Genomic DNA, 219,431 nt, shown 5'->3' on the forward strand with positions numbered 1-219,431 from the left:
GGATTGATGTCAGTCTGACAGGCCTATAATTACTCAGGTCATTCCATTTACCGCTTTTTAAAATTTGGCACAACATTAGCTTTCTTTCAGTTTTATGAAACTTCCCCAGTGCTCCAAGACCTATTGAAAATCAACATTAACAGAACACCAAGCACCTCAGCCAGCTGTCTTGAAACTCTTGTATGCAAGTTATCTGGATCCGCTGATTTAAAAATGTCTAAGTTTTAGTAGCTTCTGTTTAACATGCTCCAGAGATATCTGGGATCTAGATTTCAAAAACTTGGCATCTAGCTTTTGCGCTATTCCTCTTTGCTCTTCCCTGCTACTCGCTCTGCTTTGGAGTGTATTGTACTTGAATGTCAATTAAAGACTGGTCTTCTCACATTCTGGTCACACAATTATGGGAGTCCACTGATGAGCTCATTAGTCCAAATAGATTAATTTAAATATTTGCTAGGTATGCACATATAGCCTAAAAGGACAAGCATTTATGAAAACAAAGGACTGTACATGCATGTTCCACAAAATATTTGAGATTAAATATTATATTTTTATTTTCCAATTAGCTTTCAATATCTAAAATTGAGTAGTGTCCTACTTCCTTTCTTGCCAGGAAGAACATGAGAAGAGTTCAGTTTTAATATTCTGAACTCTCTTGGTGGTGGTGTAAGACCCTTGCTAGTTATTTTATTGTCATTAAAATTAGCTGATTAATTTATCAGCCTAATTCTGTCATAGAATCATAGAAAATTAGGGTTGGATGAGACCTCTGGATGTCATCTAGTCTAACCCCCTGCTCAAAGCAGGACCAACGCCAACTAAATCATCCCAGCCAGGGCTTTGTCAAGCCAAGCCTTAAAAACCTCTACGGATGGAGATTCCACCACCTCCATTCAGTGCTTCATCACCCTCCTAGTGAAATAGTGTTTCCTAATATCCAACGTAGACTTCCCCCACTACAACTTGAGACCATTGCTCCTTGTTCTGTCATCTGCCACTACTGAAAACAGCTGAGCTCCATCCTCTTTGGAACTCCCCTTCAGTTAGTTGAAGGCTGCTTTCAAATCCCTCCTCACTCTTCTCTTCCACAGACTAAACAAGCCCAGTTCCCTCAGCCTCTCCTCATAAGTCATGTGCCCCAGTCCCCTGATCATTTTCGTTGCGCTCCGCTGGACTCTCTCCAATTTGTCCACATCCTTTCTACAGTGGGGGCCTCAAACTGTATACATTACTCCAGATGGGTTCTCACCAGTGCCGAATAGAGGGGAATAATCACTTCCCTCAATCTGCTGGCAATGCTCCTTCTAATTCAGCCCAATATGCCATGAGCCTTCTTGGGAACAAGGGCACACTGTTGACTCAGATCCAGCTTCTTGTTCACTGTAATCCCCACGTCCTTTTCTGCAGAACTGCTGCTTAGCCAGTCGGTCCCTAGTCTGTAGCGGTGCATGGGATTCTTCCATCCTAAGTGCAGGACTCTGCACTTGTCCATGTTGAACCTCATCAGATTTCTTTTGGCCCAATCCTCCAATTTGTCTAGGTCACTCTGGACCCTATCCCTACCCTCCAGCGTATCTACCTCTCCCCCCAGTTTAGTGTCATCTGCGAACTTGCTGAGGGTGCAATCCATCCCATCATCCAGGTCATTAATAAAGATGTTGAACAAAACTGATCCCAGGACCTACCCCTGGGGCACTCCGCTTGATACTGGCTGCCAACTCGACATCAAGCCATTGATCACTACCTGTTGAGCCCAATGATCTAGCCAGCTTTCTATCCACCTTATAGTCATTATAGTTGGATAATGTCACCTCTCATTTTAAATGCAAGTATTCTAATGTATTTGTTCTAACACTTCAGGGATTTTGAAAGAAATTATTTAAGTATTTAATTGTTTGATGGATTACAATCTATGTAGATGAAAATGTCAGTGTCTGGAGTTGCGGGGAAGGAGGGGTGGCCTGTCTGTTTTCTAGAGGCCATGCATTTTAAGTATTGCTTTTCTCAGGTAGCATTATGACAAAGTGGAGTGACTTTTACTAGCTGAGGAACCTGCCCTGAAATTATGTGGTGAATCCTAGGAAACAAAATATATAAATTAGCTGTTAGACTTGGGCATTAGACACTGACAAGAATATTTGGGTCAAGATTCCAAAAGTCATGTCCTAAGCAATAATGCTCATAAAATACGTGTCTGTGGTGTAGTAACATGCAGCTGAGTGCTTCCATCACCTCCGAATGTTATGTTAGACTAATATACATCCTGTAGTAACCGTTTCTTTATGAAACGCATTGTTCATCTTTATATTTAGTTATGCTGTAGCACTCATTTCCTTCCTGCTGTTAGAAATGTGTTTCTTGCTCCTTTATGACACTGTCTTAATTCTGCCCCACCCTACACACACACATACTACTTTACATTTAAGATGATTTGCACTTGACTTCTGTTTTTGCTGGAGGTGGACAGTGACATCACAATAGTCTGAACATTGAGCTGCAGCTTTCTCAGCCCTGAACTCAGGATGGGTGTTGACTTAGATAATTTGTGTTGTAATTATTCTAATGGTCACACAGTGGTAGCTGCTTAGACTGCCTGAGACTTGGAAAGATGTAGCTCAGGTTTCTGGTACTGTGACTATCCTTCTCCAGCAAAATTGAAAGTTCAAACGTAAGATGGGCTCAGTTTTAAAAAATGTCGTACATCACAAAGAAGCCATGAAGAGAACACACATTTTGTGTGTAGTTCAACAGTAAAACTTAGCTGCATGATTTCCACCTCTGGGTACATGTACACAGCAAAAAAACTCCCATAATAGCAAATCTTATAGCCTGAGCTAGCTGACTCTGGCTTGACCTATGGGGCTAAAAATAGCAGTGTAGACGTTCGGGCTCAGGCTGGAACCTAGGCTCTGAGTTCTGGCAAGGAGGAAGGGTCTCAGGGTCCAGCCCAAGCATATACACCGCTATTTTTAGCCCTGTAGCACAAGCCCCATGAGCCCAAGTCAGCTGACCTGGGCTCTGAGCCTTGTTGCAGTGTTTGGGTTGGTTTTTTTTGTTGTTTTTTTTCCTGCATAGATGTACCCCAGTCTCAACACAACCAAGCTGATGGTCATGATGTGACAAGATGTGCAGCCATTTGGATGATTTGATTTCCTCCAGTCTATTATGACGGTATTTGGGAATGAGGGGGCTCCAGTCTGAGATGATCTCAGAAGGTAAAATGTTTTCATAATGTAACTATTAGCTTATTTTCAGCAACTCTAAAACCAACAGTGTTTTCTAACTGGAAAATTATTGCTTTCCCTTGGACTTGAGTGCAGTGATTATTAAAAGGGTTGCCTGATAGCAGTTAAATTTATGGGAATATAATCATAAATCCCTATTTTCATATGCTCATTCTAACTTTGAACTGAGGTTTCTCATGTTTTTAACCCCAAAATGATAATTTTTGGACATTGAGAAAAATATGTATGACCACTTGAGATATGAGTGTAAAAATAGTTGCACTAAAATATTAAGGTATTTATTCCATACATTTTAAAAAAACAAAACCACTCCATTTGAAAATTCTGGGGCTCGTTTCTTTCCATTTTCCAAACAGGTTCAGAGTTACATTTAGAAAACAATTCTGTAGATGAAAGTTTAAGCCACATAATCTTTTTGAGCCTTAGTTGGCAGTAAGGCAATGCATGCAATTCCCTTAAATACTACTTTCTACAGATTGACTTCTGTTCTCCCTTCTCTCTCTTTCCACCAGTTTGAGCTGTCACAGAACTAACCTCTCCTCTTCTGTGATAATCAGATATACTTGTAAATAATTGTAAAAGTGGTTTACATTGTTAGCATATTATTATTATTTGTATTAACATGGTGCTTAGGAACCCTAGCCATGGGGTACCTCATTGTGCTAGGTACGGTAGAGACAAAGAACAAAAATCTAAGTGTCAAACAAGAGGCAATGGATGGATACAGACAGATGGGGGAATGCAAGTAATCAGATAATATTGGCAAGCATGGTGTAGGCTGTGGTCTCTGCACACCAGCAGCCTAACCATTGTGAAGTTTTATGTAGGCATCATGGCAGAGGAGAGTTTTGAGAAGGGATCTGAAAGTGGATGAGATAGCTTTATGGATGTTTATGGGGAGCACCTCCCAAGCATGTGGGGCAGCATGGGAGAAAGCATGAAGGTGTTTGAAAATTTAGTAAGTGGACAGGGAAGACTGATCAGAAACAAGCACCAGGGTCTTGATAGAGAATAAGATGATAGGTAGGGTAGGGACTGACTGTGCAGAGCCTTGAAAACTAAAGCCGCTTATGTTTGATCAGATAGAGAATGGGAAGCCAGTGAAGGGATTCAAAGAGAGGAGAGTGACATAGTCAAAGTCATGGGCTAGGAAAATGATCTCTGCAATCTGAATGGATATGTGCAAGGCCAGAGAGAAGGATATTAGACTAATCGAAGTGAGATGAGATCTTGGATGAGAGTTTTAGCTGTGTGGATGGACAGGAGAGGTCATATCTTAGAGATGTTACACAGAAATAATCTGCAAAACTCCAGACAAAGTTTGGATTTGAGACTCTAGAGAGAAGTCTGAAGATGACACCCAGTTTATGGGTCTAAGTGACAGGCAGTATGGGGGGGGGGAGGCGGGGTGTCCATAGTGATTGAGAGGAGGTAGTGGGGAGGATTGAGGGTCAAATTAAGAGCTCTATGTTAGTTATGTTGATCTTGAGCTAATGATTCGACATCCAAAAAGATATCTCTGAGACAGAGTAAGATTGTAGTCAGGACAGAAGGAGACAGGTCTGGAATAGAGGGGGTAGATCTGACAGTCATCAGCAGAGAGACTGTGATTGAATTTGCATTTGCAGATGAGATTACCCAGATATCAGGTGCAGAAGGAAGAAGAGAAGGGCACCAGGGACAGAGGCCTATGAAACCCTGACAAAAAGTTGGAGGGTGGATGAGGATGATCCTCCAAAGGGCACACTAAAGAACCGATTGCAGAGGTAGGAGGAGAACCAGGAGATGACAGTCACAGAAAGCATGGGAGGACAAGATTTCAAGAAGAGGAGCATGCTTGACTGTCAAAGCCAGGTGGGTGAGGATGGACTACTAGTTCTGAGCTTTCTATAGGAAGAGGTCATCAGAGACTTTGGTGAGAGCAGGTTCAGTGGAGTGCAAGGGATGGAAGCCAGATCGGAGAGGGTCTAGGATGGAATTGAAGGACAGGAACTCTAGAGAGCAATTCTAAACAGTGTGTTCAATGAAATTAGTGAGAAAAAGGAGATGGGGTGGTAGCTGGAGAAGCAAGTGGATCAAGTGTGTTTGTTTTTTTTTTAAATGGGAGAGACTAAAGCATGTTTATATTGTGAGGGGAAAGAATCAGAGGGGAGAGAGAGATTAAGGAGAAGAGTAAGGGATGGAATAGAAGTGGGTGCAAGGGAGATCAGGAGATGGGATGGAATGGGGTCACTGGGGCAATGCAAGGCATAAGGAGACGAGCAGATGAGAAACTTCTCTGGGAAATTGGGGAGAAAGGAGAGAGAGTTGTTGGGGAAAGAAGGAAGGGAAGGTGAGTCGATGAGAGGGTGAAGACAGGTCATGTCATATTCATCAGATCTGCACGTTGTAAGCTCATGAAATTCGCCCCCTTCCTCAAGTGAAGAGAGAATATACAGCAGCTTTTTGCCCCAAAGTATAACTCCCACACACTGGTTTGTGATAAAGCAAAAACAAATGTATTAACTACAAAAGATAGATTTTAAGTGATTATAAGGGATAGTAAACAGATCCAAGCAGATTACCTAGCAAATAAACAAAAACAAAATCTAAGCTTAATATACTAAAAAGATCAGATATGAGTAGCAAATTCTCACCCTAATTGTTGATTCAAGCAGGCTGCAGGCTTTTAAGGGGCAAGATGCACTTGGTTGCAGCTTAAAACCCCCAGGTGTTCCTTTCACAGGCTAAAAATCCCTTTGGCCTGGGTCTAGCACTTCCCCCCCAGTTCAGTCCTTGTTCCTTAGGTGTTTCCAAGAGTCTCTTTGGGTGAGGAGTCAGTGACGAACCACGATGATGTCACTCCCCTGCCTTAAATAGCTTTTTCATATGGCAGGAACCCTTTGTGTCCAAGCTTGGTTCCCACGCCCTTCAGTGGAAAAATAATGGTATTCCAAGATGGAGTCCAGTACCAGGTGATCTGGTCACATGCCCTGTAGTGTCATAGCAGCCATGACTCAGAGGCTGTTTGTAGCATCCTCAGGAAGGCTCCCTGGTGGGAGATTAGCTTCTTTTAACACTTATTCTCCCTAATGGTCCATTGACTTGAATGGGCCAGCCATCTAGACTGACAGTCTTTTGCCCAGTGGGCATTTTCCAGGCATAAACATATTTATAATAAATACATAGAACTTCAGATACCAAAATAATTCATGCATACAAAAAGGATAATCATATTCAGTAAATCATAACCTTTTCAATGATATCTTGCATGACCTATCTTGCATAAAATAAATCATAATTATGCCATACTCGTATAATAATAATATTACTATAACGGATATGGGGTGTAGTGTCACAGTGAGAGCAAGGAAACATACAGTTAAGGGGCTGGATAGGTCATCAACATTCAAGTTGAAGGCACAGAGGATGAGTAGGAGATTGTGAGTGTGACAGGATCCCTAGGGTGCAGCCTGGGACTGTGGGACCACTGTGCCCCCTTAACTCACTCCAGCCTGGTCTGTCTCTCACACTGCCTTGCTAGTGACAAGCAGCAAACCCCTCCAGGTGCTGTTATCACTCAGCACAACCACATGTGGAGCCCCACACCCAGCTAGATTGCATGAATGCTCCTACAGCCACTCATGAATCACACAGAGAAAAGCACCAGCCAAATCCCCCCAGTTCCCAGCCTTGCACCTCAGAAATATACCACCTTGCACTGCTCAAGATGCGCAGTGAAAATTTATTAATTGGGTCACCACTTCATCAATGGAAAGTGGATATACACTAGCCTTTGCAAACCTGAGCAGATTTACCAAACACTTCAGGCAAAGTCACTGGTAAAGATAAACAGTAAAACAAATCTATTGACTACAAAAGATAGATTTTAAGTCATTATAAGTGATAGGCAAAAAGTCAGAGTTAGTTACCAAAATAAAATATAACCACGCAGTCTAAACTCTCAACCCTATTAGACTGGGCAACATCTAGATTAAGCAGTTTTTCTCACCCCACTGAATATTGCAGTCCTTAATATACAGGTTTGTTCCTTAAACCTGGGCCAGTCTCCTCTGTTGGGAGTCTTCAGTCCTCTCAGTGTCTTTGTTGCTTGCAGCATAGAGAGAAAGGCCCAACTTGTGGCCCCTGTGTTCTGTTTTATACCCTCAGTTCCAAGTGCTTGGAGAACACAAGTCCAGGCACATCTGGTGGGCACTGCTGAGTCCCCAGGCAAGGTTGAGCAATTCCCCTGGTGTGGCCTTATGCAGGTGAGTCATTGAATTGTAACTCCTCTGCTGGACAATGACTGGTGATGTCTGCTGTTCAGCATCCACCCAGGCATGGTTACCTCCCTTGTCATTGTCTCTGGAGAGCTAGTATCTGGGCGCTTCCTAAACCCACAGCATATTTTAGTGACAACCATACAACACAATCTCATAACTCCATATGCACTAATGATGTACATATTTAGATAGAACAGTGACTTTCACCAGACCATAACCTTTCCCCTGATACCTTACATGGCATGCTTTATATGCAAGATCACAATTATATATAAATGAGGAGTATGGGAGTTACAGGGTGCTCCCCCAAGGTACAGAACGTCACAGTGAGGAGAGGAACAGAAGAAGTCAGGAGTCAAAATCAGAGAGAAAAGCTGATAGAGAGGAGTTGGGCAGATGGTAGATGACAGCAGCATAGAGGAGAAGAAAGAAGAGTTGGAATTTAGAGTTTAAGCTGAAAGGTCTTGGTTTTATTTTAGTTTTTTACTTTAATTAAATATGTGGTAGTTTCATGTCTCTCAAGATTATGGATTCATCTAAAAATGGTTTGAGATATTTCCCTTTCCCTGCAATGTTCTGTCCTTCAAATAGACATTAAAAGTGTTTTTATGTCTTGTGCCATAAATATAAAGGGAAGGGTAACAACCTTCCTGTATACAGTACTGTAAAATCCCTCCTGGCCAGAGGCACAAAATCCTTTTACCTGTAAAGGGTTAAGAAGCTCAGGTAACCTGGCTGGCACCTGACCAAAAGGACCAATAAGGGGACATGGATTGCTTGCTTCCTTGATCTAATTCCATTAAAATCAGTAAGTACTAGCAAGGGAATGCGTTAGCTTATTTTTGTTTTGGCTTGTGACTTTCTCTATGCTGAGAGGAAGGTGTATTCCTGGTTTTCTTTTTGTAACACTTTTGTAACACTTTACAAGTAGCGTGACTGCTAAGGCTCCCTCAGTGCTTAAGCCTGATACGAAATACCAGGCTGAAAGGGGTCATCCTCTTGTTAAAATATCCCCTGAGGAACCACAAGGACCAGGAATCCATAAAGTTTTGCAGATGAAAACAAGGAAAGTACCTCTTAAGTGCTAGTGATTCCAAGAGACTGCATGGTAGACCTCTGACAAGGGTCTCACCAAATGTACCTAGTTTCCTTGGATCCCAGAAAGAGCTTCCTCAGATCTGGGATGGTTACACTGGCTATCTGCACAGAGGTGCCCACATAGTCCATCTTGCCTAACACACCAGGAGCCTTCAAAGGCTCTTGTGGAAGAGATGTTGGAGGACAAAGAACTGTCATCTGTCATACTGAACTTAATCCTGGGGGAATTCTGCACCCAAAATTAAAAATTCTGCACACAATATATTAAAATTCTACAAATTTTATTTGTCAAAATAACACTACATAATCAAGCCGGTTTTAATTATTTTGGGAATTTATTTCAAAATACCTGTCACAAGTCTGTCTGTAACAATACAGATACAAAAATAATTCCCCCAGGAGTAGAGAGTTAAAGAAACCCCTATGACAACCCAGTTTCTGTTTCTCTGCCTCCTCCTCCCCCCAGAGCCTAGCCGCAGGGCCCCCAGCCCAGATACCTGCACACCCCCTCTCCACAGAGCCTAGCTGTGGAGGCCCCCTGGCCAGATATTCACACATATGCCCCCCAGAGCCCAGCCATGAACCCCCTTGCCCAGATACCCACACCCCCTCCCCACCAAAGCTCAGTCATGGGCTCCCCCAGCCCACCCCCCTGCTCCCCAGAGCCCAGCTGTGCCCCCCAACCCAGACAACCCCCCCCCCACCCAAGGATCCAGAGGAAGAAACAGCCTGATGCTGGGTCCCAGACTCATGTGGAGTTTCCTGCACACCTCTGTCTCCTTCCCTCAGGGCATGCAGGGAATTGCAGCTGCCAGGAACCCTCTAACTCCTTCCCCCTCCCCCAGACAGTATCTTCTATATGCGAGCTGGGCTCTGCTGGGTCCAGCTGACCCCAGGAGCATTGCAGCCAATTTCTGTGGAGGAAGGAAATTCTGCATGCACATTACTTTCTGCAAAATTCTGGATTGCGCAGTGGCACAGAATTCCCTCAGGAATATGAACCCTAACTACAACCTGTTGGAATCCATCAGACTGCTTCATATAAGATTTTTCTCCTGACCAGTCTTTCTCTCCTTGGCACCAGATGGATGAGACCTCTTCCTGGTGAGAATCTGTTGTGAGTCATTCATCCAGATCTGGCTACACCTGTAGATTTGGGTGATGCCAATGAGTCAGAGAACATTTGAGCACTTAATGAATCTTATGAGGTTTGCAAGGGTGTTTGTCTACTATGAACTGGAGAAACTTTGTCTTGTCCTTACAACACTATGGAAGTAGCCCTCCCAAGAATCTGTGGCAAACCAGTCCTAAAGGCTGAAAGAAGATATTGTGCATGGTTTCTCCAATGAGCAGAATTTTTGCATAGGCATTTTTTCAATTTGCAGAGATGCAGTAGAATGTGTAAGACCGTTTCTATTAGAAATAAGACGTGGCTATAAAGGAGGAATAAAACCATTCTCCTTTCTCCCCTCCAAAGTCTTGTACTACTTCTGTCTCCAGATTTCAATTTTCAGTAAGGTCAAGACCACTTTTCGCATCATTTTTTCATGAAAAGATTCCTGCGGGTGAGGAAGGACCGGATGTTGGTATGATCTTGAAGTCTGTTCTGTTTGATTTCTAGTACAGAGCAGTTTCACTAAATAGCTTGTCATACCTGAAACAATTGCGGACAAATTGTCTCCAAAAAGGAGGAAAAGAAAGAGAGGATTTAAATCTTACAATTGGTTTGGGATCCTCTGAGGCAGCAGAGGCTAGGGAAAAACAAACTTTGCCTTTTTTGATATGGCAAAAAATTTTACTAGACTGTCTGGGTCTCTGTACGTAGACAGATACAGAAGATTTCTACTGAAATCACACCTGCTGACTTCTGAAAGAGAATTTTGTGAGGCACTGATTGACTCAATCTGAAATCTGGTGGCCTTTCGTTTCTCCAAGACCTCATCCATTTTAAAACTAAAGATCACCTACCTTTGTAAGTTCATCTGTTGACTTGATATTTTATAGAAATACCTGAATTCTGGAGCCATGTACATCAATTAAGAGAGAAAGTTGAAGACAAAGAACCTGTCAGATCTAGGTTCAAAATCCTAAAGTACCCATACAGAGGAAAAACTTGGTAAGATTTAACCTCTGGAACTGCCAAAGATATGTGAGATTCTAAAGATGTTCTTGTACCTGAACCAGAATCACTTTAAAGGTGAGATTGCAGCAGAATGGCAAGAGATCTGCTTTTCCCAGTTCTGAGAATATCTTGGCACCAAGCCTGAAATTAGTAGCAGTTGTGGACTCTACAGATCTGAATATTGCACCAGCTAATTCTGGAAGAGCTCCCATATTGGGTCACTTGCTCTCTGTTCAGATCTCTGTAAAAGAGTATACTAAAGGTTTCAAAACCTTTATAAGGTTCCCCATATATTCTATAAGAGTTCTAACTTGCCTACCACAGGACATATTCTGAGAACATATCCAGGTAGTGGAACTAGCCAGTGTGTTTTTAATCTTGGGTCTGATAAAGGGACCTGCTCCTGCGACTCCTTTTGCAAGGCTAGCTGCATTTGGTATACAAATCAACATACACCTGTGGATTTTCCAACTCCAATATAATTTCCCACAGACTGGAAGCAATCCGGTGTTGCAGGCTTCCAGAGTGCATTTCCCACTCACTTCTCCACTGTCAATGCTGCTCTCATTTTGGTATCTCTGTGCTGGAGCGAGCTTGGCACACAGCTCTAGGAATGTGGCCTTTTGCATCAAAAAAATTCTGCAGCCACTGCTCATCGTCCTAAACCTGCATTATGATCCCACCAGTCAGTGCTTGTTTCCGGACCCAGAAGCAGCACTCCACTGTCTGCAGTTGCTCCATGAATACCACCAAACAACCTTGAAATATTTTCCGTTATGTCCCTCAGCAAACTGCCCTCAAAGAAATTGTCATATCCCTGATTGTTGTGGTACTTCCTAGAGTCTGCAGATACAGTAGAATCATGGCATATATTTACAACATTCATGAGATTGGTGCAAAGCTCTGGGCGCTCCATGCTTCTTTCAGAGTGGCAGAAATGAAAAAGTTGTGAGTTTGAGAGATTTTTAAAACAAGCTGAAAAAAGTATGGAATGGAAACAGTTGCATGCTGGGAACCTGAACCCTAGCTCCTGGAGATACCTGGGTGAGTCATTACTATCCCATAAACATTGCAAAAATAACTCAAAAGGTATTCACTGGACAGCGATGCATGGCACACTGGAATACCTCCCCATGGTGCACCACCCTTTACATCAACATAAGTGCCCCCGGTAAGCACAAAGCTGATACAAGCAGCCAAATATGCCCAAATTATATAAACTTCACTGGCTATATGTCCATGTAACCTGCCTTAACCAAAGTCTGTAGCATAGAAAGTATGCTACAGGTATCATCTGCCCTTTGAAGAGGTAAACAAGAAAGCTCACACCTTCAGGTGGAGTTCTGTCAAGGGGAGTTTGGGGCCTTAGCCCTGTTTCCTGGGAGGGTGCAGCAGGCTGTGTGGTTGCACCTCTCTGGATAGATCAGAAACCTGAGTGTGTTGAGTGATCCTAAGACAGGGCTGTGCCTGAAGTCACTGGTTCAGATGCCAGAGGCTTAAAACACATGAAACTAGTGGCTTTATCTTCTCAACTAGACCTGACACACATGCAAAAAAGTGCTGAAATAAGGTTTCACAGGCAATCTTAATTCCAGCCCTTCCTACTTTTTGTGTGCTTGACTTTGTACCTTTGCATGTTTTAAATGTATTTTGTATGTAATTTTCTAAATAGTTAAAAAAGTAAACTGAGAAAACAAATCCCATCATGAGACATAATGGTGAAAACTACATGGCTCAGCATCAGGGACTGAGATCTTTACATCCATCATACAAACCTCTGCTACTAGAGCTAAGTAACTGATAGTAGTAGTAAGAAATCATTCTTTAGGTCAACCATCTCTAAAAGAGGATGGACATTTACCAGGGGTGGTCTCAAATGTTTGCTGACAAAGAATGGTGCAATTTAGATCTTGGGATCCATTCCAGGAACTGGAGCAGCGTGTTATCCACTAGGCATAAAATATACTACCCATCTCCCCCAAGCTTGATTTCTTTTGCCTGTGTCTACCACACCACTGGCCTTTTGTCCCAGTTTTCTAACCTAGTCACTCTCCCCCACTCCCTGATCTTTTTCTTTCCTCCCATAGCCTTTGGCTACACACTCCCTTAACCACTGGACACACGTTCCCATCCCCACTGGCTCCCGGTCAGTCTCCCTCCCTGAGTGTCTCATCTAATTTCAACATCCTCATCTCCCCTAGCTTGTCTGATGTCTCTCCTTCTCCCAGGCCCACTAGGTGCCTGCTAGGTTACAGACCTAAGTCTCCTTATCTGGACAGGCCCAGTTCCCACCCCCAGGCTCTTTCTACTAATCTACTCCACAATTTCCTAAGTCTGGGTCTTGTCCTCTCTCCATTTGCATCACACAGCTTACTCTATGCTGCTTTGGTGCCAGGAGGGAGGTCACTGTCAGCACAGAAGAGATAAGCTCCCAGGTCTTATTTCTAGTCACTAACCCCAGAGCAGCTATTACTGGGAGAGTCTGACTTCACCTTTGTTGCCCTGGGCTTTGTGGGGATGGTGCATGAACACTCTGGTCAGCACTAGGAGCTGAGAGAGGTCTGAGTGGGAACTGAATCTTTTGAGATTTTTTGCTCAAGCCTGTACTGAACATGTGCAAACATTTTTTGCCCAAAGGCTTATAACTTGCCCAAATTTGTGCAGATGGTCACGGAGAATGGCAAAAGGCACCTCTCTGACACAAAGTGACTTCCTCCCTCATTTCAAATTCCTTGCTCCAAAATCCAGGAGTGCTAGAGTTTTTGAAAGAGCACCTGTCTCAGAAATGGCTGAACCCTATTAGCCAAAATTAATTAACTAAAAAAAAAAATTATTCTGAGGCAGAAACTCCCTGGAAAATTTCAACCTGAACTGTTAGTCTGGCATAGTTGTAAATTACAGAAAAACAGCATCTTATGTGACATGTCAGGCAATGGTAATAGGCAGGGGTATTAGCCCCACTGTAAATACTTTCAGCTGTTATCAATGCTCCACAGAAAATTTAGTGCATTACAGAAAACTGTATTAGAACTATTCTATCAGTTCCAAGGAGCTACTTATTTCAATATGTAGTGGAAAACTAAATCCTCCTCCCAGAATTTAAACAGGCTGCACTCTTTAGAATGGAAGGTCTAGTAGTTTTATGAGGCGGTGAAGATGTGTGTCACAAAAATGCATGAATTCTGTTTTAACAAATTACATCATGTTTAGAAACACAGCTGAAGTCAAACATACTTTATTTACATGAAGATATTTGTGACAGTTCTAAAATAAAAACTGAACAAGTCTACTTTAAATACCAGCCTGTCTTAAATAAAATTTTCAGATTGACATTTATTATTTGTAGTTGCTGTGTGAAGTTTAAGCTTGTACCAAGATAGGATGATCCAGTAATCTGATATTGGTCAACTTGAAAAAGTTTTGTTACAACTTAGTCTCTTCGTACATAGAAGATGTTATATCCAAGCTCAATCATTCCCCCCATGAGCAAGGCCCATAAGGGGATAAAGACATACACCAGTTTCATTTCAGTAAATTGTTCCAGTTTAGCGCAGAGGGCAAGGCAGAAAGCTAATTTAAGCAGCATTGCGATGAGGTACCAGGCCTTTTTCTTTACGTTTTGAGAACCGTTGCGAGGGTCATAGCCAGACTTACATCGCCCAGCCATTTTTACAATTAGCATAACGAGAAGGATAGTATCAAATATCCAGACTGGAATAAAGATAAGAAACCAGTTCCATGGTGCTTTCTCGTCCAATTTTAACACCAACATAATCAGGAAGAGTAATGTGAAAAGCCATGTGAGCAGCACTCTCTGTGCCAGGGACATTCTCATTTAAACAGCTTTGATAGGGAGTTTTCCCCCCCCAACTGTCAGCAACAACCTAAGACCAGGAAAAAAAAACAACCAGTCAAAAATGGCATATCAAGAACATATGGAATATATCTTGAAGATTCACAAGCAAAAGTTTCATTCCTTGTTATTGCTTTCAGAACCCATCACAATTCCACCTCACCTAGATAGCAGACCATATTTCACATTTCCCTTTTATGACTCTGTTCTTCCAATGATACAAGTCTTAACACTGAGCATTTTAATTCTGGTCCTCTTCCCAAATGAATTCACCACTCAAACCTGAATGCTTTTTGTAAGCCAATTAGCCAAGCCCTCATCCTCTCATGTCCCTAAGAAAACACATTCTGCAGAGCAAATACAGCAATTTACAGTTAAACTATAGAGGCCTTAATCCTAAATCATCCTTAACTTTGGACTTCTCTGTGCAGGCTGTCATCTTTGTGAATCTCTCTAGATTGTGGTCAACAAATACAGTTTCTGCTTTGGAGGTTTGTACAAGGCTGAACGCTTTTTCCGGGACTATGACATACACAGAAGTGTTAGGTTACTTAGTTCCTGTCAAAGCACAAATAGTGTGTAAACTTCTCTAAAATGGATGCTGCTCTTGTAGAGATGCTTTTCTCATCAAAGGAGTAAAATGCAGAGGAAGTACAAGGTAGTAAAGACACTAACTGAAATGTCCTGGAAACTGCTGCTCAGACTGAATGATCTAAGGGAAACTAATAAGGATTAAGGACAATTTTTGTGTTAACTTAGCCAATAGCCACCCAGCCCTTTGCACAGTTAGTGTTGGCTCTGACATCAGTTGTATTACAGTCGTGCTTAGAGGGCGGTCAGGGATCAATGCCCCACTGAACTGGTTATGGTGTATATGAACAAACAGGCCCCAATTACAATCTAAGTTTATTTTGTTCCCTATTCACAGTTCCAGTTGTTCATGATTTTAGCTTGGTGTCACAAGAGCTGGAGTTCTGAGGGCTCCTGCATACAGCCCTATATATGACCTGCTACTACAATATTAGAGACCAAATTTCAAAGCAGGAAAGAAAGACAAGTGATTTCAGGAATACCAAACCCCTCCTACCCACACCTTCAGAAATGTATTTTAGATCCATGGTCTCACAGCTTTTTCTGCTTCCACTATTTCTCTCCCACTCTCTGTCAGGCGGTGTTTTCAGAAAGTCAAACCCTATAGACATTTTTCCAAAGAGGATTTCAGCTGCCTAACAGCACATATTCAGATTTGTACAACTTTCTTCCTATTTAATCTTTAAGAGGCAAAGAGCTTTGCCCAGGAGACAAAAAAAGCTATTCCTATCCACTTGAGTGCAGAGACCCACTGTTTACTGAAAGTACTTCTCCCACATGCTCCGATTCCAAATTCCCATAGAAAGGGATAAACAACACAAGCTGCTGGCAAGGGATAAAACAAGAATGCTGCCTGGCTGGTAGGGGTACTATCAAGGAGATGTAGTCTGGAAATGCTAGTTTCATAAATGTACTTCATCCAAGAAGGTGACTACTTCTTGGATAACCAGGTTCAGCAATTGTTGCCACAGACACCACAAGGGGAAGGACTGGAAATAAGGGAACTAGAAAGAGCAGAAAGCCAACAAACAAACTGACCACTTGTGACACAGAGCTAGGAGGCATTCAGCCTGGCTAAAATTATCAAATAGTTATCAGATAACCAGTAAGTCAGCTATCGAGAAACGGAACAGAAAGCTATTGGGGTCAGAGCTGATGGGCATCCTTGCAGTTTGGTAGCTGTTTGCCTTGTGACAGATTATTCAGTCATCCTGAAAATGCAAACAATTATCATTAGTGATTCCATATAAAGAAGAGTGGAGAGAGAACTCAGCAAGGGACTGAAGAATAACAGGATGGTGTGTTGTCTCCCTGGAGCAAAAATTTGACATGTAATTGCATGATTGGACAGAATTACGAAGTAATCTGGCAAGTCTCCACTGCTGTTGAAACATTAGAATCAATGACTTAGCATCACATGGAACTACACAGACTACAAAAGACTTAGATCTTGAAAAGGAGATGAAGATAAAAGACCAAGTGATATTCTCATAGATCCTTCTGGTCCCATCAATAGAAGGCTGAAGGAGAGGAATTGCTGGCTGCACTACTAGTGTGACACTGGAATTTTTGTGGCCACGTTCCAGTGGGAGAGGGGGCACAATGAACGAGATGGCCTGCACCTTGCAGGCTCAGAGTTACGGGGGCTGAATTTCTCAGCTGGAGACTAGCAGAAGCCGCCTGGAGAGCATTAACCTAACAAAGAAAGGTGAGAGTGGAGGAGCCAAATGTCGTACCAACTCATATTCAACATGTTCCAAACACATTGAAGAGATGTGGGAAAACATGTGAAGAGAAAAAATTAATTAACAATGCTAGGAGTATGGGTAACAAGCAAGAGGAACTGAAAATTCTCAATTAATAGAAAATAGACATTGACCTTAATGAAACGGGTGGGACAAGTCACAGGTCTGGAATGTCAAATATCATTGGTTATAACCCGTTTAGGAAGGATAGTGACACCATTACCTGTTTTAGAGTTATGCTTAATGCAAAACTATAGGATCTTGACTGCATATAGATCACTGTGCTAACTACTGGGGAGATCTGTTACAGACCACCAAATCAAACCAGGGCGTTCTTAAATTGCCCTCTAAGTTACTCCTTTTGTAACTGTTTAGTGTATGGGGGGGGAGGGGGGGGGACGGTTGTTAGGGAGAACTTCCATTGGAGAGGCATGAAATGGAGGTTTTGTGCAGCTGGTAGTAAAACACTGGAGTTTAGAAAATAAAAGTTTATAACACAAAAAAATACTGCACCCAACACAAGAACTATTCTGGACCACATTCTGATGGATAAAGAGGAGTTAATCACTGGATGGGAAATTGCCCATTGACCAATGATCTCGATCTGATTATATTCAATGTAGACAATGAGGACAGTCCCAACTAATAATTTATGTATTTGGTACTAAAAGGGCTAAATTTCTCACAGTTGAGAAAAATTATGCGAGAAACTTATTGGAAAGAAAAATTAGATGGAAAAATATGACTAAAACCCAGCAGTTTAAATATGTTCTTCAGAGAAAGAATACTTAACAAGAGATGTATAGCCAAAACACTTACATATACCAAACGGCCAGCTTCCTTCCATAAAAATGGTGATCTAACAACAAGTGATTAGATCATCCATCTCCCCCCCGCCCCAAACATGTTAAATTATGGAACAGAGGCTTTTTGTATGGAAATCTCTACTACAATTCCTTAGAGGTTTCCTCATTGTAATCCTGTAAAAGGGGGATTGGGGGTCAATCCTTTACCTCAGTGAGACAAATCTGTCAGATCCCAGGAGATTTTGTAGAAGACTTTATCCCTGCACCACAACTGGCCCCCAGCACTCAGGCAGGATGGCTCCAATGGAACTGTGCTATGAGGAAATGCCCTCTTGCAGGGAATGCACCACAGAAACAGGCAACACAGGCTGACTGGGGAGTTGAAAACCCAGGATGGAGGCACCTCTTCACATAGGGATGTAGGGAGCATGATATGGTCCAAGCAATGCAGAAAATCTTGTCTGCTCTTTTAGATTTCTTGAAGTCAAAATTTTGCTCTTGGAGGATGTGTGCGCACAACTCACATTTATTTTAGTGGAAATACTGATGCATGGAACAAGGGTAGAACCTGAACATAGAGCTCGGCAGGTAAGAGAAGGTTAATGTATTGGTCATCCTTAAACTGTGTAGTATATTAATGATTTGGACTTTTAAACTTTTTTTTTTAAACTGTTTTTCTCACCTTTAAAAGATAAGGTATCCTAAAACAATGTTCCAGTTCAAGGAACAACCTCATCCCTGTAACACTGAATGTTAAGAATGATTGTCTGGATCAATTTTCTTCAACTAATCCATGGGCATTTTACCTTATGAACGGCTTTAGCCACATATCTATTTTACTATGCTAAGGCATTTTATTTCTTGAGTTAAAAATTTTTTAGGGAAAGAAAACTACTGACATTCACTAACTCCAACTAATTATCCAAATGGAAAAAAATGCCATCTTCTGTTGTGTTTTTGGCACATAGTATATTCACTGCTTCTGGGTAACAAGTTATTGTCAGTTGCCTCATTATTTGGGACACTTCATATTCACAGCCTCCTTTTGCTGGCCTGAAGGCACTGATAGCAAGAATCCTGGACACTCCTTTTATTTTGGGATATTAGGGCTTGTCTGTCCCTGGACACTGATCTGGAATAAAGTAGGGTGTAATTTAAAGCAGATTAACTGTTTTAGTGGATGCTCTCACTCCCCCATAAATGCCATATTCCAAATTTGTTTAATCTAGTTTAATAACTCCCTAGGTCAATAAACCCTTACTCTATGTCTATATACTGGAGACTGGAGCGTAGACATAGCGTACACCAGTGGTTTTCAAACCATGGGTCGCAACCCAGAACTGGGTCGCAGTGGCTTTGGTCAGCACTGCTGACTGTGCAGTTAAAAGTCCCATCAGTGGTGCTGCCCAGCTAAGGCAGGCTAGTCCCTACCTGTTCTGACATCGCGCTGCGCCCCACAAGTGACCATCAGCAGGACTGGCTCCTGGGGGGTGGGGGGGAGCGGCACAGGGCTCCACGCACTGCCCCTGCCCCGAGCACCAGCTCTGCACTCCCACTGGCCTACTGCCTCTGCATCCCGGCTGTGCTGCTGACTGGGAGCTGCCGGAGGTAAGCCCACCCCCCAAACCCGTGCCCCAATCCCATGCCCCAGTCCTGAGCCCCCCCAAACCCAGAGTCCCTTCCTGCACCCCCAAACCCCTCATCCCTGCCCCCCAAGAGCCTGCCCCCCCAGCCCAGAGCCCTGACCCCCTCCCACACTCCAACCTCTTGCCCCAGCCCTGAGCCCCCTCCTGCACCCCAAACCCCTCATTCCCAGGTCACAGACCCCCTCCATCCCAACCCTCAGCCCAGCACCCCCCTCCCACTCCCATAACCCCTCATTCCCAGCCACAGCCCTCACCCCCCGAACCCCTGCTCCAGCCCAGAGCCCCCTCCCACCCCTGAACTCCTCATTCCTGGTCCCACCCCGCAGCCCTCACCCCCCTACTCTAACCCTCTGCCCCAGATCTAAGCCCCTCCTACACACTAAACACCTCATCCCCAGCTCCATTGGATCACAGGCATCAACAATTTTCTTCAACTGGATCCTCAGAAAAATAGTCTGAAAGCCACTGCCCTACACTGATAGGAGTAATTTTTCTGTCAAGGTAGGAATACCACCTCCCTGAATGATGTTAGCTATGATGATGGACAAATACTTCTGCTGAGGAATATATCAACAATAAGGGTTACGTCAGTGTTTTCCCCCACACCCCTGTGACACAGCTATGTAGCTATAAGTATCATGTGTAGGCCATCCAAGCCTGAGTCTAGAGGAGCATTTCCTGCGATTATGCCTGGCCAATTAGGATTAGCAAGGTTCTGGAATTCATAGTTGACTTCTGATATCATGAACTCCTCAGGGCCCTGCACTACTGTGGTCTGTTCCCCACCCAGATTACTTGGAGCAGGCAGCAGCTGTATTCCTGTCCTCTGTGTCAGCAGGATTCTGCCATGGTGGAAGGTGCTTGTGAGTCAGCGATGTTCCCCGAAGCGCACGAGTCTTCACCCCTGGCCCAGGGGTGACATTTGGGTGCGTGGGGGGGGGAGGACTCTAGACCCTCTCCCCGAGTTCCCTAGGGGAGGTCTTCTCACTCTAGCCCCAGACAGAGCTCTTAACTGCAACAGCTTGAGTGTGATATGTAATAACTTCTGAAGCTGGGAGCAGCACAGCCTTTGGTGCAGGGAGTTTGTTTATAACCAGAGACAGGGTGATTAAGATAACAAAAGGCTTATCATTAAAGTAAAAAGAAAAGGAGTACTTGTGGCACCTTAGAGACTAACCAATTTATTTGAGCATAAGCTTTTGTGAGCTACAAGTGCCACAAGTACTCCTTTTCTTTTTGCGAATACAGACTAACAGGGCTGTTACTCTGAAACCCACCATTAAAGTAAAGTAAGTGATCCTGAAAGCACTGCCAGGCACTTCAGTTAAAAGGTAGGAAACAAAGGGTAGGAATAAAAGGTAAGAATGGAGAGAGGTAAATAGTGGTTTCCCTCAGGGGTCTGTACTGGGACAAGTCCTATTCAACATATTCATAAATGATCTGGAAAAAGGGGTACGCAGTGAGGTGGTAAAATTTGTAGCTAGCACAAAATTATTCAAGATAGTTCAGTCCAAAGCAGACTGCGAAGAGTCACAAAGGGATCTCACAAAACTGGGTGACTGAGCAACACAATGGCAGAAGAAATTCAAAAGTTGATAAATGCAAAGTAATGCAGTTGGCAAAATATAATCCCAACTATACATACAAAATGATGGGGTCTAAATTAGCTGAACCCATCAATAAAGAAGTCTTGGAGTCATTGTGAATAGTTCTCTGAAAACATCTGCTCAATGTCCAGTGGCAATTAAAAATGCTAACAGAATATTGGGAATCATTAAGAAAGGAATAGATAATATGAGAGAAATATCACATTGCCTCTACATAAATCCATGGTATGCCAACATATTGAATAGTGTGTGCAGATTTGGTCACCCTATCTCAAAAAAGATATATTGGATTTGGACAAGGTACAGAGGAGGACAACAGAAATTATTAGAGGTATGGAATGGGTTCTGTATGAGGAGAGATTAATAGGACTGGGACTTTTCAGCTTGGAAAAGAGATGACTAACGAAGCATATGACAGAGGGCTATAAAATCATGAATGGTGTGGAAAAATTTAATAAGGAATTATTTACTACTCATAACACAAGAGCCAGGAGTCACCAAATGAAATTAACAGGCAGCAGATTTAAAACAAACGAACAAGTATTTCTTTACAGTCAACGGGTGGAACTCTTTGCTAGGGGACGTTGTGAAGCCAAAACTGTAACAGGGTTCCAGTAAGAACTAGATAAATTCACGGAGGATATTAGCCAGGGTGGGCAGGGATCCAACACCATGGTCTGCATGGTCCTCGCTGTTTGCCAGAAGCTGGGAGCGGGCAACTCGAGGATTGCCTGGAGCCTGTCCTGTTCATTCCCCCGGGGCACCTGGCAGGGGCCACTGCTGGAAGAATCAACCTCCACCAAAATCTGAACTGGCGCCCCTGCCCCGCCGCGACAGGACTCGCGGCTCCGCCGGGTCGAAGGGGAGGCTTCCCTCTGCGCCTCACTCGCCCCGCCCAGCGGGACGCCTCAGCCAACCGGCAGCTCTGAAAGGCTCGCGGGCGGGGTCCCCTACGTGCCCCCGGGAGGGGCACCCGCGCCCGCCCGCAGGGCCGAGTCCGGCTCGCGCCGGGCACGGACAGAGGGTCCCCCCCACCCCGTTGGGAACCCGTCTCCGGGAGCAGGAGACGAGAGGCCCCCACCTCTCCCTGTACCTACCAGGCAGGCCCGGGCCACCCTGCGCAGCCGCCGCCGCCGCCGCCGCCTCACCCCGAGGCCAGAGCTTTCCCCCGCCCTTCGCAGGGTCTCGGCTCATCACGTTACAGCCCCCGGCTCCGACGCGCGTTGCAAGGGCCCCAGCCAACAGGCGGCTTGCAGGGGGAGAGGAGGGGCCCCCTCGTTAGAGAAAAGAGAGCGCGAGGGACGCTCACACCACCTCTGCGGCGCGCCCATTGGCTAGCCCATCACGCCATGATTGGACTCTGACCCACTCCCATTGGACGGCAGAGGAGCCGATCAAATTGATGCCGCCTTTGCGCCACGTCTTTAGGTGGGCCAGATGCCCATCAAACGAGCCCTGCCTGCGCACCATAGCCATTGGGTATAAGGGAACCTGAATGCACGCTCAGCCCGCCCACTTTTTCCCTTCTGCCAATTCAGGGACAGGGACGTCAATCAAACAAAGGACTACATAAAGTCAGCGACTCTTATTGTGGTAGAGACTTGCCCATCTGACGGAATCCCGCCTCACCTCCTTTCCCATTGGATAAAGTAGCTATCCATCACATATAGCGCCCGCCCCTCTTCATGTAGTCGAATGGGAGGGAGCTCCCTTAAATTCTTACGGAAGGTGGTAACTGGCGTGATGACGTATCTCCGCAAGTCTTTCCTCGGGCTAGGGCGGAGCTTCGTTTAAAGCCCGGCCCCTTTCCCCACCTCTGTCTCCTGGCAGCGCACTGTTCCCTCCCCCTCCCCTGTATCCCGGCCGCGCGCTGTTGCTGCCGCCGCGACGGCTCTGCCTCCTCTCGAGCTCGCGCGTCTTCACAGCTGTTGCCTTTCGTTACCGCCGCACAGCTGCTGTTGTCTGCGGCGCGCGCTCTCCCCGCTGCCGCCTCATCGCGGCGCCGGGTAACCGGTAAGGTTTGAACCCCAACGGTTACCGGGGTCGGGGGCAGAGGAAAAACCTCCTTACACACGGGAGGAGAGGGCGCAGAGGAGCCTACGCACCCCGCGTGGGTGGGGGGAGCCAGGCTGGCTCTGGCTCCTCCGTATACTGGGGAAGGGATAAGGCGATAGTGTGTGGGGAGGGGGTTTAAGCTTTATGGGGCAGGCAGGGGAAGAGGATTGGGGGGGGTAAAGTAGCTTCCACTCACCAGGAAGGCGTGGCAGTCGGGGGGGAGACTGAGGGGCTGGAGCTGTTGTCACTGGAGCTCACTGGTCTTTTTTATTGGGCTATAGGTGGTGGGTTTAGTCTTCAGGCAAATAGGTGTACTCTTACATTGTTCAATCCCTGAACTAATGGTTCCTTATTCATGGGTGCTGTGTGAAAAGGCTAATTTTGGGGCTGTTGTGAACAACCCTTATTTTCTTGGGAGAGGGTGAATTTGGTTCAGTAGGTTGAGCAGATGATGGGAATCACATGGACTTTTTTTCCCCCTTGCCTTAAAGGCCCTGTATCACACAGTCCATGCTTTCAGCTCTGACCTGGTCACCTTTCATATTCTCTCCTTCATACATTGCATCCGTTGCACTCATTTGCCTTTTTTTTTTTTCATCCCCACTTCTGCATCTTCCTCACCCCAATGCTGACAGCCTCTCTATTCCAAGCTGCTCTTATGCTTGGATCTCCCTCTCAGAAACTGTTTGTTTGCCAGGCCATCTCCTTCCTCAAATTAGAAGTTCTCTCTAAAACTCCTCCTGACCTTTCTTCCATGAGAAGTAGAGGGGAAAGAGCGAACAGCTAATATGAGCAAAATAATAAAACTGTCAAGTTGTGTAGCTGCCTTACTTTTGTTGTCCGTCTTCCCCCTTTGTCTATGACCCTCACTTACAACATTTTGTACATTTTAGTCTCTATGCTCTTTAGACTAAAGTTTATGGGTTTTTTTCATGTTTTATCAGGTGTCTACTATACTTTTGGGTGCTTGAAAAATAATGGGGAGTTGAGAATGCTGGTTTTTATTCCAAGCTCTGCCAGCATCTTGCTATGTGACCTTGAGTAAGTTGCTTAACCTCTCTCATCGTTAGATACCCACCTGAAATATGATTAACCTCCGAAGAGTGTTGTGAGGTTTAATTAATGTTTGTAAAGTGTTTTGAGGTCCTTTTGATAAAAAATGGTTGAAGATAATGTTAAGTATTCGTATTATTATTTTGACATGGCATAGCTTTTTTTTTTTTGGGTCTCCACTCTCCAAAGAGTGATACAATTTGGCAGTTTGGAATGTGTCCTCAGTAATCTTCCCAATTTACTTCTTTATGCTGATTCTAGAAACCAGATGGCTGCATCTTTTGTTTCAACTAAGGCATCTCCTACGGATATAATCTGTTAATCCCAGTATGTGAAAGGCCACCATTTTTAACTACATTTAGTGCAATTACTAAATGGCAGGTTATAGTCTCATTATGTGTTACAATTCATTAATGCTCTGTATTTGCTATTTTTGGTTTCCAGTATATATCTCTCTTTGTGAGGAGCTGTATGCATTTGACTTTTTCTGCTGCTTTGGTGGGCTCTAGTGAACTACCGTGTTTTGCTGCTTAATTTGTAGCTCCCTGGAAAGGATTATCCTTTTCTCAACAAGTTTATTTTTGTTTCTGTAAAGTGTTCAGGAACTGATGTGTGTAAGATTTATTTTGTTTCTATGGCTCCTATACAGTCTTTGCAAACTACTTCAGTGCTAAAAGGGAAAACAAAGGATACTGTTTGGAAATGATACATTTTTAGATCCTGATTCATATTTGAAATGGAATTTCCATGTAAGTAGGGTTTTTGTTGCAGTGTGGTTTTGGTACCAACATATTTATTACTCTAAATATAAACGTTACTACTAATAAAATGTGAGTTTGAGTCATCTGAGCAGCAACTTTGAATTCATGAAAAGACTTACTCAATATGGATTTGTAGGAAAAAAATGAATTCTACTGTACATAACTTTTAAAGAAAATTATTCCAGTAACGTAACATTATAAGCTATTTCTACTCCAGAAAAAGGCCCAGTGCTAGAATAGTTGAAGTGTTTCAATAAGTTCACAAATGCATGGGGAAACAAGGAAATACTAATGATATTGGGCATGGACATATAGTGTAGTTGAATTAAGAGACCTCGTTCACTTTGATGGAGCAAGAGAGCTTATTCCTACACACCCAGCAGGGTGGGGCAGCTCTTGGAGCCAAACAATGCTGTTCCTGTACTGACTGGAAGGGGTCACTGGAAAGTCCTCATTCCTGAGAGTAGAATGTATTCTAAATAGGTTTAGAAGAATTAGATTATCAGTAAATGTTCGTAAACTATGATTTCACCACACACAAACCAACTAAAAATGTATACATCTATAATAATTAAAATTTGCAGGTAGGCAGAGTAAGAAAAATGCTCCTTGAGAACTTATTAGAGTTTGATTTAAGGATATTTACTTAGTATATTTTGACATGTGATGTTGATAATTTGTGTTTTAATGGTTCTCCTTCAAGTGATTGTGCACATTAGTGCACTAGACTTGCACAGACCTAAAGTGGGAGATTCTTGCCAGCAGTATGTCTAGGTGGTACATGATCCCAGCCAAGGCTGTAAAGTGGGTGTGTCCACCGCTATCCTCTCATTTCCTTCTCACGGCCGGTGGCAAGAGTATGAGCTCCCCATAGCTTTGCAGTTCAGCCAGCTTTCTAAAAATCTTTTTGCAAATAGTTTATACTTGGGTTAGTTTAATTAGTGTTAGGTTAGCTAGTTTAGTTTTAAAGTAAATCCTGGAGGTTAATTATGAAGAAATCCCTGGGTTTCAAACAATGTGTTACATGCAGGGCTGTGTTCCCTGTCCTGAATAGATAAGAAAGATGTTTGTTCTGCTTAGGGGAAGGGCATATGAGGGACAGATGCCCAATTTGTACCTCCTTGCCCACTACAATGAAAAAGCAGACAGACTGTTGTTCAGTGGTCCATCTAATGGACATGATCAGACTTGTGCGTCCAGTATCAGAACTGGACCCTAACTTTGAACCGATAGATTCTGTATCAGGAGTGCCCCTCCTCTAGCACAAGACTTTAAGCACAAGTTGGATGAGAAACATTGTTCTTCATATGCTTCTGCTGTCTCATGTAAGTGCTCTAAGTGTTCTTATCCTGAGAAGCATTCAAAAGTCTACATCCTCACCAAAGAAATTGTACAGTAAGTCTTCTGGAACTGGTTCAGCACATCAAAAGCACAAGAGCACGTTGGCTCTCTCTGAGGCAGTGCTGTTGACTCTGGTACCGTGAAGTCTGGTGTCTTCACCTGTCTCAATCTGAAGTGATGAAAAAGGCCCTATTTTGGCATTATTGAAGTACCAAGCTCTTTCACTACAGTCCCCACCTCTCATGTCTGTCTTGGAAGAGATTTGATGTCTCCCTCTACTGGACTCTTCAAGACTATTGGCTATGTCAGTACATCCAAAGCTAACAGCGTTATTGTTTGTTCTGTGCAATCAGAACACTTAGCACCTCCGTGCAGTCATGTTGCTCAGCACTGCTGTAACAACCAGCAACATCAATATGGTCTGCACCATCAGTGCAAGAGAGGGTTACTTACCTTGTGCATTAACTGAGGTTCTTCAAAATGTGTGTCCTGGTGGGTGCTCCACTTCAGGTGATGGTGCGTCCCGGCGCTGTTAATTGGAGATTTTTGGTAGCAGTGCCTGGTGAGGCCATGCATGTGCAATAGGTGTCTTGCGGTGTCGTTGGAGTCTCGTTCAGTGTGCACACTGCTTGACCCCCTACCGTTCCTTCTCAACCGTCCTCGACTGAAGACTGAGCTCGGGATAGTGCGTCAGCTTCTACCCCTAGAGATGGCAAAATAGTTAATTGTTCGCTTCAATTTAACTTTCCTTAGATAAGTAGTTAGTGTTATATAAAAAAAAATTTACTTAGTTTTTTCTGTGTTCCCCTGTTCCCTGCTTCCTGTGGAGCACAAAACTCAAAGTTCTTGGTCCACCTGGGACTTTACTTTGATCATGCCAGGCTCCCCTGGTGTAAAAAAATGCAGCTCTTGCGAAGAAGCTATGCTGTGCTCTGATGGGCACTCTCTCTGTGTGAGATGCCTCACAGAGACGCACATACCATTCGAGTGTGTCTGCTGTAGCAACCTGAAGGTGAGAGCGACTGGGATCTCCACCTCAAAAAATGATCCTAATGGAAAAATCACTTCAACCTGAATCGGAGAGGGACACCCCGAAACCTTCTCCTTTGTGCTCTCCAACTAGGTCTAAACCAACCACAAAGGAGATATCCGAGGAACCAGAGGAAGAACCCGTTCCTAAGAAAGTATCCCTTGAACATAATTCTTTTTCTTCCCTTGATGAAGCCATCGTGCCATCTCCACCCATCCTGGCTGATGACTTTAAACAATTCCAGGAGTTATTCAAACGCATAGTGATTAGCCAGGACCTCCCACTTGAAGTCCAAGAAAATCAACATAAACTGTTAATCTTGCAACCATCTTCTTCCTCAAAAATAGCCCTATTCATAAATGATGCTATTCTAAACCCAGCAGAAACGGTGTGGCAGACCCCAGCCATCGCCCCTTCCCCCCAACATGCAAAAGGGTGGACCAAAAATATTATGTGCCAGCCAAAGGAATGTTTGTCCATCCACAACCAAGTTCTTTAGTGGTTGAAGCTGCTAACCACAGGACCAAACAAATTCAACACTGATCTACATCACAGGACAAAGACCATAAGCAACTGGACCTTTTGGGCCGCAAGGTCTACACCTCCCCGACATTACCAACTACAGTGCCCTTGTGGCTAAATATGATTTAGACAATTATGGAAAACTCTTCGAGTTTACTGCGGAGATCCCTGAAGACAGAGCACAATTCAAATCCGTGCTTATTGAGGTACAACTGGTCACAAGCATGGCCCTACAGGCCTCCCTGGATGTCGCCAGTAATGTGGTCTGTACCACGGCCACAGCTACAGTGATGCGCAGAGCCTCCTGGCTACTGTCATCTGGCATACTGAAAGAGCTACAAGTAAAGGTAGAGGACTTGCCTTTCAATAAGGAAAAACTTTTTTCAGAAAAAACTGAAGTTCTTCACACCATGAAAGACTTTCTCGTGACTCTTCGTATGCTCGGCATCTATACACTGCCCCCTAAAAAGAAGCGGTACTAACTCTACCAGCGAACCAGGGATACTCAATATACCTGCTCTCAATCCAGACCATCTGAGGAGGGCAGGTACAGAAATAGACCACCTTGACGCTGGCAGACACAACCACAACCAGCGGTGTCTCAACCTTCAGGGAACAAACCACAGTTTTGAAGGTCTGATCAAGGGTCTGAATGACCTCCCCTTGACACCAGCCCTTACCTTCCCATTTGGTCACCACTGCCAGGCATGGGAGCGCATAACCCAAGACCGCTGGGTCTCAGAAATAATACAGTCAGGCTATTCTATCCCTTTTACTTCTTGTCCCCCTACCTTACCCTCCTCCCCAACCCTCTTCAGGCACCCTTCTCATGAGCACCTCTTAAGATTGGAAGTAGATAGTCTATGACAGCTAGTTGCCGTGGAACCAGTATCAACACAATACAGAAGGAAGGGTGTTTGTACTATTTTCTGACCCAGAAGAAAAGTGGTGGATGGTGCCCAACACTAGACCTACGAAAACTCAACAAATTTGTATGATTCCAAAAATTCAAGATGGTCATTTTAGGCATAATAATCCCAGCGCTGGAACAGGAGGACTAGTTTTTAGCCCTCGACCTACAAGATGCATATTTCCACATTACAATACATCCATCTCACAGACTATTCCTCCAATTCACAATGAGACACAAGTGTGTCTACTTCATGCCAGATTCCTGGCCATCAAACATCTCAGAGACACTGTCTCCATCTGCCCGCGAACTGAGGCAAGGACCTGTCTACAACTACTGGGACACGTGGCCACCACCACATTTGTGGTAAAACATGCCAGGTTACACATGCAGTGTCTCCAGGGCTGGCTGAGTTCAGTATACAAACACAGCCTGAGTATGATGGTAACACTACCTTTTGATGTTCTAACATCTCTACAGTAGTGGACAAGCCCTGGAAACCTCTGTGTAGGCATCCCTTTTCACCACAGAGCATCTTCAATCATGATCACAGCAGATGCTTCCCTGCGTGGCAGGGGGGCACACCTGGACCACCTCACAGTACAAGGCAGGTGGTCTCCATCAGGGAGATGCCTTCACATAAACCTGCTAAAACTCAAAGCAGTAAGGAACACATGTCTCCACTTTGTACCACTCATAAGGAACTAATCAATTCGTGTGATAACTGACAATGTCGCATGCACGTTCTACGTCAACAGACAAGGGGAGCCTGATCTCACTCTCTATGCACTGAAGTTATGAGACTGGTGTATCCAACACAACATCGATATTTCAGCTTCCCACCATCCAGGATTCCAAAACACCACCGTTGACACACTAAGCAGAAGGCTCTCACAGGAGTACGAATGGGAGTTGAATCCTACAGTCTTACAACAGATATTCCATCAATGGGGGTTTCCATCCATCAATTTATTTGCCACAGCACAGAACCACAAATGACCTCTGTTATGTTCCAGGGCAGGACTCAGTCCCTGATTGCTAGGAGATGCTTTCCTAATTCAGTGGGACAAGACACTTGTGTGCATTCTTGCCAATCCCTCTGATACACAGTCCTACGCAAGATACAGGATGACAAGGCCAAGATCATTATGATTGCCCCATCGTGGGGCCAGACAGAGCTGGTACCCTTACCTGCTGCGTATGTCAGTTTGTTCTCTGCAGACTCTTCCGATGAGACCAGACCTCCTGTCATAAGCCATGACCAGATACTCCATCTGAAAGCATTTTTTTCCCATGGTTCCATTTGCATAAGTTAACCTGTTCAACATGTGTTTGATTAGTGTCAAACAGCAGATGTGAATCCACACACAGTACTTACCCACAACAATGGAAATGTTTTTCTATATGGAGTCTTACCAAACAGCTCACTCGCTGCACCATGCCACTACCAGTGATGCTAGAGTACCTTTTTAGAGCTGAAGAACAAGAACTCAGGACTGCCCTTAAGCTCTATCAAGGTACACCTCATGGCGATTAACACCTTCCACGACAAGATTGATGGATTCTTGACATTTACACATCTGACTACAAAATGCTTTCTGGCTGGCCTCCAGAATCTTTACCCTGAAGTACACTCACCCACATAGGATCTGAACTTAGTGCTCAAGGGACTAATGAGACCCCTCTTCAAGTCACTGGCTACCTGCTCATTACTACACATGTCTATGAAGGTAACATTCCAGGTGGTTATCACATCTGCTAGAAGGGTTGGAGAGATTAGCGCACTAATGGCCAATCCACCCTACACAACCTTTTTCAAGGACAAGGTCATGCTGCGACCTTATCCGAAATTCCTCCCCAAAGTGATGTCAACCTTCCACATCACCAACCTATTAATCTCCCTACATTTTACCCTAAACTGCACAAAATCTCACAGGAAGCAGCACTGCACACCTTGGATGTCCGAAGGGCTATAGCCTTCTACCTAGCCAGAATGAAACCTTTCCGTAAATCCATAAGGCTGTTTGTCTTGACTACTGAATGATCCAGATAGCCAAACAGCTGCTTTCTAAGTGAATATCTAACTGCATTAGCTTATGCTACCACACACATAAGATAGAACCCCCCCCCCCCCAGCAGGGATCAGATCCCATTCTGCTCAGGCTATGGCAACATCTGTGGCATTTCTGCACAATGTACCCATTTTGGAAATTTGTAGCGCCACCACAGGGCATCAGAACATACTTTTGTCAATCACTATGCCATTACACAGGACTCCAGGGCAGATGCCATACTAGGCCTTATGGTCCTTTCCACTTCTACTATGCACATAACTCCAAAGTCCCCTCAACCATAAGGGGTACTGCTCTACATTCACCTGAAGTGGAGCGCTGCCCCCGCCCTGGGACAGCACACAAAGAAGAAGAGAGGGCCACTTACCTTGTGCAGTGGCTGAGGTTCTTCGAGATATGTCCCCCTGTGGGTGCTCCACTACTCACTCTCCTCCCCTCTGCTTTGGTGTTCGAAACTAGGACTCTACAGTAGGGAAGGAACTGAGGGGATCTGGTTGTGTGTGCGCCGAACGAGATTCCAACAGCGCCTCAAGGCAGTTACTGCACGTGCGTGGCCCAACCAGGCACTGCAACCGAAAATTTCCATACAATCAACATGGTCTGTACCGTCAATGCAATTAGTACTAATCCGTGAGGCTAACGCTGCTGAAGCAGTCTACTGTGCTAACATGGCTGGCACTGTCAGAACCTTTGATGCTGTCTCTCCATTCTCTTAAGCTGATTGTCAGCACCAGGAGCTCCTCTGGTACAGTTGGCACTGATTGTATCCTTGGCATTTTGACCACCTTATCCAGTACAATCTATTGATTATAGGGGGTCTCCTTTACTGATACCTCCTTCAACCTCAATGGGCCAAGTGTGCCCTCCACACACATCTGCATCAGCAGTCTGGCATCACGACAGTGACTTGGTACCTAGGAAATAGTGGTCTTATAAGGAAGCCACTGTATGGTGCCCTTTTCTATGGGTGACCCAGGCTTTACTGGTCATGGCTGGTCAAAGAGAATTTGGATGTTTGTCAGTGTCCCATGCTGAAAAGAGAGTTCCTTCTCAACTTTGAGAAGCCCCTGAACGAGTTGCTTAACCAGTCCTTCCGCTATCCAGGTTGGACCTTTATTGAGAGAGGAGAAATAATGGAGGAACACACAGATGTCCCTCCATATCTTGTCACTGTCTGTGGACGATATATTCATGCCTGAGTGTCTCTGTCCTCCCCCAGAGAATTACAAGCTGTTTCAGGATTTGATGAGACAAGTGGCCAATTCTCTGGGAATTCAGATAACTCAACTCAACAGAGAATCGGCAAACCATCCTTTACATTTTACAGAACCCAGCTCTGAGAAGGGGTGCCCTTCCAATTAATGAGGCTTTTGTGGAGCTAACAAACTCTGGAAGACCCTAATCCATTCCACTGACTGCCAAGGGAGTGGATAGACATCAAGTCCCCCAGAAGGACTTTGATTACTTCTTCACTCATCCCAATCCCAGTTCAGTGATCACAGCCGCAATTGAACGCTTGTGCCCGTCACACCCTAAATTCGTCCTAAAGAGAAGGAGTATGAGAGACTCAGCCTCTGTGGCAGAAAGGCTTATTCCACATCAAAAGAAGGTGGCAAATTATCAAGCTGTCTTGCCCAAGTATAATTTTAATTTCTCTGCAATTGCTAAATTTGTGGACAAACTGCCAGACGACTAGAGAGAGCAGTGTATGTCTGAAGTCTCTGAAGGACACTTTGTGCAAGGATTTTGCTCCAGGCAGCAACTGATTCAGTGGATATGGCTGCATGATTCATGGCCTTTGGAATTGATGTAAGGTGTTCCTCCTCGCTCCAGGCATCAGGAATTCCAAAAGAGCTGCAAAACTCAATTGAAAATCTGCCATTTGAGGGCTCTAGGCTGTTCTCTGAATTTTTTTACCTTCTCCTTTTTGCTATTAGTTTAATGTCCTCCTGACTACTCAGGCAGGCCTGTCCCTGAGGAGCTTGTTTCCCCTTCTACTGAGGTGGAGGCCATCCAAATTATACAGCTCTTTCCCTACAGAAGGAGGACCAATGTTCCATCAAACCAAAATCCTCCTCCACTTATTTAGCCAGCAGTTCATTTCCAGAATCTCCTGCCTTCTGTCTTCCTATGATACAAGCACCAGAATTGTCTGGTCTCTGGGGTTTTACATAGACCCTAATGGGATGCGACCTAGTTACAGTGCCATTCTCCCGAGCAGACACAAACTTAGGGCCATTCCCTTTCTGGGCTTTAGCTGAATCCAGAACCAGCTCTGAGACAACTGCACTACCCTCAACCATCACAGGCTGAAAGGCCCCTTCTTTCTGCTCCACAGACAAAGAAGAGCTGGACACATTTTCTCCTTTACCAGACACACAGCTTGGGATCTCATTCCCCTTGTCCCAGCACACAAGGCTGGTCACAGGCAACTGCTTGGAGATCAGGATAGCTCCCTCCATAGGCAAGTCAATACCCCTGACAGACAGGCACATTTCCTTCACTGTCACAATTCTCCACCCAGGTAATAGGTAAGGTACAGGGACACTCATCTTCCACTTTCCTCGCCTTCCCACACTGCTGACTAGACACAGCCATCAGTTCACAAGGCTGCCTAGGCTCATCCAGACTTTCCTTACCAAGCACCTTGCCACTCCCAGCAGATCACCTGCCCTGCCTGTGTCTCCCCCCACTCAGCTGGGGTCTCAGCTCCCACTGGGCTCAGCGCTGCCCTTGCTGTCCTAGTGGGGGTAGGCAGCGAGCTCCCTGCTTTCCTCACTGCATCAGAGCCAGCCTGAGCCCCCTTTCCAATGCGCAAGGGGGGCGGGGAGCCCCAGGGGTCTTGTGGCAGGCAGGTAGCATAAGCCGAGCAGTTCCTCCCCCCTTCCAGCCAGGTCATCTGCCTTTTCACTGACCATTTCTCTCTCCACCGATTGGTTCCCTGGATTCAAATTCAAACCCTTGGCAGTTACTGGAGCAGGGCCTGGATCTTGTCCCGAAGAGACACAGTCACACCGCAACAGGGTCTCGCAGCTGGTATCCTGGAGCACCCCAACGGCCAGCCAGCCCAACCCCTCCTGGGTCTGAACGGGAGACATAGGCAGGGTGAGGGCTTCATCCCTGGGACCCTCACCCAGCTCACACAGCCCCTCAGCATCTGAGGCTGCACCACCCAGGGCCTGACAACAGTTCTCTCTGTCCCAGGATCTCGCCACCCCAGGAATGTCTCCCCATTGACCATCACCTTCTGCTCCCACTGGAGGTCCGAGGGGCCTGGCCCCAGGAAACTCCATACAGACATATAGGTTGGGGTCAGGAGTGGGAGCCTGTCCACCTCCCCACCCATCTGGCTGACAGTCTTGTGGGAAAGGAAGAATATCAGAGAAGATGATTGGACATTCCTCTTTCATATGTTTCCAAGTTCCCTGAAGTCATCTATTATCTGTAAGATACCCCGCAATGAAATATATCTGTAGTGCTGATATGAACCATCACCAATGGATCCTTGCCTGTCAACTTTAGAAGCTCTTCCAATCTTAGAGTGAGGTCTTGTATCTTGGGTCCAGGAAGGCAGCACACTGTCCTTTTGTCTGCCTGTCCCTTGAAGAATGTTCTTTTGCGTACATTCACAAGTGCTTAGATCCCAAGACCTGGTGGTTATGCTATTTCAGTGGGGGTTCCTTTTCTAGACCCAGAACTGACAGACATTTTTAACACATGTCCAGGACAGATTGGGGTGTCCATTTTAGTGCACTGAAGGCATAAGTTCATTGGTAATGCTAAGAAGTCTCGCTTTACACAAGCATGTTGGAGCTGCAGGTGATTCGCTGACCAAGTGAGATGTTTATGCCCACTCTCAGGAATTGGGTAGTGCCACGTGTGTGAGATCCAATTGGTTATGTCAGGAAGCTCTCCATCGTTGGAACATATGGATTAGGAATTGCGTGTCTGTTTAAAAGCCTTCCATCTCCTGGGAGAGAAAAACACCATTGTTAAAACCTGCTGAGGGAGTCATGTGGACCATCATGAGTGGTCCATCGGAAAAGGACATACTCCTTCTGATCTTTCAGTAGTGGGGAACCCCATTAATTGACCATGATAGATCTCAACAACAAATGCAAGAAGTTTTGCTCATGGGCAAGTCCACAGGCTGGTTCAGTCACAGTCCCCATTTTCTCCCATGGTCTGGTTGGCTACTTATATACATTCTCTCAACCCCAGGGTAATCAGGAAGCTAAGACAAGATAAAGCAACATTGATTTTAATAGCTTCATCTTGGCCAAGACTATGCTGCATCGAGTCTCCATCAGCCCTCCGTTAATGTTACCTCTCATCAAGGATCTCCTATTTCAGAACCAGTGTCAGTCACTGCACCCAAACCTTCGGTCTCTCCTTCAGGTTCTTACTGCCTGGATGATGTTTGGCTAAATGATCATGAGAAACTTTGCTCTACAGATCTTCAGGAAAGATTCCACTAGGGCCACCTATGCTGCAAAGTGGAAAAGATTTTTCTCCTTGGGAGCCATCTCATCTAGTCTAATATAAGACTAATGTGCTACTGCATGGACATTAGCCATATACTAGATTTACTTATTGCATGTGGAATCATTTGGCCTTTTGATTAGCTCTCTAAGGGTTCATCTAGGGTCCGTATCTGTGGCTTTCCCACTGATAGAGGGTGTTTCTGTTTTTTTTTCCTCACCCTCTGGTGTTCAGTTTTCTGAAAGACTTAGTCTCTCTCATCTAGTACTAGTGTGGGATCTTGTCCTGTCCTGTCCAGATTAATGGTGTCTCTTTTAGAACCCCTGGAGACTACGCCTTTGTCTCAGCTATCTATGAAAACTGAGTTTCTGGTAGCAGTTGCTTCTGCCAGAAGAGTTTCAGAGCTCCAGGCTCTACTAATTGACCCTTCCTATATGACCTTTTATAAGGACAACCTTTCTCTCAGTCCACATCCTAAATTCATACCAAAGGTGGTGTGAGCTTTCCACATGAACTCCTCTTTTTCAGCTTCCAGCCTTCTTTCCAAAACCATACTCCTCTAAAGCAGAGGGAAAACTTAACACCTTACGTGTGTATTGTGCTTTGGCATTCTGTATCAACTGTACTAAGTTGTTCAAAGCCTCTACCGGGCTAGTTGCATGTTATGCTTGATAAATTAAAGGCGAATCAGTAGCAGCTCAGCATATCTCAACTCTCTCTTACTTTATCAAACTTTTGTTTTGAACTTGTGAAAGTCACTCCTCCACCGAGAATAATGGCTCAGTCTGCTTCTTCAACCTTTCTGAGTAACCACCCTTTTATGGACATTTGTAAAGCAGCAATGTGGTCTTCTGTGCATACGTTTTCAAGATGTTTTGTTATCACTCAGACCTCTTGAGACAATGCCAGTTTCAGCAAATTGGTGCTTCAGATCTGAAGTTCTACCACCTGTTTGGGAACTGCTACAGAGTCATCTAAAGTGGAATGTAAGATTTACAATCCACTCAGAGAAAGTTTCTCTCTTGCAGTAACTGTTCTTTGAGATATGTTGTGTACATATACATTCCACAACCCTCCCACCTTCCACACTATTTCAGACAATATTTCAGAAGTGGCGAGATGGGACACAGAGGGAGGCAGCAGATATGTTCTCCACTTATGCCCTCATCTGGGCACACAAAGAGAGATGAAGTGTGTGCCCTGCCTAGTGGTACGGCTGGCAAGAGTCTCCTACGTGAGTTCCCTGGGTGTGCACACTCCACTTTAGATGTGTATCTGTGCACAGCACATCTCAAATAACATTATTGCAGGTGAATAATCAAAAGTTTTAATGTCTTTAATCTCAACGTCTAGTGTCATGAAACAGTTGTTTGACCCCTTTAATAATTTCCTGCAATTGTAAATCTTCAAAAAATCTGAGAAAAATAAGTTTTGTCAAAATTATAGAAAATAAAAATCATTGTGCCAAACCTAATTTTAAGCACCAACATGTTTTTAGCATCATCCTCTGTTCTTCTGTAAATTTCTGAAATTTAAAAGAACATGGATTCTTGTGCTTATCTCTGGTGTTCCCATCTGAGTGAGAATACTGCAATTCACAAGTACTTGAATTGCGATGGGGAAGCTCAGGGCACATGTGCATGGCGTACAGATTCACTCCTGAGATTGAGAACATAACTGATTTCATTTTAACCTTGTAGCAGTTAAAAGAAAACAGTCCTTTGAGATTCTTTTATCATTCACCAAGACCTCCTCTTATTGTGAACATCTGCCCCATAGAGGACAGCTGAACATAACTTCAAAGGATGAAACCTTCCTGAAGCATTGTTAAGAGGAGATCGTCTAAGTTTAACAGAGGGTGCTTTCTCTCATAGGTACACTGTGCTGCTCCAGTATTCTTCTGGTCTGTAGGGGTCCAGAATGAAGTTTATGGATAGAGAACAGAGATGACTTTGACAGTATATATCTTTGACTTAAAAGAATAAAACCTCAATAATAAATGTTTATTGGATTGAATGATCTGTGGGGAAACAAAGTTCAAAGTAGTACGTGTTGGGATGTTGCATATGCCTTATTGCTGTGTAACATTTGGATGACAAATGTTTTTTAAATATAATAATTAGACTTTGTTATGTATATGTAGATATCCATTAAATTGTCAGTGGATCTACAACAATAGGTTTTGCTTGAATGTTAAGGGGGGATGTCAGTCAGCATTAATACAGGTTTTTTTTCCTCCCCCTCGCCCCATCACATGTAGATACTTGTAAGGGGATTTTTGGCAATTACCTTCAAAGATGATATGCAGTACCCAACCTTTCTTTGTAATTGGGGTCATTTGAGACACCGACAATGGAAATGTGCCCAAAAGGGTAGATAACAACACGTTTGTGGAATGATTGATTGAACTATGAATTCTGTGCAGCCTCATTATGTCAGATAGAAAGAAAGATTTTGAACAAGAAAGTAGTTGTAAGGAACTAGAAATTCCATTACTGAAACGGATCTGAAGTCCATCTAGTCCAGTATAGGATTTTGAATAGTGGCCAGCACCAGTTGCTTCACAGATAGAGTAAAAAAAAACCCCTAACAGGCAGATGTGGGATAATCTGGCCCTTCACATTAGGTTTCATCCTGATTTCTAATAGAGATTGTCTTTAAACTTTGAAGAATAAGGTTTAATATTCCTTCCAAAATTTAATTTGTTATCCATATAAATATCCAATCTCTTTTTGAATCTTTAGTTTTTGATCTCAAAGACTGGTGGTGGTGGTGATAGAAATGTAGGGCTGGAGGGGACCTCAGGAGGTCTAGTGTGGCCCTCTGCACTGAGGCAGGATCAAGTATACTTAGATTATCCCTGACAGATATTTCAATAACCTGTTCTTGAAAACCTCTAATGATGGTGATTCCACAACCTCCCTTGGAAGCCTTTTTTAGCGCTGAATTATCCTTATGGTTAGAAAGTTTTTCTTACTATCTAACCTAAATCTCCCTTCCCGTAGATTAAGCTGATTACTTCTTGTTCAACTCTCCCTGATCATTGAGAACAATTGATCATTGTCCTTTCTTATAGCAGCCCTTAACATAAGTCTTCAAATACCAGATTTCTCCTCAGTCTTTTTCTCAAGACTAAACAGGCCCATTTTTTTTAACCTTTCCTCACAGGTCAGGTTTTCTAACCCTGCCCCTCCCCACAACCCAAGCCTTTTCAGCAGTCCTACTGCCTAGCCAGTTATTTTCCATTTTGTATTTGTGTGTTCCATGGTCTAATTATCCATTGTGTGAAAGGATTTCCTTTTAATCAGTTTTGAATTTGCTACTGTTTTGAATTTCACTCACTGACCACTCATTCTGGTTTATTTTCTTTATGGCGTTCAATATTTTATATACTTTTATTTGTTGTCTTTCTAAAGTAAACAGTCCCATTTTTTCAGTTTCATGGAGAGTTTTCCATGTCCCATATCATCCTCGGAGACCTTCTCTGAATGCCTATTAATTCTGCAATATCCTTTTTGAGGTGATGTGACCAGTAATGCACACAGTATTCAAGAACAGGATGCATCATTGATTAATATAATGGCATTATAATATTTTTACGAGTTATTCTCTGTTCCATTCCTTATGCATCTAGATGTCTTGTTTTGCTTTTTAGACCGCATCTGCACATTGAACAGAAGTCTTCACTGAGTTGTCTATGAAGAAGCCAGAGTTCCTTTCCTAGGTTGATAGCAATTAAGTAAGAACCTTGTAAGGTGTATGTGTAGTTTTGTTTCCCTCTTGTGTGTATTACTTTGGATTTATCAGCATTGAACTCTATTGGCCTTCATATTGCAATTCATTTAGTTTGGTTAGTTCTCTGAAGTTGATCCCCAGTACTTTGTAGTTTTGACTAATGAACATGCATAGCTTTGTCATCTATACGTTTTGCTGCTTTGCTACTTGCTTCCTTTTCCAGATCATTAATAAATTATAGTAAACACTGGATGTAGTACAGAATCTTGAGGCACCCTGTTAACCTTTTGTCATGATGAATATCAATCATATATAATCCTACCTCTTACTTTTAGTTTTTGACCCATGGCAATACTCTGCCTCTCACTCTACCAGCTTATTTTCTCTAGTAGTCTCTTGTGAGGAACCTAATCCAAAACCTTTTGAAAGTTTTATCAGCCATTTCTTCTCTATCAGTTACTTCACTGATGTGTTCAAAGAGCGTTAATAGATTAGTGAGATACAAGTTTCCTGTGGAGAAACTGCTGGTTCATCCTATCATATACTGATCTTTCAGATACTTTACTATTCTGTTTTTTTAAATTATCATTTAAACCAGTTGTCCAATACAGATGTAAGGCTTGCTGCTCTGCAATTCCTCAGATTCTCCGCCGCCCCCCCAAGAACTTTTTTAAAATATAGGCACAGTATTTAGAGAGTGCATGTTTTTGTTAGCAGCTCAGTCACTTGATACCTAAGTTCCTTCACAAGCTCAGTTGATTGCTGTTTATAGAATGTGCTGAAAACTTTAATCTAGGAGTGGTTTTCTGCTTCCTGCATGCACTCATTAACATACCACAGCTTTGTCATACCAATTTCTTGATACAGATCCACACTTAAAAATTTGTGGTATTATGGCTCTGCAGTCAGGTGGCTAAGAAGATCATCACTGGGGGTGGGGGAAAGGGGAACAACCACTGTTTCTGGCTTTTGTTTTTGACAATTTATTAGGCGTACAGCATACCTGACTTGTATGCACAGTTTTGGTCATTTTATCAATTGTGGGGAAATACTCAACTAGTACATCTAGAAAGGCATATATTAAAAGTATGTTAACGTATTTGCCCTGCAGTAGATGTACTTGATATTTTAGGGATTTTTAAAAAAATCACACTGATAGAATGTATTTTGGGAAAAGAATAAGTGTAAAATTATTTTTTTTCATAGTTTTTATCTGAGCAACTTTCTATTCTGCAGTATCATAGTAGCAGTAGCAAACATACAGGGCTGAACATTGATGAGAAGGCAGAATTGGAGGTCAGCCATATGTGGTGTATGTTTAAAATGGAATATGATATTAATGATGGCTTGGTTTATTGTAGACTACCTAGCAATGGAAACCAGGGTAGTTGGACTAACAGGAATGATTTAATACAAAGAGTAAAAAGCACAGTTAAATAGAAATATAAATCTATAGAAATCTGTACTCTTTGCTTTAAGAAACTGATCTTGCGCTACTGAGTTCAGTGGGAATATTGCCATTGTTTGTAATAGGAGTGAGATCACACCCTAACAGCATACGGCTAAATAATATATGTTGTAGCATGTCAAAGACCTAAAGACTCTATAGAGATGTAGAAAACTCTCAACTTTTAAGTGCAGAATTGACTGAGAAGATGACAAACTGCCACCCTAAATTAGGTGCGAAATAATGCAGGTTATTTCCATGGGTGTTTTCACTGGGGCAATGCATGCAATACCGCCATATTTTAAAATATCTAAGAATGTTCAGTGATTTAATTGATTTGGATTAGCTAAATTTCCTAATACATTTCAAGTCCTATATAATGTATAGTGATAACTTTCACAGTATTAAAAAATTATGGTTAAGGTTGCATACAACCTTTCATTAAACCTGTTTCCACTCACAATTTTTTAAAGAAAGTCATTTGTTTACGTTAATGTTCCTACTTAATCTCAAACCAGAGAGAATGTTTTTGTGACCTCTTGCCAAAGTCTCTGATGACAACTTTTTAGCCAGCTCTTAGAACCAGTACTGTCCTCATCCTCCTTTACCTGTCAGCTGCCTTTGACACAAGTCAATCATACTTTCCTTCTTAAAATCTTGACCTTCCTTAGATTCTGGTTCTTTTCCTGTTTCTCTAACTTCTCTTTCAGTTGTCCTTTACAGGATCCTCCTCCTGCTCCTCCTCCTCCTCTTCTTGTCCCCCCCTTCAGCTTTCTGTGGGGGTTTCCCAGGACTCTGTCCCTGGTCCTTCTCTTCTCCCTCTACCCCTTATCTCTGGGTAATCTCACCTGCAAACACAAATTCAACCACCATCTGTATGTGGATGATTCACAGATCTAACTTTACTCCAGTTCTGTCTAAATTACAATCTTGGTCTGTGTCTGACACCCCCACATGGATGTATTTCCATCAGCTCCAGCTCAACATGGCCAAGACAGAGCTCTTAATCTTACCTCCAACCCTCCCCTCCTTTCTTGATCATTGTGAACAACACCACCATTCTTTCTGTCACTCAAGCCCATAACCTGGGTGTCATCTTTGACTCATACTGGATGTGAAGAACTAGAGAGACAGTCTGTCAGGGCCTTTGTTTAAAATGCTGCAACCAAACAGTTACCTTTTGTGTTTGCTAGTTTAAAGATGCAGACAGCTTTACTGTTTAACTATTTAAAGACAGATGGTGAACCCACAGCATAGGCTGTTCTGCTCCAGGTGGGCTGCCCCAACCCCATGTGTGTAATATCATATTATTTGAGCTAGCACAGCCCATTGGAGCTGCACCTGTTCCCTAGATGTCCTTGCAACTCACCCACCCAAGGACAAAGGGTGAAGTGGGCTAGTACAGAATCTCACTACAGGACTCCCACATGGACAGCCTTTCAAAGAACCACAGTTAATGTAAGATAGGAAACTAGTTTTCTCTTCAAGTGACTGTCTACACAGATTCCTCTCTTGGTGACTAACAAGCAGTTACCTGTTTGGAGGTGTTTCAGAGCTTTCCCCTTGCACTTCTGCAGTGCCCTAGGGTTAATAGGTGCTGGCTTCTTACTCCTGTGAACCGTGTGCTTCATGACTTGTGTGGCTATTTATGGGCTACAGCTGCCATATCCCTAATGATCTAGGACAGTTTAAGAAATCCCTAGAGAAGCTTGCACCTCATTTTTCCTTGCCAAAATAACGATGTAGAAAGACTGTATCAATCTCTTTGACCTGACCTGGTCTGTCCTATCTCCACCTTTTTCCTCAGTGTCTCTACTTCAGGGGCAGTTTGTCAGGGCATGTCTTGAGGGGGAAAATGTATACATCTGGATTATGGTCGCTTAGTTGCTTTCTGTCACAATGTCTTCTACACTGTTTACAAATTATAAATAAATTTGTAGGAAGTATTGAGCCATCTGTCATAGGCTTGGTAACTGTAAGCATATACTGTGCAGGTGAACTTGAACAAATTACTTCAGGTCCTGCTAGAAGATCTTTTCAAACCAGCTCAGCATTTGTATCTCAACCTAGCCTCAATCTTTGTATCTTGCCTTGTGACTAAAACAACTGATCAATTGTACCAAATGGGGTTTGAACATTTTCAGCCACCTTGTATCCTGTAGCTGTTAAGGGTATAGCTATTATAGGGGAAAAATGCACATATTTGTAGAAAGAATGGCAAATCTGCTTGCTCAGTGCCCCAGGAGGGGTCCAAAAGATTGACTCTTCCACGTGACCCCACTGTTCTTGGGTGGTCACATATCCGTTCTCTCCTCTTCAAAGTATAAAACTGTTTACATAGGTTGAAAAAAAAAATCACTTCTCCCCACAAAAAGCTAGAATAACATGTTTGTGGATGATTGAATTAATCTTTCAACCTGGGAGCAAATTGTGGGGTTACAGTGTAGCACCTAAGCAACTGCTATTTCAACCCTTTTGCAACTTTTTTGATCCTAGTGAATGGGGTACCTGCCCACTAGATTCATCTAAGTACAGTTCCAATTATCTTAACTGGCCAGACTCCAGTGGCCAGCTAAACATCAGCCTACCTGGGCCTGTGTGGAGGCCCCAAAGTGTGGCTTCTCTGTCTGCCATAAAAGCCTAGAGGCCCTAGACAAATAGATGGCTTACAAATATCGCAAGTTTGTCTGGAAGAGTCTCAAACAGCTAAAAATAACTAAATTGAAATAGTTAAGTGCTTAATTTTAAGAATGCAGCTATCCAAAATTTCTTGATTTCTAAACCTTAACTATCTAACATTTATGAAATGCCCTTGTAACAATTTGTCTTAATGGACAATTTGTCTTAATCATTCCTTTGATTTTCATAGTTAATTAAATAACTTGGATATTATCTCAAAACACTTTGTTAAAAACAGGTTCCCTTAATTCTCAGTTCATCTGTCCTTTGTTACACTGCATTTTATGGACACTGAATAGGTAAGAGGACAGTTAATATAACCATGTAATTTATTTTGTTCTTTTAATTATATACACAAAAATCCAGATGAAAGTGTTTTTTGTAGGACTATAGATGCATTACATAACTTATGCAAATTCCACCAACCCTTGAATGATTCTTGAGCCGGTGCTTAAACTTTTGGGACTCTCTATACAATAAAATAGAAAAAAATCTCTCTTCTAAAAATAGGGTTCTTTATTTTGTGCTGAATTTTCATTTTTAAAATTAGATTTACAATGTAATTAGTTAAGTGGAGCAAAGACTTCTTTAACTTATTTTTCAGGGGAAACCTCTTATGCACTCTAGAATTCCTGAGATCAACATTTAATATTTAATAAATTTCAGTTTTAATGTTAAAATTAGCTATACATTAGCAAAAGGGCATCCTTTAAAAAATGGAAGTTAAATCCTAGTGAAGAAAATAGGAGCATAAACTCTGGCAAATGAAGTGTAAAAATATAATTAGGAAGGCCAAAAAATTTGAAGAACAGCTAGCCAGAGACTCAAAAAATAGTAGCAAATTTTTTTTTAAGTATGTCCGAAGCCAGAAGCCTGCTAAACAACCAGTGGGGCTACTGAATGATAGAGATGCTAAAGGAGCACTCAAGGATGAGAAGGCCATTGCAGAGAAACTAAATCAATTCTTTGCATTGGTCTTCACAGTTCAGAATGTGAGGGAGATTCCCAAACCCGAGTCATTCCTTTTAGGTGACAAATCTGAGGAACTGTCCCAGATTGAGGTGTCATTAGAGGAGTTTTGGAACAAATTGATACACTAAACAGTTATTCACCAAGGCCAGATGGAATTCACCTAAGAGTTCTGAAGGAACTCAAATGTGAAATTGCAGAACTGCTAACTGTAGTCTGTAACCTATCTTTTTAAAAAGGGCTCCAGAGGTGATCCTGGCAATTACAAGCCCATTTGCCTGGTACTGAAGTAAGGCTAACTGATTGAAACTATAATAAAGAACAAAATTATCCGACATGTAGATGAACATAATTTGTTGGGGAGTAGTCAACATGTTTTTTGTAAAGGGAAATCATGCCTCACCAGTTGACCAGAATTCTTTGAGGGGGTCAACAAGCATATGGACAAAGGGGATCCAGTGGATATAGTGTATTTAGATTTTCAGAAAGCCTTCGACAAGCTCCCACCAAAGGCTCTAAAGCAAAGTAAGCTATTACGGGATAAGAGGGGAAAGTCCTCTTATGGATTGGTAATTTTCTTAAAAGATAAGAACCAAAAGATGGTCAGTGTCAGAATGAAGAGCAGTAAATAGTGGTGTGCCCCAGGGGTCTGTACTGGGGCCACTTCTATTCAACATATTCATAAATGATCTGGAAAAAGGAGTGAACACTGAGGTCGCAAAATTTTTGTAGATGATACAAAACTACTCAAGATAGTTATGTCCCATGCAGACTGCAAAGAGCTACAAAAGGATCTTTCAAAACTAGGTGACTGGGCAACAAAATAGCCGATGAAATTCAGTGCTGATAAATGCAAAGTAATGCACATTGGAAAACATAATCCCAACTATACATATAAAATGATGGGGTCTAAATTAGTTGTTAACATTCAAGAAGGAGATCTTGGAGTCATTGTGGATAGTTCTCTGAAAACATCCACTCAAAGTGCAGCGGCAGTCAAAAAAATGAACAGAATGTTGGGCATCATTAAGAAAGCAATAGATAATAAGAAAATATATCGCCTCTATATAAATCCATGGTACGCCCACATCTTGAATACTGCGTGCATATGTGGTCGCCCCATCTCCCCCCCCCCCCCCCCCCAAAAAAAAAAAGGAATTGGAAACGGTTCAGAAAAGGGCAACAAAAATTATTAGGGATATGGAACGGCTTCTGTATGAGGAGAGATTAATAAGGCTGGGATTTTTCAGCTTGGAAATCAGATGACTAAGGGAGGATATGATAGAGGTGTATAAAATCATGACTGGTGTGGAGAAAGTAAATAAGTGTTTACTCCTTCTCATAACACACGTACTAGAGGTCACCAAATGAAATTAATAGGCAGCAGGTTTGAAACAAACAAAAGGAGGTATTTCTTCACACAACGCACAGTCAACCTGTAGAACAATTTGCCAGAGGATGTGGCGGCCAAGACTATAACAGGGTTCAAAAAAGAACTAGATAAATTCATGGAGGATAGGTCCATCAATGGCTATTAACCAGGATGGGCAGGGATGGTGTCTCTCGCCTCTGTTTGTCAGAAGCTGGGAATGGGCGACAGGGAATGGATCACTTGATTACCTTTTCTGTTCATTCCCTCTGGGGCACCTGACATTGGCCACTGTCAGAAGACAGGATACTAGGCTAGATGGACCTTTGGTCTGACCCAGTATGGCCGTTCTTAGGCATTATGTTTACATAATTTTAAAAAAAATTCAATGGATGTAGTAAATACTACCATTTGATAGTTTAAAAAATGCCTTTGCCTATCCCCTTAATATAGTTTTAGTTTACCCTTTCAGTGAGAAAATTGGCAGACTTTAAAATCATAATTAGCGTGGTCCCAACAGTAATTTTGTTAAAATATCCGGCTGCAAGTCTGAAATGGTCCTCCTTTGCATTTATAATGTTCTGGTTCACTTTCTTGAATATACTGTTGACTTCACTAAGTGCCGCTATTTCCATGGAAAAGTACTTGTTGACAAATTCTAACAAGGCAATAATATAAAGCAGTGGGTACAACTTCTCATTGCACGTAAAATCATCTTTATTTTTTTAAACAATGTTAATCTTGGTATTTAAATTCCTAAGAAATGCTGTGATTTTCTTTGAGAAGATAACCAATTTTCTAGATAAAGGAAAAGCAGTAGACTCTAATCTATGTGGATTTCAGTAAAGCATTTGATAACTTCCCACATGGAACTGTAAGTTAAATTGGAGAAGATGGGGATTAAATTAGAACTGAAAGGTGAGTTAGAAACTAGTTTAAAGGGGAGGCTATAAGTAAGGCTATGTTTGTGTCGCGGAGGTCATGGAAGTTACAGAATCAGACTTCCAGAAACCTCCGTGACATTCTCAGGACTCTGGAGCTGACAGTAATGTGGCCCTGGGAGGGTTACAGCGACAATCGACAGGGGGGGCCCCCCCTGCAAAGTTCCAGCACAGGTGATAGACTCTTGAGGGAGCCCCTCCTCAGGGTTCCAGTTACAGGCGACAGCTTGCCCAGGGGGAGTGGGTCGCCTTGGGCAAGTGGCTGGGGTGTCCCGTTTTTCCTTTGGGAAATATGGTCATCCTGCGGCTCCCATGATTTCCCCCACAACTCCCAGCCGCCACGATGGTGGGGGAAATCATGGAGCCACAGCAGCAAAAGTCACAGACAGATCACAGCTTTTGTGAATTTTTTTTTTGTTGTGACCTGTCCATGACTTTTACTTAAAAAAAACCATGACAGAATCTTAGCCTTAACTATAACAGGTTATGCTGAAAGGTGAACTGCCAGTCCGGGGAGAGGTTATTAGTGGAGTTCCTTAAGGTTTGGTCTTGGGACCAATCTTTATTTAACATTTTCATCCATGACCTTGGCACAAAAAGGGAGCGTTAATAAAATTTGTGGATGACACCTAATTGGTAGGTATTGTTAATATAGGAGGAGAACTGGCATGTTCTACAAGAAGATTTGCATGACCTTGAACACTGGAGAAAGACATGGGATGAAATTTAATAGTGCTAAATGCAAGGGACTAACAACAAGAATTTTTGCTTTAAGCTGGGGATTTATAAGTTGGAAGCAACAGAGTAGGAGAAAGACCTGGGTGTATTAGTAGATGACAGGGTGACAGTGAGCCTGTGAAAAAGGGTAATGCAATCCTAGGATGCACCAGCCGAGATATCCTAGTAGGGAAAGGGAAGGTTATTACTGTTGTACAAAGCATTGATGAGACCTCATCTGGAATACTATGTGCAATTTTGGTCTCCCATGTTTAAGAAACAGGTGCAGAGAATGGCTACTAAGATACTCTGAGGAATGGAGAATCTACCTTATGAGAGGAGGCTTACAGAACTTGGCTTGCTGAACTTAACAGATGCTGAGGAGAGAGATGATTGCTCTCTTTGTAAATATATCCGAGGGATAAACACCCAGGGAGGGAGAGGAATTATTTACGTTCAGGGCCAATGTTGGCACAAGAACAAATGGTTATAAACTGGCCATCGACCAGTATAGGGTTGAAATTAAATCAAGGTTTCTGATCATCAGAGGAATGAACTTCAGGAACAGCCTCCCAAAGGGAGAAGAGAGGGCAAAAACCCAGACTAGTTTCAAGACCGAGCTTGATAAGTTTATGAACGGGATTGTATGATGAGGTTGTGTACAATGGCATGAGGGCCATTGTTGACCGCTATTGGCAAATATCTCCAGTGGCAGGACACGGGATGCTAGATGGGAGGGTTCCAAGTTACTACAGAGAATTCTTTCCCAGCTGTCTGGCAGTGGGCATCATTGACCTGCTCAGGGTTTAACCAATTGCCATATTTGGGATTGAGAAGGAATTTCCACCCGATCAGGTTGGCAGAGACCCTGAGGGCTTTTTGCCTTCCTCTACAGTGTGGGGCATGGACTTTAGTAACTCAGACACAGGTTATGGGTCTATTTCAGGAGTGGGTAGATGAGTTTCCGTGTCCTGCAATGTGCAGGTCAGATTAGATGATGATGATTGTCCCTTCTGGCTTTAACGGCCTATGCTTCCACACTGCAATAAAAGACCTATGGCATGGCTGCGGCTGGCCTAAGTCAGCTGGCTTTGGCTTGCAGGGCTCAGACTGCAGGGCTAAAAATTACAGTGTAGATATTCGGGCTCAGCCTGGAGCCTAGGCTCTGAAACCCCGGCTCTGAAACCCCATGACGGGGGTGGGTCTTGGAGCCTGAGCTGCAGCCTGAACCCATATGTCTGCAAATTTTAGCCCTGCAGCCAAGCCCTATGAGCCTATGAACCAGTTGATCCAGACTGAGACTTGGTACCATGGGTTTTTTTATTGCAGTATAGATGTATCCTATGAGACTTAGCTGGGCAGTAAAGCTTACTTTGTTTGCCAGGTATGCATTACTTTACAGAGTGGAGAAAGCTCTTGTAATAGAAACTTCTGTCTCTTACTATGGTAGCAGATTTTTGTTTAGATGTGGAAAACTTATTACTAAAATAATAAGACAAATGTGATGTAAGTATACCTGTAGACCACTTTCCTCTGCAGGTAACTAGAGTAGTTTACATGCCTGTTGATCAGTCTTTTCTTGGAAGGTGGAAGTAAAAATTGTCTGTCTTTCAACAGGCTAAAATGACTACTGTGCGAATGCAGTAGAATAAATGGCGTCAAAAGTAACGGATGCTATAGTCTGGTACCAGAAGAAGGTAAGCTTTTTAGTTAAAATGTGGTGTTGGTGCTGGTGGTAGTGGTAAAAGAAAGGAAGGGGGATGGTGGTGGTGGTGGTTGGGTTTTTGTTTTGTTTGTTTTTTTTCTCTTGAAGTGTTGATTTGTGTAGGCTCTAGAAATGAGTAGCTCAAACTATTTTTCCAAAAATGCTTGATTAAACATATGTTAAGAGTACTTGTGGCAGTGAAACTTCAATTAAAAAGTTTGTGTTGATTCCTTTTGGGCTGCTTGGTTTTTTTTTTTTTTTTCTTAAAAGGAAAAATGTGGTTTTGAAGGAAAGTTTTCATTTATTGGTTGTAGACTAAAACATTGGTGTATAGGAGAATTTACAGTTTATGTAGTACTTTAAAAAGTATTGAAATAACACTATTTGAAGGAAAAGCAAACTGCAAGGCTGAAAGTAAAGATTTCATTTATCTTTTAACTCCTCGGTTAATGGCTCTGCTTTCCAGAATATTCAAATTTTAAAAATTTTTTTATTTGTACTGATATGTGGTGTTTTTTTTTTTAAGTTATCCATTATATATCTACAATTGTGTTTCTAGGATTTGTTAACCAATTCCATTAATGTACATGAAAACTGCTAAATGTTGCTCCATATTTTGGTTTTAAAATCTCAAACTGTATCATTCATGACTTAGTCTGCCACAGTTTTTTAATATACTTTAGAATTCGAACTGCTTTTCAGTTATAAAGCAGCACGGAGCTAGAATTCATGATTTCAGTGCTCTGATGCTAGGATTTAAACCAGGAAGGACTGTCTTATATAACGCATATTAGTTTAAAAATGTACTATATTTAGTTAGGCTCTAATGAAAAGTTATGGGTGTTTTTGTGTGTGTGTGGTGGTTTTTTGTTTTTGTTTTTGGATTTAAAAAAAACCCTCATTTGCTTGCAAATCAGCAACTCTTAATATTTTTTGTTCACTTGGGATAACCTGTTGAGAATACACATCTCATTTTTATGAGCAGGGTGACAGCATCATGGTTCACTATCCTACATACAAGATATGCAATAATTATTGTTTTCATTGCACTATTGTGTTGAACCTTTACAATTGTGGATAACGCGACATTGAAAAGGCAAATCTAAAACCTTGATAACAAATGAGATGCTATTTATAATGTAGTTTTGGTTATATTAAAACACATTTAACTGTAAAATGTTTTCAGAGCATACTAGTGAATGAAGACTACTTCAGTGATCTTCAGTTATCCCTGTCTCCCATTATTTAGGTCTTTGCTAGAAGAAATAAAATAAAATATCTAAATTTAAAAGTGCAGGAACCTTTTGTTGTAAGGAAAACTAATGGAAGAATTACTGACAAATAGATTGAAGCTTTAGGTGTGTGTTCTTCTCTCTGGTACTAGTTGCAAGTCTTTTTACAAGTCTGGTGTAAACCTTCGAGTCTGAACATTCTAAGATAAAATTACATACCAACTACCCCCATATTTAAAATAATATTTTAGGTTGTAAAGTAATTGACTTGAAAGTTTAGATAATATTTTCATTCATTTCCCATGCAACATTAATTCAGTCCTCTTATGGTATGCTTTTTGATAGTCTTTAATTCCATGATCACCCCCTATTTTTTTTCCCACTGCACCCTGGCCATTCGGAGATCAAGACGGATGGTGTTCAGGGAATGATTCAGAATTGTGTTGTGAAACTAGGCTATTTGTAGGATTCCTGCCTCATTTGCTCTAGAAGTTGGAAGATATATAAGGAATGAGGTAAGGAACTACTGAAGGAGAGGATGGTCTTGTGGTTAAGACAGGTGAATGGCACACAGGGATACTTTATTTTCATGTTAATATTGTGTTCCTGGGCCCGCTGTGAGAAAGTGGTGAGTCCTCGTAACTGCAACTAAAGGCAATGGAAGTGGTGCATGCTCAGCTTCTCTGGTGGTAAAACAGCTGATCAAATGAGAACAGGGGTGGAAATCAGGAGGAAGCCCTGAGATGGCCAAATTGATAGGTTTGCCTGATGCTATCTGTAAAATGGGGAGAATAATACTTTTATCTCACTGGGGAGATAAATTCATTAATATGTGAATGCCCTAGAAAAGACAACAAGGAAATAATTCTGTATTCAGTCCAAAATCTGGATAACTTTCATTAAATAAAGTAGGGACTGCACACTGAATGATGAAGATAAAAACAACCATTGAATAGATGTCTCATTCCCTATGTTGAATATTTTCAAGTGCTTGACTTTGCAACATAAAATATATTAAATAACAATCTTTACTGTAGTTTATTTCCTAGCCTGTACTTAAAAAGGGAAAAATTATATTCTGTGCAACAATAACCTCCCTCCCCCCCCCCCCATGCATCATCTTCAAGCTTTAAACCCTGAAGCTTCCTTCAGCATGGAATTCTGCCAAGTGAAATACAGGACCTGCTGCAGGAAGCTGTTATCCTGGGGGGAAATGGGCCACTGGGGCCATGAGCTTTGCTTGTCCTGGGAAGTGGTGTCAGGGAGTTTCATAGAATATCAGGGTTGGAAGGGACCTCAGGAGGTCATCTAGTCCAACCCCCTGCTCAAAGCAGGACCGATCCCTGACTAAATCATCCCAGCCAGGGCTTTGTCAAGCCTGACCTTAAAAACTTCTAGGGAAGGAGATTCCACCACCTCCCTAGGTAACGCATTCCAGTGTTTCACCACCCTCGTCGTGAAAGAGTTTTTCCTAATATCCAACCTAAATCTCCCCCACTGCAACTTGAGACCATTACTCCTTGTTCTGTCATCTGTTTGCCTGCCTGTTTTTCTTCTTCCCCAGAAGATGGCGGGGTAAGGGGAAACTCCTGCTCCATGTGGTACTCTAGAGAGGAGAGGGGATCAGTAGGGCCATGCCTTGTGTCTTGTGCCTTGTTTAGGGGCACCTGGCTTACCTTCCTTTTTCCTCTATACTGAGAGGCAGGGGTAAGCTTCTTCCTCCATATGGTGGTCCTAGAAGGAGAGGTGCAGGGCTTAATTTGTGCCAAGGCTGAGCCCCGACACCTCTAGGTTTGGCAATTCATAGCACTGGTACCACTTGCCACATCGGTTATGAAAGTACAAAAATGCTTGAGCCCCAGCACCTCTTTCATTACAAATTAAGCCGCTGGAGAGATGGGCTTTTGGGTCTGGGTAGGAAAAAGAGTTGTGGGGGAGAAACATGAACCAGCTCTTTCTTCCCTACCCCTGGAAACACTGTTTGATCTTGGTGTTCCCAAAGTAGCATGTATTGTGCTGTTGTTACTTTGGTAATGGCATGGGACCATGTTTATGTTCATTTGTTTTGGCATGGTGCCAAATTTTGCTAATGTCATAAGAGATAGAAGGGAAGTGGCAATTCTAACAGTTTAAAACTTGAATGGAATTTCATGGATGAAGACAAGGCCCTTTTTTAACACCCCCCCCCCCCCCCGGATTCTTCTCCCAGCTGAAATTCAAAGGCCTTCTGTAGAGAAAAGAGGTGTTCAGAACTTTGCAAAAATGAAATATTTTGTGACTTTTTTTAAATGGAAAGAATTAGGCAACCTAAATATGAAGGGTATGGTTTATTAATTTAAACCAAAAAGCTTTCAAAGTAATACAAAATTATTCAGATGCCTAGTATAGCCTGCAGGGGCCCAGAGGCCTGTCACTCTGGATATCTCTCTCTGCTCCAGGACCAGTCACAGGAGTCAGTCTCCTTCCTACAGCTCTCCCTCCAACGTATCTCTTTCAGCCCTTTATAGCAGGGGTGGGCAAACTTTGTGGCCCGAGGGCCACATCAGGGTTGCGAAACTCTATATGGAGGGCCGGGTAGGGAAGGCTGTGCCTCCCCAAACAGCCTGGCCCTTCCCCCTCCCACTTCCCACCACCCAGCCCCCCAAACCTCCACCCCATCCAACCGCCCCCTGCTCCAGGGGAGGGGGGACAGCAGGGGAAGGGCCAGGGGCTAGCCTCCCTGGCCAGGAGCTCAAGGACTGAGCAGGATGGTCCCGTAAGCCAGATGTGGCCTGAGGGCTGTAGTTTGCCCACGTCTGCTTTATAGGCATCACTGACCCCTTCTCAGGTGGGCCTGATAATTGAACAGGGTTGCTGACTCCATGCCCCTGGCCCTTAAAGGAGTAAGCTACCCTGTTAGTGTCATTACCAATTGTCCGTATTGCCTCTGAGCCCTGCAAACACTTATGACTAACTTTACTCATATGATCAGTCCCATTGGCAGAAATTGAGTTGCTCAGATTATTAAAGTTTATTTTTGTACTTAAGTGTTTTAAAATTCATACCCTCTATATTGTTACAATAAATGTATTGTGTCTTGGGAGAATGCATGTGAGCTCTTGTCTGTAGTAGTGATCTGGAAAAGTATCATCACATGATCTGTTATGGTGACTAAGTCAGAATTTCCTTACTCTTAAGAATTTTAAGACTGACCAACACTACTTGAGGTTTATAAAATATTTATAGTGGGAGCTTACAGTTCATGTTCAAATTTAATTGATGATCTGTTTTTCATATATTCCCCTTTCTGAAATATTTATCTTTTTAATAGTGATTTCATTGCTTTGCTTCTGCTCAAAAGTGACTTTTCCAGAAAGTTTCTTCAAAATTAGTTCAGCTGGTTTTGAACTTTGAAAAAGGTGTATGCATGAGGAGACTTAATCATTTTTTCTTTTTAAGATGGAAGTTAAAGCAAAAATGCCTGAAGTTTGATCAGGAGAGTTGGCATGGATGCAACTTTGAAAACAAATGCTTTTGCTTTGGGGAGGAGGGGAAACAATTAGTTTTACTTAAGAGAACCCTTTCAAAATTGTATATGTAGCTTGTCAGAACATGTCCGTAGGTCTACATGTGTGTACTAATGCACTGAACTCACATACCACAACTTGAATAGATGAGTAGCTGCACAGAAACATTTCCTCTTGAAAAGTCCTGAGAAACTTGACAAACACTATCAATTTATTTTAAACTAGGGTGGATGAAATCAATGACATTTAAAAAAAAAAATCCGATTTTTTTTATTTAAATTGCATTTTTCCTCAAAGCATTTTATCAAAAAAATACGATCTAAAGATATCTCCTCATGGAATAGGGATTATAAATTCTAATTCTATAGTATGAGACAATATATTCATGTAATGTTTAAGAAACATTTTTTGTAAATGAGTTCATGGATTAGGGACCCAATTTTATGGGGTTCCAGGGGCTTCCGTATAGATTATTTTGGTTAATCTTTCTATCTATCCAAAGAGACTCAGTGCTCAGTCTAGAAGATACCATCAGAGATGCTTAGTTTTGCAGTTCTCAAACTGTGAATTTGTGTCTCCAAGATAATATGCTTGTTAATTGTTAACAGCAAAAATGTTTTTTCAAATATATATATAGAGGTGAGAAATAACAGACCTCAACCCTATTATTCCTCTGCAAATTTGTGTACACAGAGTCAATCCCTTACCTCTCTAAAAGTGCAAAGTTTCAAAAAGTTGAATGAATAGAAGATTGTTGGGGGCAGAATAGATCTGGACAAGGAGAAGTCTGAAGGGAAGGACAGGCAGTAGAAACAAAAGTGAAACTGTTAAGAGCAGCATATTCCAGAAGTCTTGAGGTCTTTCTGAGCGTAGCCTTCATTGATTTGAGATCTACCGTACCATCCTCTCACTAGAAAGGAAAACCTATAATGGCAGCAGGGTGTAAAAGAGACCCAGTTTGGGAATATTTTAATGAAGTTCCTCTACCCGTGGGTAAGACAGGCATGCATGTGAAATGCAAACTGTCATAAATATAAAGGGAAAGGTAAACCCCTTTAAAATCCCTCCTGGTCAGAGGAAAACTCCTCTCACCTGTAAAGGGTTAAGGAGCTAAAGGTAACCTCGCTGGCACCTGACCAAAATGACCAATGAGGAGACAAGATACTTTCAAAAGCTGGGAGGAGGGAGAGAAACAAAGGGTCTGTGTGTCTGTCTGTCTTTATGCTGCCTTTGCCGGGGATAGACCAGGAATGGCGTCTTAGAACTTTTAGTAAGTAATCTAGCTAGGTATGTGTTAGATTATGATTTCTTTAAATGGCTGAGAAAAGAATTGTGCTGAATAGAATAACTATTTCTGTCTGTGTATCTTTTCTGTAACTTAAGGTTTTGCCTAGAGGGATTCTCTATGTTTTGAATCTAATTACCCTAAGGTATCTACTATCCTGATTTTACAGAGGGGATTTCTTTACTTCTATTTACTCCCATTTCTATTAAAAGTCTTCTTGTAAGAAAACTGAATGCTTTTTCATTGTTCTCAGATCCAAGGGTCTGGGTCTGTAGTCACATAGGCAAATTGGTGAGGCTTTTTACCAAACCTTGTCCAGGAAGTGAGGTGCAAGGTTTTGGGGAAGTATTTTGGGGGGAAAGACGTTTCCAAACAGCTCTTCCCCAGTAACCAGTATTTGTTTTGTGGTGGTAGCGGCCAATCCAAGGACAAAGGGGGAATATTTTGTACCTTGGAGAACTTTTTGACCTAAGCTAGTAAAGATAAGCTTAGGAGATTTTCATGCAGGTCCCCACATCTGTACGTTCAGAGTGGGGCAGGAACCTTGACACAAACAGTGCAACAAAGAAATGCAAGGCCTGGTTTCCCAAATGAAACAACATCATGAAAAGTGTTCCTTCTCAGGAGGAAGCTGCATTGAAGATGATGAAAGGAACATGTCTGAACATGCAAGATCTTCAGGTTGATAAACTTTTTTTTATTTCATACTTCTTTCTTAAGGACTGCCTGTCTTCCTTCTGGACTATTCTTGAATTCTCGTGTTTGAGCAAAAAATACAGTTGTTACTGTATGGTACTATCATTTTAGATGCAGTTGTGATAAAAAATAAATAGCTAAAATAGGTAGGTCTTCCTTTTACAGTTTCACCTTTAACGTAGTACCCAGTGTCAGTGAATGCAATGGAGTAATACTATATGAGCAGTATGGTAATAATTAAATAACTGCATTGACTTATTTTGTTTAGGAGAATCCATCCTCAACATACAGGATTCTGAAGACTCCACCTTCAAGATCACCATCATTTTCTATAGTTTCAGAGTTATCTGCCAATGATGGCGTTTCAGTCACATCATGTATGTCACATAGCCACAGTAATCAACTGTAGCAAAGAGGGGAAAAAAAAATCTCCATCATCCAGAAACAACCATAGATATCTTTTTGATAAGAACCAGCAGATTACAAAAAGAGGTAATTGATGGAAAAAATTGCCCAGTTTGTTTATGCAACTAACTCTCCTTTCCGTATAAATAAGAACCCACACTTTATTAACATGGTTCAGTCATCAAGACCAGGATACAGTCCACCCAACAGTGCAGGTGTCACAGGCAAACTGCTGGATAAAGTGTATGGAAGAGAAATTGAGCAGTGTGCAAAAAGTCTAGAGGACGAATTATTAACCTGAGTCTTGATGGGTGGAGCAATGTCCACAATGATCCTGTTGTATTTGCTGGTGTGACAACAGAAGAAGGAAATGTTTTCCTTACAGAAACAGTTGATACATCAGGAAATGCACGCACACAGCAGAATACTTACAAGAAGTAGCCGTAAAAGCTGTAACAAACTGATAAATTCAAATGTCTAATACGCAGGTTGGTCACAGACAATGCTGCAAATGTATCCAAGATGAGAAGAATTTATTTAGAAGCGTGAAGAGAGTCCCAAGCTAATAACATATGGTTGCAGTAATTATTTAATGCACCTCCTAGTCAAAGACTTTAGTGTTCCAGAAATAAAGGCGAACGTTGTTGAAATTGCAAAATACTTCTGTAACAACCACTTTACAGCAGCTGCTCTGAAAAAAGGGGGAGGAACCAAGCTAACTCTCCCACAAGACATGCGATGGAACTCAGTGGTGGACTGTTTTGAGCACTATCTCAAGAACTGGCCTAATCTGATGACAGTTTGTGAACAAAATTGTAAAAAAATAGATGGCACTGTCACAGCCCAAGTTCTCAACATTGGGCTTAAGAGAAATGTTGAACACATGCTGAGTACCCTGAAGCCTATTTCTGTAGCCTTGAACAAAATGCAGAGAAATAGCTGTTTATTTGCTGACACAGTTGAAATTTGGAAGGAACTGAGTGAGATCTTAAAAAGAAAAATATGCAATGACAGAGTTGAATTACAAGCATTAAAAAAACAAATGGGACAAGCACGGTCTCCAGCTCGTTTTCTTGCAAATATTCTCAATACTCTGTACCAGGGTCAAACCTTAACTGCTGAAGCAGGGGAGTTGGCTGTGACATGGGCATCCAGCAATCATCCCTCCATAATGCCAACTATAATAAACTTCAGAACTAAAGGGTGAGCCATTCAAGAAATATGTTTGCTGGGGATGTTTTAAAGAAAATCACACCAGTTCACTGGTGTGAAAGTCACTTAAGCACTTGGATTCAGAGACTGAAGTGATGATCTTATTTTTAACAGCAGTAGGTTCTTCTGCTGGTGTAGAAAGATTTTCTTCCTTTGGACTAATTCATTCTAAATTGAGAAATCGTTTGGGACCTGAAAAAGCAGGAAAGCTTTTTTTCTTTTCCAGATTATGAACAAACAGGAAAATGAGGATGAAGATGACTGAGTTAGCTGCAGAAGCCAATATTTTAAGTTTTTCATGTTCGCCTGGCTGATTGTTAAATTAAATTGACTATTTTTGTTAAAAAGAATTTTAACAAACAAACCTGATTTTAAAAAACTTGAATGTTTAACTAAATTCAAAAATGCATATGATTGTTTTGTTAAAATATTGTTTGCTGTTGAAGAAAAAAATCCAGAATACATAACCTTGTTGTTAAATAAAACAATTTAAGTGTCTGTCTGGTAGTGTTCTCCTTAATACAGCATGGCAAGAAAATCCAAATATTAATGATTAACCTGTTGAATTGGAGATTGTTCACATCCCAATGACTTCATAAATATCTGCTTCAATTGCCTTTGGTAAATAAAGTAACCAAACAATTATTCATTTTTCTGATATAGCTGTAAAAGCTAATCTGAAAAGTTTTCAAAATAAATCACTTTATAAATGTATAGTGTGTACCTTCTAAAAAGGAAACCTACATCTATCTCTGAGTTGTGAAGAATATGTATTAAGGTTATAACAACCAACAAGAATGTACTTTTATGTAGCAATCCATGATTAAATAGTCTTCCTGACTATTGATTTAAATCAGATCCACCTTATTTTAAACAATTAGCATGTCTACCTGAACACCTTTTTCAGTTTTTCCTGGTTTTGTTCTCCATTGCTTTTAATAAAAAATAAATTTAAAAAAATCTGTTCCACTTTTTTTCCTTTTTAGCAAAGGAAAAACTAATGGTCTTCAAAGAGAAAACAGCATTTGACCTATTGCTAATTTTGCTGTGAAATACACAAACTTTGACAGAGTTTTTCACTAATTTTTGTTAACTAATAGGTACAAAAATTTTAGACAGGCATAATTTTCAAATTGATGGTGATCTGTTAGGTGAGCAAGTTGAATTGGCACCGTGCAAGAAATTTACAAGATGCTCAGCATCTTATCTCTGGATTTTCTTTGTTCTTAAATGCTTGGGGAATTTAAATGCAAGAATGTAACATTAATGTGTAGTGTTAAGATTGCAAGACCAGCATTCAATAATGAATTCTTAAAGTTAAGGTTTATCTTGAAATATTAACGTGCATACTATACCTAATATTTGTGTTCCTCTTTCCCTGGAAAAAGTAGATCTTAATGAATTAATGATCTTAATGAATTGGGCCTTGATTCTGCATCTGACTGCATGTCAGTTAACTTTGAGTGAGTGAAGCTTCACTTGAATACAGAGGTTCCCAAGTACTCAGTCATTTGCAAGTTTTGGAGCCTTACTTTGTTATTAGTGTGTGTGTATATATAGTAAAACATACATGATGTGCAATATGGCAGTTACAGTATTGTCAACCCAAACATTCAAAAATTGTGATTCAGACCTCAAAATCATGAGATTTAAAAAAAAAAAATTAAAGTTCTTTCTTTGCCTTCTAGTTTAAGACTTTTTAGGCTACACTTATGCTTGAAAATATGACCCTTCTTTCTGTATAACCGCAAGAACTAGAAACTTACTTTGTGAAAATGAAGACTCAGACTTAAGAAAAACACTCAGTATAACGACAGGTTTCAGAGTAGCAGCCGTGTTAGTCTGTATTCGCAAAAAGAAAAGGAGTACTTGTGGCACCTTAGAGACTAACAAATTTATTTGAGCATGAGCTTTCGTGAGCTACAGCTCACTTCATCGGTTTCATGAAACTTATGCTCAAATAAATTTGTTAGTCTCTAAGGTGCCACAAGTACGCAGTATATTGGGACTCCTGATAAAATGGTTAGAGTTTACAACATTGGAAGTATTGTGAGGGCAAACCTTCAATTTCATAGCTTCTGAGTGCTTGACCTTAACTTTTTGTATTAATTGGGTTTTTTATATAAATATCTCCTCTCTAAATAGTTTCATCATAATCCTTTCATGCCAGTGACCCCTTCTGCTCCATTCTGAAACTGGAAAAATCCAGCTCTTAATATTGACTGATTTAATATATTTGAGGATCAGGAAAACTTTTAAAACTTAATTGGTTTTAAAGCTCACCTTTTTGCTGTTTTTTTTTAAGTGAACGTGTTATGAAGAGTATCAAAAGTCTGTACGTTTCAAGAATGTACACTTGAAATACAGGGTGTTTTGAATGAAGTTTAGGGGAAGGATGGGAACACATTTTGGGCCCTTGCTATGTCACAGTGCTCTCTTTCAAGTTTTTAATAGTAGATTTATTTAACAAAAGGTAAGGTTTGCATAGATTATGGTGGAATTAGGATTGTTTACATGCATTTTTAATTTTAAATCTGTAGTATATTGTGCATCAATACCAAATTTGTCCCAAGTTTGGCAAGATAAAAGGAACGCAAATAGCAGAATTTTGTTATGCATAAGGGAATTGTATACAAAGCTCCTCCACTCCACCTTTGGCATCACTCAGTCAAGTCATGGGTGGCCCTGGCACCAAAGAAGTCTGTGCCAGATGGATTGGGTTTGTGACGACACTGTATAAAGACTTCAGTGGGTACTAAAATTACATCAGCTCAAAGAAACAGTCCTTTCGGTGCCAGACTTCATCAGTGACACGGCTGATTTTTGCCTTCTAAAGAATTTGTTGGATCTGGGAGTTTCCTGTGTACTGATGAGATTGGATACTAAGCTGGTACCAGTTGCTCTTTCAGTAACAGCTTTGTTCTGTTGGAACAAGTTGATTAAAATTTTACCACCAGGAGATTGTCTGAATCAGATTTAAGAAATACTGCTGCAGCATTCTTTTTGGCATAATCTCTGAAGCATCTCTGACTTTGGGGCTGCTATGTTACCCTCAGACATAAGGCAAAGAGAGTGTTAAGGGGACTTTAGTTTTGATATCTGGGAACATTTAGTGTATAATTTAAGGTCAAGTAATTTCAAGATAAAAATCTCAAAATATGTTCTAAATAAGGGTAGTGCTATAGTTTAATGGCAGAGCAAAGAATAAAGTATCTCTCAAATTGTGGCTTTTTTGTAGTCTTCTGATGCTGCCAGAATAGGCTTGAGATATGTGGGCAGCTGAAATACCAAAGTCTAAGGTGTGTCACTAGAAAGGGAAATAGTGCTAATGAGGCCAACTGGATGCATTCATACCGGTGTAATGAATAAGGTTGACTGATTCATATTTTTCCTCGGACAATGCTTAGATCCTAGATACTTGTGAATACGTTTATTGTAAACACTTCAATAACATGCATTATTGCACTTTGAAGGCACTTCTCCACTATTGATCATTTTAAATATTTCATTATTTTCATAATGGTAATTGTCTACTTCAGAAATGTTATAGGGATGTAAGCCTCAGTAAAATTCTAGTTCTGTGAATCCCTCAAAAAATTTAACACTGTTAATGTTCTCACCAAAAGCAAATAATTCACTAGTTAATAACTTGAGCACCACCATTAAAATGTTTTAAAAATATTTTTGTTAAGGCAAAGTTCTTCTTCAAGCGATGGCCGCTATATGGATTCCAAACGAGGGTGTGCATGAGTGCATAAAAGTTGTTTTAAATTGCCAAGATGGTGGCAAAGAAGCATGTTACCACTTCTCCGACTTGGGAATCGGCCAAGAAATGGCATTCCTCAAATGGGCAAATACCCTTGGTACCTACTGCACCAGCCTTTTCCATGGCCTTAGTAGCTGGACCATCTCAGACTGTTGGTGCCACGAGAGTGAAAGACCCTAAGCCAGTGAGCTCTGACATAGGCAATAAAAGTAAACTGAAACCCCATGCCTTGGCTGTCCACCACTGCACATGATGGCACCACCTTCTGCCAGCATCATACATTCGATGTGCACACCAGCACTGACAACCATGCTGCAACAATCAGTAGGGTATTGATGACTGTCCTCCGCAGTGCTGATGCCCCAACACCACAACAATTCCTGCGCCACAAAGACCTCATAGTTATTTTGATGCTGGAATCCCCTATTCTCTGCACCGACTCCACCACGATCCGCTCTACCATTTTTGAGCGATGGGGATGATGGAGAAATATATTCTCCTCAAAGTTCATCTCTGGTCCACGATCCACACAGACCACAGACAGTCTGCACAGGGGCTATTACACTGATACCAAAGACAAACACCGGTATGGTCACACATGGATACCACCCAGGCCATTTCCCCCCAAAGTGGGCATATTGGAACCCATGGGCATCATACCCCCCCACCACAAAAATCTTCCAGCCCACCCAGGGTGACCATACATCAGCCACCTGCACCTCCGGTACCAGGACCATTGGAATCTCTAGAAGAGGGCAGTGATCAGGAGGAAGAACTCTCTGTCCAGGAGATGGTGCCAGCAACCCACTTACCTTCATCTTCCCCCGATTACACTGTTATGCTACCACCTCCCAACAAAGGAGATCAATTCAAACAATTTCAAGATCTCCGCAAAATAGTGATGAGCTCAATAGACATCTCATTAGAAGAGGTCCAGGCGCAACAGCACAAACTCCTGGACATTTTACATACAGCGGCTTCTTCCAGAATCACTCTTCCTGTGAACGACATGATCATGGAGCCAGTTAAGTCAATTTGGCAAATCCCTGCAATGATCCCAACTACGTGCAAGAGGTTGGATAAAAAATATTATGTACCGGCGAAGGGAAGGGAGTTCCTCTTCTCGCACCCTTCACCCAGTTAATTGGTGGTGGAGGCAGTACATGAACACGGCAGACAACGATACCCTGAAAACATGCCTTATGACAAGGACTGGAAGAGGTTCAACCTCTTCGGCCACAAGGCATATTCCTCTGCATCTCTGCACTTGAGGTTAGCCAACTATGAAGCATTACTGGTCCAGTACTATCATAATAATTGCACTAAATTCTTGGAATTTATTGAATTTATTCCAGAGGAGGAGAATGTCCCTCTGATATTAAGGATCTAAATGGGTCTGTTTACAACCAGGACAGCACTTCAGGCTGCCCTGGACTCGGTGGACACAGCAACGAGGTCTGTAGCCACCACAGTGCTGATGGAGAAGGGTGTCTTGACTCGATCTATCTGGGTTCCCCAAAGAGGTGCAATTGACGGTCAAAGATTTGCTGTTTCATGGTCCCAAATTCTCCGCAGCCAAAACAGACAAGCCCCTCCATACACTCAAGGAATTGAGGGTGACATTGAGGTCCCATTTATACATATAGGACCAAGAAAAGATGAAGAAATTATGCTCCATAGAGGTTCCAGCCCATTTCTCAGACTCAACAGCACAGACAACACGAGCATCATGGGTGGAAACTGAGACCCTCGAGGAGATAACAGCCTAGTCCTCAGACTACTATGTCTCAGCCATCAACATCCAGACAGCAAATATGAAGTCTTGGTCGAGGGTCTGAGACCTCCCACATCTTTCAGCGCTGGCACCATTTCTCAACCATTTGGAGAACACCTGACTCCATTTTACCCAATCTGGCAAACTATTATAACGGACAGATGGGTTCTAGAAATCGAGACTGGGTATTCTATCCCTTTTATCTCCAACCCTCGTACCCACCCTCCTTCCCCACCCCTCTTCAGGGACCCCTCTCATGAACATCTGCTGCATCAGGAGGTAGCCCATAGGAGCAGTATAACCCATACCAACAAAACACAGAGGGAAGGGCTTTTGCTTACATTATTTCTTCACACAGGGGAAAAAAAAAACAGGAGGATGGAGAGACCCATTCTTGATCTAAGACACTTCAACAAGTTTGTGAAGACCCAACACTTTAGTCACCATAATTCCAGCGCTAGAAAAGGAGGGCTGTTTCTTGGTCCTTGAGCTCCAGGATGTGTATTTTCATATAACAATTCACCTGTTACATCAAAGGTTTCTCCGATTTGCTATTGGACTGGATCACTTCCAGTACAATGTCCTGACTTTCAGCCTATCTACTGCCCCGTGGGTATTCTCGAAGGGCCTCATAATTTTGGCTGCTTACCTCCGCAAAAAAGGAATCATGGTATTCCTCTTCTTGGACACTGCTTACTGAAAGTGTCAACACGACAAACAGCGTTAGAGGCCACCGAACAGACGGTAGCTCTCTTTACAAGATTAGGCCTCCAAATAAACGCACAAAAATCAATGCTAACACCAGTACAAGAACTAGAATTCATCGGAGCCTACCTCAGTTCTCCTGAGGTGATGGCCTCTCTACCATGGCAATGATTTCTAATCTTAACCAATCTGATCACCACGAAACAGTCCAAGTAACCTCCAGGATTTGCTTGCAACTATTGGATCCCATGGCTGTCACGACTTTTGTCATCAAGCATGCGAGACTACATGTGAGATGGCCTGCACGGGCACAATATAAACAAATGCCTCACAATGCCAAACAAGAAAAAAAAACTCCATACTCCAGACAACATCTGCATTGGGGTGGGGTGTCTTTGTACAGAATCCCCCAATGATGACCATCATGACACACCTCACTTTTGGGTTGAGGAGCATATCTGAACTCACATTCTTTCCAGGGCTGTTGGTTCCCAACTGAATCCCTTCTGTACATTAAACTTTTAGAACTACAAGCCATTTGCAATGCTTGCTCCCACTTCTTACCCATCAAAAAAGACAAGACCATACAAGACCTCACAGAGAAGGTGGCATGCATGTTTTACATAAACAGACAAGGGGGAGCATGCTCACGCTCCTTATGCATAGAGACCATGTGGCTCTGGCACTGATGCATCACGCACAATATTGACATCACAGCATCATACTTATCTGGATGCCAAAACACCACAGCAGATACATTAAGCAGGAACTTCTCTCAGGGCCATGAGTGGGAGCTGGACACACGTGTGCTCCACAATGTATTTAGGCATTGGGGCTTTGTAACTGCACAAAACGCCAAATGCCAGGGCTGAGTCTTCACTCCTTAGACGATGCCTTTCTTATCAAATGGGATGCTCCCCTCCTATACGCCTTTCGTACTCCCCCCCCCCCCCCCCTCCTAGCATGGGTTCCTTACAGGATCAGACTGGAAAAGTCCAAAGTAATACTAATATAGCCCCCACATGGCCTCTGCAAACCTGATTCCCTTACCTTCTCAAAATGGCAGTGTGTTCACCACGCACATGTCCACCTCTGCCTCTTCTCCTGTCCCAGGATGCAGATCAAATCCTTCCCCCCGGACCTGGAAATACTCTATCTCAAAGCGTGGTTGCTCCAAGGATCTGAAATTACGTGGTTGAAGGAAGTAAAAAACATTTTGTTAAACAGCTGCAGAACAACCACCCCACCCACACATACCTACACAAATGGAAGTGGTTAGATACCTGGTGCCAAGAGAGAGACTGTATCCATCTCCGTCTCCTTACCTCTAATATTAGAACTTAAAAAATCAGGCCTCTCCATGAGCTCAATCAAGGTACATCTCTGAGCTATCAACGTTCCACCACAAAGTGGATGATTTTATTGATTTTTTTTTCACCTTCCAACTCACCAAGCAGTTCTTCAAAGGCCTCAACAACATCTACCCTGAAGTGTGAAATCCTTCCCCAGCATAGGAGCTCAACTTAGTCCTTCAAGTCCTCACCAGCCCCCCATTTGAGCCGATGGCAACATGCTCTCTCCTTCACGTTTTGATGAAGGTAGCACTTATTGTAGCTATTACATCTGCCAGATAGGCGGAGATCTGGGAGCTCTCATTGCAGACCCAGCATACATAATCTTTTTTTCAAAGAGAGTTTCCCTGAGGCTGCATCCCAAGTTTTTGCCTAAGGTTGCCTCATCATTCCACCTCAACCAACCCATCAGTCTACTGACATTCTATCCAAAACCCCACAGGCATAGATGAGTCAACACTCCATACCCTGGACGTATGCAGGATGTCCACAATTTACGTAGAACAAAGTCCTTCTGCAGGTCTCTGAAATTTATTTGTCTCAATAATTGAATGATCCAAAGGGGACAACATATCTAAACAGAGGCTTTTCAAATGGATTTCAGGTTGTACAACCCCCTACAGACATTTGTATACATGCCACCAAGAATGTTCTGGACATTTGTAGAGCAGCAACTTGGGCATCAGACCACACATTTTACCCAACACTATGCACTAGAACAGCATTCAGCATCCGATGCACTATTCGGACTCACCATATTATCTGCCACAACTTCAGCACTGAAGCCTCTTTCCTCACTGAAGGGTATTGTTCTGAAGTCACCTAAAGTGGAGCACCCACAGGGACATCACTCGGAGGAGGAGAGGGTTACTCACCTTGTTCAGTAACTGAGGTTTTTTTTGAAATGTCACCCTTTGGCTGTCCCACTACCCACCCTCCCTTCCCTCTACTTCAGAGTTTCACACTAAGGGTATGTCTACACTATGAAATTTAGGTCAAATTTATAGAAGTCTATTTTTTAGAAAGCAATTTTATACAGTCGATTGTGTGTCCCCGCTAAGCACATTAAGTCGGCAGTGTGTGTCCACAGTACCGAGGCTAGCGTCGACTTTTGGAGCATTGCACTGTGGGTAGCTATCCCACAGTCTCCGCTGCCCATTGGAATTCTGGGTTGAGCTCCCAGTGCCTGATGGGGCAAAAACATTGTCACGGGTGGTTTTGGCTAAATGTCATCAGTTGCCCCTCCCTCCATGAAAGCAATGGCAGACAATCATTTCACGCCTTTTTTTCCGTCAGGACACCATATTGCTTTTAGCAGACGGTGTAGTAGGTCTGCAAACTGTCCTCATAGAACTACTGCTTCTGCTGCCACTCTGTTCTCCTGGTGGTCTCGCGGGTCCTCTATATAACCGTCGTCATCCACCGCTTCCGCTGCAACTCTACTCGGCTGCTCTTGTGTCGCCTTACCACAGCAAGCGTGCAGCCCGCTCAGCTGTTGTGTCCTGGCAGCAGATGGTGCAGTAGGTCTGCAAATCTGGTCATCCAACCACCGCTTCCCCTGCAACTCTGATCTCCTGCAGATGCCATACCACGGCAAGCATGGAGCCCGCTCAGATCACTGCGGCAGTTATGAGCATTGTAAACACCTCATGCATTATCATGCAGTATGTGCAGAACCTGCAAAAGCAGGCGAGGAGGCGACGGCAGCGCAGTGACGAGAGTGAGGACCTGGACACAGACTTTTCTTTCAAAGCCTGGGCCCCAGCAATTTGGCCATCCTGGTGGCAATGGGGCAGGCTCATGCCATGGAATGCTGATTCTGGGCCCGGGAAACAAGGACAGACTGGTGGGACCGCATAGTGTTGCAGGTCTGGGATGATTCCCAGTGGCTGTGAAACTTTTTTGAATGTGTAAGGGCACTTTCATGGAACCTTGTGACTTGCTTTCCCCTGCCCTGCAGTGCAAGAATACCAAGATGAGAGCAGCCCTCACAGTTCACAAGCAAGTGGCAATAGCCTTCTGGAAGCTTGCAACGCCAGACAGCTACTAGTCAGTGGGAATCAATTTAGAGTGGGCAAATCTACTGTGGGGGCTGCTGTGATCCAAGTAGCCAACGCAATCACTGAGCTGCTGCTATCAACGGTAGTGACTCTGGGAAATGTGCAGGTCATAGTGGATGGCTTTGCTGCAATGGGATTCCCGAACTGTGGTGGGGCGATAGATGGAATGCATATCCCTGTCTTGGGACCAGAGCACCAAGGAGCCAGTACGTAAACTGAAAAGGGTACTTTTTCAATGGTGCTGCAAGCACTGGTGGATCACAAGGGACGTTTCACCAACATCAACGTGGGATGGCCGGGAAAGGTACATGATGCTTGCATCTTCATGAACTCTGGTCTGTATGAACAGCTGCAGCAAGGGGCTTACTTACCAGACGAGAAATACTGTTGGGAATGTTGAAATGCCTATAGTTATCTTTGGGGACCCAGCCTACCCGTTAATGCCATGGCTCATGAAGCCATACACAGGCACCCTGGACAATAGTCAGGAGCTGTTCAACTGTAGGCTGAGCAAGTGCAGAACGGTGGTAGAATGTGCATTTGGATGTTTAAAAGCGCACTAGTGCAGTTTACTGACTCGGTTAGACCTCAGCGAAACCAATATTCCTGTTGTTATTACTGCTTGCTGTATGCTCCACAATCTCTGTGAGAGTAAGGGGGAGTCATTTATGGCTGGGTGGGAAATTCAGGCAAATCGCCTGGCTGCTGATTACGTGCAGCCAGACAGAAGTGTTATTAGAAGAGCACAGCAGGATGCGCTGCGCATCAGAGAAGCTTTGAAAACCAATTTCATGGCTGACTAGGCTATGGTGTGACAGTTCTGTTTGTTTTCCCTTGATGAAAACCCACCTCCTTGGTTCACTCTACTTCCCTTTAAGCCAACCGCCCTCTCCACCCACCTTCGATCACTGCTTGCAGAGGCAATAAAGTCGTTTTCAAATTCATGTATTCTTTATTAATTCGTCACACAAATAGGGGGATAACCGCCAAGGTAGCCTGGGAGGGGTGGGAGAAGAGGGAAGCACCAAGTGGGGTGGGGGAGGAGAAGGCCACACTGCACTTCAAAACTTATTGAATGCCAGCCTTCTGTTGCTTGGGCAGTCCTCTGGGGTGGAGTGGTTGGGTGCCCGGAACGCCGCGCACCCCCCCCCCCATGTTCTTGGGCTTCCAGGTGAGGAGGCTATGGAACCTGGGGAGGAGGGCGGTTGATTACACAGGGATGGCAGTGACGGTCTGTGCGTTTTCTGCACCTCAACCATACGCCAGAGCATATCAGTTTGATCCTCCAGTAGCCTCAGCATTGCATGCTGCCTCCTCTCATCACGCTGCCGCCACCTCTCCTGTTGTTCCAGCCATCTATCCTCTCGCACGTCCCTCCTATCCTCGCGTTCATTTTGTGCTTTCCTGGACTCTGACATTGTCTGCCTCCACGCATTCTGCTGGGCTCTTTCAGTGTGGGAGGACTGCATGAGCTCAGAACATTTCATCACGAGTGCTTTCTTAGAAGTGCTTTCGCCTTCTTGTCTGCGCTAGCTTCTGGGATGGAGATGCTAGTGGCAGCATTGAAACATTTGCAGCTGCGGGAGGGGGAAAAAGGGAGAGTAAAATTGAAAAACCCATTGTTCATTTAAAAGGAAGGGCTGATGTTTTCGGGTTAACATGCAGCACAAACCCAACTAATCCTTCCCCCCCCTCCACCACCAATTCTCTGGGATGATTGCTTAACCCCTCCCCCCACCACGTGGCTAACAGCGGGGATGATTTCTTTTCAGCCACAGGCAAACAGCCCAGCAGGAACGGCCACCTCTGAATGTCCCCTTAATAAAATTTCCCTATTTCAACCAGGTGACCATGAATGCTATCACTCTCCTGAGGATAACACAGAGATAAAGAACGTATGTTGTTTGAATGCCAGCAAACAGCGGGACCACACGCTGCCGTGCTTTCTTATGCAATGATTCCAGACTAAATGCTACTGGCCTGGCATGGTAAAGTGTCCTACCATGGAGGACGCAATAAGGCTGCCCTCCCCAGAAATCTTTTGCAAAGGCTTTAGGAGTACCTCCAGGAGAACTTCATTGAGATGTCTGAGGATAGAGCGGAAATCCTCCAGGGACATGTAAACAGACTTTTCCAGTAGCTGTACTAGCCGTGAATGCATCCCAAGTCTTCAGGGCAAATTAAACACTCTTGCTTTTAAACTGTGTACTATATTTACAAAGGTACACTCACCAGAGGTGCCTTCTCTGCCTTCAAGGTCCGGGAGCCCGAGTTGGGAGGGTATTGGCTCCAGGGTGATAAAAAGTTCCTGTCTGTCGGGGAGAATGATTTTCCTGCTTGCCTGGTGTGCGCTATCTTCAATCTCCCCCTCCCCAAAATCCTCATCCCTGTTGTGTGAGTCTCCCTTGCAGGAGTCCACATGCAGGTGTGGGGTAGTTCTAGGGGCATCCCCTAGAATTGCATGTCGCTCATCATAGAAGCGGCATGTCTGAGGCTCTGATCCCGAGCAGGCATTTGCCTCTTGGGTTTTTTGGTAGGCTTGCCCTGAGCTCCTTAAGTTTCACGCGGCACTGCTGCGGGTCTCTGTTATAGCCTCTATCCTTCATGTCCTTGGAGATTTTTTTCAAATATTTTGGCATTTTGTCTTTTGGAACAGAGTTCTGATAGCACGGATTCGTCTTCCCCATACAGCGATCAGATCCAGTATCTCCCGTTCGGTCCATGCTGGAGCTCTTTTGTGATTCTGGGACTCTGTGCAGATCTCATCAGCAGAGGTGACCATGCTCACCTGTGCTGATCAGCTTGCCACGGTGGCCAAACAGGAAATGAAATTCAAAAGTTTGTGGGGCTTTTCCTGTCTACCTGGCCAGTGCATCAGAGTTGAGAGTGCTGTCCAGAGCGGTCACAATGGAGTATTCTGGGATAGCTTCCGGAGGCCAGTACCATTGAATTGTGTCCACGCTACCCTAAATTTGACCCAGTAATGTCGATTTCAGCGCTAATCCCCTTGTCAGGGAGGAGTACAGAAATCTATTTTAAGAGCCTGTTAAGTCGACAAAAATGGCTTCGTTGTGTGGACGGGTGCAGGGTTAAATGGATCTAACGCTGCTAAATTTGACCTAAACTCATAGCGTGGACCAGGGTTAAGTGCTCTGCAGTAGAGAAGGAAAGGGGGGGGATGGCTGCACAGCACCAAATAACCACCTGAAGTGGCGCGAAATGGGGACCATGCATGTATGACCCAACCGGGCACTGTTATCACAAATCTCCAATTGCGAGCAGAGGGGCACATGAACACCTAAAGTGGAGCACCTTCATGGACACACATCTCAAAGAACCTCAGTTACTGCATAAGGTGAATAACCCTCTCTTCTTAGTCATTGGTGGTTAACTGTTTGTGTACTGGGAGTCAGGACTCACATCAGGAAGCTGAAAGGTTAGAAGTCCTGAACAGTGTGGTGGGCAACTTGTAGGGTCTACTTCCGTCTCTCCATCCCATTTGAATAGTGAAAAATTGAAGTCCCTATTTCACTTCCCAGTATCGGCTAATGTAGTGTTGTTACCTTTCTTATAAAGTATTTTTAATCAGTAGATCTCAGAGTGCCTCACAATTTGTAGTGTATTTATCCTCACAGTACCCATGTGAGGTAGGGAAGGTATTATACTGTACCTGTTTTATAGATGAGGAGCTGAGACACACAGGCTAAGTGACTTGCCAAGGTTACACAAAGTTTTGTTGCAAAGCAGGGAATTGAACTGAGGTTTCCCTATTCTTAGGCTAGCATCCTAACCACTGGAGCATTCTTCCCATCCTCAGTATGACCACTTTTTTCCTGCACATGTGCTCCATTTCCCTACTCCATTCTCTTGTCTCCTTTAACACAGTCCATACCTAGGAACAAGCTCTGCCCATGTCCAAACAAAGAGACTTATCCATAGTGTACAGAGGTAAACTACAGCAAAGTCTGTGGTACTGCTGTATTACTGACTTGCTGCCACTTCTGCCCTGTAGATCACTAAAGAAAGAATAAAATAACTTCTGAAGGATGTTAGTAAATGCAGTTATGCTAGGCTCTCGTAATAAAATATTGAGTTTTATTTTTTATTTCTGGAACAGAAGGTCCATAGAAACTACTGGTAATTTAAAAATGAATTTGCTCTTGGGATTGTGTTTAGTATCTTGGAATTCTGGTACTAAATATGGTGATGCATCATTCTTATTCAGAATTTCTAAGCAGAAAAATTATAGTATGGTTGTTTTTGTTTTTTTTCCCCCTTATGTATTAACTGTTTTTTGTGCTAAGTCTTTAAAACATTATATATAATGAAAGAGCAAGCATGTATTCTCAGAAATATAATCTTGGAGAATGGTAGCCTACCCTGGACATTAAATTATAAATGACTCCTGAAATATTAATTGATTCCGTTAGAATCACAAGGTGCTGTGAGTATTGGACTACATGTTGATACCATCGCTATGTTAGCTTAAAGTGAATATTTGTGTCCTTAACAAAGCTCAAATTCAGTCTTGGTGCACATAAGGCTTATTTATTCTGTCTGTTCGTGAGCAAGATGCTGGGAAGAAATAATTTATAATGCAAACACAGCTAGCATGAGGCATTACTTAAATCACAGATTAGTTGTCTTTGAAATAACTAAATTGATACATTGGTCAAAGAGAACTTATTTCATATCAATTGCTATAAAAATTAGATTTTTTTTAAACCAAATAGTAGCATTATTTGAGCTGTATTAGAGGCACCATCCATATATCAATTAAAATTAAGTAAAGCTATATAAATTATATTCTCTGAATGATTTTGTCTGGGAAGTTTATAAACAAAATCACTTACAGTTAAGGTTACATTTTAGTCACTGGTATTTTTAGTGAAAGACATGGACAGGTCACGGGCAGTAAACAAAAATTCACAGCCCATGACCTGTCCATGACTTTTACTATATATCCCTAATTAAAACTTGGGCGGGGGGTCAGAGGTGCTCTGGGAGTGCTGGTCAGGGGTGCTGGGAGTGCTGGGAGAGGTGGCCCAGGACCCCCGCTGGTTCTGGGGAGATGTGGGGGCATGGCCTGGGACCCCTGCTGGTACTGGGAGGGAGAGGGTTGGCAGGGCTGGTATAGGATCCCTACCTGGCTCTGTGCGTCTCTGCAGCTCTTAGGTTGAGTGAGTTTAGACATATTTTAAAGTTTATATTCTTGAGGGAAAATGTAGCTATCCAGTTGCTCAAGTGGATTAGTGGTTAGAAATTTTGAATAGTAGCCAAGAAATGGTGGTGGTTTTTGTTTTTTTTGTTTGGTTTTTTTTTCTTTTTTTACCCTTCAGTAGTTTGGCAGTTTTTTAGTATCTCCTGGTAAATCATATTCATTGCTTAGTAAAGTACATTGCTTTGTGAATCAGTTGTAAGGCACTGAGTGCATAAACTAGAAAAAAAAAATTTTAGAGTATCAATATATTAAGTTTACTGTCAGTTAACTGATAGCTGTTATTTGTAACTTGTTAAAGATCTACTAAGCCATATTCTGCTCAGTTAAACTAGTGCAACTCTTAACTTTTAAGTTTTGGTCCACTGTATCCTTATTCAAACAAACTATTTTTTTAGAAGTGTATACTTTTATTTGGTTTTGGCAAAATTTTGAATGCATGTGAAGTGAATGATAGGAGACAAATGAAGATTGAGCCTCTTTGACAGGGTTAAATGTGATGGTGAAGTAAAGTTGAGGAAAAAGCTTTGGAGGAAAAATTAAGTTTTTGTGTGCATTTGAGATGGCATTCAAAGATCCAGGGTGAATAATGACAGACATGAATGAAAGATTGACCAGACAGGGGTTCAAACAATTTGTATAGTGCGGGTGCTGAGAGCTATTGAACCAAACTGTAAACCCTGTATATAATGGAAACCACTTCAAGCCAGTGGGTGTGACAGCACCCCCAGGACCCTTAATTTCAGCACTTATGTGACCAGAGAAATTAAGGGACGTGAGGGATTAAAAATCATTAACATCAGTTTCAGAGCGGTAGCCGTGTTAGTCTGTATTAGCAAAAATAACGAGGAGTCCTTGTGGCACCTTAGAGACTAACAAATTTATTTGGGCATAAGCTTTCATGGGTTAGAGCCCACTTCATCAGATGCATGGAGTGAAAGTACAGGAGCAGATATAAATACATGGAAGGATGGGGGTTGCTTTACCAAGTGTGAGGTCAGTCTAACGAGACAAATCAATTAACAGCGGGATACCAAGGGAGGAAAAATAACTTTTGAGGTGGTAAGTGAGTGGCCCATTACAGACACACCTTCTTGTGAACTGTCTGTAATGGGCCACTCACTTACCACTTCAAAAGTGTTGATTGCTGAGAGCACTGGCTTCTGCATAATATTAAGACACGAATGACTGACTACCATTCTCCCCTCTGATCTGTCTGTAGAGACACATGCACACTCAGACCCTGCATCTTATACATACAAATATTAACATTGTGTTTTCAGAGCTCTTATTCCGTTGAGATGAGTGGAGCAGTTTATTCTTTGCAGGACGATTGTTTCAGGCTGCATACAAACTCAGGAAGATAATATTTAATCTATTTACAGTCATTTACAGAGAGGGAGGCTGGTGGTGGTCGGGGACTCTCTCCTCAGGGGGACTGAGTCATCTATCTGCCGCCCCGACTGGGAAAACTGAGAAGTCTGCTGCTTGCCAGGAGCTAGGATTTGACGTGACTGAGAGACTGCAGAGACTCATGAAGCCGTCTGATCGCTACCCCTTCCTGCTTCTCCACCAGTGATACTGCCGAGAATGACCTTGAGCGGATCACTGCAGGCTACGTGGCTCTGGAAAGAAGGATAAAGGAGTTTGAGGTGCAAGTGGTGTTCTCGTCCATCCTCCCTGTGGAAGGAAAAGGCCTGGGTAGAGAGCGTCTAATCGTGGAAGTCAATGAATGGCTACGCAGGTGGTGTTGGAGAGAAGGCTTTGGATTCTTTGATCATGGGATGGTGTTCCAAGAGGGAGTGCTAGGCAGAGACAGGCTCTACCTAGCGAAGAGAGGGAAGAGCATCTTCGCAAGTAGGCTGGCTAACCTAGTGAGGAGGGCTTTAAACTAAGTTTGCTGGGAAGAGGAGACCAAAGCTTTGAGGTAAGTGGGGACATGGGATACCGGGAGGAAGCATGAACAGGAGAGCGCGAGAGGGGAGGGCTCCTGCCTCATACTAAGAAAGCAGGACAAACAGCAAGTTATCTCAAGTGCGTATACACAAATGCAAGAAGTCTGGGAAACAAGCAGGGAGAACTGGAAGTCCTGGCATAGTCAAGGAATTACGATGGATTGGAATAACAGACTTGGTGGGATAACTCACATGACTGGAGTACTGTCATGGATGGATATAAACTGTTCAGGAAGGACAGGCAGGGCAGAAAAGGTGGGGAAGTTGCATTGTATGTAAGAGAGCAGTATGATTGCTCAGAGCTCAAGTATGAAACTGCAGGAAAAACCGGAGTGTCTCTGGATTAAGTTTAGAAGTGTCAGCAACAAGGGTGATGTCGTGGTGGGAGTTTGCTATAGACCACCGGACCAGAGGGATGAGATGGACGAGGCTTTCTTCCGGCAGCTAACGGAAATTACTAGATTGCAGGCCCTGGTTCTTATGAGAGACTTCAATCACCCTGATATCTGCTGGGAGAGCAATACAGCGGTGCACAGACAATCCAGGAAGTTTTTGGAAAGTGTAGGGGACAATTTCCTGGTGCAAGTGCTGGAGGAACCAACTAGGGGCAGAGCTCTTCTTCTTGACCTGCTGCCCACAAACCGGGAAGAATTAGTAGAGGAAGCTAAAGTGGATGGGAACCTGGGAGGCAGTGACCATGAGATGGTAGAGTTCAGGATCCTGACACAGGGAAGAAAGGAGAGCAGCAGAATACGGACCCTGGACTTCAGAAAAGCAGACTTTGACAACCTCAGGGAACTGATGGGCAGGATCCCCTGGGAGAAGAACATGAGGGGGAAAGGAGTCCAGGAGAGCTGGCTGTATTTTAAAGAATCCTTATTGAGGTTACAGAGACAAACCATCCCAATGTGTAGAAAGAATAGTAAATATGGCAGGCGACCAGCTTGGCTTAACAGCGAACTCCTTGCTGATCCTAAACACACAAAAGAAGCTTACAAGAAGTGGAAGATTGGACAAATGACCAGGGAAGAGTATAAAAATATTGCTCAGGCATGCAGGAGTGAAATCAGGAAGGCCAAATCACACCTGGATTTGTGAGCTAGCAGCTAGCAAGAGATGTTAAGAGTAACGAGAAGAGTTTCTTCAGGTATATTAGCAACAAGAAGAAAGTCAAGGAAAGTGTGGGCCCCTTAATGAGGGAGGCAACCTAGTGACAGAGGATGTAGAAAAAGCTAATGTACTCAGTGCTTTTTTTTGCCTCCATCTTCATGAACAAGGTTGGCTCCCAGACTGCTGCCCTGGGCAGCACAGCATGGGGAGGAGGTGACCAGCCCTCTGTGGAGAAAGAAGTGGTTTGGGACTATTTAGAAAAGCTGGACAAGCCCAAGTCCATAGGGCCGGATGCACTGCATCCGAGAATGCTAAAGGAGTTGGCGGATGTGATTGCAGAGCCATTAGCCATTATCTTTGAAAACTCATGGCAATCGGGGGAGGTCCCGGACGACTGGAAAAAGGCTAATGTAGTGCCCATCTTTAAAAAAGGGAAGGAGGAGGATCCTGGGAACTACAGGCCAGTCAGCCTCACCTCAGTCCCTGGAAAAATCATGGAGCAGGTCCTCAAGGAATCAATTCTGAAGCACTTAGAGGAGAGGAAAGTGATCAGGAACAGTTAGCATGAATTCACCAAGGGCAAGTCATGCCTGACTAATCTAATTGCTTTCTATGATGAGATAACTGGCTCTGTGGATGAGGGGAAAGCAGTGGACGTGTTGTTCCTTGACTTTAGCAAAGCTTTTGACACAGTCTCCCACAGTATTCTTGCCAGGAAGTTAAAGAAGTATGGGCTGGATGAATGGACTATATGGTGGATAGAAAGCTGGCTAGATTGTCGGGCTCAACGGGTAGTGATCAATGGCTCCATGTCTAGTTGGCAGCCGGTATCAAGCAGAGTGCCCCAAGGGTCGGTCCTGGTGCTGGTTTTGTTCAATATCTTCATAAATGATCTGGAGAATGGTTTAGATTGCACCCTCAGCAAGTTTGCAGATGACACTAAACTGGGAGGAGACGTAGATATGCTAGAGGGTAGGAATAGGATACAGAGGGCCCTAGACAAATTAGAGGATTGGGCCAAAAGAAATCTGCATTTGTCCTTGTTGAACCTCATCAGAGTCCTGCACTTAGGATGGAAGAATCCCTAGGGGGGACTAGGGACCGAGTGGCTAGGCAGCAGTTCTGCAGAAAAGGACCTAGGGGTTACAGTGGACGAGAAGCTAGTATGAGTCAACAGTGTGCCCTTGTTGCCAAGAAGGATAACAGCATTTTGGGCTGTATAAGTAGGAGCATTGCCAACAGATCGCGGAACATAATCATTCCCCTCTATTCGGCATTGGTGAGGCCTCATCTGGAGTACTGTGTCCAGTTTTGAGCCCCACACTACAAGAAGGATGTGGAAAAATTGGAAAGAGTCCACAGAGGGCAACAAAAATGATCAGGGGACTGGAGCACATGACTTATGAGGAGAGGCTGAGGGAACTGGGATTGTTTAGTCTGCGGAAGAGAAGAATGAGGGGGGATTTGATAGCTGCTTTCAACTACCTGAAAGGGGGTTTCAAAGAGGATGGATCTCGACTGTTCTCAGTGGTAGCAGATGACAGAACGAGGAGTAATGGTCTCAAGTTGCAGTGGGGGAGGTTTAGGTTGGATATTAGGAAAAACTTCTTCACTAGGAGAGTGGTGAAACATTGGAATGTGTTACCTAGGAAGATGGTGGAATCTCCTTCCTTAGAAGTTTTTAAGGTCAGGCTTGACAAAGCCCTGGCTGGGATGATTTAGTTGGGGATTGGCCCTGCTTTGAGGGAGTTGGACTAGATGACCTGCTGAGGTCCCTTCCGACCCTGATATTCTATGATTTATTTAAAAGGGTATCTTTCAAATCATGAGGGACATAGCAGTTGCCTATTATCAAGATTTTTAGTTTGTTTTCTGGTTTGTTTTTTTCCTTAAAGTCCCCAGCTGCTGGAAACAGTGTACTCGAGAATCTCCACTTTCATTTAAAAATTATAATTAAAAAAAAAAAAGTTTTAATCCTGATAGTTCTGGAGAAGAACCTGAAAATGTTGATCCCTATATGCTTCAACACTAAAAGGCAAATAAACTCTCTCCTAAAAAGTTACTTTTTGAGTCATTATTATAATATGTATTAATTATTATTATTTTTTTGGAGGGCCTGACTCATGATTTTTTGAGTGCTCAGGATTGGCAATACTAGTGCTAGAAAGATTGTTGTTAAAAACAAAGTGGAATCTTAAATTTTGGAGCACAGTTCTGCACCGGCAGTAAGTAAATGGTGGATTCCAAAGTAAAGTCGGTGGTGTAATTAGGGCTCCATTATATTCCTACACAACTTGCTGAAATGTTTCATGCTCTTAACTAGCTGCACAGTGCAAGCAAGTTTAAATATATCACTAGTTGATTCAGCCAACTTAAACCATTGATGGCAATTGTCAACAATGGTTGTAAGTTGTGAAAGCAATTAACTTATTTTTAAAGTTTGAGGGGGGGAGGGATATGGCGTTTCATATCGGTTCAGGAAGGGCATTCTATGGAAGAAAGCACATATGGTGTATTAAGGCTGGCATTTTTGTTGGCCCTGTGAATTTACTGAAAAGAGTTACCAGTGGATAAGAGATACAAGTGGATAGGCAGGGAGAGGCAGAATTATGCAGGCCTTAAGGGAAAGGACAAGAAGTTTGTATTTTAATGAAGTGGCAGGATTAAAAGAGTGTGTGTGTGAGTGAGAGAGATAGATACTGGGTAAGGAAGTTGAAGTGGTAGCATTTTTTATTGAGGAGAAGACAGTGATGTAGATATCAGGGAGGCCAAAGAGGGATGAAATTACAGTAATCGAGATGGGAGATAGAGTATGAATAGGAATTTTAGCTGTAATGACTGAAAGAAAAGGATTATGTGAGAAACGTTGGAGGAAGAAATAGTGAAATTTGAACATGGCCCAGAAGAGGGAGGAGTGTAAGATCTCCAGATTATAGGCCTGAATATGGAGGAGGAGGTTGGTGGTCAGAGAATGGGGCAAGTAGGGATGATTTGTGGGGAAAAGGTAGTTTTGGCTGCCTTTCAAGGCATTGAGCTAGCGCAAGTATAAAGGGCAGTTTTTTAGCCACAGTAGCACTGGTAGTGGCAGCACAGCTGAGCCATGCCGAGTACAAACCCGCCTGAAACTGGTGAGAATGTTCTCGGCATGGCTTTGCTGTCCCTCCGCTGCTGGAAACCATGCTACTGCAGTTGTTTATACTTACATTAGCTCTCACTGAGGTAATGCGAATACATGTACATAAACAGGAGAATCACATCCTTAACTCGTAGTGTAGACACAGCCTAAGAAAGAAGTCTGGGATACTGATAAAATCCTCACTTTCAATAAATCTATTTTAAGCAAGGGTAAATAATTCCTCTTCAAGAAGGCAATGGTACGCTGCCAAGGGAAATGTTGAGATTCTCCAGTAATGAACTCAGTGCTTCCCCACAGAACTTTACAAACCAGGAAGAATATGGACTTAACTGTCAGGTGGCAGACTAAATCTCTTTGAGGATTTCTAGAACCTCAGAGGCTAATACTGGCCTAAACTCAGAAGAATCTACATTTGTATTGCTTGGTAGCACATAGAAGCTGAAAATCATATGCATGTCCCCAAGCATGGAGATAATCAGAATCCACCAAGCTGTTAATTGCCAGAGTAAATTAAAGGAAAGATAGCCAAATAACCCTTGACAGTTGATATATGATACATGATCAGTTCCTCAGCTCAAACAATACCAATAAAATCTTCAATTCATTTTTAAAATTGATTTGTTTCTACAATTAATCATTTACTTGGGCATAGCCACACATGATTCTCTGGTATTGGGTTTATTTTGTTCCACAATAACATGTTGTGCTTATTAGATAGTATTGTATTTTCCCCGGCAATAGCTGATCTGAGAGTAGAGAGGGTTGCTTACACAATATAACAAAGCATATTCATTTCAGGACTTTGGGTGAACCTAACTGAATCAGTTCAGTCTGCATATAGAGTAATAGCATATAAACTCTGAAAAATGTTTTGCATTTAAAAGGTAGCCAAATGTTTCCTTTTCTTTTGAATAATCTCTCTTTTGTTAATCAACACTTAACAAAACAGAAGCAACCATACTTTTCAGCTACTTCAATTTGACTAGTACTCACAACTAATGTTGGTGTATATATGGTTGTGTACGGAGAAATAAATATTAACAAGCATGTAAAATATGCTAGCTTGTCACTATGTTTATAATTCTAATTCTGTGATGATTGCAGAAGCCTGGAAAAAGTTTAATGTACCTGCCTTTTCAGTGCAGGGTCCAAATCACAATTATACAATTTCTCCTAAGAAAGGTTTTATTATTATATCCACTATTTCTGGTACTTCCGTATTTATATGAACATCTAATTGAGGCGACGTCACACTTGTCAGTAATATTTGAGACATTCCTTTTGTACCTAAATTAAATGGCTGAGTGTATATTGATTAGTTTCTTTTATTTAATTATAAATCTGAATCTACTGGTGTCAGCTTGAATTTTCTTATGTACTCTTTCCCATATACGTTGTTAATCAGACCCTTTTTTGTCCAGAAATGATATGCTTCATTATTAATATTGCTGTAAATTAATAGCGCTTGATTGAAACTTAGCCTAAAGGATCTGAAACCAAGAATTTATGCTGCTTTGATTTGTACCTTTCCTTTGTATTGAGTTCATTCTTTGGGACTTGTAAGTGTGGCATCTGTTGCTAAATGAAAAAAATGGAAAAGCCTTCTCTTCTTTCTTTGATGTGTTGGTCTTCCACACCTTAAGTTAAATTTATAAGGTTTATTTATACAGTTCAGATAGGCACACTTAGTTCTTCCTGGACCCATATAAAAATACTTACAGTATTTTTCTGACCTCTGTGTCACGGCAAATAGACAGTAAATGAGCTAATGGCTAAAATGTAAATTTCCCTTTCACAATCAAGGGTTATTTTCAGTTACAGAAATAGTGATTTTTGTCTTGTATGTAATGTTTCAAGAAACTCCATTTAGGTTTGATTGCTTTAGTAATACATCTTAATTATTTTGTTTTTTAAGGAACATTACGTTATTCTGAATGCCTTTTCTCTTTAAGTTCACTGTTCATGGTCAAAGCTTCAATAGATCATAACTGGTAGGCATAAACCTCATTGGACAGAAAACAAGCTGTCACTGGGTATTGCCTAGGAACACTGCTATATGTGGAAGTAATGCAAAATCTGACTCGTCAAGTGACTGCACATGTCCATTGCACTTCAGGTGTTTTGTGTGCCAAGTGCATCAGAGTCAGATATTTTTTTCCTTAGTGGTAACAGTCGGGGAGGTGGGGACACATGCACCTTCTGCTGCCTCTTGCTATTGCATGATGGCATAAAGGGAGGAGCCGCCCCAGACCCCACTGAATTCGTTCTTACCAGCCATGATTGGTAGTCAGAATGTGTTGGCTTGCTTTTTGCAAGTTTTTTCCTTCACAGGGAATTTCTTATATTTCTATAAATAGGTGGTATGGTTCAATAGTAGTTTAGATTAGTATAGGTTTAATTTTTTTTCTTTATTTTCTTGGAACATCTGTTCCCTCTGGTTTTTGGGTGATAATGGCTAGTACTGAGGTATGCCTCGTTCTCTGGGGTTTCAGCATTGTGCCGGCTACAAAAGATGTATGTTGGCAAGGGATCCTCATTCCACCTGCCTAAAATGCCTTGGTAAGAGTTGCATAAGGTTGACTGCTGCCAAATTTGTGAAGACTTTAAGTGCTGAATGAAGAAAACCTGAGATGCGAGACTGCGCCACATCCTTATGAAGGCTGTCATGCAGGCTCCTTCTGAGCCTTCCTGCTTAAGGAGAACACAGAATGCTTGGTCATTGGTGAAGATTGTCCTCTGGACGTTTCCTCGAATCATTGGCATTGATTTGCTTCCTTGGTGCCGAGGAAGAAACACGATGGGTCGAAATCATCCAAGGAGCCAAGACTTAGCTCTGCTAGATCATCAAGGTCCCCAGTGCCATCCACTAGTAAGCACTCAGGAGGACAGGGAAATGGGTTCTCTTGCAAAAGACACTTGCTGGTACCAACCCTTTCACGTAAGGGGTGTTGACTCCAGCACTAATATTTGGGCCGTCTAGACCATCTCCTTCCACAGTACTGACCTTCTGTGCAACAAAATCAACAACAAGAAAATCTCTCTCAGTACCAACAATGCTTGAGGCATACGTAGCAGCATGAGACCTACTCTGCCTTTCGGTGCCGGAATCCTTAATGGTACAGGAAATGGCTCACCCTGTACTGATACATCCTCAGGCCCTGGCTACAGACTTACCTTAGGCTTCTGATCAGCTGTCAGTCCAGCATGGGGGACAAAGCATTGGAATATCAAGCATTTTCTCAACTAATTTAGTCTAGAGGTTGACCTACCGCGATATCCCTGGTACCAATATCCTTAGGGCTGTGACCCGGACATCAGCACCATCGTGGTGGGCTGAGAACCTACGGAGTCTGAGGTAGGTTCTTATGCTCCTCTCTCTTGACATAAATGATGGCATTCCCTTTCTCCTTCATCAAGGGAATTTTGTTACTGATACTCACCAGATGTCCAGAGGCAGTCAGAGAGAAACTTGGAGCATGGATGGTTGTGGTCCTGTGCTGTACCCATGACCCATCAGGAACCCAGAGGAATGCCCCCTCTTTCTAGATCCTACTTGGTTCCTCAGTCTTTTAGATCTCCTACCAGGCATCACTACCAATGTCAATACCGAGCAAAACCCTGAAGGCCTGCAGGCTTTGACACCTCCACCCACTACAGCACAAGAGGATCAGCCTCAGCCTCCTTTATATTTGTTGTCCTCACAACATGCTCAGACTGTAGCTCCTCAAGATACCTCACTAGTCCAAGATGACTAGAGGGCTTACCAAGATCTTTTAAGGAGAGTTGCTACCTCTCTTGAAATACCTGTTGAGGTGGTCAATAGTCTTGTGGACATTCTGGGTTCAGCAGGGCGTTCGAGAGTGGCTCTCCTTATCAACAAAGCCCTCCTGGAACCTAAAAGATCCTTGTGGCCAATGCCATCCTCTCTGTCTCTAACAGCCAAGATAACCAAGAGAAGGTACCATGTCCCTTCTCAAATCTATGAATATTTTTCCTGCCCATTCCTTGTCAGGTTCCTTTGTTGTCTGAGCATTAAATGAAAGAGCATGTCAGGCATGGCCTTCTACCCCAAAAGGACAAAGACACAGAGACTTTTGGTGATTTTTTTTGGTTGAAAGATTTATTTCACAGCTGGCCAACAATTTAACATCTAGCCAGCAAATCTTACTGGCTGGGTATGACTTCTCTCTCTGAGACAATATACTGAAGTCCTCAGACTAGTTGCCGGATGATCCCTGACGGGAATTTTTAGGCCATCATAGAAGTGGGCAAATTGGAGATTAGGATCTTGCTGCTAGTTGCCTTAGATGGGGCAGTTTTGACATCCAGAGCCATGTTATCTGCAATAACTATGCACAGATGTTCATGCCTTCAACCATCCAGTCTCCCAGAGGATGTCCAGCAGACTATCCAAGATCTCCTCTTTTGAAGGACCTACTCGCTTTTCACAGAAGATGGATGAGGAGCTCCATGCTCTGAAGGGTTCGAGGGCTATGCTGAAATCATTGGGAATTATACTTTTCTTTGGGGGCGGGGGGGGAAAAAAAAGCAGTTCTGTCCTCTGTCTCTGTGGAGATATCCCCTCTTCCCACTTTGGCAGCCTGGCCATTCCAGAAACAGGAGGAAACCACAGAAGGACCTCACCCTCCTCAGTTTTCTTCTGCAGCAGGTTCTTAGTCTGGAAATCCGAAGCAGTCTGTTTGACTGCCTTGTTGAGGACAGGATGCCAGATCACTTTGTTTGAGTTCCTCCCTCCCCTATTTATTTTCCAACAGGTTATCCCACTTCCTATTTGTGTGGTCCTAAGTGTTGTGGATCAGGGATACACCCTGCAGTTTTTCCATTCTTTCCTCCGACCCCGCTTCCCATCTGTCTTCCGGGACCACTCTTATGAGCCTGTGCTCTTCCAGAAGGTCCAGTCTCGCCTCCATTTGGGGGTTAAAGAAGAGGGTTGTTCCCATTCTCCAAGGGAAGGGTTTCTATTCATGTTACTTGATTCCAGAGGCAAAAGGAGGCCTCAGGCCCATTTTCTGACCTGCAAAATCTGAGCAAATATATAAAGAAACCTAGGTTTTGCACAGTGACTTTGGCCTCCATCCCCTCTCTGCATCCTGGAGACTGGTATGCTGCTCTTAACTTGAAGGATACATGTTTCCAAGTGGTTATCCATTAAAGCCGCAGGAGATTCCTTTAAGTTTCTGGTCACCAGCACCATTATCAGTTTAGTCTTTCCCTTTGGTCTGTCCACTGCCCCATGAGTATTTACAAAATGCATCGTGGCAGTGGCTGCATACCTAAGGAAAACTGGGGGGAAAGAATTTTATTACCTAGATGGCTGATTGGCTGGTATGAGGTTGCTCTGAGCTCCAAACAGAAGTCAGTCTCTCCAAGATCTGATCCCTCTTCAGAGTCAGTTGATAAACCATATTCTCCCTGATTCAGAGAGTAGAATTTACTTGGGGAAGTTTTGGATTCTACAGTAACAAAGGTGTTCCTATCTCAAGCCAGATTCCAGGCAACGTTAAAAATTACCATAGAGCTCAAAGCCCATCTGCTTTCAACATTGAGCAATTACCTGACTACTGGGTATGTGTATGTATGTGATTCGGTATGCCAGATTTCATCTGGGAAAGTTGCAGGGCTGGTTAAAATCAGTGTACTCCCTAGCTCGTCACCAATTAGACATGCTGGGTTGAGTGCCCACAAGAGTACTAGCCTTCTTGGACTGGTGGATGGATCTGGGCAATGTATGTATGGGTGTTTCCTTTGCCCCTCCCTTACCCACGCTGACTCTGGTTATGGACACTTTATTCAATTTGAATGAATTAATACCAGTGGGGTTGGATACTATTCATCTGAGGATACTGAAGGAATTAGCTGAAGATATCTCAGAGCCACTGGCAATAATATTTACAAACTCGTGGCTGACAGGAGAGGTCCCAGAAGACTGGAGAAGGCCTAGTACACTGCTGATCTTTAAAAAGCTGGGAAAGGAGGCCCTGGCAAGCTATAGACCTGTCAGACTGACTTTGATAGTTGGAAAGCTACTAGAGCAATGTATAAAACATTCAATTTGTGAATACCTGGAAGATGAAGGGGTAATTGCTAGCAGCCAGTGTGGATTCACCAAGAACAAATCATGCAAAACCAGCTTGGTTTACTTCGACAGGGTAACTGATTTGGTGGATAGAGGGGGAATGTGGTGGCCATAATGAACCTGGACTTCAGCAAGGCTTTTGACACAGTCCCACATAACGTTCTGATAAGTAAGCTGGAGAAATGCAGGCTTGATACAACTACCATTAAGTGGATACATAATTGGTTAAACAATTGCAAATGAAGAGTAACTATTAATGGAATGTTTCAGAGTAGTTTATTAATGGAATGATGTCCTATTGGAAGGAGGTCTCAAATGGGGTTCCACAGGGATCTGTTCCGGGTCTGGTGGTGTTTAACATCTTTATTAATTACTTGGATGTAGAAATAGATAGCATAATCAAGTTTGCAGGTAACACAAAGCTGGGGATGGGGTGGCTAATACTTTGGAGGATAGCACTAAAACTCAGAGATCTTGATAAATTGAAGAACTAGACACCCAAATGAAATTCATCAAAGACAAATATAAGGTGCTGTACTTTGAGAAGAAAAACCAAAAGGACAAATACAGAATGGGGGAAAACTGGCTTGACAACAGCACTGCTGAGAAGGATCTGGGATTTGTGGTGGATCACAGCCACAATGAGTCAACAATATGATGCTGTTGCAAAAAAAGCAAATGTAATTTTAGGTTGCATTAACAGAGGTGTATAACATGCAAGTCCTGGGAGGTGATAGTATCACTCTATTCGATACTGGTTAGGCGTCAGCTGGAGTGCTGTGTCCAGTGTTGGTTACCAATGTGTAGAAAGAATATAGAGAAACTGGAAAGAATTCAGAGGTGAGTGACAAAGATAAAAGGAATGGGATAAGCCATTCAAGCACAGCCTGAAGGAACTGGGTATGTTTAGTATGGAAAAGAAGGGATTAAGGCGGGATATGATAGCGGTTTTCAAGAACTTGAAAGGCTGCCACAAAAAAGATGGAGAAAAGTTCTCTCTTGCCACAGAGGGTAGGACAGGAGGCAATGGGTTAAAATTACAGCATAGCAGGTTTAGATTAAATCTCAGGAAAAACTTCCTAATTGTAAGAATAGTAGGACAATGGAACAGACTGCTTTGGGAGGTTGTAGAAGCTTTTTCACTGGAGGAGGTTTTCAGAAGGAGACTGGATAGCCATCTGTCTTGGATGGCTTGGACACAACAGGTCCTGCATCTTGGAGAGAGGTTGGACTGAATGGCCCTTATGGTCCCTTGTAACCCTATGATTCTCTAGGTTGGGGAGCTCATCTAGGAAATCTACGGACTCACTGTCTATGGTCTCCTCAAGATTTGGGCTCTCCAGAAAAACATGTGAGTTGTGAGCTATTCATCTGGCACTTCTCCTCATATCAAGGGAGAGACCCTACAAGTCCTCATGGACAACACTGTAACAGTTTTCTACTTGAACAGGCACGGAGTGGCCAGATCAGGTAGTCCTTGTTTAGAAGTGATACATCTTTGAGTTTTGGTGTCACCAGAACAATATATCTCAAAGCCTTCCACCTTCTTGGTGTTCAGTACAGCTTTGCGGATCGCCTGAGCAGAACAATCCGTGAGAATCATGAGGGGTCTCTCAGCCAGGATATAGTGCGATTCATTTTTCAAATTTTGGGGGGTCAATGTGTCTCCTAGACATGTTGGCTACTTGTCTCAACAGAATATGCCAGCTCTTTTTTGTTCCAGGGAGGTCTTAATCAAGGATCTTTGACCAGACTCTTTCGTACAGCCTTGGAAAGAGAAACTACTGTTTGCCTACCACTCCTGTACCTCCCCAGATGTTGCTCAAGCTCAAGCAGGATCATGCTCACATGATCCTCATAGCACCAACATGGCCTCACCAGCATTGGTTCACCAGTCTGTTTGCCGAGGCTCCTTTGATACTACCTTCAGAAGCTCATCTGAACTCCCAGGACCATGGCTGCCTGCTTCATCTGATGGCCTGAATGCTCCATGGTTAATGTCTCAGGAGGCAGTGTGTTCAGGGAATGTGCAAAACATGCTCATGAATACCAGAAAGTCACCTACTAAACATGCTTACTGGTTGAAGTGGAAATGATTATCCTTATGGTCAAAGCAAAAGGATGTTTCACCAGTCCTGGCATCTATACCATGTTTTGGACTATTTGTTCCACCTAAAACAACAAGGCCTATTAATTAGGTCCATCAGAGTTTATCTGGCAGCTGTTTCTGCTTTCCACCCTCCAACTATGGGCTGTCTGGAATTTTCTAATCCTGTGTCAATCAGATCTGGACAGAGTCTGGACACTTTAAATCGCCATGTTGTAGCACCATGGAGTCCAAGCAAGGAATGGGATCTAATTCAGGTGATGGTTCCACACTTTGAACGAATGGCTACTTGCTCTTTACTACATCTCTCTATGAAAGTAGTATTTTTGGTAGCTGTTACCTCCACGAGAAGAGTGACAGAATTACAGGTTTTGGTAGTTGACTCTCCTTAATGCAGCTTTTTTTAATAAGGAAAAGGTATACATATGTCTACATCCAAAATTCCTGACTAAAGTATCATAGAAGATTAGGGTTGGAAGAGACATCAGGAGATCATCTAGTCCAACCCCCTGCTCAAAACAGGACCAACCCCAACTAAATCATCCCAGGCAGGGCTTTGTCAAGCCGGGCCATAAAAACCTCTAAGGATGGAGATTCCACCATCTCCCTAGGTAACCCATTCCAGTGCTTCACCACCTTCCTAGTGAAATAGTGTTTCCTAATATCCAACCTAGACCTCCCCCACTCCAACGTGAGACCATCGCTCCTTGTTCTGTCATCTGCCACCACTGAAAACAGCTGAGCTCCATCCTCTTTGGAACCCCCCTTCAGGTAATTGAAGGCTCCATGATTTTTCCAGGGACTGAGGTGAGGCTGACTGGTCTGTAGTTCCCCAGATTCTCCTTCTTCCCTTTTTAAAAAAATGGGCACTATATTTACCTTTTTCCAATTGTCTGGGACCTCCCCCAATCGCCACTAGTTTTCAAAGATAATGGTAGTGACTACAATCATATCAGCCAACTCCCTCAGCACCCTTGGAGCATTGGATCCGGACCCCTGGACTTTTTTGCATGTCCAGCTTTTCTAAATAGTCCTTAACCTGCTCTTTCACCAGTGAGGGCTGCTCACCTACTCCCCTTACTGTGCTGTCCAGTGCAGCAATCTGGAAGCTGACCTTGTCTGTGAAGACCGAAGCAAAAAAAGCATTAAGTACTTCAGCTTTTTCCACATCTGTCACTAGGTTGCCTCCCCCATTCAGTAAGGGTCCCACACTTTTTTTGACTACCTTCTTGTTGCTAACATACCTGTAGAAACCCTTCTTTTTACCCTTCGCATATCTTGCTAGCTGCAACTTCAGTTATGCTTTGGCCTTCCTGATTACACCCCTGCATGCTCGAGCAATATTTTTATACTTCTCCGTAGTCATCTGTCCAAGTTTCCACTTCTTGTTAGCTTCCTTTTTGTGTTTAAGCTCACCGAAGATTTCTCTGTTAAGCCGAGCTGGTTGCCTGCCATGTTTACTATTCTTTCTACACATCGGGATGGCCTGTTCCTGCGCCCTTTAAGGCTTCTTTAAAATACAGCCACCTCTCCTCCTGGACTCCTTTCCACCTCATATAGCCTCTCAGGGGATCCTGCCCATCAGTTCCCTGAGGGAGTCAAGTCTGCTTTTCTGAAGTCCAGGGTCCGTATTCTGCTGCTCTCTTCTTCCTTTTGTCAGGATCCTGAACTCGACCATCTCATGGTCACTGCTGCCCAGGTTGCCACCTACTTCTCCTTCCCCTACCAGTTCTTCCTTGTTAATTCCTCCAGCGCTTGCACCAGGAAATTGTCTCCAACACTCTCCAAAAACTTCCTGGATTGTCTGTACACTGCTGTATCGCTCTCCCAGCAGATGTCAAGGTGATTGAAGTCCTCCATGAGAACCGGGGCCTGTGATCTGGAAACTTCTGTTAGTTGTCTGAAGAAAGCCTCATCTACCTCATCCTCCTGGTCTGGTGGTCTGTAGCAGATGCCCACCACGACATCACCCTGGTTGTTCTCACCTCTAAACTTAACCCAAAGACTCTCAACAGGCTTTTCTCCAGTTTCATACTGGAGCTCTGAGCAGTCATACTGCACTGTATGTAAGAGAGCAACTATTCTACCTTTTCTCCCTTGCTTGTCCTTCCTGAACAGTTTGTACCCAGTCATGTGAGTTAGCCCACCAAGTCTCTGTTGTTCCAGTCACATCATAGTTCCTTGACTGTGCCAGGACTTCCAATTCTTTCTGCTTGTTTCCCAGGCTTCTTGCGTTCCTGTACAGGCACTTAAAATAACTAGCTGATTGCCATACTTTCTCAGTATGGACCAGGAGGCCTCCCCATTGCACCCTCCTCTGTTTCCTCCTGGTATCCCACTTCCCCACTTACCTCTGGGCTTAGGTCACCAACCCCTGGTGAACTTAGTTTAATGCCCTTCTCACTAGGTTAGTAAGCCTGCCTGCAAAGATGCTTTTCCCTCTTTTAGTTAGGTGGATCTCATCTCTTCCTAGCAATCCTTCCTGGAACAACATCCCATGGTTGAAGAATCCAAAGCCCTCTCTCTGACACCACCTGCGCAACCACACATTTACCTCCACAATTTGATGGTCCTTTTCCTTCAACAGGAAGGATGGATGAGAACACAACTTGCACCTCAAACTCCTTTATCCTTCTTCCCAGAGCTACGTAGGCTGCAGTGACCCGCTCGAGGTCATTCTTGGCAATCTAATGGGTGCCCACATGAAGTAGGAAGGGGTAGTGGTACGAGGGTTTGATCAGTCTCGGCAAGCACTTGGTCACATCCTGAATTCTAGCTCCAGCCAAGCAGCACGCTCTGAGTCTCCCAGTCTGGACAGCAGATGGATGACTCCATCCCCCTTAGGAGGGAGTCCCCGACCACCACCCATCTCCTCCCCTTGGGAGTGGTGGTCATGGAACCCCCATCTTTAGGACAATGCATCACATACCTTCCGTTCACTGGGGTCTCCTTCTGATCCCTTCCCTCAGATGACTCTTCCAAACCATTCTCTGCCCTAGTACCTGTGCAGAGAACCTGAAAACTGTTTCTTATCCCTGTCTGCATTGGGGATACATTGGTTTTCTTCTGGAGGTCACATGCTACCAATTTTCTTCCCCGTTCTGCATCGCACACTCTGATTCTTCAGCATGCTGTGCCTGCAGTACCAAACGCTGACTTCTGTCCAGAAAGTCTTCATTTTCTTTGATGCAGTGCTGGGTTAATAGTTGGGTCTCTAGTCCTTTAACCTTGTCTTCCAATATGGAGACCAGCTTGAACTTCATACAGACGAATTCGCTTCTATCCTCCTGAGAGAAAGACAAACATGGCACATCCTGTGCAGGTCACAATATCTGATGGCTCACTGTCAGTGATATCTTCCTTTTTAAGAGCCTCTGCAGATGATGTATTTACTGCTCACAGAAGCCTGATAAGCAAAAAAAAAAAAAACCCTCTGTGTGGGAAATCTCTCTCCCCCCCCCCCCCCAGGGCAAACTCCCTCTGTTTGCCTGTCCTCTGTTCGCCGCTCACTTGCTTCAGAACTGGCTGTTTTTTTATAAGGCTGCTGTCTTGAAGCAGTTGGCCCGGCTCAAAGTCTTCACTCCAGTCAACCACTCAAGGTCCACCTAGAACAAAGTACTCCCAATTCACACTTTTCAAACAAATAACCACATGGTCATACAGTCCTGGCAACCAGCTCCAGTCAAACGAATAGTCACAGGAGACAGACACTTGTATATTCACTTCAACTGCTCACAACACAGCCCCCTCAGTGCAGCACTCACTGTAGCTCCTCCCAGACAGTTCCCAGGCAAATTCCCTCTGTTCACCTGTCCTCTGTTTGCTGCTCCAGAATTAAAGTAGCACCAGAATTCCACCTTCATCAAGCCATATACTTGTCAACTTTCTTTCCTAAGTCCCACTCTCATAAGGCTGAGGAGAGACTGCACACCTTGAATGATAAATGGATGTTGGCTTTCTACTTGGACAGAACCAGATCTTTTAGATCTTCACCACAGCTGTTTGTGACTTTTGCAGACTGGCTTAAAGGCCTTCCAGTCTTGACAGAGGATTTAATCCGCATATGTTTGTGCTATGACATTGCCAGTCATTTGCCCCTTCCAAGCAGCATAGTAGCGTAGTAGTCTCTACAAGACCTCAGACAGTTTCTATAGCTTTTTTTGGGCTTAGGTATTTATACCAGACATTTATAAAGCTGCAACTTGTACTCCTGGGAGAATTCTGCACCACTACTCAATGCAGAATTTTGCAGAAATGAAAGTGCATGCAGAATTTCCTTTCTCCCCCAGAAATGGGCTGCAGTGCTTCTGGCCCTCACTAGGGGCTACTGGACCTGGCAAAACCCAACTCACACATAGAAGACACTGTTGGGGAGAAGGAGGAAGCTGCTGTTCCCCGCACGCTCTGAGGGAAGGAGAGGGCAGCGCGCAGGAAACTCCATGCAAGCCTGGGACCCAGCATCAGGCTGTTTCTCCCTCTGGATATCCCTGGGCTCTGAGGGGTAGGAGGGCAGCTGTCTAGACTGAAGGGGGCCGTGCCTGGGCTCTGAAGGGAGAGGGAATGCAGGTATCAGGGCAAAGGGAGCCCCGTGGCTGGACTCTGGTCGGGAGGGGTTGTGGGTGTATGGCCCCCTGACTTGAGTGGAGGGGAAGGGAAAGGGGCAGAGAAACAAGAATTGGGTTGTCATAGGGGTTTCTTTAACTCTCTACTCCTGTGGGAATTTGTGTGTGTATAGTGTGGCAGAGCTCCAACCTTGCCCCCATGGGTCCCATGCTTTCACGTGGTTTATGCTAGCCTCAGAGGCTCACTGCGACCCACCATGTAGACCTTCTTTCTCTAGAGCCAGGGTACAGTCTATTGAGCCCTTTTCATCATAAGCCAGCAGGGAGGCTGGTGAGAGAACTCCCAGTCTCTGTTGTCCCTATGGGCTTATTCCAGAACAGTTTTTAGTCTCCTGTCCTGACGGGGCCTGTGTTCCCATCCCAGGAGGTGTTTCTGTAGTGGCAGGTTGGGGGAATCCCGGGCCCTCCCTCTACTCTGGGTTCTGGCCCAGGGACCCTAATGGCAGCAGCTGTTGGCAGCTGACCTTTCACTGCCAGAGTTGCTACATTTTCCTGGGTCACTTCCCCACAGCTCCCCCACTTCTCTCTCTTAACGCCGCCTTCACCCTTACCTTAGGGCTCCCTTTCCAGTGGCTTGAGGGTGTCTTCATTACTCAGTCCTTCAGCCGCACTTGCTCTCCTTGGCCTGACTAGAGTGAGCCCTTTTATAGTATCAGAGGGGCCTTAATTAGAATCAGGTGTTCTCATTAGCTTAACAGCCTCACCTGACTTGTTGCAGGCTAATTGGAGTCATGTGTCCACCCTAGCCTGTAGTAGCCCCTGCTCTGGTCAGTCAGGGAACAGAAAACTGTTTATCCAGTGGCCAGTATATCTGCCTTCTACTACTCTGCTGTACCCAACTGGTCTGGGTCTATCACAATATTTAGACATAGTGGCTGACAGGTGTTTTGAAATAAATACCTAAATAATTGAAACTGGTGTGATTATGTAGTTTTATTTTGAGAAATAAAATTTGCAGAATTTTAAAATATTGTGCACAGAATTTTTAATTTTTGGCACAGAATTGCCCCAGGAATAAACTTGGTCATTGGTACATAACTTTTTACAACTCATTGTGCTATATCTCAATATTCCAGAGATGATGCTAAATTTGGATGAGTAATCCTTCATTCATTGTTCAGTTAGTCTCCAAAATCACCTCTGGATTGAATTGCTTGAGAGTCACCTAAAGTGGAATGGACATGCAATCTCTTGAAGGAAAAAATGGTTACTAACCTGGTCTGTATCTGTGATTCTTTGAGATGTTGCACATGCCCATTGCATGACCCACTCTCCTTTCCCTGTATATTGGAGTCCCTCAAGAAGGAATGAGGAAGGTCTGGGGGGCGGGTCTGCCCTCTATGGGATTGTGCAACAGCATAAGGTGCAAGCCCAAGGAAACGATGGTCTATTGTTTTGTGTGTTCATGCTGTACCTTACCTCTGTGAAAACAGATTTTTTTTTTTGTTGCATAATGTTTCATTAAATGTAATTTAATTCAGATATTTTTGTTCTCTTTTTAGATTGGGGCATATGATCAACAAATATGGGAAAAATCTGTTGAACAAAGAGAAATCAAGGTAACATTTTAATAATTCTTTCTGTTCATAGTGTAAGTTATGGCTAACTTAATCTTAAATTTCAAATTACATAACTATGGTGATTTACACTCCTAAAATTCTTATTGCAATGAAAAAGTAATGTTCATAATGTTCTGAATTCCAGTGTATAACAATAAGTAGTTTGTATGTTTATCGTATATTATTTCCTAATTACTGAAAAAAACGCTAGCAATCCACAGTTCATGGCAAGAACTTTCAATTTTCTTTGTATGAATTCTAATGTCAGTTGTTTGAGCTGTTTTTTACTTTCAGTTAGTTACTCTGTACCACCTTATATCCTTCTTTTTGATGGTGTCATTGTTTTGTACAGTTTATTGGACTGGTAAGTACTTCGGGTTGGTGGTTTTGTGTTACTATGCATAAGCTGCTATGCTTAACTGTAATTCTGCGTTTTGGGGTGACTAACAGAATGTCATCAGTGTTTGCTGCTGCCAACTTGTTATGCAAAAATAACAGTTGGTAGGAGTCTTTTTTAATAGATTATGATTTTATGGAATTTATGCATAATTATGTTACATGATTATAGAAATGAAGCAGTTCTAATTTTTCCTTGCAAATTAATTTATTATACCAACTTTTTTTTTCCTCAAGTTCTGCATCTGGTAAATATGCTACTATTGCCTGGGCTAAAAGCTGTTGCTGATTTTAGCACAAATAATTCTGATAACATATAAATTGCTTAAGATTTCACTGGGTTTTAGTGTTTGGACAGTAAAATGCATAGGATGAAAATGAATAGGGGATTTTGATGCGCTTCAGGCATGTTTTATTAAGTGGAAATTCAGCTGCATTAACACATCTGAGACTGACCTGGACTGTGTAATTGTGACCCTGACTTCACTATAGATGGCTTTTTTTTGTTTGTTTGTTTTTCCCCTTTCATTCTGCACAATAATTGCTTTCTACTGAAATGTTCCTATCTTTATATCTGTTTAATGAGAAGAATGTTTGAATATATAAATATATTTTAGGTGGCACATTACTGTATACTAAGATAGCAATGCTTCAGTTAAATTGTTGCATCATATAGGTGTTTTTAAATTATGAACTAAATGGTTTAGCCATTGAGAGTAAGAATGAAATACTTTATAGCATTGGCTCTCAACCTTTCCAGACTACTTTACCCCATACAGGAGTCTAATTTATCTTGTGTACCCCCAAGTTTCACCTCACTTAAAAACTACTTGCTTTCAAAATCAGACATGAAAATACAGAAGTGTCACAGCACACTATTACTGAAAAATTGATTACTTTCCTATTTTTACCATATAATTATAAAATAAATCAATTGAAATATAAATATTGTACTTTGTATTTCAGGGTATAGTATATAGAGCAGTATAAACAAATCACTGTATGAAATTTTAGTTTGTACTGACTCCGCTAGTGTTTTTAAATAGCCTGTTGTAAAACTAGGCAAATATCTAAGTGAGTTGATGTACCCCCGGAAGACCTCTGCATACCCCCTGTAAACTCAAGGGTTGTACCGTATGATTGGAGAATTTCTAACATAGTTCCTATTTTTAAGAAAGGGAAAAAAGGTGATCTGGGTAACTATAAGCCTGTTAGTTTGACATCTGTAGTATGCAAGGTCTTGGAAAAAATTTTGAAGGAGAGGGTAGTTAAGGACATTGAAGTCAATGGGACAAAATACAACATGGTTTTACAAAAGGTAGATCGTGCCAAACCAACCTGATCTCCTTCTTTGAGAAAGTAACAGATTTTTTTAGACAAAGGAAACACAGTGGATCTAATTTACCTAGATTTCAGTAAGGCGTTTGATACCGTGCCACATGGGGAATTATTAGTTAAATTGGATAAGATGGGGATCAATAGGAAAATTGAAAGGTGGATAAGGAATTGGTTAAAGGGGAGACTACAATGGGTCCTACTGGAAGGTGAACTGTCAGGCTGGAGCGAGGTTACCGGTGGAGTTCCTCAAGGATAGGTTTTGGAACCAGTGGGGGGAGGGATAGCTCAGTGGCTTGAGCATTGACCTGCTAAACCCAGGGTTGTGAGTTCAATCCGTGAGGGGGCCATTTAGGGATCTGGGGCAAAAATTGGGGATTGGCCCTGCTTTGAGCAGGGGGTTGGATTAGATGACCTCCTGAGGTCCCTTCCAACCCTAACCTTCTATGATTTAATCTTCTTTTTTTATTACTGACCTCGGCACAAAAAGTGGGAGTGTGCTAATAAAGTTTGCGGATGATACAAAGCTGGGAGGTATTGCCAATTTAGAGAAGGACAGGGATATCCTACAGGAGGATCTGGATGACCTAGGTAAACTGGAGTATAGTAATAGGATGAAATTTAATAGTGAGAAGTGTAAGGTCATGCATTTAGGGATTAATAACAAGAATTTTAGTTATAAAATAGGGACGCATCAATTAGAAGTAACTGAAGAGGAGAAGGACCTTGGAGTATTGGTTGATCATAGGATGACTATGAACCGCCAGTGTGATATGGCCGTGAAAAAAGCTAATGTGGTCTTGGGATGCATCAGGAGAGGTATTTCCAGTAGGGATAAGGAGGTTTTAGTACCGTTATACAAGGCACTGGTGAGACCTCACCTGGAATACTGTGTGCAGTTCTGGTCTCCCATGTTTAAGAAGGATGAATTCAAACTGGAACAGGTACAGAGAAGGGCTACTAGGATGATCCGAGGAATGGAAAACTTGTCTTATGAAAGGAGACTCAAGGAGCTTGGCTTGTTCAGCCTAACTAAAAGAAGGTTGAGGGGAGATATGATTGCTCTCTATAAATATATCAGAGGGATAAATACCGGAGAGGGAGAGAAATTATTTAAGCTCAGTACCAGTGTGGACACAAGAACAAATGGATATAAACTGGCCACCAGGAAGTTTAGACTTGAAATTAGACGAAGGTTTCTAACCATCAGAGGAGTGAAGTTTTGGAATAGCCTTCCAAGGGAAGCAGTGGGGGCAAAAGATCTATCTGGCTTTAAGATTAAACTCGATAAGTTTATGGAGGAGATGGTATGATGGGATAACATGGTTTTGGTAATAAATATTCATGATAAATAGGCCCGATGGGGTGGGATCTGAGTTACCCAGGAAAGAATTTTCTGTAGTATCTGGCTGATGAATCTTGCCCATATGCTAAGGGTTTAGCTGATAGCCACATTTGGGGTCGGGAAAGAATTTTCCTCCAGGGCAGATTGGAAGAGGCCCTGGAGGTTTTTCGCCTTCCTCTGTAGCATGGGGCACGGGTCACTTGCTGGAGGATTCTCTGCTCCTTGAAGTCTTTAAACCACGATTTGAGGACTTCAATAGCTCAGTTTTTCGCAGGAGTGGTGAGTGAAATTCTGTGGCCTGCGTTGTGCAGGAGGTCAGACTAGATGATCATAATGGTCTCTTCTGACCTAAATATCTATGAAAGTACACGTACCTATAGTTTAGAACCACTGCTTTATAGCACCTTTCACGTGGGAACTTTTCTTGATTTGGCAACACGTATAGGGTGACCATATATTACAGATATATGGCTCTAAAAACCCTCTTTCAACCAGAGCTCTACAGTTGGTATCACTAGTTGACCTCAGAAAGGTAGCAAAATAATAACTTGTATACAAATGTCTTCTTTCAAGTTTGTCCTTCTGGGTTACAGTGGGGAGGATGTCTGGTTGTTGGGTCTTCTGATTCATCAGAAGACCTGTGTCTTATACAGACATTGTCTAATGCAGACTGGTGAGTGTTCAAATTAAAAGGGTGGGTGGAGTGGTGGGACTTCAGAAGCATTCAACACAATAACTACCTATAATCTCAAATCCAGACATTGGGCACAGTACTTATTAATTGAAGTGTCATTTCAATGAAAACCAACAATTACCTCTGCAGTAGTATAACGATCATATAAATTTAGAAATTGAAATAAACTGTTTCATATGCATCATGTTCTTTTGAAAACATGCTGCATGCGTATCAGGGATAGCTCTTGTTTGGGCAGTCCTATTTTACAATAATTAAGCAATTATACATGAGTGATTAAAATAATGCTTTTCACTCTCACATTTATATTGTGAGAGTTTAGTATAGTTACGCTTCATGTAACATGCCTTTATTACAATATGTAGCTGGGGCTTTACACAACTTCAGACCTACCCTCCTGCATTGTTGTATTGCTGTTATAAAAGAACTTGCGTAAACATACAAATTCAGTAATTTATGTAGGAAAATAAAATATCTCCATAGCTGGAAAATGTTCATTATTGATCAATTATTTCTCAGGTGTCCATGTTAAAACTAAGTTCTAGTTTACAGTAAATGTTAACTGAAAATGTGCAACTAAGTTCTTTAGTGTGCATTTGCATTCTTGCTTAATTGCTTAATTCAGTTCACATTCTCTTTTCTTTTCTGTTGCATTTTATTTCTAAAGATAAAACTATATGAAAAGAATTTAAGGCCAAGGCTTTCTAAAATAACTAGTAGTTTTGGATGCTTTGATTTTTGGGTACCAACTTGAGACATCTTAAAGGGTCCTGATTTTCTGAGGCCTAGCATGAGTGCTTTTTGAAAATTTGGCTCCATTTCAGTTTGGGCATCTATCATCACTAGTCAGTTTTTAATATATTGGGCTAAAATCCCACATAAACTTGATATGTGCATTCTTTTGGGATGTTTTACCTACTAAGTGCATATTTTATTCAAATTGACTGAAATAGAGATAATATTCTAACTGAAAAAATAACACAAAACATACCTGCTTTGAAGTTTCTAAAGAGTAAACTTACATTGTAACATCTTGCAGATAGATTCTGAAAGGAACAAGGACCAAGATTTTAAAAAATAAGTAATTTTATATGCCTCAATTTTTGTGTGATCAACCTGAAATACCCTAAAATGGTCTGATTTTCAGAAAGTGATAAGCGTTCAAGCTTTAGAAAATCTGGCTCCTTTAACGTGTCTCATAACAAGCCCCCCAAACTGAAACACCCAAAATGACCTTGTCACTTTTCTAGAAACTTGGCCAGGCTAACTGTGGTGTCATGGCTGGGCATCCACTAATGTTAGTTTCAAGGTTAATGTTGCCAAGTATTTTATTTCTCTAATATTTGAGCTGTTGCATTTTGTCATTTTCAATATAACAAGTTCTAACTTTGTGCTATTAAAAATATTAATTAAAATATATTTGCAACATTTAATGGGATTACACAGGCTTATTTGGCAGCTAGGAATCTGCTCTGCCTATCAGTGTGGAACTCCTCCTTCCTGCAACAACCTGCGTTCTCAAGATTTCCTTTAGTGCTGTCATCAGTGTTCATCCCAATGCCGGCATTGATACTGGCCTCAGTACCCTCAACTCTCATGGTGCTGCATAGACTTTCTAGATTGCCTGGCGCCCCGACCAGCACTGAATCGCCTCTACCTAAAGAATACTCCTATTCTTCTGACTCCAGAGCAGTGAGAGGCTTCTCTGGGTAGATTGCAAAGGTCAAGATCTTTGCCTTCCTCAGCTTGGGAAAGGCACTGTATTACGGTAGCTCTTAGGAGCCCACGTCACGGACCAGGACCCCATTGTGCTAGGTGTCATACAAGCATAGAACAGAAAGATAAGACCCCGGGATAGGGACCATAATCTGAGTATTATGAGACAACAGATGGATGGACAGAGGGGAAGAGTCCCAAGTAAACAATGAGACAATATTTGTTCAGTGATAGCCAGTAGTCTCTAAAAAGAAAAGGAGCACTTGTGGCACCTTAGAGACTAACAAATTGCCATTAGGAGTTGGGGCCTTAGCCGAGTCTGGCGCCACAAGTACTCCTTTTTACGGATACAGACTAACATGGCTGCTACTCTGAAACCAGTAGTCTCTGCACACTAGCAGCCTAACCATTGAAGAGGGATCTAAAGGTGGATAAATGAGGTAGCTTTACGTATATTTACAGAGAGTATACTCCAAGGGTGCAGGACAGGATGGGAGAAAGCATGAAGATATTTGTTCGAAAATTTGACAAGTGGGCAGTGGAGGGTGGCTTTGTTGGCCAATTGGATGAGAGAATTGACAGCTTGATAACTAATGAGATGATATGTAGAGTGAGGATTGACTGTGAAGGGCTTTGAAAGTGAATACATGCTACATTGTTTTTAATAGAGAAGTGAAGAGACATTGGCGGGGTTCAAAGAGAAGAGTGGCATGGGCAAAGTGACAGTCTCCGAAAATGATCTTTTTAGCAGCATTCTGAATGGATGCGAGTGGGGCAAGACTGCATTTGTCAGGGTCAGAGAAAAGGACGTTGAAGTAATCAAGTTGTGAGGTGATGAACCTAGATGAGGGTTTGAACTGTGTGGATGGATAGGAAAGTCTCTGTGTTAGAGATGTTATGCAGAAAAAATATCAGCAAGATTTAGATAAAGCCTGAATGTGAGGACCTAGAGAGGGGTCAAAGTTGGTAGTTAGAGTACCAGCTGGGATTTCGCCCGTGGGTGGGGCATACCCCACTCTCCCGGCTTCAAACCATGCTTGTCATGCATGCTGATGCCTATTAGTGACCCCCATGACAGTTGTTTAGGGGAATCTCATAGAAAGGGTAAGTGCAGAATCTGTAAGAACTTTCGCCCCAGAACCCAAAAGGAGAGGGATGGTTGCTTGAGGGCCCTCTTCATGGAGCCTAAGCTTCTTCCTGCATTGGAGCCCTCCTGCTCAGATCCCACACCGAGCACCTTGGCATCGGTGCGTAGTGCACCGCCAGCACCAGGCTTTGCCTGGCACTGTGCCCCCTCGCCTGCACTGAAAAAGTGGCAAAAGAAGAAGAGCCCCCTGGCACTGGAAGATAAAGGGGCCTTGGGCAAAGGACCTATGTCAGGACATGTGCGCGCCTCAAGGTATCATGGGGGTACCACTGAGGTTGAACCCCTGCCAGCCTGGCCAGGGATCTGCCTCAACTCCTGGGAGTGGCAGGGGACCCTGGCTTCTCCTCAGGCCCTGGTTGCCCGAAGTGGCCCCAGTGGCTAAAAAGAAAGCTGTCAGATAGGCACCACAGACACGGCACCAGGTGCCAGACTTGGCTAAGGCCCCAACTCCTAAGGGCAGGCTGATCATGGGACTGCCCCATAGGGCAGTGGAGCACCCTTCATCCCCAGACCGCAGGCATAGATCCTCCTCTCTGGGGCCTAGGATTCCGGCACCACATCTCTGGTCAGAAGGCCCAGGTCCCCTGCGCTCTCCCCCTACAAGAAATGGGACACCAGAGTAGAGGCACCAGTCCCTGTACCACTACTACTGGTGAGCTTCCTGTCAAAGATTGCCATAGCACAGGTCACCCTCGCCCAGTCGGTCTCCCAGACGTCGGTCCCCACTGGGGCGGGATCGCTCCCTGTTGCAGCACCAGTCTCCATCCCCCCTGTACTGCTCATCGGGCAGGCACCGATCATCACCCGGGTCTGTTGGCAGACTCAAGCCTTGAGAACTCTGCCCTGGTCACTGGAAGGGCAATGGTTGGACATGGACTAGGAATTTAGCCCCTCGCCAAGGAGGGGTGATTCACCGCCGACCCACGAAGCCGGCTTGGCACCTGCAGTGATGGCATGGAAGCAGGGACAGTGGCCCAGTTAATGGTCATACTGGAACCTTTGGGTCATGCCCATTATGCTGGTCCCATATTACCACCAGTTCTCCCTGGCTGCCTTGGACAAACCACTGCCGGCACTGGAGTTGGAAATGGTACCAAATCCAACATGGGGGCAGGGCATCAGACTCCAGCACCTAAGGAGCCGTCCCTGGAGACGGAAGGGGAACCCACCCCTCCCTGGTGGTACTCGTCATCTTTTCTAGACGAAGCAATGATGGGTCCCTCCCAAATGGGCAGCTTCCCCTGATGACTTCAAGGAGTATTAGGACCTCCTTAAAAGGGTGGCTACCAACTTGAACTTAAAAATTTGAGGAGGTCACAGAGGAGTCCAATGTCCTCCTTTAACATTATTCCCTCTTCCACCCCAGCCCACGTCGCACTGCCCATCCACCCGAGGGTCCTTAAGATTGCCAAATCGCTGTGGCAGACCTCCTCTTCAATTCTGCCTGCTTCTCAGAAGGTGGAAAAGTAGTAGTATGTCCCTGCGAAAGGGTTCGAATATCTGTATGCACTCCCTCCAGCAGCACCACTGATTGTGTCTGCTGTTTAATGAAAGGCACAGGCAGGGTCTAGTCAGTGGCATGCCGAAAAATAAAGACACCAAGAGACTGGATTTATTTGGCAGAAAGATTTATTCAACAGCAAGCCTGCAATTTTGGGTGTATAACCACCAGGCCCTGTTAGGCAGGTAGAATTTTAACCTGTGGGACTCCCTTAACAAATTCAAGGAGGCCCTCCTGCAGGACCGAGCCCAGGATGCTTTCGTGTACGAAGGCACAGCAGTGGCAAGGGAGGCCCTTCAAATGACCTGGGATGCTACTGACTCGGCAGCCAGGGTGGTCACCTCCGCAGTGGCCATGAGGTGCAGCTCCTGGTTGCAGTCCTCTGGGTTATCCCAGAAGATGCAGTCCACTATACAGGACCTCCTGTTTGAGGGTGCAGGGCTCTTCTCCGAGCTCACGGACTTGAGACTCCCGTGCCACTCTCCACTCCTTGGGCCTCCATACTCCTCAGCAGGCCAGGAAGCCATTCCACTCTCCATCTCCTCTGACTCCACAGTCCTAGCTCCTGGGGGGACTCCCTGGCTGGGCACCTACAGGAGAAAGGGTCTAAGTGGCGACGCCCATCATCTTCCCATTCAGCTACTCAGCCTGACCTTTCCAGGAACCAAGGAGGCCAGAAGCAGTCATTTTGAGGGTGTGCTCGAGGACGATGCCCCAGTCACCTCCCAGGATCCATCCTCCCACTCTTTTATTTTTTTCTTTTTCCCCCTCCACTGCCTCCACCCCTTTCAGTTGGCCTGGTCGTGGTTGACCTCAGATGGTTGGATGCTCAAAGTAATATCCTCAGGTTACACCCTGCAGTTCATGGCTGACCCTCACTTCCACCCCACTTCCCGGACCCTCTTCAGGGACCCTTCTTATGAGCAACTCCTCGTCCAAAAGGTTGAGAATCTCCTGCGCCTGGGGGCGGTGGAGGAGGTCCCTCGAGACGTGAAAGGAAAGGGGTTCTAATCCCGCTATTTCCTAATCCCGAAAGCAAAAGGGGACTTCAGACCCATTTTGGACCTGCGCCATCTCAACGAGTCTCACAAAAAGTTGAAGTTGTGCATGGTCTCCCTGGCCTCCATCATCCCCTCCCTAGATCTGGGAGACTGGTATGCTGCCCTCGACCTGAAGGACACGTGTTTCCATTTTCCCAAGGCACAGGCACTTCCTTCATTTTATGCTGGGCCAGCGCCATTTCCAATCACGGCATTGCCTTTCGGTCTCCTGTCAGCCCCAAGAGTGTTCTCGAAGTGCATAACCCCAGTGGCTGCTTACCTGAGATGCCAGGGTGGTCAGATTTACCCGTACCTTGATGACTGGCTAATAAAGGGTCAGTCCCGGGATCAGGTGCGACAGTATCTTGATCTGGCTTGTTCCTCTTGTCGCGACCTGGGGCTGTTAATAAACGAGAAAAAGTCGACCTTAATCCTGGTACAACGCATAGAGTTCATTGCTGCGGTCCTTGAGGCTCAGTTCCAAGCCATGGCGGACCTCATCTTGTGCATGTAAGTCACCCTATTACCACTGCTCACACATGCCTGCACTTGTTGGGTCACATGGCAGCCTGCATTTAAGTGGTCTGGCACATGTGGCTCCGCCTCAGGCCTCTACAGGTGTGGCTGGCATCGGTCTACGTCCCCAACAGACATAGCATGGGCCACGTGGTCAGGGTCCCAGACCACATACTGTCGTCATTCACCTGGTGGCAGAGTCCTGCATCTGTGTTGGAGGCAGGTCCCTTTGTGGCTCCATCCCTGCCGGTGACCCTCATCTATGATGCCTCAGATCTGGGGTAAGGAGCCCGCCTTGATGATCTTGGCACACCAGGTTGTTGTTTCAGTTATGATCACTCACTACACATCAACGTTAGGGAGCTCAGAGTGGTTCACCTGGCCTGCCAAGCCTTCCTGCCTCATTAAAAAGCAGGGTGATCCATGTCCTGATGGACAATACAGCGGCTGTGTTCTATATCAACAAGCAGGGCGGAGCCAGATAATCTGTCCTTTGCCAGGAAGCCCTCAGGCTATGGAACTATTGTGTACAACACGGTATCCATCTTGTAGCCGCATACCTCCTCGGGGTCAGGAACACTTGGACAGATCGCCTCAGCAGGACCTTCTTGTCTCGCCATGAGTGGTTCTCGCCTCCGGGAAGTGGTCAGTTCCAAACGCCACGTTTGCTGCTCGATTTGGGGGGATTGAGGCTCCCTGTTGGATGCTTTTGTGCTCCTGTGGTCGGGGGCTCTGTTATGCCTTCCCTCCAGTGCCGCTGATTCACAGAGTTCTCATGAAAATCAAGCAAGACAGAGTGAAGGTGATTCTCAGCGCCAGCTTGGCCGCTCCAGCACTGGTTCAGCCTGCTGCTGGACCTCTCGGTGGCTGCTCTGTTACAGCTGCCACTGAGGCTAGACCTGCTGTCCCAGAACCACGGAAGTCTTCTGCATCAGACCTTGGTAACGTTGCACCTGACGGCTTGGCTGCCGCATGGTTAAATGCGGAGGAGCAGGAGTGCTTGCCACTGTTCAGCAGGTCCTGTTCGGCAGCAGAAAGCTCTCCACCAGAACGACCTACCTGGCCAAATTGAAGCTGTTCGCTTGTTGGACCTCGGATAAAGGTATTTGGTCTGAGCGGGCTTCGCTTCAATTGATCCTGGGCTACCTTCTGCATCTCAAGCTCCAAGGCCTGTCCCTTTAATCTGTCACGGTCCATTTGGCCGCTATTTCGGCTTTCCATCCACTGATTGAGGGTAGATCAGTTTTTGCCTAGGATATGACTGCCAGGTTCCTCAAGGGCCTCGAATGCCTCTGCCTGCACATAAGGGACCCTGAATCTTGTGCTGTCATGGCTCATGGGATCTCCCTTTGAGTCACTGGCTTTTTCCTCTCTTTCTCCTGTCCTGGAAGGTCACATTCCGAGTTGTGATAACATCCGTCCACCGGGTCGCTAAGATTAGGGCGCTTACCTTGGAACCTCCCTTCACAGTCTTCTACAAAGACAGGGTCCACCTGTGGCCACACCCACCTTTCCTGCCCAAGGTGGTCTCACAGTTTCATACAGGCCAGGACATTTACTTGCCTGTTTTTTTTTTTTTTTCCAAAGCCACATAAGTTGGAGGAGGAGTGTAGATGGAATTCCCTAGATGCCAGGAGGGTGGTGCTAGCCTTCTACATTGAAAGGACCAAGCCATTCCACAAATCAGCGCAGTTGTTTGTCACAGTGGCCAACAGGTTGGAATTGCTTTTTGGATCACTGCCTGCATTCACTGCTGCCATAATCAGGCAGAGGTGCCACATCCAGTGATTGTAACTGCCCATTCAACCAGGATGCAAGCCTCCTCGGTAGGGTTTCCTAGCCCAAGTGCGTATCCAAGACATCTGTAGGGTGGCCACCTGGTCGTCCGTCCACACGTTCTCCTCTGGGATAATGCTGGCTAGAGCAGAGTTACAAGCCGCAATGCTGTGAACTCCAAGCTCACCTTCAAGGATACTGCTTGTGAGTCACCTAGAATGGAATCGACATGAACAAGCACTCGAAGAAGAAAAAACAGTTACCTACCAGTTTTTTGAGATATGAATAGCAACAGTTACAAAAAGGTACGTTGCCGGCACCCAGTGCCAGAGGCGAACAGCAGCAGGGGGTTCGTTACCCTGAATCATCCTCCCCAGTCATGGATGATTATGGGTGTAGATATAGATATAGATATCTACATATCTGTACCCACAATTGTCCAAGATTGGGGACCCAGCAGAGAGAGCTGAAAGCAGAAAGGGTTCCACCAGGACAATTTACCTTGTGAAAAGGAAGAGATTTTCTGTTTGGTCTCCTAGGCACCATTTGTCCCCGTTTGAAATGCAAATTAATCATATCTTGGAATACCTCCTTCATTTGAAGGAATTGGGCCTCTGAGTGAGCTCACTAAAAGTTCATTTGGCAGCCATCTTCAACAATCCACCCTCCCATTCATGGTTCCTTGTCTCACTTGGTTGGTAGGTTCATGAAGGGAGTAGTGGGAGGTTATCCTCCTATTTATTAATCCATCAGACCCTGGGACTTGGTGTTGACAATGTTCATGGGGCCATTGTTTGAACCACTAGCCGCCTGCTTTTTTTCTTATTTGGCTGCAAAGACTGTCCTTTGTGGTAATGACATCTACTTGAAGAGTGGGAGAGTTACAGGATCTGTTGATAGGACCTTCATATGTAAACTTTATTAATAGTTTCTTCAAGATCTCACATCAAATTCCTGGTTTACAGTGGTATTGAATTTGCTCCTGAATCAAATGATTCATCTACCAATATTTTTTTCAAATGCCTCAAAACCATTAAGATGAAGACAGACTTCTCATTCTAGATGTGCACAGGCTACTCTTTCTATATTGATAGGAATAAACAATTTTTATGTTCTCCAAGACTATGAAGAAAGAACGCTGTTGACATTGCCAGGATTCTAGTTTGAAGGAACTGAGGGGGTTGGAGCAACTGTACCCTTTCTGTCTTCAGCTGGAGTCGGGCACGAGGGACACACAGGACACCTGTACTGACCCAAAAGCACTCTAGAAATGCTGAGGAGGAAATGAATATTTTTTTTTATTTTATACAGAGTTTGAATGGTATGTGATAAATAAGGCCAGGGCTCCATATTGAATGAGGATAAAAATATTGAATAACTGGTTAGCCATTTCTGCGAAAATTATTTAGTAATGCTTTGTCTAATCCCCTGACTCTCCCTTTGTAGCATAGTATTTTCCTTGTCTTCTGGCCGGTATCTTATCTATCTGATCTTTGTGGTATCCAGATCTTGTCTCCCCTCCCTCTCCAAACACACTTTTTTGGGAGGGAGTGGGGGGGAAATAGCTATAGAGAAATTCACCATCTGTGATGGGAAACAAGACCACAGAGTCAAAAACTGGTGTCCATTTTTTATTAGTTTGATCATTATGTCTTGGTTGAAATGGCATGCAAACACTTATCTGAGGGAAAGCTTTGGAGGGAAATGGATGTCTTTGTCCTTAGTGGTAGGTAGGACAGGCTAACATTTCTCTAAATCATTGGAAGGTTTCACCTAGAGAATAGCAGAGCAAAGGTAGAGGGAAGAAAATGGGTAGCAGAATTTCTTCTTTGTGCTTTGTCTGCCTATATAGCCATTAAGGAGGCAAACCTAACAGTCTGATTTATATGGCATGATCAAGATGGCAGGGTATAAAAATTCATTTATTTTAAACCTGAAAATGTAACATTTCATGTTAGTATAACATAAAGTGTGGTTCCGTTCTAGAAAGTGACTCCATTAAAAATGACACGTTTAGGTTCCATATATGTTGTGTCTGAATGGTTCACATGTCAAATTTGCTCTATTTACACGTAAAATGATTTTTTTTTTAAAGAAATAAGCGCTAACCATGCAAACTCTATTTTTAAGTCATTCTGGGTTCTTATGTTGTCGTCTTTCATCATGTTGAATAAAATGTCTGCAGCCCAACTCCCCTTAAATGACACCTGTGCATACCCTTTACCTGTGAAAGCTGCTTGGAACTTAAGGCATGTCTACACTACAAAATTATTTCATTGCTTGTGCTTATGCGTGCTATGCTTCTTGTGTTGGTGGTATGCATCTCACAGGAGTGCTTGTATCGATGCACATTCCAGTGCACCATTGATAAGTCTCTTATGCAACTCTGCACCATCCAGTGCAGAGTGTTTTGGGAAGCTTTTGCAGTGCCTCATGAGGCTGAAATGAATTGTGCAGGGGTGACTGGAAGCATGGGGTCAACTTCCCATAATGCAGTGTTCTCCATCCCATAATTTAATCTGCGTTCCATAATATTTTGTGCATCTTTTCAAAATCCCCACAAACCTGTGCATGTCCCTCCTTGCTGTCCACCCTCCGACAGAAGCATGGAGCTTGCACAGTTCTGCAGCTTGTCATGAGCATTGCCAGCATGGGGTGCCTGATTCTGCAGTACAGACGCTCGCTGGGTTACGCATGACCCAACTTACACAAATTCGCACTTACGGAAAAAGTTCCATAAGCCAGAAATAGGATTTTCGAGTTGCGGAAATTTTTGCGTAACGTATGGATATACGTTTCCGACTTAGGCAAAATTCGAGTTACACAAGGCTTTCTGGAATGGAACAATTGCGTAAGCCGGGGGGCATCTGTATTGCAGAGCTGCAAGAGGAGTCGTGGGGAACATGACAATTCTTTGGAGGCTAGATTGTTTTGGGACATAAGAACAATTCAAGGTTATTGATGATGGTGTTTACAGAGCAGCTGGAGATGGTGGAATGCCGATTCTGGGCTTGAGAAACAAGCACTAGCTGGTGGGATCACACTGTCATGCAGCTTTGGGATGATGAGCAGTGACTGCAGGACTTTTGGATGCATAAAGCCACGTTTCTGGACCTGTGTGCCAAACTCGTCTCAGCTGTCCAATGCAGGGACACCAAAATGAGAGCTGCACTGACAGTTGAGAAGCAAGTGGTGATTTGTACTGTGGAAACTTGCAATGCCAGATTGATTCCTGATTGACCAGAAGCAATTTGGAGCCAGGAAATCTACCGGAGGGACTGTTACCGTGCAAGTGTGCAAGGCTATTAATCGCCTCCTGCTATGCAGGACTGCGAGTCAAGGCAACATGCAGAACATAATGGATGGTTTTGCAGCAGTGGGCTTCCCAAACTGTGGTCAGGCAATAGATGTCATGCATATCCCTATTTTAGCATCAGACCACCTTGTCACAGACTACATCAACAGAAAGGACTATTTTTCCTATAGTAATGACAGGCTCTAATGGATACCGGGGGCACTTTACCAACGTCAGTGTGGGCTTGTTAGGGAAAGTGCATGATGTGTGCATCTTTTGGATTACAGGACTGTTCAGAAAGCTGCAAGCAGGGACTTTCTTTCTCAACCATTGGGAATGTTGAAATGCCAATAGTGATCATGGGAGACCCGGCCTACCCCTTGCTCCCATGGCTCATGAAGCTGTACACCTGCCATCTTGGCAACACCAAGGAACACTTCAGCTACCCGCTCAGCAAGTACAGAATGATAGTTGAATATGCTTTTGGTCATTTGAAGGAACACCTGGTATTGTTTACTCACAAAATTGGACCTCTGTGTGAAAAATTTCCCATTGGTTATAGCAGTCTGCTGTTTCGTGCATAATTTCTGTGAAGTGAGGAGGGAAAAGTTTCTGCTGGGGTAGAGGGTGGTGGTGGAACAGCTCTCTGCTGAATCTGAGCAGCTAGATACAAGGGCTATTAGAAGAACTCAGTGTGGAGCTGTAAGTCTCAGGGAGGCTTTGAAAGACCATTTTAATAGTGAGCCAGAATAGTGTGTTGCTGTAGTGTGCTCTATCTGGCCTTGCTCTTTTGTAGCCCAGTATGAATCTTGTAGAGATTGCTGTGTCTGTAGGAATATAACATCAATGCACCTATTAATATTGTCTGTGAATATTATAGATTCTGTGACAAAATGAAGTAATAGTAAATCGGTACATGTCAGACCTGCTTGGCACCAGACAGCATATTTTTTGAACTAATAAAGATGAAACTTGATTAAAAAAATATAATTTTATTCAGTAACATGAACCAGGCAATTTAAAAAAACATCTTTAAAACTTAATAAATTAAGGGAACAAAACTTATGAAGGGGAAAGAACACTGCATTTTAAGTACAAATACACCAACTGTGGCTTTCACAGATCAGTGTATGTGCAGCTATGATTGTCTTTAATGTCCTGTGGAGTGGTAGAGAGAGTGCAGTGACCAGTCATGCCACGTGGAATGTTGAGGGGGTAGGGGGGAGAGAGAGATCCCGATATTGAGTTCTCTATGGACTGCAGTGAGTGTTGAGTACAAGATCGTTGAACCTGCAAGCCAACCGGAGTCCACAACGTCTTTGATTGCTGTCTGAGAAGCATAAGCATTTCCTGCTGCATGTCCTTTTCCTTTTTTTGCCCCTTTTTCCTCTCCAGTCAATTCTTAATGATCCTTCATGCTGTCTGCAAGGGTGATCCTAGACCCTGTGCTCATTCTCTAATGCAGCACTGGCTTGCAGGATCTCCTGGAACATGTTTTCCTTAGTCCTCCTCTTTCTTCTTATCTGGATCAAGCATTCTGTGAATGTGGAGGAGGAGACCCTGAAGGCCACAATGGCAGCAACTGCAGATACAACAGACAGAGGTACCATTGTCAGTGTATTCACCATTGAAATAAAAACTTAGGATACTGAACTCACTTCCCTTGATCCCCAAACATTGTAAGCAGTATATTCTCCCTTCTCCTTGGCATTGATACAGCACAGCACCAGCCATGGAGTGTATGGCCCCCAGGGAGGGAGTGGGGGAGAAATGAGTGGGGAATAGCACACAGGCATGAGTATATTTGTGTAGGGCAATGGAACTGAATACTGGCACCATTTTCCATGGGTGGTGCTGATTTAGCTGATATCGCATTCCTGAGAGTAACAGGCAGAGACCGCACAGCTACAGCTTGCGTCCTGTTGCCACCTGGGCCCGTACGCTGCTAGCCTGTGTACTGCAGTGATGCTTGCTGATGTCAATGCTGGGTAGCATGCAGAAGGTGTCCTATTGCAGTGGAAGAAATTAAGGCAGCCATCCCCAGAAACCTTTGGCAATGGATTGCAGAGTACCTCCATGAAAATTTCATCAAGATCCCTGGGGAGGATTCACAGGACATCCTGGTGCACATAAACAAGCAGCTGTGCATGGCTCACTCTGCCTAACTCCAGAGGAGAATGAAAAGCGGATAGCAACTCTACCTCTCTTGATTGTTTCAGTACCTCTTCTAGCACAGGTTTGTTTCTTTGTTCTTTTGATTTGCCTTTTTAAAAAAAAAAAAAAAGTGTCCTGCTACTTTGTGGGTTACCAGAGATTCCTTCCCCTGCGTCAGGCGTGCCCATGCTGGACTGTGGTGAAGTCAAAAACATGGCTGGCTGGCTTGCTGAGCAGCTGGATCCCCCAGTTGCTTGTCTTCTATACTATTCTAACTCTTCCTTGTCCATCTCCTCCTCCTTGTTGTTCATGGTAGGGGTCTGTCACTTGGGCTCCTCTGAAGTTGCTGAGGATGCCATGCAGATCTTTGTAAAAGGAAGGTATGCAGCTCCACACTGGATCGATTGTTGGGCTCCCTGGCCTTCTGGTATGCCTACCGCAGCTCCTTGGCTTTCATGTGGCATTGCTGCTGGTTCCTGTTGTAGCCCTTCTCCTGCATCCCCTGAACAATCTGTTCATAGATGTCCACATTTCTATGGCTGGACTGGAGCTGTGTCTGCACAGCCTCTTTTCCGCACAGGCACAGGAGATCCAACACTTCCTGTGTATTCCAGGCAGGAGCGTGTCTGCAGTGTGTAGCCAGCATAGTCAGCTGGACAGTTGCACTCAACAGTGGAGAGCTGCTAGATGTGCTCAGAAAGCTGGGCAATCAGGAAAAGGCATTTCAAAAATTTTCAGTGCTTTAAAGGGGAGTGGTGGGTTCCTGTCTACCTGACCCCTGGACAACTTAGTTCACAACTGTGACCAGAGCAGTTGGTGTGAGACATTGTGGGACAGCTCCTGAAGGCCAGTAATAGTAAACATAAGTCATGCACTGTCTGCACTGACATTGCGTTGATTTAACTACATTGATCCTCAGTCTACGATGCTTGGGGAGATGGAGTAATTAAGTTGGCATAGCGAGGGACTTAAGTCAGTGGGAGCAAAATTTAAGTGTAGACACATCCCACAGCTAGGTGGTCGTATACTGCCTTGCGTTGACCTAATTGTGTGGTTGTATACCAGGCTTTAGTAAACAGTTGTGATAATGCACAAGAAGAAGTAGTCAGGTTTCTCACTCCTACCTGTGGAAGCGTTGCAGGGCTAATAGGAGTTAAAAAAAACCAAAAAAAACCCCCAGAATTAACTGATTGTAAAATAGCGAATAAACCTCAAAAGATTTAGTTGAATTCATTGACTACTAGCTTACAGTTTATAGAGAAGAAAATACTTGCAACTTTACATTTTAACAAATTTAATGGCTGCTTTATGTGATAATGACAGGTTTCAGAGTAACAGCCGTGTTAGTCTGTATTCGCAAAAAGAAAAGGAGGACTTGTGGCACCTTAGAGACTAACCAATTTATTAGAGCATAAGCTTTCGTGAGCTACAGCTCACTTCTTCAGATGCATATCGTGGAAACTGCAGCAGGCTTTATATATACACAGAGAATATGAAACAATACCTATTCCCACCCCACTGTCCTGCTGGTAATAGCTTATCTAAAGTGATTTCCAGCACAAATCCAGGTTTTCTCACCCTCCACCCCCCCACACAAATTCACTCTCCTGCTGGTGATAGCCCATCCAAAGTGATAACTCTTTACACAATGTGCATGACAATTAAGCTGGGCTATTTCCTGCATAAATCCAGGTTCTCACATCCCCCCCACCCCCATACACACACAAACTCACTCTCCTGCTGGTAATAGCTCATCCAAACTGACCACTCTTCAAGTTAAAATCCAAGTTAAACCAGAACATCTGGGGGGGGGGGGGTAGGAAAAAACAAGAGGAAACAGGCTACCTTGCATAATGACTTAGCCACTCCAAGTCTCTATTTAAGCCTAAATTAATAGTATCCAATTTGCAAATGAATTCCAATTCAGCAGTTTCTCGCTGGAGTCTGGATTTGAAGTTTTTTTGTTTTAAGATAGCGACCTTCATGTCTGTGATCGCGTGACCAGAGAGATTGAAGTGTTCTCCGACTGGTTTATGAATGTTATAATTCTTGACATCTGATTTGTGTCCATTTATTCTTTTACGTAGAGACTGTCCAGTTTGACCAATGTACATGGCAGAGGGGCATTGCTGGCACATGATGGCATATATCACATTGGTGGATGTGCAGGTGAACGAGCCTCTGATAGTGTGGCTGATGTTATTAGGCCCTGTGATGGTGTCCCCTGAATAGATATGTGGGCACAGTTGGCAACGGGCTTTGTTGCAAGGATAAGTTCCTGGGTTAGTGGTTCTGTTGTGTGGTATGTGGTTGTTGGTGAGTATTTGCTTCAGGTTGCGGGGCTGTCTGTAGGCAAGGACTGGCCTGTCTCCCAAGATTTGTGAGAGTGTTGGGTCAGCATGAAAAAACTTGTACAGATACAGACAGACATCATCTTCCTTTCCAAATGCAAACAGATGGACATCGTACCAAAAGGACTGAAGGTAAAAAATCCATTACAATCTACATACCACACAGACTATGCTGACAGCTTATGCCACACGCTCTCAAAGAAACTGCGGAATCACCTGATCAACATCCTCTACAGCAAACAGGGAAAGATTAAGAATGAGCTCTCAAAAATGGATACTCTCATAAAAAACCAACCTTCCACACAAACTTCCTCGTGGCTGGATTTTACTAAAACTAGACAAGCCATTTACAACGCACACTTTGCTTCTCTACAAAAGAAAAAGGACACTAAACTTTCTAAACTACTACATGCTACAAGGGGCCACAGCAATGATTCCCTCAACCCACCTAGCAATATTGTTAACCTATCCAACTATACTCTCAGCCCAGCAGAAGGAGCTGTTCTATCTCGGGGCCTCTCCTTCTGCCCCTCCACCCCCACGAACATGATACAGTTCTGTGGTGACCTAGAATCCTATTTTCGACGTCTCCGACTCAAGGAATATTTCCAAAATACCTCTGAACAGCATACTAATCCACAGAGGTCTCCCAACCAACACTACAGAAAGAGGGATTCTAGGTGGACTCCTCCTGAAGGTCGAAACAGCAGACTGGACTTCTACATAGAGTGCTTCCGCCGACGTGCACGGGCTGAAATTGTGGAAAAGCAGCATCACTTGCCCCATAACCTCAGCCATGCGGAACGCAATGCCATCCACAGCCTCAGAAACAACTCTGACATCATAATCAAAAAGGCTGACAAAGGAGGTGCTGTTGTCGTCATGAATAGGTCGGAATATGAACAAGAGGCTGCTTGGCAGCTCTCCAACACGAGTTTCTACAAGCCATTACCCTCTGATCCCACTGAGAGTTACCAAAAGCAACTACAGCATTTGCTCAAGAAACTTCCTGAAAAAGCACAAGATCAAATCCGCACAGACACACCCCTGGAACCCCGACCTGGGATATTCTATCTACTACCCAAGATCCATAAACCTGGAAATCCTGGGCGCCCCATCATCTCAGGCATTGGCACCCTGACAGCAGGATTGTCTGGCTATGTAGACTCCCTCCTCAGGCCCTACGCTACCAGCACTCCCAGCTACCTTCGAGACACCACTGACTTCCTGAGGAAACTACAATCCATCGGTGATCTTCCTGATAACACCATCCTGGCCACTATGGATGTAGAAGCCCTCTACACCAACATTCCACACAAAGATGGACTACAAGCCGTCAAGAACACTATCCCCGATAATGTCACGGCTAACCTGGTGGCTGAACTTTGTGACTTTGTCCTTACCCATAACTACTTCACATTTGGGGACAATGTATACCTTCAGATCAGCGGCACTGCTATGGGTACCCGCATGGCCCCACAGTATGCCAACATTTTTATGGCTGATTTAGAACAACGCTTCCTCAGCTCTCGTCCCCTAAAGCCCCTACTCTACTTGCGCTATATTGATGACATCTTCATCATCTGGACCCATGGAAAAGAAGCCCTTGAGGAATTCCACCATGATTTCAACAATTTCCATCCCACCACCAACCTCAGCCTGGTCCAGTCCACACAAGAGATCCACTTCCTGGACACTACAGTGCTAATAAACAATGGTCACATAAACACCACCCTATACCGGAAACCTACTGACCGCTATTCCTACCTGCATGCCTCCAGCTTTCACCCTGACCACACCACACGATCCATCGTCTACAGCCAAGCTCTGCGATACAACCGCATTTGCTCCAACCCCTCAGACAGAGACAAACACCTACAAGATCTCTGTCAAGCTTTCTTACAACTACAATACCCACCTGCAGAAGTAAAGAAACAGATTGATAGAGCCAGAAGAGTTCCCAGAAATTACCTACTACAGGACAGGCCTAACAAAGAAAATAACAGAACGCCACTAGCCGTCACCTTCAGCCCCCAACTAAAACCCCTCCAACGCATTATTAAGGATCTACAACCTATCCTAAAGGATGACCCAACACTCTCACAAATCTTGGGAGACAGGCCAGTCCTTGCCTACAGACAGCCCCGCAACCTGAAGCAAATACTCACCAACAACCACATACCACACAACAGAACCACTAACCCAGGAACTTATCCTTGCAACAAAGCCCGTTGCCAACTGTGCCCACATATCTATTCAGGGGACACCATCACAGGGCCTAATAACATCAGCCACACTATCAGAGGCTCGTTCACCTGCACATCCACCAATGTGATATATGCCATCATGTGCCAGCAATGCCCCTCTGCCATGTACATTGGTCAAACTGGACAGTCTCTACGTAAAAGAATAAATGGACACAAATCAGATGTCAAGAATTATAACATTCATAAACCAGTCGGAGAACACTTCAATCTCTCTGGTCACGTGATCACAGACATGAAGGTCGCTATCTTAAAACAAAAAAACTTCAAATCCAGACTCCAGCGAGAAACTGCTGAATTGGAATTCATTTGCAAATTGGATACTATTAATTTAGGCTTAAATAGAGACTTGGAGTGGCTAAGTCATTATGCAAGGTAGCCTGTTTCCTCTTGTTTTTTCCTACCCCCCCCCCCCCCCCAGATGTTCTGGTTTAACTTGGATTTTAACTTGAAGAGTGGTCAGTTTGGATGAGCTATTACCAGCAGGAGAGTGAGTTTGTGTGTGTATGGGGGTGGGGGGGATGTGAGAACCTGGATTTATGCAGGAAATAGCCCAGCTTAATTGTCATGCACATTGTGTAAAGAGTTATCACTTTGGATGGGCTATCACCAGCAGGAGAGTGAATTTGTGTGGGGGGGTGGAGGGTGAGAAAACCTGGATTTGTGCTGGAAATCACTTTAGATAAGCTATTACCAGCAGGACAGTGGGGTGGGAATAGGTATTGTTTCATATTCTCTGTGTATATATAAAGCCTGCTGCAGTTTCCACGATATGCATCTGAAGAAGTGAGCTGTAGCTCACGAAAGCTTATGCTCTAATAAATTGGTTAGTCTCTAAGGTGCCACAAGTCCTCCTTTTCTTTTTATGTGATAAGATTCTTTAAGTATGATAACTTAGCCTGTGTATTGATCTCATAGCCACTTTACATAAGATAATTGAACAGCAGAGAGAGTTAAATTGTTTGAGTGTTTTCTACTGGTTCTATCAAACTCTATTCCATCTAGGGCAGAGGTGGGCAAACTATGGACCACATCTGGCCTGCGGGACTGTCCTGCCCAGCCCTTGAGCTCCCGGATGGGGAGGCTAGTCCCCGGCCCCTCCCCTGCTGTCTCCCCTTCCCCCACAGCCTCAGCTGCCCTAGCTCTGGCCTGCCTCCTGCTGGGCAGTGCGATGGCATGCCTGGCTCCAGCTGGGCGGCAGGGCTGTGAGCTCCTGCTGTTCTGAGTGGCATGGTAAGGGGACAGGGAGTGAGAGGCAGTTGGATAGGTGTAGGAGTCCCGTCGGGGGCAGGGGTGTGGATAGGGGGCGGGGCAGTCAGGGGACAGGGAGCAGGGGGGGTTGATAGGGGGTGGGGTCCTGGTGGGCAGTTAGGGACAGGGGGTCCTGGGAGGGAGGGGTCAGGGGACAAGGAGCAGAGAGGGTTCGATGGGTTGGGGGTCCTGGTGGTGGTGGTCAGGGGACGGGAATGGGGGGGGTTGGTTAGGCATGAGAGTCCTTGGGGGCCTGTCGGGAGGGGGGTGGATAGGGGTTGGGGCAGTCAGGGGAAAGGGAGCCGGGGGGGGGGGGGGGAGGGGGTTGGATGGAGGTGGGGTCCTACAGGGACGACAAGGAGCGGGGGTGGGGTTGGATGGGTCAGGAGTTCTGAGGGGGGCAGTCTTGAACATGCATGATTAGAATTGTATACAGTATATCAAATGAGGTCTTACCAGTACCTTGTACAAGAGTATTAATACTTCCCCATCTCCACTGGAAATACCTTGCTTCATACATGCTAGGAATACACTTTCCTTTTCCACAACTGCATCATTTTGGTGGCTTAGTCATCCTGTGATTGACTAATACATCCAGGTCTTTCTATCCCTCTGTCATTATACTCGCTCCCATTAGCATCCTGCCTTTGCCCCCATGGTCTGCATTATCACTCTGATTGAAAACTGAGGCAACGTATTCATTTAGTTTGTGAGCCATACCTAGATTGTTTAATCTCTACCCCACTGGTTTTCAACTTGTAGTCCACGGATCCCTTGGGGTCCGTAGATGGTCTACGATTTCCAAAAGGGTCTGCACTTCCATTTGAAATATTTTAGGGGTTCACAAATGAAAAAAGCTTTAAAACCACTGCTTTACCCCATAGCAGCCCTACTTCTTTTCTTGTTCTCCTTTTATTTATATTGGTAAAAAAAAACCTTTTACATTCATTTTAACTTATTTTGCAAGGCCTAAATAAAGCCTGCCTTAAGCTCATTAAACTACTATGAGGCTTAAACAGGATTTCCTGTTGATAAATTTCAGAGTGGTACCATGTTAGTCTGAATCAGCAAAAACAACGAGGAGTCCTTGTGGCACCTTGGAGACTAACCAATTTATTTGGGCATACGCTTTCGTGACGAAAGCGTATGCCCAAATAAATTGGTTAGTCTCTAAGGTGCCACAAGGACTCCTCGTTGTTTTTCCTGTTGATAAAGTTACATACCACGCCCTTGTAAGATATCAGTTTTGGAAGGATTCACACCATGATACGAAACTCTTCCCCACCCCCAAAATTATACATGTTTAAAATAGTGGGTTTTTTGTGATAGTTGAACTTCCTTTTACATTTGGAGATGTATTTCTTCAGATTTCACAGTGATCTACAGCTAATTTTGTATCTATTAAGATTCCCATTTCTCATTATGGAGGCTTATTTTCTTGCTCAGCATAACATATCTCAAAAATGAGACTGATGTGCAGACTGAAGGAAGACTTTTACACATCATGTTCTTTACAAGACTTTTCTGACCGTGTTTTAATTTTTACATGCAGCTAGTTTTTCCATATGTGCGGTCTTGTAATATATTTAACTTGCTATAACCATGTTTAGTTGTGCTCTATGGTATGTTGCTTTGTTTTGATTAATTTCTCCTGTTTGTGTCTCCAGCATGCTACAGATTTAGATCAGCTAAATCAAAAGTGTAGAAACAGCATTGTCTTATTCAGCATTACCAGCATCACATCTGTTTGAGCGTGTCAAACTGAAATTACCCATTTAAATTAAATGGAGAAAATTGCATGCATTCTTGCATCTACTTTTCATAAGATGAATTTGCCAGTTTTGGCATTACAGTAATATGACTAATTATCACTGACATTTGTTTGCTTCTGCCATAAGTATAGTGTGACTTTGGGTAAGTCTACACTGCAACAAAAGACCCTTGGTACTGCTGTAACTGGCCTGAGCAAGTTGACTGAGGCTCACAGGGCTAAAAATTGCAATGCAGATGTTAAGGTTTGGGTTGGAGCCTAATCTCTGAGACCCGATTAGGGAGGAGGGGTCTCAGAGCTTGGGCTCCAGCCTAAGCCCAGATGAGTGTGCTGCAATTTTTTGCCCCTCAGCCCAAGTCCTGTGAACCTGTGTCAATGGACCTGGGCGCCAAAACTGAGTGCTGCAGTGTTTTTTATTGCAGCGTAGATATACCTTTTAAATCTTACGTAAAATAGTACGGTTGTATACTTAATTTTATGAATGAAATTAACATTCTTGAAAATAAAAACTTAAATGTTTTACAAAGGCAACTGCAGTTTATTCATCAGTTTAAAAAGAACTGCAGAAGGATAAGGTTCAACCATCCCTGATGGTAATTCCACATCACTAACCTGCTCTCTTTTGAGAACAAAATATTAACTCTCAATCTGTAAAAACTGTACTCCATTGAGTCCATATCCACGTAATATGGCCAATGTAATTGACCTCAAATTTCAGAAAACAAATGAACCATAATTAAGTCTGTTTTAGTCACGGGTATTTTTTAGTAAAAGTCATGGACAGAAATTCACAGACTGACCTGTCCATGACTTTTACTCTATACCCCTGACTAAAACTTGGTGGGGAGAGTTGTGGCCTGGGAAGTGCAGAGGGGTATTGGTGGGGCTGGGGCAGGCTCCCTACCCAGCCCCAAGCTACATGTGCTGCCTTTGCTCCACCCCAAGCCCCAGTCCTGCAGCTCCCATTGATTGGGAACCGCGACAATGGGAACTGCGGGGACAGTGCCTGCGGGCGGAGGCAGCATGTGGAGCTAGGAGCTGAGGGAGGGGAGTTCCCTCCTGGTAAGCACTGCCCCGCACCCCAATCCCCAGCCCTGAGCAGGTTCCGGTCCAGCTGCACTGGGCTGCTGCAGAGGTCATGGAAAGTCACGGAATTCGTGACCTCCGTGACTAACACGGAGCCTTAACCATAATACATGCATAGTTTTCTAAGGCTTGAAAAAGCAAGTGTTGAACTGAGCAATCTCTTGTGGGACAGTCACTTAATAATGGGTATGTGTGTTCCACTGGTGGAGCAAAAAGACCACCTTCCTTTGCCTATCTCTGCCTTTTTATGGCAGATCCTTGTTACCTGTCAGGAAAACTTATTACCCCTTGCTGTCACTGGGATTTAGCAATCTTAAAAGGAGGTTGCCGTTGACCTGCAGATTGCCGAGCACAACGTTGTTTGTCATTAGTTGTTTTAGCTGGTACTCCTTTGAGAACTAAAAGCTACATAGTATATATAGATTGCAATTAAAGAGAAAAAGGGTGTAGTGTTTTATAATAAACCACAATCCAAGTATATTACTAACTCTGGCAAATGTGTGTATAGTATTTTGCATTATCGTAGTCGATAAGAATTTTTAGGCACTACTGAAAATCTCACCCTAAGGGGGCAGTAATTGATTAATTTTCATTACGTTATCCGATCAGTTGTAAAATGTTTTTATACCCCATCGTGGCTTTACTATAACACATTGTTTTTATTTAATACCTGGTACATTGTTCTTTGGAGTACTTGTTACTTTAGATTTCAAATTGTGAATTTGGCATTTTCTTCAATTTTTTCAAAAAAAGTGAAAGACAATTACTGACCCCATTCCTATTTTTAGCTAATGTATATCTTCTGTTTTGGTGTTTATGTTCTAATATTTTTTGCATATTACAGGGTCTGAGGAACAAGCCAAAGAAAACAGGACATGTGAAGCCAGACCTCATAGATGTTGATCTTGTAAGAGGTAGGGCTTGAGCTAGTAAATGCTGAATTTGTCAGTAATTTGACCTTATGGGGACAGTTATAAAAATAATTGCCTTTATCCTGATAGCCTTGCAGCAGAAGAGTGGAGTATAACTATAAAAATGAGAAGAAACCCTATGGCTAAAAGAACAGGAGTACTTGTGGCACCTTAGAGACTAACACATTTATTAGAGCATAAGCTTTCATGGGCTACAGCCCACTTCATCGGATGCATAGTACGGAACATATAGTAAGAAGATGTATATAGATAGATACAGAGAAGGTGGAAGTTGCCATACAAACTGTAAGAGGCTAATTAATTAAGATGAGCTATTATCAGCAGGAGAAAAAAAACTTTTGTAGTGATGATCAAGATGGCCCATTTAGACAGTTGACAAGAAGGTGTGAGGATACTTGACATGGGGAAATAGATTCAATATGTGTAATGACCCAGCCACTCCCAGTCTCTATTCAAACACAAGTTAATGGTATCTAGTTTGCATATTAATTCAAACACAGCAGTTTCTTGTTGGAGTCTGTTTTTGAAGCTTTTCTGTTGCAGAATTGCCACCCTTAAGTCTTTTACTGAGTGGCCAGAGAGGCTGAAGTGTTCTCCTACCAGTTTTTGAATGTTATGATTCCTGATGTCAGATTTGTGTCCATTTATTCTTTTGCATAGAGACTGTCTGGTTTGGCCAATGTACATGGCAGAGGGGCATTGATGGCACATAATAGCATATATCACCAGAAAACAGTTGTCTCCTATTTACATCGAAATTAAAATTAAATCAGTTTAGTTTCCTTAAATTGTAGCTGTAGTTGATCATGTAGATTTATTATAGCCGTAGACTTAAGAAAAGAGGAAACAATTACTAATTGTTTTCTATCTGATAGTGTCCATTTTAAGAAACTTCAGAGGAAAGTTCAAGAAATCCTGATAAGGGCACTTCAAGGAGTAAGCTTGAGCATAGTCTGAGAAGGTGTTTGGAGATGCTGTATAGTTATTTCTTGCCTGTAAAACAGGTGCATCTGATCATACTTATTGGCTAATAACAGCTCTTAGCCTCAGAGTACAAGTCCTTGTCCTGACTGGCTGCTGCCTTTGGAACTCCTAATCTAAATGCATATACAGACGTGTGCATATCACCCTGTCACTTACCAGCCTCACTCTGATTTCAGAATCTCTGTTGCTCCTTGACCCTGGGAAGGTTTACACTCCCCCCCAATAAGTAACTTTTACTATATTTTTAGCTTCCCTTCTCCCCTCTTTTCACACCAACGCCTCTTTTCATCTTCCTCTCTTTCAACTCCCTTTTAAATACTAAATGCTGAGCAATCCTGTGAGGCTCTGTGAGGGGTCAGTCAGAATCAGGAGATGGCAGCAAAATGGGGCTGGTCCCTATGTGACACAACAGGAGCTCTGAGGAGTTTTGAAAACTGAGCTGTGCCCCTGAGAAGTGCCTGTGTTCCCATTTCAGAGTAGCTCAATTGATGGAGTGTCTCAATTGATGAAGGGCTGCTCCCATTCACTTTTTAAAAGGATAAGATGGGAGTACAAAGTAAAGGAGCAACAAAAAATAAACACAAGTCAGTTTTAAAAAAGACTAATGGTTTTGGGAACAAAGAAAGGGAGAGACGGTGGAGACCATTTCAGTATAGCATGAGTATTTTCTGCTAACTCAGTAATAACCATATCCTTGGGTGAATAAACTCAGAGACCTAAGGATTGTTGTTAGCTTGTAATGCCCTGTAGTTATTTTAAGTGAAACATGAAATGCAATGTTTGTTTGGCAATATAAAGCTGAAGGACCAGATTTATTGGTATTTTGTTAAGTATTTGAAAGTGAAATCTACAGAGGAGTAGTTCTTCCCAGGAATATGAGTGGCTAGCACTGCAGAGCTGTTTATTTTATTTGTATTATTGTTCCATCTAGGAGCCCTAGTCTTGGACCAGAACCCCATTGTGTTAGGCACTGTGGAAATATCCATAGATTATGATCAGAATGAAAACAATTCAAGGTCATAGTATTGTATAAAGCCCCTCACAGTCCCTAAGTACTGACGTAATCATCTGTGACCCTTATGCCTCTGCTCCACAGTTAAAATCAGGCAGGGCATGCTCGCTCTCCAACTGGGTCAGGGACAGGAGTGTCTCAGTTGAGGCTGTGGAGCTCTCTTTGAAACAAGTCTTCCTGAGACCGTCTTTGACGCAGTGCAGATCCCATTTATTTTTGGCAGGCTATCCTTTTAGAACCATCATCCCTCTCTTCTGTTCTCTTACATGTTGTTACCTCCTTTTCATCCCTAGGGGTTGTGTTAACTGGGAATTGATCTCTCTCATTTGTTAGTGACTTGCCTGAATGGTGGTGGGTTTTACCCTGTACCAGATCCTTTGGTTGGAACAGACTATATATAGTCCTATATATGTGTCAGTGTTTTTATTTTTGTTTTATATTAGTTTTACTTTATAGCTCTTCATGCTTTTCAATAGATGTCTTAAAATACGTTTGCATTAAATTAATTATATTTGAGAATAGGAATCAATTAAATTTTCACCTTTCCGTTCTATGTTTATATAGCAACTAGTATACTAGGGTCCTGGTCTAGGACTAGGGGTCATATGTGTTTATACATAATATTATATGAACAAAAATCTATTTAAAAGCACTGTAACTATAAGACGACATGGGATTCATGGTGATAATATCTGTAAATGTCCATTGTTTCAGAAGTCTGGAGGATAGGCTATATTTAGAAACATCTAAAATGTATTACTCCGTTATGCTTGGGAAGCTTTATCATCTGTAGACCTATGAAACAAGGCAGGACTTCTCCCCAGCTTGTTACAGACTAACGGTTACGCTCTTTTGGGCAGGTTTATTGTCCAAACTTAAAACAAACGAACAAAAAATTCTTCAGCTCACTCTTTAGATATTGGGCTCTTGCTGTCTCTTCTCCCAAACTCTGGCAGTCCTGCAGCTTCCTAGCTTTCTCTCAGTCAGTTCTGCCTCACTGGGTCTTTCTCTTACTCAAATAGCCCCCTGTTTTGGGCTATTTGAGAGCTTCCGGCTGGGTCACTCTTACTCTGCCATATCATTCAGGCTGCTCATCTCCTTCAGCCACAGAGAAGGCTTCTGCCCATTTGACTGCCTCCCACACTAAGATATGCTGGCATTGTCTAAATCGGCTCACTTGAGTAGGACCTTTTAAAAATTTGTTCCAGGATGATTTGGTTCATGATTTTCTCAATTGAACTGGTCTCTGGACATAGTCACCAAGCCATGAGGTCTTGTAATCTTTGACCTCTACCTGTGATCATGGCCCCCATGGAAATGGTTCAGCCCAAAACCGTTGTTATACACTTCTGAAGTCAGTCCTAGTCTATCTAAGATGGCAGCCTTCACCTCAGGATAGGAGCCTATCTGCTTGTCACTTACTGCTTGGTATACTGCCTGTGCCTTATGTAGAACTGATCAATGAAATTGTTTTTAATTGTTCACTTTATTAATATAACTTCATAAGCAAAGTTTTATGAATGAAACAACATTCATTCATAAAACCGGTTACCCCAATAACTGGCTAATTGAGTTTCACTTTCAATCCAATTGCTGCTTAAATCACTGAAACTTACACCGTTTCAACATTGTAACTTCTGTTCACTGTTTGCCATTCCTTACACTTGTCCATATTGTAACTCAAACTCCATTTTAACTTGTCCCAAACTCCATTTTAAAATGCTCACTCCATTTTGTAAAAGCTTGCTGCAAAACCTTCATTTTTGCAAAAGCCGATGTAATCTTATTAGTGTAGTTTAGATGTGTGAATGAGGTATGTATGGATGATGGAATCAACCTCCAGCCCCAGCCTGTCCTGATGAAATAAAGTGTAAATACCAACAGCTGAAGATGTAGACAACAGCCCTGACAAAGCAAGAAAGAGTCCACCCTAAAAAGAAAAGAACAAAAGTACAGTTGAAGAAACATCAAAGCCAGGTCCTAGGCTGAAAGTCATGTCTGCAATTGAAGGGTGATCAATCACACCGAACCCAGAGGCAGCGTGACACAGCAAGACCTATAGACTCTGGATTCAAACTAAAGCCTACAAAAAGGATGGGTGAGATGGAAGACTTTGGAGGGTAACATTCTGCTGCCAACATGGAAGGGCATTGGTGCATGCCCAGTAGAGACCCAGCTCTTCCTTGTGCCTGGCTTTCCTGGCCAGTTAGCCACCACAAGCTACGAACCCAAGCCACAAACTCAAGCTACATTCAGGACTGGTAACTATCTAGCAGCTGCAGAGTATTTGGTGTGTGTGTGTGTGTGTATACATAGGTATTAGATATTAGTTATTGGTCATAAGTCAAATTGTGTTATAATAAACGTGACATCTTGTCACCTGAAACGATCCTGTGCAATTTTGTCTGTATAATACTTGCCTATCAGGAACAGTGCTGTGTAAGCTATCCAAATTGACTCCTTCCTGACCATTACACTTGCCACTGTCTCCAAGGAATGGAGGAAGGCCTGGGGGTTATCGTCTGGCCCAGCTTCACCAGGCAAGGGACTAGGTGACCTGAGCTTCCCTCTCCATCACCAAGCAGGTTCCCCTGGGTCTCTTGACCCAACTGCTTCTGTAGCCATTCCTGTTGCTGGAGGGGGGGGCCTCTAGCCAGTGCTGTTGAGCAGCAAGTTGTGCCTCTGTTGCTTCTCTAGCCTGTTTATCAACTGTAGGAGCATAGCTTGGGTCTTTGCTGTTCCTGTTGCTGCTGTGCTATCATCAATAGATGTATCATCTCCTCCATCTTCCTTAATCAGCCAAACTAGGTGGGCTCAGTCAATGCTGGGGCTTCAATTTCCCTTTTTTTTTTCTTGGCACCAGTAATCCTTTTCGCTCTCCCCTGTACCGGGGCCAATTTCAGTGCTAGCCTTCTCTTCCACGTATCAGAAGGACGGCTTCTCCCCAACTTGCTATGGACTCCATTACCACACCCACAGTATCTCTCAGGCAGGTTTATTATCCAAACTTACACAAACAGTTCTGCAGCGGACCATTTACATTTTAGGTTCTCACTTCTTCCCTTCCCAGGCAGTTCTGCTTCCTGCATCTTCCTAGCTCTCTCTCAGCCATTTCTGCATCACTGGCTCTCTGTCTGACCTTTGTAACTGCAGGTGCAGCCCTGCCCCCTTAATTTGCCCAACTGGGAGCACCTGTTCTGGCATAGGGAAGATGGACCTACTTCAGTTACGGGGGTCAGCCACCCTGAGAAATTCTAGAATTAATTCACAGGGTTAGGCATTGCAGCAAACTGCCAATAATAATACTACTAAGTTCTTATGTAGTGCTTTTCATCAATAGATCTCAGTGTTTTAAAAAAGGAAGTATAATTATCCCCCTCTTACACATACATTTATTATTATGCCCTTCAGTAAAGCGCATGTATCATGATGGAAAATTCCTTTTGTTTTAGTTAACCAAAATGTAGAGCTATATATCGAGGTACAGTGCTTTTAAGCAAGATTTTGTGGATCCTGGAAAAAAACTCTTTATTTCTGATGATTTTTTTAAAAAATGCTTTTTTTTTTTCAGGAAAAAATATTCTACATGTATACGAACAAATGCATAAAATGTACAATTAATTATGACCATGGTTGAACTAAGTACAATGAACATTCTACCTGCTAAAATAATGTAACAAATAGTTGCTTCTGAGGTCTTAAACTAGTGCTGAGACTTCCAAACCTTTCCCACTGGTGTAAGGTAGAAACAGATTTATCGTTATGGGTGCAGGGAAGGATATTTTATTGTTCCTGATTTTTCCATATAGAAGATATGGATCCTATGTATGCTCACATTTTTATCTCCTCACCAGCATATTCTTTTTTTTAATAGGATTATGTCTATTAAAGTATCTGTTTAGGCTTGAAACACTAACCAGACGTCTGCTATCCAGTTTTAAATATTAGCCAGATGTAGACATGAAAAATAAGGGTGGGGTTTCCACCAACAAGGTCCAGGGGCATCACACTGGTGGGAAACCCATCCCCTGTTGCATCAATTTTCTGGGAAAAGAGAAGGTGTTGGGATTTCCACCAGGGTGTTGTTCCTGGACCCTGCTTAGTGGCTTCAAGTATCAGCCTCTGCCTAGCTAGTAGATAACTGGTAAACTTGAACTTTCATCCTTCTCAATTTGTTGTTAAGGTGCTTTGTTTTCTCTTTCTTTGAGACCCCCACAGAACTTCTTGGGAAGAGTTAAGGGGAGGAGGAAAGAGATCTTTGATACTCTACCCTATCACAATGCATAGCGTTTCTTGACTGCTGTGATTCTGCAGAAATTGATGGCTTAGAAACCACATTCATCAGGAAAAACTTCTCTCACCACTAGCAAGTGGATTTTTCAAGCCCTGATTATTTTATTACGTTATTTGCTTTTCAGTATCTTAGTGAAAGATGCTTTGTTTTCAAAATGCTGACCGTGGGAGACACTGTGATGATCCACAGAATCTAGGAACGTTATATGGAAATATAAAGTTTTAGCACATGAGAAAATTGCATGCCTATGTTGCCCATACAGTCTACCACATTACTACCCAAAGTCTCCAAAAGTGTGTGTTTGCCAGTTGGTTGCTAGTGTATTTAACAGTTGTGTCCATAAAATGTATCTTTAGCCAAGTCTATGTAAATCTTAAATTCCTGGTCATTTGACTATTTGTAATGTGTTTTAGGTAATTCAGGTAGAAAAACTAAGTTATCCATAACACATAGGAGTAACTTTATTCTAATAGAGCAAAATAAAATCATGCAGTTGAAAACAAACTTTCACTTTTCAACAAAAATCCTTAATGATTGCTTTATTTTACAAGGTACTGGAGGTGGATTTGAAATTTTGAATCCTGAAGTAGGTTGCCTTTATACAACCTGGTTGGTGCATGTGTGTGTATATATATGTACTATATGGATGCATTTATACACAAGACAGCTTTGTGATTATATTGTACTAAAATGATAACCAAAACTTTATTAGATAAGTGTATTTAAGAATAACTTCAGTTGTCTTTTAATTTTAGGATCTGCCTTTGCTAAAGCAAAACCTGAAAGTCCTTGGACCTCTCTGACCCGAAAAGGAATTGTTCGAGTAGTTTTCTTTCCATTCTTCTGTAGGTGGTGGTTACAAGTGACATCAAACGTCATATTTTTCTGGCTGCTTGTTCTTTACCTTCTACAAGGTATAATTGGATAATAAGATAATATAACGGCAAACATTTGTTTTTAACAATATTGAAAATACTGTATCTTGTCAAGTTCACTCAGTACTGACAAGATACACTATTTTCAAAATGCTGAGCAGTCCTAATAATGCACCTTTAATTTACACAGCTTACCCCAGCTAAAGGCTGCTTTCCAAAGACCCCCTCGTAAGTCCTGAAAAATGTGGGGAAGAGAGCATTGATGGCAGCACACAGCATTGTGGCCAGTAGGCATCAGGGAGAGGCTTCAAATTACACAGGGGGGCATGGAACAACCCAGGATTGGGAGGGCATAATGGAGGCTTAAAGCCATTCTAGCTCCCCTTCCACTTGAACAGTGAAATCTGTGCTGTGCTTCCATTCTCTCTATGATGAATATGAATATTAAGAGTTTTCTGAACATCCAGGGAATGCTAGAACTCTGAGCCCTGAGGAAAATAACTTCGTCAGCACCCTTCCAGTAGCTCTTCTCCACCATTTTTCACTGCTGCCCAAATTTCTAGTTCCACTTCCCAGTACTATTTCCTTTTGCTTGCCTTTATGTATACCCTGTTTCTAAGTGTATTTAAAATTCATAATTAATGTTGCATTTAGGATCTATAATTAGCTGTGCATTCTGGGTATATTTTAAATCACTGGAGAGATTTTACTCTGGATAGATGCAGTCTGGGGATAGTTGGGTGTATTTTTTCATGTAATATGTTCACTAACCTAAAATCAGATTAAAAGTATGTTAACATGCTGCAAAACCATGCAAATATGTGTCCCAACAAATATCCACAAATGGACCTTCCTTTTTTTTAAAATATTGAATAAATGTATATACGCTTCATAGAATCATAGAATATCAGGGTTGAAAGGGACCTCAGGAGGTCATCTAGTCCAACCCCCTGCTCAAAGCAGGACCAATCCCCAACTAAATCATCCCAGCCAGGGCTTTGTCAAGCCTGACCTTAAAAACCTCTAAGGAAGGAGATTCCACCACCTCCCTAGGTAACGCATTCCAGTGTTTCAGTACCCTCCTAGTGAAAGTTTTTCCTAATATCCAACCTAAACCTCCCCCACTGCAACTTGAGACCATTACTCCTCGTTCTGTCATCTGCTACCACTGAGAACAGTCGAGATCCATCCTCTTTGGAACCCCCTTTCAGGTAGTTGAAAGCAGCTATCAAATCCCCCCTCATTCTTCTCTTCCGCAGACTAAACAATCCCAGTTCCTCAGCCTCTCCTCAGAAGTCATGTGTTCCAGTCCCCTGTTTGTTGCCCTCCGCTGGACTCTTTCCAATTTTTCCACATCCTTCTTGTAGTGTGGGGCCCAAAACTGGACACAGTACTCCAGATGAGGCCTCACCAATGTCGAATAGAGGGGAACGATCACGTCCCTCGATCTGCTGGCAATGCCCCTACTTATATATCCCAAAATGCCATTGGCCTTCTTGGCAACAAGGGCACACTGTTGACTCATATCCAACTTCTCGTCCACTGTAACCCTTAGGTCCTTTTCTGCAGAACTGCTGCCGAGCCATTCAGTCCCTAGTCTGTAGCGGTGCATGGGGTGCTTCCATCCTAAATGCAGGACTCTGCACTTGTCCTTGTTGAACCTCATGAGATTTCTTTTGGCCCAGTCCTCTAATTTGTCTAGGGCCCTCAGTATCCTATCCCTACCCTCCAGCATATCTACCTCTCCTCCCAGTTTAGTGTCATCTGCAAACTTGCTGAGGGTGCAATCCACACCATCCTCCAGATCATTTATGAAGATATTGAACAAAACCGGCCCCAGGACCAACCCTTGGGGCACTCCACTTGATACCGGCTGCCAACTAGACATGGAGCCATTGATCACTACCCGTTGAGCCCGACAATCTAGCCAACTTTCTGCCCACCTTATAGTGCATTCATCCAGCCCATACTTCTTTAACTTGCTGGCAAGAATACTGTGGGAGACCGTGTCAAAAGCTTTGCTAAGGTCAAGGAACAACACGTCCACCGTTTTCCCCTCATCCACAGAGCCAGTTATCTCATCATAGGAGGCAATTAGATTAGTCAGGCATGACTTGCCCTTGGTGAATCCATGCTGACTGTTCCTGATCACTTTCCTCTCCTCTAAGTGCTTCAGAATTGATTCCTTGAGGACCTGCTCCATGATTTTTCCAGGGACTGAGGTGAGGCTGACTGGCCTGTAGTTCCCAGGATCCTCCTCCTTCCCTTTTTTAAAGATGGGCACTACATTAGCCTTTTTCCAGTCGTCCGGGGCTTCCTTGGGTCACCATGAGTTTTCAGAGATAATGGCCATCTTCATTTAGAAGAATTTACTACAGTATCATGCATGTTACATTAAAATTAATCTTTGAAACAGGGTCAAACATTGAAGACCTTGCACTTGAAGGGGATGGACTTTAGTTCTAAAACAAATGGACTCTTAGAGAAAATGAAAGAGATAGGATCAACAGCTATACATCAGGGTTTCTTGCAACCTTTTAAGAGGGAAATTCCTATACCTGCTTTCAAATAGCAAAGGCAAATAGCAAAGGCAACATTGTCCACCTTATTCTTCATCTTTGTATTTCAACAAAGGCAGACAACACTACCGGCAGCAACAATGGCAGTCACGGCTTCTCAGTAGCAATATAAAAGATGTCCCTTTAAATCCATGATATGAGAGAGGAATTTGTCCTCCATTACTTCTGTACTGCAGTTAAAGTGCAGATGTGACATGAAGTTCAAGAGCAACAAAACAACCTTGAATTCAGTTCCCTGAACAATTGGAGACTCTTTGTCATGTTTACAGCAAGTGGCAAAAGATACTGTAGACAAATGGGTTTTGGATATTATAAAAGGACAGTTTGAAATCTTCCCTCCAGATCAGCGTCTCCTCCCTCTCTTTTCATGGATCCTTCTCTCAAACTGGTGTTAAGAAGAGAAATCCTACACTCTATTAATGGATGGAGCAGTAGAGGAGGTTCAGGAAAATCTCAAAAACTGGGGTTCCTACTCCCACTATTTCCTAATTCCAAAGGAAGATGGAGGTCTTCATCCCATCCTGGATCCAGGGCTGAACAGATGCATCCAAAAGCTCTTCTTTGAGTAGTGTCCCTATGTGTGCTCCACTGTAGGTGTATCTGTGCCCCTGTGCCTCTAATTGGAGATTTTTAACAAGAGGTCTCTGGAATCACCGGGAGTCTTGCCTTCATATCCGTGTTCTGGAGTTAAGAGCAATTTGTTGGCACTCAGATCATTCCTTTCTCTGGTCAGATCATTCAGTACTCCAGTGCAAAGATCAGTGGTTCAAGCAGCCACAGACAGTATAACAGTATATTAGAGGTGGCAGGGTCTCTCAATGAGTCAGTGGACCAACTACACAGAGACTTTTCTCAGATGCACAAATGGTACTTCGGGGCTTCATAGCTACTTTGGGGTACTTCAGATAAAGATCTGTTTACAGAAGATTTAACACTAAGTACCCTTCTTTTTGTTCAAGAGCAGCAGCAGATGATCACTCTCTAACAGATACATTCCTCCTACATTGGGGTACAGAGCTGATGTATGCTTTCTGACCATTACCTCTCATGTGGATGGGGTGACCAGATAGCAACTGTGAAAAATTGGGACAGGGAGTGGGTGGTAATAGGACCCTGTATATGAAAAAGTCCCCAAAAATGGGACTGTGCCTATAAAAACGGGATATCTGCTCACCTAAATATGGAAGATTGTGAAGATGATCAGCCAGGATGATGCTTATTGCCCAAGCATGGCCAAGATAGCAGTGGTACATGGACTTGTGCCTTCTTTCCAAAGGGAATTACAGACACTTACTTGTGTCACCATATCTTTTGTCATGGCAGCAAGGGAAAGTGTACTGTCCAGATCTGCTTTCATTGCATCTGACAATGTGGGTGATAGGACTCTGACAGAATTAGAGAAATCTTTCTCTGTAGATGTACAATATGTTTTACTTAACTCTAGAAGACGAGCAACTAGGAAATGTAAAATGAAAAAAATGTTCACTGTGGCTGTATGATCAGGTTTGATCCTGTCATCTCCTATTCAGTCGATATTTGCTGTTTCTAAAGAAATGAGTTTGTTCATAACTTTCAGCACAGAGGCCAGTTTTAATAAATTATATATGAGCTTTATTCTGAGTGTTGGATTCCATGAGCTCATGCACCTCAAGAATTTTCTTGGAAGCATGAGCACTTTCTAGTTTAAATGTTTTCACAGGTGACACATTTCTTCAGCCATGAATATTCAGTTTATATAGGTTTCTTCTGACCAACTGTAAGAAATAGTTGCACCAAGACATTTTCCATGTAACAAGCTGACATTCTAGTTCAGAGGGCTCATGTGGTGTTTGTGAGATATAATCAAAAATGTCCCATAAAATCAAATACATTGATCCATTTTATTACAATTCCAAAATGTGTAAACATGCTGTGGTCTACATACAGAAGAAAATAAATTTGTAATAGATGTGACAGTATGAATAAGTGATACTGTCCTATAGTTGTAAGTAATTTTTAATTCTTATAGTAATCCTATTTAAAGATTTCTTCCAATTAACCTCTGAGATCACCAGACCTGAAAATTGTTTCCATGTGTCTGGGTCAGAAATGACATCTATATTTGCACCATATAATTAAGATATCAGAATGGGTGTGGTTCTACTTCTAAGATGAGAGTAGAATCTGCAACCTGTCATTTAGCAATGCAAGTTGTATCCAAGGATATATTTAGCTTGAGTGAGTTAGGTGAAGAGCAGTTAGGATGTGTAAAAAGATCTCTACAGATGTGAACAGTTTTTTAATTTTGTGAAATATCCATGTTTGTTGACCAGTAAAGTATTTCAAGACAATTCAGACTTTGAATTGAATATTCTTTTCTCCTTTTTGCAGTTACCGCAATAGTATTATACTATACAGCAGCAAGCCCACATAACATACCTTTGACTGAAGTAATTGGGCCAATATGGCTAATGTTGCTACTTGGAACTGTGCATTGCCAGATTGTTTCAACACGAACTCCTAAACCACCACCTAGCACAGGGGGTAAAAGAAGAAGGTACAGTCTATACTAAAATGTTTTCTATGAGTTAGGTTCATGAGTACACGAAATTATTTTGGAATATACAATCTCTGAACCGTTTTGCAAGGTTTTGTCTACTACAGAGTATGATGTTATGCATTGTCTTGTAAGAAATTTGAGTACTGTTTATATGTTTACTAATCTTTAAAAGTGGCTGTTAAAAACTTTAGTCTTTATTTGGCTATGTATTGAACCTTACCTTTTGCTTCAAATTGTTTGTTACTAAATATTGGTAGAGACTGTTCTGTAAATATGACTATAAACTTTGTATTATTCAGTATTCAATACTGAACAATAATCTTCCTGTTGGAGGCACAAATTAAAAGAATAACAGTGCAACCACAAACATAGGCCCCATCCTGCCAACACTTAAGTGAATTGGTTTACTACTATGAGTAATCCTGTTGAAATTGGTGGGACTACTCAACAGTAATTTTTGCGGGTTTGAGCCTTTAGTGTTTAGTGAAATTACATTTTTGTTTAGAAGAAATTATATAATGTGCTAAATGTTTTAAAATATTTATTAAAGCAAAATGGTAAATTACTAGATTAAAATATATTTTGAAAAGTCTCATATTTTGCATGCTTACAAAAATTGCTGAACACATTATAGAGCTAATGGATTACATTTATGAAGATGCCTTCCAATTTTAATCTCTTCTGATGAAGGAAATTAAGGAAAGCAGCACATTTGGAAGTACATAGGGAAGGAGATGGCTCTAGTACCACAGATAACATGCAGGAGGGAACAGTGCAGAGCTACGGTACAAGCACCTCTTACAGTATTGGCGCAGTCTTCAGAGATATCTGGCATGCTGCTTTCTTTTTATCAGGGTTTGTATTTATTTAAGGCTATGTACGTTAGATATGTACTATCCCTTTTCTGAAAAATTAAAATTTGATCTGTATTTCTATCAAATGTTTTTCTATTGAACAGAATATTTTTCTGTGTTTCTAACATACTCTGAATTATTTGAGCTTGTGTACACATTAGTCTTTATTTTGGCAAATTCTAGTGAAATAATCCATGTGAAGTACAAAATTAATGTCTTAATTTTACAGATGTGTTTGATGCTTGAGGGAGAAGTATTATATAAGGACTATCAAAGATAAGACACTTCAGTTTCTCTATTTTAAAATCCTGTCAGAGAATAACTTAGTGGTGGCAATGGAATTCCATGGCATGACAAATTCAAATGTATGTATTTCTTTGCTCTAACTCTATGCCTGTGTGCCAAAAAAAAAAAAGGCAAAGTGTCAAATACCCATAAGCTTTTATTGTTCAGCAAGGACCAGAGAACACTTAAGGTAATGAAATATGCAAGAGGCAGTTCTTTTTTAAACTAAGGCTTTATATGATTGGAGGTAAAATACAGTTATTATGCCCTTCAGTAGCCTATTTCTTTTGCAAACAATTAATCTATCCAAACAATAGTCCTCAGAAGACTTACGTAAAAACATTTAATAGCTCTCTGGAATCCAAATGCAAGTGCACTATACATCTTCATTAGAAATTGGGAGGCATTTAGAAACAGTTCAAAATACAGTAACTCCTCTCTTAATGTTGTAGTTATGTTCCTGAAAAAAGAGACTTTAAGCGAAACGATGTTAAGCGAATCCAATTTCCCTATAAGAATTAATGTAAATGGGGGGGAGGGGTTAGGTTCCAGGGGCATTTTTTTCATCAGACAAAAAACTATCTTTTTTTATATATCACTCTCTCACACACACACACACACACACACACACACACACACACACACACACACACACAGTATAAGTTTTAAACAAACAATACTATATACAGCAATGATGATTGTGAAGTTGAGGTGGTCAAGTCAGAGAGTGGAAGAGGGTGGGATATTTCCCAGGGGATGCCTTACTGCTAAATGATGAATTAACCATAGAGGCCTCAGCCGCATGCTAACACGTTAATGTAGCCTCACACTCTGCAAGGCAGCTCGTATGGAGGGAGGGGAGACGCACACCATGTGTATGAGGGAAAGAAATGCTCATTGCCCCTTTAAGTACACTGACCCTACTCTAAGTACACTGCCTTTTTAAGTATATCAGGAAGTTGAGACAGCAGCTGCGGCCAGCAAGCTCCCTCTGTCCTGAGCCCTGTTGTATCCCCACCCTACTCTATAAGGAGAAGGGATAAGTGGCGGGGGACACCCTGACATTAGCTCCCCTTCTCTCCCTCTCCGCAACTCCAAGGCAGAGGGCAGGAGCACTCACATGGCAGCAGGGGGGAGGGACAGCTGAACTGCCTGCAATTGATAGCCTGCTGAGCGGCTGCTGCATAGGGAACTTAGGAGAGAAGGGGGCTGCCGGTCCACCCTGGTTCCAAGCCCCCACAAGTTAGCTGCAATGGACTGCTCTTCCTGCAAGCAGTGGACAAAGAAGGCGGCTGCTAAACAGCGTTATAAGGGAGCATTGCACAACTTTGTTCCCTAATTCATCAGCAACGTAACAATGAACAAAGTTAATCGGGACGACTTTAAGTGAGGAGTTACATCACATACTGTACTGTAAGGTGGTCTAAAATTGAGAAAAGAGATACTGCACTTTCTTACATGTATGTTTTATTGTGCAAGTCCAGTCAATATTACTACACTACATTTGTGATTATGTGCTCTTTAACTCTGATAAAGATTATTCAGTTGTTCTAAAGTTAATTACCAGGAACATCATATTGAGCTGCAGTCCTTTAGATATTTTAAAGCACTTAAAATTAAAATGGGATAAAATTGCATATAAACTTTATTTACATTTTTTCATTATGTAAACTAAACTGGCTTTGAAAAGTAACATCAAACTGGTGATCTTTTTGAGTAAGCCCACATCTAAATGAATTGTTCTTTGTGCAGTCCATTCCAGTGCATTTGGAGCAGATTGTATAAAGTGCTGAATCTTTTACTTTCATAGAAGTCAACTGCACTTACCACCACACAGGATCAGGCCTGTAGCACCCCAGAATTTCCCCTCACTTTCTCAAGGGTCAACATCACATACACAATCTTTCTAGTTAAGCAGGACTGTCTGTGTCTCACTTTAGAGCTTATTTACATCATTTAATCAAATCTCAGGGTTATAAGCAATGAGAAGAACTTGCTGCACCCCATCCTGAAAGGCTAGAGCTTCTTTGACAGCCCATCTCAGGAAACAGATTAGATTTGAGTTTGCAATGTCTCCTATGGCACATTGCATAGCATTATTACTAGGTCATTAGGAAGGCTCAAGTTGTCTTTGTCTACACTGTGAGTTAGGGGTGTGTGATTCCCTTGCTTGTGTACACATTAGCATTTGCTTTCATCAACCTAACATGAGTGTAAACAGCAGTACAGTTGCAGTTGTATGGGTAGCAGTAGCGGAGGCAGGGCTGAGCTGTGCTGAGGGCATACTCCTGGTTTCAGGTGGGTTTGTACTCAGTTTAGTTTAGTTCACTTAGTGAATTCAACTAAACCATATTAAGGCCACTTTAATTCTCAATAACAGTATCCACACAGGGATTTTATGCAGCTTAACAAAGCCACTTCAAATTCACACAGTTTGTTAGTTCGGATTCACTTTTCTGGATGTTCCCATGTAGACAAGCACTTAGCACTGTAGTTGAAGGCATGTTCAACATTTAAATGTACATGATTACTTCCATTTTCCTTAGTCAGAAAGGTCTAATTTCAGTCAACACACAGAATCATGGACGCTGGATGTGGTGAAACTTCATGCTATTTATTGCTCTCCTGCTGCTACAGAGCTACCAGTGTAGAAAATACTGCTGCTAGCATAGCCTTTGGTATGGAACAAATTGAACTGAATTTGATTTGTGGCTTTTTTCTATACCAAAGGAATTGTTAACATCGTTGCCCAGATATTCACCTGCATGATTCATTGTGTATGAGCTGTTCAGTCAATCCCTTGCATTTTTTCATCTATAGAGGAAATGATTTGCATGTGGTTTTTTCTACCCAAACACCTAAAATATTGAATACAATAATGAGTTGTGTGTGTGTGATGGTGTAACCCACACACCTACTGGCTGTGGTGTTCTGTCCCATCTAGTGGCATGGAGACCACTTTGAGAGAGAGTGAGTGTCTGCTCTACAGCCTTAGTTAACAGCCATATGTCTTTTGGCTCATGCACTAAGCTCCAGAGATCCCAAGTTCAATCCTGCCTGCCGACAAGTGGGGTCTGTCGGCGTTACAATGGCACCTAGGAACTGGGACTTGTCAATGCTTTTTTCATTTTAAAACGTTCATTTCTTTCTGTTAGTATTTTGAAAGAAATAAAATTAAGCAGTTTAACATATATTGCCCAACAGTCTTGTCTTCCCTCAGAGCTTAATTTCCAAAGGTGACAACTCTACTTTTTATGGAACAAAGTATCAGAAACATTGTTAAATGTATATAGTTTGGTCTAGAAGCGGGGCTGGCCACCAATCTAGTAGTTGTGCAATGTATGTATACCAGGGGCTGAGAGCATTGAAGAGACAGAATACACACCTCTTGGAGGGATGGAGTGCTTCTCATTGATTTTCTAGCAATGTCTCTCTTCTCTGGCAAAAACGCAGGTCAGAATTTAAAGGCTCTAGAAGTCCAGCATTCTCAGGCAGGAAGTTCACAATGCAGAATCTTTGAGAGATGTGTGGAGGAAGTGTGCCCCAATGATTCTTCCAAGAAAGGCTGATATTTACACAGTAACAACAAAAAGAAAAGGAGGACTTGTGGCACCTTAGAGACTAACCAATTTATTAGAGCATAAGCTTTCGTGAGCTACAGCTCACTTCCTCAGATGCATATCGTGGAAACTGCAGCAGGCTTTATATATACACAGAGAATATGAAACAATACCTATTCCCACCCCACTGTCCTGCTGGTAATAGCTTATCTAAAGTGATTTCCAGCACAAATCCAGGTTTTCTCACCCTCCACCCCCCCACACAAATTCACTCTCCTGCTGGTGATAGCCCATCCAAAGTGACAACTCTTTACACAATGTGCATGACAATCAAGCTGGGCTATTTCCTGCACAAATCCAGGTTCTCACATCCCCCCCACCCCCATACACACACAAACTCACTCTCCTGCTGGTAATAGCTCATCCAAACTGACCACTCTTCAAGTTAAAATCCAAGTTAAACCAGAACATCTGGGGGGGGGGGGGTAGGAAAAAACAAGAGGAAACAGGCTACCTTGCATAATGACTTAGCCACTCCAAGTCTCTATTTAAGCCTAAATTAATAGTATCCAATTAATAATATAGTAATATAAATTAATAGTATCCAATTAATCAAATTAATAGTATAATAGAATATGAACAAGAGGCTGCTCGGCAGCTCTCCAACACGAGTTTCTACAAGCCATTACCCTCTGATCCCACTGAGAGTTACCAAAAGCAACTACAGCATTTGCTCAAGAAACTTCCTGAAAAAGCACAAGATCAAATCCGCACAGACACACCCCTGGAACCCCGACCTGGGATATTCTATCTACTACCCAAGATCCATAAACCTGGAAATCCTGGGCGCCCCATCATCTCAGGCATTGGCACCCTGACAGCAGGATTGTCTGGCTATGTAGACTCCCTCCTCAGGCCCTACGCTACCAGCACTCCCAGCTACCTTCGAGACACCACTGACTTCCTGAGGAAACTACAATCCATCGGTGATCTTCCTGATAACACCATCCTGGCCACTATGGATGTAGAAGCCCTCTACACCAACATTCCACACAAAGATGGACTACAAGCCGTCAAGAACACTATCCCCGATAATGTCACGGCTAACCTGGTGGCTGAACTTTGTGACTTTGTCCTTACCCATAACTACTTCACATTTGGGGACAATGTATACCTTCAGATCAGCGGCACTGCTATGGGTACCCGCATGGCCCCACAGTATGCCAACATTTTTATGGCTGATTTAGAACAACGCTTCCTCAGCTCTCGTCCCCTAAAGCCCCTACTCTACTTGCGCTATATTGATGACATCTTCATCATCTGGACCCATGGAAAAGAAGCCCTTGAGGAATTCCACCATGATTTCAACAATTTCCATCCCACCACCAACCTCAGCCTGGTCCAGTCCACACAAGAGATCCACTTCCTGGACACTACAGTGCTAATAAACAATGGTCACATAAACACCACCCTATACCGGAAACCTACTGACCGCTATTCCTACCTGCATGCCTCCAGCTTTCACCCTGACCACACCACACGATCCATCGTCTACAGCCAAGCTCTGCGATACAACCGCATTTGCTCCAACCCCTCAGACAGAGACAAACACCTACAAGATCTCTGTCAAGCTTTCTTACAACTACAATACCCACCTGCAGAAGTAAAGAAACAGATTGATAGAGCCAGAAGAGTTCCCAGAAATTACCTACTACAGGACAGGCCTAACAAAGAAAATAACAGAACGCCACTAGCCGTCACCTTCAGCCCCCAACTAAAACCCCTCCAACGCATTATTAAGGATCTACAACCTATCCTAAAGGATGACCCAACACTCTCACAAATCTTGGGAGACAGGCCAGTCCTTGCCTACAGACAGCCCCGCAACCTGAAGCAAATACTCACCAACAACCACATACCACACAACAGAACCACTAACCCAGGAACTTATCCTTGCAACAAAGCCCGTTGCCAACTGTGCCCACATATCTATTCAGGGGACACCATCACAGGGCCTAATAACATCAGCCACACTATCAGAGGCTCGTTCACCTGCACATCCACCAATGTGATATATGCCATCATGTGCCAGCAATGCCCCTCTGCCATGTACATTGGTCAAACTGGACAGTCTCTACGTAAAAGAATAAATGGACACAAATCAGATGTCAAGAATTATAACATTCATAAACCAGTCGGAGAACACTTCAATCTCTCTGGTCACGCGATCACAGACATGAAGGTCGCTATCTTAAAACAAAAAAACTTCAAATCCAGACTCCAGCGAGAAACTGCTGAATTGGAATTCATTTGCAAATTGGATACTATTAATTTAGGCTTAAATAGAGACTTGGAGTGGCTAAGTCATTATGCAAGGTAGCCTGTTTCCTCTTGTTTTTTCCTACCCCCCCCCCCCCCAGATGTTCTGGTTTAACTTGGATTTTAACTTGAAGAGTGGTCAGTTTGGATGAGCTATTACCAGCAGGAGAGTGAGTTTGTGTGTGTATGGGGGTGGGGGGGATGTGAGAACCTGGATTTGTGCAGGAAATAGCCCAGCTTGATTGTCATGCACATTGTGTAAAGAGTTGTCACTTTGGATGGGCTATCACCAGCAGGAGAGTGAATTTGTGTGTGGGGGTGGAGGGTGAGAAAACCTGGATTTGTGCTGGAAATCACTTTAGATAAGCTATTACCAGCAGGACAGTGGGGTGGGAATAGGTATTGTTTCATATTCTCTGTGTATATATAAAGCCTGCTGCAGTTTCCACGATATGCATCTGAGGAAGTGAGCTGTAGCTCACGAAAGCTTATGCTCTAATAAATTGGTTAGTCTTTAAGGTGCCACAAGTCCTCCTTTTCTTTTTGCGAATACAGACTAACACGGCTGTTACTCTGAAACAGTAACAACAGATTTCATGGTTGTAAACCCCCACCCAGTACTGTCTCCACATTGCTAGTTCATTATGTACTTTTATTATAATGGCTGACTGAACCAGTGGATCGTATTTACAGAAGTGGATGTATTGTTCTTGGAGTATATTGTAAATTGAAATACATGATAGAGAGAAAACAGTTTTTATCAAATATATACATACATTCAAACCTAAATAATTTGGAAGTGTTTGAAGTATATCCTTTCTGAATAGCAGAGTCCAATATTGTTAATCGCTTGTAGAACATTCAATACTTGATTTTCATCCAGCACAAGAATGAATCTGTGAAATTCTGACCCCGTCTTGAATATCATTTTGGTGAGGGAAACCTTGCACGAACGGTATAATTTATTATTTATATTTTGATATTACGTAGAAATCTCAACCAGGTCAGGGTCCCATTGAGCTAAGCTCTGTACACATTCATAATAAATAAGTCAGTATCTGCTTCAAAGAACACACAAAATGGAACACCCCAGTTCTGAATTTTGAACAACTCTAGGATTGGGTCATGAGAGAATCTTTAAGAGCAGCACAAAATGAAAGTAAAGGGAGCAGAATATTTCTCCATTTACAGAAAGAAGATTTGCTCTTTTTTTCTCTCCTTCCTTCCCCCAATTTATGATAATGAAAATCTGTCTTCCAGAAACCTTATTTAAGCCTTCCTTAACACTTTCCTCTAGCTAATCCTGAGAGAAGACCATGTCAAAGTACTGCTTGGCCTGTCCTGTCTTTTGGTATGTCTGTAAATCGCAAAACACCTTCATATTCCTACAAGTGTTCATGTTATCCCCCTATATATTTCCTTTAGATTTTTCACACTTCATATAGTAATCTATAATAGACATGTATTAACATTCTAATAGAGAGTTACACATGTTCTCCACCTCAGGTGAAATTTTTAAAGCACAGTGAAGTGGGGAAAAAAATGAAATAACGTGGTTTTTGGGGAGTACTTTGGGATTGCTCTTTCCCAGTACTTTTCAAGTTCAAACAATGTTTTTTCTGGGAAAGGTCACATGAGCATAATATTTTCCAGTGTGACCATTAATCCCAATTCCAGTTCCTGTAAATGTGTGCAGAGATGTTCAAACCTGTCTAACCTGATCTTTGCAGTGAAAGTTGATCATGGGGAAAACCAGGTTTTAGTTGAACCAGAACCTTTGTGAACTTTACACAAAGGCCTGTGAATGCATTTCGAATCAAAGTTGGAAGAATTATCACAACTGTACCTCCTATCAGTTCAATAAGTCGTGGAATAGCAGAGTCTCACTGGTTAGGCTTTTGCATTTTTTTTATCTGTGCGCTATCTAAAAGAACTGGATTGAATTTTCATATTTATTACTACTTATTAAATTAAATACTTTTGATGCTCTGTCTGCCAGAAGACATTTAATGAGCTTTGTTTCTTTATTAATATACTGTACACAGAAAAAAGCTCTAAGGAATTGAATTACCTGATTATCATTTAATGTTTAATTGTAGCAAATTGTTTGTGGTAGACTTGATCAGAATTGAGCACTTAATTGTCTTGTATTATTCTGAATTTCTACTTACTGTGTGTCTCATGAGATTTGCATTTCTTTTCAATCACAGTAGCTATGAAGAAGAAAATATACCAAAAATATTGTTTTAGTGCATTAAAATGAGCTTCTTCTGCCTCCCTCTTATTGCGACTATTTTGTCACTATTGCTCCTTTTATCTTATTTAGCATCTTCATTGCTGGAAGTTGGGACTTCCTGAAGCACATTCTCTTGCAAACATGGCCAGCTAGCACCCAAGGGTTGATTTGCTTTCTTTCATAGTCTTAGTAATCCATTTTCCATAAACATAAATTATAGGTTTCATATGCACCTCCTTTTCTATCTCTCTAGCCTATTCATCTATTAACTAAATAATTTCAACACTGTAGAACTGCACCAAAGCAAAATTTTAATGTACCTATTTTGGGTAGTTTGACATGTTTTTTTTTCCTAAACCCTCAATAGTGTGTTCAAGTGGACTTTATCAGATTAATCTGTATTTAGAAAGTTTTTAAAATAAATATTGTGACAAAGTTCCTCCTCTGCTTTGGTGGGTCCTGTGCTTATTGGCAGATTTGCTCACCATAGAGGTTCACGGCAGCCTTCAGTTTGGCCACTTTCGCGGCTCAAATCTGCCGTTCACTCAGTTAACCTCATCACTAGCCAACATGGGGAGAGGAGGAAGAACAATCTCCACAGTCTGCTGATCCACTAGTGGATCGGGGAACAGGCCAGAGACCTTCCCCTCTGGTGGAACCCACAGTCCAGATCAACTCCTCCAGTATCAAGTAGGGAGTTAGGGGGTTGGGGGGAACCCGGGCCCACCCTCTACTCCGGGTTCCAGCCCAGGGCCAGCAGTCTACAGTGGCTCCTGTAACAGCTGCGTGACAGCTACAACTCGCGGAGCTACTTCCCCATGGCCTCCTCCCAACACCTTCTTTATTCTCACCACAGGACCTTCCTCCTGATGTCTGATAATGCTTGTACTTCTCACTCACAGCTTCTTTCGCCTCTTGCTCCCAGCTCCGTGCACGCACCACAAGCTGAAGTGAGCTCCTTTTAAACCCAGGTTCCCTGATTAGCCTGCCTTAATTGATTTTAGCGGTTTCTTGATTGGCTGCAGGTATTCTAATCAGCCTGTCTGCCTTAATTGTTTCCAGAAGGTTCCTGATTGTTCTGGAACCTTCCCTGTTACCTTACCCAGTGAAAAGGGACCTACTTAACCTGGGGCTAATCTGTCTGCCTTCTATCACTCAAGGTCTGGCCCGACCCTGTCACAATATGTATACAGGCTAAAGCATTGGTCATAAGAAAAAAGCAGAAGGCCTACAAGTGAGTCTTCAGAGGGGTTTTTTTTAAGGTGTTCACTGCAAGGGTAGAAAATTTTGCCATCTTTTCTTCTCTTTAAGCTTTTAGTAAGAAGCTTATCCTTTAGAAGTATTCATATATTCTATGTCAGAAACAATGATTTTCACATTTCTGTGCTCCCATATTACCCAGTAGTAAACCTGACTATCAGCTTTATGGTTCTGTTTGTCAGGCAGTAAGTAGGAGGCAAGTTCTGTCATTCAGTTGCATAATTTTAGTTCTCAGTTCTTCCTCATTTGTCTGCTTTTTGCATACTGGAGGCATGGAGTGGCACTTATATTAAACCACTTACTCATCCAGTTCTTTATTTTCTTATGGAAAAAAATTTAAGTGAGGGAAACAGAAGAAGGGCAACTTGAATAAAGACCCTACTTTGTCACACCCCCAGTCTCACATATGATTCCAACTTTGTCCTGTTTTGCACCCAGTTCTCCACAACCATCTTTCTGCCCTCTTCACGTCACACTATACATAGAATGCCCTTCCATGAGCTGTTCTGCCAATCGACTGTCCTTATTTTAAATCCATCCTGTAGGTCAACATCATAGACAACACAACAAAACAACTAGCTAAGTCAACTTGCATATATGTTTAATTTATCTCATGAATAAATTGTTCATCAAATGTGGAGAGAGGGACATAAAAACAGTGGAATTGAAACTGGGAATTGGTGAAGGAGAATTATGGTCAAAAGGGCTTAATTGTGATTTGGGGTAATTTTTAATATTTTTTTACTGAAACAAAATACATCCTTCTCCTTAAAACAAAACAGGAAAAAGTCTCATCACCCCATCACTTTTTGTGCATATTTCCTCTCACTCTTCATCTGCCTGTGTCTTTTTAGATTGTACATCTGTTGGAGTAGTGAGGGCTAAAGTAGGCAATCCCAAGACTACATCCATTCTGTGCTGAAGCAGTTTGTGGGGAAAAAAAAAATCATGCAAAATACAATAGACCTTCAAAAATATTACAGCATGATTCCTCTTCTAATGTTGGGGGGAACTTCTGGGGAATACCTCTTGAGGCAAAATGCCCTGTGAAGGAAAATGCTTTTGGGGAATGCCTTTCTTGAAAAAATCTTGCTTAGCAGGGTCTGCCTGAACTCCCAAACTGAGGCCTTATAATTGTAAGCAGAGCCCAAAACAGACACAAGTGAACCAAACTTTTCTGTTTCTCCAACCCAGTTAGACTCCCATAGATCCCTTTGATAAAATTGTAGCTTGCTACTCTAATTCATCTAGTTCATAAGTGGCTATTCTGCTCAGCCTCTACTATACTAGGGGCACTTCTGCAGCTCGAATAAGAGGAAAGAGCCTTAAGGAACTGTAGATATGAAAAATTATCAAGAAGAGCAGAAGTATGAAAATAAATTCCTCTGTCACAGCTCTATCTCTTGCCACAGCTGTCTCCTTCCTGGGTTTCTGTCAGAAGCTATTCAGGAAAATAACGAGGGATGTAGTGTTCTTGGTGGTCTTGAGACCTACTGTCCTCTCCAGTTCACTCTATTGCATTGGTCCCAATAAACTTTTAGGGCAACTGGATGGTAAGATTCAATTTAGATGGCTCCTCTCCAGACAGCACTGGCAAGTTTCCCTGACTTCCCACTGACCATGTTCTCTCTTCCTCCCTTAAGTAAAGTCATGAAGGCCTTGGGCACATTGTCCAGTTCTACTCAAGGTGCTCTGTCTTTTTCAGGAATCCTTTAATGGCAGTAGAATAGCTGTTACATCCCTGGGTCTATCTACAGTGTGTTGCTGGTGTATTTGGCTGAGGAACTGCCATACTTCTAGGTAGAAGCTAGGACTAATCATGTCTACATACCCCCAAAGGGTTAAAACTCTTTGAGGGAGAAAACTTTGAACAGAACAACTTAATGTTGCTTCTGCCATTCCTGTTCCAGGTGTAGTTCCTCCACTGACAGCTCTTTTTTTTTTTTTTAAGCTTTGCCTATCCCTCCCAGCCTCCAAAGCAGTATCACTGAAAGATTAGCTAACCCAATCCCCTTTAATCAGCTTTTTCCTATTGGGGGCCATCCTCATTTCTTTGCAGACTCTTGTTGAGCAGTTTTGTTACAGGGTGGTCAAAATCGGATTTACAGAGACCTGGGATTTCTGGGGCTTTTGGCTATGGCCTGAACTGTAATTCCAGTGACGTTGCCCTATTTGGGAGCAAAAATCAAAGATTTCTTTCATCAGCAGGCCACTTGTTTAGACCTTCTCTGTCTTTCCCTCTTCCTCCCTCCTCCCTGCCCCCCAATGCACAGAGGGGCTGGAGATTCTACTATCAATACGTGTTAGTTTATAAGGGGCTGAAGGCTTCAGTCTGATCCTAGATCTTCATTTTCTCAACCATCAAATCTTTCAGAAGAAGCTTTTCATAGAAATTCTCGTATCTCATTCTGTGTTGTTGCAGAATGATTTTCATCATTTGGTCATCCTGAAAGATGGACTTTCATATCTCCATTTTTTCAGCCCAATACTGTTACCTGTATTTTGCCCTGGATATTCATTTCAAATTCTGTGCTCTTTCTTTTCATTCATCCTTACTCCATCTTTATCGAGAGCCTCTTCATCCTCATAGCCAGTTTGCCCCAGGAGGGGTGTCATGTATACCTCTACCTGGATGACTTCTTGCTCTAGGCACTGAAATCTTATCTCTTCTGGGAAAGAGAAGGGCAATGACATTTATTCCTGCATCCTTCAATGCCTCTTGATAAGCCTTAAGGTGAATTCCCTATAAGTGCCCTCTTCAGCAAGTTCTACAATACATGAGTCTGCCTTGGGTAGCAGGATAAAGCATCCCAAACCCTTCCTGAAACAACATGCATTCTTTTCTTTACAACAGCCAAAACATAATCTATTATTTAGAGTGCTTAGTTTTTAATGTGTTTGAGTCCCCATTTGAACCTATGAGGATTATTTTTAAAAAGTGTTTTTAGTTGTCATAACTTTGGCTTGTAGGTGGGAGAGCTCAGTTTCCTTGTGTCTCCATTCTAACTTCACATTTTCCAGATCAAGGGGTGTGCTGCTTCCTCATGTGGCCCCTCAAATTTATTTCATACTGACAGGGTCGGGCCAGATGGCTACAGGAGAGTGATAGAAGGCAGATATATTAGCCCCAGGTTAGGTAGGTCCCTTTTTCCTGGGTAAGGTAACTAGGAAGGTTCCAGAACAATCAGGGACTTTCTGGAAACAAGGCAGACAGGCTGATTAGAACACGTGCAGCCAATCAAGAAGCTGCCAGAATCAATTAAGACAGGCAGGCGAATCAGAGCACCTGGGTTTAAAAAGGAGCTCACTTCAGTTTGTGGTGTGCATGCAAGGAGCTGAGAGCAAGAGGCACAAGAAGGTGAGATTGAGAAGGCATACTACTGGAAGACTGAGAAGTACAAGCATTATCAGACATCAGGAGGAAGGTCCTGTGGTGAGAATAAAGAAGGTGTTGGGAGGATGCCATGGGGAAGTGGTCCAGGGAGTTGTAGCTGTCACAACTGCAATCCACAAGGCCCTGGGCTGGAACCCGGCGTAGAGGGCGGGTCCAGGTTCCCCCCATCCCTCCATTCTCCCAACTCCCTACTTGATACCGGAGGAGTTGACCTGGACTGTGGGTTCCACCAGAGAGGAAGGTCTCCGGCCTGTTCCCCGATCCACGAGATGGATCAGTAGAGACTGCAGGGATTATTGTTCTTCCTTTTCCCCATGCTGGCCAGTGATGAGGTTAACTGAGTGAATGGCAGATTTGAGCCATGAAAGTGGCCAAACTGAGGGCTGCCGTGAACCTCTGAGGCGAGCAAATCCGCCAATAAGCGCAGGACCCACCAAGGCAGAGGAGGAACTTTGTCACAATACTTTTAAAGTTCAGATGAAGGTTACTTGCCAACAGTGGGAGTTCTTCAAGAGGAGCCTTCGTATGATCCAAATACTGGGAGATCTAGTGGTGGTCCAGTTGCACAACCATTTTTTCTCATTAGTGAGGATATACAGAAGAAAGAACTCAAATAACTTAGTTTTACCTACCTTGTGTTCAGAGATGGTCTGGACATACACTAGTAATCCAGAAATCTAAAATGCAGCCATTTACCTGCTTCATATAGCTATGTGCCACCTTGTCCTGTTACAAGATCTCCATTGTTCACTAGGTAAAGATTTTGATCTAACAGTGCCACCCGTGTCTATAAGCTGTGTCCAAAGTGTGTCAACCTCAAAGGCTTGCAGGTCTGAGCTATCTGCCTCATCAGTTGGTAAATTAGCCACCTCCTCTTTCCTGTACACATTCACCACTACCATCCATTAGAAGCCACCGTAGATACCAAGTTGTAATTTGGAAGCGCAGTCATCCACTGTAGTAAGCCTTTCTTTAGAGTTTCTGCTTGTTACTATGTCTGCTGCTTACTCAAAGATGTTGGTGTGTAGGATGGGAAGAGACGGACACAGGACAGGTTAAAAAGGTTAAACTTTTGGATAGCAGTTTTCATTTTAATTCAGTATATGATTAATTCACGCTTCATGCATGGGTGTGCCAGGAATATGAAATTTAAGTTTCAATAATTATCAGTTAAAAATTCCTGAGAATAAACAGTTATTTGATCATACCTTTACGTTTGTGTTTGATACAAAAATGTGAACGAGGAAATCTATTCCCTTCAGAATTTGCAGTTGGCTTTGTCAAATTGCTGTTATAAAGCCTTATATGGTAACATACAGGTTTTCTTGGTCTCTGTCTCTTCTTTCAGTAGTATTCTATATAATATTCTTTCATGTGCTGGTTGTTTCATTTGATATTCTGTATTCCTACAGTTGTAACAGATAAGCTTTAAATGGTGAAAAGTAGCACAGATACTACTGTATCAGATGCTTGATTTAGATTACTAGTTTTCATCCATCTCAACAATTAAGTCAAATAGTTCGGGGAGAAGGACATAGACAATAATAGCCATATAGTAATTTTATGTGCATGTTTGTTTTTGTTTTGTTTTAAATCTAGATCAAAGAAAGCAAAGAATTCAATAGATAAATCAACAGAGACTGATAATGGCTATGTCTCCCTTGATGGGAAAAAGACAGGTAAAAGCAGTGAAGATGGAGTACAGACCCATGAGCCTCACTGTAAAGTGATTAGGCCAGAAGAGGGAGTTTGGAGCACAGGAACTGTGAGAAACACATACAACAATCATAGTCCTCACAAAGTAAGCATGGTTCATTTTTCATAACTAAAAGTAGTGTGTCCAATTACATGCGCACTGTATTCCCACAGCAGTTTGGATAGGTTCCCATTTATATCTTGACCCTGTGTTTTTTAAAGTTAAAAAAAAAAAAAAAAAAAAAAGGACTTATGTTAGGCTACTAAGGGCCTAAGTGCAATATCTAGTTCTGGGTTTCTTGCTCTTAAATTTTTCCTTGTGTTTTCTCTTCACTGTCCCATCAATATTTTCTTCCTTCAAGAAGAAATCTCCACCAAAATCTCAGGGCAATATTTTAATAAGAAATAAAAGAAAAATATCTGCAGGTAGACAGAATGCACTGCAAGCAACTGAATTTTGCATAAATGACTTGAAACCTTTTCGTAGTGCTGTCTGCAGTCATCCTTCCCTGGCATAATGTGTTGGGAAATTACATACCATGTTGTACAACCTAGGCCATCCCAAAGGCAAAAATACTGCTTTTCAGAAATATTATATCTAAATGGTGGTAATTTATGTGAATACTACTTCATAAATATTTTGCCATAGACACAATAGGAGAACCCCAGCGGCACTGGTCACCCAGGATTCGGAAAGTCCATATCTACGGCTCGACTCCTACCACAGGAACCTCATTTTACTGACCTTTAGGTTCTCTGATTTTCTTTAACTTGACTTACCATGTATCCTTGTATTTCTTATTTGTTTTAGCCTTCATGAGAAGGCTTTGCTTCTACCTCACCTGCTGCTGTTAGATTTTTCTCTGGGATGGGTCTGCTTCTCTGCTACAGTTGGACAAACTTCACAGTAATGATGACTTCCAAAATTCAAACAACCCCCCACACCTTCAAAGGGTTTCCCTGCCAATCCTCCATGTTCATAGTTTCTCCTTCCCCTTCTCCTGTGGATAAGTGCAGGGATCTGCAAGTGTTTTCTTTCCTTCCCTTCCCCATGGAAGTGAAAAAGCTCTCTGGAATGCAGAGCTCAGAGGGGGTTGATGAGAAGAAGGATAGTCTTCAGAAAGTAGAGGAGGAAGGATGTGTTGCTAAACATGGAGCTTCACTGGTTAGATCTGATAGCTCTGAGTTCTCCTATTTTACCTTACTTCATTCTCCTCCAAAACAACTCTACCATTATTGCGACATGAAGATTTGGAAGTGCAGCATTTAAGGAAAGCGAAGGGAAGCAAATGAGGAGCAGCCTATTATTCTACCTCCTAGAAGGTGATGGTGGTGGTAAAACAGGAATTTTTGCCTAAGGAAAGTTTCAGTGAGACAATGGCTTCATTCAATGAGATGCATTTTTAATGGAGGGACCCATTTTGGGATCTCCCATAGCTAGTGTAACGTATACACTCTTTCTGTACACCTAGTTCAGGTTTTGATACACTTGGGCAGGTGAGATTTAGAATATTTGTATATGGTAGTTTGTTTCATGCTTATCCTTGATCATGTCCCTTGCTGAGCATTCTACTGATTGGCACACTTAATTTGTATTTACTGAGAAATTTTAGGATGCTTTCACTGATTTATCACTATCTGTTCTGGCATCATCATTTACAGTATGTTGAAGACAAAATAAGACTTGTGAAAATGTTTCTGTAAAAAATGAGTTTCCTCAGTGTGCTTTATCTCACTTAAATGGTGAGCAAGTTTTTGAAGTTCCAGGCTCTCATAACACTTTTTATACATGCGTAAACAGTTTTCTGGATAATTATATATGTGTATAGTCTATTTATTTGGAAAAACAAAGACCTCTCTATATTTAGAGTAAACTATGAAAAAAGTTGAGGTAAACTATATTTCCAAAGAAATTAAACTTCTTATGTGACATTTCCCTTTATACCTGTTAACATCAGCAAAAAGGAAAAGAAATCAGAAAATATAATTGATTATTGCTAAATCTTGCTAATTCAGCATTTTGAAGTCTGACTATTTTAAAAGCTTGTGTTGCCTAAGGAGTCTTGATGCTTTGCTTCAAAGCAGAACTCCTGCAGCTAACAAGAAAAAACTTCAGAAAGCAGAGTTATGAACAAACAATTTTAAGAGCAGATGATAGCCATTTATTATAATTTTAATGGATGAGTTATCTGTTTAATAACTAATTTTAAATTAAGTTGCCTTTTATTCCTTTAAATAACTTTGTTAAAAGAAACTTTGAGAATGGCAGAGTTCAATGAGGATGCACAGAAGCATTAACCTTTTGTCCAAATGCCTGCAACATTATTGTAATTTGGAACAACAAACACAGTATCTAAAAAGACAACCAGTATTGGCAGTATATTAAGGTGACAAGCAACACTCACCTCATGCTGTGTCAGACCTGTCCAATTTTCAGTAATCAAATGCTAAACAGCTCAACTGTTGAAGACCTAATCAGACTATAAATCCAATGCATTTAGTAAAGCTGTTTAATTCTCAGGCCTAGTCAAAGCCTTCTGTGCATTGCAGGTGATGGAGAAAGAACCTGAACCAATCCCCTTCAGTACAAACAATGGCCTGGTGCCTGATTTGCAGGAAAAAAAGGCATTACTGCAAATCCTAATTTTTGTAGCATTGCGAGACCCAGTCATTGCCACACCATTATTCTAAACCCTGCTTTTAGGACCACCCACCCAAAGTTGCAACTCAGTGGACAAAATAAACAATAAGTTTAGCATGCCACCCATGCTCATCCCATGTAATTGTACCCTGTGCAATGCTGCCATGTCATTGATTCAAAGTCCAAAAGGCACATGCACAACCAGAGAAACCGCAATTACCCAGTGAGAAACATGTAACCCCACACAAAGAAATGCAATAGTTGTACTTGGCATTACTTATGCAACCATTAATCTGTAAGAGAGTAGATGAATTTGTAGAGGTGGAAGTGCAGAGCAGGAAGAAACCTGCTTCTGCCTGATGTCTGGCTGCTACTAGCAACCCGCCAACGCTTCTTAGCCCTGGTCTACACTGGGGGGGATTGATCTAAGTTACGCAACTTCAGCTACATTAATAACGTAGCTGAAGTTGACATACTTAAATTTTTCCTCAGTCCCTGGAAAAATCATGGAGCAGGTCCTCAAGGAATCAATTCTGAAGCACTTAGAGGAGAGGAAAGTGATCAGGAACAGTCAGCATGGATTCACCAAGGGCAAGTCATGCCTGACTAATCTAATTGCCTTCTATGATGAGATAACTGGCTCTGTGGATGAGGGGAAAGCGGTGGACGTGTTGTTCCTTGACTTCAGCAAAGCTTTTGACATGGCCTCCCACAGTATTCTTGCCAGCAAGTTAAAGAAGTATGGGCTGGATGAATGGACTATAAGGTGGATAGAAACTTGGCTAGATTGTCGGGCTCAACGGGTAGTGATCAATGGCTCCATTTCTAGTTGGCAGCCGGTATCAAGTGGAGTGCCCCAAGGGTTGGTCCTGGGGCCGGTTTTGTTCAATATCTTCATAAATGATCTGGAGGATGGTGTGGATTGCATCCTCAGCAAGTTTGCAGATGACACTAAACTGGGAGGAGAGGTAGATACGCTGGAGGGTAGAGATAGAATACAGAGGGCCCTAGACAAATTAGAGGATTGGGCCAAAAGAAATCTGATGAGGATTAACAAGGACAAGTGCAGAGTCCTGCACTTAGGGCGGAAGAACCCCATGCACTGCTACAGACTAGGGACCGAATGGCTCGGCAGCAGTTCTGCAGAAAAGGACCTAGGGGTTACAGTGGACGAGAAGCTGGATATGAGTTAACAGTGTGCCGTTGTTGCCAAGAAGGCCAATGGCATTTTGGGATGTATAGGTAGGGGCATTGCCAGCAGATCGAGGGACGTGATCGTTCCCCTCTATTCGACATTGGTGAGGCCTCATCTGGAGTACTGTGTCCGGTTTTGGGTCCCACACTACAAGAAGGATGTGGAAAAATTGGAAAGAGTCCAGCGGAGGGCAACAAAAATGATTGGGGACTGGAACACATGACTTATGAGGAGAGGCTGAGGGAACTGGGATTATTTAGTCTGCGGAAGGGAAGAATGAGGGGGGATTTGATAGCTGCTTTCAACTACCTGAAAGGGGGTTTCAAAGAGGATGGATCTCGGTGGTAGCTGATGACAGAACAAGGAGTAATGGTCTCAAGTTGCAGTGGGGGAGGTTTAGGTTGGATATTAGGAAAATCTTTTTCACTAGGAGGGTGGTGAAACACTGGAATGCGTTACCTAGGGAGGTGGTGGAATCTCCTTCCTTAGATGTTTTTAAGGTCAGGCTTGACAAAGCCCTGGCTGGGATGATTTAGTTGGGGATTGGTCCTGCTTTGAGCAGGGATTTGGACTAGATGACCTCCTGAGGTCCCTTCCAACCTTGATATTCTATGATTCTATGACTTACCATGGTGTCTTCATTGCGGTGAATCGACTGCTGCCGCTCCCCCGTCGACTCTGCCTGCGCCTCTCGCAGCTCTGGAGTTCAGGAGTTGACGGGAGAGTGCTCGGGGGTCGATTTATCGTGTCTAGACTAGACACGATAAATCGACCCCCGCTGGATCGATCGCTGCCGCCGATGTGGCGGGTAGTGAAGACATACTCTTAGAGGTACTAAGATAAGATTGACCAGTATCTGCCCTTCCAACAAGAGAGAGCTTTCAGGAGTAAAAATATAGAACTTCGTATTGAAGCAGTAATGTAAAATTAGAGAAAAAATGAGCCTGAAGACTTCATACCAGTGTTGTCAATTACCGTTGTCATTGCTAATTACCATACTAATACACTTTAGGAAAAAAATATGAAACATAATAACTTCTGAGTAGTATAATGATTCTTACAGTTCAGTTTGCAAGAGGCCACTGTCCATCAGAAGCATAAAAAATCAATACACTATTCTGGTTGATTTAGAGCAGCTGAGCCACCCAGAATCTCCTCTGGGATAATGCTTTCCTTCCGTCCCATACCTGTTGGAGCCACTTGTTTGAAGAAAAAAAACAGAAAAGAAAAGGTGGAATGAAATACAGTAATGGATATTTTTGTGATAATGGTCTTTATGACAAAACAATCAGCTGTTGAATGCTTCTTTCCCTGGCAGCGCACTGAAGTAAAAATCACCCTTGGAAATTTAGAAATTGGAGGGCAGAAGCCAAAGAGACTTTCATTGTTGTCCTCTATGAAACTAGTATATTTTCCTTAAAAAAAAAAAAAAAAAAAAAAACCCTTTAGAATGAAAACTGAAATTTTCTTGGTGGTCGCTCCTACCATTTTCCTTTTGTGGGGGCAGCTTCTACATTAGCATGAAACCAGGGAATGATATATGCTCACAGTCCAAGCATTCTATAGTTGATTATGGACTTACACTTCTTTGGGTTTGGTGGGAGAGGTGGTAGAAATAAATTACATTTTAAGATTGGAAAAAGCTGGTAATATAAATTACTATGTTTGAGATGACAAAACCAAGAATAGAATGTCACTTTTTTTTTTCTTTTGAGGTCACAGTGATATACCATTTGGGGTTGCTGTGACTGCACCTAAAACATCACTTGGAACATAAATATCTTGAATCCATTCTGTCGTATAGTATGAATTGGCCTGACACAAGACTGCTGTGCAATGATTAATCACCCACTTTAGTATGTTATAATCTTCTATTGTATATCACTTCCGGTACCACCTTTCCATGCAGTCAACAACCTAAAAGAGGGAAACTGTTTTCTATGCCCTACTCAGCAAAAGGGGATTATTAAATATTTTTTAATTAAAAGAATTGATGAGAGAAAATTGATTGCAGTACTTAAAATGAATTAAAAGACCATTATGAAAAAATAGTGTGATTTACTAATAGTAAATTGTTAATTGGTCTAGGATACACACAGGACAGTAACAAATGTATCTGATGAAGTTTCAAGTGAGGAGGGACCTGAATCTGGATATCCCTTACGCCGTAATGTAGAACGTGCTTCTAGTGACTGTGCTCTTCGAAGCAGGAAATCCCACCATTATAAGAAACACTACCCTGTGGAGGTATGTTCTTTTCCCAGAAGTCCTTTTTGTAACTGATTTGTCAACATCTCCATTGAGCTTATTTCTTCTGAACACATTCTGGATCATTGGAATTTAGTGGTTATCTTGTCCATTTTAATAATTCCTGACGCTTGTTAAAAATATTCCTGTGAAGTAATTGTCTTTGGGAATCATTGCGATTTGGTGTCCAGTTTGCACAAGAATCACTTTGAACTTAGCATGTTTTTCACTTCTTTGGGTGGGGACAGTTGCACATCAGAGCTTCGCTGCTTTCTATTTTGCCTTCCAGAAGCAGCCCCATTATGCAGCAACCATCTCCTTTGGAGGTGTATTCATCTAGGAAATTAGTTTCCTCTTATGTGAGGAAGAAAGCTTTCTTGCCAGAGATTTAGCAGACTTTCCTAATCTGTTTTGCACTTTTAGTCATTACTATGTTGATGCTAGTGCTTTCTCCATGTCATAGTTCAGACTGAAAAGGAGTACTTGTGGCACCTTAGAGACTAACCAATTTATTTGAGCATGAGCTTTCGTGAGCTACAGCTCGCTTCATCGGATGCATGCCGTGGAAACTGCAGTAGACATTATATACACACAGAGACCATGAAACAATACCCCCTCCCACCCCACTGTCCTGCTGGTAATAGCTTATCTAAAGCGATCATCAAGTTGGGCCATTTCCAGCACAAATCCAGGTTTTCTCACCCCCCCCCCACCCCCATACACACACAAACTCACTCTCCTGCTGGTAATAGCTTATCTAAAGTGATCATTAAGTTGAGCCATTTCCAGCACAAATCCAGGTTTTCTCACCCAACTTAATGATCACTTTAGATAAGGTATTACCAGCAGGAGAGTGAGTTTGTGTGTGTATGGGGGTGGGGGGGGTGAGAGAACCTGGATTTGTGCTGGAAATGACCCACCTTGATTATCATACACATTGTGAAGAGAGTGGTCACTTTGGATGGGCTATTACCAGCAGGAGAGTGAGTTGGGAGGGGGCGGAGGGTGAGAAAACCTGGATTTGTGCTGGAAATGGCCCAACTTGATGATCACTTTAGGTAAGCTATTACCAGCAGGACAGTGGGGTGGGAGGGGGTATTGTTTCATGGTCTATGTGTGTATATAATGTCTACTGCAGTTTCCACAGTATGCATCCGTTGAAGTGAGCTTTAGCTCACGAAAGCTCATGCTCAAATAAATTGGTTAGTCTCCTTTTCTTTTTGCAAAGACAGACTAACACGGCTGTTACTCTGAAAATAGTTCAGACTGCACCCTACCTTCTTTTACCATCATCTCCAATAAGTCCATTAGCCCATATGAGGGGAACTCTGAGCAGACAAGAGAATTTGATTCTACCTACAAGTTCTATTGTGAGTGGATCCACCAATGTGGAGGTTCTCCTGGATATGAGTGTGTAACATTCTTTTCAATTACTCAGAATATGGGGTATGCTATTGAAGCCACAACTGTTGCATGGCAACAAAAGAAGTTCCAATATTTTGATTTAAAGAGCTAGTGAAGTCAAAGAGCAGAGCAGCAACCCAGCACTCCCTTATTGGTGGAGTCCTTCATAGAAATGAAATTCAGATGTGGGGAACCAAATGGAAATAGAATTCTCAGGTGACAACTTGTATCCTTTTGTTAAAGGCGTGCAGGCTTTAAAGCAAACTAGTGAATACTTAGTATTCTAGCTAGGACTGTCAAACAGTTAAAAAAATTAATTGTGATTAATCGCAGTTTTAATAACACTGTCAAACAATAATAGAATACCATTTATTTAAATATTTTTGGATGTTTTCTACATTTTTCAAATATATTGATTTCAATTACAACACAATACAAAGTGTACAGTTCTCACTTTATTTTTATTACACATATTTGCACTGTAAAAAATAAACAGAAGAGATGGTATTTTTCAAGTCACCTCACACGAGTACTGTAGTGCAAGCTCTTTATCATGAAAGTGTAACTTACAAATATAGATTTTTATTTTTTTTATTTTTTTTACATAACTGCACTCAAAAATAAAACAATGTAAAACTTTAGAGCCTGGACGTCCACTAAGTCCTACTTCTTGTTCAGCCAATTGCTATGACAAACAAGTTTGTTTACATTTACAGGAGGTAATGCTGTCTGCTTCTTATCTACAATGTCACCTGAAAGGGAGATCAGGTGTTTGCATGGCACTGTTGTAGCTGGCATTGCAAGTTATTTACATGCCAGATATGTTAAACATGTATGCCCCTTCATGCTTCGATCACTGTTCCAGAGGACATGCTTCCATGCTGATGATGGGTTCTGCTCAATTGTCCAAAGCAGTATGGACTGACACATGTTCATATTCCTCATCTGAGTCAGATGCCACCAACAGAAAGTTGATTTTCTTTTTCGGTGGCTTGGGTTCTGTAGTATCAAATTGTAGTGTTGCTCTTTTAAAATTTCTGACACCATGTTTCACACCTTGTCCCTCTCAGATTTTGGGAAGCACTTCAGATTCTTAAATGTTGGGCTGAGTGCTGTAGCTATCTCTAGAAATCTTATATTGGTACCTTCTTTGCATTTTGTCAAATCTGCAATTAAAGTGTTCTTAAATCGAACAACATATGCTGGGTCATCATCCGAGATTGCCATAACACGAAGTATATGGCAGAATGGGGGTAAAACCATGGAATTCTCCACCAAGGAATTCAGTTACAAATTTAATAAACACATTTTTTTAAGGAGCACCATCAGCATGGAAGCACGTCCTCTAGAATGGTGTCCGAAGGGACATACTAATGTTTAGCATATCTGGCCTGTAAATAACTTGCAATGCCAGCTACAGAAGTGCTGTGGGAGCTCCTGTTTTCACTTTCAGGTAACATTGTAAATAAGAAGCAGGTAGCATTATCTCCTGTAAATGTAAACAAACTTGTTTGTCTTAGCGATTGACAGAACAAAAAGTAGGACTGAGTGGACTTGTAGGCTCTAAAGTTTTACGTTGTTTTGTTTTTGAGTGCAGTTAGATTAAAAAAAGTCTACATTCGTAAATTGCACTTTCACGATAAAGAGCTTGCACTACAGTACTTGTCTAGGTGAATTCAAAAATACTATTTTTTTATCATTTTTACAGTACAAATATTTGTAATAAAAATGATTTAAAGTGAGCACTGTACACTTTGTATTCTAGTGTTGAACAGTGCTATTCAAACTGCGATTAATTCCGGTAATTTTTGTTAATCAAGTTAATTTGTTTTGAGTTAATCACTTGAGGTAACTGTGATTAGTTGACAGCTATAATTCCAGCTGATTCTTTCAAATGTCCTTTACCACCACAGGCTGGATTTATAGGAACAGTGGTTCTTCAAGTAGATGCAGCCATGTATTCCACTAACTGGATCTGGAGAAGTTTGCCTAGCTGCACCTGTAGAGGGGTGATGCTCATGCCTCATGGCCATTGCCCCTCCCCATGCTACATGAGGCAGCACTGCCTGGACACCTCTCAGTTCCTTCTTACCACCTGTGGCTGCAGTCAGAGCTCAGTGTGGTCTTAACCTCACAACCTATCAACTAGTTTAGTTTTTCCCTTGTTTTTGATACTTAGTAGTACCCTGAGGACAGGTCTACACTTAAAATGCTGTATAAGTGCAACTGTGTTGGTGCTGCTGTGCTGCTTCAGTGAAGACACTACTATGCCATTGGGAGAGTGTTTCCTGTCAGCGTAGTCAATCCACCTCCGCAAGAGGTGGTAGCTATGTCAACGGGAGAAGGCCTCCTGTTGACGGTGCTGTCTACACCAGAGGTTAGGTTGGTATAACTGCATCGCTCAGAGATGTGGATTTTTCACAGCTCTGAGCAACGTAGTTATACCAGTGTAAGTTTATAGTGTAAACGTGGCCCTACTGTTAGATTAATATTCGTCATATTAGTTTGTTTTCCTTGGTGATTCCCTCACTGGGTTTAAACATTGTCCTTCATGTGGGACAGTGATCTCCAACAATGATTCCCACCACTCTATCTTGGCAAGGCCCATGTTAAAGAGCATTGTGCGATCTGCAGATTGTTCAAAAAATGGACTCAAGTGGCTCGGGACCTTTGCCTGAAACAGCACATGCTTGAATAGGCCATGTTGAGGGCCTCCGTACTGAAGCAGGCATCTGGTTGAAGATCACCCTCTGATTCTGAGAGTGCTGCTGCTTCATGTTCCAGGGAAGGCGCTTCTCTGAAGAAATGGGTAGCAGGATTGACGCTCATCTTGTGATTGGGATTGAGGCCCTTGGCCCCATGTCTACTGGCCATCAATGGACTTCCATGGAATCGCTGAGATGCTCCTCGGTTGCAGAGATCCTGCTCTTCATCTCGCTTGAAGGCGAGATCACTGGCCAGGTCTGCAGTGGTGACCATCGATCCGCCTCAGGCCCAGGCACTGGCAGTCCTCCTTGTGAAGCTTCCAGAGTCGTCAGCCCTGGAACAGGATCCTGCTTTGGCTCAGTGAAGGGCCTCTCCTTCATCTCTGGATAATTCTGTGCTGCTCTTCCGTACTGAAGGATTTTAAGTGTACTAAGACCTTTTGCAGTGTAACTGCTTCCCTCAGTATCCAAGTGGAGCTCTTCCAAGAGAACACCCATAAATTAGTAGATGTCTTGCAGCCACCTGACCTGGGACAGACGCTCTCCGTATCAATTATGCGCTTCTTAACCGGCTAAGGCCCTCTGGATCACATTGGCTTCAGTGTTGCCTGCAGCTAAGTGATGGAAAAGAGCTATTTCATTCCCGTGCCAGGATTTGAGGGGTTTTACTCCCATTTGGCCCCAAATTTCCTAGTTCCAACTGTGGTGAATGATAGACCTCGGCAGGGCAGGTTTAGGTCCATGCCCAAGGATAGGGACTCTAAATGAGTGGACCTCCTGGGCAGGACACCTCCTCTTCATTACAGATGCGAATTGCTAACCAGCAAGCCTTGCTGTCCATGTACAGTTTTGTTGACTGGACCGCTATATCAAAATTCGCAGACTAGCTGCCCAAAGCCTCGTGAGAGGAATTTTGGGTATTTGTCACTGAAGGCTGCTTGGTGACTAAGACGTCCTTGCAATCTGTGCTGAATGTTGCAGACACCTATGCCAGGGTGGTGGCCTCCCTGGTCACGATGAGGAGGACTTCCTGACTGGAGCAATGCCTGAATTCTGCAATGTCCTGCAAGCCATTAAGAATTTGCCCTTTGGCAGCCAAATGCTGTTTTTAGACAAAGCTGATGAGCTGGTAGAGGGCTACGCTGCAGTCTTTAGGGGTGTATACACCAGTGGTGGGGAAGCATCACTACGGCATTCAACAGCAGCAGCAGACTTCTTTGTCCAGACCACTGTTCCAATCGTTGCTCCTCTCTCCTCATCTCGCTGCTTTTGGGGACAGGCTGGCCTGCTTTCACAATGCTTGGGGCTCGATTATCACTGACAGCTAGGTGCTAAGCACCATCAGACTGGGTTATGCCATCTAATTCCTCTCCACAACCTCCCTCCCTGCCTCTCTTCAAGGACCCCACTCATGAGACACTGCTCCTCAAGCAGGTCTGCGCTCTGCTGGCTTTGGGAGTGAAGGAGGAGGTTCCATCAGAACACTAGGATCACAGCTTCTATTCCTGGTACTTCCTAATACCGAAATCCAAGGAAGGAGTAAGAGCCATCCTCTACCTTTGCAGCCTCAACAAATATATTGGGTAGATGAGGTTCCAAATGGTCACTCTATAGACTATTCTCCCTCAGTGTCTCAGAACAACTGGCTTGCTGCTCTAAACCTTCAGGACGCCTACTTTCATGCAGTGGTTTAGAAAGCTCCTTCAGTTCACCTTGATGGAATGCCTCTTTCAGTACACAGTGTTTCCGTTCAACGCTTTTGTCCCCCTGTTTTTTACCAGATGCATAGTCATTGTTACAACAAATATTAAGAAGAAGGAAATTTACATCTTCCCATATCTGGATGACACTTGACTGAGGGGCCAATCCAGAGATGAAGTTCTTGCTCACATCAGTGCCACTTTATGCTTGCTTGACCATCTGAGTCTCATCCTAAACACTGGAAAGTCAACTTTGACTCCCACTCAAAAGATCAAGTTTATTAAGGCTATATTAGATTCTTTGATGTCAAAAGCATTTCTGCCAACAGACCATTTTCAGATAATTCACCCTCTTTGCCTTAGTTTTCTGTCTCAGCCTTCCATGACAGTTTGGACATGACTGAGGCTCTTGGACTACATATCCTCTTACATGCAGGTGGTCCGGTTTCCAAGGCTGTGCCTTCACTCCTTTCAGATGTAGCTCAGGATGATCTACCATTCTACTTTTCATCCTCTAGACAGACTGGTTTGTGTTCCTCTGGTGGTTCTGGGGTCCTTGTAATGGTGGATTCATCTAGAGCATGTTTGCCAAGGCATTCCAAGGGACAACAGGAAATGTTGTCTGTTCTGTTTTCAAGGGGGGCGTCAGTCCAAGCTGGTGGTCAGCTCTCTTGTACGTCTTTCCCTCAGTGCCAATCATCCCTCAGCTCATCCTTAAACTCAAGCTGGATTGGACCAAGCTTATTCTCATTACCCCAGTGTGGCTGAAATAATGCCAGCTCTCTGACCTTCTTTCACTGTGTATTCAACTTTCCGTACTGCTTCTTCCCTGTCCCAACCTACTCACTCAGAAGCAGGGATTCTAGTTTTCCGTGATAAAAATCCAAAATTTGCTGATTTAAAAATAAATAAATATCTGCTTTTTTAATGCAATTAAAATGGAACACTGAACTTCAGTTTTCATAGCCACAATATATATAGCTATCAGCTGAACACAGTGTTTTATTGATATACAGTAGAATCCCGTTTATCCAGCTCTCCATTATCTGGCTCTCTGTGTTAACCAAACTACTAGCCACCCAGAGCAGACCACCCAAGCTCTGCTGCTGTTGGCCTCAATTAAATATAGCTATTTATAGTTCAGTTAACACGGAGAGCCGGATAACAGAGGCTCAGATAAATGGGGTTCTACTGTAAGTAAATGAGGAAGGAGAGCAGTGTTTGACTGTTCAACAAGTCCTCCTTAACAGTGGAAAACCATCCACCAGGATGGCCTGTTCAGTGAAATGGAAGTGATTTTCAGTGTGGTCATTAGCCTGTGGAATCCAACCAACACTGGCTTCTATCCAGGACATTTTGGACTACCTGCTGCACCTTCAGTCATTGGGGCTTGTGTTCAGTTTATTGAAAGTGCATCTGGCAGCATTATTAACATTTCGTTCTCCAATTCAGAGAAGATCAGTCTTCTTCAATACCATGGTAGCAAGTTTCATTTCTTTAGGTGACAAATCTGAGGAACTGTCCCAGATTGAGGTGTCATTGAGGAGGTTTTGGAACAAATTGATTCACTAAACAGTAATAAGTCACCAGGACCAGATGGTATTGACCCAAGAGCTCTGAAGGAACTCAGATGTGAAATTGCCAGAACTACTAACTGTAGTCTGTAACCTATCATTTAAATCAATTTCTGTACCAAATGACTGGAGGATAGCTAATGTGATGCCAATTTTTAAAAAGGGCTCCAGAGGTGATCCTGGGAATTACAGGCCCATTTGCCCGGTACTGAAGTCAGGCTGAAACTATAGTAAAGAACAAAATTATCTGACATGTAGATGAACATAATTTGTTGGGGAATAGTCAACATGTTTTTTGTAAAGGGAAATCATGCCTCACCATTCTAATAGAATTCTTTGAGGGGTCAACAAGCATGTGGACAAGGGGGATCCAATGGATATAGTGTACTTAGATTTTCAGAAAGATTTGACAAGGTCCCTTACCAAAGGCTCTTAAGCAAAGTAAGCTGTCATGGGATAAGAGGGAAGATCTTCTCATGGATTGATAACTTTGTTAAAAGATAGGAAACAAAGGATAGGAATAAATGGTCAGTTTTCAGACTGGAGAGAGGTGAATAGTGGTGTCCCCCAGGGGTCTGTACTGGGACCAGTCATATTCAACATATTCATAAATGATCCGGAAAAAGGGGTAAACAGTGCAGTGACAAAACGCACAGATGATACAAAACTATTTGAGATAGTTAAGTCCCAGGCAGACTGCAAAGAGCTACAAAAGGATCTCTCAAGAATAGGGACTGGGGAACAAAATAGCAGATGAAATTCAATATTGATAAATGCAAAGTAATCTGCATTGGAAAACATAATCCCAATTATGTATCAAATGATGGGATCTAAATTAGCTGTTACCACTCAAGAAGGAGATCTTGGAGTCATTGTGGATAGTTCTCTGAAAACATCCACTCAATGTGCGGCCTTCATCTACAACCCCTGGTTTCAGGGGAAATTTCATCAAAATTGACATGGTACCCTGAAATGTTTTGATTTCGATGAATCAGCAAATGCTGACAAAAAAAAAGTCCATCTAAATTTTTTCTTTTTTCTGTTAAAATATTGGTATGAATGAATGTTTCTTGATTCTCAGTCATATTTCTATGTTAATTTTATGTACATAACTCAAGCCTCAATTTCCAGTTAGTGGAATACATGGCTGCATCTACTTGAAGAACCACTGCTCCTATAAATCCAGCCTGTGGTGGTAAAGGACATTTGAAAGAATCAGCTGGAATTATAGCTGTCAACTAATCACAGTTAACTCAAGTGATTAACTCAAAATATTTTCTCTTTCACATTTAGAATACTTATGTGGAAGAGGTAGACTGGAATATTTAAACTGTAGTGTGTAATGTAGCCTACAAAGGCAACAGTGAAATTGGAACTGAGTAACTTCAGTTCTTAATAATACTTGTACTGTTTATGGCTGACTTAGAACAACGCTTCCTTAGCTCTCGTCCCCTAACACTCCTACTCTACTTGCGCTACATTGATGACATCTTCATCATCTGGACGCATGGAAAAGAAGCCCTTGAGGCTGGACTAGATGATCATAATGGTCCCTTCTGACCTTAATATCTATGAATTGCACCATGATTTCAACAATTTCCATCCCACCATCAACCTCAGCCTAGACCAGTCCACACAACCGGTCCATTTCCTGGACGCTACTGTGCTAATAAGCGATGGTCACATAAACACGACCCTATACTGGAAACCTACGGACCACTATACTTACCTACAGCTTCCATCCAGGACATACCAGACAGTCCCTTGTCTACAGCCAAGCTCTAAGATACAACCTCATTTGGTCCAATCCCTCAGACAGAGACAAACACCTACAAGATCTCTATCAAGCATTCTTAAAACTACAATATCCACCTGCTGAAGTGAAAAAACAGATTGACAGAGCCAGAAGAGTACCCAGAAGTCACCTACTACAGGACAGGCCCAAAAAAGAAAATAACACAACGCCACTAACGGTCACCTTCAGCCCCCAACTAAAACCTCTCCAGCGCATCATCAAAGCTCTACAACCTGTCCTGAAAAACGATCCCTCACTCTCACAGATCTTGGGAGATAGACCAGTCCTCGCTTACAGACAGCCCCCCAACCTGAAGCAAATACTCTCCAGCAACCACACACCACACAACAAAAACACTTACCCAGGAACCTATCCTTGCAACAAAGCCCGATGCCAACTCGGTCCACATATTTATTCAAGTGATACCATCATAGAACCTAATCACATTAGCCATGCCATCAGGCTCGTTCACCTGCACATCTACCAATGTGATATATGCCATCATGTGCAAGCAATGCCCCTCTGCCACGTACATTGGCCAAACCGGACAGTCTCTACACAAAAGAATAAATGGATACAAATCTGGCATCAAGAATCATAACATTCAAAAACCGGTAGGAGAGCACTTCAGCCTCTTGGGCCACTTAGTAACAGATCTAAAGGTGGCAATTTTGCAACAGAAAAGCTTCAAAACCAGACTCAAACAAGAAACTGCTGAGCTTGAATTAATATGCAAACTAGATACCATTAACCTGGGTTTGAATAGAGACTGGGAGTGGCTGGGTCATTACACATATTGAATCTATTTCCCTACGTTAAGTATCCTCACACCTTCTTGTCAACTGTCTAAATGGGCCATCTTGATTATCACTACAAAACTTTTTTTTCTCCTGTTGATAATAGCTCATCTTAATTAATTAGCCTCTTACTCCACCTTTTCATGTTCTTTGTGTGTGTGTGTATATATATATATAATCTTCTTACTATATGTTCCATTCTATGCATCCGATGAAGTGGGCTGTAGCTCACGAAAGCTTATGCTCAAATAAATTTGTTAGTCCTGTTCTTTTTATGGATACAGACTAACATGGCTGCTGCTCTGAAACCTGTACTGTTTGTTGTTATATTTCCAGTGAAACTGGAAAATTAAAATGAGTGGATTTATTATAGTTGACTTTAGTAATTGGCATTTTAAATAAACAGGGTAGAGTATGTAAACTGAATTAATGCCAGTGTATATCTTAATTGCAGGATACCCCTAAATCAGGTACTAGTTGCAGTTCACGCTGTTCAAGTTCCAGACAGGATTCTGAGAGCACAAGGCCTGAATCGGAAACAGAAGATGTGCTATGGGAAGATCTGTTGCACTGTGCAGAGTGCCGGTCTTCCTGTACCAGTGAGACAGATGTAGAAAACCCTCAAGTTAATCCTTGTGTGAAAAAAGAATATAGAGATGACCCATTTCATCAGGTTGGTGTCCTGTAATTATTTTTATTATCTAATGGAGTACTTGCAACCTGCAGTCCTAACAGCTTTATGAAGGGTTCAGGAGTTAGAACTGGGGAGAGAAACTTACTTTAAATGAAAATAACAGAAATTAAATGCTGAATTAGTAGCAAAGTTCTGATTTAAATCCTTTAAAACATGGAAAATTTTACCATGGGAGATGTAGTCCAGCTAGGGAGCCTAGTCCATAGAGGGAATATGGGGGTCATGAAGCACCAAAAGTACAACTCCTATAAGGCACCACAGCTTTTAACTTGCTTCTAACTCAGCATAACTTTAACATATTTTATTTTAGGTTAATTTTTTGTTTTAAGGGCAATATCTATTAATGGATGAGTGTAAGACAGTCATACAATTCATGAATCACATGATGAGCAGAGCTATTATACTTCATTACTGCAGTGCAGATTTAGGAAACTAATCTTTGAATTAGACACAGATCAAACAGGACTTTTTTAGAGACATTCTTAGTTTACATAGTTTATGGGACTGTAAATGAATATTTGTATACATTCACATGCATATTTAGAGAATATGGGCATTAAGTGTTTAAAATTCATCAGTTTCTCTAAAATATATATTCTGTTTTCTAATGATTAATATTGTAATTTTGGTTCTTATGATTTGCGTATACTTCCTAAACAGTTATTTTTAAACAAATACAGTAGCTGTGTTGTTAGAACTTAAAAAAAAAATGAAAAAATAACTTTCCAATATAAACTGAATATTTTAATTTGCATATTAACAAATTTTGCATTTTAACAAAATTTTGCAATTTGCATTTTAACAAAAATGGAGATTGCAGTTTAGCTTTTAGTTTTACTATTTACTATCTTTTGTTCTATTTATAGTTACACTTTGCTTAAATTTCAGATCAAGAATAAAATAAGGAAACTTACAATAGAATGGTATTATACCAGATGTGCTATCTTTACTTTTCTGCAGATGTTTGTTTTTGCACAGAAAATGTTCATTTGTGCATTTAAAAAAAAGAGTGCTCCCAGTGGTTTTTACTCCATGAAAAGAAAATCCTTTATCTTTTTTTTTAAATTTCACTCCACTCTGTCCCTGCAACTAACCAGATTTAAAGGTCATTTTAGTAATGTAGTTCACTTTCTGTTTAGTAACACTGAAGATTTGACCAGTGAGTGAGTAGTAATCCAAATGAATAGTAGGAAAGCCATTCTGTGAAAAGATCTAGCTTTAAACAGTTAAAAAAATTAGCTGTAATTTTATTACAAGGCAAACTAGTAAGCTATACTCTTTCAGTATTCTTTTTAAATTTCTTCAATTAGAGGGAGTATTACGCCATTGTTCAAGTGTTTTTATAGGCCAGTGTTTCTCAAATGCAACCACTGTGGCCGCATGCAGCCACCAGGAGCTTTTTGTGCAGCCACAGGCTCCTGTGTTGTCATTGGGGAGGCAAAGCAGTGTTAACAAACATACACTTTTCATAGAAACAGACTTATGAGCTAGCCAGTCTTTTTTTTAAAAAAAAGGGAGGTGCGGGGGGGCAAAAGAAACAAGAAAAAGACAAGACCATGCAAAGCAAATTATTTGTTTATATTGTGTTTTGGTCCACTAAAGAATAGAGACAACTGTACATTATTTTTATTATTGAGTGCAATAAAAACCTACGTAAATTATGATTTAGACATGTATATGTGCATATTTATTGTTCTAAAGTTAATAAAGTATTTTAGGAAAAATTGTCAGAGCGGCCACCAGCAAGAGTTGGTGGCCACACTCTGAGGCCACCAAAATTTCTTGTGAGAACCCCTGGCTCTTCATATTCACATTCGGGGTCATTCCTCAGCTTCAACTTGGTCTTATTGTTACCAGTCTTTGCCAGCCCAGCTGTTCCTTGGTTTAGGCTAGGGGTCTCAAACACGCGGCGGCCCGTGAAGTTATTTCCTGCAGCCCTCCATAGGCGCTGACTCCATTGGCAGCCAAGCTCCGTTCCCTCCACCCCCCTTCTTTCCCTCCCTGAGCGCACCGCGTCTCCGCTCCTCTGCCTGCCTCCCAGTGCTTCCCGCCACCAAACACCTGTTTGGCGCCGCTTAGGACTTTCCATTTCCAGGAAGGGGGAGAGTAGCAGGGATGTGGTGCGCTTGGGGAAGGAGGCGGAAAAGAGGAGGGGCTGGGGCGGGGATTTGTAGAAGGGGTTGGAATAGGGGCAGGGAGGGGCGGAGTTGGGGTGGGGACTTTGGGGAAGGGGTTGGAATGGGGGCAGGGAAGGGATGGTAAGAAGTGGGGCAGGGCCACATGGACTAGATGAGCAGCCTGAGGTATGAAGTTCAGCATGTATGATTGATTGTTTGTGAGTAGTTGGGAAGAATGTTTGTTAAAAGTGGCAACATATTTTGCATGAATAGTTACTTTAAAAAGTTCATGCCATTACAGCTATGTTGATAGACTGTTAGTGTAGATCGTCATCAGTGTTACTGACCACATAAGGAATAGTTACAGGTGTTTATATTTTGCTAAAACTCCTCTTCACATTACAGTTTTTAAAAAGTTAATACATTGACTTTTAATAGCATACTATATTACTCTTCCTTTTTTTCATTTTTGACTATACTTTTGTATCGTTGTATGAAAAGTTTTCAGTGATGCGGCCCTCGAGCCAATGTACTAGTCCTCAGGTGGCCCTCGTGGTGATTTGAGTTTGAGATACCTGGTTTAGGCTATGTCTACGCTTATGATGGTGTGTAACGTACATATGCAGCACACACCCCTAGCACAGGTGTGTGTATATAGCAGTGAAGACAATGAGGCAGTACTTACATGTGTAAAGGCACACCACAACTTCAGAGTATATATCCTACACAGCTCTTTACACACCCAAACAGTGCTTCCCTTGTCTACACTGATATTTTTAGCAGTCTAACATCCTGCTGCTAGAGCCTTTCCATGGTCCATTGTCTCTCATCCTGCTGCTGGAGCTTTTCCCCGCTGCAGAGAGCTGCCAGAGTTTTTTCCTGTCACAGTGGGTAGCAACAGGGAAAGTCTCTGGCAACTTCCCTCTGCCTCCTCCCTGCCACAGCTTTTCATGGCTGTGTGTAGCTACATGCTGCAGTGTGGACACAGCCTGCTTTACTACAGCATGTACCTTAACACACCTTACATACCACTGCCAGTATAGATAGGGCCTTAAAGTACACCAATGTCAGTGTCTTTGCGGGCGTTGTTCTGAAAGAACCAGGTTCTCCAAGATCACCAGCACTTCCAGACATTTTGTTACTCTGTAGCCTTCCCAAGCTGTATTTTGGGGTAAGGCATTTTCAGAGGTAAAGCATAGCTGTGCCAACAAAAGCCCCAAATATAGACTGTTTTGCAAGCATAGCTGCATTCCCAATAGGAGCATTTGCCAGTATTCCTACACCAGTAAATCACTCCAAGTGTAGATATAACATAGACATAGCCTTAAACTTCTAAAAAGCTCCAGATAGCATAAATATATTAATGACATCTCAACCTTCAAACATACAAAACCAAAAAATGAAATCATAATGGGTGATTTCAACTATATACATATTGCATGGGTAAATGTCATCTTAGGGCATGATGCAGAGAAAATTTCTAGACACCGTAAATGACCGCTTCCTGTAGAAGCGAGTCCTGGAACTCACAAAGGCAGAAGCAATTCTTTATTTAGTCCAAGAAATAACTATAGCTGAACAGCTCAGTAATAGGGACCATAATGTAATTAAATTTAACATGCTTGTAGGAAGGGAAAATATTAAAAACAACAACAAAACACCACTTCAATAACATTTAACTTCACTTATGGAAATTAAAAAGAGTAGTCACAAGGGTAAAAGGCCTGCAAGCAGCACAGAGACTATTTAAAAACATCATCATAAAGGCTCAGATTAAATGTATATCCCAAATAAAAAAAGACAGTAGAATGAAAAGAATGCCACCATGGTTTAATAGCAGAGTAATGGGGACCATTAGAGGCAAAATGGCTTCCTTTAAAATTTGGAATTCAAATCCTAATGAGGAAAATAGGAAGGAGAACAAACTCTGGCAAGTAACTCGTAAAAATGTAATGCAGACCCAAAAAGAATTGGAGAAGCAACTTGCTAAAGATAAAAAAATTACTGTTAGTTTTTGCAAGTACATCAGAAGCCTGCCATTTAGGCAGTGGGGCCGTTATATGACAAAGGTGTTAAAGAAACCTTCAGGGAAGAAGGCCGTTGCAGAGAAGCTAAATAAATTCTTTGCATTGGTCTTCACTGCAGAGGATGTGGGGGAGATATCCACATTGGAGCTATTCTTTTTGGGTGAAAAATCTGAAGTATTGTCCCAAATTGATGTATCAGTTGAAGATTTTTTAGAATAAATTGACAAATTAAGTGCCGGATGACACTTAAGGACCAGATGATATCCACCCAATAGTTCTGAAGGAACTCAAATATGAAATTGCAGAACTACTGACTGTAGTATGTAACCTATCACTGAAATCAGCCTCTGCACCGGATGACTGGAAGGTAGAAAATGTAACACTGATTTAAAAAAATAAATAAATAAAAAGAAGGCTTCAGCAGAGATCCTGGTTGAGCTGAACTTTAGTACTGGGCAAACTTGGTAAAACCTATAGTACCGAATAGAATTATCGGACACCTACATAAACACAATATGTTGGGGAAGAGTCAACACAGCTTTTGTAAAGGGAAATCATGCCTCACCAATTTACAGTAAAAGCTGTGTTAGCTGGCACTTTACCAATTGGAAAGCTCTATAAACTGGCATTTTGGGAGGGGGCTCTAGGAGGGAGTTGGGGTGCGGGAAGGGGTTCAGGGTAAGGGGTTGGTGCAGGAGGGGTTTTGGGGTGCCGGATCTGGGCGGCACTCACCTCAGGCGGCTCCCCGCAAACGGTGACATGCTGCTGCTATCTGGAGGCATGGCCAGGTGGTTCTGCGCACTGCCTCTTCCTGCAGGCGCCGCCCCTGCAGCTCCCACTGGTCACAGTCAATACTCCTAGGCAGAGGAATGGTGACAGGGGTTCCATGCTCTGCAGCTCCCATTGACTGGGGAACGTTACCAATGGGAGCTGTGGGAGCCGGTGCCCACCTAGGAGCAGCAGGGACATGTCACTGTTTGCAGGGAGCCGCCCAAGGTAAACACCGCCTGAATCCGGCACCCCAAAAATCCTCCTGTGCCCCAACCCTCTGCCCTGAGCCCCCTCCTGCAACCAAACTCCCTCCCAGAACCCGCTCCTCCTCCCTCACCCCAGCCCTGAGCCCTTTCCTACACCCAAACTCCCTCCCTTTTAGTTAACCACAATTTTTGATTTACTGGCACCCCCCATTTCCCTGAACATGCCGGGTAACAAAGCTTTTACTGTATTAAAATTCTTTGAGGGAGTCAACAAGCATGCGGATAGAAGTGATCCAGTAGATACAGTATACTTGGATTTTCAGAAAGCCTTTGACAAGGTCCTTCACCAAAAGCTCTTAAGCAAAGAGGGAAGGTCCTCTCTACTGGGAGGACCAGTAACTGCTTGAAAGATGGGAAACAGTCAGTTTGCACAATGGAGAGAGATGAACAGATTCTTCTTTGAGTGCTTGCTCATGTCAATTCCATTCTAGATGTGTGCATGACCTCATGCACAATTGTCAGAATTTTTTGCCTTAGCAGTATCCATTGGGCCAGCTGTGGGGCCATCTGGAGTGCTGTGCTCATGCACCAGTATATGAGGCACTGCCGGCACGACAACCACTTAGTTCCTTCTTGCCGCGTAGGTCGGAGCGCCTTCCCCTTGCCTCCGAAGTGGATAGTGTTTTTTCTAGTACCTGTTGTCTCTTCTCTTTGTATATAGCTGTTAGTTAGTAATTAGGAGTTAAGTTGTAAGAGTTAGCAAGTTAGAGTCCTTGCAGGCACTTTACCCCGGAGAGGGCATGCCCCAGCCTCCAGGTTTCAAGCCCTGTTCAGACTGCAATAGACCTGTGCCTGTTAGCGACCCCCATGGCAGATTCCTAAAGTGCTTGGGAGAGTTGCACACAAAGGACAAGTGTTGAATTTGCAAAAACTTTCGTCTCAGGACTCAAAAGGAGTGGGACATTTATCTGAGGGCCCTCCTCATGGAGCCCATGCTTTGTCCAGTCTTGGAGCCTTCCTCCTCTAACTCCACGCCAAGCACCTTGGCGTTGGTGAGGAGGACACCGCTGGCACTGGGCTCCGCCCGGCACCGCTCCCCTTTGCTGGTGCCCAAGAAGTGCCTGAAAAAGCGAGGCTCCCTGGCACCAAGCAAGAAAGGATAATGGGCGCTGGGCAAAGGACCCAGTTCAGGCTGCCTGCTCATTCCAGAGCCTCAAGGGAGTGCCTCTCCATCTGGACTCCCCAGCCCCTCTTTCCCTCCCCCCCAGGGATCCGACTCTTGGGAGCATTAGGGGACCCAGTTACCTGGTAGTGCCTTTGACGTCTGAGGCCCTTCTGGTGGCTAGGGACCAGAGAGCCTTTCCAGTGACGCCTGAGCCATGTACGATGTTGGATGTGCCTAAGGCTCCCCACGCTAAGGGCAAATCAGTCATGGGACCACCTCAGAGGGCAGTCAAATGCTGTCAGTCCCCAGAGCAGAGGCAGCGCTCCCCGACTCCATGACCGAGGTCTCTGGTCAGACAGTCCAGGTTGCTGGCACCACGGTCTTGGTCTCCACCAGCACAGCACAGATCACCCGCAGTGAGGCACCGATTGTCCTCCCACCAGCTGATGCCCCAGCGCAGGTCTCCATCCGTGCATCATTCTCCACTGGTATGGGACCGCTTACCTTTGCAGCACCGATATCTACGTCCCTGGCACCAGTCCTCAGAGAGGTGCCAATCACCTTATTCGAGGCACTGCTCTGCCGCTCCTAGTATCAGCTGCCAGACCCAGGCATCTACAGTTCCACCTTGGTCACCGGAAGAGGACTTTAGCCCCTTGCCACGGCAGCAGCGACCCCTGTGGGTACCAGAGACTGTCTTGGCTCCTGCAGTGCCAGCATGGCAGCAGAGGCCAGTGGCCAGTCCAATGGCCTTATTGAAACGTGTGGGGCATGCCGGCGATGCTGATGCCTTTCTCGCACCAGTCCTCCCTTGTGGCTTCGGAGAAGCAACTCCCTCCACCGACGGTATCAAGTTTGGTGCGCAGCACAGACTCTGATGCTGGGGTAGAGGAGTTGGTGTGCACTCCAAGGGAGCCCTCCCCTATGGGGGACAGTTCTCCAGGCCCTTCCACAGTGGTGCAATCATCATCCTCATCACCAGATGAGGCAGTAGCGGGGCCTTCACATGCTAGTTTTCCCGATGACTAGAGAGCACCACGCCATGCTTAAAAGGGTGGCTTTGAATTTGGGCTCAGAAGTGGAGGAACTGGTGGAACATTCAGACAACTTTTTTGATGTTCTAACGGTGGCAGCCCTATCATGGGTTGCACTGCTGGTATATGAAGGGGTTCTAAAGATTGCGAAGGCCCTGTGGCTCATTCCATCTTCTATCCTGCCCACCTCCAAGGGGGTAGAAAAGAAATATTTCATCCCCACTAAGGGGTTCAAATATTTGTATACCCACCACCCTCAGGGTCATTTGTCGTATCTGCGGCCAACGAAAAGGAGAGGCACGGGTAAGTGAGTTCCAGCCCCCAAAACAAAGACACCTGGAGGGTGGACCTTTTTTGGGAGAAAAGCTTATTCAACAGCCAGCCTTCAGTTTAGAGTGTTGAACCACCAAGCTTTGTTGGGGAGATACGGTTTTAACTTGTGGGACTTCCTCAAGAAGTTCAGAGACTCCCTGCCTCAGGACTTGGGCCAGGAATTTGCTACCCTCCTGGAGGAGGGTACTGCGGTGGCAAGGCGCTCTCTCTAGAGGGCCTGGGACACAGCCAATTCGACGGCCAGGGTCGTTGCCTCGGACATAGTGATGAGGCACAGTTCCTGGCTTCAGTCCTCAAGTTGTCCCAGGAAACACAGTCCTCCATCCATAACCTTCCCATCGAAGGAAACGGGCTCTTTTCAGAGAAAACAGATGCGAGGCTGCATGGACACAACAATTCTTGAGCCACCTTCTGCTCGCTCGGTCTGCATATGCAGCAGACAGCAAGTAAGCAGTTCCGGCTATCCCCTGCCTCCCTGGTAGGGTTTCTGAAGACAGAGGGTTCAGTCATCATTGCCCCTCCAGCTCCCGTCTGACCACTCAGCCTGGCCTTGCGAAACACCAGGGAGGCCAGAAGCACTCCTTTTGAGGATGCGCTCGAGGAATTGCAGGGTGTAGCCCAGATATACTGAACACCCAATGGTCTGAGGTTACTCGTGACCATGCCAACTAGAAGGGATGCAGGCGATTGAGGAAAGAGTAGGAAAGTAGATTCTGAAAACTGACTGGCACCCTATGAGGAAAGGTTATAAAAAAACAAACAAACAAAAAACTGGGCATGTTGAGTCTTAAGAAAAGAAGACTGATGGGGGGGAGTACTGATAATCTTCTTATGTGTTATGGGCTGTTATAAAGAGGATTGTGAACAGTTGTTCTCAATGTCCACTGAAGATAAAACAAGAAATAATGGGCTTAATCTGCAGCAAGAGAGAATTAGGTGTTAGGAAAAGCTTTCTAACTGTAAGAAAAGTGAAGTACTGGACTAGTCTTCCAAGTAAAGTTGTAGAATTCCTGTCATTGAAGGTTTTTAAGAACAGGTTAGCAAATACCTGTCAGGGATAGTCTAGATGTACTTAGTCCTGCCTCAGTGCAGGTGGATGGACTAGATATTCTCAAGGTCCCTTCCAATCTCGCATTTTTATGATTCTATGATGATCTGGTACATATGAAAGCTCTTTACAACAATATTCAAGACAGAATCTGATGTAATTACTTTTGTCAGCAGAAGTATTGACACTGAAGTAAATTTTGTTGGTGAACTATACAATACTTATTATATACAAATGAATATCCTTGCTTTTTATAGAGTCATTTGCCCTGGCTCCATAGTTCCAATCCAGGACTAGAAAAAGTAAGCGCTATTGTATGGGAGGGTAATGATTGCAAGAAAGCTGATATGTCAGTACTTGAAATCAGCGGCATGATAATGAACAGAGTGAGTATTCTTTTCTTTTTACTCCATGCAAACTATAATTAGCACTCAGAATTTATCATGTTTTGGGCAGATTTTCTCTCTGATAATCTCCAGGAAATATCTTTAGAAGTCTTGCTCTGTGAGATCTCATTCTGATTTCATTTTGTCCCCATCGGTGGTTACAAGAGTTATTAAATCTCAGATCTTAAAACCATGCATTTTAGATTCGAATTACTATATATCCACACGGTGAGCTTAATTGTTAGTCTTTATTTGGTTTGTTTTCAGGCACTTGAACATTCTGTGAATGTTGGTCCCCCAACTCTTAGGAACAACCAATTTCATTTCTGGGTTTTATGTGAATATCAAAAATTAGAAATATATTAGAGATATAAATATCTGAAAACTAGAGGTTAAGGTTGGAAAAATATTGCTTACTTTATTGAAATAAATCTTTAAGAAAATGGATGCTATGTCTCATGCACCAAAATGTTTCCAAATAAAATTCTCCTCTTAAGAGAAGACCAATATGACCCCATGTGTCAGGGGTAGTCAATTATTTTTTGTCAAGGTCCACATTTCTTGGTCAAGGTCCAGACTCCAGAATAATTTTTTTAATAACTATAATGATAATAAGTAAATAAAAAGATTTTAGGTCCGTTCAAAAGCATCTGATGGTCTGGATTTGGCCTGCGGTCCACCTATTGACTACCCCTTCATATGCTGTAGCAATACAACCAGTATGGACACCATCAGAGATAGAATAGACTTCAATACCAAATCCAGACATACACAACTTTAGCTAAAGAGACCCTTCATTTGTTTTAGCAGTATTGAGAGCGTTTTTCTCTGTGTGCAAACCATTAGAAGGCAGTACAGTTACATGCTTAGGTGAACCACATGTGCCTTATCCATATAGACAATATAGCCCTCTATTATTTATTTATATTGTGATAACACGAACAGACCCAGGTAGGATTGGGGTTTCGTGGTGCTAGGTGGGGTTTCGTGGTGCTAGGTGGGGTACAAACATTTAGGAAGACATTGTCCTTGCAAAGAACTTACAATCTAAAAAGACAAAGATGCAAGGAAGGAGAACAAGGTACACACATGTAAGCAAAGCAATTAGGTTGATTGGCGCATATGTTGCTTCACTGTTGTCTTTATTTTTAATAAAATTACTCAGCTGCCCCTGAGTCTATCGTCTGTTTTAGTTCCTTATAAAAAACAATAATGTATAGGTTAAATTTATTTACTTACTTTATTTTCAGTGTGGATTAACTATTTTCATAGCTACCTATCCATCCTCAACCTCAGTTTCATTGTCATTTTGTATATTTAAGGTATATACTTTTTCTATAACAGTACATTTAGAAGGTGTTTAATAAATATTTTACATCTTGTATGGCTTTTTTTGGAACTGTCATTGCTAAACTGAAGTAATAACTAAGTTGTTGATGCTAATAGGCATGAGCTTAATTCTTATAATTAATGGATAACTTTATTTCTCCCATTTTTAGGTGAACAGCCACATGCCAGGAATAGGATACCAGATTTTTGGAAACGTAATCTCTTTAATCCTGGGTTTAACTCCATTTATATTTAGACTTTCCCAAGCTAAGGATTTGGAACAGCTAGCTACACATTCTGCTACTGAACTTTATATTATTGCATTTGGGTCAAATGGAGACATACTGGTTCTTTCTATGGTTATAATAAGTTTTGTAGTCCGTGTGTCCCTTGTATGGATTTTCTTTTTTCTGCTATGTGTAGCAGAGAGAACATACAAACAGGTAAGTATACTATCAAGCCTCTCTTTATTACATTCCTTTGTGGAAGAAAAAGAAAACTAAGTATTATGCTTGATGAGTTTTGTTGGGCATAAACAATTTAAACTGTTTCTTCTAAGGTCCATAGATCCATTACAGTGGACACTTCAGACTGCTTCTCTTGGGGGGCAGAACCAGACTTGTCAGTCACTAGCAGAAGGGGAACACCTTGCCCTTTGAAGTTTCCTTTAGTTTTATCAGCCTCCTTTACAACCAGTGGCTCATTAAGATATCCCTGCTACAGAGTTTTTCCTGAGGAAAACTTTCACCTTTTTATTTCAAATTTCTGATTAACACTTTAGCTCAATAATTCTCCAAGTAATTCTCAGCAATGTCCCAGAGCTGAATTTCCCTCAGTCCCCCTGTACGCCCTACAGGAAAGGAGTCGGGCAGGATTGGAATAGCCATCTCCAGGGGGCAAGCAGCTCCCCCTCCCTTATTTGCACAACAGGAGTAATGCCAGATAGGCCGTGTTCCAGATGGAAAATAGTGTCTAAATCGTTAGAGCCCATGTCAGCAGCCACACTCCTGACTGAGGAGCTCAGATGTCTTCTCTTCTGCCTCCCCTCAGGCAGTGTATGGAGGGCATTGGCTATAGCATGGACATTGCCAACACTGGATAGTCGGGCCCAGCTTCATCTCCCTGCTGCCGTCTCAATAACAGGCCTCTCAGGAGATCCCTACTGACATCCTAGGCTGAGGCCATCCAGGGAAATGTAGAACCATCTGGTTTTTATAGATTCCGTACACTAGATAGGATTAGAGCCTCTGGGGAGTCCATTCTTGAATCCCCCGGTACCTTACCTGAGAGATCCAGAAGGGATCTGTACTGGGGAGACAAGGCAATGAGCCCTGCCTGCTTGACGGCAGCGAGATTGCTAACCACTTGAAAATCTTTTTGGAAGAGTGTCTTAGCTTAATTGTGTTCCTCTCTCTGAAGCAAGATCGTAGGGACAGATTCCCAAAGGGGATGTAAATAATTGAAATCCGCTCTGGTTCCCCTGTTCCGCTCTGGTTCCCCTGTTCCTCTTCATAGAGCGGGGGTTGGCACATAAAGATAGAAAAGACCAAACCAAAGACTTGGGGCGGGGGGGGAGAGGGGAGGAAGGGAAGGGTGGGAGGGGGAAATTTTTCCTGAAGGAAGGAAGGCCAGTTGTCCATATCAGAGTTAAGGGATTAAATAATACAGTAATATATTTTAAAAAGACAGATAATCTTTTAGGCAGAATACTGAGTTCTGTGAAACTATAATTAGGAGGTCTGTGGCTGCTGTACGTAAGCTATAACTACTTATCCCTCCCCATCTTCCCTAGGAAGATACAGGGATGGAGATTTCCTACCACACTTAAGAAACTAGCTATAGGTCACCTACTCCTTACCAGGCTGTTTGGCTCAGCTATCACTCTGGGTTGCCATGCTTAAATGTGCAGATTCTTCTTCGAGTATCTGCTCATGTGGATCCTAGTACATACGTGCCTTATACACAGGAATGGAAATCTTTTAACTAGCAGTGTCTATTAGAGCTGCAAATGAACTCTGCATGCTGTTCTGCTCTCCGCCCCCACCAAACACCCCCAATGGCATAAAGGGTGGAGCTGCCCCTGAACCACTACTCAGTTTTTTTCTTACAGCTTGTGACAGTGAGATAGACCAACTTCAGTGTCTTTTTAGCTACTGTAGTCTCTGTGTGGCTATATAACTAGTGTAGTTACTATACTTAGTTTTTCTTTATTTTCATATATATATTGTTAGCCCATTGACAAAAATAAATATATGTCTGTGTATATATAGCTTTGTGTTTGTGTATATGTGAGAGAGATGGAATTGTGTTGTTTTTATTTAGCTGTCCCAATGCCAAGTCTATCAGCCCTATGGCTGTCTCAAAATTTCCAGGTTTTGAAATCTATCTGTTGTGCATCATTCCAATAAATGAAGGACACAATAAATGCCTCTCTTCCCCCCTGGGAAAAGGCCATAAGCCCAGAAAGTATGTGATTTTATAAGTCTTTCAGAATGCATCCAAAAAGCTAGAGAACTGTGTTTAAAATTCTTCCTGATGGAAAAATCAATGAGAGGTGCATTATACTCTGTAGTCCTCTCAAAGGAAGAAACCCCTGCTTCTTTGGAATCTCACTCAGCATGTGTTCTGGGTTTTATTTGTTTTGTTCTGTGTGTGTATGGTCGAAACTATTTGATAAACGTGACATGAATTAGTGAATACTTTTGGTTGACCCAATACTGCATTTTTCTGCAAATAAACTTTTGCACAGCTCTACTTGTAATGGATCTGTGTAAAATGCAAATTTTCAGGCAAGCACAGTTAAATTTTCCTATTCTGTAGCATTAATGGATTCATATAATTTATTGATGTATTCTTTTTAGTATAGCACTACCTCTATTTGTGCTCTTTAAAGTAGCATGTTTAATATATGAAAGTAAATTGATAAGCCATGTTGCGCTCAGCTTTGTTTCACTGCATTTTTTTTAATGAATTTGTAATCACTTAACTGTAAAATTTTGTTTATCTCTTTTAGAGGCTTCTTTTTGCCAAACTCTTTGGTCATTTAACATCTGCTAGAAGGGCAAGAAAATCAGAGATTCCTCACTTCCGGCTGAAGAAAGTGCAAAATATAAAAATATGGCTCTCTCTCCGGTCCTATCTGAAGGTAGAATGACTATATTTTTTCCTAACACTCTTACACAGTTAATATAAATCCATGTCCCATTGCTGGAAAGCTGATGATATTGTTGCACTGAGGTCTGCCCTCTTGTGAATTGCTAATTTCTTTTCAATATGCTCACTTCTCTCCTAGTCAAAGACATTTGGGCTGCGCCTGTTGCAATAAACAAAGCTAGCTCAGACTTTTCCAACAGGATCCTGGTCCTGACCAAGCCCTTTGTGCCCTTCTTTGACTCCAGTGGTGGTGGTTTAGTCTCCTTTCTTATCATAGACTCCCTTCTGACAGAAAAATTCCCCCAGGAATATGATATATTGCCACTGCGCAACAGAGAATTTTGCGGAATTTAATGTTGTACATGCAGAATTTCCTTTCCCCCACAGAAATGGGTTGCAGTGCTGCTAGTCACCACTAGGGGCCACTGGACTCAGCAGAGCCCCAGCTTGCACATAGAAGACACTGCTGGGAGGAGGGAGAGGGAACTAGAAGGTTCCTGGCAGCTGCAGTTCCCAGCATGCCCTGAGGGAAGGGAGAGGGTGGCACGCAGGAAACTCTGTGCAAGCCTGGGACCAAGCATTAAGCTGTTTCTCCCTGTGGATCTCTGGGCTCTGGGGGGGAGTGGGATGGTTGTACAGGCAAAGGGGGGCTCTGCAGCTGTGCTCTGGGGGAGGACCGGGTGCAGGTATCTGGGCTGGGGGGTGGGGAGAGCCTGCGGTTGGGCTTTGGGAAAGAGGTGGTGTGGGTGTATTGGCTGGAGGGGGGCCCTGCTGGTGGGCTCTGGGTGGGGGAGGAGTTGTGGGTGTCTGGCCCCCTGCTGGACTCTGGGAGAAGGGAGGGAAGGGTCAGAGAAACAGGAACTGGGTTGTCATAGGGGTTTCTTTAACTCTCTACTTCTGGGGGAATTTTTGTGTGTCTGTTTTGTTACAGACATACTTGCTGACCGGTATTTTGAAATAAATTACCAAAATAATTGAAACTGGTATGATTACATAATGTTATTTTGACAAATACAATTTGCAGAGTTTTGCAGAATTTTAAAATATCGAGTGCAGAATTTTTAATGTTTTGACGCAGAATGCCCCCAGGAGTAAAATCAGATGGAACAATCAGAAGATAAGGAGGAGCTCCATCTACAAGCAGACTCTCTCAAGAGTCATAAAAAGACAGCACTGCCATTATTACTCCCAGTTTGCAAACCCTTCTTCTTCCAAGGAATGGCTTGTTAAGGTTTCTGTTTCCCATCATACCAATAAAGGGTCTTCCAGAAACTCCTCCATAAGGGCAGATCAGTCCTTTTCTTCACTTCTTAGGACTCCACAAAGTGAATCATCCTTCCTGATCATCAATTCTTCAGCGTAAAGCCCAAAACTTCACCCCCTGTCCCCCACCCAAGTCCAAGGTCCAGTCCACCTCCAAAAGAAAAACTCAAGGTATCATCCCAGGTTCTTAAATTAAGTAACTGAGCTGCTTAGCAAATAATTTTCAGTTTGCTTTCCAAATGGAAGTTCTGGACTCAGGAGTGTTCTCTAACCACTTATTCACAGCATGTTTATAAAGATGTTGGTTCTGCTAACAGTTCAGCTAAGGTTTCTGCAGGCTCATTTAAACCTGCTCTTAGGCGACATATTTACCAGAATACAATTTTCGAAGATCTTGCAGGAAGTGACCCCAAAGGACTCCTTCTATATGCCAAGTACATAGGTTCATCGTAAACTTGAAAGAGCATTCCCTGATCCTCTTTCAAGAATAATCCACCTAATAGTTGAGGTGAACATAGAACTAGTTTTCCTATCTAGTCTATCTAATCTTACTATACAAGTACCCACAATAGATATCCATTACTACTGCATCTGAGTGTTTTGCAATCTTTAATGTATTTATGCCTAGAAAACGTCTCAGATAGGGAAGTATTATTATCCCCATTTATAGGTGGAAAGCTGAGACATAGAGACTATATGACTTGACCAGAGACACACAGAAGTCTGTGGGACAGCACGGAATCAAATCCAATACTTCAGAATCCCAGGCTAGTGCCCTGATCAGTGGAACTTCTTTCCTCTGTAGACAACAGAGATCTTCTTCTTCCTTCATATGACTGGTGGAGAACAGCAGCTACAATTTCACCTGAAGTTGATTGAGCCAGGTGGCTACATCAGAAGTAGCAGAATTTATTGCTGTGATGCCTCCTTCATATTTATAAGATTTGTTAAGATGCAGATAGTGATTTCTAGGGTATCATAGAATCTGGTGTCTTCCATCCGTCTTTATCTGCAGCTTCAGTTTCCAGCACAGAGATTCTCCAGGGTTTGGCTGAGCCCTAGAGCCTTATGGAAAAGACTAAACTGCCTCCAGCCTTTGCAGGAAGTGAGGTGTAGTGTGACTGTCGGGGGAAGAGATTAGTCTCAGAAAAAGAATGTCAAGTAATAAATTTTCTATTTGGACTTTTTAATGAAATAAGCTTCCTTTCTAAGATTAAATATAAAAAAGCTACAATGTCTAGACTTCTCAATTTAGTTATATCTTTGAATGCTAACTTTATCCAGAGTATACCATTGTTAAAAATGCATTTTTTTTTCTGGGAGGCAAGGAGGTCCTCTGCTTTCCTTTGTGATCTGAAATGGTCTGTTCCCCTTTGCTTCCACCAAGTTTCCATTTCAGAAAGGTCAGGACATGACTTCATTTTGAACCCTTTCAACACCACTTTCTTAAAGGGAACTGTCAACTTAAAAATGTTGTAAACAAGTTTGTTTACCCATATTACTAATATTATTAAAATATTTAAATTAATATTGTATAATAGTTTTGAAATACAGCTCACTTGTTACTACTTACGCTCTTTATTTCTCACCTCTCCGACAATGGAAAACAGTTTCACTTTATGTAGTCGCTTACTTAGTACTGCAGTATTTGTGTTTCAACACTGCGATTAAAAAAAAAGAAATCCATACCTACTAGGACCATCGGTCCATTGCTTCAGGCTCTCCTTTCATTATATGTAACAATCAGTTGAGTTTGGGTGTTTTCTTTAGCTCTGGGAAATTCAGAACTATCTTGAATTTAGCAATTTACCTTTTGATTTCTGCATCTAAGAATTCCACTATGAAGTCTGAATCATCAAGTTGGTAATTTTATTTCAGAAAGCATGATTTAGAAAGAGAAATTTGCTACAACATGCTTGCTACAGCACATTTGTAGTGTATATCAGACAAATGTGAAGAGCATATATGAAGAGTTTACTACTTAATTTTTTTTCAATTTAATGTTACATGATGGGTTAAATTCTGCCCTTGAATTACAAGTAAGTCAGTGATGAATTTGGCCCAATATGTGTAATTGTTAATACATCTTCAATCCCCTTATTCTCCTGACTGCTCACTCCACCATCACACTCTTGAGAGCCTATCTGTTCTCTTTGCTAATCTTTCCAGTTCAGGTTTGTTTTCTCACTGATACCATCCATCTATTTAGAATTCCCATCTTCACTCCCCTTTTCTGAAACACTTATTATTTATCAATTATGTTGCAATAGTGCTTAGAGGCCTCACTCACATGCCAGGTGCTGTGCAAACAAACAGGAAGTGACAATCCATGCCTTGAAGAGCCTAGCATTTCCTCTTTTTCCATTACACATGGCCCCAACAGCAGTATGTGGTACTGTGCCAATGAAGGACGCTCTGGGCCCATTCCTGCCATTAACTTCAATTGAAGCAGGATAAGGCAGGGGGGAAGGCATAGGGTATAAACATTGCTAAGCCCATCATGCCACCTAATGGCTTTGGCCAGTGAAATATGGTGATGGGCTGTAAACAAAGCTGTAAGTATCATTAAGAAGAAAGCAACAGCCTTTCCTTGTAAGCTAAAAGTTTTTCCGTTTGTAACTCTTCTGCCCGTCAGAGTTGGCAGCAACAAGGGCCGGGTTCAGTATCTAGGGGTTTCATTCCAATAACACTGGTGGAAATTCACTACCATCTTATATAATTATACTTTTGTTCCCACCATGTAACTATTATAGCATAATTCACAAATTCTCCTCACTTCATCCTGTTCCCTCCCCACATATCCCTGAAAATAGGAGAGTCTTGCGACATGTCTGGAAGGCTAACCAGTTTGGACTCCGGAAGACCAAAGAAGGAAGCATTATTCCATAGCTGAGTGACCCTCACAGAGAGTACCTTTCTGGTAGCTGCTTCTCATCTCTGTCAAGGGACCTCCATTTCAAGCAAATCTACTGATCACAACTGTGATAATATGGAATAATGAAAGAGACAATCTCTAAAATAACATTGGACCAAAACCATATAGGAGTGCTTTAAAGGTCAAAATAAAAACCTTGGATTCTACCTGTAAGCCCAGAGCCACTGGTGTATCAGACAAGATGTTATCAGACAGTCTGCACAAACTTTATCTTCAAATGGTCACAAGGTATTTTCCTAAGCAGAGCGCATTACAGTCATCCAAAGAAATTATTTAAAAGAAAAAAGTACAGAACTATTTTTAGTAGAACTTTAGACTGTTTAATATAACTGTGTTCAACCTATCAAGAGCCAAAATTTTGTTTCACTGTATATGCAGTTCATTTGGCCCCTGTAACATATTAAATCGACTAATAAACTGTAGACTACACTGTAGTCCAAAACAAAAATTTGTCAGTTCTCCTCCCATGCATTTTTTGTGGATGAATGTATTGCTTTATGAAAACGCTGCCAAAAGCCATCCAGAATGCAGATGCGTTGTGTTGTAAAGATTTCCTGGATAGTTTTGCCAAAGTACTTCATTTTTGATTTGTATAATTCTGCTGTTCCAGAGCCTGTTTTGAGCCAACTGTGCCAACTTGTGCAAACTGTGGGTTATATAATGTGGGGAGTTATGAAGCAAAGAGAGACACTGCCTTGATGCAGCTTGTATGTTCTGTTGTGATTCAAGACATTGAGATTTTTTAATGACATTCGCATGTGGTATTTTCATTTCCCCTTTTTTGTTTTTTCCACAATTGTCACACATGCACTAATATACCCTGCTTTGTGCTAGGACAAGCTGTTCTCAATATTCACTTTGATCATTATCCAGAAAAAAAAATGGAGTCACTGGATTCAGGAGAAATTATATGTCTTGTTTGTTCGGGTTCGAAGTGTGTCCCAAATAAGTAAATATAATGCCTCATCATCAAAAACTCCTACATTTCTCATCTTCATGCAACAGAGAAGTAAAATTTTGAAAAGGGAAAAGAAAGATGGGAAGTAAAAATGAATGTATGTTCATAACGTACATATTTTTCAATCCAGCAGAGGGCCCTCAATTCTTAAAAGGAAAACAAAAACCAAAAACAGTATTACAGGATCATCTTGCTGTATATGTAACCAGGAGTGAGATTATTGAAAACAATAAAAACATGCCTTTCCAGTCATATTATCCTGTCCCAGACCTTTCTTTTTTTCCATCCCTTCCTCATGAGAATTTTCACATGTAGAAATGTAGTATGGCTATGTGGGATAATCTTTTGGTATCCCAGTGCAGTATCCTTATACTGAAAGAGATTGTTGCACTGATGCATGTAGATGGCATGTTGGTAGCAGTGGTCTGTATCTCAACTCTGCTGTCAACCCAAGTTTAGTTCTTTGCTATGGCCTGAGGCAGAATATCTTTTCCATTTATAGGGCACTTAGGGAAAACTATTAAAGTAGAAGCAACTTTTGATCACTGAGGAAACCAGTGTACTAGTGATTCATAGTCTATTATAGTTTCCCTGAGCCACCCGCTTCCCCTTTCTTCTTCATTGGTGATGCATTGTCTCAGGAAATATTAATGTGTAGTTACACTGTAAAATTAAAATACAACGTTTTGTATTTAAAGTTCTAGGTTACGCCACTGTGAGCCATAATCAGCCTGTGCTGGGGGTGTGAACCTGACTCGATCTACAAAGTTTCTTGGTCAATTACTACAGAGATTTTCACTCAATATGTTTCCCTTATTTTCAGCGGCGAGGTCCTCAGCGGTCAGTCGATGTAATAGTTTCATCTGCCTTCTTATTGACAATTTCAGTTGTATTTACCTGCTGTGCTCAGGTGAGGATACCTCATTTATGCAAAGGCAGCCAAGACTTTAGAATGCTTCTTTAAAAATGTTTCACTTTATAAGCAAGCCTTCCAGGCTGGAAGATATACAGTGAAAATAACTATCATGGTTAGTGCCTTTTCAGAAGATTAATATCTATTGTATATTACTCAATGTATCTATTTTAGAAGTTTAACTTTTTAAGCGCCAGTGTATTGCTAAATGTATTCTACCAAGAGTATAAATTAAAAGTAAATATCTCTGTTAATTTTTTTCATCCAGTTTTTTCCTGTCCCCCATGAATTTTGGATCTTAGTGATTTCAAAACACAACCTGTCAAAAACCTGATTTTGCAAACATTTTGTGTAATAAGATTAATCTGGAGGGATGAATTGGGGATTTTAAAGGTATAATATAGTAGTATTCAGTGAGATATTTTAAAAGCATCTTAATTATTTGCATTCCCAGTGTTTGTATACTGTCTCCTATTCTTTTCATTCTGTTGCTGTAAATTGCCATCCTGATTTCTGTGAGATATAGGAAATGCAGTGGTATTGTAGCCATATTTGTCCCAGTATATTAGAGAGACAAGATGTGTGGTAATATCTTTTATTGGTCCAGCTTGTGTTGGTGAGAGAGCTTACACAGAACTCTTCAGGAAAGATTGCATTGTTTAGTATGCTAGTATTAGCCTGCCCTCTAGTGGAATAAGCAAACCTATGTTTATATAGCCTGGTATTTACTGAAAATACTTGCTTGGATGTCTGTAGATAACCACCAGAGGCTCTGTCATTTGAATCGACTAGCAATCATTTTTCCATTTCCTTTTTAACCAAAAATAATTTCACTGCCTTTTCCTGGTATATAATGTAAATAAGGCTATGATTTTGGAATGGAAACTTGTAGTAAATTTCATGGCAGAGGTGCAAAGGTCATTCGAGGGAGCCCTGCTCCACTAGCCCGACCCTCCACTTTTCCCGCTCCTTACCTTACTCTCCCTGCTGGACACATGTGTCCCTCTTCCTGGATTCAGATGGTCCACAGCACCTAGAGAGAGGTACTGCCATGGTTTCGGCAACTGGCAGTTGAGAGCCCAGTTATCAGCACATGGAACAACATATAGTGGGACCTGTCTGCTGGACAGATGGATTAGGCCACAGCACTTTCCCTTGCTGTCTAATTTTAAAAATGAGGTGGGGGAGAGGAGAGTGGCTCTTGGGCTCTCCACCCCCCTTGTCTCTGGCACCTGTGGAGCTGGGTTCAGCCCCATGGGACAGGCTTATGCCAGTTTTTATTCAGATGCATGATTATTGTGAACCCTATGGCCTCCATACCAAAATCGTAGTGTTAATCGTACATATTTTAATATGAACATAATTTTAAGTTTAGCAATTTAATATGGATTCAGTTTTCTTTTTAATCCAAGTGATAAGTATGTTGCTGTTTTCAAGCAAATGCGACAACTTCAGGAGTTCAAACCTCTTCATTTTGTATTAAAATATTTTTTTTGCTTTACTTACATGCTAAAGAGGCCAAACCTTCCTAAATTACTCTTAGGCCTGCTCAGCCCTTATATGAAAACCTATCTTGGTTAATAGAATGTTGGTTTTGAAATATAAATTAATTTAAAAAGTCTATAAAGTAAAAACCAGATCCATACTTTTTACAAGAAAAAAAATTATGAACTGAAGTTTTTATCTTACTGTAGCATTAACCTTTATTTTGAAGTTCAATAACTCTTAATTTTGCTTTTTCTCTTTGCTTTCAGTTGCTTCATGTACATGAGATCTTCCTTGATTGTCACTACAATTGGGAACTAGTGATTTGGTGCATTTCATTAACCCTCTTTCTCCTAAGATTTGTTACACTTGGATCTGAAACAAGTAAAAAATACAGCAATACCTCAATATTACTTACTGAGCAGGTGAGAATGTACGTAGACCTGCATATTTCTCTCTCTGCATGTCTTTAGTCTGGGAGTCCATGGGACATGGACTTTAAACAGCCCTGAATTCAGTGAAATCATGGTATTAAAGACATATACAACATGTAGCTCAGTTCCCATATTTTTCTCTAGTGCCAAATCTAGAGTAATGCTCAGTAAAAAGTGCTTTAAGGTTCACATAGCCGCTTCACAAATCTTACAGTAGTCTTTTGCAGGCGAGCTGCAGAAGCTGCTGGAAAAGTTCCTGTTGCCCTAGTAGAATGGGCTTCCTATAAGAAAAAGGGTTTTTTAAAATTTAGAGACCAAGTGGGTGAGGTAATTTATTTTATTGGACCAACTTCTGTTGATGAGAGAAACAAGTTTTTTATCTTACACACTGCTCTTCGGGTCTGGGAAATGTACTCAGTGTCATAGCTAAATACAAGGTGAAACCGATTGTTTAGCATATTTAGTCAACACATATTTCAAGGGACAATTCAAGGTGAAGTCATAGGTCGGGAAAGGGGGAAAAATGCTGGGGTTGGGATTTAAGTGGGTTATAGATTGGATTTATGAGTGAGAGGTCAGTTATGGAGTGATTGCTTTGTGGAAAGTGTTCACCCATAGGTGATAGGATGTTTTTGTCTTTTGTCATTTTTCTCTGTGAGTTCATTTGAGAGCTTAGTGATTGTCTGGTTTCACCCACACATTTTTTTATTGGGGCATTTAGTGCACTGGATGAAGTCCCCCACATATTGTGATAGGCATGTGTAGGACTAATGGATCTTGAAAGGTGTGTTGTGAGAGGTGTTGATCATCATAGCAGTTGAAATATGTCTACAGGTTTTGCATCTGTTGTTTTGGCAGGGTCTGGTGCCATTTTGAGTTGGTTTGTCCTGATCTCTGGGGAGCTTGCTTCTGATGATGAGCTTGAAGAGGTTGGGGATTGTACGAAGGCCAGAAGAGAGTTCAAGAAAGATTTCTTTCAGGATGGGACCCCATCAAGTACGGGTTGTAATTGTTTGATGCTTCCCTGTATGGGTTCCAGTGTGGTATGGTAGGAGACAATTAGACGTGTGGGGTAGAAGTGGGTTTTATTTCTGTATTGAAGCAGGTAGTCTCAGGATATCTGTATGGTCTGTTCCCTGATGAGATCTACTTCTCTGGTGGAATGTCGTTGTTTGGTGAAGGTGGTTTTATGTGGGTTAAAGTGTATATCCTGGACTTTTTTCTCAGAGTATATTTTGTGGTATGTGAATGCCTGCCTAGGGGTAGATAACAGATTTCTTGGTGTGTTTGGGATAGTTTGATGTATTTGGGGTAGTGAAGGTAGGGATGATGATGTGTGGGTTTCTTGTATGTAGTTATCTGTGGGTCCATTGTTGACTCATGAACCTGATCATGGTATTCAGGAAGTTGATGGTATTGTGGGAGTGCTATCTAGAGAGTGTTGAAGTTGTAGTGGAAATCTATGAGGGAGTTTAGGTCATCTGTCCAGAGGATGAAAATATTGACACATCTCAGGTGTATTTGTTCAGAAATTGTTCTTCAAGGTGGCCCAGGAAGAGGTAGGTATACTGGGGAGAGAAGTTTTCTTTTAACTGTTTTTCTCTTACTGTTGGTGTTCCAAAAGCTAATGGGACATTATGGCTGAAAGCAACAAGAATTCTGTTTTTAAAACGTATAGTTTATATTTACATAAGGTGTCTAAACAAGCACAGCTTACATGCAACTTCTCTCAGGGAAGGCCCATCTTACAGAGGATCTCTTGTTGGTGTCTCGTTTATGGAATCATAGAATTGTAGGACTGGAAGGGACCTTGAGGTCTTCTAGTCCAGTCCCCTGCACTCAAGGCAGGACTAAGATCCGTGTGATGAAGTTGTTCTTCACAAGTGTGGAGCTAATGCTGCAAAGGAGAAACACGAGGCTGCTGTTGTGTGTGAAATCTGGCAGAATCAACTGGAGAAGGCAACCTTGCTCTGTGTGGGCGGGTCCCGTGCACATAAAGAACTTACTAAACTGGTGGAAGGAGCAACCTCATGTCTGTGCAAGTGTCCCTTTCTGCTGCCCAGCCCTATCAGTGACTCTAACAGCCAAAGCGCAACTCAACACCCTCATGTTTCAGGGCAGATGGACAGCCCACAAAATCAGTTTCCAACTTGTTGGAACTCAGGGTGATCAGGAATGCTTGCCTCCATTTCCTACCTTTCATCAGGGCAAAATGATCAGGATCATGACAGACATGTCCAGTATGTTTTACATCAACAAGCAGGAAGGTGCAAGATTCCCTTCCTTGTGCACTGAAGTTATAAAGCTCTAGAACTGGTGCATAATCAACTGTATCCAGATTTCAGCAGTCCAGGCATCTGGAACACCACTGCTGATGCCCTCAGCAGACACTTCTCCCACAACTACAAATGGGAACTGGACACTCAGGTCCTCCCATGCATATTTCAAAGATGGTGACAGCCAAAGATCAATCTTTTCGCCACCTCTGATAACTGGAAGTGTCCTCTCTTCTGTCCAAGAGGGATCTGGGTCACCACTCCCTGAGGGATTCCTTCCTTCTAACATGGAAAAGGACCCTGTTCTATGCCTTTCCTCCAATGCCCTTAATTTTAAGGGTGCTGAACAAGATCAGGCAGTACCAGACCAGAGTTTATCCTCATAGTGCCTACCTGGCCAAGAAAAGCGTGGTACTCTTACCTACTTCAGCTCTGTGTCCAAATGCCGATCAAGCTCTTGATCATTCCTCATCTCCTGCCTTAGGATGTGCGTCACACGCTTCACCCCAAACTGGCAGTTCTGTGTCTCGGGGTCTGGCTCTTGGATGGTTCTCCAGAATAGAGGTTTCCTGCCCTACAGAGGTGCAGTATGTGTTATTAAATAGTAGAAAAGTGTCAATCCATGCTACTTATCTGCAGAAATGGAAGAGATTCGTCCACTGGTGTGGTTGTCACTACGTCTAGCTGGAAACAGTTCCCCTTTCCCTTATCCTAGATTACCTGCTGGATCTGAACTTCTCCAGGTTATCCATCAGTTCAGTCAAAGTACATCTTGTTGCTTTTTTCCCCTGGTTGAGGAATTATCAATTTTTGCTCACCTGGTTTCATCAAGATTCATTGGTCTGGGTAATCTCTTTCCCCATGTTAGACCCTCTGCCCCATCTTGAGACGTCAACCTGATTTTCAACCACCTTCCGAGAACTCCATTTGAACCAATGGTGACCTGCTCCCTATTTCATGCATCTATGAAGACAGCCTGTAGGGCCATCGAGATTGGCACCTTGATAGCAGATCCCCATCTTTACCATGTTCTTTCATGATAAAGTCTCTTTACATCCACATCCAAGGTTCCTACCCAAAGTTACCCTGGATTTCCATTTCAACCAATCTATCCATCTATCAGTGTTTTTTCCAAAACCTCACAGTTCTCAGTAGGAATCCTATTTCCATATCCTGGACATTAGAAGGGCCTTAGCCTTTTAACTGGTAGGACTAAACAGTTTATGAGATCTCCTAGGATCTTCATATCCTTCCCAGAGAGGTCTAAGAGGGCTTGCATTTCTGCTCAAAGTCTTTCAAAGTGGATATTGGGTTGTATTGCTACTGTTACGAGTCTGCAGATGGTCAGCACCCCCCTGCAGCCAAGTGAATTCAACCAGATGGCAGGTGACATCTGCTGCATTTTTTTTTTGAGAATGTCCCAGTATTTGAGAGAGAGAGTTTCTACCCGGTCTTCAATTTGTACATTTTTGAAGCATTACACCCTACTCCATGCTGTCAGATCTGATGTCACTTGGCTCTGCAGTACTATCTTCAGTTCTGGATCCTGTTCCTGATGCTGATCCACCGCTTCTTCTAGGGATACTTCTCAGAAGTCACCTGAAGTGGAGCATCGATAGGGACAGTACTAGAAGAAGAAAGAAATGTTACCCTGTGATGTAAGTGTGATTCTTCTAGATGTGTCCCCCTACAGGTGCTCTACTACTCGCCCTCCTTCCCCTCTGCTTCGGTTGTTCCTTAGGGGATGAATGAGTACAGAAGGAACCGAGGGCGATTAATCCACGCACTCCTATGTAGCCTTGGTATCTGTCACAAGGAGGCATAGGGTGCATGTATGGGCCAAACAGATGCTGCTAGCTAGAAATCTTCGACTGACGGCTCAAGAGGTGCATGCACACTTGAAGTGGAGCACCCATAGGGGGTGTCATAAATATAAAAGGAAGGGTAACCACCTTTCTGTATACAGTGCTATAAAATCCCTCCTGGCCAGAGGCAAAACCCTTTCACCTGTAAAGGGTTAAGAAGCTAAGGTAACCTCGCTGGCAGCTGACCCAAAATGACCAATGAGAGGATAAGATACTTTCAAATCTGGAGGTGGGGGGGGGAGAACAAAGGGTCTGTCTGTCTGTCTGTGTGATGCTTTTGCCAGGAACAGATCAGGAATGCAGACTTACAAATCCTGTTAAGTTGATAAGTAATCTAGCTAGAAATGCATTAAATTTCCTTTTGTTTAATGGCTGGTAAAATAAGTTGTGCTGGATGGAATGTATATTCCTGTTTTTGTGTCTTTTTGTAACTTAAGGTTTTGCCTAGAGGGATTCTCTATGTTTTGAATCTGATTACCCTGTAAGGTATTTACCATCCTGATTTTACAGAAGTGATTCTTTTACCTTTTCTTTAATTAAAATTCTTCTTTTAAGAACCTGATTGATTTTTCCTTGTTCTTAAGATCCAAGGATTTGGGTCTGTGTTCACCTGTACAGATTGGTGAGGATTTTTATCAAGCCTTCCCCAGGAAAGGGGGTATAGGGCTTGGGGGGATATTTTGGGGGAGGATGTCTCCAAGTGGGTTCTTTCCCTGTTCTTTGTTTAAAATGCTTGCTGGTGGCAGCATATAGGGTTCAAGGACAAGGCAAAGTTTGTACCTTGCGGAAGTTTTTAACCTAAGCTGGTAAGAATAAGCTTAGGGGGTCTTTCATGCAGGTCCCCACATCTGTACCCTAGAGTTCAGAGTGGGGAAGGAACCTTGACAGGGGGACACATCTCAAAGAACTGCAGTTACTGCACAGGTTGAATAACATTTCTATCACTGGGTGTATACACTCTGCAGCTAAAAAAAAATACAGCCAAACTTAATCAAAGCAGCCATCTCAACCTTTTATGCATATTCTAGACCTGCTGAAAGAGGCAGTGCTTCCATAAGAGGGATCCATCTGCTTCATCTGACAACCTCTTCATATCTGTCACCAACGAAGAGACAGCAGGTTTAACAGTTCTGTCGAGAGCTGTTCCAAACCAATCATTTTGAATTTTTTTTTTCTTTTCTACCCCTTTTTGGAGAGTCTCATTTATAACTGTGAAGCCTGGAACAATATTACAACAGCCTAATGGATCCTCCAGATTAGCCAGCCTGGTTATATTCTTCAGTTCCAGTCTATCCCTACACCCCATGCACCTTCCCCATCCCTTTTCAGGGACTCCTCTGAAGGATTCTACAACAAGAAGTTCAATCTGTGTAGTCCCTCACAACAATAGTAGAGGTTCCTCTTCAGTTCAGGAGAAAGGTCTCTTGTTCTCATTTTTTTCTGCTTCCCAACAGAGGAGATTGGAGAACCATTCTGGATCTAGGCAGACTCAGTAAATACATTTGATTCAGATTCCGAACCATGTCCGTAACCTCAATAATCCTGTCCCTAGACCAGTGGTTCTCAACTCTGGTCCACCGCTTGTTCAGGGAAAGCCCCTGTCAGGCCGGGCCGGTTTGTTTACCTGCCATGTCTGCAGGTTCGGCCGATCGCAGGTCCCACTGGCCGTGGTTCGCTGCTCCAGGCCAATGGGGGCTGCGGGAAGGGCGGCCAGCACGTTCCTCGGACCGCGCTGCTTTCTGCAGCCCCCATTAGCCTGGAGCGGTGAACCGCGGCCAGTGGGAGCCGCGATCCGCCGAACCTGCGGACGCGGCCGGTAAACAAACCGACCTGGCCTGCCAGGGGCTTTCTCTGAACAAGCGGTGAACCAGAGTTGAGAACCACTGCCTAGATCCACAAAATTGGTTTGCAGCTCTGTAACTCCATGATGCATATTTCCAACCATCCTGCATACAGGAAATATTTCTATTTCATAGTTGGGTACACAACATTTCCAATACAGAATTCTTCTGTTCAGCCTGTCAGCAGCCCCGGGCTGTTTACAAAATTTCTGGCAGCAGTGGAGGCATTTCTCAGGGTATGTCTACACTACAAACCTACGTCAGCCTATATTAGGTCGACTTTCAGCCACCGCAGTAATTACTGCAGTGGTGCATGTCCACACTATCCTCGGATCACTAGTGCAGATCCTCACCAGGAGCACTTCCACTGTCCTCAGAGTGGCAGTGTGGAGAGCTGAGAGCCTGGTCTCTCAGCTCCAGTGGCAGTTTCCTGCCAGGACCCTGGCTGTCCCACAGGCTATCGGCAGGCTGCCCTCCCTCCTCCACTCCCTGTTCCCCACCGGGAGCTGGGGGAAGCCACCCGGGCTTGTCCCCCCGATCCCTGTTCGGAGCCAGAGCCCTGCCAGGTGCTTCTCCCCTTCCCCGTTCCCCACCAGGAGCTGGGGCAAGACACCCCGGGCGATTCTTGCCACCGGGGAACAGGCTCCAGCTGCAGTACCCTCCCGCCTGCTCCCTACCGGGAGCCGGGCAGCCTTGTCAATTTCAGCCATGAAATTGACAGGGCTGCCTGGCTCCCGGTAAGGAGTGGGGTCCTAAGCTGTGTGGGCTCCAGACGAGAGCAGGGTCCAAAGCTGCCTAGCTTTCCAGGTAACGGGGGCTTGCTTGTCAATTTCACGGCTCCTGTAAAGGATGCAGTGTCTACACAAACACTGCGTCGCCCTAACTACACCGACCTAAATCATATGCCTTTCATGGAGGTGGACTTATGTTGGTGTATTAAGGCACTACCATCAGTGGGAGGATGGGTGTAGTGTAGACACTGACATAATTAAGTCAATATAAGCTGCCTTATGTGACCTAACTGTGTAGTGTAGACCAGCCCTTAGAAAGCAGAACATTCAAGTTTATCCTTGCATTGATGATTGGCTGATTCAAGATACCTCTCCTCAGCAAGTTTCTTTTAACATTCGGTACATTCTCCATCTGTGCACCAGTCTGGAGCTTGCAGTAAACAAGGAAAATCTGACTCCATCACAACAAAATAAAATTCTAGGGGATCTTCTGGATTCCACTTCTGTATCAATCAGATTTGAGACCACAATGTGAATCATTACTCAATTGCAGAGCAACCCTTGCACAACAGTAAGATCATGACTAAGAGTTCTGAGGCATAATGCGTCATGCATATTCATCACTCTTCGTGCCAGACTTAACCTTCATTGTTTGCAGGACTGGCTGAAATCAGTTTACGCTCCAGTAAAACCTCATAGAGATATACTGGAAAGGGTTATTCAGTTTGTACTTTCTTTACTTCCATGATGGAAAGATTTGATTGATGTATGCAAGGGTGTCCCTCTTGCACCTCTTCTCCCCTTGTTAACACCGGTGATGGATGCTTCCAGTCTAGGTTGGGAAGCACATTTAAGTCATCAGACTCAAGGTCTGTAGTCAAAAGTTGAATCTCTTCTATACATAAATATTTTGGAGCTCAGAGCAGTTTGTCTGACATGTAGTGTTCTTGCCTCTAATCCAAGGCAAGTCAATTCCAGCAATGACAGACAATGCTGAAATGTTTTATTTAAACAGGCAGGAACGGGCCTCTTCTGTGTCAGAAAGTAATCCAGCTATGGGAGTGATGCATCAGGCATCTAGTATATGTCACTGCTATCCATCTAACAAAACTAATAAACACCCATGTGTTTCAGCTGGGGAGGCATTTTTGATCTGGCCAGGTGTGGTCCATAAAGAACTCAGTCAGCACATTTTCCAAAACTGAATGTAAGAGATCATAGACTTGTTAGCCACAGAAGTGAACAAAAATGCAACATCTTTTGCTTGAGATGAGGTCAGAGTTGGATCTCCATCAGGTGCCTTCCTAATATCATGATCTTGATTCCTGATGTCCACCTATCCCCCTTAATTTTGCATACTCTGAGAAGGCCCAAGGATGCCACAGCCACGATGAATAAACTGCTCCATCCTGGCCCAGGCAAATTTTGTTCCCAGAGCTGCTGACACAGTCAGTTTGGATTGCAGTAACATTGCCTTTACTGTCAAATTAGATGTTTCAAGATGACAGGAAGACACTGCACCTTACAGCTTGGATGCTTATTGCTTAACCAGATGTAGAGAAGTCTTGCTCCAGGGATATACCAAATATTTTAATAGTAGAAAGGACCTGTGATGGGTTCCCCCAGGGGTTCTGTCTGGAACTGGAGCTGAGCCCTCTGACCCATCAGCCTGGGCTACCTCTCACTCTGTGCTGCTGTGACAAGCTGCAGACACGCTCCCAGCCTAACACTTCCACCAGCATACTCACAGGTAGGGACACAACCATTTGCAGTTATATGCAGGCTCTCTGAGCAGCCACGGCATGTGAACCAACAGTAGAGAGGCTACAGGCAAAATAATCCCCAGTTTTCCAGCCTGGGACCCCAGAGTGGTACCGTCCTGCCCTGGTCCAAACCCCAACCAGCATGAATTTATTATCCAGTTTGCCTCCCCCTCAATGTGAAGAGGAATATGCAACAGCCTCTCCAGGTTAAGATTCCCAAGCACATCACTCCAAACTCACTGGTTTAGATTAAAACATAAAATAAATTAACTACAAAAGATAGATTTTAAGTGATTATAAGTAATAGCAAACAGATCAAAGCAGATGACTTAGTACATAAAGAAAAATGTGATCTAAGCTTAATATGCGAGAAAGATAGGATTTGAATTAAGAATCCCTCACCCTGACGGATGATACAAGCAGGCTGCAGATTCTTAAGGCACAAACTACACTTGCTTTGCAGCTTAGAATCCCCAGGTCTTTCATACACAGGCTAGAAATCCCTTTAGCCTAAGTCCAACACTTCCCCCAGTTCAGTCTTTGTTCCTCAGGTGTTTTCAGGAATCTTCTTGTGTGAGGAGTGAAGAACAACAGATGATGTCACTCCCTGCCTTATATAGCTTTAGCATATGGCAGGAACCCTGTGTTTCAAAACTTGGTTCCCAGAGCAGTTTGTGGAAAAATACCGACATCCCAAGATGGAGTCCAGAATCATGTGGCCTGGTTACATATCCTTGTAAAGTCATAGCAGCCATTACTTACAGGCTGTTTGGAGTGTTCTCAGAAAGGCTCACCAGGTGGGAGATAAGCTTCTCCTAAGGCCTGTTGTTTTCCCTAATGGCTCATTGCCCTGAATAAGCCTTTCCCAACCAACTATCTAGACTGAAAGCACCTTGTCTAGTGGGCGTTACCCAGGTGTAATTACATTTGAAGTACAGATACATAATTAATATTTATAAATTCAGATACAAAAATGATACATGTATACAAATAGGATAATCATATTCAGCAAATCATAACTTTTCCAATGACACCTTACATGACCCGTCCTGCAGAAAATAAATCATAATTATGCTGTAATCATAATATCACTATGAAAATATGGGGTGCAGTATCACAGGACCCTAAAAGATCTACTTAAAATGACAAATGAAAAAATTTACTGTTTGGGCACAACAGTGTTTCACCTTTTCTACAGACCTTCCATTCATTTTGGACTACCTGCTTTCACTAAATCATCTGGACTTTCACTTTTATAGAATTAACAGAATCTAGCAGCCGTATCTTCTTATAATTCATAAATTTGAAATAAAAAAATATTTTCACACCTTATGGTTTTTAGATTTTTAAGGATCTTAGTGTATGTAGTCCACCCTCCCTCTCACCCCGATTAGGGAAACCCCCTCCAACATGGGACTTTAATGTAGTATTAGTAGGGCTGCTGAGTTCATTACATCATCTTTCAGTGGAAACATTGGTTTTAGTGGCTATTCTCTCTAGCCTGTCTGGTTGGCAAAATTAAAGTTTTAATGGCATGGTCATCGTACATTATTTTTCATTGAAATTAGGTTTCTTTTAGGCCTAATCAGAGATTCCTTCTTAAAGTGGTTTCTGACTTTCATATTAATCAGATATTCATTTACTGGTTTTCTTTCCCAAATCTGATCCTAGCAGTTCTGAAGGAAAATTACACACTTCTGTTATTTTGAGAACATTGTATTTTTATTATCATATAACCAAACCATTTAGAGTCTCTTCTATATTATTTATAGCCTATATTGAAAGAGTAAAAGGGAAAGCAGTTTCTTCCTAGAGGTTATCCAGATGGATTTCAAAATGTATTAGACTATGTTATTAAATAACTAAGCTTGATCTCCTTGCTTAGATAACAGCTCATTCTGCTGGAGCTCAGGTAGCATCTGTGGCTTCCTTTAAAAATGTCCCCATCTCCAAAACTTGTAAAGCTGCCTCCTGAAGTTTAATTCATACACTCATGAAATACTATGCTACTGGGGAGGCTTTTTGAGCTGGTGCTTGCTTTGGCAAGGCAGTTTTTCAATCCCCATTTGGTTAAGATTGCTGACCCACCTTCTAGCAGGAGGTCATTGTTTGGGAATCATCAGGAGTGTAATACACAAACAATCACTCGAAGAAAAGCAGCTACTTACTTTAAAGTAACTGATGTTCTTTGATATGTGTTACCTAGTTGTAATCCATGCCCTCCTTCCTCACTATGAGATTCTGTAGCAAAGGAACTGAGATGCAGTTGGCCCTGCTGTGCCCTTTTATGCCTTCTGGGGTGTGATGGTAGCTAGGGCACAGGCCTGGGCTAGCAGGCACTGCTGGTCAAAATGCTCTGATCTCACTACTGAGGGCTCCCGTGCACCAAGAGTGAAATACATTTAGACAGCACATCTCAAAGAATACCAGTTACTGTAAGGTAAGTAACCATCTTAAACAATTAATCAACTTATGAGCATTTTGCATATTATGTAGCTTTGACTGAAGCAATTCATATGTGTTAAAAACAAACTTAGTTGATACTGAACTGACTGAAAGAGTACACATCTTTCAAAAATTAACAAAATTCTGAATTCAACCATCTTGTGTTTCATGTTTTGTGTTCCCCAGTTTTCTGTCTATTGATACAACAAACTCACATTTGGAGAAATCTTCAATTTTAAATGCTATATGAATAAGATGGAACTTAAGTTTGCCTTCCATAAACTAAGTTTTCCACTGCTTCCTCCTATTCTGGGTTCAGCATATGGACTTCCGTTTTGGTATCAGTCATGCTGGAGAAATAAAGGAGAGATTCCATAGTTTCTTTTTTTAGTTAGGTCAAGTCAGATTTCCATTGACACTTTGACATTAGTGTTATCAGCTTGTCAAGTCCTTCTGAAACCTCCTTCAATTGCTTTTGTAAGTAAAGTGCCTCTGTCTAGTGCCTTGATGTATAAAATATGTGCTATGTTTTGATCAAAGTTCTCTTTGTGCTCAGGGCATACTTTAACATACTTATGAAAACATGGAGACCCTGAGAGTTCCACAGACTTAGGAATCAGCCCTTCTTTTTTTCTTTTTTCTTTTTTTTTAAACTAGCCATGAGGTTGGTTATTGCCAAAGGATCTTTGTATTGCCACAGTGTCCTTTAGTTATTACTTTCTCAATACTATTAAGTATGCTAAATACAGTTAGCTCACTTCATTCCTGTTTTAGAGATGGTTTTGGTTTCAGCACTATTCCCACTTTAAGTATAAGGAATATTGCTTAAATCAGTCTTGGGTCTAAAACCAGAATGCACATTTTAAGTGGGCTGACTGTAAATTAGAAGTTTAATATGATTGTACCTGACAAGTTCTCTCCTCTTTTTTGTTTTATTTTCAGAAGTAAAATCAGTAGCATTGAGTAGGAATGCATTTTTCCCTGTCTGGATGCTAGTAGCCATTATTGGGTCATTCCTCATGTTTGACCCTCAGTTTATGTTAATGCCAGATTAGATTCTTTTGGTTCTTTATTTTTTCCTCTGCTACTTGGTATCTGTGAGTTTGTCTGTCTGGAGTCTATCTTTAAATTGCTCATTTTATTCTACACTGAAGCTGATTTTTTTTTTACGTATAAAAAGTTACAAGTTTAAAAAATTTTTTCATTTATTTTCATTAATTAATGTCAAGGTTCCTTCCCCACTCTGAACACTAGGGTACAGATGTGGGGACCTGCATGAAAAACCTCCTAAGCTTATCTTTACCAGCTTAGGTCAAAACTTCCCCAAGATACAAAATATTCCACCCTTTGTTCTTGGATTGGCCACTGCCACCACCAAACAAATACTAGTTACTGGGGAAGAGCTGTTTGGAAATGTCTTTCCCCCCAAAATACTTCCCAAAACATTGCACCCCACTTCCTGGACAAGGTTTGGTAAAAAGCCTCACCAATTTGCCTAGGTGACTACAGACCCAGACCCTTGGATCTTAAGAACAATGAACAATCCTCCCAACACTTGCACCCCACTCTTTCCTGGGAAATGTTGGATAAAAAGCCTCACCAATTTGCGTAGGTGACCACAGACCCAAACCTTTGGATCTGAGAACAATGAAAAAGCATTCAGTTTTCTTACAAGAAGACTTTTAATAGAAATAGAAGTAAATAAAAGTAAAGAAATCACCTCTGTAAAATCAGGATGGTAGATACCTTACAGGGTAATTAGATTCAAAACATAGAGAATCCCTCTAGGCAAAACCTGAAGTTACAAAAAAGATACACAGCCAGAAATAGTTATTCTATTCAGCACAATTCTTTTCTCAGCCATTTAAAGAAATCATAATCTAACACGTACCTAGCTAGATTACTTACTAAAAGTTCTAAGACTCCATTCCTGGTCTATCCCTGGCAGAAACAGCATATAGACAGACTGAGACCCTTTTTCTCTCCCTCCTCCCAGCTTTTGAAAGTATCTTGTCTCCTCATTGGTCATTTTGGTCAGGTGCCAGCGAGGTTACATTTAGCTTCTTAACCCTTTACAGGTGAGAGGAGTTTTTCCCCTGGCCAGGAGGGATTTCAAAGGGGTTTACCCTTTATGACAATTACCAAGTGAACTTTGCCACGTTTTGGGTGTTGAAGACAAACAAAAGTTGCTTGTGTTCCAGAGTTTCTAGAAGGCCTGGAACAGGGAGTTAAATTATAATTTTTAGCTATACTTTCAGGAAAATGATGTCATCAAAAATGTCTTGCAAGATCATTGAATTTGTCAGTGTTCTGTGTTTCTGCTTCAATAAGGAGTTTCATTCATTAGCATATTTGATAATCAGCCGGAGAATTTTGTCAGAGTATTAAGACTCCAGAGAGAACAGAGAATCTTGTGTCCTTTCAGCAACTTTTATTGTTCTTTCTTTCCAATCAGATTTGTGGATGTGTCAAATTACAGATTCAATTTTTGTCTTAATGAGAGTCACAATTATTTTGTTACATCATAAAATGTGTTTTATTATAGTATTACTCATACAAACATTCGTTCTTAAAAAAAACAAAAAAAAACCCACCCTGGATTTCCACAATAGTTATGCATTTACCATATTATTACTGACTAATCACTTATCCCATTAACAATTGTTTTAAAATAGATTCTTGCTAACTCAGTTGAGGTATTAAATCAATATTTTATTTGAATAGATAAATCTATATTTGAAAATGGAAAAGAAGCCTAATAAGAAGGAGGAGCTGACACTAGTAAACAATGTTTTAAAACTTGCTACTAAACTCCTGAAGGTAAGAATGAAAATGGAGTACTACAGTATTATACATGATCAAGAAAGAGAACATCTTGCTTAATAAGTCACCTTTCTAGCATTTCTGTAGTATGCACTAGAAACCCTTCCCCTTTAAACCCACTTTCCCTAATAGTCTGTGTTGTCATCAGGACACTTTCTGTAATATGCTTCAGTCTGTTGTGTTCTGTCATCACTGTGGATTGCAAATAGAAATTTATTAAAATCATTGTTAAGTTTCACTTTGTACCAACAGTACATGGAGAGTATAGTGAGGGGAGCCTTTGGGATAGGTGGCAATACACTGGACCAAAGAAGGCGGAGTCTTTAAGCTTGCTTTGTTTTTGATCTCTGCACTATATAAGGTGCTAAGTAGTCAATTACTGTAACATTAATACTCTTCTGTAAAGCTAATCCTCCTAAATGCTGCAACAGTTGTTGGTTAGTTACTGTTAAAATTAAAATCAACTTATTTTTACATATGTAAGAATCCTGTTATAGAAGTGAGAGAAGTGTTTAAAAAAATAAATTTGTAGTCATGGTCATTTCTATGCCAGCTGCAGAGTATTTCATCCAATCTAAATTTTAAATGATCTAGTTGTAAATGATACTTAAGTAAATGAGACTATGCCTGTGCATAAAGTCAGTCACATTTTTACAGGTGAACTCATTGTGTAGGTTGTGACAGGGTTGGGCCAGATGGCTACAGGAGAATGATAGAAGGTAGATAGATTAGCCCCAGGTTAAGTAGGTCCCTTTTCACTGGGTAAGGTAACAGGGAAGGTTCCAGAACAATAGGAACCTTCTGGAAACAGTTAAGACAGACAGGCTGATTAGAACACCTGCAGCCAATCAAGAAGCTGCTAGAATCAATTAAGGCAGGCTAATCAGGACACCTGGGTTTAAAAAGGAGCTCACTTCAGTTTGTGGTGTGTGTGTGAGGAGCTGGGAGCAAGAGGCACTAGGAGCTGAGAGTGAGTGTACTGTTGGAGGACTGAGGAGTACAAGCATTATCAGACACCAGGAGGAAGGTCCTATAGTGAGAATAAAGAAGGTGTTGGGAGGAGGCCATGGGGAAGTAGCCCAGGGAGTTGTAGCTGTCGCACAGCTGTTCTAGGAGGCACTCTAGACAGCTGCATTCCACAGGGCCCTGGGCTGGAACCCGGAGTAGAGGGTGGGCTCAGGTTTCCCCCAAATCTCCCAACTCCTGGTCAGATACAGGAGGAATTGACCTGGACTGTGGATCACGAAAACGGTCAAACTGAGGGCTGACGTGAAGCTCCGAGGCGAGCAAATCCGCCAATAAGCTCAAGACCCACCAAGGTAGAGGAGGAACTTTGTCACAAGGTATAGAATTAATATCACTAAATCATCATGGGGAGTGTTTTGGAAATATTATACTTCCTTTTGGCAACTGATTAATGGATTATGATCGAATGGATGGAAGTGTTCACGTGTCAGATTGATTGTGATTTAGGAAGTCATTCACCAGAACCTTCTGAATCCCTTGTATTCTAACGCACCTTACTCATTATTCTCATGGATTTGTTCTCTGCGAATATGGAGACAGCTACTGGAGTAACTCTTCCCACTTGCTTCTGGAGGAAGGATTATGCAATTTTTTTTCTTTTCTGATGAGATCGTAAAAGTCCTGGTGTATCAGACTGGTTTTGACAACTCACCAGTGATTTGAACCTCTACAGCTGTAACTGTACAGCACAGCCTGACTGTATTGGAATGCAGATACCAAATCTAGATCCATACACTATTCAGTGGCAAGAAACTGTTTGGTGAGGTACTGGTCACTACAGTGAAGAACCACTGAACTAAAACTACTACAGTGGGTGTTATTAAGAAGTTTCTACCTGTTTGAGAGAGAGAAGTGATTCTACCTGTATTTCCCATTTTAAGATAAGTAATTTCTTTTATACAAATAAAATCTTTCAAGCCTGAAGAAAGTTTTTCAGATTACTTGCTCTGGAGAAGGGAAAAAAACCAAAACCCTCTTGCTTCATCTCTCCTAGGTATATCTTGGAAAGAGATAACAGATATCCCTTTCACTCCACTAGAGCAAAGGACTAGTTCAATATCTCCAGTGAAAGAGTCAGGAGAATACCATCAGTTACAATGAGGCTGTGCTAGCCTAGGCCAACCTTGACTGCCTAGAGAGAGTGAGGTGTTTCAGAATCCTAGCTGACCAATGGCAAATGAGTCTTGTAGATAATTAGGCCAGGTTTTCATCAGCATCACATCCTACCATACAATTTTGACTTGGTCTGTGCATCTGGCAAAAACAAGGACACAGATTGCATCCTGTTGCGCACTAGGGTAATTGTTCATATCCTAGTGGCATACTAGAACACAGGTGTCTACAGTATACTTTTTGTTATCTGAGAAGGATGGAATTTTTGTCACAATTTGGATCTCTTCTGCCCATATCTCCATGCCCAGAAATCCATATTCAGGGTGGAAATGCTAGTGTTCCTCATCCAAAAGATCATCTCTCAGGACTTTATGTTCAATGGATCTCGGAGGCATATCTCTATGTATGCATTCACCTGGTTAACCACTTGTTAGAATACCTTTGTTATGAACAGGAACTCCTAGTATGTGGCCATTCCTTTTATTTTATTTATTCCCTAAGGAAGGGAAGTATCCTTGATCACCTTGATCGATCAGTCCTTCAGCCCTCATATAGATTGCGCCGATCACAACACATCTTCCATTCTTCTCATATCCTGGCCTTTCTTCTTCGTGTGCAGCCATGTCTTTTCACAATAAAATCTTCCCATCTTTTTGGAAGTCGGCAGAGTGGTTGTTTCAGTGGGTACTACTCGGCAACAGCTGCAGTACATCAATTGTTGGTGAGCGTCGGTATATGCCCAGCCTATCACATTTTACTATGCCTGCTCTCAACAACGACATCCTTCACTCCATTCTGCTGTCTGATCACTTCATTGGGGACTCGGTCGTGGATTGAAGTTCCCAGAATTCTTTCCATCGCACTCTCCATGACGGACAAATTGCTGCTCCTGTCTTCATCAGAACCCATGTTTCGCTGCCATACAGCATTGCTGGCAGTACTGTTGAGTGGAAGAGGCTGGCACGTGTTGCCTTGTTGATTTATCCATATTTTTAATTTCTTGGGTGATCTCCTGACCAAAACTTCTTTGTTCTAACCTACCCAGATTTACCTCCATGGATTGTCTTCATTCTCCAAACTCACAGATCCATCATCAGCTGGAAGATAAGCTCTTTTTTTCTTAGTTCAGGCTCTGATACATCTACAGGATCTGATTGTTGACTCAGCAGTCGGACAAAGTCTCTTAAATCCAACACATGCTCCAGGCCTACATTTCAAGTCCACAGCTCACCAACTGTTTCTAATGTTCTAAATACAAAGTGAGTGAAGTGATATCTTTCATTGGACCAACTTCTGTTGGTGAGAGAGACAAGCTTTCGAGCTTACACAGAGCTCTTCTGCAGGTCTAAACACATATAGACAGTGAGCTGTTCTGTACAGACTGGAGGCTGATCTACACTGCAAAGTTAGGTTGGCTTAACTACATTACTTGGAGCTGTGTATACACCACTAGGATGAGAGAAGAACGCTTTAGTAGACCTAGCTACTGCCTCTTGGAGAGCTGGATTTACCACAGAGACAGACAAACCCTTTCCGTCAGTGTAGTAAGTGTCTACACTTAAGCACTGCAGATGTGCTGCAGTAGTATTTCTATGTAGACATACCCATAAACTCCTGGGCCTTCCTCTTATTAGTTTGAGATCACAAGAAACGGTCCCTGACAACACTGACCACTGAAGTCCAGAGATCTTTGGGCTCATGGCTATTGTGGAAAACAACAGATGTCAGGAAAACTGTCAGATCCTCTACCCCTCAATTGCAGCAGATTCCAGTCTGGATGGATGGAACATTCATGCGGGCACAATGTCCTTTCAGATCCTGTAATCCAGGTGAAAATCCAGTGTGAATACCAAACTCAAACTAAAGAGTGCTGAGCTTTTGTCAGTTTCTCTTAAATTCAAGAAGGGACAATTAGATCCTCTAGTCCAGGGGTCTCAAACTCAAATGACCACGAGGGCCATATGAGGACTAGTGCATTGGCCCGAGGGTCGCATTACTGACACCCCCCTTGCTACCCCTGGTCCTGCCCCCACTCCACCCCTTCCATGAGGCCCCGCCTCTTCCCACCCCTTCCCTGCCCCCATTCCAGCCCCTTCCCCGAAGTCCCCACCCCAACTCTGCCCCCCTCCTGCCCCCAAGGGGAGGGGTGCGGCGGGGGCTCAGGGCAGGGAGTTGGGGTGCAGGAGGGGTGTGGCAGGGGCTCAGGGCAGGGAGTTGGGGTGCAGGAGGGGTGCGGCAGGGGCTCAGGGCAGGGAGTTGGGGTGTGGAGTGCAGGAGGGTGAGGGGTGCATCAGGGGGTTGGGGTGCAGGGTGTGGCGGGGGCTCTGGGCAGGGGGGGTTGGGGTGTGTGTGGCCTCAGGGCAGGGAGTTGGGGTGTGGGGTGCAGAAGAGGTTCGGGGTGCAGGCTCTGGCCCAGCGCCGCTTACCTAGGGCGGCTCTGGGGTGGCAGCGGCACGCACTGGGGCCAGGGCAGGCTCGCTGCCTGCCCGCCCTGGCACCGCGCCGCTCTGCTCTGCTCCAGGAAGCAGCCAGAACCACGTCCCTGGGGTAGTGGGGGCACAGGGCTCTGTGTGCTGCTCTTGCCACTCCTCCAGGTACCTCCCCTGAAGCTCCCATTGGCAGCAGTTCCCCCTTCCCGGCCAGTGGGAGCTTTGGGGGGCGGTGCCTGTAAGTGAGAGCAACGCATGGAGCCCTCTGCTGCTGCCCCCCCCGCCCCCCCGGGACATGGTTCCGGCCGCTTCAGGGAGTGGCATGGGACTCGCAGCAGGCGGGGGGGGGGGCGGTGCGTGGGAGCTTGGAGGGCCACGTGTTTGAGACCCCTGCTCTAGTCTGATTGCCTGTATATACCAGACCATTAAATTTCACCCAATTACTCCTGTATAGAACCCAGTAATGTGTGTTTAACCAAAACATACCTTTCAAAAAGTCATCCAGTCTTGATCTGAAGAAAACAAGAGATGGAGAATCTAGCACTTCCCTTGATAGTTTGTTCCAATGGTTAACAACCCTCTCTGTTAAAAATCTCCATCAAGCGAACCTGCTTGCCTGCCTGCTCAACAAGCAGTTATTCCACCCAGATTGATCCCCAGGTGTGGAGAATGGACACATTTTCACTCAACTTCTCTGAATGACACCTTCCTTGCCTTAACTCCCCTGCTCCTCTTTAGTCAGGAAAATCCAGAGTGAAAATAATTTTATTGTCCTCTTGTCGCCCCCAGAAACCCTTGCTCCTCAATCTTTCAGATGAGTCTTTGAGCTGTGGCTTCCTCACCTCTCTCAGGTACTTGTGCATTAGAAATCAGTGCTTCATCAGAACCAGAGTCATACATTTAATAGCTTTGAGGTTGTCTGGTTGATACTCCAGTCTTTTTTCCACATGAGCAATAGAGATTCTCTTTCCTTCCAGAAAGCCCTCAACTGGCCTGGGCTTACCAACATAGTTGGGGGTCATCTTTCATCCTCATCAGGCCTCCACTGGATTTTTGCTAGAGTTTCTCCTAAAGGGAGAAGGAACTTCACTAGTGGTTCATCATTTGACTTGACTATACATCGTTAGCATTTGACTTGCAGTTCATCCTTATGTCTCACATTTCCTCAAGGCAGTCAGATATCTCAGAACCAGAAGATAAATGGAGTTTTAATTTGGTACGTTATACTCTCATTGAAGGTTTCCTATGAACCACTTAGAACAGCTTCACCAAGAAGTTATTCATGTTTTTTTCTTCCTGTCATCATAAACCACTTCACTTGAACAAAATAGTTCTCCTTACATGGCCAGAGCTCTCAAATTCTCCTTAAAATCAAAAGAGCCTATTCCAAAAGTCTGGTAACTATGCTTACTTAAGTAAAGGGCCAAAAATCTCTAAAGCTACAATCTTTAGATGTGCCAAGATGGCTATCAAAGAGTTCTGCAGTACTAAGTTTAAAAAATGCATCCTTCTGAAATTGCCTCCATTCATTTACCAAGCATTACAAAGCTGATGTGGAAGTCTCCTTAGGCACCTTCTTTGGGTGCAGAATATTTCTGATTGAACTTTGTTAAATGGCGGAATCTAAAAACAAAGTTCAGAAGATTGGTTATTAAATAGTTACATATTGTTTTGAGGGTTTTTTTCTCATTTTCCTTCTCTCTGACTTTACTGTTTGCTATTTCCCCAGTAGTTGTACCTAGATTTGGGGGGAGGCCACTCTAAGAGAACAGCCCAATTTAGTCTCATCTGTTAATTGGTTTTCTTATGGAGTGACCCTCTGCCAGTGTGGAACATCCTTCCCCCTTTGTGGTTTTCCTAGGTTCCTTGCCTATATTTTCTAGCATTGGAAGCATTCTCTAGGTGTTTGGGTGCCAAAGTGACTCTGAAAGGCCAGGATCTGATACCTGGAAAAATAAATTTGCATATTCCTGCCTCCAGAAGCAAGTGGATAGATCTTCCACACTAACTGAAAGGGCTACTCAGAGAATATCAATTAACAGGTGAGACACTATGTAGTCTAGATATTTTCCTCATATACACTAGTATAGTGGAACCTTTAATCGGCACTTAATTTAGTACTTATTTCATATTACTGAATTGTGCTGTTTAGCAAGTTTGTGGGGGGAAAGCGATCAGAAACAAATATGAGCATGCAGGAGACAAGTAACTTTATTTTTATGAGCTTCTCAACCTCACATGCCCTGAAAGTTGATGACATTTTTTGCTACTTATGCCTTTGTGAGAATTGCACAGTGGGGAACAGTAATTTTTTCTTTCTCCCACCCTTTGCCTCTCTATTTAGATTTTAAACCCATCATGCCTCTTACTCTCTATACCCTTACAATGTGTATGTATAGCTCCTACTAGAATGGGGCCACAGTCTTAGTTGTGCCTCTAGGAACTATTGTAATACAAGTAATAAATAACAAATGAGCCATAATAATTATTAACGTGGGATGCCATTTGTAAAACGTGATTTTTATAATTACCAACAGGTATTTTGGACAAATGTAAACAACTGTTTGTTACAGAAAGTTATGAGTCAAAGATAAAACAATAATAATATTTTAAAATAATTTAATAACTTTGGCACTATGAAAAGTGTCAGATGACACCATTTCATATAAAACCATTGTTCAATAGTGAACAAGGTAATCACTGCAGCATTATGAATATTTGCTATGCATTTGTTTGTGTTGTCTTGATTTTTTTAAGTGATTTCTTAAATTTGGTTTCTTTTCATACTAAGAAAATAAGTGTTTTCACCTGGAGACATGCCCTTTGCATAACAAACTGAATTAATGTTTTGTAGTACTAATTTCTGTCCTATAAGAATAAGATAACTGTCATATTAACCCTTTGACACAATAGATAGTGCTCCTTCTGCTAAGAGCTAATGTGTTATGTATTATTGCTCAGCATCAGTATATTTCAACTCTTGTCATGAAAAGTTGTAGGTTTCTTTTTGTTTTTGCAGCAGAAGTGAGGAGGCATCAGAGCATGAGGTTTGTTTTTTTTAAACCCTCTTTGACATTATTTTACAGTACAGCAGCCAGTCTGAAATGACTGAGCTCTTTAACTTTCCCTAGTATTCTGCTCAGCCCTTGAATTCTTGCCCTTTTCACTGCATAGCACCCTCTTTCTTTTGGAAGTCTAGTTTTCTTAGTATTTGTTGGATCCAGAGCTGGAACTTCAAGATGCTTCTCAAGCACATACAAACGGGCAGTTAAATCAGCTGCTTGGCTGTCCTGGTGCAGTAATTGGAGTTGTAAGCAGTTTTTTCCTTAAAATATTTTGTCTTATTTGTCAATACTGTGACCACTTTACAGCCTCAAAAGCATTCAAAATTACATATCACAAATCTTGTTAATGTGATCATAGAGGTATTAGTTCCATATTTCCTGACATTAAAATTGCTTTTGTATAATTTCTGTGTTTTAATTATGTAAATATATTTCTATCGGTAGGAATTGGACAGCCCCTTCAGGTTATATGGGCTTACAATGAACCCACTGCTTTATAACATCACCCAAGTTGTCATCCTGTCTGCTGTTTCTGGTGTTATCAGTGACTTGCTTGGATTTAATCTAAAGGTGACCGCTTCCAGTACCATGTATTGATCCAGAACACACAAAATGTCACAATTGAATGTGCATAGTGACCTCAGTAAAAATACATAGTAAAATTATGAATATTGTTTGAAAATAATTTCATCAAATTTAAAATACATAAAATTTATTCTATTCTTAGAACACATCAACCACCAGCTTTTCACATTTATTTCTTCCAACCTTGGGCCTTCATTTAGCAGATATACTTCTGTACAGGCTCAGTTAATCTATTTAACTAATCTTACAAGACCTACATCTAATTTAGGAAATTATCTCTGCCTCTTGGCCATTATTTCTTACTGCTAGCTTGTTTGCAGTTCTTGGAGTGCTACAGAAAATGCACATATCACCTCTTGCCCCACAATATACATGATGTCACAACACGATGTAGGATCACCTTGTCATACTACGCATCATATCACTCCATCATGACTAGAGAAATTAACTGATAATTTAACACTCTCTGAAATCTGAATTGCATGAGATGTCATAATTTCCAGACTCAGGAGATAGGGGAATATCAGTTACAAAAGCTTTCAGTAGTATCAGGGCTCTAGTCCTGATGCTTAGCCATTCATCTTTCTAAATAGATTACAAAAATATCTGTGTTCTTTCACAAGTAAAGGAATGCAACAATGATTCTGTACACTTTAGACACAGCGGTATGTTTTTAAATGTAAACACAGAGATGCACTGTAACTTTAATATTTAACTGAAAATTCATGCAAGACTTAAAATGTTCATTGCTGCTTTCACTTTTTCAGCTCTGGAAGATCAAATCATGACAATACACAAGGGAGAAGATGTAGCACAGTATTCTGGCAAAATCCACTGATGGACTAAACTGCCTCAGAGTAGTCACTGAATCTGTGCTTCAGAAGTTATGGCCTCTTCAAGGATGTAGTTTGGAAAACTGAAGTGTTTACATCTGATTGTCTTGTGCAATCTTTATATTTATTTTATCATCTCACTGTTTTTTCTGTTTTAGCTGACATTTGTATTTTATTTTCAAGTATTGGTATGCTTAGTTATTGAAAGGGTTAGAAAACTGATATCCAGATACTTGAGATCCTGGTAATGGGTCACACTGAATTATTGTATCTATGGTGAAAGCTAAATACCAATGCTAAGCTTTTATACTTCATAATTTATGGGTAAAAACTTTATATTTGTAGATTGTTTGTTGCAGTAGAAATGAGACCTATTTACAAATAACTTGAAGTACTGACAATACAGTATGACAGGTAATGGAAATATTTTATGTTAATGCTAGAAACAAGCTGGTTTCTTACTTTTTTGGTGAGTCCAGGATCTAATCTGATTAAGCTGCAGTTTAAACACCTTTGGATATTAATAAGATATTACATCACAGGTCAACAAGTGCTCTTTAATAACACTTTTATTAGAGCAATAATTGTAAATGGTTAACATGCTGTAAGATATTTTGATAAAATTAACTATTGTATTTATTTGAAACACTGGGCTATTTGCATAGATCCGACTGTGCATGCTCAGTATGTGCACTTTTTATTGTTACTTTTAATTAGGACCTTTATATATAGTAAAGGGAATATATTATGGTGGACTGTGGAGCAATATATTATTTTTGCAACCTGAGTATTTGGACGTCACTTATGAGTCAAAAAGTTGTTAATGGAAGATGGTAAATTATATACGCTCAAGAATAGGACAAATACTCTCCCATAGTACACTATAGTATATGCTGTTTATACCACACTTAACTTTAAGAACAGTTGTTCCATTATATAGAAACATTTCTTCTTTAAGTCTTATTTGTTTGCATGCCCACATCTCTTGCAGTTATAAAAATGTAGCTTGCAAAATCTATCAACTAAAGCTAGTATGCAGTGTTGTTGTAGTTAAGGCAATTTTAAAAACATGCTGCTAATGTTAGCATCACCAAGCTCCTCCTCAGTGTTTTTATTTAGGTTGCCAAGTCTCCAGTCTAAACCCTGATGCTACTTAAGGAGCATGATTTTGATGACAGATTTGTTTTGGGGTTTACATTTTAGATTAGCCCAATTATTTCCTTAGAGTATTCATCCCTTCAGAGTTACTAGTTAGTTTGTGCTTAAACATAACAACATCCCACTTACAAAACTGTATTAGGAGGGCCAATATCATGTTTGAGTATCCTTAAACATTTTACTTTTAGGGGAATATATTTATGATTAGAATTCAAAAAATCATCTGCTTCAGATTGGGAAAGGGTAGAAAATGTAATAGGCTATGTGATACATACATGCATACAAAAATCCATCATACATGATATATTACTAATCCTCAATTATTAAATAGTGGAGGCAATGTATCTTAAACTTGTGTGGTATAAAAAATTTTTATATACAAAGCAACGCAAACAAGCATTTTGTATTTTATTTGCCTATGTACTAATGTTTAATAATGACCAAAGTGCATTCTGGTTTTTGAAGGAATGTATTACTGGAGCTTTAAGAACATGTTATACTTAGTTTCTCATGTGATAAATTTGGCTGCATCTGATCCGTTTCTTCTTCCTCTGTTATCTGATGTTGGGATTGTTTTTAGGAATTAAGTATATTTTATAAATAGGTTCCCCCCTCCACCCCAAAATATGGTACAGACCTACACAAAACTTAATTTTGCACAGAATATATTTTAAAGGGAGGAGGAGGGAGAGTACAGCAAGAATTGTGTAGGGGTAAAAGATGAGGCTGTTGGTTTTCACAGCCTGTCATTATAAAAACTAATTTTTCCAGAATGGAAATATTTTTGAGAAATTTGTGTTGAATATACTGCTTTCAGTTTAAAAAAAAAACAGTTTGGGTTGAAGATGGAAATTAGTTTGTAACTACATATACCTCAGCAACTGGTGATATGCTGGATTGTTGCACTACCAGTAGGAACGTGGGGAGAATAAAATGAGGGTTTGTAAAAGGAAGTGAAGGGTACTTCAGAGTAAATGCAGACACATGTAAATTGCTGTCATTAAGTATATCAATAATGCAAGAAATAAATGAGAGAAATGTTCTACATCCCTTAATATGAAAAAGCCAGTACAAAAAAAGAGGTAAGTAGAAATATGGCGGATCTTGTGTTTTGTTTTTTGCCACATTTTGTAACTGAAAGTGTGATGAGGCTTGGAATAAAGCATTCTGTGGCCGATGGTCTAAAACTGTGCAATGGTCTGTGTTTCTTGTAATTCCACCATATTTCTATTGAATTTATTTGCTTACTTTGACCTAAATCCAGTTTTGTGATGCTGTAAAGGGTCAGATAACGCTTATTCTATTGGAATTAGGAGTGTCCTCCTTAGGAAAAGGGAGCTTAAAGCAAGAATTCAAGTTAAAAATTTGAGGTGGCTTGTGAAATGCAATTGTCAATAATACACCTCTTAACCATGGAAAAGGAACAGAAAAATGTACTCAGGATAGTTTTTGTTCATGCAGAGTGGCTTATTTTACCAGCAAAGAGCTTTGCAATTGGAAGTGTAGATTTCAGGCATAAAGGGTTACCTCTTATTTGATTCATTTCACTAATGGGCAACATAGGGCAGCGTTGAGCACCCACAACCTTAGTTCTTCTTGGAGTTATTTGTCCACATGGATCCCACTTCTAGTGCACATGCACCCCATGTGTGTGAAATTTGATTCTTCAGGTCAGCAGTGTCCACTGGGGCTGCACCTATGCACTGCACATCATAGAATCATAGAATATCAGGGTTGGAAGGGACCTCAGGAGGTCATCTAGTCCAACCCCATGCTCAGAGCAGGACCAATCCCCAACTAAATCATCCCAGCCAGGGCTTTGTCAAGCCTGACCTTAAAAACCTCTAAGGAAGGAGATTCCACCACCTCCCTAGGTAACACATTCCAGTGTTTCACCACCCTCCTAGTGAAACAGTGTTTCGTAATATCCAACCTAAACCTCCCCCACTGCAACTTGAGACCATTACTCCTCGTTCTGTCATCTGCTACCACTGAGAACAGTCGAGATCCATCCTCTTTGGAACCCCCTTTCAGGTAGTTGAAAGCAGCTATCAAATCCCCCCTCATTCTTCTCTTCCACAGACTAAATAATCCCAGTTTCCTCAGCCTCTCCTCATAAGTCATGTGCTCCAGGCCCTTAATCGTTTTTGTTGCCCTCCGCTGGACTCTTTCCAATTTTTCCACATCCTTCTTGTAGTGTGGGACCCAAAACCGGACACAGTACTCCAGATGAGGCCTCACCAATGTCGAATAGAGGGGAACGATCATGTCCCTCGATCTGCTGGCAATGCCCCTACTTATACAGCCCAAAATGCTGTTATCCTTCTTGGCAACAAGGGCACACTGTTGACTCATACTAGCTTCTCGTCCACTGTAACCCCTAGGTCCTTTTCTGCGGAACTGCTGCCTAGTCACTCGGTCCCTAGTCCCCCCTAGGGATTTTTCCATCCTAAGTGTAGGATTCTGCATTTGTCCTTGTTGAACCTCATCAGATTTTTTTTGGACCAATCCTCTAATTTGTCTAGGGCCCTCTGTATCCTATCCCTACCCTCCAGCATATCTACTAGTCGTCCCAGTTTAGTGTCATCTGAAAAGTGCTGAGGGTGCAATCCACGCCATCCTCCAGATCATTAGTGAAGATATTGGACAAAACCAACCCCAGGACCAACCCTTGGGGCACTCCGCTTGATACCGGCTGCCAAGTAGACACGGAGCCATTGATCACTACCCATTGAGCTCAGTGATCTAGCCAGCTCTCTATCCACCTTATAGTTCATCCAGCCCATACTACTTTAACTTGCTGGCAAGAATACTGTAGGAGACCATATCAAATTCAAAAAGTGATCTTGTGCGTAAAAAGGTTGGAGACCACTGCCATAGAGCTTGGTCAAAATTTGGAATTTTCCATTCCACTAGAAGTTCAGACATTTCAATATTTCCTTTTGTCCCAAATAGAATGAAAAGCTGAAATTTCCAACAAAACAAAAATCCCAGAAAATTTCATTCTGGAAATATTGAAAAGCCCTTTTTAAAACATTTTGTTTCGATATGGTTGAAACACTACATTTTGACTTCTATATTACACTGCAATATAATGTAATGTAATAGATATTTTGTAACGTAAAAGTCAAAAAATGGTAGTCAACAACCAGTTCAAACTCATTGAAATGAAGCACTTAGATAATTTTTAAGAAAAAATTTGATTAGATCAATGTTTCCATGGAATATTTCAGGTTAATCAAATCAACATTTTCTGATGAGAAAATTGTTCTGTTGGAAAATTTCCAACCAGTTATATGAAAAAACAATGTTAATGTCAACACAGAGATGTTTACAAAAGCAAAATCCTTAGGTTTTAAATCTTTTCCTTTTTGTGAAGCTTACCATACCCCTTAATAACAGGCACTCTGAGTGCCTTTTAATCAGGGTCAAGAGCAGATTCCAGACTGCTGTTCTATTGGTTGCTCATTTTCTAAAGTGTACACAGAAGGCGAGAGATGTGCAGTTAAAATGACTGTTAGAGAGCTTCATAAGGACTATTCCTCTAAGCCACACTTCAGCAGTGCCCCAGTGAGACGTAATTCTAGCCCATGTGTTAGAACTGCTTTCTCTACTAAACTAAACCCAGTTGTCAGCAGCTGAGGCTTGAAGGGCAAAAAAGGTCTCCATGATCCAGACTCCATCTATGACTGAGAGGAGTAGGAGCATCATTCCAAGGAGGAGATTAAGCACATTCCCTCCATAGTCGTTAGAGCTCTGTCTTGTATCATGCTCCACAATTGGAAGGCCAGTCACCAGCCAGAATTGGGTTCCACTGATGCCCCAGCACTGACTGTACATCACACATGGCATCTTGACTTATTGGTACCAAATTTCTCATTATTATTATTATTATTATTTGGATTATCATAGTGCCAAGGAGCTCCAGTGATAGACCCAGAACCCTGTTGTGCTAGGTGCTGTACAAACATAAAACAAAAGCTGGTCCCTGAAACAAAGTGCTTAGAATCTAACTGAGACAAGAGACAACAGATGGATACAGACATACTGATGGGAGAGTACAAGGAATCAATGAAACAATATTGGTCAGAATAATAGGCAGTGATCTCAGCACACCAACAGCCTAATTGTTGTTAAGGTTTTTATAGGCATCACAGCAAAGGAGATTTTGAAGGCTAATGAGTTCGTTTTGTTGATGTTTATGGGGTGCTTCTCCCAAGCATGAGGGCTAGCATGGGAGAAAGCACGAAGGTGCTTATTTTGAAATTTAGCAAGTGAGTGATGGAGACTGACCTCATGGGCCAATTAGAGGCGTAAGTAAACCTTTCCTTATTGAATAAGAGATAAGGGAGGCTGAGAATAGGTCTTGAAGGGCCTTGAAAGTGAATATATGCAGCTTATGTTTGATACAATAAAGAAGAGGGAGCCAGTGAAGCGATGCAAAAAGAAGGGTAACGTTCAAAGTGAACCGCTAGGAAAATGATCTTTGCAGCAGCATTTTGCATGGATGAGTGTGGCAAGATTGCATTTATTTAGGCCAGAGAAAAGGATGTTGCAGTAATTGAGACACGAGATGAGAGCCTGGATGAGAGTTTTAGCTGTGTGGATGAATAGGAAAGGCTGTATCTTTAGAGATGTTGTGCAGAAAGAATCTGAAAGACTTGAGACATAGCCTAGGTGTGAGGCTTTAGAGGGAGTCTATATCAAAGATAACACCCATATTATGGACCAGAGGGACAGATAGAATGGTGGTGTTTTCTATAGTAATTGAGAAAGGAGGTAGTGGGAAGAATTGAAGGGAAGGGAGAGAAGGAAGTTTGAGCTCTGTTTTAACCATGTTGAGCTTGAATTCATGAGTAGACATTCACAAGATGTCATCAGAGAGACAGGCTTAGATTGTAGTTTGTACAGAAGGAGATGGGAGTAGCGTCTCACACTCATGTTTCCCTGTGAAGCATAGAATTCTAGCATAAATGTGTTCACTCAAGAATCAATCTTGCAGAAGATTTTCTGCTGGTCGGGATTCCCCAGGATCAATATATTTGCCACTGATCAAAACAAGAAATGTCGAATACTTTTGTTCCAGAGAGGGTTTGAGTCCAGGCTCCCTGTCAGATGTTTTTTTTCATTCCATTAACACTGAAGGTCCTGAGAAAAACAGACAGGAGGCAGACTTCATTATCTTAATAGCACCAGTGTAGGTCAGACAATTTTTGTACTCTGTTCTGCTTCTGTATTCAAAATCTGCAATCACCCTACCAGCTCTACCCAATGTAATCTCTCAAAACTTCAGTGAGATCCTGCACCTGGATCCAACATCATTACATCTGACGGTTTGGATGTTCTCTGGATAATTGCTCCTGACAGGAGCTGTGCAACTCAAGTTCAAAACATTCTGATTCGTAGCAGAAAAAACTTTACTAGACTGAATTATAAAGTAAAGTGAAAGAGGTTTTTTTCAGCATCACCTGCTATCCATAGAGTCCCCAATTTCTGTTATTTTGGACTGTTTCAGGGCTAGTACATAATCAGCTCTCTCGAATAGCTCCCAGAGGGTACATTTAGCTGCAATCTGGACTCACCACCCTCTGAATCAGGGCCATATCATTTTTCCTCAGCCAGCATTTGCAACATTTCTTAAAGGTCTGGCACCTAATTTTTCCTCAATCTAGGTGCCCCTCAGAATCTCAGTATACTGTTAACATGTGTAATGGGCCCCCTCTTGAACTCTTAGCAACTTGTTCCCTTATATCTCCTATTGAAGACTGCCTTCATGGTAGCTATAGCTTCATCCTGAAGTATAAGGGAGATCAGCCTTTGATGTTAGGGCCCCCTTTTATGTAGTAGTTCATAGCAGTAAGGTGATTCTCAAACCTCATCCCAAGTTTTTACACCAAAATCTGATTTACCTCTGAATCAATTTTACAGTTTTCTTCCCCAAGTCTCACTTTTTTCCATGGAAAGCTAAACTGCACACTCTTAATGTTGGAAGGGCTTATTGTTCTGCCTTAATAGAACTAAATCCTTTAGAATCCAAGTTGTTTATGGCTTTTGCTGACAGAGTTATAGGTTAGACCAGTACTTCTCAAGCTATCTGATGTGGGGGACTGGCAATTTTTTTTCCAATGTGCGCTCAGACTGGCAGCTGATGGCTCATGGACCGGCACCAGTCCACAGACCACCACCTGGAGTAGCACTGGGTTAGACTATTTCAACACAAAGGGTATCCAAGTTGATGTCTAACTTCATAAAGGATGCCAAGATTTTAAAGTTTGTAAATTGTTTTAAGGGCTGAAGCCCAGATTCTGATCTCAATTACAGCAGTGAGAATTTAGAGTGTAACTGTGGCAGTGAATGGTATAAAAACATTTGGATTCTGTTTGTTTGATACTTTTTTGTTAGCACTCTGACAAGTCATTATTTAAACATTTAGATTCAGATTTTCAAATGTATTTAGATGTCTAACTCCCAGGAGCCTAAATACCTTCAAAAATCTGCCCCCTTGTGTCTGTTACACATGTGCAAGATGTAACTTTATTTACACTGGATTAATGTAGTTGTAAGTAAGATCAGAATGTGATCGTATTTCATAAAAACTTGTTCCTTAAAGTGCTTCCCAAAAACCCCCAAACCTAGAAATGAAGTCCAGATATTTTGGTTTGCCCTTCTCTAACGGCAAAGGACTTAAATGATTTAAACCATTCTTTCATTTGAGCTGACAGTTTCTCAAGTTTCAGCCCAATGCAGTTTGAAACTGCTGCAAATTGGGTTTTATAATGGAAAAACCCATGGTCTCTGCTATAGCTGTGCTGTCAGCAATGCTATATCTCATTCTATCAATAACTGGGGATCCTTCAGGGAGAACAATCGGAAGCTGGATTTTTCTCTTCCTTTTCAACCTTTGGGCAAGGTTGAAACTGCTGCAGAACAATCTTCAGAACAGACAACTGAGTTCACTGGATGATTAAAATACCATCAAATTTTCATCACACTTTTCTTCCATTATGAATTATCAATTTGTTAGCATCATAAAGGAGATTAACATAAAGAGCTTTTATGTTACAGGAAGGATTTTTTAGATAAAGTACATGTTTACTCACAGGATCTGCTAATAAACAAGGACTGGACTGTTCCCTTAGTGAAGCTCATTTGACCTACTACATTTGACTTATTTTTTTATTTAGAAGGGATAACTGTAATTGCTTCCCCTGTGCGCCCCCCCCCCCTTTTTTTTTTGTTGTTCAGTCTTTAGAAATTATTTACAAGCATCTCCCACTTGAGCTTAATCTTTCTGGTAATGAAAGTAAATTTTATTAGGGATTAGCTGCCTCCCAACCAAATAAAAATCCAAAACAAAGCCACTTGAGGTGTAGTAGTAAATTAAATGATCTTTTGCTTACCCTTTATTCTATAAGCACAACTGAATGGAGCACAAGTCACTTCACTATTTGACAGATGCAGTTAATCTGACTAAACCTAATGGTTTCTCGTCATTCAAACACAGAATATAAATCTCAAATTAAATAGCCAATAAAATTTGACATAGGTGTACATTTACTCTCTCGTTTTTGATTAAGTCAAAAGACCACTGCGACATTGCTAGTCGTAGCAGAAGTTGGGTATACCATCTGGGAGGGGAGAGTTCTGGAATTCTACCTCTAATAGTAACTCTCTCTCTCTCTGAACTAGTGAGGAGTTGTCAGTTGGCTTGCGTTTGTGTCCTGTCAGTATGCTGTCCAGCTCTGCGCAGATAGTTAGCTTAGCAGACATCGATAGTATTACACAGTGTTATGTGCTAAGGCTGGAGTGTCATTGCCTGAATAATGCTGTTCAGTTTGCCCACTGCTTCTATCCTTGGAGCAGATAAGGCAGCCCGCTCATTCAGCAGACTGCAATGTTACTCATAAAGAAAGACTACAAGCACAGTTCTTGTAGTGACAAAGGCACTCAGCCAGTTTTATTGCCATCAAAAGACAGTCCCAGTGCCCTGGCTCCTTGGTTACAGTACGCTAACACATGAATGCCCTGTGACAAGGAATGGCTCAGTCAGCAGCAGGAATTTCTGCTATCCCCTCACTGAACAAACAAGACAAAGTATCGTGACATTTATAGGATAAAATAGACAACTAAAATACACAACTTACACACCACCTTACATATTTCATGACATCTGCTTGTTAGCTCCCTTGTTCCTGATAATTGGAACAAAACATCCCTATTCATTATTTTGTCAAACCATCTTATCTTGTACTAGATTGGGGTGCGCCTGTACTAGATTAAATATATTTACGTAGCTATCTGGTGCCTAGAGTACTAACAACAACTTTGCCACGTTCATGTACTGAACAGTGAACTTGTAAACATCTGCTTTAATACATGGCCTGACTTTGGTTCACAGCCTCTGGTTCAGGCCTCAAATCTTACACCAGGACCAGTGCACCAGGCTCTTTCTATCTCTGCTCCGTAAGTCACCTGGGGCCACTTTGCATATAGCCACAACCATGATTCTGTAACGAGTAAGAACAACAGTAATCTTAACTGGTCACAAGAAAAAATGTTTTGAGTTCATAGCACAGCTTTTCTGCCATCATGAAGGTTTTTGCATCCACATCTTGTATGCTGCCTGTTTGTTTTTGTTTTGTTTTGTTTTGTTTATGAGTGCATTCAGGGCAGCTAACCCTAAGTGCCCCTGCAGTAGCTCCCTGAGTAACTTTTTAGGATTACAGCAGCTAATTTCCTTTGTGGAAACCTGCTTATCAGTACAGTTGCTGCATCCTCCCACTTCTGTAACTTGCTGCTTAACAGCTTGGGAACATAATAGGGTAGAAATGGTAACAGCACAGAGCACTTGGAGCTAGTACCAGAAAAGCAGGTAGAGGCAAATAAAGAGATTTTGCCTGAATTACTGAACTTAAGAACATAAGAATGGCCATACTGGGTCAGACCAAAGGTCCATCCAGCCCAGTATCCTGTCTACCGATAGTGGCCAATGCCAGGTGCCCCAGAGGGAGTGAACCTAACAGGTAATGATCAAGTGATCTCTATCCTACCATCCATCTCCACCCTCTGACAGAGGCTAGGGACACCATACCTGTCCATCCTGGCTAATAGCCATTGATGGACCTATCCTCCATGAACTTATCTAGTTCTTTTTAGAACCCTGTTTGAGCCACATGTTCAAGTACTCAGCATCCATGATTTCAGCCTGATTTTCGGGAGAGCTCTGCTTCCTTATGGGTACCTAAACAGAGACCAGATTTTCAAGTTTGCTCAGTAGCTAGCTGCCCCCAATATGCTGAGTTCTTCTGAAAACCTGTCCCTTTATTCTAATGCTTAAATGGGAGCTGAGCTCCTTTGAAAATCTGGCCCCAATTGTGTGAGCAGAATTCTGTTGGAAATGTCTGGTAAAGCATTAGGGCCAGCATCAGCTAACCTTCACAAGCTCGTGAGGCTGGTATTCTCATTTTACAGATGGGCAGATGGAGACGCAGAGTAGCAAAGTCACTGTCTGAACTGAGCGAGGCAGAGTCTGAATACACTCCATCCGCACCTAGCTTTGTGGGGCTGGCCTCTAGCTCACCACACACACCCAAATGACAGGAGATATGCTTTGTCCCACACAGAGAAGGAAAAAAAGCTGGTCTCAGAAGGGGGAGGATCTTGGGTGGTATGGTATTCTTTAAAACAGGATGAGAGTCAGGTTGGTGGGTGAGGCGGGGTTGCCAGTGGGAACACAACATTACAAAATCTTGCTGTTTTTCTTGTAATATCCACCCTGTTCTGGGATGAATAGAGGCCTTCATATTGGGGGAAGAGGAACTGTAATAAATTCCTATTGTACATAATGTACCTCTGATGGTAGATAGGGCTTGAATGTATAATTGGTTCCACTTGTCTGGGAACAAATTATGCTATTCTCTCTATCATTGCATGATACATGTCTATGTTTCAAACTGCTGACTTCAGTCCCCACATGGAACCTTTATTCGTTTTCCTCTTCTATCTCAGATTTGCCAGGACAACTCAAGCCTTTATGGGCCTTTTCCTTGAGACAGCTATTGGTCTCTGGGATAGGGTATTATCAGTCTTTTCCAGGAGATTGGCTTTCTGTAGGAGGAATAAAATATATACTGAGAGTAATTAGAGAACAGTA

The 219,431-nt window shown here is 42.5% G+C and overlaps 2 protein-coding genes across 11 annotated transcripts; one reads left to right on the plus strand and one right to left on the minus strand.

Annotated features, from left to right (window-relative positions):
* Nucleotides 1–13,946: 13,946 nt before the first annotated feature.
* Nucleotides 13,947–22,321, minus strand: TMEM60 (transmembrane protein 60). The gene is made up of 2 exons (XM_073328587.1): nt 22,073–22,321; nt 13,947–14,611 (listed from the first exon to the last, which is right to left on the minus strand). The coding sequence occupies exon 2, from the start codon at nt 14,560–14,562 to the stop codon at nt 14,158–14,160; it is 405 nt and encodes a 134-aa protein (XP_073184688.1). The 5' UTR covers nt 14,563–14,611; nt 22,073–22,321; the 3' UTR covers nt 13,947–14,157.
* A 469-nt stretch (nt 22,322–22,790) lies between these two features.
* On the plus strand, nt 22,791–210,468 carry PHTF2 (putative homeodomain transcription factor 2). Of its 10 annotated transcripts, none has more exons than XM_073328588.1 (18): nt 22,793–22,988; nt 48,676–48,755; nt 92,504–92,560; nt 119,043–119,112; nt 126,176–126,334; nt 131,245–131,410; nt 132,104–132,268; nt 146,921–147,122; nt 152,941–153,099; nt 163,529–163,747; nt 172,727–172,855; nt 174,355–174,627; nt 177,198–177,329; nt 183,317–183,403; nt 185,161–185,316; nt 198,971–199,066; nt 207,147–207,272; nt 208,055–210,468. In XM_073328588.1, exons 2-18 carry the CDS (start codon nt 48,711–48,713, stop codon nt 208,073–208,075), a joined length of 2,262 nt encoding a protein of 753 aa, XP_073184689.1. In that variant the 5' UTR covers nt 22,793–22,988; nt 48,676–48,710; the 3' UTR covers nt 208,076–210,468. The 10 variants fall into 10 exon arrangements, 9 of the variants coding, with proteins under 9 accessions (XP_073184695.1, XP_073184692.1, XP_073184696.1 ...); XM_073328589.1 differs by lacking the exon at nt 22,793–22,988 and adding an exon at nt 23,941–24,071; XM_073328590.1 differs by lacking the exon at nt 22,793–22,988 and adding an exon at nt 38,878–38,940.
* Nucleotides 210,469–219,431: the final 8,963 nt, after the last annotated feature.

The sequence above is a fragment of the Lepidochelys kempii genome, chromosome 1 (assembly GCF_965140265.1).
Source record: "Lepidochelys kempii isolate rLepKem1 chromosome 1, rLepKem1.hap2, whole genome shotgun sequence".
In the NCBI taxonomy this organism is placed as follows: Eukaryota; Metazoa; Chordata; order Testudines; family Cheloniidae; genus Lepidochelys; species Lepidochelys kempii.

What these genes read in the sequence shown, in the direction of transcription:
- TMEM60 (XM_073328587.1), bottom strand. Translation starts at nt 14,562, where the DNA reads ATGAGAATGTCCCTGGCACAGAGAGTGCTGCTCACATGGCTTTTCACA.
- PHTF2 (XM_073328588.1), top strand. Translation starts at nt 48,711, where the DNA reads ATGGCGTCAAAAGTAACGGATGCTATAGTCTGGTACCAGAAGAAG. An exon ending in ACAATCATAGTCCTCACAAA is followed by an intron (nt 147,123 to 152,940) that starts GTAAGCATGGTT and finishes TAATTGGTCTAG; the next exon opens with GATACACACAGGACAGTAAC. An exon ending in TATTTACCTGCTGTGCTCAG is followed by an intron (nt 183,404 to 185,160) that starts GTGAGGATACCT and finishes CTTTGCTTTCAG; the next exon opens with TTGCTTCATGTACATGAGAT.